The following is a 235,177-nucleotide window of genomic DNA, read 5'->3' on the forward strand; positions in this document are numbered from 1 at the left end:
ACTATGTATACTGAGCATCTTTGGCACAAACATTTGAGGTGTGACTTAAGATCCATCTTATCTTAGAAAGAATTGGTAAGCATCTTCTTTCAAAATTAGACTATTTCATGAACACTTTCTAATATTCCACTGAAAAGAGCCTATTTTTACTATGTACAGTATATCAGTCAAATATTGTGGTTTTTCATCATTCATTAATGATCCTAACATCATGGGTGTCCTCTTCTTAACTCTCTGGGCTACAAACTGCAAATAAAACAATATACACACATAAATAAACAAACTGATGAAGGAAGAAAGCTGATATAATTTTAGTTGCAAGTGGATTTTTATTTACTTTTGTTTTAAAAACAAACAAACAAAAAAAATACATCAATGATTGAGGTGGCAAAAACCAATGTTCCAGGTTTCATTCAACCCTGCTTGAGGCTGCATCCTGTCCAAACATACAGGTTAAAGATATTGAATTGCATACGGACATGAGAGAGAGGTAAAGAATAAAAAATAATTTGTCCAGTTGTCTGTTCATGTCACATTTTGGTAATTTGACCTCAAGTATTACTGCAATGGTGCCAAAGACATAAAAGCTATAAGTGTTTTGCAGGAAAACATGGACGTTAAAATTAGTCAGCAAGTTTTTTTTCAAGTACTGACAGCAACTATGGGCTAGCAGCATGTCAATGGAGACTGAAAATCAATAACTATTGCAAGTTACAACACAGGCCTCGGTTTGCCTCTGAAATGATACAGCAACAAGGGGGGGAAAATGAAAGCGTTCAAGAACAACATCATGCGTGACCACAACAGATTTTTTTTTTTAAATATGGAAACTGTGCGGACCTTATCATTTCCGTGTGGAGGATGATTGTGAAGTGAGACTATGGCGGCTGGGTCAGAGAGGTTGTGGAGAGAGAGCTTTTCTCTGCTCAAAAGAAGTTTTAAAAGTCATGTAAAAGGGCGTTTTGATAATTAACAATATAAATGTATTCAAGGGAAAATTTGATAAGGTGCTTGGATACAATTTGAAACAAAAATCCCATGAGTTAATTCTTTATAGATGCTATATGAACTTTTTGAACTGATTGTTTAAAAGGGTGCATTTACTGTCTCCTCCCAACAACCCGTCTCAGATTAGCTCAGCAATTTGTGGATCTCTCAAATTCAGGTTTTAACAGTCCCAACTCGCTGTGGTTCTCTGCACAGTGTTGTAGAAAGATGATTCCAGTTCTTGAACTCTCACATTAAAATTCTTCCATCTTGATATTCAAAACATGTTGCTAGGAATACCAAAAAATAAAGTAAGGAACAATGTAAACATTACGAATGATGGAAACATCCAAACTTTACATAATGAAACACTTTTTATAAATGCGGTAAAATGCTTACATGAAAGTATTTGTCCTGCAGCATTTGTCAGCTTTCATGTGAGCACAAATGTTTGCATGACAGCTTACAGCAACATACAAATGCAAAAAAACCCACAACTTATACTGTAAGAAAAATCAGCCAAGCAATATCAATATTCATGTCAACAGTCCATGTGAAAACAAGGTTAAATTGCACAAAAATGAAAATAATTTGCAAATGCAAACTACAGCATGATCATACATGGGCCTCAAAAAACAACAAATGATATGCATATACAGTATCTATATCATATACACACATTTGGACATCCTTCACAACTACTGAGAACTCTAAACTGTACAATATATCTGCTATAAGAACAGTTGCGCAAAATACCACTTTGATATACAGTAATACTTTTTTTCTTTTACAATGTACAAGTTCAAACTGTCAACAAAATAAAATGCAAAGCACAAGCCCTAAAAGGCCACAAAAGTGCATGTTATCAGGTCAGTTGGAAGCCACTGGAAGAAAAGGACTGGCATGGGAGTGGGAATGAAAGCTGCCAGTATCGTACAGGAGCTTCTCCACACTCCCAACCGCAGTGTCTTGCAAGATTAATAGTTAGTGGAGGGAAATCTGGAGTAGATATTAATTATACATGCAGGCACACATGACTGCAGATACACAAACACACACACACACACACACACACACACACACACACACACACACACTCTTGAACATGGTTAGATCATCACGTTGAAAGTGACCAACATGTTAGACATACATACATGCTCACACACTCACACACAAACAGGTTATGCGGTGAAACTCCATCAACATTCTCCCACTCCAACATTTCCCCACACCGTCACATTATATTCAAGTAGTGGCACTCCAATAGTAGATACTTAGTCTTGGTACCTTTTGGACAATCACACACTTCACATCTCAAAAAAGGACACGTTGGTCTCGTGTTTTCACACAAGATTTTTGAGTCCTGAGCAGTGACTGGGTGCAGGCAGAAGCTGGCCTTGTATACCAATCTTATTTCAGGTTTAACAAAGAGAAACTGTCAACACTGAAGGCCAACTTCAACCGAAGCACGTCACTGCCACCAGATTTACAGAGAAATAAAACATCCCCACTCTTTATAAACACAAGCTAGTTGAGGCATGCGTTAGAGTGACAGGCCATCAAAAGCTCATCATTGTGTTTTCTTGGGTTTGGCCAGTTAGCTCACTGCTGTGTATGAACTCCAGGCCATCAAGGGGGTGTTGACTGCAGTGTTCAGAGGGGAGGGGAATGCTTGAAGCCACACTCTCTATAGTGCAAAGATGGGTGGTTCAGGTGACTTGAAAAACAGACTTCTGTCTTTGTTTTAAATGACAACTTCCTTCTGACATTCTGCTTTAAATGAACATTCCTTAACTACCAGTCATCTGACAGTACAGTAGTCTCACAGCACTGAAGCAAGTGCAGACTAGTGCAGACCAACAGTGCCAAGTAGAGATTCTTGGATTCTTGAAATTGACCTACATGTAGTTATCTTTCCTGTCAAATCCAGTTGCCTTCAAGCATTCCCCGTTCACAATATTCACTTAAAGAGAAAGACGCAAACTAAAACCTTTTCTGTTAAGGCCACTGAATTGTGCTTAAAATCATTTCCTTCAGAGGTACCTTTAGTTTAACAGGTGCCAAACTCTTTCGGGGTCTTTCTTGTCAGTGGCTCCTTTCTCATCCTACCCATAATTACCTCTTCTGTGAACTGTAGCGCCCTCTATCTGTACCAACAGTCTGACAAAGGGAACTGGAGGTGATGATGCTGATATGGTAACAAAGGGCTTTCCTCCTTCCTATTTGCTCATCTTTTGTCCATTTGTCGTCTTCTGGTCCAGTAGAGTATTTTCGCTTTTCCTTTGGTCTTCATTTGGACATTTTGTCCTCACTCTTCCTCATCAAAGGGCCTCCTCCTCAGTCATTTTCTAACTGTCTCCCTCTTTAAACAGGAAGGAGACATGCCAAGTGGGCTAACGGCCAAGCAGGTAGACCACCACTTCATAGGTGCACATCATGATGGCGGTGTTGGGGATCTGTCTGACGAGGTGGGTGGTTAGGCCGCGGTACAGCGCCCGGTATCCCTCCTCCTTGGGCACCGTCAGCAGAGTTTGGAAGAAGGAGCGATACTTGCTGCCTTCCTCTCGTAGCCGTGTGCGGATCACCTCTGCAATTTGAGAGTAGAGGAAGAAAACTGTTAAATACACATTTTTGTACGGTGGCCCCCATGAAACTACAAATTCATGTTTTTGTACAAATTACTAACACATTGTTGGTTTTGGTCTTTTCATGGGATTTGTGGACAATAAGAAAAATATGTAATATTCTTAGCCTTATCCTTTAACAAAAAAAAAAAGAAAACTAAGGTAAGACAGAAGGTTACCATGAGGGTAGGCGATAGAGGTGGCACAGGTCTTGGAGGTGGCTGCTGCGAGCATCATGCCCACAAAGTCTGAGGCATCTTTGACAGACTCCTCCTCTTCGTCCATGCTGGTGTGGGCCTTGGCCTCCAGTAGTTTACGTTTGATGCTCTCATAAATGACAAAATGGATTACAGTCTCAGAAATGCCAGCGTATGAGGCCGACATGCCCCTGTAGAAACCTCGCAGGCCATCCATCTGGTACACCCGCCGCACGCACTCAAATGCGTTCATTCGCCGCTCGCCTCGGTTTCTGTAATTATACAGAGACTTTTAAGTCCAACAATATAATTTCATGCTAATCATCATTATTAATATTATTGTTATTATAGGAATGAGTAATACAATCCAATCCACTGTAGCTTCTATGACATTAAGGCTCGAGGTTCCTCACCTGGTTTCCAGCTGCAGACGGGTCTTGATCAGCCAGATGGGATTGGTGGCTGTGATGGCGGTGAACCCTGGGAAATTCAGAAGAGGTCAGAGGTTCAGACAGATGCAGAGACATTTGGAAGAACACAATCTAATCAACTCTAATAGATCTTCTATACTGTACAAGGACAGTGAGAAAGCACTTCACTAAACAGGATCAATTCACTTCAGTGTTTTACTTTACTCTGATTTCTATTTCAATTCTATTATAGAGAGTTATTGTAGACATGATTTAAGACCATGTCTGTATCAAGTTAATCTCTTTTTATCAGTAATTGAGTTACAGACAAAAATGTATGCTTTTCCGTCTTTCACATATTGATCCTCTTCATGTGAAATGCTACAGATGTATGCAGACAACAGCTCTCTTCCTGAAGTACCTTAACTGACAACAGTGCATGAAGGCAGCAGCTGTGAGTGCATATGTCATATGTCATCTTAAAAAAATATCTAACCGCAAACACTGGGAAATGAGGCCAAGCAGCAAATTCATTTTAGGCCTTTGAGTGTGGCAGATTGTTATAATACTGCAGTCTGATTCATTTCTTTGAAATGCTAATGAGAGATATTGTCTTTCTAATAGTAATCATTTGCAATTAAAACATCAGCTCATGTTAAAGAGCTTACAGAGGTGACCTGTTTTTTAAAAAAGAAATACATTATTACACTTTCAATGAGCTTTGTAATAACTATTGCCCTTTTGACAAGCAAATCTGCCATTCCTCAACTTCCAGTCAAACAATGGGTTTGATTCTTAGTTTTGACATTGCTCTACATTTTCCCTCATTGTTGGTTCAGCAATATGAATGTGTCTCTGCCTCTGTCTTTATTTTTATTCAATGACATTTAACCAGTGGTTAACTGGTAAGACCCTAAAGACAGGCTGTTGGTCTGATACTAGCACAACTAGCACAACTACAACAGCACAGAGAAACAAAATGGTGTCTGGAGGAGATTCTTCAATTATTCAGCAGGACTTAAGTGGAAAGTCTGTAGCGTGAAATTTAGTGTAGACTTTACTTCCTAATAGTGGTGGGCAACCTTGTTCTATATGTCCATCTGCCTTCACAACCAATCTTAATGTTGGCTTAGTCTGAAACTGGGGTCAGTCAATATAATTATGGGGTCAGAATACATATATCAAGCAGATGTGAGTGTGTGCATGCGCTTGTTTGAGTTATTTATAGGAGATGATACTTTGAACACATTGAGCTTTTGATCAGTAGGAACACTATGCAATATACAGTTTTGTAAAGTTTGATATGTAGGGTGAAAAGCTAATTAATGAGCACTTTGTTTCATCATCAATTGACACAAAGCGTCTAAAAGTTTCTGATACAAATGATGTAAAATAGAGGAATAAAACATGGCCATTTGCAGAACAGAACAGCTAAGACAAGGGCAAGTCTAGAAAGAGACCTGAGGCACATCTAGTGTATCAATGCAACACAGCCCTACATTAAGGCAACTGCGTGAAGAAGAGAGGATGACACAGGTCTGTTGAAGAGAAGAAGAGAAGAACAAAAAGAGGAGGAAGAAAAAAGAGGGAAGTAGAAGGAAGTAGCGTCTATGGCATGTACTCACGAGGGAGGGGCAAAGCTCCTCCAGCTCCTCCCCGCTGCAGCTAGTAGCCTGCAGATATGGGGGGCTCAGATGGCGGGGGTCTCCCACCCAATCACGCAGGGGTGAAAGCTTTACAGTAAAGCCCTAAAATAGACACAGGCTTTTCTGTACCACAGTCACACACAAGCAGCAGTCACATCTACCCCCAACCCCAACCCACTGATGCTGTACAGGTAGTTGGAGAAGAGATGAGTGAAGGACTGACCTCCCCCCATCTTTCCCCAAACTCTACGCCCCATCCCCTTTAATTTACTTGAATTAAATTGTTTTACTTTCACTTAATTACAATTTATCCCTCCCTTTACTCCTTTTATCAACTGGAATAAAGAAAATGTTGACTGAACAGAAACCAACCCAATCCAAAACTGCAGCTCCATCTCACCACAGTGAGCTAACACACAAGTACAAATACAAAGGAGAAAATAAGATTGAAGATGTATTCTTCATAATCATTGTGCCATAATCAAATGCTTATTGAGATAAGATAGAAAATAAAGAGAGGCAGGTGGAAATGCTAACCTTGTCTCGTTGTGTATAACAGAGTCTAAGCGGTTGTCAATGGTGATGAAAGGAGTGAGGAGAACATTTGTGTGACAGAAGGATGAAGTGACTGATCATAGTGAAGTGAATCAATGAATGCAACTCAGCCAGACCCAAATACCTCTCTGGACCAAACTGGATTCTGGAAAAACTGGGATATATTTAAAATAATATTAAAATGTCCTGGCATGTGGAGAAAAATGTGTCTCCAGAGAGCCAGCCTGTTTCTACAAAAACACATCAAATGAAGGAGTTATGGGACATGTCCTCTTCAATGTCACACAAAGGACACTGGAAATGGCAACCTCAGCGGAAAAATACTTTCATATTTTTCCAGTTACTGAAGGTTCATGGGTAAGTCTAAATATTCATTGTAAAATTAACAGCTAAATGTTCTCAATGGCGCACAGTATAGCCGAGAGGCCTCTTCTACGCAGCTGTTATTTTGTTATTTAACTCTTTGACATAAATGCTTTTAGCTGAATTTGTTAATTGTGTTAATAGTTTTTTCTCCTTTAATGTTTATTATTAATGTTTTTTGTCAAAATATAATATGCTCCTTATTTATTATATGGGCCAGCTTAATAGGACAACATGCTAATTAATTATTTATTTAATCAACACATTAAAGATTCCTCTGAACCAATAAAGTATATATAAAAATGTCTCAACGTCGATTTTTCACAAAACTCCATGACATCGAACAAAGTAACTTATATTTCTGGTAATGGAAGTGAGGCACACTTGCCTGTTTGGTTATTTAGATAAGACAAACATACAAACTAACTAGTCCTTGAGGCGAACCTCTGAACAGCTGCATCTGTATATGGGCATGCTGCTGCACGTTGTGCATTATGATCCTTCTATAGACACATAGCGCCAGCGCAATTTCTCCACAGGACTTTGACCTACATTCAGAGACGGCAAACATGCTTTAGATTAACAGTTGGAAGGCAACACAGCTGAAGTAGTGTGACGCCTCCCTTCCCCGAATGCAAGGAAGACCTCAATTCACAGCAAGGAGGCACAAACTTACTTTACAAAACTGGAAGCAATTATCCAGGAATCGGGGAGCATTTAGCTGTTCAGTCACCGAGGCTTTCTTTAACGCTGCCATTTCTCAGTGCTGACAAGCTTCAATATGCAATGTGTGCATATGAAAGACATAGACAGTACGTGTATCTGTCCAGTAACAGTGTAAAGACATTTGTACCGTATAGTACAACTACACAGATATTTGTATTTAATTCAAGGTACTATAGATACACAAATCCAACTGACATGCTGATGAAGAAATGTGTGCAACATGAAGAATGCACTTTTCTCGCTTAATGACCAAAAACCTATTGACTTTTCTATATGTTGTGTTAAAGTTCAACCAGTTCCATCAGTTACATGTCTGTGCGTCTAACAAGTACTAATTTGCGTTTAAACGGGTTGGGGAAGTCATGACGAAATAGTGCCAGCCTTTTGGATGACGGACTGATTCTCCTTGAAAAGAAATGACTGAGGCACTAATGGTGTTGATGAATGATGACAAAGACAAAATGGAGCACATCGATCACAATCTCCTGTAGCAGTGACAAGGTTAGCATTTCTTTTGTGCTGACAACATAAAATCCACAGAAGTATGTGTCATTATTACTTTACCTTTACTATGTTGATGGAACAAGACAACAGGCTAAGGGGAAGGAGGTGTGTGTCAAGACTAAGCTGTAACAAAACCTTATAATAACAACCTAAAAACTACAAACCAGCAGCAAACACATTGCCACAAGCAATGGTAATATCATTACAAATGAATAACCATCATGAACTTTCTAATATTCATAAAAATCACCATGGTTTTCATCATACCAGTGTAAAGAAATGGAGTGCTACCTGACGTGTCCGCCCGAGTGCCAGGGGCCCCGGTTGACCTTTGGGGGCTGTGCTCTCTCCTCTATACACACAGAGCAAAGAAGGGGGCCCAGACCACACTGTTTAAGTAACAACTGGGATGTTAAACCATTTACAGAGTCCTCTGGAGAGGCCTCAAAATGAAAGAATAAAAAGAGGAACAAAAGGCGAGGAGGAAAAAATAAAATAATGGAGGACATGGGGGGACAAAGGGGCCAGGAGAGGAGGAAAGCACAACCTAAACTTTGAGGACCATGTAGTTTTCTTCTTTTTGTCAAACAGCTAAAAAGATATACAGCACAGTCATGGTATAAATGCCAGCAGTGGCACATTATAGCCTGAAATGGCGTGGGTGCTGTGTCTCATTTGGTTTGCATTCACGTCTGAGACTGCCGTTCACTACTGCTGAGGATTTGTCTTATCAACTGGATGTGTGCTGGTAAGGCCACCATGAAGAGACAAGATACTGTATTATCTGGGTATCTTGGGTGATTTACGGAAAGTAAATGCTGGTGCTATGGCATGGTTTCAAGGTGCTTTTTTAACCATTGTTCTTAAATGCCAGATGGGAAATTAACTCTTGACTTTGAAACCATTTGATTTCTATAATCATAGTTTACAACATGGATAAATGTATCTTTCATGGCTTGGTTTCACAGCAAACAAAATTAGGCTGTTTTCATCACAATCAAGGTCAAGGTAATTTTGATCCTGAGAGTCTCAAATTGTGCTTTCTGATAAACCCACTATTGTAATATTTCTATACATGAAACAGCTACGTAATGCCTATTTATAACAGTTATTATCAGTTAGCTTTAGCATGATTTAGGTATTCACAAGCATTTGTGAAGATCCCACCATCCCACACATGCATATTGAAAGGGGGGGGGGGGTAAAAGATGAGAGGATAAAGAAAAATATAATCTATCTGATGAAGACAAACTGAATAATTCTTAAACATGTTTTTTTTTTTTAAACCCATCAGTGATTTACACTGCCCAGGCAGACTGACAGACAGACAGACAGACAGACAGACAATTTAACACTCAGCGACATACAGTGACAAACAGACAGAAGGGAGGGGGAGAAGGAGCCACCATTACCTGCCAGCCCGGCCGACACCATGTGCACCTGGGTAGAGTCTGGCTCCAGCACCCCATTCAGCTTCTCCTTGGCTGTTGAATAGGCTGCAAAGTAGATCGCCCTGTGGCAAAACATCATGAGGGAAAAATAAGACAGAGGTAAGTAAGATATTACAAACACTGAGGATTAACTACTACTAACTAGTAAGGAGACTGGGAGAAAATAATGCTTTTCTGATTAGTTTTAACACATGTACCACTAAGCAAAATGATAAATCAGCAACTAAAAATGACTGATTAAAGGTCACGAATGGAGTTAAGTAACTAAAAACACAGATGAATTGTATAATTACATGATTTATATAAAATAATAGCATAAGATTAACTGCATTAAATCTGAAAATGTTATTTAAATTGCCTGAAATAAAACACTGCCTAAATCGTACATGAGGCCATACATTAGAGCTAAGCCAAGCTAATATGTGGTCTAAAAGCAAGCCACTGAAAGACGTTTATCTCTGTGCCTGTGTGTGCGTGCATGCATGCGAGTGTGTGTGTGTCCAGCTCAATCTTATAGCACGCTTTAGTAGCAGATTAACTCCATGATTCTAGCTGCTCCTCACTAAATAAAATCACAGGATTTAGTCAACATTTCTGCTGAGTGGAATTAAACCCAGTGACCTCCCATCTGAATTGAGAGCATGCATGCAGAACATAATCACGCTGCTCTGCAGATGAGAGATGAATTATGTGAGTGGGTCTGAATGTGTATGTGCATCTCATACGTAATGAGTGATGCTGTTGGTGTAAGCTGTTCTGTCAGCACATGTGTTGTGTGTGTGTTGCTAATGAACGCCAGCAGCATGCCCAGTAGACTGCGCTCTCATTAGCATCAGGAGAGCGTCAGAGTACTGTTTCCTTATTATAAACAGGAGAGAATAACTCAGTAGCCCAGCAACCCAGACCTCCCCTTGTAGATAAACAAAGTAATAAATCTGTTATTTCATTCAGTTATATTGCATCAGAAGCTTAAACTTTACCTAAATTAGACAGTGATTAAAAGGAGTGGAAATGTTGCATCTCATTGCCATATATCTGGAACCTTCCACTGTATCTATAATAAACAGTGCAGACATTGATGGCGGCATGTTGATCAATAACCCTTAGCAATTTGGACATTTTTTAGAGAATCTTCCTAGAGGAATAGCTTAGATTTTACTGCCTGCAGCTGCACTGATTAATTGGGCGGCTCTGAATAATGACTGAAGAATTTGAAGTGTTGCTCATGACTTCCCAATCGAAAAATGTAATGGGTTTTTATCCATTTCTGTAAGTCTGTACATATTATGACATTTCATTTAGGTTTTCCAAATTGGTATGTCTGTGTGAGTGTCGATTGTGTGCAAATCTTTTGTACTCGAATCATACTTGACATTAAAAAACAAGGCTGCTATGCCGCTGGCAAACAATATGAAAATCCAAATGTCATGCCCATCAAAATGTTTTTTAAATTCTATTCAAGATCGCTAAGCTTTCACAGATACCAAATACACCATCATGACTTAAAATTAAATAATAATAAAAAATGCAATGGTCTTGTATTTTAATTTCTGAAGTGTGATACTGCTTCAGTGAAGTGATGGGACAATCAGTTACCAAATATACAGGACATGTGAGCTCATATGTGGCCAATGAGTTCATCAGGCTCACTTCTCATGTAACGATATCTTCCTATAGCACACTTTGCTATAGCTGTCATCATGACCAGGACACAAGCTGCCATTTCCACAGCTGGACAACTAGCCCACGGGACGGACACACACACACACACACACACACACACACACACACACACACACACACACACACACACACACAACCAAGGGCATTTTCACCCCTCAGAGAGTCTGAGCTAGACAGAGCGCAACGGCATAGGCAGTGAAGGACCCAGAGGACCAAACAAGTCTGAATGAATATAGGCAAAGAATGACAAACAAGCGAGAGAGAGAGAGAGAGAGAGGATAATAGTATGGAAAGGATGACTCAGATAGAGAGATCACAATGAACCAACGGGAAGAGGATGACAATGGCCATGTGATGCAGCAGTAGCTAGGGAGAACTAGAGAGGTCAGGGAGGGGGATTAGACACAGTAACTGTCTCAATAAATAGGAACTCCATTGTGACAACACACAACAACATCAACAGTCACATGATGACAGTGTCACAGCTGGCCGGAGCCAGCTGTTGCTGCTGTTTCATTCAGACTTTGATTGACTGAGTTCAGGCTGTTATGCAACCCTAACCAGCCAAGCCAAGAGAGAGGAGGAACCTGCTCATTTCCTCTAGGATTGGAAGCATTGAACTCCACTAATTTCTGTATTTGTGGTCGGCCATAATTGCTGCCAACATAAGCTCTGAATGAGCCGGAAGCTTGAAAAAAAAAAAAGCTAAGAATATCTAGCAGAAGCAAATAAATGTGTGCCCAAATATGTGTGCCCAGGTTTGATGTAACATGTGAAGCAGATGAAGCAGAAATGCCTTTATTCTCTGGTAACAGGTTGTGCTGATAACAGTGGTTCACTCTGAAGGTTTCTATTAAACATTAAAGATTGTGGTGACCTACTCTAATGTGTTGGGTTATCCAATATAGGTTATTTTCTTTTGGCTTCATTCTGTTCACGTTTTTGGTATTTCTTAAGAGATCATAAAGGTTATGGTAGGCAGGAGAAGACATGCAACACACCCTGAATACTAGATAATACTCCAACAATACTGTACATACCTGGAAGGTGCCACACCCACAAGGTTGGGTCCCAGTCCTCTGAAGAGTGAACGAGGTCCCTCTCTCTCTAGAATTAACCTGCAGAGAGATTAAGATTTTAATTCCTGTTTTCTTGGTTATTCCATCATAATACAGAGCAAGCATACAGTATATTTAACATCCATGTAATATGCTGATACCACTAATACTACTCATGTCTGCACTGAATATGAAGCTGCCACCAGAAGCTGATTAGCTTGGCTTAGCACAATGACTAGAAACAGGGGGGAAAAGCTAGCCTGTTTCTGTACAAAGGCTGGCGCTAGCTTCATATGTGCTGTACAAGCACGAGATCCATGGTATCAATCTTCTCATGCAGCTCTCAGAAAGACAGAAAATAACCGTATCTCCGAAAATGTCAAACTATTCCTTTAATGTTTGGCAATTACAATCCATTCTGTGTGAGTTACACACACAACAGTTCTTTATCTCGCCATTGCATGTAAAAAAAATCCCTTACATGCTGTATGATGACAGAAAGAATACAGAGTTAATACTTCACCTTGATGTTTATGGGGCACAATGGGAAATAGAAAATCACAGAGGTCAAAGAGACTGCATTTCATTTTGCACAACATCACTGTTTGTAGCTAAATTTATATCCAATGTGGGTGCACTAAGCAGATGGACCAGTAAATTATACTTTTGGGGAAATCTGCCAGGACCTGACAGTCAATACAGCGTGACATTATACACAGGGTCACTATCAACATGCTGGAAGACCCAAAATAAATGAAATGACAGGTGATGTTTATGGTGGTGTTATCATGACACTCATGTGTTCATTTTCTCTTGTCACCTGAGTTCAAAGATTGTTCAACTGTCTCCGATCTAATCCAGTAACCTCATTTAGAATGAGCACAGAGTTCACCTTCATTCATCTCACGCTTTCACATAAACTGTGATGAAAATTACATTCAAAGAAAAGCATCAAGTCATCCTGGAAATAAACAGACGCAAAAGACAAGAAAACAGTCCAGGGCCAGTTAATAAACTGCTCTTTTGGGGTAGATTAAATTCTTATGATAGCAGCTAAACTTGAGCAGTCCCACACAACTAAAAACAAGACCTAGCCATGATCTTTCTTGGAGCAGCTATGTATCTGTATTTTGTCCAGCTTGTGGGTTTGTGAGATTTTGCCAACTTCTGCTCATAGCTAAATACTTCTCAACTCAAAAATGATTTACAGTGTACGGCATCTCCTCAAGAATACAGAGTATTTGCCTTAACTTAAATAACACACAGAGCTTGGAGTCACAGCGTTTTTCACAGTCACAAAACTTAAATTATTAGTTAACATACTCTCCATGCTCTAAAATGGAACAACGCCTGCACTTCACTGCATGCTGACCCACTTTGACTCATGTGGGGGGGTTTTTTCCCTTTCCTTGCCATACTACTCTTCCCTCTTCTGCCCTGCTCCACTCCATATTGTGCAAGAGTGGTGTACAGTTTCTGCAAGTGGCTGACAACACAAGAAGTTGGTTTATGTCGGCACTAGACCAATGTTGAGCCCAAAACAATGCCCCCATTAACTTCAATAGAAAGAGGGCATTAGTACAAAAAATCCTGAAGAAAGCATTGTTAACAGAGCCTTGTTAAGGCGGGAAAACTGATAAAGAAATCATTCCCAATTATTGCAACAGCCATTTTTTTGCATTTTTTTGCCAAACAATTGTAAGAAACAAAATTCTGGTTAAACATTTTGGTGACAAATAAGGATCTCTACTGAACTATACAAGTGCAAGTTCAGCATGTTGCCTATATATCCTGGCAAATCTGAATTTCATGTTAGAAGTCTACCTTGAAAAGCACATTTTTCCCCCCGAGATGTGAAGTGAAACATGACGTTTGTCCAGGATTCCTAATTTGCAAGATAATTGTGGAACATTCCACACACAAGCTTGTGCATTATGCAAAATGTTTGACACTGTGTGACAGTCATGGACATATGTTGCCAGAGAACAAGAGTGGAGCACTGTAGCCACGTTGAATATTTACTAATCCCTCAGTGGCCAACGTTAATTACGAGTATCGAGCCACACTGGCTTTTAGTAGGTTCCAAACAAACACCTAACCAACGTTGGATTCCCTTACACTCTCACTTCCCATCTTTCTGGTAACTTTCCACTGTCTAATGATATGAGGAATGACATATTACGTTGCAAAAAAAGGAACAACTTATTGAGTATTTCTTATCAGTTCCCCAGAAGTTGTTTAGAGAAAGTACCCAAAAGAGCTTTATAGTCAAATGAGGCTTAAAATGATCTACTACAGAATTTACTTGAGGCTGGACTTGTTGGACGTTGCTTTGCTCAAATGTCTCTAACTGCTCTCTAACAACTAAACAAATAGTTTTCCACAAGAAAATTTACCAGCCTTCCAAAAAAAGACTTACTCCCCAGGGCAGGATAACCATTTCTGCAAACAATTTGTCAGGTTTGTAGCAGCATGTTGACTGACTTAACATCAGTTCAGCACATGCACCAAATGGGTTGGGCAATAGGATAAATACACATTGTAGGGACTCACTATAGGCTAAATTGATTGTCGGAGTGAGTTGTTTTCCATTTTTTCAAACTATTTTAAGTTTTTCATTATGGTGGTGTAGCTTTCCGTCTCTTGGAGCATTTAAGGTGTCAATAATTATTCTCTAAAAGCACATAAAAGGGACATAGTGTAAAATAAGAGTCAATGCAAACTTGAAGAATTACAGTTATATAGGACATACAAAAAACCTGTTTCATTATTACTGTGGATTTGCTTTAGAGTACCACAAACTAATCTGTGTCTTTTGGTCATGAACAGCCAACGGACAAGTTCACCAACTGACATGAACATTTGCTGTGACAACAAACACAGACTGTGTGTGTCACACCTCCCACAGACTGGTTACAAAACTTTCATTTGTATCTTTCAGACCTTCTTCCTTCTGCTCCTGTCTTTGCAGATTCATTCAGACTGTAATGCAATTTAGGATAACTGCAAATTTTCTCATGGGCGGACACATTTTCAACTTGGTCAAGCGTGGCTTTTCCTCAATTTGTGCTGCAGATTTGAATCTGCCCCCATTTGCATCTTGCTATAACACTGTATGTATTCAGTCTATGGTACTAACCCATGAGCTGACCTCCCTAATTTACAAACTAATAATTTGAGAAACAATCACTACCAGTTTTTTATATGACAGTATTAACATTCACTGTTCGATAAGTATTCTACCCCCGTGTCCTGCAGTTTATCAAAACTATCCTTGGTAAGGTTCCCTTTTGAAATGATCCCTAACAAAGTAAAGTTAGTACAATTAACATTTGGCGTCATTCTCCTTACTTGAGACAGTGCAGAGGCCCTGGTGGAGCGACACGGGCCACACTGGCTCCGTTTACGGTGCTGAGCTGGACTTCAGATATGTAGAGAGTGATGGAGGAGGACTGCAGTCTGGTCTTCACAACCTCCAGAGGACAAGTCAAAATAGCGCCCACTGTGCCACCACATCTAGAAGGAAGTAGGGAAGGGGTTGAGGGTGCAGAAAAAAAAGGGGATGGTGGAAGAAAGGGGAAAAACATGACAACACATTTAACTTTGGCATTCACATTGGTCAAAAGAGAGATGGGACAGATCAAAATAATATGTAAATAACTACAAAAGCATCACATATCCTATATAGCTCTTGTATTGTGTTTTGGTTTTCTCAGTTCTTTTTTATTTATTTAATTTGCCATGTATAACATCTCTGAGTACCTTCAAAAGTGCTCTACGAATACAATTTATTATTATTAAATTTGGTCCAAGTCACGTCTATATTTTGCCCATTTCCTCTGCCAGCTTTCCCCCATCACTGGTAACACAATCTGTTATTCCTTTTAGCTCTAAAATTATCTAGGAGCAGGCGCGCATCCACACACCATGACCTGGCATTGTGATATGCAAGATACTGCAATGTGTAAGCTGCCAGCTAAGAGTACATAACTGGTATCATCATGCAGTTCGGTGGAAATTGACCACAGCTCAGTGACACATTTTGGTGACTTTTGCCATCTGAGGAGGCTTGCTGAACTCACACACATACGCATGTGCATGACTGCTTAAAAATTAACCAAAGAAAGTCAAGATGATGCTTAGACTTTGACAGCTACTCTGACGGAAGCCATCAGCATGTAAACAAACTAAAGTCAATCTATTTCACCCTTATTATTGAAAAACATAATGCATCAATCTCAGATAAATATCATTGTATTTTCTGTTTCATTGACATGGCATAAATTAGTACTTTATTTCTATAAACCCAATCAGACATCATCTCAGAACAATGTTTTGTCCCCGTGCCACATGTGCATGATCGTTGATCCTCTCTGCTTTCACCAAACGCTTGATGCTTTCCACAATAGGACTTGTATAGACAAAGCTTCATAATCAAACCACCACAAAGCTGGAAAGTGCTTGTTGACTACCGTAGTAACAAACCATATGAATGCTCTGTAGGTTGGGTTAAATGAATACTAGTTGTGGTGGTGTATGCTGACATCCTAGCTGCTGGCAGTGAATTCCTCTAGCTGCAGTCTCTTTTGAGTAGCACCAGCTATATTTACTTTTCAAACTGCCGACCCATATTCAAGCTCACAGGCAGCGGTGACCCTTGGCCTACTTTCAGGGCTACACTGTCTGCTGCATGTGTGTGTCTCACAGTGGCTGTGGGAGGAAGCGCTATGCGGAGGCCTCCATTTCAGGTTTTGGGGGAAAGCAAATCTAATTTTGCTTATTCAGGATAACAATGTGTTTTGTGTTGTTCTCAGATTGTTAAAGCCCTGAAGAGAGATAGCAGAAGAGTTGTGGTGTGATGGGATTACCATATTTAAATGTCAATGGCTTAGTGCAGAGATGAAAGTAGAGGTAACAGACAGAGAACAGGACAGACATACTGTGTCAACACAATGTTAAAATTTACGTCTGTGTTTACATTTCCTTTGATGAACAAGTTGTTGGGCATGTCAAGAGAATTGTGAATGAGAATCGTTGATCACCTACTGTATGCGCTGCAAGTTTAACCCAGAGTAGTCATACTATTGCCCTTATTATGTGGCCTCATTAAGTGGTTTACAAGATCGCTCAAAAACAGCAGAACACTTAAACTAATACTTTGCCAGCATTTTACACCCTCAAATGACCTTCCACCTACAATTTGGACAACTACACAATACAACAAAAATCTTCAGATGATAGTTTTTGGGAACAAATACTATCAGATGGATGTTTGTAGGGTAATTCTCATCTGCTGTATCTGGGGATCCTTGACATGAAAAGGTGTGGAAACCCCTAAGTTATCAGAATCAGAAATACTTTATTGATCCCGGGGGGAATTATTCAGTTACAGATGCTCCCATTCAAGAATAAGTAGTGTGTTACAGTAGTTGTGGTTTCACCAGCTGTTAATATCCAAGAAACAAAACATACAGAATTAAATTACACTGTTAAAATGCATGAGATGATGAGTAGCACTGCTGTGGCTGATGCAGAACTTCGTCAAGTTCTCGAGAGAGAGCAGCAACGAGCCCGGAAATAGTTTGGAGTCGCCTTCGAAATAAAAGCGTAAAATCTTGCCACTTGGAGAGAAGAATAAAACGACAAAGAAATTAGTTGAAATACTCAGTGATATCCCCGATGCCACATCTAAGCTCAAGCGCGCGGTCAATGTCTCGTTTGTGTTAGTATTTTGCAGTACAAACGAACATTTTGAAGTATTAACAGGAAGTTCAGTTTGAAGCAACGGTTAAGACACTGACGTGCGCACAGCTGCCAGGGTTGAAGCACATGCACGCTCTGCATAGAAAAACGGCCCTTGTTAACTAGCTTCATAAACCAGACGCCGAGTCATGTTTCAATGCCGAGACTGTTCATTTAAAAAACATCTAAATTAAATATGTTGTCTGACTTACCCTCCGGCGAACAAATGAACCAGTGTGTCCCTTTGGCTCATTATTTAGCATGCTCTGCCAAGCAGCGCACCTCGGGGCTGCGGCAGAGGGTCAAACACGGGCTCGGGTCCGGTCCCTCCCCGTTGCTTTCTGCCTCCGGGAGGATGCGCACGTCGATGGTTAAACAACGACAATGATGAACCAGCGGTGGGGCGAGTCTCCGGTGATTCAGACTGCAGTGGGCCGACAAACCCCCCCCCCTTGTCGCTCTCAGTTTCCCCTCTCACACAGATAGCTTCTTACCTTCGACTAAACCACCGGAGAGCTGCGAGCTCTGCAGGTTAACTACTGGCAGAAGAATGTTTCAGCTCTAATAAACGGTTTTATGGCACATCCACGGGTTTGTCTCGATATACCCCTCTGCTTTCATCTGCGAGAGGGAGGCAGAGCTCATAGTATTTACTGTACAATCATAGGCTGGAAAACAGACGCTGCTATTGGTCAGCCTGGCGCATGACGTCACGTAACCCCCGCCTTGGTCATGCACTGTTCACATGCTCAACATTGAATGAATCACAGCTGCATTATGATCGGGTGCAACCTGGAAAACGTTATCTTATCTCTCAAAGCCAGAGAAGACCACCTTTACCTTCAAGGTGTGACACAGTTTGGACTGGACAAGAACACGTTTCCTGTGGTTGTGTGGTTGTCTAGTATGAGACAGACCTGAGACAAAGAGATAATTTACAGTCAGGTAGGACAACCAACAATTAAGAGACAAATACAATTCATAAAAAAAACATTAGCCATCCTTTTAGTATTTCTAGGTGTATTCAGCCATTGTGGATGATCTTGCATACCAGTGTGCAGGACTGTTGGATGTACAGGATTTTTGCAGCAATTTAATGAAGTACCATGATATGCCAGATAGTCACTGGATTAGCCTTAACCCCATGGTTATTTACTCTATAAAGCGTTTCTCATTTGATTTTTACCATATCACAATATTTAATGATATTGCAATAAAAACTGCACATACCTTGACAAGGCTCTATCCTTATCACCCACCCCTATATTACCCAATAACCCTTTGACCTCAGTCACTGTTTCAAATCCAAAATCCATCTAAAGTAAAATTTAAAGTATTCAGAGGGGTACTTTGAATGAGAAAATGCTGTTATGTTATTAGCCTTGTAATATTGGCTGCAGCAAACAACAGCTGCAAATCCACAGCATTTATCCATTGTGTGGCTCGTTCACGTGCATTTTCATAGCACTTAGCATGGAGCAGGGCACGTGCAGTTTCATTCTCTTTGCCCAACAAGACAGTCTTTACCAAAATTGGATTTTTTTTTTCTTCTGAAAGCTGCCACACAATCAGCTGACCACACTCAGCTGGTGATTCAATAATGGTGCTGAATGAAGCCACACAGTTTTGTAATTGGGAGCACAGTATGGCAAGTTGGAGTCATGTGCATGGTTTCACTGTTCACATTTGTAAAGTCAAAACCAATAATGTCATGTCCTGCATTAGAGAGGTTATGTACATCTCATGACTCAGAGATTTGGGATGGATTCTGAAAGAGTGATTTGGTGTCAGATAAAAGGGAATGGTGTGCCTCTCGTTATTACAATACTAAACTAAGATGAAATCAATGGGTTTGCCTTTGAATAAAGATTTTACAGTTAAAAAAATGTGTAAAGTAACAAAAAAATGTTACTGACCATCTCTTCTGTTTAAAGTGCGCATATGGTCATTTTTTTTTATTATTCTGCACTTATTGAAGTAAAGATGTTTGCTGTTCAAATCAAACATTTACATTTAAGTGCACTACTTAATGAAACAGTTTTGTTTAGTTTTGTTGTCAGATCATTGTACATCTGCATAGAAAGAAAAAAAATGCTGCCTCACATAAACAGGAGCTTTGTGGACTTTCTGTTGTTGGATATTTTATTACATGCACTGGAAAAGGAAAAAAAAGAATTAAAAGCATTTTTCAGGAACAAGTTAATTTTTTCAGTGAGCTACCTTCATGTGATAAATAGAGGCTGCGTATTTAGAATGGTCTCATTTGGATTACTTCTACTGTTATCAATTTAGATTTTAAATGTTATGATTAAAGCAGCTCCATTTTGTGTTTTGTTTTGTTGCTGCGGGACCATTCATATCTTTAAATCAATAAGGCCAGTACTGGGTTAAAGGCCAAAACATCAAAAATAAACACTCTGATGGATAGATAAACAGGGTAATACTAGAATAATAATAATAGAATGGTACTGAATGAAATTCTATGAAATTCCAATGCAATTTTGATTGGTATTTGAGTGGGTGAGAAATAAGAGATGGAATATGTCAATACCACCCTCAACAGTCACGAAATAGCCCCCAGTTGATGGACAGTGACGAAACATTGTAAGACAGACAAAAGTGATTAGAGTGGAATTACCAGAGTAATTTACAGCGTGTATTTCTAGAAGCTCTCAAGGCCTGTCAACGCTGCTAAAAGTGACACAACATGTCCAGAATGCTATGGTGTTGAATAGCTAGAGGGCTATTGAACAGTTGAATATACATTTGTAGTGTGAGAAAGGACAAGAGTTCATTGTAAAATGAGAGAAAGTGAATTATTGCCTTGCACTGGTGCTCATGAGGACACCTGCTGACAGTTTAAAAGATCATGAGATGGAACTGCAGCGATTAAATTATACTGTTATTGAAAGCCAAACGCTGTGAATAAGTTATGCAATCTGTCTGTCTGTATCCATTTGTCTATCTCTCTGTGTCAGTCACTGGCTGTCTCTCTCTGTCTCAATTTCTCTCTGTGGTACTGTAGATAAATGTAGGAATATAGCATATACTTTATGTGTGTTGCTGTTTGTGTATGTGGGTGCCAATCTAATTCTTCACACCGTCCAGTTCAAAACTTCCAATTGTGACTTATTCTAACTTAAATGTGATACAAATTGAATTACTGTAAATTAATAGTTTACTTGTATCTTGTGTTTTTTTTTTTATCTAATTGCTCTTTAGATATTTGAATTTACAATTGGCATCAGCCCTGCACATGTGACAAAGACACTGAACATGCAGGTTTCTGTGCCTGAACGAGCAGCGGAAATGCAGTACACAAGCTAAAGGAGTAATGTGCTATATGTATATAATTACTGCACATTTACACACATAATACAGATGAAGCAGGCCTCTCCAGAAGCTGAGTCAGGTCAGCCTCAGGCATCATGATAAGGAGAAACGCCTGCAGCAGCAGGTTGTAATCATGACACACTGACAAACAATGGGAAGCGCTATTGTGACAAACTTGTTGAATATCTGCTATGTCATCCAAACAGTTTCTAACCTTGTATACCTGCCTCAGAAACTCCTTTATGACAGCAGCATAAATCCAGTAACCATAGCCAAAACACAAGGCAAACCAACACACACACAAATTATATTACAATATTTTACTGCCAAATATTGCAGAAATACTGTGAATGTTATTTTCTTACATTTTCAATTGGTGGCTAACTGTTCAAACATCCAAAATGTGTGATCATGTGTAAATGACTTGCATGCACATTTGTGTGTCAATGTTAAAGTCCACTAACACATGTCTCATGACGTTCCACACATGTGGAAAGGTAGTGTCTCATGATTTCTGTTGGACTTTGACCAAACACACGAGTGGGAAAACTAATGAGAAACACGCTCTGAGGTGCATGCATGCGTGTGTATGTGTGTGCGTGGTGATCTCCGTTCTCAGAAACAGACTCAGATCACACACACAACGTGAGTGGACCCCTTCTTTATCAGTGTTTGGGTTCAAAATGAACGAAAAGGAAGAGGCAGGGGTAGAAGACAGGGCGATATAGGACAAAAATAGATATTGTTTAACTAATGGTTAAATATTACATGTGGAGGTTACTATTTCAGGTCACACTAAAGGGACATTTCAGAATTCATGGGGGGGTAAGTTTTAAAGGTCTCTGAAGAATCATGGTCTTGAATGTTTCTGCATAATGCAGAATTTAATTGGAATATTATTTTTGTACATCTAGTAAAAACATACTTTGGGTCCAAATAAAAGCACGACGATGGGCTGACTAAAATCACAATTGTCTGAACCCTCATTAGTTGGTCAAGATCTAGGTCAGGTGGAGTTTTCAAAATGTTTGCTTTGGGGTGTCTGATGCTAATAAGAGAAATGTTAAAATAAGTCATTGACCCGGCTCATCAAAACAGTTTTCCAATTCCATTAACTCAACAAAGTGCAGCTCACTCAGTAAGTCGACAAGAAGCAACCATTTGAGAATGCTTATATTTGCCAATCATCAGTTCTGTTTGTACAGTACAATAAAGTATATATGGTAGCAGCACAGTATCAGCCATGCAGCATACGTCACTGTAGCAACTGGATATTAAATATGATACCCTGTACAAATGAACATGGCAGTTTTGTAGCCTTTTATCAAACCATCATCTCAGCTGACGTGTGAACATTGTCAAACCAGGCATGGTGCAACCATAGCTCTCTTCTTTGAAACTGTAATGTTTGATTGAAAGAGCCACTGACCTGCTTTACTTTATTTGTTGCTTGTACTTCTGTATAAACTAGTCTGGCCAAATAACAAAAAAATGTAATTGCCGGCCAGACAAGCAATCACACCTGTAACCCAGTGGTGGATCATGGATGAAGTGTTCAGATCAATTACATCGGTAAAAGTAGCAATACTACAGTGCAAAACAAAGATCTATTATAAGAAGTCCTGAATTCAAGTTAAAGTATGTATCTACAAAATGTACTTAAAGTATCAAAAGTAAAAGTAGTCATTATGCAGCAGACTGGCCTCTGCCAGTGTTATATTATGAGTGATATTATTAGATTATTATCACTGATATATTAACATGCAAGCAGAATTTCAGTGTAGTTGGTTGAGGAAATTTAACAGATTCTATCTGGGCTACTGTTGGGTAATTTAATTTACACTACTCACAAAAAGTTAGGGATATTCAGCTTTCACATGAAGTCGATTCACATTGAGCAGAAATGAGGAATGAGATGAAGAAATTACCATTGCATGCTTCTACTTAAATGCCCTACTTTCATGATATAATATCACTGTAGCATGAACTTTTTACATTTTCCATAAATGTCACCCGAAAGACAAATATCCCTAACTTTTTGTGAGTAGTGTTTATAACTGCATTCCTGTAGATTTTCAAAATCTGAATCTATAAAGTAACTTCAAACTATAGCTGTCATACACAGTTGTGGTATAAAAAGAACAATATTTCCATCTGAAATCTAGTGGACTGGAAATATAAAGTGGAATAAAATGGCAGATTTTCAAAGAACGTCTTGCACCCCTGAAGGCCCATGGACCTCACCTGTCGAACAACTGTCCCAACTTGTCTTCTCTGCGACACCCTGAGAGCGTTGACTAAATCCTGCCACCTAGCGGCTTTATTTTGACATAACTTACTACAGATGCATTCTCGGTGGAGGGTAATGGTCGTTTTCTTGTTGAAATCAAACCTTTTGATTATATTGGCAGGAAAAAGAGATTGACTCATTTCAGCCACAGTATGTCCAAACAGGCATGACCATGACGTTTTATTGATATTGTTTGCACCGTGCGCTGCATTCCTGCCTCCTCGTAAACTGCCCCTGTAACTGTCGGAAACGGTATTTGTGTCATTGATCGTGGACTTCAAAACATTAGTAAGTAAAAACTTTACGTAGAACAGGTTGTTTTTTGGTGGCTGATTTGTTTAAGGTTGCTGCTTTACGCTCTTTGGCTAACTGATGTTTAAATAAAAAAATCGTTTGACAAATTAAGTGATTACATGCGTTACTTTCATCATCAGTTTAAACTGGACTTCCATTTTACTGACCTCCTTAACAGCACATTTGGCAATATAATTTTACAAGCGAATTAGCTGTATTTGCCACTTTGCCAGCTGATGTGTGTAAAGTGTCCATTATTACAATATCACTAATGACTATGAAGGCAGCATTGTGTCACATGACCAGTGCACAGCTGAGGGATGCTGAAGTAGGCTTGCCCGTTGCTAGCCTGTTAGCCGCGTTAGCTGCGTCTAGTAATCCTGGCAGGAGCAGCCGTTTCTTTTCACCTTTCCAAGCAGAATCCCCCGAGGGAGATATTCTACTCGAAATGGAGAGGATGCAGCGCATGTGGTCGTCTTATGTGTCCCCTCAAATCGTCAGCTTTTGGTTAGATGTCAATGTCATAGTTTGTAGCTAGGGCTGTCCAGTTAGCTCAGCTAGCCTCTGTCTGGTTAACGCAGGGCCAAGGCCAAGGCCAAGCGAGAAAAGGGAGGCCGTCGGGTGAGTACATTTACGCTAATGTCTTGTTTTTTCACCTTGTTTACCAACTTTTCTATATGCCAACATCATATATCAGCTCGTTAGTTGACAGTCGTTGAGCTACTTTACATGGTTTTTCTTATATTGAGATATATTCTGCCTATATTTGTTGGCGGCTGTACATTAACGATACTGTATCAATCATGTACACATCGGCCAAAATGAACTGTGACATTTAAACTGTTAATCATTGAATGAAAATAGGCAATGCAGATTTACAGTGATCACGCAGTCTGACAGTTCGATGTTTTATTATCTCTGATTATCCCCGACTTCAAAAATGCGTGAAATCGCATTGACAGTAACCGAGTTTGGTTATTTTGCCTTATGTTACGGGGCTTTAAATACATCAGAATGTGTCCATACATATGTAGTATTATCATGCTTCTTTTTCAATGAAAATGTTCAATAGTTTACTGGTGACAGTTTCAGTTTGGGGGGAGGGTAGGGGTACACAGTTTAATCCTGAAACGACCACATGAAAACATTTTTTTTCTCTGCACAGCAATGTGCTGCATTCTGTATCTGCTTGCCAACACAGTTTATTGAAGCCATATCACCATTATTTAATGAAAGGTACCAATTGCTTCTATTGAGTAAAATACTTTAAATATAGAATCCACCATCCATCTCTGTAATTACAAGCTGGTGTCTTGTGTGTGTTTTATACACATTTTCCTGCTGTGACATCTTGATTTTAACAATTTCCTGTGGGGCTCAACCAGAACTTGGCCTTACAGCACGCCTTTTGTACTGAGGGACCCATTTGGTAAAATGGGCATTTTGTGCTTTGCTTCGAGACTTTTTGAAGGTTGCGTGTCTTGTTTCCAGCAAACAATTCTCCCAGCTTTTTTGAGACCCAGAGCTGGAACTTTGTCAGTGTCAATATGGCACCACTCAGACGTATAAAGAATCTTATGAGGGGCTTGCAAGAATGGCATGGTGTTGTACGTATATTGTCATTTCAAGTCACCCATACTTTGTCTCCTGTTCTCAAATCCACCAGGTGTTTGCTCTGTAGGTGGACAGAGGGGGAGAGGAGTTGGACATCAGGTTTTGGATCTTCTTTTGAAGTCGCCTCCACCATCACCATCGTCATTGTCACCCTCAGCTGAGCCATGTCTTCGCCAGGGTGCTGCCACCTACCCGGCTCCCTTTGTGATTACTCCGGGAACGCCGAATCTGATGCCTCCAAGGATTCGGAGGAGTCTGATTCTACCACACAGGCCCAGTACATTGCCAAGGTTACCGCTAAAGATGGCCGCCCACTCTCCACCGTTGTCAAAGCGGTGAGCTTGCAGAGGTAAGAGGGGGAGGAACTCACATGGGGCCCTAATGAATATACTGTAATTACACAGTACTTTGGTTGATCATCACATTGTTGTCCTCTCTACTTTGCTCCACAGTGATGTGGGCATGTGTCGGATTTGTCATGAGGGAGCTGGAGGGGAGACGCTGCTCTCACCCTGCGACTGCACTGGTACGCTGGGCAAAGTGCACAAGAGCTGCTTGGAGAAGTGGCTGTCCTCCTCCAACACCAGCTACTGTGAACTCTGCCACACAGAATTCACTATTGAACGACGACCACAACCACTCACACAGGTTAGAGGGTTTCTTACTGCAAGGATGAATGCTTGTGTTGTCTTTTTTGTTTGTACAAAAAGAGGTGGAAATGAGCAAGACTAAAATGTCTAAAGCAAGGGAGACTGTTCTTTTCTTTGGCCTTGTAAGGAAAGTATTTTGTAAGTGTCTCTGAGATTAATTTCATGCCATGTAGAGTGTGTGCAAATTTGCTCATATTGATGAGATGGTTGCCTGACCTTGTAGTAAGGGCTCATTTATGCAGGAAACTCACATCTTTTTAATTGTCTTTAACTTGTCAGAATTTAGTTGTAATAGTTATTGCAAACTAAGATGCGTCAAAGTAACACTTCATTTTGCTCCTGCTCAGTGGCTGAAGGACCCAGGTCCTCGCAGTGAGAAGCGCACCCTGCTGTGCGACATGGCCTGCTTCCTTCTCATCACGCCCCTGGCAGCCATCTCCGGCTGGCTGTGTCTGAGGGGAGCCCAGGACCACCTGCAACTGAAGAGCAGGCTCGAGGCTGTTGGCCTCATCGCCCTCACCATCGCCCTCTTCACCATCTACATCCTCTGGACGCTGGTAACAAATGCTTTACATACATACAGAGGAGTGATTGTTTTTCTCTCTTGCATCATGCCTACAAGTTGGTTTTAACAAATGCAAACTGGCACAGACACAATAGAAAGATAGTCAAACCTACAGATTTATGTTCTGCTGTTGAGTATGTTACTGTTTTACTGTCCCAATATGACCTTGAATACCACTTCAAAAGGGTAGAGAGACGTGAGGACATGTGCAACTTGATACTCTTTGGCACAGAGCACTCATTTGTCTGAAAGTTGTCCAGATAGTTCATACGTAGCGCATACATTTATAACTCATCAGGAATAATAAGAATAAGCTGGCTTTTTCTTTTAAATAAGAATAAGCTGGTTTTCCTTAACTGGATTATATTCTTTAAAAATAGGATGTATTGTGAATCTGAAACCTAATCCTTTAATCTTCAGCATAAGAAGAATCATAAGAAAGGACAATTAAAGATTAGATTTAGCTCTCAGCTTGTGAGTGGCCTGCCGTGCAACAGTTGCAGCTTCAGTCAGCATGTCGTTCCTGTCCTGCGTCCGTACTACTCTGTCTCAAGTATCACGGTGTCAGTTGTATTGATGTCTGTCTCCTCCCCCGTTGTCACCTCCCGTCTCGCCACCCCCTCCTCCCGCTCTCCTTCTATTCAATCTCAGGTGTCGTTTCGGTATCACTGTCAGTTGTACTCGGAGTGGCGGAGGACCAATCAGAAAGTGCGCCTGCTCATGCCCGACATGAAAGGGGCGCACACCACCCAACGCTCTGTGCCGACCAAGTCGACCAAGAAAATGACTGACGAGACCATCGTATGAGTGCAGAGTGGTGCCAAGAGGAATATTTCAAATAAGCACTCTCTAAAAAAAACAAAATTAATCATATTAATGAACTTTTGCACTTCATAAGGACCATACTGAGAGGAGACGGCTACTTTCTCCTTCTGTTTTCTTTTATTGAAGCACTTGATGTAAACTACTACGGTATTGGCTGACCACAAATGTGGTTTTGGGAAAGAACTCATTCCGGAGTCACAGTTGATGTTGAAACACAGAGTTGTTGCCGGACAGACAGCGCTGGGATGTGAATGACTGAACACATGGACGTTGGACTAACCAGCCCAACTGTATGTCCGTGACACAAACTTATGAAATACTAAGACACAAGCTAATGTAGCAGGATATAACGGATTCAGCATGCTACTACAGTATAATATGAAACATATTCACTACCTATAATTCCCCCATGCCCCTTCACAATGTATTTAGTTTTTGAACAGTGGGCAGCCAATAGCCCGGCAGAGGATAATAACCTAAAAAACATGATTGACAAAGTCTATCTGTGAATATTCTTTCTGGACAAGTAGAGGGCGACAGTCGCTCATACCAACGTTCTTGTCTATAATCTGAACCCTTTTTAAAGTTTCCTGGGAAAGCTTTGAAAGAAAATCAAATCCTTGTCCTGTTTAGAAAACAGCTAAGGCATCACATATTTATCACACTTGTCACGGGGTCAGTGGAGATTGTAGTATATGGGATAACGCTAACTGCAGCTGTTAAACGGCAGTGCAGTGATGTATAAGGAAATAGTATTGAAGGTGGAAAAGTGTTTACATTCTAATTGGATGACGTCTCTACTATTGTCATAAAAGTGAATTAGCAAACAGCCCTGCTCCACTTGTAAATGCACCATTCATGAATTGAGCTGCCTAGCGATGACCAGCAGTCATCCTACATCACAAGAAATGCAATTTTAAATAGCAGAGATACAGTGTTCTGAATAGTGACGTTACAGACTTTTTGTCTTACATGAAAACACACAGCTGTATCAGAGCAGGCTGGTACTCAAAGTAAAGGTGCAAAAGAGAAATGTGTTCTGAGATGTCAATCAATGTATGCAGCGTATGCTAAACAAAGTATTTTGTGTTCTTGTAGTCTTCCTGCTGCATCCCCTGGGAAAGTTGGGTTATTGTGCAATAAAACATGAGGGACTCCTGGACTAAATCAATGTGAAATGTGAATTGTTTTCGCTATTTCGGCTTCTAACGATCTTTATCTTTGAAAATATATCTAAAGATCGATCACTGTGGGGTACGTGAGATGTCGTGATCTTGTTGTCTAAATTGTTTTTCCATTTAATATATTTGTGCTGCAAGAACTAACATTCCCACTATGACATTTACCAAAGTACTGTACTCACTTCAGTATTTCCATTTTAATATACTTTATACTCCTACTCCACTACATTTCAGAGGGAAAGGCCACTTCAGTTATTTTACAGCAATAGTAACTAGTTACTTTTCAGATTAAAAACAGAAGTTTATAAAATACAATACTTTGTAATACATACATACATTGCTGGTTTCCAATCGGTTTTGGCTGCCGACACCTTACCAAAAATTGACAATATGGAGCCCCTTGTTGCGCTTATGAGTTGTTACAAGCTCCACCAAAGAATGATTTCTACTTGAAGCTTCTCAGATGTGGCTTCTCAAATTTGTGTTGCACAACATTTCTTCTTTCCTCTCACAACTCCCTGACTTATCTTTGGAGGGGCCTGACCCCTAGTTTGGGAACCACTGGACCTAAAGAGATTATATTATCTGAATATAAAGTAGATAAAATTAGCTCTACCTTGACCCAAAACAACAGTAAAATGCTGTTTATGTGTTGACACTTTAACAATAATCACAATAACAGTTGGCATCACAAGGTGGTCCAGGCATGAGGTCACTGTGCAGGTACAGTATGTTATTTTGCGTATGTGATGTTAAAACAAAAAGAGGACACTGCAACATAATATTGTAAAATTTAATTTCATGGCATTAATATAATGTATGTGAGCAGACAAGCTATCAAAATGAAAAACAAACAAAAAAAAGAATATATTTTACACAAAATGAAACAAGCATCAGCAGCGTCACAACCACTTTTGAGATGATGACTGAACGAGGGGGAGGAAAGCCCAAAAACAGGACTGCTGGTACGACTGAAACAGGCAGGATTCAAACCCAGTCCTCCAGCGTGTGGCAATAACCGTCTACCAGGGAGAAGCCGAGGCCTTCAGGGTCTCAGGAAAAGCTGTTCTGCTACACTATCAGGGGTAACTGTGGTAGCTACTTAACGGGGTACCATCAGTCCTGTTTTTTGCAGGATGTAGGATGTAGCAGATTGTACCTGGGTCAGATTACAATTTGAAATCAATTCTAACACCTCTTTCTGGGATTGATCGTTTGTGGCATAACAGAGCTGACTCCACTGATCGAAAAAGTGCAGATTCAGACATAATTGCACCCCAGGCGGATGGAAGCACACCAACACTGTATTTCAATTAATAATCGACCCAGCTGAGTAAGGAACAGTTGCCATGGGTTACAGGTTCTGACAGCATTGCAGTTTGCTCCCCCTCTGGCCGTCCGTGGTTGGTGGCACGCTGATGTCAACCACGTTGTTTCCTGGGGACTCGTCATGGGCAGACCGCTCTGCGATCTGTTTCTGCGAGACAATGCGGTAGATTTCTGTTTTTGAAAAGATGAAACAAAAACAGATCAGACACTTTACCCTGAAATTTGTTGTTTTGGGTGAAACACTGAAACAGCCTGGTTGATGTGGGGGCAACCCGCAATGACACTGAAACCCAGGGGTGAAAACAGGGCTGAGATATTTATAAATTGATACTTCAGTTATGATTTTACACAAGACGGATCAAAAGGCAAATTAAATTAACTTCCTACAGGTAGAGGAAGTTCCACAAGCAAAGTTCAAAAGTTTAGTTACTGTTTTTTTTGCAGTTGCAAATAATTTGTCTTTGTTAATACCAGCAGACTTTAATTGTATGCTCTCAGTTCTTCACGTAAAGGTTTAGTGCCTGAACACACGTCTTACAGCTTGTATGTTTTTTCAGCTTAGAATCACATAGTAATGGTGTGTTATTAGACCAGGCTTTGGGAATGATTGTGCTGTTTGAGAAGTTATGTTGACATTTTATAAGTACTTTGATTTGTTATTGTTCAAGTACAATAATATCAACGGTGTAGCTCTGACGTCCCACCTCTGTTCACCAGCATACCTGTGAGGATATTCTTGAAGGCTTCTTCAACATTTGTTGAGTCCAAGGCTGAAGTTTCTATGAATGACAGATTGTTCTTCTCTGAGGGGTAAGAAAGAAAACATGAATTTAACAGCAACAGAAGCTTACTATTTGTTAGAAACACCCAAACAAATATGTTAATGGCAGAAAAGGCAGGAAGAGAACCAAGTATTATACACAACACAATATGCAAATCCACAAAATAAACTCCCATGCTCCAATATTTTTACATTATTATATAATTATTTCTTTCTGTAAGTTGCAGTACCTGCGAAGGCCCTGGCCTCGTCTGTGGGCACGGCCCTGAGGTGGCGCAGGTCGCTCTTGTTGCCAACCAGCATGATGACAATGTTGTTGTCGGCGTGGTCCCTCAGCTCCTTCAGCCAGCGCTCCACATTCTCATAGGTCAGGTGTTTGGCTATGTCATACACTAAAAGCGCCCCCACCGCTCCTCTGTAGTATCTGTAGTAACAACACATTTCACTAGTGATGACAGGAAGCGTCAGGGTGTCTGCAGGTCCATAAAAAGTCTGTTTTTCTTTGGTTTAGCCTTAAAAATCATTCTAAGAAGTCCAGTTATTAGAGGCTATCTGTTGCTTCCACACTGACTAATCCAGAGTATGCAGTAGTTAGTATAATCTACATTCTGCCTACTAAACTAAACATTGTTGGATGACATGTTATCATATTAACAACCAGGTTCCCGGTGTCTCATTCAGCCAACATGCATTTTTAAAGATGTTCACTTGAAGAAGACTCATATTCTACTATATTTTGTTTTTAACTCTGTCTTTAAACCAATTCTGTGAGATAAAATGTATAAGGTATAAAGTTTGCTTTCTAAAACCTGCAGATACTATTACTTTACATTGTACATGTTTGACATTTATCAGATGCACTATCCAGAGCATTGAGAGGACTGTCTGGGATTCTGCATCTAACTCAAGAAGATTTAACCCACTAGCTCAGGTCTTGTTGGGCAGTACATGGGTACTCATGGCTACTCATTGATCTAAAGTGCCATCTACCTATTTAACTAAATGTTGCAGACCATATCCAAAAGTTTGTTTCTAGTCTGAAAGATAAAGTGTCAGTTGCAAGTGCACAGCTGAAGTATTTCCCCACACGGAGGGGTTTCAGGTGACAGGCAGGACAGAAACGGACTCACGCCGAGGTGATGGCTCTGTAGCGCTCCTGTCCCGCTGTGTCCCAGATCTGAGCCTTTATCGTCTTGCCGTCCACCTGAATGCTGCGCGTGGCGAACTCCACCCCGATAGTGCTCTTACTCTCTAGGTTGAACTCATTTCGTGTGAACCGAGAGAGCAGGTTGCTCTTCCCTACGCCTGAGTCCCCGATTAACACAACTGTGGAGGGAAAGAGGAGGAGAGAGGGAAGATGAGACAAGTGTGTTTGTATACTGAAGGAGAGATATGGGATGGGCCGTATATATTAATAGATCCAGGAAATGTTGATATTGCATAAAACAGTGCCTCTAAACACTGGTTTCAACAGAACCCCCCTGGGTTCTTCATGTGTGATTTATGGGATATGAAAGTGTAACAAATACATACAAGGCTTGAGTCAATACATAACCTTAGTGTTACAACTCAGTAGGTTTTCATTTTAAATTCATTACAGCTCTTAACTTAATGAAAAGTTTTTTTCTGATCCATTTCAAGTAGCTTCTCAGCAGCATTTATCAAAAAGACAAAGGCATGGTTTTACAATATATATATATGTATACATTGTTTAACAGACACAACAAGTGTTATGAATTGTTTGATGATCTCACTGATAATTAACCAAATGAACAACCAGTCTTTTTAGTTGAACTATTCTGCATTTCCAGCCTGTTCTGGGTGTCGCTGTAGACAACCACTCGCGTCTGTTAGTGGCCAGCCGCCCAAGACCATGAAGAGGTACGGTTGTTTCATTCATGCCATCGCAAACCCATCATATAACCCAAACAAGAATTAAAGCCTTGAAGCGCCTGAAGGATTATCCACTAAACACAGAGGCGCTGTAGTCGGCAAAGATGCTTCTCTGCAGAACCACTAAACGGCTAAATAATGGAGTATGGGGAAGGATTTTAAGAGCCATTTTTTCACTGAGCAAAATATGCTCAACTGAGTAAATGAGGGCTCTGCTTTTCACAGTGCATCTTTAAAAGACTGTATAAGTTTGACCTTTCAAATCAAGAGTTTAGTCCGGCCAAAACACTGTGAGGGTGGTGATGTTCAGTAAATGAACTGCTGAAATCTCCCTAACAGCAGCTTTAACCTGATGTCAGTTTTGTTTACCAAACCTCATTTAACACTTTCTTTCTACCCCAGAGATTCAAGAGCCATCTATAAAAAGAACTATAAGGATGTGACTCCAACACTGTGAGTATAATGGGACTATGATATTGAAAACATTGGAGAGAGAGAGAACTATAACTACAAAGTCCCTGTAAGGTGCCAGCATCCACAGTATAAAGTGTCAACGTGGTGTGATTATTGTCTTCTTGTCTGAAGTTGAGATAAATGACACGTCAGAGGAAAGTGATTGATATGGACCATGGACCAGGTCTGAGCTGGTGGCTGAGGAGGCTGCTGTTCACAGCACAGCAGCAGAGGTGGAGCCCCTTTTCTCTCTCCCTCGACAAAAGGAAATAGAGCCGAACTTTGTCCCTGTCGACATCGCGCTGGTCCGGGCTGCAGGAAGCTGATAACAGGCTTCATCAAAACCTGAATCGACAGTTTCAGGCCGCCTTGCCCTTCCTGTTTCGGCCGGGTACACAGACGATGGCTCGGGCAGAGAGAGAGACAGAGAGGGAGGGAGAGAGAGAGGGAGAGCCCTCGCCTCCGGCAGATGCCCTATTCATCCCACAGAGGATACTTTGTTACATCTAAATGGCCCTTTGGCTTCTACAGGCCCAGGATGTTAATGTGGCCACAGGAGCTGATAGCACGATCAAAGGAAGGCATTCTGGATCCAACCGAGCACTGAGGATAAACACGGACCCAAGTCTGGCACCGCTTCAGTCTCGGTGACAACTGATCAGGCCTATTGATGGTCCCAATGACGCTGATACACAAAAGTTACGAGTTGCAGCATTTTTCAGTGAGAGCTGGCTGAGTAACAACCCTCCTCTGGGGATGAAGCCTATCGATCAGGAGGGGTAGAGGCTAACAGGCCTTTCATCAACCTCATGAGGTGGAATGAGTAGAAAAACATCAAATATCATTCAATAAATGAGGAAAGTGCTCACTCAAACCACCAATCCTGCTCTAAGAGTTGATGAAAGTTTAATACAAAGGCTGAGCAGCGGATAGGGTGTTGCATCCTATACCTATAAATATAGCTGCAGGCGTTGTAATGTTACAATGACAGCATTATGTTGAAATAACACCAAGCGATTATCATCCGGGCAGTTTTCTCAGAAAAGCATTAGTCTGTTCTCTTGGAATATGCAGATATCTGGTCAGCGACAATGACACAATAAGAGATTTACAGGAATGTATACAGCTTCGTCGGTGAGAGCCTGTGTAAAGGGGGAATGCAGTCATCTTTTTTTCTTTTCTTTTTTTTTTTGTTTTACCTTTGAACAAGAAATCGTATTCGTCGTCTCGGTTCCCCATTCTAGACGAGGCCGCTCCAACGCTTGTCTCCGGAAGAGGATGTGTGAAAAGTATGGGTATGAATTGTCGTTATATGCCAGAAAAAAAGGTGGAAAAGGTTTGTGCTGAGAGAGTCTCTGCGCCAGTTTTGGCTGTCAAGGCGAGCTGGCTGCAGAAGGGGAGAGCTCCCAACTCTGCAGAGGGAGGGGAGGAGTCCCTGCACTTCAAATACCTTCCTCAGGGGGGCGCTCTTTACTGGCATGCCAGCAGATAGCGTTCAGCTGGAGCCCACAGTCAAGACGCACACTGTCATTTGATTCTGAATGAAAACAGTAACAGGGTCATGCCACAAAGGATGATCACATCATTTAAGTTCAGTTTTATTTCACATGTAAAATAATAGTATTGACAAAGCATTTAATGACTGACATTGTACGGTGTGTGTAAAATAATACATAGGTTATTATATACATTGATACAAAGGTTACCTCCGTTTTTATCAGGCAGTAAACTCAAGGCCAACAGTGAATCTCCACCTACTGAATTATGTCAAGAAACCATATTTTAGAGGTAAATAATAGTCAAATAGAAAATGTTATGTTGGGGATATTTTGTACTAGAGCTGTCTTCAAGACTGGAAATAAATGGAAAATTCAAATCATGGTGCAAGTTGCATTTAAGTTATGGGGGTACGTACAATTGCATGAAAGAAAATGAAATAAATGGTCTCATTATAAAAACCAATATGTACCTGAACTTTATATAGTAGATACTAACTAAAAAGTGCATGGGTTTTGCACTTTTGGCATAGTCCGTTTTTAGTTTTTTATGTCATTGTTTGTTGTAGGTTGTTTTTATCGTTCTTTTGTCTTTAAGTACTGAAGCCCAGAACGGCCGTGCTTGCAATTATCAATTATATTTTTATTAATAATAATAATAATAATAATAATAATAACAGTAATTCTCTAACAGAAAGACACAATGTAACTTCTGTCTGTGTTAGACCTTGATTGACGTATAGTCTGATGCGTTGATCAATACATTGATTTGACATTTTCAGCTTAAATCAGTTGCTACAGTTGTCAAGATGCCATCTATGCATGCTGCCATGGCACTCCTGATCTCTGATAAACATTATAAGTAGGATAATACAATGAAACAACCTTTTACATTACATAACCTACATAACCCTAAATTAAAAATTCTAGAGCCTTTTGAATGAGAGACGATTCAGTTACAGCTGCAGCTTCATTATTTATGGATAAAGGCTTTGTATCATTATGAAAGCCCAAAGTGTATATTCTTTTTAGGGTGGATTTCTCCTTTAAAGTCGTGCTGACAGCTGGCCCCGCCCCAGCCCACCAGCTCTGCTCCTATTGGTCGAGCGGAAGGTCAGCTGCTGCACCAAGGATGCACGTGCTGCTCCGCGCATTTGAAGATCAAGATGGCAGCCTCCGTGTGTCGGTGCTACGAGGTTAGACACTCATTCATGTCCTTCATTGCAGCTCTTAAGTCTCCAACAGATCATTTGGTGAAGGGAATAAACACACACGGCTTTGTAATTAATCTTTTCGTGTCCAGTTTTGTGGAGGGGATTTTTAGGGTGTTTTATATGCAGCTAGAGCGCGAGATGTCCGTTAGGAAAAGGCCTTGTTGCATCAGACGCCCGGCAGGGTCCTCAATGTTCTTGTTTACTTATCAACGTCTAAAATACTATATTGTGTTGTGCTTGTAGGTGGAAAGATGTTTGTGTGTGGGCTTAAAACTCGTAACATTTGGTCGGAAAGTGAGCCTTTCAGACTCCTACATGGACCAGGGTACTGACACACATCGTGTCAGTGACTAGTCGTTATAAAAAATAACAGGTGTAACAGGTTTAATAATGGTGGTATAATCTCTTGTCTTTATTAATACCAGTGTTACACTAAATTCCGTGTCCCATCAGATTGTGTGACCTGACTAGACAGTTCAGCTATCTTGTCAGTGCAAATGGTTTTATCTTAGTTAATCACATACTTTATCGTAACTGCTGTTGCCAAACATGGTGCCTATATAGTATTTAGATAGGGTCTCACATTTTGATTGTGTGATTATGGTGAACTTAAATCTGAGACACTAGAGGATCGGCTACTTGAAAAAGATCAAAGGGTCAACCAAATAGCATCAGGTTAGGTGTCAGTGCTTTATATACAGATACTGCTGTAACCATTGCTAAATACTGGAGGGCCACCATTTTAGGTAACACATTACCAGTGACAACATAAGGGAAATTCATTATAAGGGATTTTGAATTACAGCCACAGAAATGTTACCACCCAATTTAATCTACTACCCATGGAGATACAGTGCATGCTGTTGAAACAAAAGTTACATTTAACCTGGCGAAGGTGTCTAACATTACTAACCTGTTAAATATAACCTGGTTTTAGCCAAGACACATAGATGGACCCCCCACCCTGCAAACGACCAAAACAGATAGTAAATGGTTTTCTGACAAGTAGCATATCACAACTACATGACTCCTGCTTTGCCTGTCATTTTCCTATTTTATATCCTTGCTCATTATTGCGGTGGCACGACTCATTAGTATCCCATTAACCACCTGTCACTCATTCTCCATCCACTGCAGTGTTGGCAGAGTCGATGTTTGTTACTGACAGTGACTTTCTTTCCATTGCAGCTGGTTGGCAGACGGGCCCTGGCCCTCTGCTCCCGGCCTCTGGTCTCCTCGGTGTGGAGAGGAGATGGCTATGGGTTACATGGGAGCCCAGCTGCAGCTGTGCAGGTACACACTTGACAGCTCCCATTCACCTTTAAATGACACATTGTCGACTACATCAAAGAAAAATGATCAGTTCTTTGTGTAAGAATTAATTTAAGTTAGGAAATTGAATTGGTTGTATTTATCTGACTGCTTTGTCCCATTTTCATAATATTCTTCTCTCATGCTACATAGTAAAAGGACTGTGGTTTATTCCTTCAATTTCACAGGCAGATAAAGACAGATATGTGAACGCTCTTATCTATGCGTCTGTCTGTCCAGCTAAAGTCCGTCTTTCTGTTTGTCTCATTAGGTACGATATTCCTCAGGACGTAAAGGTTTCCTGGGAGAGTTTGTGGATGGCCTGCGTCAGGAGTTCAATAAGAATCAGGAGATGAAAGACAACATAAAGAAGTTCAGAGAAGAGGCCAAGAGACTTGAGGAGTCTGACGCTCTCCAACAAGCCCGAAAGAAATATGTAAGAGCATTATTTGGTTTGTAGCCTCAATGATTTTATATCAAACAGTGTCTCTTTGAGTCATGATAGCTTTTTTTTTGTAACATGTATTTTTTTATTTTCTTCATCAGAAATCTATAGAGGCTGAGACAGTGAAGACTTCAGAGGTATTCAAGAAGACCTTTGGCTCTCTGTCAGAGACCGTCAAGGAGGTAAGGTATCAGCCCTTCCTCTGGTTTACCAATAAAACAGTCCTACTACTACTATGTGGGAGATTCAGATTAGTCTAATTAAAACCGTTGAACCTGCATGTGTGAACATACTGACTATTTTTTGGGGCATTTTTTGCCTTTAATTGATAGAGATAGAGAGGAAAGGTGGGAGACAGGGAGGGGGGGGTGACATGCAGCAAAGGGCCCTGGGCCAGAATCCCGGGCCGCTGCGGCAAGGACTCAGCCTTTGCACATTGGACGCCCGCTCTACCAAGTGAGCTACAGGGCGCCTCAACATACTGCCTGTTGACTCAAAATTGATACATATAGTCTCGCCAGTTATTATGTCTGTGATGGATAGTTCTAGTTTGTCTGAGTCCTCTTGGTTTCTGGAAAAAGTGACATACTGTATATTTAACCATATTGACTGACTTATTGCATCTGTCTATATGTGTTTGTGTGTGTGTGCACGTATTGGCATTCTGGCCATAGGGTCTTGAGGAGGTGAGTCGTACTGACATCGGGAAGAAGTTCAAGGAAGGTGTGGAGGAGGCAGCCAGGACAGCCATGCACTCCGCTGAGTCTGTCTCCAAAGGAGGAGAAAAACTGGGCAAAAGCGGCGCATTCAAGGCCATCTCACAGGTCAGAAAAGAAAACATAACATCCAGAAGTTTCTAAGGATTCACCCTCACAATCACAGCATCATCTTCATCTTTTCATTGTTGTTGTTACCCAGCTACCTACTGAAATTCATGGTTTGATACTTCTGCTGTTCATGGGCCATAATTCTTGCAGTACAAATTAAACCACCATTTGCATAGGTCAATATGATCATGTGAAGGAAACATAATTGCAGGAGTAGAGTCGACCTTTCGCTTAAGCCTGTTTGAGCATATGCTTCTCTACTTGCAATGTAACTGTTTCCAGAGAAATTATAATTAACTGAGAAACCACAGTGATCTCAAACAGTGGATGTCGGAGGGTCCTCTAGTTCTTGCCGGCCACATTAGCCTGATTAGCATCGTCAAACAGTCAACAATTTATACACTACCAAAGCATTCGGGTAAATCTTACTGTTGTATTTTGAGTTACTGTACTGAATGTTTCAGTATAAATACAAGTGCTGTTACTCCAGATACTCCAGTTCTAATAAAACTGTGTGTCATCTCTGTAGGGTGTTGAGACCATGAAGAAGGAGATAGATGTCGGTGACGCCGGCCCTTACAGAGCTCCCTCTCAGCTGAGGAAGAGAAGTGACTTCTCCTCCAAAGGAGCTGACAGTGACTCCAGAGTGTTCGAGGCGAATGAGTGAGTAACTGTTGGAACTCCAACCTTTCCTCTCTCTCACCCCCCTCTTCTGCAATGATATATATTCACTTTGGACAGTTCCCTATTAATCCTTAACCATGCTTGTTGTAAACATCTGTAATGATGGCTTTCCTTGTGTTTTGTGATGCAGAGATGCTATGGGTGTCGTTCTCCACAAGGATTCAAAGTGGTTCCAGCAGTGGAAGGACTTCAAGGACAATAATGTTGTTTTTAATAGTAAGTAAATCCTCCGGGTTTATTAGCTTAGATACTGTGGAATTAGTGTTATATAATAGATCACCAGTAGTTTGCACATGTGTAATTTCCTTTAAAGGCAGCAGGTGGCACCAGATTCTTCAGAGTGGATTGCATAACAAATTAATACAGTCAAGGTGTCAAGTGTTTATCCTGACAGAGGCCCACTGGTGCAGGTTTTTATCCCCCATTATGACTGCAAAACACTCATATTTCTTTGTCAAACAATCTATCCTCACCACAGTTTTCCCCTCTTGTTTCCTACAGGGTTCTTTGATATGAAGATGAAATATGATGAAAGTGACAATGCCCTCATCAGAGCGTCCAGAGCTGTGACTGACAGAGTCACTGATTTCCTAGGTAATGAGCCATCATAGTTGATACAGCGGGTTTTATAGATGAATGTGGATATTGGAAAAGTATAGCCGTAAGATATGAACTTATATCTGTTAAAGCCCATTCGTAGTGCTGAATGATCTCTTTGTTGTTGCTGCTGTTGAGGTTGGTGTTTGTTTTCCAGGTGGTCTTTTCTCTAAGACAGAAATGTCCGAGGTGCTGACAGAGATCGTGAAGGCAGACCCCACCTTTGACAAAGACTCTTTTCTCAAACAGTGTGAGAAAGACATTATCCCTAACATACTGGAGGTAAACAGACTCTTCCAGCTTCTTCTACTCTCTGTTTGTCCTTGATGCTGGCTGCTCTCCTCTTTGCTCAATACCTGAGGGTATTCCACTAAGGAGGCTAAGAAAAGACTTGAAGGTCCTGCTTCATTAAATGTGATTTTTTATTTATTTATTTATTTTTAGGTCAGATGTAGTAAATTTGTGAATTTGTGACTTCTCCTTCTCCTGAATTAATAAAGTCAGACAAGCTGTCAGGTTTTAAAAGCAAACTGAGCAGCAAAAGACTTAATTCAAATTATTGCAGAACAAGAGCTGACAAGAGGTTTGTGAAAATTACGAGCTTATAATAATGAAAAAAGGATGGCGTTGAATGTAGTTCCATGAAATTAAGATCTGCTGTAATTTAGGCTACGAGCCAAGACCTTACCATGTGGCTGTTTGGTAAAATGGTGTCTGTTTACGTTTTTGTAACTGCCTCTGACAAGGTTTGAAAGAAGCATAAGTTATTATATTATTGTTGTTGTTGTTGTTGTTGTTGTTGTTATTGTTATTATTATTATCATTATTATGGTGACTTATTGGTGACTTGTGAAATACCCCTCTGTTGTAAGCAATCATCAGTAACACAGTGTCACTGTCCTTTCTGCAGGCTATGATCCGTGGAGAGCTGGATGTATTAAAAGACTGGTGCTATGAAGCTGTAAGTTCAATGCTTTTATACTTAATCAGCTCTACATAAATACACCATAGAAGGTGAAAGTATTTGTATTTCACCACCATCTCCCTATATCCTTAAACATATTGTAACACAATTACTGAGGATAAGCGCTGCCAGGGAACATGGTGTTGCACTTTCCATGTCTGTCTGTCAAGGCTTTGATGAGTTTACAAACAGGCATAATCACCTGTTCAGAAATAGAAACCTTCACAAACAAAGAATTACTATGTTACAGTATGTGTGAAGCATCATTTTCATGCCAAATGTGTGTTTACTTGTATCTGTCCTCAGACGTACAGTCAGCTGGCTCACCCCATCCAGCAGGCCAGAGCGCTGGGGCTGCTCTTCCAGTCCAAAATACTTGACATTGATAACATAGATGTAAGTGCTTTAAGACATGCACATACATACAAGTGTTATACCGTACTGTGTTTTCCAAAAGTACAATTTTCTGCTATCTTTTCTTCACTTGTGTGTGTTCTTCTCATTTAATCTGTTTGTTCGTTGTCTCTCCCTGTGTTGTAGCTAGCGATGGGTAAGATGATGGACCAGGGCCCAGTGCTGATCATCACCTTCCAGGCTCAGGTCGTCATGGTGATCCGCAGCCCCAAAGGAGACATTGTGGAAGGAGATCCGGTGAGTAAACTCATAATTACTGCACCAGCATAGTGAACCTGATATAATCAAGAGTCATTTCAAGGAAGTAAACAACTCAAATGGCTGAAATTCGATCAGCACCCTATCACACGTGACCCATTCACATCTGTCTTTCTTTGATGTAGCAATAGGACTCTGGCTTGTTTTACTTCACGCAACTAATACACAGTAATACAGTGATAAATATCTCATGTGAGCGTTGACATATTGCATCCAGTCTGTCTAACAAGGTGCATCACACATCCTCATCACAAGCCAAATCCAAAAGATGTTTAATGAGTTATTGTCGTCCACTGCTCTTGTTCTGAAATTTGAACTTAAGCCTAGAAGAGCCCTCCACCCTCTCCATACTTTCTTGTCGGGCCTGACCCTCTGCTCTTCTCCTCCCTCAACAGGGGAAGGTGATGAGGATGATGTATGTTTGGGCGTTGTGTCGTGACCAGGAGGAGCTGAACCCCAACGCAGCCTGGAGACTCCTGGACATCTCCGCCTCCAGCACTGAGCAGGCCCTCTAGGGGGAGGAGGGGGAGGAACACAGGGGAAAAGGTGGATGTGGGACACACAAACTGTGAAGAAGGGCAGAAGATACAAGGATGTGCCTGGAACACCTGCACGTACCGACTCACACATATACACATTAACATCTGAGTGCAGAGTGCACCCATGCTCCTGTGTTATGCCAGAGACTTTATTTGCACACACTCACATTTCCAATCGCTACCCAGAGGATTTACGTGCACATATACGTATTCGTCCACTCTACGGTGCGGAAATATACATGAACATAGAGATGAACTACCGGTGTATGATATATCCATAGAAAACTGTGCGTCCACCAATATGTGTGTGTGTAGTGTCTTGCACTGGTTAGCTCAGTGTTTGGGTTTCCAGGTGGAGTTTGAATATTTACAGACATTTTGGATGGAAGGATGGAACCAACTTTTTCACCAACTGGCTAAAAGGAGATCCTGTGCCATTTCCCTCATTGTTTCATCCAGTGGTACAGTCCATCTATGCTAGCCTGGTGGCCAGATCCAAGAAGATCAGCGGAAAACAATGGACATAGCGCCTGTGACTTTACCTGTTTGCCTGGAGAGGGACATTTGAAGCCTAAACTGGTTTAATGCACATCACTGTCTTTGTCAAATAATGTAAACAGACAATTAAAATTGGAGCCTTGTTGCAGCAACATAGCTGAGTGGGACAGCATGCGATACCTTGTTAATTAAGGCAAACAGGTCCCCTGCTTTAAGTTAAAGAGGCACTTCACCAATTTTACACATGAAGAAGAGTCTACTCAGCCTGTGAACAGAGTTACCTCAGATTGGGGGCTTGAGACTTCAAATTTTTATCAGAAAGCCTGTGTTACAAACTTGAGGTGTGGAGTTTGAAAGAAATTAGCATCCACCAGGCGAGAAGGTTCTAACAAAAATGCCATTGTGTTGCATTACGGGAAACATAGGAGTGTTTGACCCATACTATGGAATAAAAGTCATGATGTCTAAGCCTCTGCTGCTTCAAAATCAACCAATCTTTTTAAAATGTCTCTTGTGAGTCTCCAAATTTATGGTGTCACACTAAATTGCTGGAGTACAACTTTAATCACCATAAAAACAAGAGAAGGTGACATCAGAGAGAAAATGGTTGAAGTTTTCTTTTTCTAGGATAAATTACCATTGACCATTAAAAGAAATGCATCTTAAATAATTATAGCATTGCCTTCAGCTGTGGTGGTTCCTGCACATCAGAAACTTATCAAAACCTAAATATATGTACAACAAGTAAGATGAAGTTTGAACCATATAATATAGGATATAATGATTTGTGTAGTCAGGGTCCATGCTGTCATACGTACTGTAGCTCAGAGCGCCCAATGCACCATAACCTGACAAACCACAAGCAGCTGGAGAAAACATATAGCACATATAGTGTTGAAACACAGCAGATGTTTTCTCGAGTTGCAGTGCATTGGGCTCCCGGTCACTGTACACTCAGTACACCCTCAATAAGAAGAAATGTATTGTATCTACAGCTCTTAACTCTTTGTAAATATATTAAATGTCGAGTTCTGCTTCTTTGTAAGCTTGGGTGGGACCACATTCAAACATGTCATCATGGCAGCTTTATTGTTTGAGGATCATTTGCCATCTCATGTTGCACATTTTTCATCTGTTTGTCGCAGTGAAACGTTTGCTTTGCTTTTATGTGTGTGGCTTTTCAAGGGATTAGTGCTGAGGATGAAAACTTGAATGAATACGTACATTACTGTTCTGTTGTGGTGACTGTTTTTGACATTTATATGGTCACTGACGGTTGAACACGTTATGCTTGTACTGTAATTCTCTTTCCTTGACTTTTCAATGAATCTACAGAAACGTCCATACTTGAGCGTGTTTTGTATGTATGACCTTCATGGCCAAAGCCTGTGATGTAAGATGGTCTATTTAACTAGACCACCCCTGATGGTCACACCATGCACAAGTAACATTTTCATGAGTCCCTGGTGTGTGCTGATGATATAATATCCATCACATGGTAATTTTCAGAGACAGTATTTAGTGATACAGAGCCCCTGTGCATCTTGGAGATATTTTTAAGATAAGATTTGTCGCTCCTGTGGATGGGAAAAAATAAAACTCACCATAAAATGTGCAATAGTGGAAAAACCTGTGGCAGTACTTAATCAGAAATCACTGTAGTTCAGCCAGAGCATGGAGTAGCTTTTCCCTGCTTGCAGCTGGCCCACAGCAAAATAGCTCAACAGTTATTGGTCAGATTGCCCTGAAATATGGTATAGATAGTTTTGGTCCCCAGACAATGAATCTTAATATTTTTTGAGGCCTCACCTTTCATCAAGCATTTTTTGTTGGGTTCGATCTTCTGGAAATATCAAAATCTTATTGAGCTTGTTGTTGCGACCTAGAGGACAAACACTTTCCAGGATGGACACTTCATGAGCTTTCTTCTAGTGCCACGATCAGCCAAAATGTTATCTTTGCACACAAAATACTGTTTCTCATCATTAAAAGTTAAGATTGCCAAAATGTCCAAGGCGATCAATCTTTTTGATTTAATGACCACATAGATGTCTAAATATATTGTGTCAACAATTGTTTATGGAATGACAAGGTTTGCTTGAAGAATTACTTATTTGTTGCCACATTCTCCCATAACTATGAGATACATTCATTATTTTATCTTTGAGTTTACCAAATAAAAATATATTCATGAGTTTTTCTATTTTTATCCAGTCATATGTCTGCAGAATAAAGAGTGCTGTATTATGATTTGCTTCGTCCAAGCTTCCCTAGAGTCAGCAGCTTTGTATGCGTTGAGTGTGTGTTTGTGCTCACGAGAGAAAATTAAACTCTGCACGTTGTGTGTGTGTGTGTGTGTGTGTGTGTGTCCTTTGTTTTCTCATTTCAAAAGCTGACATGCTTTGATAGATGTCCATGGATCTGGCCATTGACACTGGTTGATAAACCTATGGATTTGGTAGTATAGGGATGATAGATCAGGCTTTAAATAACGCATGCCTGTAGATTCACACACAGGGCCAATATATATAGGGGACCTCATCCCACAGCTGTCTCTGGTGATGAACGACTAGGGACGTCCTTACACTAACTAAACCTCCTTCAGTCCTCCAAAGTCTACTCACTTCTCTTGACTGACTGAAACCTACTGAGAGTTGCTGCATCTGTGTGAACGATCATAAGCTTGTAAAGCTAAGTGAAAATGAATCCTTACCAATGAATAGTGTTAATATCACGTTTGCAGCACATTTCCACATTCGTTTTAGTGCCTTTTAATGTGCTGCACAAGTTAACAGTAAAACCATTTAAATCACAGGATACAGTAAGAGCACCCTGTGGGAAAAGTCCATGTTTTGTCCTCTGAGCAATGAGCACTCTTATTGTATCTGAATGAATGGGATTGGAAGCAGAGAAGGCCTTAGAGGCAGAGCAGTGCTTTCCTTTATCTACTTCTTTAGTTATTACAGTATGTTCTTGGTGGCACACTACCATGTACTGTATATACCAAGCTGTGCTCTAGCCTACATAATAAAAATGCTTTCAGGGTAGTGTATGTAGCAACATCCAACCATTATGTAAGCAGATAATATACAGTGCTTCAATGTCATGACACTCATATTTCTTATTTTAACACTTTAATTTACCTTTGTGGTTGTTTTGGTTTGAAACAGTTAGCTTTGATGAGAAGCAACATACTTTTAGAATACAGTTTGTGACAGTAGCTTGATAGACGGGAAATCCTGAATTGTTTTAAGCATACTGCATACATTTACGGGTTGCTGCACTACTCTTGTTTTAGCGATGATCAAAATTAGGCAACTTACAAGTATAGGGCAATAATTGCTTAGAAATATGTGATTGGGACCACTATCAAAATTGTGCTTGTGAAATATATTGATGTAATATATCTGGTGTCTTTATTCTGTTAAAGGAATAGTTTGGTATTTTAGGGAAAACAAGGTTGCCAGGCAAACAGCAGAGACCCCAAGAAGTCACTGCACCCGGCCATGAAATAGTCCAATACATTAACCCCTGTAAAACCACAACAAACCAGATATAACATATTAATTTGTGAGCTTTTTAGTTTATGGACCTGACACACAAAGTGTCTCTCCACAAACTGTAGGTGGAACCAAAGAATAGTGAGCTGAGCCTGTCAGGCATCACTTACTCCCAAGCTGTGTACTTTCCCCAGTGAGTTGTACCAACCATGTTTAGGTTTAGACTATAAAAAGTCAAGTTTAGGGTTTGGGCCCTGGTTAAGATAATTGTCAATCCTGGTGAGGGAGGTGAGATGTGTCTGCAGTCTTAAAGAACAGACACAGGGCAACAAAGGACAAACTGCCCCACAAGCCAGTCTTCATATGGCTCAAGGTTCTACTTACCTAGATCCACCTGCTGCCCTGGGGTCCAGATATCCTGTAGCGGTTACCTACGTCTGCTCCCTGAGCCACAGCTTGACCTCCCGGTGTACCATCTGTAACAATAAGGATAGCGATGGAAATGTTGAATTTCATAACTTTGCAGGCTGGAGACCCCAGTGGGCAGCCTGCCGGAGCACTGCTCAGTGGGATTTGATTATGAACCCCTTCAGGACAGTGTTACAATCCGCTGACTATTAATTAAACCTACAGGGAGAGCCCATGCGGCCTCAGGCAGGGGAGATGTGGATGTGTATGGACTGCAATCTGTCCCAGTGTTTGTACAGTTTTAATTGTGTCAATTAATTACTTCTCACAGTGAGTGTCTGGAGCTTAGCCACAGGTGCAATCAGGTTGCTCCACTTGTTTTGTTCCACATCTTGATCATGTAATTTCTTGTAGTTCAGCAAAACTTGCAATGCAGTCCGACATAAGATGTAACTAAGTCGTCTTATACAACCTACAGTAGTTAAGTAGTCTCAAAGTAGTTCTTGAAGCATATGCAATCCATAGGACTTCCTTTATAAAGTAAACTTTATTCATTTTTGAACTGTGAGAAACTCCTAAACAAATCACAATATTATTTATTTAGGAAGTGCATATTACCAACAGGACAAAGCAGAAACTGCCCAAGGGCCCTTGACTTACAGGGTCTCCTAAACCAGGGGCACCCTAACTGTGAGTCAGGAATCAATATAAACTGAAATTGAAGGGACCTGAAAAGAAAAAAAATTCTATTCCATAGTTTACATGGGACATATTCCTTAATGAATTTGTGTTTAATAAAATGACACGCATCTCAGCAAACCTGGGGGTGAGGAGGGTGGTCAGTAGGGGCCCCCAGAGGCCTGACAGCAGGTTAATTCATATACCCAATCAAAACCATAGCCAGCATTTTAACATTACTGAGGTCATGAGTCAAAGACACCAAAAAGACTGTGTAAAAACTCTAAAATGTCTTAGTTTAGGGAACTTTCATAGTTGCCCCTTCAGTTATATTTTCTGCAAGAATACTGGGTCTAGAAATACTGGAATCAGCCTAAAAATGTGTTCATTCTTAATTGTATAAAAACTCCCCCATGGTTGCGAAAACAGAAAAGGCAGAGGACCTTTATGTCCTCAGTTGTACTTATGGCCCTCTATAATGTCATTACAGTGTCCTCATCACATTTGTCTTGTTATATCTCTTTCCCCAAACGCATAGCCAAAATTACAAATGCGTCTCAGATGGTCTTACAATTTGTACAACATGACACCCTCTTTCCCTAGGCCCTCGGTTCAGTAAGAAAAACCAAACTAAAAGCAAGCGACGTTTTTACCTTAATGACCTATGTACCTCCGCACCTGTCACCTGTCAGCCAGCACATTTCTGTGAGCAAAAGTAGATTTTTATTCATATATGATAATTCTAAGAGACTGGGAGGATTATTACTTAGGAGTAAACAACAATAAAACTGGTCAGAATCATTGGCACTATGTCTGTGCCACATAGGCTGCATGGCTACAAGGGCCCCTCAGTGTCCGCGCCCCACGCAGTCCTCTTACATAATGCAGAAGCCACACGCGGCTCTCGGCGCTTTACTCATCCAGACGAAAAGATTATGTGTGCAGTCCATACAGGGACAGTTATAAGTGGGCAGGCAGGGGGGGGGGGGGGGGGGGCGGATCCCTCAAACTGAGCGGACTTAAAGCTCCTGACAAAGCAGAGGAGGTGCTGCAGGATGTGACAGAGTTCAGACCTGAAGCTCCGCGTGCAGGCTGAGCGAGCCCGGAGCTGTCCGCGGTCTGAATCATCACCACAACTTGTTTCTAATCACCTGGGACACCGGCCGGAAAGTAAGTAAGTAAATTCTCTAATCTGATCGTCCTCTAGTTTGTCACCGCATGATGCAACAACGATGCTGCTGTTTGTTATAAGTGAACTTTTGCGTGCAGGAGTCGGTGTGGAGCTGTGAATGTCACGTCGTGCGTGGCCGTGGGGTTACTTTATGAATCACACATTTACAAGTTGTCATATGCAGGCTGTAACTTTGTGCTGTTGTGTACCTTCATGTCAGATTACACTGGAATAAGCATTCTGTGAAATATGTAGTGCATCCCTTATTCATACAGGGGTGATCCAGTTACCTGTCCTGCTAACATGTCAGACAATGGACACAGCATCACAATAAAACACAGATGTAAAAGGCACCAACATTTCAAACTGTACTCATGGTCTTAGGGCAGAGTTAATTATTAAAAAGTGAATGTTCTTGGAGCAGATCTTCACTATATAAAGGCAGATTCACCCCCAGTGGTTACTGCATGATGTTGGTCTTATGTCACAATACAGTGGAGTAGTTTAGGTATTTAAAATAAACAAAATAATCTGTCTTAAAAGACAGCAGGAGGAAGCAGATGAGATATGTTTTAAATTGCCTGGCTTTGAATCTTATTTCAGCTTATTTCTGTGATCCAGAAATGTTATTGCTTTTTACCAGACAAATAAACATCCATCTACAGAAAGTCTTTGGGCAGGGACAAAAGAAAGGTGGAGGCAACAGTGCTGTGTACGCTGAAATGTTCATTGAACATTTTTAGATGCCATACCATCAGAAAAGTTACACGACAGAGGTATCTGGCTTTGTTTAGCCTGGCAGTCTAGAATCAGGGTTTACTTTAGACAACATAATTTCACCCTTTTTATCTGGAGAAGTCCTTGACATTTTCAAAGCTGCTGTCATAATCCACAGGTATAAATGGGAAGTATTACAGGTATTACAGCCACGAGGAACACCATATGTCACTGCATGTGCTGCTGTCGTCAGAAATAATGGCATGGCTGATTGAGGCTTTCATAAATCTTCTTTTTGCCCTTTTTTTCTTGCTGTTTTTAAGTTAGAAACTGTGTGTAAAAACATTTTACTTCCAACATTCGGTCCAGAACAGTCAAAAGGTCAGTTTTCATTTTTCTGTATGTAGAAATCAGATATGGTCAGGCACCACGGTGTGATTTATCTGCTGCTTAGGAACCAAAGCAGGTCTCTCAATGAGGATTGATGAGCCATGAAATTGATGTTGCTCAGTCTTTTATATTCTTCAAAGTTGTATTTGTTTTTCCTCTCAATGCGAGTGGGTTTCCACCCTCGTTCTCGGCTCTGTGGTGTTTGTATATCATTACGACCTTGGGTAACCTGCAGAGTTTTTGAATGACCTGAAAACATACAGCGACTTCCTTGGTCACCTTTTGAAACTCAAACTTCAATGGACCCACATATCTGCCGAGTTTGCTTGTGAATAAGAAAAACTAGAGTTTGTGATATAAAAAAAGTGTTTTGTGTGACCTCCTGACTTGTTGGGAAGGTGGGTGGATTTAAGAGGAAGACAGTTTCATTTTGTTTCATGTTTTAACATCCTAAAACTACAGAAAATCGTCTGTGCAGGAAAAGCGAGGTTATGAAGTCTTTAAATTAGCATCCTTGTTCTAAGTGGTTTGCACTTACTGACTCTGACTAATGTGTTGTCCTGTTGTGTAAACTTCATACCTACTTCATGGCTCTCTATCAACTATCGAGACTCCACTCAGCTGCATGCAGCTACCTGAACTGTCCAGCCTGATGTAACCACAGGCCATTTGATAATTGATTCTGAGGCAGGCAGTTTCTTTCATTATGTCTTCAAGTCTCCTATTAAAGCTTTGCTCGGCCCTTTAGTCCCATCATCCGGAGAGCAGGGGAGCTGTCAACGTGTCTTTGCGAGGATCGGCAGGGTGGTGAGGAGGGAGATGAAGCCTCCTGGAATAGAATCTGCTGACTAGGGAGTGCACCTACCACAGGAAATGTCTCTCCACTCCACAGCCCATTAAAGAGGTTACGGAGAGAGTGTTTCTGTGCAAGAGTGCAGCAACTCTCTGAGGGATTTCGCCACATTTTCCCCTTCCCTCATCAGTGTCTGATTTATTTATCTTGTACTATGCTCTACCTGAGTTGAAGAGAGGGGCAGTGCTTCTGCCTGGTCTCAGCCACGGTGTGTAATCACAGTTTAAAACTGAGACTGTTTTTCACACTGTGTAACATGTGCTGGCAGGGGAACTGCAAGGTTTGAGCCCCCTGAAAACACCTCACTTGGGGCCCTGAAACAGTAAAAATCTATAATCCTTGACATGTTCCAAGGCCCCTGTCGAGCTCTGGACCCCCTGAATCAATCCGACTTCCCCCTCATTCAGCACCTCTGCATGCTGGAAACATGGAAACAACTCATGTTGCATCTTATCTTTTTTTTCTCTTAGGTATCTTGAAGAGGGAATTCCCTAATGAAGGGGTTCCTGGTGACTCCGCATCAAGATGAAGATATAAAAAAAGAAGCTCTTTCAGTACATCAGCAACTCATTGCAACACAGCCAAACCATTCAAGTGATTCAATGCAAAAACGTTCTCTGAAGCACCACAACACGGATCATTTACAGCCTGTGAGCACTTTGATTGATCTATGGAACATCTTCAGCCACTCGATTGAGATTTATACTTCACTTTGTAATCAAAATAAACGCCCCTCCAGGGCTGCTATTGGATGACACTTAAAATATTGACGAACTGAGGACAGCGCAGATGATTTGAAGCTGAAGTAGTGACCTCATCTTTTGTCTTGTGAGCTTCTCTTGAGAGTAAGTACTATATGTTGGAGAAAGGGAGCGGGACACGTGGACACCAGCCAGTTAAATCTAATTAAACCTCACTGAGCATGCCTCAGCTTGCTGTTCGGTTCACCAGAGGGCTTATTAATTTGCACTACTGAATTGCTTTGCCCTGTGGCTTGTGGGAAACACTGGTTGAGCTCAATTTGTTGACATCTGCCAGATTTAACTATGTGGTCTCCCTCTGGCATTAGAAATCACACTCAATAACAAAGATGACCCTGCAGAGCCATGCTAATCCTCATAGTGTCTGACTGCAAAATAAAACTTCAAAAGTGAAAACCATTTGGACCTTCAAAACATTCCCTCACTTCCAAGATGAGCGACACAAACTACTGGGTTGTGGACTATGACCTCTCCTCTCCTGCCCCACCCGGGTTCCCCAGGGGCCCAACGGTGCAGCAGCCCATGGCAGGGCACCCCGAGCAGGGAACGGCCCTGTGTTTCGTTGGACTCCTTGTGCTGCTGCTGCTCTTTCTCCTTGTTCGCTGCATCCGTATCTTGTTAGATCCCTACAGCAGCATGCCGGCATCATCGTGGACGGACCATAAGGAGGGGCTGGACAGAGGGCAGTTTGATTATGCACTGGTGTAAAGATGAGGGGGGATCGGGAGACGAGGAGAGGGATGTGTAAAGGGTCTTCTGAGGGACTTTTGATTGATGATGTTTGTTGTGTGTCCTACTAAAAGCTGCTACTTCCAAAGTTTCAACTCCTGAAAATGAAAGCAACTATGGTATGTTACAATATGTTCGGTTGGGTTGATGTAAGCTGTCAAGATAACAACATGAAAACCATTAAACAGAACCTATATAAGGATTAAATGCAGCAGGGAGAAAAGCAGCAGACACACCAGAAGTCCTGCATCCATTTTAATTTACAGTAATTAGTATTATTGGGGACTTATGGTGTGTACGATGCTACAACACTGCAGGAGGACAGCAATCAGTACCGCAGCATTACGTTTATCATGTCATTTTTTAATTCTATAATGTTTTTACAAATCCCAGGGCTGAATCATAAATAGAGAGCAGAGCTGCTGCAAGGGAGGTCCTGATTAAATAAAAGATCAATCAAATGAGTTTAGGGCAGACAAGGAAGTCATTTAGACAGAACTAATGCGCACTGTTGATTTACTGTTAAAATGTAAAAATGCAGCTTTTTTGGGGGGAGTGCAGCTGAACCAAACATTTAGAAGATGTCATAGTTTCTCTGGAACTGGAAACCTTTTTGTAAAAATGCATTTTTAATGTGAACCATGCTGGATATCGTGAGGCATTTGTACCCCCTCTAACATGATCCTCAGGTAAATTGATTTCTAAATAACCAAAGCCTTTGATGGAATCAGTTACAATGCCTCCTAAAATTGAGCTTTAGTTGCTATTTGTATCACTATTTTCTTTCAAATTCACTGTAACCTAAATGTCTTATCTCATTATAAAAGCTAAAGTTTATAATACATAACAGTTAATACAACATATTTTATTTGGGGTTTTGCTATTGTCGCCATCCCTTTAAGAGGCTTATGAGGCTCGGGGCGGAGAGTCACAGCGCTGACTGAATATGTGTCATATAAAGTTATGATTATGAAATGCATGTACACCAATTTCCTTCGCCTAATCCTTTTTGCCTTTAGGACCCGTCCAGTGCACCAGCCAAATCTGTTCAACAGTGCCTGTAGGAATATGAGAAAAGCTAATATCTATTTCATACTAATGATGGTACTGCTCCTTTTGCTACTTGTAATATTGTTTCTGCCCTTATTATACTGTGAAGTCCTTTTAAATGTGGCGATGAAAGGCTCTTTATAAACAAAGTTTAGTAATGATATTTTACTGATTTGTTAAGAACTTGATTTGTTTCCATAAAGATGACCAAAGGACTGTTTATTAATACCAAACTATTATATATGGTCCAACTTCCTGGATGTAGACTCTTGCTTGTAAAAAATAGGTATTTTCCTAATGTTTCTTTAAAGTGGCATTCTGTTTTTTAATGAAATAAAAGCTTTTGTCTTGAAAATTTCATTACTTTACAGACCTGCAGTACACACACAAACACACACACACACAACCACAGCACACTGCACTTACAAATACAAACACACAGAAACTTTTATTTGAGCAAAGGCTGTCCTCGCTGCTGCCCTAAAATCAATACTAGCAAGATTTAGAGCAAATTAAATCAATCCAATAATCAATTGGAAGCTCGTAAAGGGACACAGTTAATTTACGAGGATCGGCCCTCGCAGAGTCAGATCACCACCCCCACCCAAGATGAAATATATCCCTACGCTGAGTGACTTAGACCCTTGTCACAGCTCTCTGCTTGTTTGGACGAGAGAAACATTCATACATAACAGCAAACTTCACTTTCAGTGGCAAGGTTTTTCATCAGTCATCGCAAAAACAATAAGTTTGGAATGGAAATTTAAAGTGATTTAGGTAAGAATGGCATGGGGCTCACATCATCATTTAAAATAACAGTTTCAGTTGTAGTTATACAGTTTTAAAGAGCATTTCCTGAATGCATTTTCATTTGTTTTTCAGTAGGATTACTCTATATTTCCCTTTTCAGCTTTACCCTCCCTGGTAGATTTCCCTTTGCTTCGGTTTGTGAGCATGTTCACTCTGAAAAGGAGCCATCTAGTTAGCTGTGACCTCCTCTGGATACTTTGAGAACTACAAGTGCGAGTCCACTGATCACTGAACACTAACTATGATAATAATAATATATAATATGTAATCCTTTACACAAAAGTCATTATGCTGGCTAAATGATGAACTCTATATGTAGAGTCCATTTCCACAACACATTCGTCTGAGAGTTGTTCTGATATGATCTTATACTAGCTACTGCAGAGTATTTTATTACTTTAAGAAAAACAGTTTGTCAGTTGGTCCAGACTGAAATATTTCAACAACTTTTGGATGGTTTGACATTAAATTTTGTACAGACATTCATGGTCGCCAGAGGATGAATCCTGATGACTTCAGTGAAATGAAAGTGAGTGAAACAACTATTGGAGGGATGGTTATTAATTTGGTTCAGACATTCATGTCCCCCTTGGGATGAATTACAATAACATCATATTGGCTTTTCATCTAGCGCCACCATCTGGCCAAAGTTTGAATTTGGAAGATACCTGCAAAACTAGTGACAGTCCCATCAGCCTCAGATGAGCTTGTGTTTAGTGCTAATTAACAAATGTTAGCATGCTGACACACTAAACTAAGATGGTGGACATGGTAAACATTATACCTGTTGAACATCAGCATGTTGGCATTGTCATTGTGAGCATGTTAGCATGCTAATATTAGCATTTAGCTAAAAGCACTGCAAAGAGAGTTAACCTCAGTTATACCATTTCAATCTGCCTGACCTGCTAAAAGCTTTCAACACCGTATTAATCAATATTTTAATTTCTAATTCTTTACTTCTATATATATTATATGGCTACATAGTGCATAGAACCCTTAATTATATGTTAATGGTGTTTTCAACAAAAAGGGAAAAAAAGGAAATTAGTGAAGGCATCTGTGGTCATAAACCTTGCACAAACAGTGCACAGCCAGACTTTGGTAACTAGACTAAAACCGCCCTCTACAGTTTACAGTTCATCAGACTCCAACGGATGGTTGGAAGCTCAGTGTGACACCCCCACCTCATTAGTCTGGCAATTAACAGGACAGATTTTGCTTCAGTGGGTTCTGACAATTTACTTCCTTGATAAAACAACAAAGGCACTCAGTTCCCATCACCCTCTCCCATACTGCACACACACACACACAGATATGAAAATAAAGTTGGATAACAGAAAGGCATGACCTCAGGACTGACATGCATGGCAGAAATTGTTCTGTATTACTATATGTGACACTTCCAATGTCATGTCACAATATTGCTGTAGTTGAGGGTGTATATAAATATTACTGTTACTACTATAATTATTATAGTTTTGTTGTGTAGCATAAATCAAAAACAGAAATATACAAATTTTACCTTTGTCAAATTTAAAAAGACATAAAAAAAGACTTCTGTACCTTAACCTTACCTTACCTTTGATTAACTCTCACTCTCTTCTATTTCACATGCAGAAGACATCTGTGTCTCTGCCTCAGTTCGTGGACATACAGACTCAACAGGTGCATACAGTATGCAAATACCTTCCTGAATGTGCATAGGCCATCCCACAGAAATGGACAGAAACACACCTGCACACACAACCCCCCACACACAGACACAAACTCAAATTAAGCGCAGCCCACACATACATGCAAATTGTGTTTGTCTACAATATAATGTACACAAACTCTGTCTTTCAGTACACACAAAGTCCTTTATCACGTACTTTACATATACCTGACTGAATAATACACCTATGCTTGACACATAACACAGCTGTGGTCCTGATTGATGTGCATAACAAAAAAGAATAGTTCATCTGCATAACAGTAGTGATGTTATCAGCAGACAACCTGCTTATCTCCCTCCATGACAATACTATCAGCTGAGAGTGTTGGTTGAAGAGGAGGATAGTGTGAGGAGGACTGGAGTGTGTGTGTCTGTAAGTGCGTTTTAAGGAGCTGTGTGTGTGTGCGATGACAGCACACACATTTGTTCACGGTAAAGTTTGTGAGCTCGACAGCCGGGCTATGCACACACTAGGAGAGGTGTGTTTACCTTCAAACTAAGAAGTCCTGGAAGTGTCCGGGTTTGTTGCTCTGGGTGTCATCAGCTGCTTTTCTAGAGAATGGTAACCCAGGAGAAGTCTGTCATGAGAACAACCTACAATGGAGTATAAGGAAATGTAATTAGATATACTCGGTATGCACTTTGTTTTTCCTGTCAGGGTTTAGTCTAAAATAGACTTGGAGAATAGGAGAGGCACAAACTGGGGCTAGGTTTAGTCAAGGATTTCCTGTCATATATATTGCACATTATGTGAGCTCAAGTTTAAAGACAATGTCAATGTTGCCAGTGTGGCCGCAAGTAGCAATTACGAGTTAATGCTAAATGCTTAAACGTAGCATAACAATAGCACAAGTAGAGATGGGCTGTAAAGTCACTTACATGGCAATATCTAAAGTTTACTAAACTTAGCTAGCATTAGCCACAACAGACCAAGTGAGGCTGTAGTGGCAGAATATGTTAGGGTGAATAATAGGGTGAATATGTTATTTCTTCAACCTAAGGTTTACTTTAATGTCAGCAGGGACATAATATCATAGCTCATAGTCTACTGTTTTACATAAGCAAACTTAAAGACCTGATGATATTGGCTATGTTAAATAAAATGTCAAGTGTCTTCTGATAACACTAGATTGTGGCTGTAACTTGTAGCATAACTCAAATTGAATGTTTAGAGTAAGTTACAGGGCTAATAACCTAACCCAATTTAAGCCTAAAGCACTTCATAATGGCCAGCTAATGCTCACAGTGTTTCCTTTGTTACCCATGCTGAGTTAATGGGTTATGAACCGTCGCTTTGAGAAAGAGACGCCCCAGGTGTTTCATTAGCCGCTCAACCATCAAGTTACATCATCCTGATAGAAAAAGACGGAAGATACCGGAAGTCTTCAGAATAAAGGAATACCTAAGTTAACTTTACGAGCAATTTCTGCATATTGACTGTACATAATTGTGGAGCAACGTGGGTTAATATTAATTAAAGTGATTGTTTTTGAAGGGCAGCAAATATTTCACTGATTTGGCTGGTTAATATTTTATGCCCGTGCATCGTATTCAGTAACCATACATTAATAAGGCATTTGCACTTGTCTGTTTGTGTCCGTGTCTTAAGGAAAAGTGCTTTAAGAAAAGAAACACTGACATGTTTCTTTGCAAACACTGCAAACACAAATCATTACGAAGTGCTTTGTTCTCTAAAAATGGCTATTATTTTGAAATTAGCAGCCCCAGCTTCCCTTCTTCCTGCCTGACTTGACACCTGAAGAGCGATGACTGAACGGCCTACTTCTTCTCTGGTGTAGTCGTGAGGATACAACGGTGGTACCAAGGCGCATCTCCAACCAAATAAGGCTTCAACAAATTCACAGTTTACGGTGGATTTTATTCTTCCGTCCTCGGGATTTATCAGTTCATCATTTCTACAGAGCTGCCGCCAGGTGAGTTTCTGCTCTGCAGCCCTTTTCTTTCAACAGTTTAACTACAACTTCGTATGTTTCACCGTGGAAACTACTCGTAGCTGCACTGCATTGTTTTTTTTCAGCCTGGTTGTCAACCTCTACAAGATGTATAAGATTTCTTTATTCCCGTATAGACTTGTACAGTATGTGTGTGGAGTTCCTGCTTATTATCCTGTTATTTATAATATAGTCTACAATTATTTTAGGGCCTGTTTTTGTTTCATAGCTTTGTGAACTACATGTTTGGTTGTTTTATGGCATTATTGATAGTAAGAGAGAGTAACATTCCTAAAGGATGTTAAACTTAATGTATTGCTTATAGCTTTGCTGTGACTTAGTAATGATTGTTTTGATATTTTTGTAGTTGAGATAGAGACAGATGTGGCAAATATTTCATTTTATTGTCCATACGCTCTCAAGATGCGTTTATGATGTGCCCACAGGATATTCCTCTATACTCTACCTATGGTAACACACACACAAACAAACAAACAAACTTATCCTCTCACTCTGCTCACTGCTTACTTGATTTTTACTTACTTACTTTTGCCCTGTCTCAAATTAAATCCAAGTACCAGACTTCCCAGATTGGGTTTATCTCATTTGGTTGGGCTGAGGCTTAACTATGTGGAAGGCTCAGTTTTAAACATAATCTTCACCATGTTCACTTTGTCTTCATCGCCTCTGCCTGTCCATCCACAGCAGAATGGACCTGCTGCCTGACATATGGAGGCAGGACTACTGGCTTCCTCCAGGTGTGACCTGGAGAGACATGGAACAGCTGGCAGACTCTGACCTACCACGACCCCTGGACCTTCTCATAGCTCTGCCCCTCGCGCTGGGCTTTGTTGCCCTGCGCAATGTGTTTGAGAGGTAAAACACACCTGCTCTCTTTGTTCTGTAAAGATGTGGGTGATGTGTTTGGGATATTGGAGGCTTTAGAGGAAGGGCGATTGTTGTCTTTGCAGTGGTGTGTGGCTTTGATAATTAAACACTTATCCCGCCTGACCTGAAATAATGCCTACATTCCTCGTTTCAGAAACACAATCATTTGAGGCTTTTATCATAAGTGAAAAAGCCAGTATTATTTGATTTGGAGAGAGTGAGAGAAATAGAAATGTTGTTGCCTAAAAGGAGGATTTTCAGTGAATTTTAAATTTTAGCTGTAGACCAAGTTGTTTTCATGAAATGCTCTTTCCTCATTTGATGATTTTCCTGTATTTCCAAAATGTAATGAAACACAAAAATCTACAAGAGGAACTGTAGGTCGTAAAGACCAAGCGAACGTTGCAGTGGGCTTGTTATGAGTGTAAGCAACCCTCATAGGCACTTTTTACACACACACACACACACACACACATTGTCTTCAGGGATTTTGATTGGTTGATTACATCTCAAGTGTGTTCACTATTGTGACATTTACAGGAGTGAAGAGTTAGTGGAATCAAATGGCTCGTTAAACCCAGTTAAAATGTCATTGTTATGTCATTACATTATGCTGCTCCTTTATTCTTTTGTATTCTGTTATCTCATATTTATTATATTTTCCATACATACTAATCAACTATAAATATATATTCCAATTATACTTAATCTACTGTGTCACTTTGCTCTTGAATATCAAACAACTACACTATTGGATTTGCAAATACCTTTTTTAACACTGTATATATTTTTTCTACTTATATGTATCCTGTTTCCACTTCTCTGGACTGCTTCTTGTGCTGTAATGCTAAATTACCTTCCTGGGAATCAATAAAATTGATCTTATCTTAAATACAAATATGTGTCAAGCTTAATGGTAATACAGTTAATACAGATAATACAGTAACAAGTGCATTGTATATACAGTATAGCCTGTAGTTGTTCTAGTTCTAAAGTGTTTGTTATTGACTGACTGTTAAATGGCTTAATATGTACATGAAGTATGGCTAAACAACTGCAGTCTGGCACCCTGACTGTCCCACAGTGGGTGTTATATGACCATTTGTGTAAGCTGTTGTTTGTTTTTTTTGCCCCCAGGTTTTTTGCCCCACCCATGGGCAGATATTTGGGGGTGAAGAATAGATTGCAAGTGACTGCTGCCCCCTCCCCGAAGCTGGAGTCGTTTTACACTCAGAGGAGCAGACAGCCGACACAGGTCAGTCTGAAAAGGCCTCAGCATGCACGCAGTTCAGCTCGATTTTGTAGCACATTTTCATTTAATCCAGAGGAAGTTTCCTTAGCTCACTGAAAAAGGATCAAGAGGATGGGTTCATAAATTTCTCAAATGTTCACTTTAAGCATTTACTTCCTCTTGTTAGTTGTTGGGGACATGTTTGGAAAAGCACAAAGAACCTAGGGTTGTGATGGTAACCACCATATTTAAGGAAGTTATACACACTCATTACTCTCTCTCAGCTTTTGGATAAATTAGAAATAATTCCAGAAAAGTATTCATATTTGCTTATTCTCTCTCTCTGAAAATATAAATAAAATACTGAGAAAGAATATAAACAGGATTTACTGCATCACATGACCCAATTTAATTAATCCCAGCAGGCCTGTTTGGTTAAAACCTGCTGATCATTAACAACAGTAGGGCCAAAGCTTTTACATTTAGCTAAGACAACACTTTGGGAGTAACTCAAAACCAGTGTACATTTAATGGATAGTGAAGTTCAGATGATCTGATGAAAAGAATACCATACACTGTCTCTATCTGCTTCTGGTTTCATTATACTCAGTAACTTCCACTTTTCTGCTCCCCCATCTTTCCCCATTTCACCGATCTCTCCCTTCCATTGTTGTTTCAGAGTGAAATTGTTAGTTTAATGTCGCTGTGTGGCAAAAACCAGAGGCAGATTGAGACCTGGTTCAGACTTCGCAGGAATCAAGACAGGCCCTGTCAAACCAAGAAGTTTGGTGAAGCTGCGTAAGTGCTCTCTCTCCAAAACCATCATTGTTCAGTTCATGCATGACGTCCCTCAAGAACATTTCCTTCACCACCCGCTGCAAAAAGCCCTGGAGAACATGACCCATTTTACCACTGCACAAAGAAACACTTTCCCAAGCTGTGTTGATTAATTTGTGGCCTTGTTTACGTTATTAAAGTGTCATTATATATATATTATAATATATATATATATATATATATATAATATATTATATATTCAAAATATCTGATCTCAAGTGTTTTTTTTTGTAGTTGGAGGTTCTTTTTCTACCTGACAGCCTTCATGGCCGGACTGGCCTGTTTGATTGATGTGAGTATGAGCTCATCAACATAATCCAATAATTGATGTAATTAATTATGTTGTGCATTTCTACTGGTACAGCTTTATTCTTCAAACGTTCATTATCTATTCTCTACAGAGACCGTGGTTCTGGGACTGCAGCGAATGTTGGAGGCAATATCCAGTTCAGGTGAAAACATTACTTACAGTACATCGTCTCACTGCTTTGGATAATTAGTGTGTCCTATTTCATTATTACATTTTGTTTCAATACTGTCCTCCTATATCAAAACATGTGCATCTCTGACAATGAGGAAAGCCTTGTTTTATGTAGAATCTGTTCACTGTGATCAGTTTTCAGGGTTAGTCCAACTGAAATCTGGGTTTGAAGTAGGAGGTTTAAAGAGGAAATGTAAAACAAGCTCAAAATGGTATGGCTTACTACAGAGAACAATGAATATTCTGCCTCACTCCAATTTAGATTCACTTACACATCCTATGGGTAAATGAATCACAATACATATGTAAATATTTCACCCTAACCCCAAGGAGACGACTGCTGATGTCTTTCTTTTTTTGTCCGATCATACTTCCCCAAAGATATTAATTTGCTTCATGAAGCTGTCAATATAGAGGATAGTTTCGATCCATCGATCTCTGGGTTATCAGCCCAGCACGCTTCTGCTGTGCCACTCTGCTACAGACTCTTTGTACGAGTTCATGGGAAAGTAAAATGTGGATCAAGGAGATGATTGTTGGGAGAGTAAAAACACCCTGAACTCCTGTCTATGCTGACCAACAGTTATGTCCTTAATAACTTCAAGGTTCATTTATTTAAGTATACAACAAAGGGTTGTACAATGATGCAAGCTGTAGTCCCTTCAAGTCTCTTCATGCTACACACAGAAAAACAAAACAGAAAACTATATATACTTTATGGTGGAGTGCAGAGGATTAAATGAGGAGTCTCACAGCCTGAGGAAAGAAGCTGCTCTGGTAGTCTGGTGGTACAACACCAGATACTTCTGTATTGCTTGCATCAGGCAGTTTCTGGGCAGTTTTAATCACCTGCAATAGGTTGTTCTCTGTGCACCACTCTGCAAGATTGTTGATTTCCTCCCGATATGAATACTTATCATTGTTTGTAATCCAGCCAATGACAGTAGTGTCATCCACAAACTTCACTACAGAGTTGTCTCCATGTCTGGGATTGTAGTTGTGGGTGTACAGCATGAACAGGAGGGGGCTGAGCACACAGCCCTGGGGGGCTCCGGTGTTGAGCACTAGAGTGGAGGTGGTGTGACCACCAAACTGGGGTCTGTTTGTGAGAAGTCCAATATCCAGTTTCCGTATCAGTTTCATGGGAAAGACATACTGAGCTGAAATCAACAAACAGCATTCTGATGTAGGTGTTGTTATGTTGTTATTTTCAAGATGTGTGACGGCTGAGTGGAGGGCAGTGGAGATAGCATCCTCTACAGATCTGTTGGTTCTTTATGCAAACTGGTGAGGGTTATCAGGCCCAGCAGCTTTACTCACATTCACTCTCAGCAGGGTTCTTCTCACATCCACTGTGGATAATGACAGCGGTCCTCTGGAGGAGGAGTAGACTTAGCGGGTGGCTCTTTGTGGAGGAGATCAAGCGAGCATAAAATGTGCTAAGCACATCTGGCAACGTGGCTTCACATATGATGGGGTCGCTCCTGCTTTTGATCAACGACAGGGCATCTGTAGCCAACAGAAAAGCTCAGTAAAGTCCCAGTTCTGCTATCTCAGACAGCCATGGATTACATATTGAGGGATATTACTGTTTTTACTACAGATCCTGTATGCTGATGTTCACTGTGCTTCACTTTTAAATGAGAGTGAAATTAGGAAGTGCTGATAATCATTAGTCATTGTAAAATGCTGATATAGCAGAGGATAGTTTCGATCTATCGACCTCTGGGTTATGGGCCCAGCACGCTTCCGCTGCGCCACTCTGCTACACACCCCAGATGGGACTCGAACCCACAATCCCTGGCTTAGGAGGCCAGTGCCTTATCCATTAGGCCACTGGGGCTGTTGCAACTTAAAGGGAGCAATTGCCAAGAAGTCAGTGGTAGTAATACTGACACTATAATCCTGTTTCAGTTCATCTTCTATGAACAGGGTTGAAGGTGGAAGAACATGAGGGTTCCTAACTGAGTGAAATGACCTGGAAGTATCTAAGTGGCAGCCATGATAAGAGCTGGTCGAAAGGGAAGGAGATAATGCCGTCCCACAATTCCTTGCGGTAGCAACATTTAGAGGTACCACGGCAGACCCACGTCAATAACATCCGCCGTCTCATAATTACGTAGCTTAGTGAAAGTGTAGTCGGATTATTTTGGCACCACGGTTGTCTTTTCCCAAGTCCTGATGAATTCTCCTTCAAATATTTCCTTGACCTCATGATGTTTTCCATCAAGGTCAAGGAAAAGTGTTTAGGAAACGATATAGGACGTGACTTTTTGACTCTTCAACCGCAGCCTGTGTGTGAAAATTGTTACAACCCCCCAGCTGTTCCTCTTCCCTTTTGTGCCACCAGTAAATGTCCAGGTGTTTTTGAATCACTTTTTGTTGACTTTTGAATAATGTTTCGTCCACAGCCAATGGAGAGAGCTCATTACTGGTACTACATGCTAGAGTTGGGTTTTTATGGCTCTTTGCTCCTCCGGATCTCTGTGGACATCAAGAGGAAGGTGAGGACCTCAGCATTCATTCATTGATAAATGTTACACAACAGATTCCCTCCTGAGTTTCTAACCTGCACTGCCTCACAACACACAACACATTTCCCCTTTAGAGGCAAGGTATGAGAAGGTATTAGCCTCATGTTTGCTTCAGCCTGATCAGAATCAGAATCAGAATCAGAAACTGTTTATTGCCAAGTAACATACATTACAAGGAATTTGCTGTGGTCTGAAGGTGCTATTGATTCGATAACAAATAAGTAGAATATAAAAAGTAAAATAGAATAAAAAATAAAAATAAAAACAAGATAAATAACAAACAGTGCAGATAACAAACAGTGCAGTTTTGACCAGAGTAAAGTAAAGTGTCCAGATAAAGTGTCCAGTAGGGGGTGGGTGCGTTAATGTAACGCAGGGGGGACAGGTGTGATGTACGTTAATATCACGTATAGCTTGTGTTTGTGTTCTGGGGGGGGGGGGGGGGGGGGTGTCAGTGTGAGTTTGTCAGGTTTGTGACTGCAGAGGGGAAGAAACTGTTTTTGTGGCGGGAGGTTTTGGTCCTGATGGACCGCAGCCTCCTGCCAGAGGGGAGACCAGGGTGGGAGGGGTCGGCAGCGATCTTCCCTGCTCTCCTCAGGGTCCTGGAGGAGTACAGGTCCTGAAGAGATGGAAGGTTGCAGCCGATCACCCTCTCTGCAGAGCGGATGATACGCTGCAGTCTGCGTCTGTCCTTGGTGGAGGCAGCAGCGTACCAGACGGTGATGGAGGAGGTGAGGATGGACTCTATGATGGCAGTGTAGAAGTGAACCAGCATTTTTTGTGGCAGGTTAAACTTCCTCAGCTGCCTCAGGAAGTACATCCTCTGTTGGGCTTTCATATTTCATACGTGATGGCTTGCAGACTTCATTTAATGTGGTTAATAAGTGACTGTAAGAGCAGGAATTAAAATTCTTCTGTTGACATACGAAGGTCATTTTATGTCACTGAGTAGATTTTCTATATGTGTTTGGTTTGTCAGGATTTTAAAGAGCAGGTGATCCACCATTTGGCCACCATCTTCCTGCTCAGTTTCTCCTATTGTGCCAACTACATTCGCATTGGTACCTTGGTCATGCTGCTTCATGACTCCTCTGACATCCTGCTGGAGGTAACGTGTAATCTCACATACTCTCCCACTGTGCTAAAAAATTAGGATTTGGATAAATGCTGCTTTCATGTAACCTTGGTGGGACTCAAAAGAACAACTTTTACATTAAGAGTCCCATGTCATCTGTTCAGACTCTAGGGCCATAACCAAAACAGGCACATGGGACCTTACGAATATAATTAATCTCTTCAGGGCATGTCACCATAGATTCACCTCCACATTGGTTATATTCTCCTTCTGTGTAGCTCTACCAAAGAAAATCTGGCTGTCTTAATGTTGTAAACTAGTCAGAGCTTCACGCTGTGCTCGAGGCTGTTCTTAGAAAACAAGTATCTGGTCTGAGATCTGTGTAGTAGCCTGCAGGATGCTCAACTTATTTCAGCAGGCAGATCTTGTGACTGAGTCCTGATAGCTAAAAGCACTTTAGCAGCGTGAGCTGACTTTTGTTTACGTGAGAAATAAATTAAAGAATATTAAAAAAAACCAAGACAACAATAAAGACATACAAATGATACTGATAACATTTTAAATAAACAGTTCATAGTCGTGGTCTGCACTGTGTGGAGGTCTGCTCATGTTACAGACTCATCATGGACTGAGCTGACATCAAGCACACACGCTCATGTTTACTTTCCCCTTGTTGAAGACACGTTTTCCTGTTTATCTATTATCCTAATCCTCTGTCTAGGCTTATTAACTCTTTTTGCATCATTTTTTAACTAATGTTTTGCTCACTGTGTCGAGTTTGCTACAAGTTTAGCTTCAATTATGGTTTGTATTTGTTTGATCAATTCAATCATTAATATTTTTGCAGTCTGCCAAGATGTTCAACTATGGCACTGGCTGGAGGAAAACGTGTGACACACTGTTTGTTGTGTTTGCTGTGGTCTTCCTTGTGACTCGACTGGTGATTTTCCCCAGCAAGTAAGGTTTACTCTTTTTATCAATGAAATGTTTAACTACTTAATGTAGCATGGGTGACTTGAAAGTCTGTTGTCAGAAACACTTTTTTCAACATTACTTCAATCATTTGATTATTTACAGAATCATCCATACCACCCTGGTCCTGTCCATGGAGGTGTTCGAACCTTTTGTTGGGTACTACTTCTTCAATGTCCTGCTGATGGTGCTTCAGGCTCTTCACATCTTCTGGGCTGGCTTAATTTTACGCATGGTCTATAAGTTTCTGAAAGGCAAGGTGAGAATCACAATTAACCAGAGGGCATCTCTCTTCGTGTGGAAAGACAATTCCTAAATTGGTTTTAACGTCCAGGATTAGACTAATTTCTCATCTTTGTCATACATGTTAAACCCTGTATCTGCTTCTGTCTCTAGCTGGAAAAAGATGAACGCAGTGATGAAGAGAGTGAGGTTGAAGAGGAAGAAGACGATAAAGGAGGAGAAGAAAATGTGGATCAAGGAGGAGATTATTGTTGGGAAAAAAGTAAAGACACCCTGAACTCCAAACTGTCCATGCTGACCAACAGTTGTGTCCTAAATAACTTGACAAACCACAGGGCATCTGTAGCCGACAGAATGCGTAAAGCTCAGTAAAGTCTTGGTTTTTTATTACATGAAGTCCTAGTTTTGCTATCTCAGAACTAAACCACCATGGTTTACATATTGAGGGATACGGAATGGATGTGATCTATGAACTTCTTTACTGCAGTTCCTGTATGCTGATGCCGCTGACCTTCACTTTTGTGGTGAGAGTTTAATCATTAGTCATTGAAAAATTCTAATATAGCAGAGGATAGTTTCAATCTATTGCCCTCTGGGTTATGGGCCCAGCACGCTCCCTGTGCTACCATGGCTACTGTGTTGCACTGCCATGCACAATACATTCAGTGGTAGTGACAATCAGGGAATAATGAAAGTGTTCAGTGCCTGCCTGATGTTTTTCTTCGTTGTAGCCTACACTGCAGACTGTTTACACTGTTTGTCATTCGAGTTCACAAAGCTCATGTTTGATAATAAAAAAGAGATTGTAACTAGGAAATAGCACAATAGCTGAAAAAAATATATAAACTAGGCATCTTATGTGAGACCCAGTATAGACAGAAGTGGTTGTTTACTATTGTAAAATAATTCAATTGTTACATAACATGCAGTAGATATTTAAATACAGGAAATAAAGACATCATTTTACTCTTTCTTTGTGATGATTTATTAAGAAATTGAAATCGTTTTGATATGTGATTCAGTATAATTTAAAATCATACTTGCAAAGTCCATCATGTTCTGTGAGCGTCAGTTTACAACTGAAAAGTAAAAGCTAATCCCTTTTGTTATATTTTGTTCATTGTTTAAGAATTATTCTATCTATTCTTGAAGCTTTACTTTATGGCTGTTTTGAAGCAGAGCAAGTGTTGCATGTGTTTATGAATCTCAGAGGTGAGTATCTGTTTTTTAAAATGGGCATTTCAATTAGAGATTTCAGATTAAATGTGCCTACATCATGTGTAATCACAGATTGTGAAATGATGCTGTACAGCTTCTTCTGTACCACAGTGCCAACTGGTGGCACTAACCAGGATGACACTAATAGTTAGGATGCAGTCCTGACATGTTTATGATTTAACTATAATAGACGTGTATGATGATGTAATTGAGGTCACGTTAAGAGGTAGGTTACAATAACGTATTATTTGTTGAACATAACTAACGCTAATTGAAATATAACTAAATAAGGTGAATAAGGGAGGAGCCGCACCTTTCCCAGTGAAACACGTGAAGTTTCTTCACGGCTCTAAATCTTTTATATAATTGGTCCTTGGTCATCATGAGGGATGGAGTGATTTGGAGGTTTAGGCTAATTTGCTGGCTTCTTCGTCAGAAGTGAGTTTTAGTCTACATTGTCATCATTGGTAGCATGCTGTGAAACCAATTAAAATGCGCCCTTTGTTCGTGCTAGCTGTTAAAGTGATTTGTCTAGTTTAACTAGTACTAGTTATATCTCAGCACACCTTTTAGTGTTAAAGTTAGCTAACGCAATAGTGTGAAAACATTTGTCGTACTCCAAATATGTTAATGAACGCGTATGCAACGCTTTGTTAATATATTATTGGTTCATTTAATGTTGGTGTGTGTTGGTGTTGGTGGGCTGATTTTCATTTTAGTCACTGTTTTGAGTTAATTGTCACTAATCTAGCTAGCGTTCAATGTGGAGAATAATAGCTTGTTGCAGCGCATAATTTGAGGTTAGCATCACCGCTAGCAGTTCGACATAAAAAGCTAACTGTTTACGTTAGGTCACATGTAACGATACTCACCCTTTTCACCATGTCCCCTTGCTTCTTGTTAGCTGCTATTTGTAATGTCTTGTATGCTTTTATGGTTTTCAATTACATTTTAATATGTTAATGCCTTGCCTATGACTTGCCATCTAGCGGTGAATAAAATTAATGCGAGTGACGTTGACGCAATTCGCGTACGCAGCTGCCACAAGGGGGCGCTACTGAACCGGAGATTAACTTGGTCGCCGGCAGGTCTTTCTACAGTACAGTATTATGATAATTTGTTTTATAAGTGTATATATGTTTTTTCTGTGTATGGTTGTCTCTGTGGCGCAATCGGTTAGCGCGTTCGGCTGTTAACCGAAAGGTTGGTGGTTCGAGCCCACCCAGGGACGACAACTTTATGTATTTTGTTACAGTGTCATATTACTTATATCGTCTAAACATGTAAGATCGCCACCGCCAATAAATCTAGAACCCTCCTCCATCTGTGCAGATGTGTCAGCGGAGCAGATACAAACTGGATGAGCTTGTTTTCCTTCTGAAGCACAGGACGGGGCTCATCAAGTTCCTGTTTTGCACAACTGCTGGTGAATGGTCTAGACGTAAGTGCAGATTTTAATTTTAAACGATCGTTTTTGTTCAATTTTGGGAAGCTGGGAAATTTGGGGAAATGCTCTATCACATTAGTTAAACGTCGGTTTAACTGTTCACCAGTTCACCTTACACTCGCGTATATTATAGTAGTATAATATTGTGAAGGTAAGCTGTCAATCTGCCCTGACAAACTCGTTAAAAAAACAAATACACGTACCTGGATAGTTTATTATAAATGAGTACAGGAGCAGTCCTACTGGCATGTGTCAAGAGTTTACACTCAGTTTACCTCTGATTGTATAGATTATTATTTGTATTCATACACTGTGCCATATTTGAATTTGAAATGTGTCGCTTTTGTTTGTAATATATACATCATTAAACATTTGAGTGGCAGCACGCCTGGCACAAGCACCAACTCACAGCTGTGACTGTTTTGTTTTGTTTCAAGGCATCAGCGGTCAGCAGCGTCTCATCTTTGCTGGAAAACAGCTGGAGGATGGATGCACCTTGTCCGACTATAACATCCAGAAGGGTAGGTTAAACTCCCACAGTGCCTGACTGTCACTAATGTTGTATGCTAGAGGTGCTGTTGATTATTTGTCCGTTTCTTTCCTTCACCAGAGTCCACCCTCCACCTTGTTCTGCGTCTGAGAGGGGGCATCATCGAGCCCTCTCTGAGACAGCTGGCTCAAAGGCAAACCCAGCAGTGTCATCCTAAAGCTGCCTAATGAACGGCGTAGAGCCATTGCAGGGAGGGCGCACATAACCACGGAGGGACATGTGGAACAAAGTAAAAGTTAATATGGTTAATGGCTGAACAAAGTCTGACAACCACTTGCCATATAACCATATAATCACACTGTAGATTTGTTGGTAGAGTTCAAGTAGTTTGCATTTCCAGGTAGGAATATATTTAGTGCGTCATTAAGTCTGTCACTAAACCATTAAGCAATTTAAAATGTGGCCCAATGAAATAGTGACTACACCTTTTTTCACTGGAGGAAAGGTGGAGAGAGAAATGGTTTGTGTTAGTTGTGTGGTTCTAAAAGAGGGAAAAAAAGCATGTAGACATTGACGACATTGGTCGGTGAGAGCGGCAGGATGATGATGTTATTGTGATCTGACAGTTTGTTCCTCTACTGTCAGGTGCTACGCTCGTCTACATCCACGTGCCGTTAACTGCCGCAAGAAGAAGTGTGGACACACGAATCACCTCAGACCCAAGAAGAAGCTGAAGTAGACAGCTGGAATCAATAATCAATATTGTCAATAAAACATTAAGACAAGCAAGATTGATATGAATATGATCAACAGACAGCATGTTTACATGTGTTCATCTGTAGTTAACAGCTGATGTGTCGCCCAGTTTAAACATGATTATTATTTGACATTAGAAAACAGAAATCATAGATGATGACAGAAACCAAACACTACGGGTTTGTGTGTCTCGCTACATGAACAGTATAAACCAGGGAAGGCTTATAAGGCTGGTGTCTGTAGTATGTTAAATCATATTGAGTACTAAAGTAGGCTATATTGATCTACTAGCCTATTGAACAATCAAACTATTTAAAGATGATTTAGAATTATTAATCAATACTTGATCACATTTTCAGTCCATCAGATGCGATTACGGGCGGCCACTGTTGGCTGTGTCTGAGTTGCATGAGAAGAGTGTTTGCAGAGCAGTTAATACGATGTATCATTCACAAAAAAAGTGAGTGTAATAAATGATTTGCTTGGCACAGTACAACTGGAGGAAGATGTGTATACGGACACAATTAAATACAACTTGACAATATGTTTCAAAGTCAACTATCCAGAGATGTTCACATTCAGACCACAGTCTGAAGTACCGGCCACTGAGCAGTCTTCACTGGAGCAACTGGGAATCCTAGCAGTAGTAATGTTTCACTTTCCTCACCTACATTTATTCTACTGTTGTGGGGATTCGTACCGGCAACAATCTGGTCACAAACCTGCTTCTCTGACCTCACGGTGCAAATGCACTTTGACAATGACAATAACTAAAACATGTCCAAATAAGTTTCAAAGTAACCCAATAATTGAAATGAAGTAGTATCACTGTGGCCTTTTAAATTATATATATATTTTTTAAATGTCATTAACTTGCTGAAACTGTTTGGATTAATACTATGTATTAAACTAACACTAATTAAAACAGTTAACACAAGAAAGAAGTACAGTAGAATGGGTGACTATTCTTTGCTTTTATTTCCAAACCGTCATGACAACAGCTCAAAGTTTGAGACATTTAGCTGGCATGATTATCAACAACCATCCTTAAAATGTAACAGTAAGGCCTGAAAAAAATAATACAAACATAGCATTATAGACTATGTTGAACAATACAGTCTGTGTGGTAAGAGACTCTGTGAAGGCGTACGGCATATTGTCCACAGCTAAAGGTAACGTGCTGACAAATGACTGAAGGCAGAAAATGTCTCTTAGATGTCCTTGAATGCGTCTTATCATGAATAAGTTACTAAGTCAGAGGTTTGTTAAGAGATGATACACAGGACAATTATTCAGACTGGGTCAGTTTAACTTCTCTGTAACACTAAGTGATGATCTAATATTTCTCGTGTTTTCTTAATAACTAGCATTATTGATTTATATCGTGGAAAATACTTCATCCTAAATATAATTACTTAATGTTATTTTATCTACTAAAATGTACTTACGGGTTATTGTAACGTAGCTTAGGTTTAAAGGTTTCTTACAAGCTTACATGAAGATGCAATAATAGACGAGTTGCTGATCAATGACTCTTAACATTTGATCTTTGGCGTCAATATTCAGATCTAATGTTTAAGGTGAAGTTGTGCGTCCATGCCTTAAACAAATACAAAACACTACTAGCGTACTATTTTACCGACCTTGAATATGTCATCACGTATTCCTGTGGAAAAGCGCCAACTAGACCCCCTCTGTCCTTCACTTTACACATTATAGCTGCTACATGACGCATGGGTTTCTACAATGTTGTATGCGGGCTGTTAAATAGGCAAATTTGTAATTGCATTCCCTTTCCACTTAATATACTGTCTCTTTATGTATTTGCATGGACTCATTTTGTTGTAAAGATGTTTTAATATCACCTGTCAGTTGAAAAAAACCAAAAAGAAACAAGGCCTCTTATCATTTTGACACTGCATTGCCATTTTGTACAAAAAGTCCTACACTACAAGCACCGATTCTCAATATTAAATGTCTAGCACTGTGAAGAACTTACCTTAAAGTCGGTTTATTGCATTGATTGTGACCCTTGAAAGCAACATGAAGCGTTACATTACATTGGACAAGCGAAACCATGTGTATGCTGCTGCTTAGGGCCCACACCTATAGGATGTAGTCGAGTACAGCACAGCCACTGCTGCAAACACAGCCATGGAGCAACCTCCCTGCAGCCGGGGCAGTTCTTATGCTTGAAGAGGACCGGGACCAGCACCATCTCGTTTTTGTTTCCTCCCCCGCTGCATCGGCCACAACAAAATTTTAACCCCCCCCCCCCTTATTTGTCGATGAGTTTAACCAGGCTCTGGCGAAGGTCATTAAGGTCAAAGATCTTGATGTCCAGAATTTCAATGGCCCTCTGGATTTCAGAGTCCATGCGATCCCGTTCCTCCAGAGAGTTATTCAGGTTCTGCTCCGAGTTCTGGATGCGACGCTCCAACTCTGAATTACGCATCTCCATCTCCTACAGAGAAGAGAGCAAGCAAAGCGACATTAAAAAACGAATGTTACGTCACTATTACTCAATTACATACTTTATATCAGACTAAGATGTTGTAATAATCTCACTCCTACCCGTAATCTATGGATGGCCTCATCCCTCTCGTGCTCCATCTCGTGATACTCTGCTTTCTTGCTTTGTAAAATGTGGATTTCCTGGAAAAGAATGAAAGCTACACTTGAGTTTGAGCACCTGTGAAGAACATGATGAGCAGCTTCCCACCTCTGACTCCAGCTGGTGACAACATGGGAACAATAGGCACCAACCTCATCTTTGGCCTTCAGCAGGGCCTCCAGCTCCTCCAGGGACTGAGTCAGCTCATCCTTCAGCAGGTCACTGGGGCCGTGGCCTCCATGGGCCTCTAATTCAGCCACCTTAAAACACACACACACACACACACACACACACACACACACACACACACACACACACACACACACACACACACACACACACACACACACACACACACACACACACACACACACACACACACACACACACACACACACACAGATTTAAATCATGTTCAGCATGTGGGACATGGCATCACACAAAAATCTTAAAGTGGACGTTTGGTCTCTCTCGCATCCTCATCCCTGTTATTTTAATATATTAACTTCACACAAAAATACAGATGATACAGATGTGATAAGCGGATCCACAGCCAATTAAGGAAATCAAACAAACAAAAAAACAAAACATGAGATTAAGCCACTCTGTAAACTTTGGCCTATGTGGGCTCATCCAGCTGAGTAGAATAAGCCTTACCGCTGCAATAAAACCTGTTACTATCAGTCCAGGCTCTGCAGCCTTAGTAAGGCCTGGTGGCATAAGAGATTTGTCCCCTAACAGATTCTGGATGGTTCAGGCCTGAATACAAGTGTCAACTTGGATACAATTTTAGTTATTATTCATCACAGAGAACCCCCAAAGTACATTTAGTAATAGAAAGTCTCTCAGGTTGGCTAATCAAGTGTCTACTGGATGTTTCCAGAGCTCGACTGAAAATCAGGGGAGACAGAGCAAAGTTTGAAATAGTTTACCTAATCATTCAATCAATCAAAGACTCATTTTCTCTCCTTTTACTTAACTGATGTTTAAATGATTTGTCATTTCTGTATTATCAATTCTGTTTAGTTGCTCTTGTGTTTGTTACCATCCTGCCTGTTATGATATTTCGTGCTAAATGCTTTCATTATGAAACGTTTTCAAACTGTTTTTGTGCTCTATCAATGACTCTAATGTTGAATTTTATGTAGCCTGCTACATTGTGGAGATCTGTGCTGAAGTGAAAGATCATAGTCTTATACATCTGATTAATAGCATGTTCTTTTGTGCAAAACATTAACATAATTAAAAATGCTGTGTTTCCTCAAAGCGCATGACTTAATTATTAACTATAACTACAAGTTAAAACATGCTACAACTTCATCTACAACTAGTATTCATCAACAGGCAGGTGAGCATGTCATGTATCCATTAACAGGAATGAAATCCTCGCTGCATTGTCATCTGAGCCCCACCAATCAGGAAAAAAAACTGAAGAACACCTCCAAAAGTGCCCCAGCGTCTGACAGAGGACAGAGACAGGCTGGATTATTTTAAACCATGTATGGTTGCGACTAGGAGGAGCGGTAGAAAGAAGAAAAAAAAAGAGAAATGAGTGGATGCCAGCTCCCTCTGGTGATTTTTCATTTTTTCCTAACTGGGGCATTGAAAGTAGGATATTGCTGTCCTACAAACCCCTCTCCCTCTCACACCACCCCAGAGACGTGAACCATTTTCTGCCACCTGGTCCCCTTCCTCAGATAGAGGGAACAGGCTGGGTCCAAAGGAGACCGAGACAGGGTTCTCACTTGTATGAATTAATTTGTTGACATGGGCCAAAACAGTGAAAACTGCTTCTAAATACCAGACAAGCGGTTGAGAATTACAAAGCAGTGATCGATACTGTAAAGCCGGGCTACAATGGAAAGGGATCAAGGTATTAAAGCATTGAATCAGGGGGGTTTGTAATTGTCAGCCTGAGGCGAGGTCGTTCCCAGAGGAATCGGCTACCAGCAAATGTGAAAATACCTTTTATTGATGAGTGAGGATAGGGAGGGCAAAGGCATCTGCATCCACTGGAACCTGAAAGGTAATTGAAGTGTAAAACCCTCCTGAGGCTCGGAGCATTTAGACCAAACTCCCTTGTGGTGAGACGGGACATTGCCATGTGCATGGTGAACCGGTTCAACCAGCAGAGAACACCTTGATTAAAGCCTTGGAGGGAAAAACGCCTGCAGCACAAGTCATGTCAAAGAATGATGAAGTGTGTTACCAGTCTGACTAACTTGTCCTTTTTCTTTTTCTTTTTCCAGAACGAGTACTTTCAAAATGAAGGAAACAAAGTGACGACGAGCCAATCAAAACCAGCATGACCTCCCTCAGCAGAGAAAGATGTGCGACGAGTCCCACCAGCCTCGCCTTGCTCTTGTTTGAGTGAGGCTTTACTTCAGCAATAATCACAGTGTTCACAGCTCCGGCATCGATAATAAGGCGTGACCTTAACCATCAGCTGCTGCCCTGCAGGACTTGGCTGCACATGAAGGCCAAAGGATTTCAGCAGCCACAAGAGAGAGCAACTGATGCATGAAGTTGTATTGTCCTGATTCAACTTCTCATTAACCAGTTGTGTCTCATCTTTGATCAGATCTGTTTCAACACTAGGAACACCGTGAAGATGTCTCTATGATACATGAAATAAGTAGCTTTGAGGTCAACTTTCCCACAAAGCTTTTCATGTAACAGCTAATCCATCCATCAACCAACCGTCCACTCACCTAAACTGCTTATCCTGGTCAGCATGCACTGGGTACCAGGCAGGGTACATCCTGGGCAGCTCACCAGTCTATCACATCACTAAACACACTATTTAGAGTTTATAGTTCACACGAGCTGCATGTGTTTGGATCTTCTAATCCATTAAATAATCAATCAAAACTGTTAATATAGTAGTACAGTAGTATAGTAGTATAGTATAGTATAGTACAGTATAGTAGTTTTGCATTCATAAATCTGATAGTTACTTAGGCAACCTTAATTATACTTACGGGACAGGTTATATAGGATTACAGTGTTAACATTAATAACCCCAACAAATAAAAACAAAACTACTTGATGGAAATTCCTCTCTTTCCTCTCGACACAAATATTATCATTTGAATATAATGTTTAATAACATTAATAACATAATGGATTTTAAGTCATATGTATGATACCAATCCCCCTTTAAGTTTACCTTGTTTAGTTATCAGGCATCAACAAACACCTCTAGAAATTATTTTAAAATACAATTTACATAATGGATATTAAAAAATCCCTTCTGTCTGGTATTCCAACAAAAAGCAGCACTGAACCACCTAGTTTCTAAAAATGAAACTCTAGATTAAGCGTCCATGTAGTTTTTTCAAAGTAAAGCTAATTTAATATGTGACATGATATATTTAATTACTTTTAAATTTAGAAGTAGCGCTGTGTGAGGGGGGTGTGAAGGCAGCAACACTCCTCTACATCTCCACACTGCTGTGTGAGATGATGGCTGACATGAAGCTGTGCCGGCTAACTCACTGTGAGTGAGGCAGACACACAACTGGAGATGTTTTGCTTTTGAATTCATATCTTAATGAGGGCCGTTTCAGTGTTGAGGGTAAACGCACATTAACAGAGAATCTTCAAAGTGCCCTCTGTACCTGAGCGTCAGACTGGATACAGCAGAGGCTCACCTGGTCTCTGAGTCTGTCCGTCTCCTCCTGATACGCTGCCAGCTGTTTCTTCCACTGCTCCACATTAGCATTAGCCTCATGCAAAGCCGCCACCAATTTGGAGTTGCTGTCCTGCAGAGTGAAGAGCTCGGCCTCCAGGTTCATCTCACAAATGGACCTGAAAGACCAGTGATACATATTACATGACACATAAAATACTGTACATATGAGCCTTATGATAATATGGCACATAATTATTATACATATTGTAAGCCAACATAAAGTCCTTAAAGTGCAAAGCTAAAGTGGAAATTTGAACATTTACTATTTCCACGATAACTGAACAAACTCCATCTGCTGATGAAGCTCATGTGATATGATGGAAAGCTACTACTTGGACCCTCAAGGGAGATTGTTTGTCAGCTGTTTTTTTCCAAGATCAAGAATGAACTTAACTGCTTAACAATAATACACAATACCCAGTACATACTCAGTAACATGCCAACAACCTTAACTAATGCAATTTTTAATCAGAGTACAGACTACTAGAATACTAGATCCTTTATGTAGGATGAAATTTGACACTGTAAATGTTGATCTCACCTTACAGAGCTGGAACCAATACTTATGAAACAAGCTTATTTGACTAGAATGAAAAACCTGCCTCCGTGTCATATGGCCTTGCGTAAAACATTGCAATATGAGGCAAATGTGTACTGAATACTATAGCTGGCTCTGTAGTAACAACCACAACCTCCTGCTGCTAGAGTTTTGACCACAATGAAACACCGCTGGCCTGGTTAACACAAGCAGCGAGCCACTATGACAGCGTCACAGAAGGCTATACCAAGGACTGCAGCCTGCAGCAGTACACCTACTGCCCAGAGTGAAGGTCGTTTCATAGGTCTGATAACAAAGAAAAGATACACTCATTAAAAGGCCCAGAGACCAAACAATGAGACCAAACTGCTCCCAAAGTAATCCTCTAATCCTGGAGAGGTGTCATCTTTCATAAAATCTGCCATCATAGTCTTCTTTTGTGTATTTTTTCACATATTTTGAATTAAATGATACTGTCCCGCTGACCTCTGTCCCAGATATGTGAGCATAAAGCATCATTACCATTATTATTAATATATGATACCAATATAAGATATGCTATGGCCTAAATGCCACTTGATTCTAAATTACAAGAGTATGAAATCATTAAATGTTTTGGTTCAATCTGGAGAAAAGATCAGTTTCTCTCTTCATCCCTGATCCTTCGCCTTCGCTCTGTCCCTCTACATCTAGAAAGCTTGAGGTTGTCCCATGGCAACAGTTTACCATGGCAACCATTCAGGAGCAGCTTTCTGTCGTAATAATTAGACTGTAGGACATAAAAGCATTGTGGGCGGCTCAAAGGACTGAATGAAGGGATGTTTACAAGCCTTATTTGATGTTATGTATGAGTCAACACCTCGACAATGGCCTCTTCATTTCCTAGAAAGCTTAACAAATCCAATGACGTCGAACTGTAATTAACCCAAGAAATGAAAACCATGTAATACTCAGTGAACTCTGCTGGGAAGGAGGAAGGTAAAGGAAATGGATTACTTGCTCAAGTGCAATCAATAGTATTGATCAAGTGAAATCTGTAGCAACCTCAGGAAGTTCAGCTGATGTTAGAATTACTGTGCCCAAAATCATACATTTTAAACTGCAATGTGAATACCAGCACCTTCACAAGGATGACTCACAAAATTGCACTATTACTAAAATTGCTTGCAATAAATTGCAATAATGTTGTAAATGTCTCAAAAAGTCCCTCAATACCATTACATTTAAGCTTCATCCACGACACTGCTGGGGGAGACATGGCAGCATGACCTGTACCTAATGTAAATGTATTGTCTGTCTTTAAAGGCATAGGTCAACATTTTGGAAAACATACATATTTTCTTTTTTGCCGGGAGTTCGATGAGGAGACCGATGTCACTCTCATATCTGTCCGTTCAATATGAAGCTGGAGCACGTGACTGAAATACCACACTTAGGACACGTGACGACAACAGAACCATCGGCATGACAACTCCAACCACTGGTGAAGGCCACGAGATGTAGCCGAAAGCTCAAAACCACCATCTCCACGGTCAATGATGAACCTTTAAGCTCCGTTTTGTACGCGCACTGGATAAAGTGAGAGTTTTTCATCTTGTTTCAAATCAGTCATCAGGTTTGAATGTAAGAGTTTTAAAGAACAGGTAGACACACAATCACCAAACTGAAACCAGATTCTGAACACAGACACAAAACAGGCATTTCACAAAGGGATTCTTATCACAGTGTTTAACTGTTTGAACAGAAGGTGAGATTGAAGAAAATGTTTGTGGTCTCTTCACTTTCCATTCTGCTGATGTGTCTGTGCGTTTGTGTTTGTGTGTGTGTGTGTGTGTGTGTGTGTGTGTGTGTGTGCGTGTGTGTGTGTTTATATGTGTGCAGCATAACTCAGTTACCCTTCAGAGAGCATCTTTTTAATGCGCTCCTTCTCAGAAGACAGCGTGATGTCCGCGCTCTGGCTGCGGAACAGTTTGTCCTCCGGTCCATTCACACACATCACCGGCGGGGACTGGAGTTCGTCCGAGAGGTCCTGAGGAACACATGAGTAAATGGACTCTCCTAATAACACACACAGCACCTCAACACCAAACAGACTATTTAGAAAGGAAGGAGGCTGCTTCTTTCATGAAAACTACTTTCAGATCTTTTAAAAAGTCCCAGTCACACCAGAATCCAATAAAAATTGCTCAATGTTTAAATTAAAAACACAAATAAAGTAAAGTTTGCTGTCTTGATGGACTGGATGTGAGCTGTATTATTGAGATAGCCTTTTTTGGTATGTTAAAATAAGAGCTATCAGCCCATCACAGCACGTACAAATAAATTCAAAATTCAGGGACAGACAAAGGAAAGGAAAGATTTTCAGAGCGTATTTGCTCACATATTTCTTGTGCTTTAAAACTCTTACTAGAGACACTTTCTGTTTTATGCGGTGCCAAATAATACCTGGATTTTTGTGAAGGAGTCAGAGGATAAAACAACAGCGACAGACTCACCTGTGAGAACTACAGAGGAAATCCATCCGTTGGGAAAAAACAGACAAAGAAACATGTCATCACAAAGCTCAAAGTACATAATGACCTTTTCAAGAATATCACAACCACAAGCGGTTATGCAGCGCAGAGCTACTTAGCAAGAGTCAAGTACAATTAATTGACGCAGTTGGCAATTTTCTGGAGCTTTGGCTGCTTCAATGTGTTCATTAAATCGATAAAGACGCGGAGTGAGGGACATCACTTGGAATCTGTTCAGCCGTAGCATTAAAAGGAAATGGGCATGTTCCTCATGACCAAGCAGATGTAACTGATGGGAAATTATTCTCTATTGATCAAAAAAGGCCCTGAGCTGATTACATTTTCATCACTACAGAGTTTGAGTCAGAGGCTTCTCGGCAGCAGTGGGTAGAAAATGCGGATGCGGTGCACCGCTGAGCGGCACGGGATAATTTTACCTCCGTCCTAGTTTTCCTCACTTTCTCTTCCCTCCGAGACGAGTGACCCAGCTCATCTTTCTTATCTCTTTCTCTCTCTCTCTCTCTCCATCCCTCCTTTGATTTAATCACAGCGGCCCTGTCTAATAGCTGAACTGCTGCAAAGTAACAGAGGTGCATTCGTCTAACCTTGGCCTGTGCTCGCAGTGTTCACCTCAATCCTAAAATGCCCCAAAAAAACAGTAAATGCATCACTGGATATTTCTGGGGATCAAGTTTTCACATGTACACTTTCTGCCTGATACCTGCAGAGGCTCGCTCCACTTTCGTGTGTTATTTTCTAGAAGGGTAGAGCTCACCTGAGGAGCAGCGATGGAGAGCGCTGTGTTGACCAGTTCTTTATCCTGCGACTTTTCTCGTGCCAGACGAGCTGCATCTTTCACCTCCTTAAACTTATCTGAGAACTTTTTAAAAAGAGGACAAGTGATAAATAACAATGCAGCACTACTAAAGAAGTATTCATCAGCGCTTTAACCTCTGTTGACTTTGGGTTGGTTTACCTGGTGGAGCTGTTGCTCTGTAGCAAAACCAAGACCGTACACGGTGTTGGCCCTGCTGTCCGCCCACTGACCGAACTTCTGGGACGTCTTGGTAAATGTCATGCTGGGCGTGACGGTGCAGTTGATGATTGCCTGAAAATGCAGAGATAACAACGATGATTACAGGTGACAGAAATTTGAGGGAGACGTGTTTTAGCAGCAGATCCAACAATCCAGAAAAAACTAATTATTTGAAATGATTAATTAGTATTGGTAGAGGTATTTTATATTTCCTTCCCTTTTTAAACCAACATTTGCCAACAAGTGCCCCTTTTTTCTATTTTAACATGATGAGATATGAAAGCATATCTTTTCTTTTAAACCTAAACACCTGATGCCCATGTCCATGCCCTTCATTTAGGTACCTAAAATATTTTAACTATTGTTCTAAACTAATCATTTTGTATTTTCAAAATCCACCTTTCAAATTTTTCGCCTTTTAGAGTCTGCAGCAGTAAATGAAACTAAGTTCAATTATTCATTTTTCTATTAGTGCTTTTGTGTCATTATTTGAGTTGTTTCAAATTGTTTGCAGGAAAAGTGAAGACCGCAGGTGCTTGTTGGGTGCTTATTGTGACATTTGTGAAGCATTAACTTCCCACTGGGATTCCTGGCAATCAGCAATTTTCAAGCACTTTCTCCCTTGAGACGTGCATGTTCTCTTGAAAATGACTCTTTCGAACATGATCAAAAACCAAAGCTGTGCCACTTCAGACGCTCTTACTGTTCAAAGTAAATTCAGAGTCGAATCATATTTCTGTCAAAGAGAAGGACAGCAGCAGAGATACACAAACACAGCACACATCCAGCAGGTTCACAACCTCAGCGTCTGAGAAGTGCCCGAAGCCGCCACCCGCCACCCCCCCACCACACGAGGAAAAAAATATTAGAGCGGACCTATTTATAAACCTTTTTACGTCATCTCCAGCCGTACAATAATGGAACTGATTTAAAATCCCAGAATTGCGGGGCAACGGCAGCTTAGGAGGAAGCTTTTTCGTCCTTCTTTCCCCTCCAACAAATGATTACATGAACTCCACAGTCTCCATTTCTGCGGTGGCATGTTTGACATAACATGTTGGACGGTGGCAACAGCAGTGAAGATTATTCTGGAGCCAGACACCAGTCCAGGCATGATTGGGCTGCTGACCGACCTACTGCCACAACGCACAGCCATCTGGGAGGAGAAATGTGGGTCAGACCAGAGGTGCTAAAAAGAGATCAGATAGACCCCCCCTCCCCCTCCCCAGTGATGGATGTGGCCTCTTCTACATAATCTAAATCCACAAGCCAGCGAGAAAGACTCAAGGCTGCTGAGTTGTTGACACCCACTGTGGGTTTGTTCACTACATGTTGTCTTATCCATTCAGATTTTCTGGTAGGAGGATGTTGGGTGAAGAGGAAAATCAATGTGAAGCTTCTGTTTGTCCTGTGGCTTTGTTACAAACACTGAATAGCCTCATTTGAAGCAGAGGTGGCCGTCTTCACTGCAATCAAACAGAGTAACACCTCTTTGAGAAAATCCCTAATAAATATGCATCTTTGTCTGCCGTCAACATTATCACCATTATTATCATTTCCCTCCCCCTCACCTTGGTCCCACCCACGCTGATGATGCGGTAGACGTTACGGTTGGCGTCGTAGAAGAAGGACACGGTGACGGCATGTTTGCTGGCGGGGATCCAGTTCCTCTTGGTGGTGGGGTCGATCTGGAAAACATGGGCCCGGGCGCTGAAGATCGGTTGCTCCCTGGAGGAGGAAGCACAGAGATGATGAGGAGATGATACAAGAGAACTGTTTGTCTGTCTGCATAAAGGAAATGTCAAAATGCAAACCCTCTCACAGACTTCAGGTTTGAAAGAAACTGAATATAAGGTAGTTCGTTTTTAAAATCTAAAATCTTCTAAACAAGATGAAAAGTGAAAGTGAAAAGGAGTAAAATGTCTTTTTGCTCATGATTTGAGCATCAAAACATTGAAAACGCTTTCCATTAAAACTCATTATCATACAACTCTGTTCAAATTGTGTCTCTCTTTTGTTTAAAAAGGAAATTCATTCATTATTTTCAAAATGGTACATCTCCATCTGTCTCTCTGCCATCTAGGGACAGATGTTGGAATCATCCTTTGGCTTTCTCCCACACTTTTTCCTGCGTCATTCACCAGCCATACAGGGCTGTGACTTAGCTGGCAAATGATGTTGACTAAAAAACGCTCTGAACCCTCTCCCGACTCGATCACCCTCTCCACCCTCTGCTCTGTTCCTGCCAGTATTTGCAGAGATGTATCCTGGATACGAGGTAAATATATCAAAGCAACAAAGTCAGGAGCGTTGGGAGGCGGTTAAGCCACTGTCATGTGGTATGAATAGCAAGACTACTGAAGGTCTTTCTCTCTTTTTAACTCTCAGTCAGTACATTTACAGCACTGTGTATTCCCACACTTTGATAGAAAATAAAGAGAACATATAAAACACTAAATTATGTGTCAGTCGAAATATTGACACCAAAGTTCACTCTGAAAGTCACTGAAGTCACAGTGTAAGCTATCAAACTGTTAGTGTGTTTTCTATTTGGCACAAATTCCTACTTAAACCAATGCAAAGGCAAAAACAAGACCAAGGCAATACTAAGAGCCATGCCAAGCGACCCCTGAGGCTGTACCTCGGTGCTTTGAGCTAAATGCTAATGTCAGCATACTAATCTGCTCACATTGACAATGCTCACATGTTGATGTGTCCCAGGTCACATTGCTAACATTTACTAATTAGCACTAAACACAAAGTACAGTTGAAGTTGACGGGAATGTCATCAGCTTTCCAGGTATTTTGGTATTTTCGACCAACACTGCCATCCCTAGAACTGCGCTGCTGGCGTAGCTAACAACATAAATAACTTATATGTATAATAATAACATTAATAAATCATTAACAAGGTCGCAGATCAATGCCACTGTGATGGCTGAATAACCTCAGTCAATCTAAAGACTACCTCGCGGTCTCTCCCATCACACCAAATGTGGCGCACAGGGAGCTCCTGACCCACAAGAGTGAGGTGTTCACTGTGAATGGCTCTCTGACATGTCTTTAAAACATGGCAGATTATAAACCCAATGTTTTCTGGTGCAGACATTATCGACATTGAGTAGACTCTCAAGAATAAGAGATACGACAACATGCTGCTGTTCATCAATCTTATCTTAGCTCATCTCCATCTCATCGGAAACGTTGCCTAAAAGAGGTGCCATGTATGAAATGGTAAAAAACCAGGACACTTCTTCTTCTATGCAGTTTTGTAAATTGTAGTGGCTGTTCCCAATAGAACTGTAGTATTTTGGCCAGTCATCGTACATTTATATCTGACCCCATTAGTGACACACAAATCCAGTAATGGTCTCTCAGTGTGTTTCTCACCGTAGGAGATAAAAAAAAAAGAAGAAAATTTATATGCACTGTGTTTCAAGGAGTGACTGTTAAGATGTGGCATTTCGACAGCTGATCCACTCTAGCCTCATAATAACCTGCGCTGTAATTCTCCTTTTCTTCACTGTTGTCAGTGGATCTCCTGATGCAACAACTGATACACTGATCTGAGGTCTGACTGGGACAGAACACTGGGAGTGAGACTTAATGATATAAATGTAACTGCCATATAAGAGTATGTAGTTGTTCTGAGTAAACTTTAGTGCTTATGTTGTAATTTGACTTTTATGTTTTTCCGACAGTGTAATTAATCATCTGATGCTAGTGAAGAGGGCAAGCTGCCCGACAATTAATTATTTATGCAAAAACAAGGAACTTAGTTATTTTGAAGGAGAACTCGTTTGCACTCCCGTAAAGTTGGTGGTTGCACATGAGAGAGATTAAAACAAGAATGATCAAATTTGAAGCAGCCGAGGTCGAGATATCCTGGCTTTTACTCCCGAGTGTGAGTCAAGCTTCAAATATACAGGATCCTGCAATTCCCATAATGCAACTCAACAGAATCTCTTTCGTTAGACCTTCCCTGCCTGTTGAATTGTCTTTCAAACTTTTTCTGAGCAACCATCCAAAAACCTAAAGATGCTCAGTTTACTATCAGATAAGACAAAGAAAAACAGCAAATCTTCACAATTGTGAAGCTCAAACTAGTTAATGTTCTACATTTATGCTTGAAAAATAACTAAATTACATAAATGTTTAATCAATGATGAAAATAGCTGCCAGTTAACAACTGACTATTCTTTTTGTAATTATGCCAATTATTTGCTTTGAAAGTCACAGCTTCATATTTATCACTACATTTAGACAAACCCTCACATGTTTATGGAGGCCCATATTATAACCAAGACGCACAATAAGGCGTCACTCACTTCATCCAGCAGTCCAGCAGGTGGAGGAGGGCTCCACACTCTTTATACTTGTAAAAGTTATCCCATTACTGCCAAGCTGCATCTGATGGGATGAAGCTGATCCAGATATTCAGCTTCACTGCTACTCCTGAAGGACCAGGGATCAAACCTGCAACCTCCTATGGCGGAGTTCGGCGTTACACAGTCAAGACTACATGTTTGAAGAGATCGTGTGTATCCGCCAACACTCGCTTCTTCCTGTGTGTGAAAATTGCCGTTGGGACACACTCTGGTGGTGTAAAACACTGTGTGTGTGCAGTGTGATTTCTGTTAACTGTTCAGCACTCGCACTTGTCAAGGATGTTGAGCTACTCGACCTTCATCCTCAGCAGATGGATGTGGCCTACAGGGGTTAATGGGGGGTCTGTATAAGCATAACAAAGCCTGGTAGTGATTGGACGGAGGTTGGGGCTGCACCTCAGGATGAATAACCCCACTAATTCCTACCACAATCTAACAACGTCCACAATAATCTGCTTCACTGGGATTCTCCCTGTGGTGTCTCCCTCTGGCCTCTAAACACGGATGTTAATAATGTAGTGTACAATGTGGATAATGTAAGATGTTTTGTCCATGTTGACTTTCTACTCAAATAAAAAGAAAATTAAAAAAAAATAAACAACAGACAGATTTCTGAATTCATGCAAGAACACTTTACTACTTCCATATAGTCTTTGAATAATCCATCTAAAAGAATATCTGGTTTCCCTCTGTTATTACACACATACTTAACAAATCAGACAGAAGCTTTTACGTTAATTGTGAAGAAATTCGCAGTTTTTCTGCTACGATCCTCATTGCAACCAGTCCTTTGTTAGTTACAACTGCAATAAAAGCATCCTAAGCAGCGTCACTTCTAAGAATTATGGATGAAATAATATGAGGACTCTGGGGCCACACGGAGGAAAAACGTTACAGAAAGATGATGCCTTAATTTAACAGATCCATCAAGTCTGAAGTGACCCTGCTGAATCTGTGTTAGTATGAGGGTGAAAAAGAAACCACAACATTGCTCCAGATGTGCAGCACAGAGAAAAAAAACCTTGAGAAAACTGATCTGTGTTTCAGTATTACAATACCTTCATATTATTACTATCATTGATCTTTCTTCAAGTTAAAGCTGACTTTCCTTGTTCTTAAATCAAGAACATGAGGTTGTTATGTAAGGTTTATGTGGAGTGGTTGGCACCCTAAGGTCACATAGTACAAGAAAAGAAAATGTCCTATGGGGAAAAAAGAACAATGATGTAGTAAATGCTCACACTCAAAATGTTCTTACCTTTCTCTGTGGTGAGGATACATCTTACAAGGTGACTGAGGCTTCTTTTCTGCAAGAAGAGGAGAGAGAGTTGAAGCAGCACATCCATTAACCCAACAAGTACTTGTCCTCGGTCCAGATTTGAACAGAAAAAAAACGCTGATTTAACAACAAACTCTTTGCTCTCAATTGTCACTTTGAGCCTAATTAAATATTTGGCACACTCACCCCATGACGGTGTGAACCCTTTCAGAGTCTGTGTTGTATCCAACAATAATTCCGCGCTGGAGCTGCTGTTGCTGTCCTGCTCTCCTCTTTCTCAGTCTGAGCTACCAGATGCTTTATTCTCCAGGGGGGGGAGGTTTCACCGCAAGGCGCCTGCTGCAGCCTGCAAAGTGTCCGTGCCGTCCTGTCCTGTTCCCGGCCACCACCGGAGTCCAGCGATCGCCTCTGCGGAGCCCGGAGAGTCAGAACCCAGAGGCGGCAGAGCTGCTGACCTCGGTGACTGAACGGACCGCGGTCCGGCGTGTGTCCATGTCAGACCAGAGAGGAAGCAGCAGTCGCTATTTTCCCTTTCTAACCTCGTCCCGGTGCTCAGAGCTCTCTGCTCTTCATCCAGCCGGCTGCTCGCGTTCAACAGTCGGACACTGCCGACGGTAGAGTACCACCTGCTGGCTCTACAGGCTCCGAGCAGCCGCTCACAGCTGCATGAGGCGGTGAAGCAGGGAAACTGTGTCAACCCGCCTGCAGCCAGTGAGCCTGCATGTGTACATACTGCAAACTGGATCTTATAGGTCTGCTCGACGCTGCCAGTTTTAAGGCTTAATGACATATTGTCCCGAAGGAAAACTCGTGACCTAAAAAGACTTACTACAGCCCATTTAGGACAACAGCTGTAATAAAACGGGTTTTTTTTTTTATCATCTGTCCTGCCCTCCTGTGTAGATTTAAGAGGCGCTTTCATAGCAACAATGAGGCGGTTAGTCTGTCAATCCATCTGCAAAATAAAAGACGTACAGACGCAATAGTGAAGTCACTATTGAAGGAGCAAAAAGAAGCAAACTTTAATTTTCCAACATTATCAACAGGAGAATCTTTTGTGAGCATACAACTACTAACATCAATCAGTGGGCAGTAAAACAAAATGGTGCAGCCATGTGGCCAACAAACAAAAACTCTTCACTTTCAGTTCTGTTTTTAACAACAATAAGCCAAACAAAGTAGTAATCTACAGATAATTCATACAAAAAGTTGGTATAAATTTGACGTCATGTAGAGTCGGATGTACCATCTGAACACAGAAATTGCTTATAATAGCAACATGTTATCCAGAGACACATTCAAATCTTTGTAGCTGCTTCTTTTCTCTGGCAGTTCTTCTTAGCTCAAATAAGCATTTATGATGGGTTTATGATTAAACATATTCAGCCCAGCTTTAGGTCACAGGTAAGGTGGCTACCACCAAGAATGACTGCGTGTTTTGACAGTGACCGGATTTATCAGTGTTGTGCATTTTGATGACATGAAAATGAAAGCTGTTAAAGCAAAGTTAGTACTCCTCAGAGGAAAATGAATTAGATACTGATAAAAAGACAGGCTGGAAACATCACAAGTGTCCACCTAAAGCAAGAGAACTTACAACACATGCAGAGCACTGAAACTAAGACACAAAGTTCAGTATCGTTTACCAAAGTTATAGAACAAACAAACTGTTCTGTTCTTGACATGATGCACTGCTATTTGTGACAGTTTCACTTTTCTTTAGGACAAAAAAACACAAGGGGAAGAAAACGTGGCCTTCTCTGGACTCAAGTACTACCTACTTGAACATTACACTTGGATCATCACATCTTAATAATCTAAAGATGTCTTTATGCCCAATTTCATAGTGCATGTACAAACATATACAACATCTCGATTGTAACGAGTGGGCTTCACAGCAGTCTAACACAGTGAAATCTATGATCTAGTTTCTCTTCAACACATTTGTTCTAAGACGGGGGCTTTTCTTTTCAGTTTTCATCATCCTCTGTAGTGAGTAGTCGCGCCAGGTACTCCGTAGGCATGAAAACTACATCACTTTGCTGTAATATTCAGGTGCTTAAATTGTACATAAATAATCCCATTGTATCTTTGACGTATGACTTTTGGAGAAGCGTCTTTGGGAATCACTGCCCTCTTTGATTTGGCTTATTTGATGCATTTAGCTACATATGCTAAAGATGATCCCTCTCAGCTAGCTTTAGTGGCTTCAGGGTCAGCAGAAAATAATTCATTCAGTTACAAGCTGGTTACGGCGTTCACTTTCACTACTAAAAAGATACATTTAGAAGAACAAAAACAAAATTGTCTCCCTGTATTCAGATCTTTGAAGGCCGCCTCCTCAGATCTGGAGACAAAGATGTTTTTCTATTTACGTTTATATTTTTAAGAGCTAATTCCACCACTTGTTCTCTGCAGACCACCTTGAGAAAGACCTGCCTAGAAAGACGGCCAACTGCACCAGCAGTCACTGAAAACCTCAATGAAAACAGCCTTTATTTAGAAAACTTTCCAACTCAAAGCTGAGAATGAAAAGTGAATGATCCGTGGCTATGTAATCCTCAAATTTGAACTCTTTGAGTCACAACACCACAAGCACCTTTGAGTTCACTTGAATAGCCACACAGTGTTCACACTCTTCTCTCCTGGATGCTTAGATGTGATCAAATGCAGAGCCTCACTTCAAGCTTTGAGTTTAAAAAAGTTGCCATATCAACTGCTTCAAGAGTTGTGTCCCCTTTTGTTTCCTCTCTCTCTCTCTCCAAGTCACAGAAGACGTCCTGTTGAGTTATCTTGGAGGACATTTGTGTGAGACACCTCTTCTCCATCCTTCTCAGCTTTTGGAGCAAAATTCCCAACCGTACCGCCCGGAGATCCCACGACGGTTCAGGGGCTCTCGAGGGACAAGATGACACAGTCGCCCCTCCCTTACCCCCCTCCAGAATCGCTCGGACCATCCACCCTCCTTGACCTGTCGAAGGTCTCGCCTCTCCAACTGCGCTGCTCCGACAACGACAGCTTTTCTCCTTCGCCATGACTTCGCACGTGAGCAGCAGTACCTTCTCTCCTCCACCAGCCTCCTACTCTCTCTTCTCTTGCTCGCTTCCTGTCCAGCTCTACTCCCATTGTTGCTCTCACTCTTGTGATTGGTTGGTTTCTCACGGTCTCTCTCCTGTTACTTTCACACAGTGGTGCTTCGGTTGTAGCAGTGGAAAACGGGTATCCATGTTTGTTCTTTTTTGTTATTACCCAGATTAAAATACCAATGAACTAAGCTTCACACAGGCCTAGCTCCTTTCCTGCAACCTGAAAGACAAATGCACATTAATTCATATTATATTCATTCGTCTTTTCAACATATTAAAAGGTGAACTTTTCATTTATAGGAATAGTTCTATGTTTTGGGAAATGTGCTCGTTTGCTTTCTCGCCAAGAGTTACATGAGAAGATTAATAACACACTCATGTCCGAATTGTAAATATGAAGCTGCAGCCCGCAGCCAGTTAGCTTAGCTTAGCACATAGATTGAAAACTGGAGGAAACAATTGCTAGGTAACAAAATCCACATACCAGCAATTAAAGCTCACTAATTAACACCTTATATCACATTTGTTTAATCCAGACTGTTTCTTGGTCAGGAGCAGTGACTTCCTGCAGTCTTGATGTCATCATGAAGCTGCCAACAACCAAAGGAAACTCCAGGAAGTCACTTCTCTTAGCCAAGAAATAGTCTGCCGCATAACCCCTCATTAAACAGCAACATGTAACGTGTCAATTAGTGAGCTTTAGAGATGCTGGTAGGTGGATTTTGTTCTTGTTGAGCCAGGCTAGCTGTTTCCCCGTTTCTTTATGCTAAGCTAAACAGACTCTTATATTAATATATATTAATATCAAAGGGATACAGCAGCCTAATCACATAGTGGTATCAATGTTCTTATTTAGTTAATTCTTGGCAAGCAAGCGAATAAGCTTATTTCCCAAAATGTCACACTATCCCTTTAATTTCAGTGAGTCAGCTTAGTTTTATTGCTTACAGTCTAGTACTGGGACAGTCCAGTCACACCGTGTTGGTAGGCCCGCTCCCCCTGGTAGGTGGAGTCCTGGGACAAAGCCACGTCAATCTGGGACTTGAACTCGTCTCCTAGGTAACTGTCCTATAATGGGACAAACAAAAAGTGGAAGAGGCCATTCAACAGTTATTCCTTCATTTCTTTCCAGGCAGAAAAGGAATAAGTGGTTTTAAACGAGATGAAGTCTTTACTTGGGGAGGAAACCTGGACAAACACTTGGAATATATGTGCTAACAGCCCTGGCACTGGGTACTAATTGCTTTGAATAAACAGCTTGCATCATAAAGTTCACCTACTTAGCACTTCATCAAATCTCTAAAATACTACACTGATAATTAAGATTTATTCACAGTAGACGACAGCTCAGTGAACAAACCTGTGACAGTTCAGGCTGGGAGAGCCCAGGCTGGCTCATCTGTGACGGCTGGCTCATGTTGATGTAGCCCTGCGTCAGAGGCCCCTGGGAGAAGGGCTGGGAGCCCAGGTCCTGGCTGGCCTGGCTGCCACTCATGTGGCTGCGGTCTCCTCCATTCCCTCCACTGTGATTCCCCATGTTGCCGCGGTTTCTTTGACGGCCGCCTCGAGCCCCACCGCCTCCTCCACCGCCTGCCTTGCCTTTCATACCTCCACCACGACCTGGAGGAAAAATATGTGGGGTATCACAGTTCAGACAAGTGTCTCATAGTAGCTTTAACTGAACAGCCTTTAAGAACTCCACACGTAGCATGACTCTACAGTTTTACGTCTTACTCACCGGACGTGGGTCCATTGACTTGTCCCATGTACCCAGGTGGAGGAATGGGAGGCATCACGAGGTTGAACGGGATGGGGATGTTCATGGAAGTCATGGGACTAGGTCCTGTGCCAATCATACCAATCTGGTCATGGGTCTGGAAATACATGTTGGACGTGCGTCCTGTAGTGGAAAGAAGCATAGGTTAATTTCACTTTTTTTTCTTTTTCAATTATATTGCTGTTGTAATGGGGTTCATTAGTAAAACATTGTCTAACATTTGAAATACAAATGAGTGTTAAATTTTCTCACCGTTGCTGCTGCGGTCATACACAGATCCAGGAATGAGGGCCTCCCTGGCATCATACATGGCCGTGCTCATGAATCGACCCCCCTGCAAAACAAAAAGACAAGCAACTCTATTTTGAGTGTTTACAGGACATGCCTCATTATTTCTTGCATGTACACTGATTTATTACCCCGTTTTCTTTTAACTACTTGTCCTATGTGCATGGGTACATTTTGAATTGCATCCTAAATCCTTCACATGTCCCAGTGGAAAATTAGATATTCATGACCCAGTTAAGAAACCTTGATTTCAGCGTTCTGTATCCTCTGTGTATGTAATACACACAGACACACACACACTAAACTCACAGGGTTGATTGTGTTGACTAGCTTGCGGGGCTTGCTGAATTGCATGAGGCTTTCCCTCAGGTTGTTAAGGGGGCCTTCGACCAGGACCTTCTGCTCCTTGTAGTAGTTCAACAGGTGGTTCCACAGAGGCTGCTTGGACAGGGCCTTGGGGTTTCCCACAATGATCACACCATACCTACGTGACATAAGCAGAAGATGATGTAATTATTAACAGTTATAGATGCGTAGTAATAACAGTGATGACATCAACAGATCACAATATTTGAACTGGTGTTTTACTTGGTGTAGATTTACCTGGCCCTAGTGAGTGCCACATTGAGACGTCTGGGATCATTGAGGAAGCCGATGCCCTGGTGCTCATTGGCCCTCACACAGGACAGGATGATGAAGTCCTTCTCTCTGCCTTGAAAGGCGTCCACACTGGCTATTTCCACCTCCTACAGAAAGAATGAAGAGAAATCAGTTGGAAAAAACTGACTGATCATTGAGGATAATATATTTACTAACTGAAACTAAAAGAAACAATTTGCTGTATTGTTTAAGTCTATGGGTTTTTAGAGCCATTTCAACCTCCTCACTCTGTTGGACCTACAAAAACACTCCACAGTGGTGTTATAGAGTGGTGTTACAGAGTGGAGGTTCTTCCCTGACCAAAAAAACTACACTGACACTAGCTTGCAGAGAGCACACAAACCAGACAACAGACAAGTTTCATTTCATTAAATTACTCACGTTAATTAGAAACATATACTTTAGTCGATACAGATCCTTTAAGATATGCCTGGATCAGCCCCAATACTACCATCATCTTACTGGATTTCAGTTTACATTGTTGTGATTCATTTGTCTGATGAAGTGCACAATACAACATTTCAACTGCACAAATATTTTCAACTATACCTGGTAGAGTTTGGTGTGGAGGGAGCCACTGAACTGCATGTACTGGACCAGGTAGGACCTCTGTCCCTCGTAGGGCGTAATGATGCCAATCTGATCAGGCTTCGCTCCAGCCTTCAGCAACCTTGTGGTTATTTTCTCCACATTTGCTGCCTCAGTCCTGCATAGACAAGCAGGGTGATTACCTGACAAGAACATTTTATATAATCTGACATGGCACAGAAACTAATTATGCTTAACTGAAACACTGAAGAGAATTTTTTTAAAACACCAATGCAATGTAAAGTGCCACCTGTGGTCGTATGTTTATGGGTTGAAGTGACTCAGGAAAATGTTGAGTTAGAACAGAAGAGTCAAACACTAAGAAAACTTCATCTATTTTCATGTGTACTGCTTAATATATATTTGCAGGACAAACATAAATATTAGATCAACATAATGATCAAGAAAGTTGAAACCTGTTGAGATAGGACGTTCCAGAGCTGGCAATTTCCTCTTGGCCTTGGGTGACGTAAAAGAACATGGGCTTGTCGGGCTGCGGCCACTGGAAGTCAAAGCCTTTCTTCACACGGTCCGCTGCAGAACAAGCAAACAAACAGATAAGACTCAGGACCAGTACCGCTGATGTACAGCAAAGTACACTCACTAAAGTGGAATGAGCCTGGCAGGATGAGCAGGCTTAATGTGCATCTAAGGATTACAGATGACTAAATGACAAGGTTGAAATACAGATGGACCAAATCTGTTAAAAACAACACTGCTAAATACCACTTTGAAGGATAAAAACAGGAAAGAGTAAACATAACATTGAGCTGGATGCAAATGGACTGGCAAAAAATCAAGGTAAATTTGTCTCATATGTTCTCCCCAAATTCTCTAATAAATCCTTTTGACTGTTTCCAAGGGAGCATCGTGTTACTTAAGAGCATCTAGCTGCACCGGGGCAGGAGTTTAGAAGGCTGAAGTGGCTGAAAAGGGAAAGCCAAGTACCTGAGCATCACAAAAAAAATTTCATCTTACCGGCAGTGACTCCGTTCTGCAGAGAGCCCTCGTAGAAGATGTTGGAGGGGAAGGCGCTGAGGGCCGGATGCATGCGGTACTGGACCTGCAGACGGATTGGCCGGATCCCCAAAACTACCAGGCGCTCGAACAGAGATTGGGACAGACCTGCTTTAGCTGCCTTCTTACACATCACCACAGGGCCCAGCTGGCAGTGATCACCCACCAGAATCAACTATGAAAAAACCCCCCAGAAGATTAAGAAGACAAAATAAATAATTGTGGATACAGTAGCCCCCAGGGTGGGTGGGGGGGTTGGGGAGAACAGCAGATAGCTGTTGCCGTAGAATGATTCAGATGTACTTCCACTCATGAAGCTCCTACCTGTTTGGCCCCCAGGACGACAGGCACCATGCACTCTGGTTCGGTGGCCTGGGTGCTTTCATCAATCAGGATTGAGCGGAACTGCATTTTGGCTAGACGAGGATCCCCCGCCCCAACACAGGTACAGCAGATCACATCGGCATTCTGGGAAAGAGTGAAGGAATAAAGTACAAATGTTTATGAACAGTGAATTACTACTTGTTGCAAAACTTGCTTACTTCTGTTTTGTAGGAACCATTACCCACACATACTCTTTTCAGTTACCCTGAATGGATTAGCATAAAAAACATTAGGCACTTGAAAACAACAATTAAATACAAGTTGGTGTGCAACTTTGTGCCTAGTTCTGTAACAAACAGGAACATATTAAGTAGTTCAGTAAACAGGAGTCTTCTTACCATAAGCAGCTCTCTCTCAGCAGTGCGTCTCAGTGCTCTGTAGCGCTTCTCGTCTGAAGAAGACAGCTCTCCAGTCTCGTCCTTCAGCTGTTGGAGTTTCTGAAGTTCTGGCATACTGCAGGTATGAATCATTTCAATACAGTGTGAGTTCAATGGTGTTCTTGAGAGCACAGACTTAAATCAGTAACAGGCTGTGTTACTGAATGGTCTACAATCATTTCAGACCACTATGATCATATTTGTAGTAGTATTATCATATCTGCTAATATTAGTACTCACAGTTAACCACATACAGAAAAAAGGCCTTGCAAAAATCAGTTACTTTTAACAATTATTATTGATCATAGCCAGTTACATGTTACCTGTCCATGTTACGGGTCTGGTTGTGCAGAGCCAGGAAGGACACGGGTGAGTCGATGGCCTCCCTGCTCTTGGCACAAAGCCTCACCACCTTGAGGCCTGTCTGGTGGATCTTCTCTGTCAGCTGGTCGACGGCAATGTTACTGGGAGCACACACCAGCACTGGCCTGGAGGGACAAAAGTCACAATACTGTCTTTGGGACCATAACACATAACCAAGCCATTCTTTAAGGACATTATGGGCTGACAGATGTTCAGTTAAATGTAAATGCAAGTAAAGAGTCACATTCAAACTAAATTGTTATGGTAATTATCATTATAGCACCAGTCCATACATACCAAATACACACAAAGTAATAAAAAAACATTTGTAAGTGCCTTACCCGTTGCCCTGTCTAGCCAGGTGGTAGACAATAGTCGCAGAGGTTACAGTCTTCCCTGTGCCAGGAGGACCCTGGATCAGACTGAGGGGACGCTGTAGCACCGTCTTCACAGCATACACCTGCATCACAACAAACCACATTCATGTGAGACCTGGGGGCATAACACCTATAATGCTTCATACAGTAAATATATACAAGAATTATACGTTTTTTTCTAGTATGAGTGAACTCTTATAACTTTGACATTACATTTTTTTTCTCCTCTGTCCAACTCACCTGTGAGTGGTTAAGGTCTGGCAGGCCTTGAGCGGTGAAGCGTTTAGGCAGCTGGCACTTGATGACAACATCCTCTACCTCATGTCCCAGCAGTTTGTGGTAGATGTAACCAGACACTGAAGTCTCATCCACAGCAAACGTCTTCAGGGCACTCTGCATCCTGGATGATGAAGTCAGGAATATTGAGGGAAAGGGAAAACCTTTTTTGATAACTGATACATAAAGTTGGGTTTCGGCCCTTGTTTACACATATAACAGCAAGAGACAAGAGTGTGTGTGTGGCTTTTCTTGTAAATACCTGTCAAAGGAAGTGGATTTCCACACAAAGTCAACCTGAAAATTGTGTGGGATCTCCACTGGAGCCCCGGCACTGCTCCTTAGCTCTATGGCAATCTCGTCACCGTAGTCTGGTTCAGTAAGTCAAGGAAGAGGTAGAGCCTTTGAACATATACTGTAGTTATTAACATAGTTGAGGTAACTGTTAAGACAGTATGTCTAATGTGCTTTACCTAATCATGATCTGATTTACTAATTTACATTTACCAATGTCAGTCAACCATCTGTTGCTACCGAAATGGCTGGTGACATTTCAAGCTTTATCAACAGGTCAATCCTCTCTTGTAAAGTGGAGAGAGCTTCGGATTCTGCTACATTTTCAACATAGGTGTAGAGTTGACACTATATTTGTTAGACAACCTATGTAGTGCGTATGTAACTAAGATTGGCTGCTTAAGATAAAGTGCTAGCGATTTGTCAGTTCATACAGGAATTAAGTAAACAGATTAATATTTGAAAATGAGGCATGGAAACGTTTTGATTTTAACTCATGTTTTTATGTTATTTTTTGGCTGCCCACACAGTCTAGCACCACTTCACCTGAGTTAGTTTGTTTCTTTATGATGGAGTCATTGACACTTTTCAGAGTAAAATTTAGAAATGTTGAGTAGATGCACCAACAATTGTGACAATTTGCAGCCTTAGGTCTTATTGCTGGAGTACTGTATCAGTTAACTAACTGGTGGTAAGCTGTTTAAGCAAAATCTAAATATAGTATTTGCTTTCAAAAAGCCCTCTGGGGACTGTAGAGAAAGACACAAGTTTGCAGATGTTGTTGTAGTTTTCTACAGCTGCCACTAGATGTTACCAAAGACTCATATTACTGATGGCACATTTAAGTGAAGCTCAGCATAATTAAGATTAAGATGGCAAACTTTGGCAAAAGTGATAAATGTGTGAATTACAGAAAACATGTTTAAAATGTGGTCTCTTGTTAGATACAGTATGTGTATTATAACCGTCATAAGGATACTATCAGGGACTTTGATGACATGTCCAATGCCTTTCCACGGAGGAGCCAGGTCTCCTTTGTACCTCAGGCAAATTTCATCTCCCTGCATCAGTCGCATGTCTAGGGGACAGCAGATGAGATGGACAAAAAAGATAACTCTGTTAAGTACACATCACTGCATGGGGTAAGGGCACCACAAGAGTCACAATTTAAAATTAATCAATAAAAAAAAGATACGTTTAAAAATTACAAAATGATACACCATTGTAAGTGAAAGCCACATATACAAATATTTAAATGACATTGGAATGTCAATGTTGTTGGGGTTTTTTAATCACTTATTTAAGAGTTTGGTCAGGATAACACATCACTCAAAGAGAAAGCATGACGACGAAGATGATGATGGTAAACTGACAAACCTGAGTCTGTCTTGGGAAGAGAGAAATAAGCAATCCTCTTTTTATTCAGGCCCAAGTCCCATCTGACCGTGATGTTGTCTTGAGTCTGTTAGGATGCAAAATTAAAAAAATCTAATATTTAAATGGCAGCAGAAACCGTTTTAAAGTCAAAATTATGACAGACAACAAAACATGTACAGTTTTTGGATGAAACTGAAAGAAAGTAATCATGCATGATTGTAACAGATTAATTCCCTTTATCTCCAACATTAAATAAACTCAACTGAATCAGTTCATTAATTGATTAATTGATCAAACATAAAATTACTCATTGACTATTTTGACAACCGTGTTTGTTACAACACACATGAGACAAATGCTTTGTATTTCACTTCTTTACCTGGGACTCTTTGAGTTTCTTATCGTAGTCGGCCTCCAGCTTCACAAGAGGACCAAAGATGTTCTGGTACTGGTAGGCATCCTCATAGCGGAGCAGCACATGTTGGGGCTCCTCATCCACACCAGGCTTCTCCAGGTCCTCCAAGGTTGCAGTAGGATTTTCCTGTCAGAAAGAAACACACACACAATCACACAGGATGAGAGAAAGATTAAAGATATGGATAGAAAAGCAAAATAGTGTTATTAGAGCTGAGGGTTTTCTATCAATATGCTAAAATCTCCTAAATTCAAGAGAGAGATTCAGACAATAAGCCTTTTTTCACAAAAGACATATTGACATGTCACAGTAGAACGAGCACAGGTGTAAATAATAAAATTAATGGTGTATATGTATATGTGACCTTGTATACAACATGGAAAATATTGAAACACAGGCATGAAATTGACACTGTACAGAAGTACACGCAGTAAAGAATCACACCCATCTGTATGAATATATCTGGTTAATTATATGGATAAGCCCTACCTGTGCTCAAATTCAAGTTATGTGGGTTTACAATATTGACATAGTACAGTGGCGGGTGTATGCAGGGACATTTGACAGTACCTTCCAGAGTTCCTCCAGTTTGTTGATCTGCTGGGCAGCGATCTGACGAGCCCTGAGCTGCTCCTGCTCTGAAGGGATTTTGACCAGCCAGGACAGGAAGCAGCGGTCCTGGATGAGAGGCTGCCACTGTGAGCTGTCCCAGTTGATGTCCTTCAGGCTGCTCTGGCTGGCACATGGCTGCCTGTGTTACAACCAAAACACAAATGTCAAACAATAACTGTGAAATTCTGTATTCTCTTTGATTAGCCCCCCTCATCGGTAGGGAGGTCAGAAAGCACGGTCAACTACATAAAAGCGCCCCTTACCTGCACAGTAACACCACAACTGAGTCAGCTTTGGCAGGGATGAAGCCCAGAAGGAAGACATTGCGACAGCCACAGTTGTAGCACTCCAGTACTGTTTCCCCCAGAGGGCCATCTTTGTGCAGGGTCACCTCCTTGGACTTTGCTCTCACCAGGTGGTTTACAATGTGGCTGAAAGTGAAGAGAATGACAATGAATGCACCAGAAGGAGGAAATGCAAAAGACTACAGTCCTGTATAAGGTGACACTACTGATACGTCCTTACGCCTTGGATCAACATGTGTTGACAATTCTTATTTTATTCAGGCTAAAGAAAATATCTCTAAGATGCAAATTATGAAAACTGAAGACTCCAAAAAAACATCAGATGCAGTCATCAGCTACACTGACACTGCATGATGTAATTTTTGATAGCAATTTGGTATTCAGTTTATAGCTTTAAATACAAAGAACCAGCTATGGTAAACATTTCTCTGATTCGCAGATATGAATAGAAGACTCATATTATTACTGTTGTTGTGTACTATACTCCCTCTATGATGATATTGAACCAGTAAAATAATTCTCACTCAGTTCATTTAGCTAAGTACACCAGCAGCGAGGGTCAATAAAAAGCTGATAAGTCACTGTATCTTACCTGCCTGATGTGTTTCCACGGCCATTACAAAACCACTTCTTGCTGGTGTTGCAGTAGACCACACAGGCTGGATCATGAATCCCACAGTAACTAAAATAGAAGAGAGAGAGTCAAAATTAAAAAAGAAACACAAAATACTACTGCTACAAGCATGGACCTGTTTAAAATCTAATACGTCAGAGAATAAAACAAGAAAAATAAGCACATAACTTGTGATAAATTGTCATTTTGGATTATACTGCAGGATCTCTGGTGTTGCAAGCCCATGCTTTATTAATGCGACTAAAATCAGTGATCATCAAGTGATGCAGCAGTCCATCTTATAGCAGTTTCATAGCTGTTCCACTGATGGATAATAGATCCATCTGCATGCCTAAAAACCCCAAACTTTATGTTTCTGATGGGTATCAAAGGGTGAAACATCTGTTAAGGAAATTGAGGCCCTCATTCTCTGTCCATCAAACTTTGTTTTCACTGCCAGTCTACAGCAAAACGTATCAAAAACATTTTAGCTTTGCTACTGATCTGCTGATGAAAGATATGGTGATACATACATTTCAATAGAAACAAACGGATGGGTTATCTTATCAAGCTAAGCAACAGAGAATGTCTGAGACATCAGACATACTCAACTGCAGTTTTTTGGAAAAGCCAAACTAACGGCTGACAGCCAACCTGTTAGCTAGACAGCATGCAAGCTGTGAGTATGAGAAGAGCAGCACTGCTTAGCGTGACGTAACAATAATACTGATTAACCATTGTTGACATTAGACATGGTACAAGATGTTTTGACAATTTGGCTTATGTGCCATCTGTAGAGTGTGTAAGTGAGTGAGTGTCTGTAGAGAGGTGTGTGTGTTGCCCACCAGGGACAGTGAACCACTGAAGTTAAGCATACACGATGGACAGAAACCAGCACATTTGAGTGTAGATGTGTTCGGTCAGCAGTTGAGAATGTGGGAAAAATACCTGCATCTATTTTGCTCAGATTGAACCATTTTCTAAGTCATGGCATTTGAAAAGTAGTATTTAAATTAGTTTGAAGATTTTTCATATATATTTACATTTGCACAAGTTATACTGCATATTAAGATAGATTTTCAGACATTATGTTCAACAATAAATGCATATGGACAGGGCCCCACAACCCACTGAGACTCTACTGAGCTTAAAGAAAGGGGCTGTATATAGTCATATCAAATGACAACAACCATCAAAAGCTGCAAACAGACGTACTACATACACATACTAAGAAATAGCAGAAAATGTTTTCTGAACTAAATAAAATCATAACCATAAGTGACTATTTTCCACTGATGACAGGCATGGCACCAGTCACATTAGTCCATATTTAGGCTACCTGCAGGCATGTACAGGCAGATCCTTGGTGTAGTAGGTGTCCTCCTCATCCTCCTCAAAGTTCAACTCTGCCAGCAGCTGACTGGCTTTCACCACAGGGTCGTCTCCATTCTGTAGCACCCCGTCAGGGCCATTAACCTGCGGAGACAGGTGAACTGACAGTTAATGTCAACATCACGTGAGGTAAACTAACATTGAAGGATCACAGGTAGCGATGGTGCAAAAACTGGACAGTTAACTGGATACACAAGCTAAAGCCGTATATGGTCATATATTTCACTTGTAGACTTGTTTACTGGCTGTCACATCAATAAACGGTTTGTTGACAGCAATATCACACAGACTGAATCCACTGACCTCTGTGACTGAAAAGTATTTGGTACATTTTTGTGTAAATGTATAAATATGGGCGTTTGAGGCCAACCTAGCAAATCCCTGTCACTCTTGGTTTGTATGGTAATAGAGTCCTGCATTGACAAGCTAGCCGTGCCAGCATGCTAACTGTGCTGTCCGCTAGCTAACCGTGAAAGCTAGTTAGCTAGTATGCTAGCCAATTAGCGGGATAAAAGCATGGTAACCGACGGCAGGAGTCATCCTGCTAACCGGAGGTAGCCAGGGATGTTGTTAGCTACCGTTAGCCGGCTAATTGCATTTTGTCAACACAGTGGAAGACATCTTTTGACTCCGAGCTGCCACGAGGAACCGCACGCACCTGGTTGTCGAGCTGACTCTGGGTTTGGCCTTGGGTCTGGGTCTGGCTCGGCAGGGTAAAATCGGTGAAGTCGTACTCGGAGCCCTGGGTGTCCGCTCCCAGCAGCTCGGCTTCCTCGGTGTCGAGGAACGTTAGAGTCTGCGAGCTCGGCCCGTACGCCTCGACACTCATGTTTTTGCCTTCGTATCAACGGTATTTAGCCGCTCCGACGAATATTCCACAAACTGTTGCTATTCCAGCAGAAACCGAATAACGGAGACAGAGTATTGATGAGAAACTGACAAAACACTGGTGGTGAGAGAGAGATTGAAAGAGCCTCGACTACGGCTGCATTCCGTTTGTCTTCTCCCCCACTAGTTTCCTCTCCTGTCTCCTACAGGAAGTCAACTGCAGGAAGCTAGGGAAGGGAAGGCAACAAGGAGACATATGTGAACTGAAATAATTTGGGTCACTTATGTGGTCATAAAAGTCCTATATTAAACACTCAGAGGTTTATTATGCAACAAGGTCAAATTCTGTTCTTATTCTTTTTGTCTTACCATTAAGAAATCAAGGTGCAACAAATGTGGGAGCTGAGTCAAAGAGATATGATGCGTATTTACAGCTATTTCATATTTTTTATTTATTTTCTTTGATTCGTTTATTTGACTGTGACAATGCTCCGTGATTAACATTTAAAAACTGACAAATTTTCAACTGTTGTCCCTGCACAGATGTTAAAAAAAAGGCACTCTAAAATTTGAATAAAATTATATATATTAGAAAATTAATACACAACATAATAAATATGCAAGATAATCCAGTACATATTCACCAATAAATCATGCGGCCTTGGGGTAACACACACTACATATGTAAAACCAAGCAACAAAAGAAATGGCAGAGATCAAGGTTAAGATGGACAGTAGACTATTCATTTTCTCTTTGTACACATAGTAAATATGTGTAAGAATCACTGTAAATAATGCACATTTAAAGAACTGTATGGGTTTTAAACAGCCTGGGCATTAGTGATCAAAATACTTCCTTATACGCTGGGACTAGAAAATGTGGGCCCCCTGAAAAAGCCCTAACAACATCTGATAAACACTAGATATCTGCTGCACATCATACCCTTGTCCAGCTCTGCACCCACTGAACCATTCTGAATCTTATTATTTATTTATAAGAAGCAGGTAATCCTATAGATTCAATGTGCCAACGATGGCTGGTTTTTAGGTCATTTTTGACCTAATACTTAAATTAAACAGTCGGTAACTTTGAGGAACATTGTTGTTTTAAATTGAAAGTTTTATTTTATGTCCACAACTGGAACATTGTCCTCATTTGTCTGCTCAGAAATCAGAAATCAACTGCTCTGAGGCTCTCCTAAATCCAGTAACTTTCCTGTGTTAAGAGAGGTGATACAGTAAAATGCTTTCACTCCTGTGCTAAAAAGTAGGAGTAAATGTGCATCAGTCAGAACCAGTTAGGACCAATGTCCTACTCTGAGACATAAGATAAATACAGTTCTTGATCTTGCTCAAGCAGACTTCAGTATCTTTTTAATGTTCTACTAACGTCATGATCCTTTCTCTCTGTCCTGTACAGATCTGTCAGGTCAGAACAAGTTCAGCAGGTCTGTTGAACCATGATGAACTACGCCCAGCGCCAAAGGAATCTGAAAGTAAATAAAGTATTCAATAATTAATTGGAACTCTACACATGACAGAGCAGTGGATAGTTTCCTATGCAGGTTGCAAGCAGCTTATGTTTTACATCTCATGTCAGAAAGATTCTCAGTATGTTAGGAAACTATTGGTCTTCCCATCTTAATCTATCTGAAATCACCTTAATCTTTGAATGTTTTTGCCTCGCCCAGAATTTTCAGGTATATCTCGACTATGGCCACGCCACAAGTCTTTATTCATCTACTGGGCCTTAACTTTAGTGTTCAGGTGCCATACTTGGTGAGAATCCTGAACTACTGACTTCAGACATTTAACTTAAAAGGGCAATACCAGCATTTCATACTTTGAGTCTCAAAGTACACAATGTTCACCAAGTCACTCTGTGACAACAGATCATAAAATGCTTTGGCAGGTTAAAAGCTGACTTGTACATTTTTTCTTCTTCGGTTGTTGACAGTTCATGGGTGTGGTTCTCTGTGTAACACATAAAGTCAAATAACATTTGCATGCATGTTTAAAATATGAATACCAGACAGGTGAATGTAGTGTCTCTTAGGATTATTCACTGATACTAACCCTTAAAATAATTATTTTAATTATATTTCTGAATATAAACAGCCCATTATAAGCAATCATTTTTAGTTTTTGAGAGTTAAACGAAAACATTGTCTGAAAAAAAAATGTCAAAGTATTTATTCAAAGTATAAAAAAGTTGTTCAGACTACTCAGACTATGTGTTCTGTAAGATATATATTTTCATGTTTTTATATGATGTATAGTATTGTCTAGAAAAAAAACAACCGAGACCTTGAAGCTGCTTCATTTACTTCGTACAGTCCTGAGACACAAATGAAAGAAAGAAAAATATAAACAGAATGCAAGTGATGATGTTGCCATATAGCCATTTAGAGTACTATCAATAATACTGCACTCATCATTTTAATTATCAAATCACTTAGCACACTAAAATAAATCTGCCCTGTGAATTGTTAACCCTTATGGCAACATATATAATATAATAGTATTTATTATTGTGCAGCTACTATGGGTCAAAATCTTCACACCATAGGAGATTACGGACAAATAAAACATAAGTCTGTGTGGAGTGTTTTAATTATACACAGCTTTAAGCCGGCTTGCCTCGCACAGCTGCACTGCATACGTAGGACAGACACATTAAATGAATCACATTGCTTAATATTTATTACATGTTACAATATATTCCCTGAGATAACCAAATCATTTTAAGTGTGAATCTTTAGATTTTCTTCAGGTTCTCGTCATTTCAAAGTCATCACATTTCTCTGGTGCAAATACAAGCAACACAAGGGAATGACATCATAACTCCAAGACAACAACCAAATCATACCAAGAGATGACTTGGCAGACTGAAATACTTCGAAGCAGTGAGAGGACAGACTCACAGGTGGCGGGGGAAGGATGTGGCTTAAAAAGTTGGTGTAATGCAAGTTAGTGTAACGGTAAAAGTGTGTCACCATATATAACTTGTGGTTTCAGCTACTACCTTGTTAGTACTTCTGATTCTATGTCAATATAGTCCTATACATCCTCCTTTTCACCTAATACACTGTTAATATGTCCATAATTGTTGTTGAGTTGACATCTATTTTCACAGTCTTATGGAAGATCAGAGGCAGAATTGCAGAGAGTCCTGCATACACATGCAAAGACCCAGACCAGGTCTACAATAAACAGATGCTGCAGTCAGGGTGCTGTTTTCAACACAAACTTGTAAAACTTTCAATAACTGTAAGATTCAACACATGGCTTACAATTAGACCTGATGTTACAGTTAAAAGCACCAAATTCAGACATGAGTTCCTGTTCTCGACAACAAATGGGAAATTCATGTTGAGATTAATTCATTTTCAGACGGTCATCAGTGGTCATGCTGGTGTTGATGCTTGTGATTGCAGTGCTCGTTGTGTTTGTCATCCAGTTCCAGCAGTTTCAGCATCTCCTGCACGGCGGCCTGAAGAGCTCTACCCAGGTCCTGGCTGCTGTAGGGTTTTCCTAGTGGAGGCACGTGGATGAAGGCCGAGCAACCCTGCCCCAGGTGCAGAGAGGTGTAGTAGGTGTAGTCACACAGATACCTGCCAGGAAGCCAAAGGATGGGTGTTACTTTATGTAGAGTTTGTATTATCACTTTCATGGATATTTATGAGTGGAAGATGTTGATAGACATTTTACTTAAACCAAATTCCTCAGACCAAAAAACAGAAGACAACACACATATTGTATCTTTAATCTTAAATAAACAGACCTTTATATATTTTGTCGTGTCAGACCAAACTCCTAAATCTATGGTCTCATGGCCTTATTCAGAACAGGCTTGAAAATGGAAGCGATGTAATGTTTAGTTGGCTGGTTGTAAACAATCATGTTGTCATTTTTTAAATATATTTTCCTGTATACAAAATAACAATGGCAACAAGTGATATACGGAGCCATCATTAATGATATTAGTAACAGCTTTGCTTTTCCTCTAGAGTGTGTGCATGTGTAAACAACATCACTGACCTTCCAGCATCCTTAGATACAGAAAGAGTGACCCCGAGGCCAGAGTCATTGACCCTTTTGCAGACCGTATCCATGTCCAGGACTGAGCGTATGCAGTCTGGGCCTTTCTCAATGCAACACTGGGAAGCTGGGCAGAAGCTGCAGTTGTCCGTGCGCTTGTAACCTTTGTTGTGGCCACACTGCTCCAGAGTGACGGTGGTGGCTAACCCAGAAACACCGACATGGACCACTAACTGGACCGCAGGACCCCAAAAGACAGAGGCGGCAGAGGTTAGTTGTTTTTTTTTGTTGACTGATTGATGGATTTTAGCAGCATTTCATGTACTGTATGATGGAAACATATTTATGTACAGTATTGTGTATTTTCTTGAATACCTGTGGCTGGTGCTCTTTCCACAGAGATGGCAGTAGGCTCTGAACAGCCTGGTATTCAACGGGCACCTCACACACATGAAGGTCCACTGCTTCACCCAGCCCCAATCGCTCCAGTTCCTGTGAGAAAGCATATATATATATAGCCCTTAATTGCAGTCTTAAAGGGCTTTACAGGCCCACAATAAATAATGAAATGAAATGACAATCCCTTAATCGGGTGAGGAAAAACTCCCTATTTCAATACCATATGTAGGCAACACCAAAACACCTTTCACCAAAGTCCCTAACTGTTAAATATGGACAACCTGATTACCTGCACTGCCACCCAGCTGGAGTTCACTGCATGCTCCCCAAAAGGCTCAAAACCTGCAGCAATGATACACAGTGCAGCTAAGTAAATAAAAAACTCAGCGAGGATGCTTATCTGTCATGGAGAGAAGTGATAAGGGTGAATGCAAAAAAGGACTCTCTTAATTCAAAGTCTAAAGATTGCATCAAGTTAAACATTAATTCTAGTGGTGGCACGTGATGCACAGCAGAGACACAAAAGCATTTCTTTCTCTCAGTTGAGCAGTTGAGGAGTTTTGTGTTACAAAAAAAAGATTCAATTTAGTATCATTCATTTGTTTCCTTATCTACACCATCAGACAAAACCTTCCTCTCCTGCAGAAAACATTATTCTCTGTAGTACATTAGTTTTGAAAGCAGTATCATTACATATTTATAATATAAGCACAACCATTTAAATTAACCAGATAAACTGTGCAACACAGACACAAGTGGAAAACTCTAACAGCTGTAACAGCACCGTGGTGACAATAAACAAATCATTTAAGGCACATTTGTCTCTCTGTGACAAATCACAACCTCTCACCTGTTACTATTACTTTCTTCTTATTGGCCATTATCCGCAGTTGTTATGACAGGAGTTGTCATAGATGTATAAGAAGGGGATCAAATATCCCAAACAAGGACCCCAGGATTGTCTGCGCTTGCTGCTGTCTTCTTCTGGCTCAGAGCTGAAAGGAAGTGACACACCAAATCTGGATGGATCATACTGCCATCTACTGTTTGGGCATGCATCCCTCCAAAGCATTTCATCCTGTAACGATTCATTTTAAAACAACACTAATAAGTGTGTGTGTGTGGGGGGGGGGGGGGGGTTCCTGCACCACAGGACAGTTTTGGAAAGCAGAATGGAGAAAATGGAAACTGATCCATTTAATTCGTGTGTTTTAGTGCAATAGAATGTAATTCAAGCCATGTGTGTGTGCTGAAACTGAAAACCAAGCATCTGCACTGCATTCACAGATTAAAGGTTAGGAGAGTCATCTTGTGAGTGGCCAGTGAAAGTGAATAAAAAAACAACCGTCCCTCCACCAAAAAGAACTGTTGAGACAGCCCATTGAATGAACGTTTCACTGGGCAGCTCCCAGGTGTGAATGTATGCACTGTAAGAGAGAGAGGCGTTGCTGAACATGTTATCTTCTCCCAAGAGACTTAAAGTCAAAGGACACTTCTGTGGCTGAGGGAGGGGAGATTGTATCTTACACAGTCTCACTCCATTACCTGAGTGTAGAGGACAAACATTTTTCCCCCTCCAGTTTTTTGTCATGAAGGCAGGGCCAATATAACAACGCCTCACAGGAACAGCTCTTTTTTTTTTTCATTCTCGGTGCACTCTGCGGTCCACACCCTTGGGTTGTGAAATGACTCACACATTCTGGACACTGCACCCTGTGTGGCTCCGAACTGGCATTGTGGAGATAATATGCTCTCCATAGGGTGGAGATTTTTTTTCTTTCATTCATGCCAGCACCTCTTCAGTTACAGACTCAACATAGATTTCTGCCTCTGAACCACATCCCACTCACTCACACACACACACACACACACTGTAACACCTCCGCCGACCACCTTCACAACCTGCACTGCAGTCGCTAACAGCCTCTCCTTCTTCCCTCAACCCATTCACCTTTCTCTCTCTAGCTCGCCTGCGTCACTTGCTCTGTCAGTGTTGCCATGGAAACTAATGATGCCCTCTCTGCTCCGTGGTGCTGATGCAGACAGTCTGCTGACGTCCTCACTGTGTATGGGCGGAATAACAATGTTGTACTGTAGTTCCCAGCACAGAGACAGACTCAGTGCCTTATATACTGTATACTTTCTACTCTATTCTATTCTGTAATGTTCAGCTCTATATAATAAATAAATATTAATTTTATTAATGTATTTATTCATTTGGTTAAAAAAACAATGAAATATGTTTCATTGTTATGATTACTAAAATGTGCACCTATTTTGGAAGAAATTGGATCTAAGAATAGCTCAAGATCTGCCAGCCACAGCCATTAAAACCATGAAAACACAGCATGTTTGTATTTCAGCAGCCTCTGATGGACATGTCAGAACATTAACATTTCCACATGCTACTTTCAATCACAGAAAAACACATGGTGTCCTCATTCTACTGTCACTGTTTCCTTCCCTTTTCTAGTTCATGCTCAGTTTTCCCAGAAACTCTTTGAGATGTTGTAACACCTCATTTCAGGCCTCTCTCGTGGTTCTGGTGTGAGGGTTGAATGTGACCATTGATCCTCAAAGAGCTGGAACAAGATGTGTTGCCACGGTTAGTGTTGTAAATCTGATGGATTGGAATTAAATTTTAATTCAGTTTGAACTTGAACACATATTTAAAGACCAAATTAGAATTCTATTTTGTCCGGCTCCTCCTATACTATTCTATTCTATTCTATTCTATTCTATTATGTTCCAGTCTGAGAACTGCAAGGATCCTGTAGAGTCTCATTTCATGGAATAGTAAAAGATTACACTATAACTTGTATGTTCATGCTTATGTAGAATCAAATCTTACATTATCTAAAGTCTTTTAAAAGCGTCTCAGCCTGAGCTGTAGGGATATTTTCTGTAAGGCCTGCTCCTCTGTTCTTCCTTCCCTTGGCCTTCGCCTCTTACACCTTCCCCGCCCAGTCTCTGCTCTCTTTTGGCGACCCTGAGCTTTTTTATGCTATGACATCAAACCACAATGCATTGCACTGTTTGTAGTTTACCTAAAGTCTCCATGGCAATAAAGACCGGCTCGGCCCCTTATTCAAATTGAACCGGAAACCAACGTCATTTTGGGCCAATCTCCGCGCTCTGGAGTGACATAATGGAATTTTTAGGGCTAGAAAGCGAGCGAGGTCTGGCGCTGCGCATAGCAGTCGTGCCATAGGGAAAAGACAATATCGTCCGCGCGCAGGAGAGAGACATCAGAGCCCCTCAGGCACAACTGGTCGACTGATAGAGGGACTGATACACAAGAAGGGGGATAAGGAAACGGGGCCACGTAGAAATAAGGATCAGCTGACTTCCTCATGTTTGGATTTGACCGTTCAACAGTCGTCAATGCGTAACGCTCAACACTCCCTCATGTGAGGGTGTAGAATGGAAACAACCCTCTACCCAGGCACCGTGGTGAATACTCCGAGGGTCCCCAGCATCTACTCCCAGAGCACGATGATGAAGAAGGACATTAATCTGAACCTGGACGACCAGAACTCCGAGCTCAAATCAAACCCGCTCCGGGACACAGACGGACTTCTCAACTCCCCAGACTTGGGACTCTTGAAACTAACCTCTCCGGACCTGGAGCGCCTTATTATCCAGTCAAACGGTCTGGTCACCACCGTCAACCCGGCCTCCCAGTTCCTCTACCCGAAGTCGGCCAGTGACGAGCAGGAGTTCGCGGAGGGTTTCGTCAAGGCACTGGAGGATCTTCACAAGCAGAACCAGCTGAGCGAGGCGGGGTGCGTCTCCGTGGATAGACTGGAGCTACTGGGATCATCCAACGCAGTCGGGTCCGCCGGGCTCCAGACATCAGACCTCCCTGTATACACTACTTTGAACGGCTATGCGGCCAGTCCGCTCGGAGCCACCTCCATCAACTACTCCACGGACACCATCCCCTTCCCGCCGCCTCCGTCTCATCTGGCCAGCGCGCAGCAACAGGCGGCCGCTGCTGCCGCTCTGTCACGACTCCAGTCTGCCAATTTGGTGAAGGACGAGCCTCAGACGGTGCCAGACATGCAGAGCTTCGGGGACAGCCCCCCTCTGTCTCCCATTGACATGGACAACCAGGAGCGCATCAAGGCGGAGAGGAAAAAGCTGCGGAACAGGATAGCCGCCTCCAAATGCCGCAAAAGAAAACTGGAGCGGATCTCTCGGCTGGAGGACAAGGTCAAGAGCCTGAAAACGCAGAATACCGAGCTGGCCTCCACAGCCAGCGTCCTCAGGGAGCAAGTGGCCCAGCTGAAGCAGAAGGTGATGAACCATGTCAGCAGCGGATGCCAGCTTTTGCCAAACCAGGTTCAGGCTTACTAAATCCAAGTAATGGTGCTCTTCATGGATTCTTTTCTACAGCTCTAAATATGCTCTGAGGACGCAGGCCTGTGCTATGAGGGACATTTGCCTTTTGTAACCTAGAATCCTTATCAGAGACTTGATATGAGGCCATTGTAAATGCACCCTCCAGATAAAGCCTGTAACAGACATGTGCACTGCACTGTGTACAGATGAAGCTTGAGGAGAGCTGCAAGTGTACTGGAAAATGACCAGTTAACCAAGCAGCAGGTATATGGGCTGCAGCCTCTCCTGATTCCTGAAAATCTGGCAGTGTTGTGCAGCAAACAGACTTTTTTGTTGCCCTGTTTTTTGGGGGGAAGCCATGTAGCAAACTGCTATCCAGTGGACTGGTGTAGGATAGTATTTAAGTGTGTGTAAGCTGGACAATCTCAACAAGAGTGCAACCAAACACCAGGGTGTCACCAAGTGCTGTCATCCACCGTGTAATATAATGCCTTACTTGTTTACAAGCACTTAGCAATGACAAATATATATTTTATTTACTGAAACATTTCTTATTTTACATATGGTCTTACTTTTTGTTCTTTTTTTTTGTTGTTGCAAAAATGAACACTGCATGTCTTGTCGCTTTAGTGTACAGTAACCATTGTATTTTTCATTGTGGTGGCTGCTGTGTAGTTCTTCAGTCGCCACTTCCATGAATGTATGTGTACGTGCTGAGAAACCCTATGTATCCATGTGTAATGGACTTTAAAGTCTCTACCTGACATTTATTAAATTCACTACATTATTAAAGCCAGTGTGTTCCGTTTCTTACTGATGGGAGGCTCTGCTTTACTTTGTTATAGTTAGAATGAACATTTGTGAGAATAATATATAAATTCATACCTTTACAATGATCTCCTCTTATACAGTTGACACCGTGGGTGTTGTATTAAGTGCAGTGGAGAAGCCGAACCAAACCATAGATGGTCAAACAACTCTGAGGGTAGAAAACAAGACATTATTGCAGTATTGTGCCCTCTGCTGGGCACAATTAAACTTCATTTTTCATTTCTGAAACATCACATGTACATTTCCTGTAAATCACTGACAGTTGGGAATAACTGTTGAACGAACACAAGACTCCAGCTTTTAGAATTTGTTTATTGATTCCTCATTTTAGCAAATCTGGCATTACAGAATTACAGCACAATTCACACAACTAATACCTGACGGGCAGAAAATTCCTATTTACAAGGGTTATTTTATGACAGGGAGGGAGGAAGAGGAGGAGGAGGAGAGTTGAAAAGAATCGATACGTGTTCCTAAGTCACCGGCAAGTTTACAGCTGTAGCAAAACACAATAAATAATGTAACAAAAATCAAAAGTGAACCAATGCAGTAAGAATCACTATTTTAATGAAGTGTTCAGAGTATTCAGTTTACTTCCCAAACATTCTCCCTTTTTGAAGCTACTGCTCAGAGTAGGAAAACACTCCCAGACAAGTTTGTTAGTGCAAGTCTAACACACGTCTAACACACAGGCGCTCTTTTTGGCTCTAAATGTATCGTCGAGATCTCTTTGGAAAGAACAATTATACAGCCTTTATACAAACTGTACATTCACACACCCACGTACAATACGCATATTACAATCCTTCAGCAGGGTTGCATGTTGCTGATATTTGGGTGTGGAGAGAAAGAACTGCTATTGCTCTGTGAGAACAGTCTGCTTTTACTCTACAGAGTCTTAAAAGTTACATTACTGATATCAAAAGACAAACAAACTTCCCAGCAAAGCCGCGCTGACATGAGAAGAGATTGTTACGCTGGAATGTTTAATTTTCCTGTAAACACAAATACATTTTCATTTAAAAGCTGGGACAGTTGAAGCAAATGAATACTATTGAACATCTCTTTAAAAATGTAGAGTGCAGATTGCAATGCATAATCTTGGAATAATATCATCTCAAAAATAAATAAAGTAATACAAAATAAATAAGTTATCTGTGAATGCATGACATACAGAAGGTTTTGTACTGTATACACAAGCAGACAAATCCCAAAAACCTTAGCATCAGAGAGAGAAATAAAACTCACAATTCGACATTTAAACATGCTTAAAAACATCATGTTCCCCCCAAAAGTAAAGATGTAAATATCATCTAACGTGACACAAGAGACTTTCTGGGAGTTGATAAGGATGGCAGATCTGTGGTATCCCAGTGCTCACGCTGATTCACATGCTTTTCTAGTGAGTGCATGTTGCACATTGTACGTAGTGAATGAAAGTTAATACAATGAAAAGGGGCCGCGGGCTTCACAAGTGAAACCTTTCGCTGCATTTGGTACCTCCAAGTACTGAAACTGTAGGACAGACGGGCTCAGCTCATACAAATAACCATCCAGTCAACCAGTTGGTTAAAAACATCAACATGCACTTCTCACTAAAGCACAGGTAGGAATCCAATATCCTAAATCATCATTATTGTATAACATATTAATTAAATATATATATATATATATATATATATATATATTCATTTATTATGTATGCATTTTAAAATGCATATCTGTTGACTTTTAAACATTTATACACTCTTCTCCATGGAGGTAAAAGACATCCCATACCCTTTTCAATATTGTATCGTCGTATGTCTTAAAAAATAGTAACAAAAAGTAAAAAAAAACAAAGACAAAGAATCTAAAATCTATGCAGCTCCGTACACTGGCCAACCATCCAATGTCACTAGAAGAAGAAAACAAAAAGTAATCTGGGAAGGGGCCAAAGATATACAATAACAACGATAACTTGACTAGCAAACTGATATGCATAACTTTTGCAATTTTTACGTTCATTCCTTAAAAGAAAAGCAAACTTTCAAATGACCCCATTTGGACATCAAACTTGGACTGCAATTATCTGTAGAAACTCAATAACAACACTGGGAAGGTGATTTCACATGCTCAAAACCAAACCCACCATCTCAAAACGATAAATAAAAAACACTCTATCCACAGCAACAAACATATTTTCAATGGGACTAAAAGTGAAACAGTTGCAAATAATTGTAATGCTGAGTGGGAGCTGGAGGATCCCTCCAATATTCCTCCTTCACAGCCTTTTAGAGTAAAACCCAATAGCAGACACATCACTAATAATAAGTAAGAAAGAAAGACAACTTGGGATTGTTCCTCTGTTAAATGTTCTTCACCCCTCTGACTAAGTTAGCATTAGCACATAATCTCTGTATTACTGAAAACACAAACTTTAAGATAATATTTCTAAAAAAACGCCAAATCTTTGGGGAGAACCGGCTCATGTGGACGGAGCTGTTGGTGCAGTGAGAGGGGTGGAGAATGTAAGCAGCCAGGTTGTGTGTCTCTGTATGGCAGTGTTTGTGTGGAATATATTTGTGTGACAGAAAAAGAAAGTAAGAGACAAACTGAAAAAAGGTGTGTGGATTTTAGGACAGCAGACTGTGTGTGTGTGTGTGTGTGTGTGTGTGTGTGTGTGTGTGTGTGTGTGTGTGTGTGTGTGTGTGTGTGGTCATGTTTAGCAAGCACAATCCTGATGAGACCTCTGTGGCTGCTCGTTGAGCTGTGGCCCCTGTTTAGCTCCGGTGATGGTCGGGTCGTTGTTGTCCAGACTCTCTGTCATCCTCTCGCAGATGATGTCCACCAGCCGCTCGAAGGTCTGCTTCACGTTAATGTTATCTTTAGCACTCGCTTCAAAGTACTCGAAACCTGTCAGGAGGGGTGACAGAGGCAGAAAATGGCCATGAGTACACTTACTGTGCCAATGTGAAGCTTATTCAGTTAATCCACCTCATTAATCATTCCATCCATATCAGATTTATGTAAGTATTTCTAAATGAAATCCATTCATACGCCTTGAAAACATCCAAATCTATCTCTTCAGATCATACTTAAACCTCTTTCATATGTGGTTTGAAATTAAGTCTAATTACAGTCAAATTACTTGTGATGCAATGACTCAATCTGACCACTCAGATCACTCCTCAAACATCTTTTAATGTTACATGTTTCAACAGGAAGCGTGGAAAATAACACCTAGCTTGTCTAAAAAAAGCAAATAACTTTGTGCCTCTGCAAGTTTCCGTATGAAGACTGAAAATGCTGTTCATCAGATTTCTCTGAAAACTAACACATTTTTGACAGTTACTTACTAGACTAAGTCTAATCATGATGGCATACAGAACGACAAATACAGAAAAGAACATCAAAAAGAGATGAACACAGCGTTGAATAAAAATCCAACTGTCCAAACATAACCCTTTATGCATTTTACTAATTTTTAGATGCATCATTTATACATCATCAGAACTTTATAGTTCATGATAACATTACATTTTCACTAAAGCTCCCAGGAGAGGATGATAAACACCAATAGTGGACAAACAACAGAGACATCTAGTCTTTATCTGACCAGTTGACTTACCCAGCTGTTCTGACAGCTGCCGGCCTCTCTCTGCAGCCACCACTCGTTCATCCTCCATATCACACTTGTTCCCCACCAAGAGGACCTGAGCATTGTCCCATGAGTATGTCTTGATCTGGGTCGACCTGTTAGCAGATACATTGCAGGGTGTTCAGCTGTAGTGACTGACTGAATCTCACCAGCACCAGAAAACAAAGGTGAATATTAAAATTTAAACCTCTAAACATCTATTCTGCTTCGTTACTTTCTGGTTCAAGTTTGACCTACATTACTTCCGGTTGTGCAAACATGCAGTTTAACAAAGCAAAAGCGTCATACACACAGACATGCGTCCCTCACCAGTCTTGAACAGCGTTAAAGGACTCCTCGTTGGTGATGTCGTACATGAGGATGAAGCCCATGGCTCCCCTGTAGTAAGCTGTGGTGATTGTCCTGTAGCGCTCCTGACCAGCAGTGTCCTAAAAAGAATACACACAAACACCATGATTTTTAATAGAGAATTATTTTTGAGTATTTATTATTGACAAAGCAGGACATGTTTAACATTAAGATGAAAACATACTTGGAAAAAAAAAAAAAACACCTGTACACTCATGGTCCCATGACAAAGTTTCCATTTTTTCTCTTTTTGTGCAGATCATTGACACGCATTTATGTGCATGTGCCTCCTGATTTCCTCCTGGTTTAACATTCAGCCAAACTCCCATGGCCATTAGGTATTCCTCTGGTGTTGCATGTAATAAGGCATTGGTCCTAGGGGCAGGCTTTATGGCTCATGTTAAGTACACTTCAAGGGTATTGCCACTACACAGAAGATTAATTAATTAATTCTGGGGATTGGAGAGGCCGGTTCAACAGCTGGTAATCATTAAAGATACATAATAGAGACGCTTCAGTCCTAGGTGTGATGGGGCAGCATGAAAAACATTCTTATTAAAGATGATCTGCAGGTAGTAAGGAAATTTCCCTTAATTCTGATTAATTAGTTTTTTGCAGGCTTGTTGAATTACAATTACTGTAGAGCTGAAACAATTACTTGATTAATCAATTAGTGGATCAACAGAAAAATAATCTTAAAGAATTTTGAAAAGGATCTGGTTGCAGCTTCGCCAATGTGAGGATTTTCTGCTTTTCAGTGTTTTCTATCATTGTAAACTGAACATTGTTGGGATTTCAGACTGTTGGTCAGACAAAACAAGGCATAATAATCAGCACAATAATCAGCAGATTACTCGATAATGTGTAATACTGTATCAGGGATGTCACTGCTGTTGAAACCTGCATTTGTATTTGAGTATTAAGACTGCTTGAATCCTGTGCCAACCTTTCTGCCACACAACAGGTCTACCATTAAAAGAAAAGGAGTAGTGCAGGCTGTATTTTCTTAGTTCATAGCAATTCAGCCGTCAGACACAACCGTTTTTCTAATTATACTGTAAGCCTATTTTACACTTTTACGAGTGTGCACTGCATTGCTGTATTATGGAGAGAAATATAAATATCAGATTGGATCGATGGCGACATCTGTAGTAATTATGTAATGTAAAATACATGTGTGGCCACTCTCCACCTGTTACACCCTTACTTCTTCAGTGGTACCTGATTATAGATAACACAGTTCAGGACAGTGGGAACCACTAGACTGCAGCTGACCACCTTAGCACATCTGCGTGCATGTACGCGTTCACTTCCTCACCCAGATCTGCAGCTTTATCCTCTTGTCGTTCCTGTAGATGGTCTTGACCTTGAAGTCGATGCCCACCGTGCTGACAAATGCTGGTGTGAATGAGTCGTCCGCATAGCGGAAAAGGAAGGAAGTCTTTCCTACACTGCTGTTGCCAATGATGAGGATTTTAAACATGTAATCAAAGTTCTGGTCCGAGGACTCCTTCTGCCCGTATGTGGCATTTGCAGATGCCATCTATGCAAGGATTGAAATCAAATATCAGTCACAAGGAATTAGCTTGAGGAAACAGTTTGTTATTATTTACAGAACCTGTAATAGAAACACCTTACAATATAACCCAATACAACAACACCACAAACTACAGTCATAAAAATAATCAGTGTTGAATCAAAGCCACTCTGACAGTGTCTGCAAAAACAAAACATTATATAAATGTACAAAAGAAGAGCTGTTGTATTTGGTTCCATCAGATTGTGTAGGTACTGTATTCATGACATTGTGTCCACCTCCAGCACTCCTCTGCCACTGGCTGAAACATTTCATGTTTGGTGCAGATAAAAGGTCAAAATGAACAACATATTTTATAAAATCCATTTTATAAAACATCACTGTTCAACCCGTGACAGATTAACACACCCTTTTTCAATTAGTTTGCATAATTTTGTATTATTCATACTGAGTTTGTTTCAAGTGGTCTACAAAAATGTTTCAACTAACTCCTGTGAAGGATACCATTAGACATATTTTAGAGAATAGAGACATTAGAGATATTTGTCATCCTCATTCTCCAGGCAGACAAGAGGAAATTCATCTGGATTTATATACCAATGTAGAACAGCCTTATGTATACCATTAAGCACGTGGTGGAGTTAAATAATGTCAGTACTGTCTGCTTTACGAGGTCGGGTTACACGCCATATGGTTCCCAAACAGTCTCATAACTTTATCAGGGAATAAAATGATGCAGCCGTTTCGCCAAGAGGCTGTGTCAATACAACCAGCCAACATCCACACACAGCCTTGAGTGTTTCAGCTTCATGTCAATAATACTGGTCGGACAAGGAATGCACACCTCCGCCCCACGAAAGATAAGAGGACGGAAGTACCAGGGCTTAGCTGGCTAAGCATCAGCTAAACTGACTATCCTTTCCCATCCAGCAGGACAGGGAACCACCGTGGAAGCTACGCTAGCCAGCCAATTATGAATGACCATATGGTTAGCCGCAATTTGCCTTGTAGTAAACTACAAACTGTCAACGCCTGTAATGCCCTCTGAGTCTTTCTGAACACAACATGCTCTCAATTTAAACGGCCTAAACCACATCCCCTATCCAAAGCAGGGCTTATCTGGCGTTAGCTTGCTAGTAGCTTCCTGAAATTGACAGTCTGGTTCACGTTAGCTTGAAAACCCTAGAAAATAAAGTACAAGATGTTTTTTTATACATTACTTACCACCTAAAATAAAGCGCAAACGATTGTTAAAGACGTGAAAGCAATACAGATAAAATGCAGTTTTTAACCCATGAAAATACATGCAATTAGGCTAGCATTTAATGCTAACACAGCAAACCGTTACCAGTATTTAAAAGTGGCAGCAGGAGCTAGCTAAGCATCCCAGCTATGTCAAATGAAGGTTACTCTTCCTTATTTACGACTAAATTTACAGTCTAAATCCAGAATATGACAAGCGATAAATACTCCACATGCCATCTGTTGCAGCTGTTAGACTTAACACGACCCCGCAATGACAAATAAGCGCAGGGTTTACCACGAAATGTCTGTTTTATCCTCGGCTTCGCAGCAGCAGCGCCTAGCCCAATGCCCAGCTTTGCACCTGCAGTAGCTCGTGCGCCTCCTGATTGACAGCCCCGGCATAAGCGGGTACAAACAGAGTGTAAGGATGATTGGCAGGACAGCTGGCCAATCAGAGAAGAGGGTCCACTCATTCCCATATAGCCCCGCCCCCACCCATTCTAGAAATTATTTAGAGGTTTTAATTCAGTATTATTGGTAGGAATGAATAGTAAATGTAGTAGCGGTAAGTAAATGTTGTTGAGAATGTTTTAGAGGTATCATCAGCAAAATATAATTAAAGTATCAAAAGTAAAGCTACTCTATATGAAGAATGATCCCTTTCAGATTAATTATCATCATCATTATCATATCAACAGATGCATAAACGTGTTAGCAGCATTTAACGTTATAGTTGGTCGAGGTGAAGACAATTTTAAGTATTTTATATTATTTGGGTAGTTTAATCTATAACAGTGCATTGTATTTTATAAACTCATTATGTGTTTTGTATGTAAAATCTTAATTATGTAAGTACCTAACAACTGCAGCTGTCAAATAAATGTAATTGAGTAAAAAGTACAAGATTTCCTTATGAACTGTAGTTGAGTACAAGTATAAAGTAGCATAAAATGGAAATACTCAAGCCCACCACTATTGAACATGTGTATTACCTTTTTATATTACATTTACTTAAGTAGCCTATCACCTTATTCCACACTGTATGACAGTATCATATACTTTATATTGTGTATAATCTTGTTCCGGCTCTTCATTGAAGTTATAAGATGCTTGGTGAAATACTCAAACCACAAGAGTCCATATTTATTATGGCTATGGTACCTTTTGCATATTTTATACACATTACTCCAAAATTTAGCCTGACATATTTGGTCTTCAGAAACCAGGATTTAAAAATGAAGTTAAAATAAAGTTATGAGGATTTCAACAATAATAAACAATAAATAAGAGTTTGTAATGACTGACCCATCAGCAGGCAGCTGCTTGTTAAGAGATTAACAGTATGTGTAATAACTGTGATCAATAGTTACTTAATATCACAGATAAGAAGAAAAAGATTCTGTTGCTTGTTATTGGATGCCATGTAAGTTTGGATATTAATCAGAATGAAAATATACACTTATTCAAACACATTATTCTTCTTTACTATTTTTTAGTTATGTTTCATGATGTAGTTTCCTCATAAAAGCAGAGAACAAGACATCAAAGAGTGAAGAGTTTTTCCTTTATTGGCAAGGCATACAGTTCTAGTTGGAGAGAGGGCTAACACACCCGCAGTTAAACAGCAGAGTTTGGATTGTCAAAGCTGCAGAGTTCATGACCCTTATTCATAAAATCTCTACGAACAGAAACACTGATCTAGGATGACTTGAGGCTGTATGACTAAATGAGTCTCAGATCAGCAAACTTACTGTAAGATCCTTCATGAACACGTGATCTGACCAGATCAGTGGAAACAGAGGAAGACAGGAGAGGAGAGATGTTTCAGAAAACCCAGACGGAAATCTGTCACTCAACTATTTTCATACCAAGAAAAACATGAAAGTGAGTATTTTTGCGTATGTATAATGTTATTTGCAGACATAAAGAAAGAAATGAGAAGGAGTTAGGGTTAGCTGAGTAATAGTTTGAAATCTGTCCTGTTTGACTTTCTCACACATCAAGATACACGTAAGCACTAAACCTTGGACTAAAACACAGTCTACTGTTCCATCGTTTCTGACAGGTAACATAGAAATAATAAATAAACTGTACATGAAGCACTGTGAGGAAAATGTACAAAATTAAACAATTAGACACGCAGAGAAACACAGTGAATCTTTGCACGTTGTGCTGGTTGAGCTGTTGTTAAATAGTCCTTAGTGTTGAAGGCATCCTTGAGTGGTGGTCTGTTTGGTGCTGTTTATGGCTACAGAAAGGATTGCACATGTTTTTACTCCAGCATGTCAGTGAACACATCAATGACCAGAAAAAAATCCCAAGTTCTAAAATAAGGCGTCAAACCCCCCCCCAAAAAAACCCAAAACCGTTCAGCTTGTTCATGCGTTAAAACATGATTTAGTCTGTTTCATGGTAATAAAATAAAACAGGTTTCTCCACAGGCTAAGTTTTGTAAGTACTCTACATGCTCTTCATATTCTTTGAATCCTGCAGCCAATGTCATGCATTTCAACAAAACACATTTTTTTTGTACAGTAAATAATAAAAAACGTCAACAAAACCAACTTCAGTCCCTCCAACATCCAACCTTTAAGAGCTGTAGTGGTCCAGCCCGTGCAATTCAACTCAACCACCAGACCATTTGCCAACAGAAAAACAGTGAAACAGTCACGTTATACATGTTCAACTGTACTGGAAGTGCAGAACTGTAAAAGTACCATACAAAGTGCTTTGGTTTTTTCTTAGCAAATACATCAAAAAAGTCAACCCAGTCATTCACTCACACACACAGAAAAAACACATCACTGTTTTAAGACAATATCAGTGTCAGTTACTGTTTGAACAGGAGTTAGAAAAAAGAAAAAGGAACAGAGACACTGGGGTCAGATTGGCACACAGGGTGCTACAATCAACCAACTTTATCAGTCACTGATGGAAAGTAGCCAGTGGCAAAATGGAAATTACAGTACGGGTTGTGTCATGCTTGCTTGGCACTTGTTTTGTCATTGACTATGTCCCTGTGTGAAGAGCGAAATATTGATCAATGAGAGAAAAAAGATGAAAAACATTCTGGCACAGGAAACTGTCTCTTGGTAACCTCCTGGATGTTTTTATAGTTACAATGAAGCTAACATCCTTCTTTGCAACCCTTCTAATCCACTGTCCTTGTCAGCCTTGTAATTTATGCAAGTGGATGTTACCAAAAACTGTGTTTCAGTAGGTGGACGCTGTGTTTGACACATTATGTCGTAGCGATAATGGATTTGAATGGATAGTTTAATGCGTTGGTATCTGTGCTGTAGCGGTTAGTTCTTTGCAAGACGTTTGTGCTGGTTGCTTGACAGCCAGTGGCAAACTGTTTCGCAGTCAACAGCCTCCGATGCGTTCATGTTTTGGTTCAAGCCCTTAAAAACCACAATGAGGGCTAGCTATGAACGGAACTGTAAAGTGCTAAACTTGAAGGCAAACTGATAAAATTGGTGCCAAATATTAAGAATGCAAAAAAAAAGTGACTTGAAATAAAAAAAAAAAAAATCCAACAAAAACAACCAAAAGAGCAACGAAACTGAGACACAACTGATATTTTGGGTAGCCCTACATTTAAATACGTTTTGAATGTATTTTCCATATAGGCCTATGCAAAACCTTGCAAATCCTTTGCCTGCAAAGCCAGAGCTTCAGTTCCATTTGTCAACACTGGGGGGCGCCATGTACACAGCAAACATTGCTTTGGATGCAATTCCTTGACTGTATCACACTACACTGACCCTGGCTCAGTTTTGTCGCGGACAATATCATAGTTTAGGATTACAAAAATGGAAATAGTATGCCTGAAACAACTGAAAATCTCAAAATAATATGTACTGCCAGCCACTGCATCATAATAATATTCTTCTACCAAAACAAACTGCCTGCTGAACACAATGAAATGGGCTGTGCAACACCGGCTGAAAGGGGTGCTACGTATCCCATAATAATGATAGAGTCACTCAAAATGTCTGCTACATTTAAAGTTTCCTGCATAAAATAATGCATAGCTTCTTTCTGCCATTAGTCTGCTTACACTGCTTTGAAGTCTGCTTTACTGTATTTCACTGTGTGTGGACCTAAATAAAAGACAATGAACAAACTAACAAAAAACTAAAAAGGCAGGCAAAACAGCATTGTCCCTGTAAATTGCAAGTTTGGCAAGATGTCTTACAAGACTATGTCGTGTTTTCACGTCCATTCATCACTTCCTCACTTTCTTCACAAATACTCCAAAAGAGGAAGACAGTCATTTGTTGTAGTAGACCTTGGGTTGGCTGGTTAAAGGGAAGTTGTTTTTAACTTCTCATTGTCTGTGTAGAGCTTAATCCACAGTATGTCTGAGTGAAAGACACAGAACACAAAGGACTGGTCAGAAACTTGGTTTCCTGTCCTTTACTGGAACAGTGACTCCGTCTGTTTGTCTCTCTCCAGTGCAAGTGACTGCTGTGTAAAACTGCAGACTTTCTTTACACACCCACCCGCACTCCTGTACTCCCCACCCCGAGGCTTGCTGTCACCCTGTCCGCGGAAACCAGAGGTGGTGGTGTTTGGTTGGAGTGGGAGAAGGCGAGTGACAGAGGGCGAGGCACCGAAATCACGAAAAATAAACAAAAAAGGCCAACAGAAATACAACTCTCGACTGGTGCTATGTGCCGAGTCTGAAGCGTGGTACCCCAGAGACGCCTTCCTCATCTGTCTCTCTGTCTTCTGCCATGTCTTTCTCAGAGTCTAAAGAAAACGTCCTGCCTGAATCAGTAGTAAGCTTTCTGGGGAGCAGGTGAGTCATAGCAGACACTGCATCCAATCCGCTGCCAGAATCAGTCCTGGAGAGTTCAGGCCCCCTGCTGCCGCTGTAGCCCTCCTCTTCCTCAGGTGGACTCTCTGTATCAGACTCTCCTTCTTCTTCCAAGGTCAGCTCAAACTGGAACTTGTCGGCCGAAGTGGAGCCGCCACCAAGTGCTGAGGCTTCCCCGGCGACGGCTCCCTCCTCCTGGCCCTCTGGGTTGGGTGAGGGGCTGCGGGGGATCATGCTCTGGTACCACTCTCTGTTATCCTCCAGCGTGTCCAGGATCTCCTGTGCATCTGGGTGGACAAGGTCGGCCCATGTCTCCCACAGAGGATGAACAATGTAGTCAATGAAACCCACCTGAAAGAGAGAAGCAGGAAGTGGTTTAAATCTAAACAGGGATTTTTCTTTTTCTTTGAGTCAGTTACAGTAGATTTCATGAATCAAGTGCTGCAGCTTCTGTTCTGTACCTGGTTCTTCTCTATTGAGGCATTTTGTTTGTCACACATGGGGCTGATCTCCATGCCCTTATCTCTCTCCCTGTCCCCCTGGGAGAAAAACTCCACCATGATGCGGTCTGTCCACTGCCGGTACAGCTCAAGAGGCTTGGTGGGGTTGCTCAGGTCTGCACAGTGCACCATGTTCTGAAGGACCTGTGGGGACAAAAGAACAGTTTGAAAATATCCAATTTAAATGGATGGACGGATGGATTCTTTTGCTTTTTTAGTTGTTTTGTTCCACCTTGAACTCAGATGTATTGATATCTCGGCAATCTTAATACTGTGAGGTATTTAACTTGGTCACTTGGGGACAGCAGAAAAAGCTGTAAACACCTTGTGAAGTGGTTGTAGGAGAACTGTTAGCATTCAGTTGCCTATTTAGACATGCAGCAGACACAGAGCAACATTAGCATTGATTTGGAGTGTTTCTGGCCACCTGATTGATTTAAGTCCAATATTCACTCTTCATTTAGTTCTGTTTTGGTTTCGACCAACTCCTGAGGGAAACATCTGGCTCTTTAGCAGCAATCTTCACCATGTTGTAACTTTGTCTCAGTAGCTGCTGTACGATGGTGTCACATTACACTTATTCCTTGTTAACATAAAGTGCTGCACTAACAATGAATAAATGGAAAAACGCTTCTCACCTGTATGCGATCTGAGTAGTTGTCCAGCAGTAGGACTCCTAGACTGGTGACTTTCTTGGTCTCCACCATGGTTTTCAGGTCTGCCAGTAGGTTCATGTGTTTAGACATATCTGTGGCCAGCACCTGTGGGTGAAGCGATTACATTCAAAACATTGATTTGCACAGTGTTACATTGCTATGTCTATAAGGCAAAGGCCAATCCTGAATTGAGGAAGAAACAGTCTACACTCTTCCCACCGAGGTGTCTTACCATATCAATGACCATTTTGCGCAGTGACTGTCTCTGCTTTTTGCTGAGGTTCTGGAAGATGTCACAGTTGTCTTCCTGCAGAAGCTTAAAGCCAACAGCCAGGTGGTGATTCTCCAACACAGACGAGTCATTGTACATCAGGGCCAGCTCTGAGTCTGGGGGGGGGGGGGAGCAAAAAATAAAAAGTTTACAGACAGCACTGCAAACCACCTGAATGGAAAACAAATGTATGCAGAAACACATTTCTACACAGACATGTGTACACGGGCAACTCATCCACATAGTTAAATACACTCAGCATAATCCCTGTGGAGCTGTGCAAACTCACTGGTGATGATGAGGAACTGATTGGAAACTCCAGGGTGATCCACATCATGAATGGCGCTGGCAAACAGAGCGGCGAGGATCTCCAGATCAGTAAACACGGCCTGGGACAACAGGAGAAGACAGGAACTGTCAATATGTGTGTGATTTCATTGTTTTGTTTTTTAGATTTAATAATGATGAAGTTTGTATCTGCTCCTCCACTTGGATGAATTAAAGCGATTGTCTACCTCCAGAGCAGGTGTGGACAGTAAGACATGCGTGGACTGGACCACGTCTGCAGCGTGGATGTTGTTGTGGTAGGCCACGTCAGCATGGTAATGATCCTCCAAAGTCATCATGAAGGTGATGAAAGTGTCCGCTGGAATCTTGAAGGACTTCAGCAGGTCACGCTCCTACAGCACAGGAGAGAGACAGAACACATCAGACAGTGGGTCAGTCCAGGTACAGATCAATCATTTATTACAATTTGTTTGTCAGGTCATTGTTTCATTCATTCATTTACTGTCTGGTTCATTCATTTACTGTTCCAAACATTTGAGGTTATGCAATAAAGGACAAGTACAAATGCATGTTGCGATGTGTTACCTGGAAGATGGTGTACATGGTAACCGTCAGTGGGCGATTCCCAGAATACTCAGAGACCTTAAAGATGTCAATACCCCATCTGTTTATGTCCTCCAACTCCTGCCAGTGGACAAGAAGCACAAATATGTATCACTACAACATACCAGACACGGGGGAACATATAAAAAAAAAGCAGAGTGATTTGAACAAACAAGTTTTGAACTAGTCCTCATACCCTGGCCAGGAGTCCTTCCTGGCTGGCGCTGACCCCAAAGCGAGGTATGGTGGAGGGGGCGAGGCTGGGGCTGTGGGTGGCCTTCTTCACACCGCTGATCTGGGACATGGGCTGCTTCTTCTTGTCCTTCTCCTTGGTGGGGGGAGACATGATGTCCATGTCATGTTGCTTCTCTGTCAGATGGAGACAGACAAAATTCAACACTCTTAGCGGTCACATTAGAAACACTATAGCATAGAAACATATAGAAACACTACACTATAGCTATACCATAGCTTCCCATTGCACTCTGCTGTTTTTAATTTTAATATCCTACTTCTCATATTCAGGGGAGCTCAAGAGATGAGCTTTAACATCTTTATATATGTTGTTATCATTTTCCATCTTACACTTATAACTAACATGCAACTAGTAATATAGATCGAAAAGGTATATATGATACAGTTTGTGGATTATACAAAGTGAAGGTATTTTACCTAGGAAGGTGCTAGAGATGAACTCAGACACCTGGTTCCCTGAACGGCTGGTTTCTGACAGCTGGGTGAGCTCTCGGTTGAGCATCCTCTTGAACTATAGACAAACACACACACACACACAAGCATCCATGAGTTAAATCAAACACACTTTTTGCTTACAGAGAGAAACTCATCTAAACACAGACAACCATAAATATACCCAGAACGGCTACACCAACCACAGCATTCGCATGTGTTTTTGTGTGTGTCTCACGTCACACATAGTGCAGGAGCTAATGATTGGACACAGAGAAATGCATGGCTGATTTTGTGAGTAGTAGCCTGCGCCCAAACACACGCTCTGCTGTCGCATCTCAACCACCGGTTGTTCACTTCTTCACACTCTTTCACAAAACGAGCAACATGTGAGCCTCCAGCAGCCTCATCCCCTCCCACCCGGTTCAGCCCTCGTCTCTCCTTACCTGAATGAACATCCACGACACCGAGATGAAATAACTCACTTCTGGCATTTCAGCGCAAAGTCAAGCATGGGAGCAAAAATAAAACTGAGCGAGAGAGCTGAGTTGTCTGGTCGTCCTCCTGTTCGACAGAGAAACAGGCAGCAGGGACACTTTGTGCTCCTATACTGCTTGCCTGAGCAAAATCCACTGCAAGCAGTCAGTCCACTGGTTAGTGCTGTGGAAGCTTTGATCAGTTGGAGCTGAGCAGACGGGGAAAAGAAACTATTCAGAGGTCCATGGGAGAACAAGGGAGTGGAAGCATAGCTGTGGGAATGCTGTGGGATGCAAGGATGCAAGGCAGAGAAGCCACACTCCATCGTTCCCCCCGACTCTCCCTCATTCACTCAGTTACTGCCTGCTCCTGTATGTGTGTAAACAGAGGGAGAACGAGGTACTCTAATCCCCGCCTCCTTCCAAAAATGCCTAAGAATAGCAGCCAATCAGGCGCCTGCTGCAGCAGCGGTTGGGAGAGTCAGATGGCCCTCATTGGGTGGGAGCTGCACAAAGTAGGTAGGGCTGAGTGTGTTGGAGGCGGAGGTTGTGAGACACACCATGTGCACCAAGTTTGAAGAAGATATGAAGGAAAAGCTTTGAATGGATGGGGGGGATTTCATTCATGTAGCCAAAAATAAAAACAGTACACCATGTACAGCAAAGATGTGAGTACATTGACCATTATCATGAATATGATCCTAAACAGAAGATAACTAAAATATTTTGACACAGAAATACACTCACAGCAGGCTGCCTAGCATAATGAAGCATAATGAGCATAATGAAAATAATATGTTGATGTGTGAAGATAAGTCCAAACTGAACAGAACAATGCTTCAGTGGCACACATTTTGGTGACCGTACGGCAGTTAATACTTCTAAATTGGGTAGCCCAACTTTATATTTGTTGAATACAGTTTACCATGTCTTTATTATTTATTGCATATTATGAGATAATTATTAAAGTTTTGTTATGACAGGAAGTCACAGTTTATTCGCTTTTATATTTAGTACCAAATCATTGGTGGCTATGCAAAACATTCTGAATGGGGTTAAATGATCATTTCCTCAATGGAGCTATTCAAACATAAATGTTGCAATGGTCCAGAGAGGTTTCACTCTTCCTCAAAGACACTTTACTTTCAGGGGTCATTAAAGATCGACTTTAAATGAAACCGTTCAATAAGTCCTCCCATGTGCCTGCCTTCGTTCCCAAGTGCCAGCATGGATAATTCTTCCCCACTGACTGAAGCTGCTCATTGACTGATCTGCAGCAATGGGGGGTGGGGGGTCGGGGTTTTGCCTCACACGAAAGTCCAGCCACTGCCATGTGAGCACGTGTGATGGTATATGTATCCAAGCAGGATATATATGTGACGGGAGGCAAGGCGGGCAATGTACATGTATGTGATTGGAAGAAGTATGTGTATATGTGACGTGTGCATGTATGTGTTAGCATGAAGAGCATGCATATGTCGTGTGGGGGCGGTCTAATCATGGCATCACATGAGCTCCGGGCTCCAGTCTGAGAAAAGGAGGAGGAGAGGACAGGGATACATGGAGGAAGAATGCATGAGGGGGGATGCCGTTTCATCTTCAGCTCCCACTACCTCATTCACATTTTTCTGCACATGAGTGGGGGGAAGGGTGTGTCTGTGCATCTAGTCTCTATGTGCATGCGTGAAACCATCCTGCTCATTCATGGAGTAAGCCCCTCTTCCATCAGTGGAAGTTAACTGTACTTACAGTACATCACACGCAATCCACGGGCTTAGTGTCGTACTTGGAGCGCACTCTAATTTGGGCTGCCAAAGAGTACGATCCATTAATGAAACTGATGCCTCAGGTATTTCATTATCTGTTCTAATAAAAAATGTTGACATATTTTATCTCAAAAGGGAATCACCAATTCAATTTAATGAATTTGATTGCTGAACTTTGGCCATTAAGGTCTCATCTGACGCAGCAGTTGCAGTAGTGTGAGAGAAGTTTGGTTAAATGATGCATCTATTGTAATAGGTTTAACTTTTTCAATGTGATGAACATTAAAATATTTTCATATTACTACATTCTTTAAAATGTACTTGGTTCAACCTCGATGAGTTCAGGGTCATGTACTGTACCGTGTTCATGGAGTTGGATTCTGACCACCTTAAAAATGGGAACAAGATGCACATGACTAATAAAATCCCTCAGGGGGGTGAATCACAGTACAGATTAGAGTGAGTGCACCGCAACCTTGCACTAAACCTGGCTGTATTAAATGTTAACCTGAGCATTGTGGCAGTGTGTACGTTCAGTGTATCACTCTGTGGCCTCCCCCGAGTGTCTAACAGCCCAGCTCATCATTCTGCTGGTGATGTGTTAGTGCTGTGTATTATGTTAATGTACCTTGTTGGAAGCCATCTCACTGACAGAGTGTCGAGTCTTCAGTGTCTCCAGTTGTTCCAGACACCAGTCCAGCTCATCTAGAGTCTCTATGGCCAGCTGCTGGTGAGGCTCCTCTGTACCAGATAAACACAGCAAAGCATTATGGGATGGATCCAACTCCTAGAGAGCATTCACATACTGATACAGATTGTTAAAGTGGAGCTTAAAATGGGCTGTAAACCTAATGTTCTTCTTGTTCTGATCACAAATAAATGTTAGATTTCATCAGAGGTAGAACGTAAGTACATTTACTCAAATACTGTACTTAAGTACATACAACAGTAAAATACTGCCTACATACTAATGCATCTTTAATAATAATAATCTAATAATCTAATATATAACCTTTTTATTCTTTAAGTACATTTTATTGATAATAGTTACATACTTTTACTCAAGAAACACTTTCAATGCAAGATTTTAAATGAGTATTCTTACATTGTGCTATTGTGCTATCTGAATACTCCCCGCCACCACTGAATGACATTTATCATCACTGTGATGTGTTATCAGTAACCCAGATTTTAAAATTTACAGATTCAGTCATGATAATGTCCTTGCCTCTGTCTTCCTGACCGAGGTCACTGTTGATAATGGGATATTGATTAGTAAATAACCCATTCAAATACCAGTACCGACCTGCGAGGCTGGTCTTGCACATGGATGGTGGGTTGCTGCCTGAGGAGCGCGTCCTGTAGACAGAGACAGCAAAAGTCATACTGTAACTACAACATGATAATATTTGTCAGGTGTGACGGTGAGATCACTACAAGATTCATCAAGCAGCCAAGAACATTTTCTAAAAACCTACTTGCTGGCTGTGCGATCTTGCTGGCCGGTTATGACGGCAAAGTTACTTCGGACTGTCCTCAGGCTGGCGAGGACCTATGAGATAGAAACAAGAGACTGAATGTACTGAATGACAAACATAACTTTTGTGATGTAATGAAACCACAGATGTCCCTTCTTTCATAGCCTTAAATACTTGCACACGCCTTCACTTGATTCATCTTGAAATAAAAGCGCTTCTTAATATGAATCGCTGACGAGCCTTTGAAACCAGATACTGTGGCTTTCATCCTTCAAGCTGAAGTGCTACGCGGAGGCATTCCCCTCTCCCTGTCTGATGTTTTGATGGCATCACTGACTCTCCTCTATGTCATGTCTGTCACTCCATCTGTAGCCAAACACTGACTCAGCACACAGAGAAAGCCCACGGAGTATCCGGTGTCCAAACCTGACCCATGTAGCAGCCGTATCAGCCTGCATGCGAATTTAAACAGCATGATCCAGCAGTATTGGATTCACCGCTTCTTTTACTGTGTAAAGTGAGCACAAGCGTGACGCACAGCCCACGCAAGAGCCAGGCAACGCCAGCGGGATGCCTGATCCTGTCGCAGGGCCAACATAATGCTGAGGGGCTGTTCCGATGAGGCAGTGAAGCCCAGTCTCGTACCATCTGGAGTTTATTCGAGTTTTTCTTAAAGACCTGCTGTCTTTAGCTAACAAGTGAACGTGATTTTCTTTTTATTTGACTGGTATCTGGCACAAAAAGGAAAATTGCTTCCAAAGGATGGATGGAAAGGTTTCAGAGGACTCACCTGTGCAAATGGTGTGACAATCATGTCTTCTGTATGTCTGCAACACAGGAGAGAATACACAGGAGGAAAAAGCATGAAAAAAAATACATGAAACACTAACAAGAGGACCAATCTATAAGCTCCTAGGCTAACCAACTTTGTCAAGCCCAAATAAATAGAAATCCAACTGCCCCTTTGTCTGAGGTATCACTTCTAGTTCATCAAAAAAAAAGAGGTTGTCTGTGCAACCAGGCAGCCAGAGGACATAATTAGATATCATATTTACTTGTCAGATATCCTCATTCATCATTCCCTTTGTCACCATTCTGTTAAAATGTCAAAAAACTAAAATATGTCATGCACTGCGTATAGCAAGGTTGGTGAGGAAACGGATTGGGGTAGGTGGGAGGGTGGGTGATATAAGTATGAACTGGTAAATAATAAGTAAATAAAAACACAGAGGTTGTCTCTGATTAAACGTCACATGCAAAAACAGAACAAAAAAACAAAAAAACAGAACTGGGTGTTTTAGGGGGAGTCTAATGGGGGTCACAGGTGAAGTGTTTGATATTTAGTGACGTTTGTCAGGAGGGAGGTGGGAAATGGCCGTGAAGCCATCTAGAGGGAACACAGGAGAGAGATCAGTGGTTTTATCTTTGTTTTATCATGTTCTTCTCACCGAGACGACAACCAGTTGACTTCCCAGTGCTTCAAGCTTTCTTCCCTTTAAAAACAGAGGCAAGAGTCGATGAGGAGACCTGTGACTGCTTACTTTAAAAATGTAAATGTGCTTAGCCATTATTAACTGTGAACTGGACTGTTTTAGGGACATGTTGTAAACACATACAGCGAAAAAAGAAACAACAGACCAAAAATTTGCCTTCCAATTTCTTTCAGTGAAGCAGATTTAACATGCAGCATTTGTGATGGAAAAACAGCTGGTTGTACTAATGTTGGGCTTTTCAAGACTGTAGACCTGACTGTGGATTTTTTTAGACACACGCAATGCACAGCATGTTTTAATACTGCCTTTGAGCTAGTAAAACTGAAAGACTGGGACAAGAAACGCACTCAAGGTACACCCTTCTTATAAGTCTGTGCAGGATTTCTGTCAAATACAAGCAAACGTGTGCAGAATAACTTTGATACATCAAAATACAAAAGCCATGAAAGAGAAAGCACGCCACCTAAACAGCCCCTTGGCTTCAGAGGTCTCTCTAGGAATCCAAAGAAAATGGCAAAAAGACTAGTTTCAAATTTGCAAATAAAGTTGAGACCGCAACTGCAGCTTGCAAGGGAGCCAAGCCTTAAACCAATGCACCATCTGAATCTTCCAACGTGGGAACCTCTCAGCACAATGAAGACAGAAAAGAAGTGAAAAACACAGACACACACGTCTTTTTTTGTCAAAGAGCCTTTAACAGACAACAAACTTGTATTTAATCTTACACTGGTATTTCAGCATTAAGACTTTGTACTGAAGTCTCATGCTACACTTGTCAATATACTGTTTATATTCACATTAAAAACTGAATATATACAGTATGCTCATTCATTTTGTATGTAACCTAAAGCACAGCACACAAAACACTGGCATTGGGATTGAGGCTAAAAGACTTTTGTTTTATTGTTTTATTTTATCAGAGCATCACAGAGGTTTATTGTACGTGTTCATGAAACATAATTTTAATTTTAATGGGAATTTGAAAGCTGCAGAGTCTGAGCTTGAATATTACTTTTTTAAGTTGCTGAACGCATGTTCTTCACTTTGTGTATTCAAATATACACAGATCACTACATGCTAAAATAAGTACACAACATAAAAGTAAAGCATGTGTGGAGCAGGACCTATTGAGAGACAATGGACTGTTCTGAGGGGTGTAAATGAAGGTTGTCATAATCTTGACCTCTTAAATACACAACAAATATAAAACATTGTATATTATGTAGTAGAGTGACTCCCGTTCACAAAGAAGTACCATATCAACAGTATCAACTGGTGGAACAGCTGAGGTGGAAATAAACTTACAGGTCACTGGCAGTGGAGGAGTTTCTGGAAGGACCTTTGGGTGAAAGGTCAAAGTCAGAGTCAGAGCGGTAGAGGAAGGATTCCCGCCGCTGGCTATGAGGAAAGTTGGCCTGTAAGACCAGACCAGAGCCGGGGCTTGCCTGGGGGTCCAGGGGGCTGCGCCCCACTGACAAGCCATTCTCCACATCAAAACTGAGAAGAGAGGGAGAGAGAGGGAGAGAATCGATTAAGGTTAAATGACTCAAGACACATTTCATGGATAAAGAAGCAAACTGTGCAGATTTATTCCACAGCATGGAAAGGAAATAAAATAAGCATCCATCTATCCAGCACACCCAGTTATTGGTTTAGAGGTTGCCATTGTTAAACCATTAACAAGTAATCGTTTTCCCATCAAAATATTAAGCAGGCAGGCAATATGAATGTGATAGTGAAACAAATACATGGATCAATGAGGGCTGATCCATGGAGTACAGATTTCATTAGGTGATGAAAGCGTGACGCTTGTGGCCATAGACTGTCCGACGTATAACGCAACTTTTAACATATGAACTCTTGAAAAGGTAGAAAAAACAATGTAGAAGACAATGTAGAGACTGGTGCTGCTCCAGTAATAATGAAAGGGAGAAAAGGAATATACCACACACACACACACACATACACATACACACACACACACACACACACACAATACTCCAAATGTAAAAATATCACAAGCTTTCATCACTGGGTAACAGCATTCAGCCATTTTATCACTTCACAGGAAATTGTGCAATTTAGAAGGAAGCATGACCATTATAAACCAGTAAAGACCGAAATATGAGCTAAAAACGACAAATTTAGAAGGGTGACAAAGAAGATATGACAGTGTGAAATGTGTGGGAATGTAGTTATCACACTGATATAGACTCAGCACTGCATTTAAATGTGTCTGCGATAAGAAAGAACAACATAATTAGACAGAAACCACAATGGGGGGGTGTTGAGAGCCACAGACTGTGAATGGCTGCATGTTGGTGAGTTATTAGGATAACTGACCCACAAAGCTATTTACATCAAGCTGATGAGAGACAAAGATTAGAAAAAACCTCTCCATTGCTGCCTCAGAGGATTTTATGCGAATCAAGACAAACTTCCAGCCAGCCTGTCTTTATGTACTTGAAATGAAAACAGTTTCAACACAGACTACATGATGAGCACTTCATTAAAGGTGTGAAGCCTGTGTGGCTAATGTCACGGAGATGATGTACAAGTGTGTGTGTGTGTAAACATCCAGAGGAGGTCTGCATGTGGTGAAGGACTGTGAGTGAACAGCGGGTATAAAATTAGCATCAGAGCATTGACGTGGGGTCATGTGAGTGTGAGTCTAAAAATAGCCCGGCGTTCAGGTGAGGAGGAGTTCCTCCTGATCAAACATCATCTGAGTACGGATAGAAAAACACCAAATAAAGGCTCGACAAGGCCTTTCTTCACAGTCTGGGCACGTTTCTGCCTTGATCCACATCTCTATTTTCCCACAGCCCCTCTGCTGACATGCGAACCCGGAGAGTCTGCAGCCCCGTTTGGCAACACGTCTCCTTTTCTAAACAGTCTGAGGAACTCCAGAGTAGAAATCCTCGCTTTAGCAAAACAACAATTAGCAGAACGTGGAGGATTTTGGACGGGCAGATGCTAAGACATACATTCAATCTTTTTCAAATAAACACAGCACGGGAAACGATGTTCAAAAATAAAAAAAAATCTCTGAAACCCAAGGCAAACAAATACTGGAGTTATGGGTGCAGGAGCATGTTAGCTGGAGATGTCTGTTGATGATAAGTGTGGGAAATAATAAAACACAAAGACCAAAACATCATTACAGTCATCACAAATTCCTGGGCAGAGTGCTGAATAACACAGCGCTAAACACACTGTTTACCTGTGTGAAGTCTACACATTACAAGCTACCTATGATTTCACTTGATTAACACTATGACATTTTGACTTGAGCACAGCTGTAATTAATAACATCAATGAACACTTAGTCACAAGTGTCCCAGTATGCTACGCCAATTAGCCAGTATTCACAAAAGCGGAGCCCCGTAACTAGCAAACCTAAATGGAATATAGCCCTTGTTAATGTTATAAATTACACCTGTGATTTTCCTACTTTGACATGTTAACATGCTAATGTTTAGCAGGTAACACATTTACCATGTTCACCATCTTAGTTTAGCATGTTAGCATGTTTAAAATTGGAACACAAAGTACAGCGGAGACTGATGGAAATGTCATTAGTTTTGCAGCTATTTTTGGACAAATTAACACATAGACTGATGAGGGCGCTAAATGAAGAGTTAAAGTTCAGGGATCATCCTGAAGGGGACATGAATTAGTGTACCAAATGTCATGGCAATCCATCCAATAGTTGTGGAGATATTTGACAAAACCACAAATGTCAACCTCATGGCTAGGTGAAAAATCAGGGGATTACAAAATTTTGATTGCTTTAATAGTAGGTATGCACCAACTGACGCATGCAAACATCTCATTCATTCCCCTTTCCACTGCTTCCTCCAGTTTCCCCCCTCCCCCGACTCTGCTACCCTCCTAGGATGCTGCATGAGGGCAAGATGTTGGTGTCTTACTGGCTATTACGTAACAGCAGCCGAACAGAGGCCCCCATCCCTCCATTCATGTGACAGGTTCAGACGCGCTGGCTGCACTATACATAGCCGAGGAGAAGAGTCAGGGGGAGGGAGGGAAGACAGCGGGGTAAGGGGTAAAATAGGGCAAAAAGAGAGGGAGAGTAAATAACATTTCAAAGAGAAAGAGAGTACAGCCTGTTCTCTTAGGTCTTAACTGTATATACACTGTGTGACTGGGCCAGTGAGGCTTGGGTTGGTAGGGTGCATGCCTGCAAATATACAAATGTGTATTTGATGTGTGAGGATTAATCATCCTTTTGACAAAAAATTAGGAAATGTAAATGATGCCTTTAATGTGCTACAGCAGAGCAGCGTGCCTCCTAAGACACCTATAATGTGTATAGATTTGATCTGTAAGCACACACATCATCCAGTTACTACAAGTACACAAGTAGCTTGGAGCTTCACCCACTCATCACTCTTTATCTTTCCTGTTTTCTCCATCTATCTTGTTCCGTCCTCCCTAATGATGCTGCACCCCTGGCTGTTGTCCTGCGTGCTCTGACCATAAATCTATTTTTGTTTCTGCATCACGCTTCTGCCTCTATGCGACTAAATTTAGCGTCCCCATGCATGGGGAATAGACCAAAAGAGGCAGCGATGCAGCTAAAAATAGAGTTTCAGGTAGAATACAGAGCCCTCCCCTCTCCTCTCCTCTCACATCATAGAGCAGCAGATTCTTCCCTCCATTCATGAATATTTATGGGGGAGTTTCTATTTGAAGCCGATGCCGAGCTAAAATTAGATCGCAGATCAAAACATCGCCCACGTCTTTCCCTCACTGCTATTTCACTTCCCGTTTTTCTCCTCTTTCTCAGGGGGGTGAACGTAATGAGTCCTGACTTACTCATGACACTGGACTATTTACCTTTCACTTAAACACACAAACACACACACACACACACACACACAATAGTATTGTATTTTTGCACACGCTACACATCAGTATGTATACCTCACATGATTCCCAATAGTACACACAATGATCCCCTTAGGTTTATATGAATTCAGAAAAAAGACTAGTAGCATGGACACCAGGAGTAGCTGTTATCAACCTTATGGCTAGATGAAAAATCAGGGGATCACCAAAGTCATTAGGACTGGGGCCCGTGGGGCCTGTGAACGTCTGTACCAAATTTCATGGCAATCCATCCAACAGTTAAGATATTTCAGTCTGGACCAAAGTGGTGGACCAACAGACCAACATTGCCATCCCTAAAGGCTAGGTTAAAAGTAGTTAATTGCAGCTTTAATAGCGTTAATACTAAATTTTGATTGTTTTAATAGTAGGTATGCACCAACTGACGCATACAAACATCTCATTCATTCCTCTTTCCACTGCTTCCTCCAGTTTCCCCCCTCCCCCGACTCTGCTACCCTCCTAGGATGCTGCATGAGGGCAAGATGTTGGTGTCTTACTGGCTATTACGTAACAGCAGCCGAACAGAGGCCCCCATCCCTCCATTCATGTGACAGGTTCAGACGCGCTGGCTGCACTATACATAGCCGAGGAGAAGAGTCAGGGGGAGGGAGGGAAGACAGCGGGGTAAGGGGTAAAATAGGGCAAAAAGAGAGGGAGAGTAAATAACATTTCAAAGAGAAAGAGAGTACAGCCTGTTCTCTTAGGTCTTAACTGTATACACACTGTGTGACTGGGCCAGTGAGGCTTGGGTTGGTAGGGTGCATGCCTGCAAATATACAAATGTGTATTTGATGTGTGAGGATTAATCATCCTTTTGACAAAAAATTAGGAAATGTAAATGATGCCTTTAATGTGCTACAGCAGAGCAGCGTGCCTCCTAAGACACCTATAATGTGTATAGATTTGATCTGTAAGCACACACATCATCCAGTTACTACAAGTACACAAGTAGCTTGGAGCTCTGACCATAAATCTATTTTTGTTTCTGCATCACGCTTCTGCCTCTATGCGACTAAATTTAGCGTCCCCATGCATGGGGAATAGACCAAAAGAGGCAGCGATGCAGCTAAAAATAGAGTTTCAGGTAGAATACAGAGCCCTCCCCTCTCCTCTCCTCTCACATCATAGAGCAGCAGATTCTTCCCTCCATTCATGAATATTTATGGGGAAGTTTCTATTTGAAGCCGATGCCGAGCTAAAATTAGATCACAGATCAAAACATCACCCACGTCTTTCCCTCACTGCTATTTCACTTCCCGTTTTTCTCCTCTTTCTCAGGGGGGTGAACGTAATGAGTCCTGACTTACTCATGACACTGGACTATTTACCTTTCACTTAAACACACACACACACACACAATAGTATTGTATTTTTGCACACGCTACACATCAGTATGTATACCTCATATGATTCCCAATAGTACACACAATGATCCCCTTAGGTTTATATGAATTCAGAAAAAAGACTAGTAGCATGGACACCAGGAGTAGCTGTTGCCAAGGTAACAACAATATATTAAAACAATGATTTTAAAACGCATCCTATGTATGTGAAGATTCATTTTGTCATTTTTTGTACGACTGTGTCAGAGAGGTGTTGATTCAATTTTTGCAACATTATGTTTTATTCATGTTATTCCTGTTACTGTAGGAACCCACAGCAACTAATCACACAAGTGTTGGGTTGAACCTGCAAATTAAAACGGCAGCTAAATTGCAAATAACAGACTTGAATTAAAATGGTTTTCATATAAATCAATGGAATTTTTTTTAGTGATGCAATCCACATACTACTACTGTTGTACATATTTGATTTATACTGAAAAAACAAAGCAGGTGTTACATACATTTTTCATGCAGGGAGCATTGACGGAGCGAATGTGCTGCGAATGTGAAACCAGAAAACCTCCATTGTGCACACAGTCTTTAAGCATACACTTTTCAAAACGTATACTGAATATGTCAACTGTGGCATTTTGTGTTTTCAAGAGGTCAAAGGTCAGCGCTCAGGCTAAGCGTGCACGCCGTCCGGACAGGAAGCTCCCACAGAAGCACCGCGGCTGTTTGGACTGCTGGTCTTCAAATACGACTCTATTGTCTTCGTGTCTTTCACATGCCAGCCAGTCGCACCCACCCACCTCTTCTCTCCTTCCCTGACACCCTCCTCCCTCTCTCCTTTTCTCAGTTTCAGCCACAAGTGATAAAAATAAACAGAACAGAGAGGATTTTTTTTAAATAATCCTGTTGAGTGGGAGGGTGTTTTTTTTAATAATATACCAGATAAAGTTGTTGGTGAGTGAAGGCTGATGTGTGTAGTTGGTGCTGTCTGGGGAACTGAGTCAGTCTGAGAGCAGAGTCCCTCTACTGGGCTTTGGTGAGATTGCAAGAGTTGGCCAATCTGGATACTCCACTGCAGACAATGGAAATATACTGTAGAGGTGAAACATTCAATTCACTGACTAGTTGATTGAATTTGTCAGTAGATAGTATGATAGTATGATAGTAAGCTGAAAACATTTCAAACAACTCACCATCTTTGGCTATGGAAACCTATGATAGGTTTTTTTTTTTTTACTATTTTCTGACATTTAATAGACCAAACAATCAATCAATTATATTAAGTGTCTGGCTGATCAATCGATAATGAAAATAATTGCCAGTTGCAGCCTGAATACACTGTACATATCAATGCATAGGGCTGGGTGATAGAGCTGAAATTAATAATACAAAATTAGCAAGAATAATTTTCTGATACAGTATATCACATTACGGAAAGTGCATGCAAAATCACAAATGAAATGATCAAATTGATGTTGAATGCATTGAACTGTGTTCCACTGTTATGAATTCTTGAACAACTAGTTTTGTTAGTTTTCCTCTGATCATTCATTTAAGCAACAGAGTTTTGAAAAAAACACAATATGATCATATTGTCAAGATATGATTATAGTGAAATGTCAATAGATGATAATGTTGAATTATCGCCGCAAAAAAATTAAAAGACGTTTCCATATGCAGCGAAGATGAAGAAATCCAATGTAAAAGGTAACAAGCAAGCTGAAACACATGCCACTTCTTTGGGACTGGATATGGCTAAATAGATCCATCCTAATTTGGCATCTGCATTCGCACACAGGGCCTCATTCAAATCTGCCACAAAGGCGCCCGCACACACACACACACACACACACACACACACACACACACACACACACACACACACACACACACACACACACACACACTCCTGATTACTTTCTGTAGTCTAAAGACCAAATTGGAGCCAACATTCCTGGGCATCATAAAGCCTTTTACAAAAAAAAGTGCAAAGAGAGAGGTGTGTTACGACGTTTCTTATTTAAGTGGCTGGCTGGTAAGAAGTGTGATTGATGGTAACCTGTCAGTGGCCCTGATACTCGACACCCCGCCTGCGTCACCGCCTGTCACGGCAACGTCAATCCCATCTGGGGAGCATTAAAATACAGGAGCTACGGGGCAGAGCGAGAGGCAGAGACAGAGAGAGGGAGAGATAGGCCTGTAAACCAGGGCAAGTTGTCATCTGAACCTTCATTCATCATTCCCAGGCTTTTGCTGTGACACAACCAGAGGTAGAATTTGTTACACCAGAGCCGACTGGCAGGACCGGCTCAGGCATTTATTCAAAAGCCATTTAAAAGAAGGCAGAGAGCATTTATGACATGACATACACACAGATCTCATCTGGTGACGCTGTTTTGAGTATTGTATTTCCTTCGATGGTCTGAAATGAAGACCTGTGAAAAAGAAAAGCAACAAAAGCATAAAACTCAAACTTTTTCCCCTGCCGAGGTGTTTAAGCATTATAATCTAGGCTGTATGTATCTGCGCTGCATCGGCACATGACACATGAAAGATGTTCTGGAGCAAACAAGGATTAGGATTGGCTTAACGAGACCACAAATTTCACACCAGCAGCTGAGCGTCCACACCCTGAAGCTCAACACAGAGCAAAGTGAACTGAAGGATGAACCGCGGAGGTGGTAAACCTGGCCACATTAGAAGAAAGACTTTTCTATGTGTGAATTACTGTGTAACACAAGAGTCCCCAGTGTGTGTTCTGGCATAAAAGCTGTTGGGTTGTTTTTGCTGTGGCCCCTCACACAGAGGGAGAACCACCCTGTTTGTTTGTCTTGCCCTTCCTCTCCCTTCCTGTGACATCATGTTATTTGGCCAGGCGGCAAACTGATAGAGGTGGTGTGTTTTTATGTGTATACAGTACACCTCCATTAATTCACAATAGCCTTATCTTTGCCTGTTACATTCTGGCTATAATTCTTATTTAAATTGACATTTGATATGTATAGTTAGGGAAATACACTTATTCACTTTCCTGTTAGGAATCAGATGAAATGATCAACATCTGTCTCATGTCTGTAGGATAAATATGAAGGTACAGCCTGAAGACAGTTAGCTTAGCTTAGCATATAAACTGGACACAAACAAAACTTCCTGAAGTTTCTGCTAGTTGCCTGGCAACTGCTGCTGGCCAAGACAGTTTGGTACATAATCCCCATAAAATGACAAATACATGTTTTTACACTTCTGTTTTTTTAAGGATTCAACTAAATAAGATATATCGTGTTAATTTGTGAGCTTCCCAAGTGCTGCTAGGCAAATTTTGTTACCTTTGGACCTTTGCTATTTCCCTCCCGTTTCGAGTCTTTATGCTAAGCTAAGCAAACAAAATGATGGGTGCAGCTTCATTTTTACCGTACAGACATGAGAGCGGCGTCAATCTTGTCATCTAACTGTCTGCGAAAGAAAGTGAATAAGGCAATTTCCCAAAATGTCGAACTATTCCTTTAACTCATGTCAGTGGTACAACTCTTGCGTGGGCAGCAGCATTGAGGGAAACATTAGATCTGGCTCCCAGCCCTCCCTATTTGTGCCTTTGTCTCTGTTACTGACTAATCCCCCTTGTTTAAAACATGAGGGGAATGACTGCACATTGCATATATGCTGTAGATCCTCCTCAAAGCATTCAACAAAGTAATGCAGAATTTAAAAGTAGAGTTTAGCTGCTATTATTTCAGAAAGCACTTAGGAAAAGCAACGCAAACATTAACCTTTCAGGCATTGTATCATTTCACACCCTACAAAAACAGAGCCAATATGTCAACCTCTTTATGTCCAAATGATAGCTAAGAATAGACATTATGCAACAGCGATATACATGTACTTCCATTGTTCCAAATCAGGCGGTGAAAAATGGTTTTAAAAGAATGTGAGCCAATGTAGTGTTAGCTGACATAACAGAAAGGCAGGAACACAGAATCACTTCACTGACCTTTTTATAAAAGTGCTGAGCAGAGTTATGAGACACGCTGTATAATGGGGCACGTTTGTATGGAGCCAGTCATGTGAAAAAGACTGCATTGTTTCTTGTGTTGACCGTTTGTTTGTGGACAGGAAGTGTTTGGCATAGGTGGAAACTTATGATCCCCTTGATGAAGTAAGAGTTGGTTTATTTAATTAATACAATGTATCAGTGAAGAATTATTATTGAAGAAAATAAAATTAAATGTGTAATTTTATCAAATATAGTAAGAAAAAAGGGATCTATGCCAATGACGACAAAGTATATTTGTTACTTTATATCAGGCTGTATTTCACAGGGACACACACACTCACATACACATATTGGCAGTCACCTAACTGACTTGTTTCGAAACCAGCAGCTGGTCGGTAAGTTGTGTGTGTGTGTGTGTGTGTGTGTGTGTGTGTGTGTGTGTGTGTGTGGTCACTGTCTTACTGTACTTAAGTCTGTCCACTGTGATTTAGTCAGAACAGTTTATTTTGCTATGAACTCAGAACAGCTAAAAGCAAGAGACAGACAGAAAAAGACAAAACTAGTGTGTATGTACGTCTGTGTGTGTGCGAGATGATTATTATATACGAAGTGTATTCTCAGTGTCTCCCTCTCTTTCCTTTGGAAAACAACACATGCCATGATGCCTGCGCTGGTGGACATGGAGCGCACGCTGACCTCTGTACTTAACATGCTGAGGACAGTATCTCTGTCAATCATCGTCTCTCTGTCATTCATCAGTCGACTGATACAGTGTAGGCACTAGTTTGGTACAGTTTCATGATTAGGGAGATGATCCTATCAGGTCTAGGTGTGCTGGTTATCTCCCAGTGGCAGAAAGCAAGAGACTTGATTTGTCCATTTTAAATAAAAAACTTGATAGCAGTGTTCTCCCCTCTTTCCTAAAAATCTGCAGTTTGGTTTTAAGTTGCATCAGCTCATATCTGCTGCAAAAATCCCAAACATGCAGTCAAATTGTTGAGAAATTCTTGCAGCTTTTGTGCCTGTTTTATGAAATTAGGCTTGGATAACCAATCTTCCACTGTAAACGCATTCCTCAGGTTCAAATACTGCTGTTTGTCTTTCCCTAAGTGAACTTCAGCCTTGCTGGCAGCCTGCAGAATAATGCGTGGACAGTTAGCCAAGGACATCCGACATATTGTACATACTGTACTCTTTTACACTGTAGACCATTGTTTGAACTGGAAGTGAACTGCAAGTTGGACATACACAATATATCTTAAATAAATGTGTCAACGCATGGAAAAAACCAGCAGATGAGGACTACACAGTTTTCTAGTTGTACAGTTAGGACATGAGAGGCACTGGCAGTGGTCATTTCAATAAACCTGAGTGAGTTGGAGAGCAGAAGAGATTTACAGTGAGTCATAGGAGTGTCCTCGTCTACCTACACACACACACACACACACACACACACACACACACACACAAAGGACTCCAGTCTCTGTTATCCTCCAGGATCGTATAGCGCAGCAAAGAAAACAGGGAAGTGAGAGGAGAAGAATTGGAGGGAAATTAATATAAGTGGTGGGTGAGAAGAGACACGAAGAGAGGAAGTGAGGAGAGGAGAAAGAAAAGTTCAGAACTTGGTCTATTAAAGTGTCGTAACATGATCAGCGTGAGGTATAAATGTTGAAGGTTCGTGAAATGAGATGAGACCACAGAGAGAAAGAAATAAACGTGTGATGACGATATTACTTAAACATGCTAAAACCCTTATATGCACCAAATACATGGCTTTGTTATCACTGCATAAATTAACGTGCTACAGTTTGAATTCAGACAATATTTAGATAGTTTCCTTGTTCTAAAAGTTTTTAGGTTATTTAGGGTATTAGGTTAAGTTAGATGCGATAATTAGCATAAAATCAAGCTACAACAACAACAGCTGAATATAAGACAATGAAAATGTTCCCGGTGCAGTTTCTTTAATTGATGAGAAATGCTCGCTAAAGAAACTGTGCTTACAAATACAAGTCAGTACGTTTATTCAGAATTAGGTTCTAATAGCTAATTTCACTTCTTTTAATGTGTGTCTTGGTTTTGCTTTTGACAGTTATTCTTCCAAATAGCTGTGAAGCTGTTTCACCCTGAGTGTGTCCACAATCTCTACAGTTATGGTGGTGAGCACAGTTTCACCCTAATGTATTGATACAGCACACTGGGCACAACTATGAGAATAAGACTCATTAAGGTTATTAAAAAAACATATTTTATTTTATTTATTTCAACTGAATTTTCCAGGCAGGAAACTTTCTGTTGCTTTAAATGTGGATTTCAATTTACACATATCATGATTTCTGGAACTGTGGGTCAAGTTTCACTTAATCTGTCTTTCTTATAAAGATGTTACTCAACAAGAAGTTTAGAAGCAATGTCAACGTGTATAAGGAGGATATTTATCAAACTGAACATAAAATGCAGCTTAAAACCAGTCAGATCTCTATGCCTGTATTCAGGCACCAGTCTACTCTTTCCAAAAATGATAACAAGCTCGTTGTAGTGGTGTGTGAGTCCAGCCATGTCATTCATGTATAGAATAATTGAAAAAGAGTACAATGTTTGTCATATCATTAAAAGTAAAATGATGCATTTCAAAATGTTGCATCTTGCTTCATGCTTGACTACAGGGTCGAATAACACTGTTGCCAAATGCTCCTGGATACACACACACACACACACACACACACACACACACACACACACACACAAACAGGCACATAATTGCACAATTATTCTATCATGCTACAAAAAAATTATTCCTGAGCGCTTGTGTCTGGAAAGCTCGTCACTGGACAGTAAAGTTGGGGGTTTTAGGCGATCATTTGGTCCATAGCACCCGTCACACTGCAAACACTCAGCCACGACTTTACTTTGAGTGAGTGAAGGTTACAAATGACCCAACACTAAAAAATTGTTTGTACGTGTGTTCATGCAGGAACACACGCACGTACGAGCTCAACTTCACATCCCACATGAGTACAGTGTGTGTGTGTTTGTGCGTGGGCCTGTTCCTCCTGTTTGTGAGGCGGATAAATGAGGGTCCATGACGCTCCCTGTGGGCCAGACCACCATTAGAAGCCGCTGATGATTTAAGAAATGCTTTGGAAACACTTTCAGACACATTTATTACCGCAAAATGCCTTTTGGCTATGACGCCTTGGCCAGAACCAGTGCTCTGTGGAGGTCACGGGATGACTTAATAATTTCTGCAAACGAGGAGATTCATGTACTGTGACCGAAAGCTCAGATTAATTCATCATGGCCACATTGACCTGGCAAATTTAGATAGTAATTGCCCTCTGGCACAAGTGGTGTGTATCTATCTCAAAGACAAGAATTTACGTACACAAACGTAACTGTAACAATAAAAAAATGAAAAGCTGCCTGACAGGCTTTGGCGTCTAAAACATCTGGGAGCGTCCAACATTCACACTTGGAGATTTTGATAAATCAAGCAGATGAAAATTTCTCTTTTCCCCTCCTTTCCTCCCAGGTTATACTGACAGGAGAGGGTATTGGGTTTCTAAGAAATGCATTTCTAAAGCTCAACCTCAGTTACCTCACTCACACGCAACCTGCCAAAACTGTCGTCTTTGTAAGACTCTTAATTCATATTAAATTACTCTGTGCATAAATCACACTCTCACTCCCCAACACCCGACAAAGCTCATACTTGTATTTGTTGTCAGTGGTTCATTTAGAAATAATCTTTTAGGATTTTTCCATCCCTTCCCCGGCTGTCGTAACTGCACTATGCTCTGTGTCATTGCCACTTCATTTTCCTCTGCAGACAGCGTTGAGAGAAATTAGATCAATAGCCTGCGGACACACGGCAGGTTGTAAATGGTCTAAGAGCAGAGGAGAGAAGTAACATGGCTCAAACCAATGGAGCTAATTAACCGGCATGTAATTTTCAATCTGACATCAGAATACAGATTCTGTGATCTGTTGCGAAGAAAATAACTGTACCTGAAATATAAAAATACTTTTATAAATATGGACTTCTCTGAAAACAAGACTAAGAGTCAATAGCCATGCTAGCAGCTCTGTGAGGCTGTATGTTGTCAGAGCAGGGCTTTGAACCAAAGTGGTGCACCTACCAACCAACATGGCCACCCGAGAGCTGCGCTGCTAGCATGGCTAAAAACCCAAGTTCCATCACTTGTTTCTGAGCTGGCAAATGTAGTCAAATTAAATGTGCCTTACAGACTGCTTTCATAGCCTACAGCCAATTTCAGGTTCATAAAATTGAAATCAAAGGATAAATGAATGCGGCATAACACATAAAAGCCAATAAGCTGTTACTGTCCCAGGTTTTCAGCAGGAATCCTCTTATCTGTCCTCTTTCAGGAAAAGCAGGTGTTACCTCCACAGCTGAAAGTTGAAAGGGGGAAACCAATAACTGCCACTGGGCAACATAAACCTTTATCACATGTATCAAGAGCAGATGTATTCAACACTTCAATTTGTATGGTACCTGTTGCGCTCACAGACACGTAAAAACATGCATACCCTCACCACATATCCATCTAAGGAGAAAGTGCTACTGTTATCTGGCTGTTGTCTTCTGTGGTTAACTGAGATAATTGGGCTTTAAATCACGAACCGAAGGCATGTGAGACACACTGGGTTTTGGTGTCTGATGTCAAAAGCTGCAGATTTATATCTTTCCTCCCCCTGCAGGTTCATCTTGTCAGCTTTTATCATGCCCACGTAAGGATGCATTCATGCATGAGTATATTTTGTATGTACAAAAAGAGGTCTGGCGGGCATGTCTGAGTGCCTACATCAGCTCTCCGGATGTCACTTTATAACCAGCACTGTGTTCTACTTTATGTGGATAGGTAGAGGCCTTGGACAAGGAGTAAAGAGAAGAAGAAAGAAGGAAAAATAAACAGGAAGAAGAGAGAGAGGGGAAGATATTAAAAAAGTGGATGCACTTCAGAAAACACTATAAATCATTACTGTTGTCTAATCATTTCTACTCATAAATATAGCTTTTACTTCAGAAGTGTTGACTTCTTAAATATGTGATATTAATAGATTCCCAAAATGGGCACTGACAAGGCTGATAATCTTGTGCGTCTCTGCTACCCCCTGCTCCCCCCTCCTCGCTTTTCCTCCAGAGAATAAAATGGTGGTGGTGACTCCGGCTCGAACAGAGTCTGCTCTTCCATCACCATCACCGTGTGTACCCGGGAAGATCGATCCCTCAACCTCAAAATAAAGCTCCACCGTCCCTCCCTCCCAGTCTCTGACTCCCCTCCTTGGGCACATCAATTGATCGCTTTCAACAAACTCTGCTGCGATTAAGCGGGCAGAGGATTTCTACACTGCTCTTTATATCCACAGGTGGAAGTTATCTGAGCAGTAGTGAGATAAGTAATAGTCCGACATTTCCATACTTTTGCATTACCCCTGAAAGTTTGGCCACAGAGGACATTTTTGCTTGTTTAAGCGCAGAAGTCACTTACATTTCTTGGCATGGGTTTTGAGAGGAATGAAATTGAAACTGCCCTTTAAAATCCCCCCATGCTCACAAATGTTCTGCATTACATCTGATAAACAAGGACCCTGCCTGAGAAACAGGACAGAGGACTGTAATGTAAACTTGGCTTTATCTCTGAGACCTCATTCACAGCCTCCCCACAGGCACTGAGGATTACGTCTGCAGCTACAAAACATATGGTGGACTTTTCCTGTGAGAACTTGTAACAGACAGTGGCTTTAATGTGAAAGTGCCTGTGTGTTATGCAGAGAACAAACAGGATTTCACATTCACACACACACACACGCACACGCACTTTATTTGTCTTGAGTGTGTAATGTGGTTCTTTCACACGTCGTGATTGACTGCAAAGTGACAGAGCAGGGAAAAGTCCTAAAGTTGCTGTTTAGAGACGTAACAGACTGGCTGGTGGTTACAGCTGCAGCAAAATTCAGTAAGTTAATTAACTCACCGTGTGAAATGTAAATCTCTGAATTCACTGTGAACTGAATACAACTGAATATCCATTGGCCCCATTAGTGAACTTGAAAATCAACATATAATTTATGTTTTTTAATGACGTAAATCTGCTTTTAAAAGAGTTTTGCTGCAAGTTAATAAAATGTCCTCTGCAGATACAATCCCCTGTACTTCTATCTCCCACACACGTTTAAAATCACAGTTAGGCTTCTGTACAGCTTGCCACCTCATTTTCAAGTCTTGGCTGAGCTACATAATACAGTATAACCACAGTAAATTTGTCTTTAGCCACGGCTGTGATTTTCATTGCAGAATAAACTGAATTGCAGTAGTCATTTAAAGTTACCCAGATGCCATACATAATTCAAACGATCCAAAAAGCTATTCTTTTCACACAATTATCTTCCCTCCACTTTTGTTAACGGCGGCTTCTTTTGTATAATGAAAAGGAAAAGCACTCCCTGGAGCGATATAGTCTAACAAAAGAGGAGACTACGCAAGTGGTGAAGAGGAGATACAATAAAAAAATTATTTTGGGAAACGCAGATAAGAACCAAAAACAACTGATAAGAGCAGAAGAATGTTTTTTGTAAATATTGCAGCTGATGAAAGACTGTGTGCAGGCAACTTCAGATACTCAGTTATAAAAGATGTTCACAATCTCATCTTAAATCACAATATAGTAATTCTACTATACTGTAGGATCTCCATTCTTCTGTTTCAATTAATACTGATATAATACCTTATTGCCAAACTTCATATACTGCACTGTATGATTTCTATAATGTTACACATGCTGTGTGTCGGTGGGTGTGTATGAGAGATGAAAGGAGACACTGAGAAGGAGAGAAAGACAAAAGGACTGAGTGAGAGTAAATGAGATAGCTCTTAATTACCGCCTGCGTTTCTGTATGATGTCAATAGGCCTGTTGACAGCGCACGGCGATCCCCATATGTTCCCACTCCGCACAGTGATACTCCGCTCCACGGAGTAACAGAACCCACAGTTCGTCGGTACACTCATCTTTTCTTTAGTCTACTCTCTTTAACTCGTCCTCACCCTCCTCTTCTCGGCCGCTCCGCTGCTCTCCCTCTCTTGGTTCTCCTCAGCTTGTGGCTGCTCTCATCCCTGTAAAAACCAGCCCGCTTCCTCGTCTGTCTCGCTCTGTCGGGCTGTCCGGCTCTCCACGGCTTCCCAGGAGTTCTCATTACCTCAGACAGGAGTGGACCCCAGCTCTAGGACCAGTGGCTCCAACGCAGAGCCAGGATGACCGGAGTGATGCAATCCATGCTACTGTGTGCTGGTGAAAATCTGCTTTTCCTTAAAGGATTTGAATAAATGTGGAGTGTGTTCCTTCCTGAGCACCTGAATTCCTCCTGTGAGAGCTGCACACTCCCCGCTGCCTGTCAGTCTGCCTTGCAGGCTGCAGAAAAAGCTTTTCATCACTCTCAGCAGAGCTCCATTAATCGGTCCCCCATGTACATCTTGTCTTTGCGCCGGGTCTAAATGTGGCGCAACACTGCTGCCCTCTTCCCCCTCTCCCTTTCTGTCTGTCTGCTCCCTCTCCCTCTCCCTCTCTCTCTCTTACTCTTCTTCTATTTCTCTCTGCTTCCTCCTCTCCCCTCTGGCTGCTACACCTTTAATCACAAAGCAAACAGAGACCTTTCCTTTCGCTGGGCATCTTGCTCTCCTGCTCCAGTCTGTCACAGTAGCCCTGTGCTGTATATGTGTGTGTGTGTGTGTGTGTGTGTTTTTGTCCGAGCGCCCCACAGAATGTGCACAGATCTGTAAGAGGCATGAGAGAGAGTGTGTGTGTGTGTGTGTGTGTGTGTGTGTGTGTGTGTGTGTGTGTGTGTGCATGAGCAACTGAGCGTGTGCGTCAGTGAGCAAGCGTGTGTGTAGGCATGTGACTGAGCAAGTGCCTGTGTGTGTGTGTGTGTGTGTGTGTGTGTGTGTGTGATGCACACACACAAGGGGGAACAAGTTTCAGAGTGAGGTCAGAGCTGAGAAAGGGGGCGGGATCAGAGCCAGCATGGTTCCTGCCTTCCCCAAATGTTTTAGCCATATTAACCCCTTCCTACTCTCTCGCTCTCACACACACACACACTGAATCCTAATACGATTGCAGGACAGTGCTCTCCCTTTGGGCACAGTACCATTATCCTTTCCAGATGGAGTGTGTATTCATGTGTGTGTGTGTGAGGCAGGTATGTCTTGTTGTCTATGCTGGGTAAAGAGATTGATGACAGGATGAGTATGATAGGGTATTATAGTAAGTAGCTCTTGGGACGCAGCTTGCTGAGAACGAAGAACATACAAACACACACACACACACACACACACACACGTACCCATAAACAGTATGTACTCATGCACAGGCTTAGGCACGAGCATGCAAGGTCACCCATGGCCAGGGGCAGTGTATTTTTGAAGACCAGAAATGTGAAAAGTAAATATGAAACCTTAGCTGGTCGACCTTCTGTAGGCTTCATATGAAAACTTAAACAGGAAATATTTGACAAGAGATCAGCAAAATGAGACCCAGGCCATGAATCTACAGGCTTTATTCCCAGAGACAGATTAAGCCTGGCTCTGGACTTTTAGACCAGAGATAAAGAGTTTGAAATCAGGACAAGCTGTGCGCGTGAGAAAATTACTGTTACTTATTAAAGTTACTCTGGGGAGTGTGTTCAGGTTTTCTGACAGCACAGCAGGTTCTTAAGTCCTGGTGACAATTTGTATACATTTCTGATATATCATTGGGTACTGAATATCAATTTTGACCTATTGACCGTACTATAAACCCCCTCCCCCCAAACAGCGACCGTCCAATCATAGCTCGGCAGCCATAACTAGGCACACCTGTCAAGCTTTGAATCTCTCCACACACAATTAGAGATACTCTGCATTTAGTTTGACGGATAGTGTCTTTTCATGTCTTTCTAAAAGTAACAATACAAGAAAGAAAGTGTAAGGACTGCATTAAACACTGTGTTTAAATGCTCTAATGTGAACTGCAATCGTAAGCATGCCTGGCTAACTAGCTCACTACCTACAGTAGAAACCTAGTGTTACTTCCAAAGCCAAAGAACACATCATTATCTAATGCTGTTAGAGTTTAGGCTAACATCAAGTCAACAACAAGTTTACACTACAGCATACACTACAGTAACCCCAGCCAACATTACACAAAAAACTAGGGCTAATTAGCGCAACACTGCAATACAAGAACAATTCTTTATTTTCATGTCCTAGATACACATTAATCATCAAGTAACTTTAGCTTTAGCCCCAGTCTTAAGTGTTTTAGCTTGTATATCTTGTATGTAACCATCAATTTCACATTCAAGACCCAGCAGAAAATTTGCCACCGCTGAAAACTGCACTATGTGCTTGGCAGGTGTAGCAGGGCTTGACGAACAGTCAGTTGCTATCCAGCTAGCTCCTACACACAAAACACATCTCCATAAATGGACGTGCACTTCAAGCTACATTCTGCAGCATGACATGGTTCAATTGAATTGGCAAATCAATCAATGGCATCACCTCACCACCATGGAATTCACAAATGTTAGGCGGAGAGACAACAAAAAGCAAGAAAATATGACTGGTAATAGAGGCTCAATAGGTATCTTTAACATGAGCCAGGCCATCTTTCTAGAGGCCAGAGAGTTTAAAATGCATTGCAGGGCCACAGCTCCATTACCCACATATGTGAAAAAGTTGGTGTATATTTTGTTCATACGGCGTGGTTTTACTTTTCAACTTTATATTTACATTGGTTGCGACACACAGCACAGACAGCTTATAACTGCGGTGTTTGCTCTCTAAAAGTATCTAATAAAGTCCTTTGATATAATACAAAGATTCTGTGTCTGTGGCAGTCAAGAAAAAACTGCCATTTAAGGAAATCTGAAGAGGTGCACACACAAAAAGGGCCAATCATAACCACAAACTGAACAGACCTACAATACTGCTGTATATTAAATTCAACGGCAACAGTTTATAAATCCAATCACGTGACTACAATGAATTAAATGGTAGCTATTTGGGTTTTGCAGGATTGACTGTGCAGGGACAGACTCACGATCAGGGTTTTATTAAGTTAAACCAGATATAACAAATACTTTTACTATGAAGTCTCTCTTTGTTAAGTTTCATGTCCTTGTGTTGGCACTTATCTTTGGTGAATACACACTGTACTAACATTAACATGTGATCTGACTTTAAACTTGTAAAACTGAAGAATGTATCCCCAGTGGGATGAACAGTGTCCTGATGCAAAACCGGATGAGAGGATGTTGGGAATAAAACATTTACAGCAGTACGCACTTTTGACACATTTTCATGACAGGAAAATTGTTTTCATGTGCAGTTAATAAAGAATAAAGTGCTTAAACAACATGGTTCAAGAGTTTTATCCTTGTTATCTAGAGTGGACATGCACACACACTCATTGGTTGGCAGTATACCAGAGGACTTCACATTGTTCCATGTATCTGCGTCACTGTGGTGGAAGAGAGTGGATGTTTGAAGAAAGACAGACGTTAAATGTTTGGTTCTGCTCAGTATCTTCACATCCCGTCTTTAGACAGTCGCGCTCTGAAACGCTGAGCGCCGAAGCCGAGACGATGTGGCGAGGTAATCTCTAAAACTCATAAAATAGCGAGGCATCACAAATTCTGGCTGACCCCTCCGTTGTGGGTTTAATAGTCCATTATTTGCAAAAGGGGCCTCATGAAATCATGTGTTGGCTACATGGAGGCATGGTGAGCATTCCTGGATAACGAGCTGTTTTGAAGTCAGCGAGGAGCGCTGTGTGTCAGAGTTGTTGCCCGTCAGTGGACATATTGTCTGTTTGTGGTTTGTTTATAAAGCCAGCTGACACTGATTAATTTCCTCTGTCGTATTGTCCACCGAGAACCAATTGTTTGAATGAAAGTACCATAAAATGGACAATAAAACAAAATATTGTAAGAGCATAATCAGGAGGGACTGACATTCTCAAGTGCAAAAAAAGAGAAAAAGAAAAAGGTTTATTTCATTTCAAAAGTTTCATGTTTTTTGACATTCACTGGGAAAGGACAGTATTAACTTTGCTCATGTGGGTTAATGAACACTGATTGTTCACCAAACCTGTCTGCCTTTGTGGTCAAAAGCCACTTTGTGTGCGTCTGAAATTCATGTAGGCCAACAGTGTAATAATGATGCCATTCTCATTTGTTTGTTTAAATTTAATGAGAAATCAAAGGGTTTTTAAATGAAGTTTAGTGCTGATGTAAAGTTGAAGGTGGTGGAAAAAGATAATCTTGTGATTTGGCCATATCCTCATTCAAAAAGAATTACAATGATGTTAATGTATTAACAAGACAGCTAATTACACCATTTTTAAAGAAGCATGACAGTCAGTCACAACTCGGACTTGAACTTTGCAGTTTTACTAAATACAGACACACTTTTTATTGCAGTTTATATGTTGTATCTGCTTGCGCTAACGCTTTATCAAAGCTGTACCATGCTACACTGGAGGGCAGATTTAGTAATCCTATCTCATGTCACCATCAGGGACACAGAAGTTTACGTCCCCTAAAGTTTTAAATTTAGATATAAATGTACCGCTGCAGTCAAGTCAATTTTAATGCAATTAAGTCTATGCTGCGCTGCGTTTGTGCAGGTCTGGAAAGCAGAGGAGTGCAGAAGAAAGTGTTCTCTGCTACTGACAAATATTACAGAAAACGGAAGGCTATATGAGAAGAAATGGCTTTTTAAAAAAGCAGCAGTTCAAAAAATGGTCACTGTGTTGGAGGCATAATGTTCTCACAGTTTCCTACAACACACCAATAAGTGATGAGCAACGTAGAAACACCCTCTCATTTCTCAACACTGAAGATGTCTCATCGTAACAAATTAAAAACAGCTGCCATGCTTACAAGAGTGTTGCAATTTTTACACCTGCCTTTTCCAGACCGTATGTTATGATAGCAGTGGTCCTACACAAAAATGCCCTAAAATATAATGTATATTGCATTAAACCAAACATGCAGTTGTTAGCAGTGTGTGCTGCTTTCCTCTTATCAAAAGCCTGAGTAAATCAACCTCAAAATTTTATGTTGCTGCATCATTGCATCAAATGGAAATATTCTAAATGTATTTTGCAGTTTTATACACACAGTTTCCCAAATTTAAGCATGTTTGCAATCTATGGAAACTCTGGGATCTCCTCTAGAATGTATATAAAATAACACTCAGCAGATACAGCAGAGTTCAAGAGGTTAAAAAAGCAGCTGCAAAAGAATAGGATACACAAACTCACCAGCATACACACACAGGCATATTCACATGAGCAGGACCCATTTCCACTGCAGTTTTCTACATCTGTAACAGGATCTCCAGGAAGAATTATCCCCAAAAACGACTGAAGAAAAAACTGATACCTTTCTCACTTAAACAGCAACTTTTTGAATCCATCTATCCATGATCATAATGCAGCAATGTATCTACATGAGAAATACTCGAAGTACAGGCTTGTAGCATGTTACATTTCTTCAAAAGCACCCGAACGGCACAGAAGTTCTTCTGGTTATTTCAAAGTAAAGGTGATTACCACAGGGCAGGGGAAAACAAAAGTAAAACACGTCTTCATGGTACAAATGTCATCTAAAATACTGTACGTAACAAAGCAGCAGCACCAGGTGTGAGCATGTGGCTGTTGCTAGCGGCCTATATTTAACTCTCAGTGTCTCAGTGATGTCAAACGTCATGTTACAGCCTGTACTGTAGTAAAAGGCTATCAGTGTGTCGCCTCGTGATTCATTAGGCTGCCATCTGCTAGCATGACGGTGGGGTTTGGGGCTCGTCTGATTTGGGGATTGGGTGGATGACAGACTTGTGCGCACACATGCAAACACACACACACACACACACACACACACTCATACTCATACACACACATACATACGCGGCCCAAAAAGGCGGGGACATACGCACTTGGGAGCTCACTGATGCACGCACATGTACGGGGACATGGACACACACACTCAAAGACACACGTTAAATTCAGATGGTCTGAGGGCCCACACCCAGATGGCAGGTGGCCACTCCTTCAGCAGGGAAACGTTTGTAGGAAAAACAAGGGCCATGAGCTGCTCAGTCACAGCAGCCACGTCACTGTTTCATCTCTGATAAAATGCTCCTTTGCTAACACACGCTGACCCACTGTGTGGGCTACAGTACGTGTGTGTGCATGTTTTTCTTTGTATGGTTACTCATACGTAATAGCATGTACAAGTACGACTAGCTGTACATGCAGTACATCAGTGTCCTACAGACCTAAAACAATAAAATAGTAATAAAATAAAAAAGCATGAAAGAAAGAAATAAAATATATAAAAACAAGGAATTCTCCAACATCAGCTGTTACAATACATTTACAAAATACCAAACTATAATTAATTCTGCAGGACTCTATTCAAAATTGACTTAACTTAAAATTAAAAAAATCGAATAGTTATGCTCAGCAGTTATTGGTCACACTAAACATTAATATGAATTTAAATGGATTATTCTACTTTTTTATAAAAAGAATGTTCCATGTCTGTATTTGAGAATAATTCACAACGTATCGGTAGTTTGATTGTAATGGTATTGCCTCTATACTACATCTCTCTTGCTGTAAACTGTTGCCTCAAGTGGCCGATGTACAAGCTACTCAGGTCCATTTTATTTATATAGCCCAGAATCACAATTTATCTAAGAGGGCTTTACAGTATCAACAAAACACGGCACCCTCTATTCAGAAAGGAAAAACAGAGATAAACCTTGGGAAGGGCAGAATGAATAAATGTGCAAAAGGTGTCATTTATACAGAGTATACAGAAGCAGCAGTAGTAGAATTACAATATGACAAACATACAATATTAAGTAAATATTGAGTGTACAGAATTAAAGAGTTCTATAGTGTAAAAGCATCCATCCTAAGCTACTGTACTTTTGAAAGAAAAAAGGACAACTGTTGATTCTGCCTGATAAAGTATATCAATATAAATTCTTTACATCCCTTTAAATTACCTCAACCCTCCACAGCACTATGAAAGTCTAATTAGTGACACATGGCCCCTTTCCAGCATCCTACAAATAGAACTATAATACTGTAAACCACCATATTGTTTTTCCCACTATATCCAACAACAGTTTGGTCTGCAGGAGGTCATTCCTCTCTAACAGCCTCTAAACATAACTTAGTCGTTTTCCCCCTCTAGTGGTTATAATGAACAGTCATCAGACACTGCTACATTACAAAGCTAACACTCAGCTCCACTGTCTGAAACAAATGAGAGGATTTTTTTCTGAAATGTATTTATCAATTATTTATAATAAAGTGAGACAAAGCAACACTTTTCGATTTATCGTTTTGTTAGGCCAAACTGAATTACAGACTTTATTGTTTCTAATCACACTTGACACGCATGGAGCATTTTTTAGTTTTTTTTAATCACATGATTTCTTATAATTTAATGTCTGAGGCTACATCCCTAAATCCTATGTAATGATACATCTGATTAATCTTTTTACTCCTTATTGTTGTAACACTCCTTCTGAACTTTGAATAAAGCAAAGACTCCTGTGTCCTCTCCCAGCGTGAGCAGGAAATACAGTAGAGTTGCTAGTTTTGAATTTCAGCAGTGTTTGTTGTGTTGTCCCCAGCTGCTGCTGCTGCCAGCCCCAGAAATCAATGAGACTCTGGAGGCGATTGGGGAAATCAGTCATGCTGAAAATATGGAGTACAGCAGTGACGCACACAGCAGCCAGCCTGCCACAGCCACACAGGCCCTATTGACTAATCTGGGTGTGTGTTTGGGGGGGGGCTGGCTTCTATATTGGGACCTCTGACATTGACACTGTTGCCCTTTGCTTGGACGGCCTCACTTGACACTTTTTTTGTTTTCCTCATTATTCTTTCAGTCACAATCACCTTCTGTTTCTGTCTCTCATTTCTTCGTTGACCACTTCTCTTTTTACCCCCCCCCCCCCCGCCCCCCCCCCCCCATCTCGCACTCTAACCCTCTCCTTCCAGTCATTATCTCTGCTCTAAAAGCAGCACTATCTCGACCCACGTCCTCTCTATCACTTCTCCACCGCCCTCTCGTCTGTGCCTTTACCCTCTTTGTCTAAATTATCTCCTTTTCCCAGTCGGTTAGCCGTTTGTTGCGCCTGTCTCTCTTGCGCTCACCTCACTCTTGTCTCTTTCCCATCATTCTCTACTTCAGATAAATGGCATCTTTCTCAAACGGTCACCAGCTGTACGGATGCAGCATCAACTATCTTCTCATGATACTGACTAAGAGCTCTCCAGACTCATCCGGCTTAATGCAGTGACACTGTTGTTTTAAAATGTACCACACTGCCAGAAAAGCCAGAAAAAAAACATTGCTGAGAAGGTTACCAGAAGTGTGTGTGTGTGTGGTGTGTGGATGAATAGTGCCCTGGTACTGTTAGTACAAGTGAGGATAAGAGCTGTCTCTATTGTGATGGACACACATAGATTACAAGAGACTGCTTTGTCTCAGTGTGTGTGTGTGTGTGTGTGTGTGTTGCACAAGGGCAGAGAAAATTATGTATTTACAAAATAATTTAAATACTACCATAACAAATGTAAGCACTACTGCTGTAACGCACCCACATCAATGGTATCATCTCCGTCACCATACAATAAATGAAATGAAAAACAAGTTTTGAACTTTGCTTTGATCCGAAGCTCCCACCAGTGACTCCACTTCAGTACTGGGGGTTTTTTTTCCAGCCAGGAAGCTCGATGTACAAATCAGGTAAAGAGAACAGAGGCTTGTTCTGTTCCCCCTCTGCACTTCTGTATCTCTGGCTGTGGTCTAAAATCTCCTGCTTTGATCTCCTCATATGATCCAAACAGGCTCACGGCTGGAGGACTTCGGATGACACTCGTGAGGCACATGCCTTATGCCCAAAGTTCAGAACAGTTTGCCGCATCGCACTGAAAAAAAATCCCACAACAGCTCTGAAATGTTTGTTTTTTTCTTTCAGTGCAAGGGAGAAGAGAGGTGATTCTTTATGACTTTTCAAGCTTATTTTAATGTTGCATCTCTGATTGTGAGTTACAATGCACATGGAGTCATGTCGGCCTCCAGATTTCTGTGTGTGTATATATTCATATGCTGTTTATGTGTGTGTGTTCTTGTATTTCATATATCGAGTGTCTGTTTTTAGTCTCTGTAAACTTACATAACGACGTGTCCTGCAGGGATCCATGACAGCTGTAGTAGATTTTATGTTTTTCGTGAATCCGGCCCAGTGATTACACAGTTGTATTAAGTTACAACTACAATTAAATCAATCAGTCTCACCAGTGTGTAGACAAGGGAGCATGTTAGCATGATTTACCTCTTGGACACGAGTTCATTTGACACATTATTTTATTCCTCTCTGTTTTGTTTCCTAGAGGACAAGATAGAAAACAGAGATGAAATCTGCCCCATCTGCCGCTCTCATGGTCGATTTTCCACAGTGCACCGATATTTCTTCCGCCCTATTATGAAACCCAAAAGTCCTGGACCACATGACGGTCGTACCGTGCCTAACACTGACGCCTCGGCTTGGCTCGGCTCCACGGTCTCCAAGGAGGGCCATCAGTGGACAGAGCCATCGATCCACCATGCCACCCCGAGGCCTGCAGCGCCAGCCGCAGCACCCAGCACACCAACAGCAACACCCACCGGCTTCACCACAGCACACATCATTTGGCAGTGTTTCAGTTGAACAGGATACAGGTGCAGACTCACCACTGGGTATTGTTCACAAAAGCAAACCAAGCCAGTGCTTTAATCTGGCAGACAGCTGCAAAGAGATTTCTGAGATTTCCATCCTAAATAATGTTTTATATTTGTAATCTTAATGGTATTCTCAAACTGGGGCTCGAAACATCACGACTATACAACGGAATAAAGCACATAAAAGCACCAGATAAACACAAACACAGAGCAATACAACTGTAAACACTGCGACAGAGCAGCAGGGTCAAATAATTCTCCACCAGCTGGTTATATTTCACATACTGTAAAAGACAAAAACAGGCAGTACTTGCCAGATACAGAAACAAGTGAAATCAGCTTTCCTGAACATCTGCATTAATTATGTTGCCTTCACTGTAATAATAATCACAAAACTCTCCACAAACAACCGGATACGTACCCAATGCACGAGTGCCTGCGGGTGGAGAAGTTGCCGTGCATCTTCCTTGAAAAGCGAGAGTCTTTGTTCATCATTTTACTGGCAGGTTCAAAAAGAGTTGGGTAGAGTTCAGAGGGGCATCAAAACAGCAGCTTTGGGCAGCGAGGGAAAAACAAAGTGTTCTGTGACGCGACCAATACCCCCATGCTGTCATGAATCGGAAAGGAAAGATGTCCAAAACGCTGTATGTCACCGGGGGACAGGTCCCTTTGACAGGACGGCGCAGGAAAAACAGGTCCAAGAACGACAAATGTAAAACAACGCCAAGATGCAAAACACAAGAGTGTCATCAGCTGCACCTGGTAAGAGCAAGAACGAAAGTGAACAGCAACAGTAAGTCAGGCCTGCTGAGCACCCCCTCTGTATTTATTAGATAAAACTTATTAGCTAGAAGCGATTTGCTTCCAGGTCAGTGCAGAATCAACGGATCAAAGTGCATCAAACTGGAAATTCAATTTGCAGTTCAGCTTTTGGTCCTGGCGTTAAGGATATGTCCATTTGTTTTTGTGGAAAAAAAAGAATCAAAAAGGTTCAGCACAGTGTACATATGTGTGTGTGTGTGTGTGTGTGTGTGTGTGTGTGTGTGTGTGTGTGTTTGTGTGTGTGTGTGAACAGCCTAAAAAGGCAAAGAGTCTTGGCTGTTAGAGACCAATCACAGAGAGAGTTAGCATATCATCTCAGTGTCAGTGAAAGTACGGGGCCAAATCAAATGAAATGAAATTGAGGATTGTGTCAGCTGTCAGTGCTCATCTGGGACTACTTCCTCACTCGTTCTCCTTTCAGCTTACCACAGACGTGCCAAGATAAACGCTTCTCATGTGTGTGTGTGTGTGGTTTTGTTTGTGTTCTCCTTGTGCTCCTAAATAGGAAACAGAAAGCTTGAATTCGTCCAAATGAGCTGCAAACTGACAAAACTGAATTCCTTGACAACAGGCCCCAGGTATTTTCTGTCTTTAAAAATCAGGTCCATTGACACAAAGCTGTCCATTTGAACATAGGGTCGCCTCTGTGATGCTACACCACCAACAGACTGAGCAGAGTTATTCTTAGTCGGGGAAAAAAGTCAGCAGGAAAGAGTGTTATAATCCCATCAGATGCTCCCTGGAGTGGGCCGTCCCATGTAGTCCCTGTCAGCGGGCTATAACAGACTTCTGCTCTCTCCTCTCTTCTCTCCTGAGAGTGGTGGGACCAAACTCAGGCTTAAAACAACAAACAACAACACTATCTCCCCTGAGAGAGAAAGAGAGAGAGAGAGAGAGAGAAAGAGAGAGAGAGAGAGAGATTGTGGAGTGAGAGGGAAGGGGTGGAGTGCTGGGCGGAAGAGAGAGAGACAGAATGAGAACAAATTGCACAAAGAGAGAGTGAAGAGAGTGACGGTCATTGCAATAGAAAGTGGACAAATGTGATCAGTGCAGGGGTTAGAGTGGGGTGAGCAGAGGTGAGGTGGAAGAAGGAATAAAAGCAGTTTTATATGTGGGTTTCAACAAAAACATTTTTTCTTTGAGAGCGTGTACAGTTCCTCTTTTCGTGCTGCCTCCATGCCAGCAGCAACACTAGTTCACTGGTCAATCAATACTTCAATATTGTATGTGCGTGCATGCTTTTTTTTTAAAAGGTGACTCTATTTTCCTTTTTAATATCGAGTTCTCTTCTCATGCCATGATATAATCCATCTGATTGGCACAATATCCTCTCCACTGTTCAACAAATATTTGGCGTCGTCAAACTGTGAAAATACTGCAGAGAGTACATGATTAGCAAAGATGGTAAAACATCTCATTTTTCATGATATGAGGGAGGAGCAGACAGGAAGTGTCTGTTACAACACATCTGAGGTTTCTTGCTGTCCATGACAACCATCGAGTTAAACTGTTTATTTTGAAGCTCAGTGCTCACTTATTCCACTGTGAAACATAACTTTAACGATTTAACAACAATGAAATGAGCCACTTACATGGAGATAGTTGATGACGAAAAAAGCCCTCTGTCAGGATAAACGTCAGTTGGCATTATAAAGTATATAGAAGTACATATATATAACTGGTATTTTGTATATCTGTTACCGGAAGATGCATGTTATATTCTTTTGATGTTTTGATAATAAATAGCGGTGTCTTGTAATGCCATGGCAAATGTTTGGTATGACACAGATTTACTATTTTGGGGTAAAATACACAAAATGTATGTAACTTTTATAAACTTTTCTAGGAATGGGAAAAATCTGAGACTTTTTTTGTTCAGCAGCACATACATATACTATTCTGTCCAAGTTAGAAAAGTCTGAGAGAAAAGGCTGCTAACATAACTGAGACACTGACAATATTTCTCAACAGCCTCACAGCCGAATACCTTCAGGACCTTTTCTGAAATATGAGGGTCCCTACCAAACCACACACCAGCCAGAGGGTCATATCTTTGTCCTCTACTCTGACCCATCACACAAACAGAAACACATCCTCCTGATGCTTCATGCCCATAGTTCACAACATAGCAGCCTCTAGTGGAAAAGAGCAGAAAATGCAAGTAAATTTTCCTCCGTTTTGCTTTTTTTGCTTTACTGCAACAACTGTCACATATATCTGAGTGAGAATGGGAGAGCCGATCTGAGCTAATTTCTTCAGGCTCATTAAGACACTAAAACCCCAAACTCATATTGAAAGGAATAAAACTAAAGAATGAATTGGGATTATCACTTTTAAACTTTAAAAGCTGGTTGAACAAATGTCTCTGATTTATACCTGGGCACTACATGATTTTCAGTTATACTATATATTGTCATATATGGTGATATGTGTAGTTAAATATTTTGTGATTGTGATTTGATGTGACAACACATTGCAGTATATGCAGTTCTGGTATACAGACAGTATTCTGTAAGCTATGATAGCAACAGTTTAGTTGCTAATGATTACTTTGCTGTATTCACCTTAGAAAACAAGACTCCTGATGGACTGCAGAGCCAAAGAGAGGAAGACGGCCATCAAATAAAGTGATAATTATTGTGTTTGTTTATGTTCTATCAGACCAGAAAATGTTCTACATTTATCAATGACAGACATGATGGAAACAAAACTGGCTGTCACCCCAGAGCTGGCATGCAAAATGAAGTGTTTTTGAAACGTTTCAGAAACGTTTCTAACAGTAAAGTCCATCTGACATGGTGTCTCTGGAGTGGAAAAAGAGGCTTCATCAACTCAGACACTAAGTGAAAATAACTTTGTGGGGTATGTTCTATATTTGAGCCGCCTGCGACATTTATTTTCCGCTGGACGCCCAGTTTGTTTAATTCCTCCTCCTTGCCAGCCATCCTGCAATAACTCTTCTCCATCCATTTACTTCAGCTCTGACATTACGGGACACTGCGCATACCCTGCAGAGGGACACTTCCAGTGGCCTGACACCGGAACTGTATAATATAAAAGCTCTGACAGGTTGAATATCCCTGTTAGACTGCAAGCATCTGACTTTCCAGATCAAGCCTAGAAAATCCCCTTGACTGGACTCTCTTGCCATCTAATATTTAGATTTTCACCAGACACACTGGAATTGATGAAACAGTTCGGAGAGTTGCAGTAAACCTTGGAAAAGAAATGTGTCTGCCAATCTCAAATTCAAGACCATTAAAGTAAAATTACCCACTGCATGTTTATGAAGGTGAATTAACATAACACTTTTTGAGTTTTCTAGTAGGCACTGTCTTCTTTAGGAATGTTTAATACGCATTTCTTGCCAATAAAAGTAAGGCAGGGTTTTACTGCACTGGCTAGAGTTTCTCCCAGGCTTTTAATTTTATTCCACTGAGGTAGATGTCATCTAACATCACTGCAACACCTAGTAACAGCCCAGAATTGCTAGGTGCCTACGTCTAAGAGTGTATATGTTGAGGAGTGAAGGGTAAACATTGACAAAGAGATAGGAGGCATGTGCGTAAAAAACTGGCTTTACAGTACTGTACAATTTTCCACAACTGGCTCTTCCTTTGAAGAAACCTACAGATGTATTTAACACAGAAATGAGGAAAGATACTGTCCCCTCGAAACAAAGAGGAACAAATATCCATCTGTTTGTATATCCATCCGCACATATGTGTAACACTAACATTAACCCTAACGATTCTTGCCTTGACATCGTTAATCAAGTAAATGTTTAATTTGAGTTGGAAGCATGGGCCACATGGCTCATAAAAGCCATCAACAGGTACCAGAGCAGAGCTGGCCGACAGCAAGACAGCTGTACTCTTTACAAACAAGACTTATGATCACTTTAACAGATGAAAAAAGTGTATTAAGCTAAGCAGGAAATATCCCGTTACAAGCTGCTTAATTTTCCTGTCGCTATTAAAAAACATTGTTTAAACATCGTTGACAGATTAAAGTACTCGCTTGACAAAGACGTGGAACAACAAACTGCTGATGCAGTGACAGCAGGGATGTCAATGAGCTGTGTGTTTACTGAGATGATGCCGCTCAGTAGGAAAACAAAAGCTTTGGAAAAACACATTCACCTATAGGAAATTAAGCACTAAAACTGAGCAGTTTTTGAAATCCGACTCTTAATATAGGCTTTTGCTTTTCAGTAAACTGCACTGGGGGTGCTGTGTAAATCAAATGTGTTTTGCAGCCATAAATAAAGTTCTAACCGAGCACAAAGGAAGCAAAAGTCGAGCAAAGTGCGTAGAATTTCCCCTGAAACAATGGCTGATTTTATTCGGGCACCGGACAGTGTGTTTAACTGAAATGCAGCAATATATGAGCATCCTGTGGTCAGGGTCAATTTCATAACATAAGCTTAAGGGCCATATTTGTAGTGTGAGAGGCTGCTGTCTGCACAAAAATAAACCAAAAGTACACGTGGAGTAACCCTCGGCCATGAGAAAAGAACCATCTCTCACTCCGACAACACGCACAGCTTTACTGAAACAATTATAGGCAAAGAACAGTGAACAAAAAGAGAAACTACAGTGCGGCTTTACGAATATTAGCTTAAGGTTAAGGTCACAGTGCTTATACTCTTGTTATATTTACAGACAAAATGAATACTGAAACTGTTTTGCATATTGCTGACACTTTGTTGAGTTTTGGCTTCAGCGTTTTGAGAAAAAATTCTGAATGCTGATATGCTTGCATATTGGGATATGAAGTTATGAAGTAAAGTATATCTGTTGTGGTTTTGGGTCTCATGTACTACAATTGTTACCTGCAACTTAAGTATTCACCTGAGCAGTCCAGCGCAAAGGGAAATGTGTCTGCACATCAGAGTAAAGCTACGCGTGGTTCATACAGTGGAGCACAAAGCACTCTCATCTTTGCCATCTTGGCCTCACAGTTATGGACTCTACCTGGGCGTGTGGGCCAGAGTGAAGCGGCGCCTCTGGAGGTTGATGCTGCGGTTCATCAGCAGCTTTCTGAAGAGCAGCGGGGAGTTTCGAGGAGACCCGCGTGGGGAATCCTTGGGCGAGGTCTTTGGGGATCCTCCAGGGGAGCCTGCTTTGGACCTGGACATGAGCTGAATGATGGGCAGCCTGGTCACCTTTTGTTCCTGTGGCCTCTCCTCAACTTCAGCCTGCTCTTCCTCAGAGCTCTCAGAGCAGAGCTCACTCATGATGAACAAAGGCTGGTCAGGGGTCAGGTAGTTAGTCCCTTTGTTCGCTCTGCCTTTGGTAACTTTGGTCCGAGGTCTTTGAGCTGTTTCTCTCTGGTTTTCTCTCAAATAAACTTTATAAGACTTTTTCCTGACATGACATATGGCAGTTCTGTTAGTTCCTGTGGCTTTCTGTCCTGATTTTCCAAGTACAGGTAAAGCTAGTGCCTCTGGTCCGATCCCTGCTTCCTCATATTTGCACAAAACCTGGGCCTGCTCATGATTACTCCAAACCTCTCTTGTTCTTTCAAAATCCAAAAAAGAACACCAAAACCCCTCAGAAAAGCCAACACGCCGACCTCTCTATCAAACTTTTTATCTTTATTTGAAACCTCTCTTCCTGAGGATCATGCTGACTGCCGTGCCGGGCAATAGACTCAAATATTAGCGTTGATGTACTTCTCCCTGCCTCCCTCCCTCTCCCAGGCTTTGTTTACATTACTGCTAGGCCTTCCCTCTCTCCAACTAAATATGGACGTCTGATTTACAGGGAGGAGAAGCATGACAGATCACCTCCTTCTGCTTCTCTGTCCCTCTTTCCAACTTTCTGCCTCCCCCCTTTCCCTCACTCCTAATCTTATGGAGCATATTGTTCATCAAGTTCAAACTGAGCCCCATAATTACTTCCTCCAGTGTATAAACATTAAGCCGTCGCCTGGCTCGGCCCTCCAGCTCGCCTTTCTCCCTCTCTCTCCGACTGACTTTGCATACTCAGGCTTTTCCTCTGGTCCCTGAGGTGCTATTTGTTGTGAGGTTGCCTATTTCCTCGGAGACAGCCTCTTTGCCTTTCACATGCTCCGAGTGTACCAGGAGGAGTCACATGAAGGGCCTCTGACTATAAAAAGCAGAGGTAGATAAAAGCTATAGAGAACATGGGTGCTGTCACGATGGCACTCTCTATCTGTGACCAGAGGCAACATCATCTTCACCCCCACCCAATCTCTTTGTTTATCGCTGTGGAGTGAGGAAAGGTCCTCCTGTGATTAAGGACTCACAGCTAAACACCGGTGCTGTGTAGAGTAACTGAAATAACCTAGGGAGCTGGAACATCTGACACAGCACTGAACCTATGACCAACAGATGGTCAGGAGAGCGGGGAAGAAAGATTCTTTGGTTAAAAGCTTTTTATGGATATACACTCATAGCAACTGTACTGTATGTATTCTGGAGCAACAATACTGTACTTGTAGAAGGAGACATTTGTTCTCATCAAAATGCAGCACTGCAGATGTAAACTTGTCATTTTAGGGTCAAATGCATGTCAAGATTGTTATGTCACCCGTCATCACCAAAGCATGTCTCAAAGGACTATACAAAGAATGAGTGCATAACACCAGATGTGACTTTTGATCCATCCTTCCCAGTTGATAACTTCCATAACACCAGGTTCAACACCACCGCCACATCCATTATGGATCATATTTAGATTTTAACGATTATTGACTAACTGTACTTGCTCTGAGAGTCCCCAATGAGATTTTGCCTTTAGATCTATAAAGGACACAAATAATGTACTTTAAGGCAGAAATTAATTCAGGTGTCAGATGTGCATATATTTTATATTAACTATAGGTCAAATGACTATGTGTAATATGAAAGTGGTCGCACGTAGTGAGATTTATCACCAGACTCTGCATTTTACCCTCAGCTTTATGGGGCGTTTTAGCATCTTTCAGCTCCTTGTTTTGGTTTTACAGCCCACAGCTTTAATGTTTTAGTTCAGTTCTCTCATCAACCCCTTTTTCAGGCACCCGTTTTCTGCAAAAAAGTTCTGAACACTACCTGCCCAGCACCAAACAACACACAGAGTTAGCAACTATCTGGTGAACATAGTGCAGCATTTAGCTTCTAAAGAGCCAGATATTTCACTGTAATTTATCCTGAGCGTGAAGCAGTTAAACAGACCCAGTGGACATTTTTTATATTGCCTTGTTCTAATGCCCAGGCAGTTAAGATGCTCTCTTCCCTCGGAACACATCTAAGGATAATCTTGGGCCCAAACCAATCCTGGCCCTAAAGCGCATCATCATTCCAGTCATGCGGACGACAGAGGCAGAGGTGAGGGCTGCCTCACTCCCGGTTTGACTTAGGGAGGCCAGAACAAAGTGTATATTCCACTCCCACAGGTCCTGTAGCGGAGTCGATCGAGTTCATCAAGAGATAGTTCTGGTGGGTCGGCGCTGTGAGATGGCATCCAATCGTATGTTACAACAACAAATCAAGTCATTGAGACAGCATCCTAGTAGTCTGCTCAGTCCACTGTGGAAAGAACAGTGTAATAAAGTCTACCTTTCTGAGCTACTTCTCTCTGATAGCACTACTGTCAACCTAGAGTCTGTTTACAAGTTTTCCAAACTGGCACATGTGGTCAAACTGCCACTGAGACTCCCATGAGGTCAATTCTCTGATGACTGAACATGTGTCTCCACAACCTTTCATGGTTTAACTCCCAATTCGGAGAGAGCCTGTTCATCTTTTGATTTTGGGAGGCCTTCTGCTCCCTCCTGGATCCATCTCCTGAGTTTCTCTCTACCTCCAACCCAATCCATCCACCCAACTGGTGTGGGAAGAGTAGTAGTCCTCCACTAATGATATAATATCAGGTGGGACTGCTATTAAGAAGTTTGAGTCAGACGCTCGGAGACAAGCTTGCACTCAAGATCAATCACATAAATCATCCAATTTGATGGCTTGCCTTTTGGGGATCTTCCCTTTCAGGGGGAAAGTCATAAGCATCTTGTTTTAGAAAAAAGGAAACAACACCTGCATCTGCTTTCCTCTACGCTTGTCCACCTGGTGTTCTAGCTCACATTTTTACCACATTAAACTCCTGTTCTCCAGCCTTCTTCCTCAGATAATCACACTTCTCACTGTTTGCTGCCTCCCAGACTCTTTATTCCTGTGGACGAGGAGAGTTTTGGGCCCGAGGGTAATTCTTCGGTGCCTGTGTTGGTAATTCTGGACGGAGGACCTCATCAGGGACTTCAAGCACCTGCATCCTGACCTGGCCTCGGAAACGTTAGAAGCTGCTCCAGGGGAGGAGGTTAACACATTGCTGATCCTGCTGGGGCCACACAGGCACACTCATTCTCAACCCTGTCTTCATCAGTCTAGCCATATAAGAACGTGTCTCACTGCCTATATTGGCTACATAACAGTCTGTGGTCAACTTTCACTTCACTGGGTCTTGAAACAAGTTTCCACTGAGGACAACACTTCTGTATCTCACATGACTATTTTAGAGGTAGTTATTGCAAGTTGAATATTAACTTTCATGGATATATAATGATATCAAATTAGAAATATCGTTTTGATTTGATTTTCATAGAATGTGTGGCATTGTAATTCTTAAGCAACCTGTAGCTTTAAATACTACTCCATAAACAATTTCTCTGGCACTGCATCAAAATTGCACTACCAACTTGTAAACAGGCAAGCACATGGCCTTCTTCACAGAGGATGAACACAATGAGGCGCTTTTTAGTCCGTCAAACATCACATCTATGGCAGTGTGGCTTTATACTTGCTGGTATATACAGTAAACACTAATGGAATAAATATATAGCCTAATCATCACAATATACAAACCCATTTTCCAGTGCATCTCATGTACCATGGCACGTGTCTATGTACGTACTGCACTCTCAGAAACACAGTTTGAAGGCAAAAATCATAGTTTTAAATATGTGAATTGTGTATAGGTTATCACTAACATTCATGAAACTATACTATTTAGAGTTTTAAATTCCCACTCTTGTTATTTGGTGCCAGGAAAACGCATCCCTTATTTGTGTATATTTGTCTTGCGTTGTTATCAGAAAAAGTTAAACTCGTGTTCATCTATTTGAATGAAATCATATTTCAGAACAAAATCCTACAATTTACAAAAGAATTCAACTTCAGAAAATGTTCTCAAGCATTTAAGGTGTCATGCTGTGACCAGTGTTGGTCAAACTTAACTCAGCATGCGTGTGTTGCTTCCAACATTCAAACTGATTAATACCACAATGAAGGTTTGTTAGAGAAACCATCAATGATACAACTGTGTCTTTGTCCAAAGTACAGCCGTATCTGATCACCTCTGACATGAACCACAACTACCTACGTAATCAAACAGGTCTGTCTGCATTCCTGCAACATGTGAAAATCTTTTTTCAACTGCAGTACACACACACATTCAGCACGCACACACATTCAGTGTAGAGAGGCAAAAATGCTACAGATGTGTTTGCAGCTTGAATGTTGTTGTGGAAACAATCACAAGAGCCTTGTTTGTCTGATCTTTTATAGTGATAATTGTGCAGCAGCATCGCAGATGGGAGAGCAACGCCTTAAGCAGGACACATTGTTGGATCATATGCTCAAGAAGCAAATCAGCTTTTTCTACCTAAAATGAAGCAGTTAGGCAACAAAACAAATCATCACGCTCTGCTGAACACAGTATGTTGCGTATAACTTTAATTAACTGTTAATAATGTGAACTACTTGGTGTCGATAATGACTTTACACTATTTAAATGATTAGAGGAAAAGAGTGCAAAAAGACACTGACAACAACACACAGCATCATTGACTCACAAGGCTCTGGAGATGCAGCTGGTCAGGGTGCCCAGGCTCCTGGAGGGCTTGATGCTGAGAGCCGAGGGGCCGGGCTGGAGGCCATCCTCGGGCCCGTCCTGCGCGGATGGTCTGCAGGACAGCCGGGGCAGATGCAGGGTGCCTGAGAAGAGCCTCTTCACAGCACATCTGACGTCGAGGTCCTGGAGAAGCTTGATGCAGGGGGCCTGCTCCGGAGAGTCCCACTGTCTCTGGACGGCCGGAAGAAACAAAGACCAGAAAGTGACAGAACTGAGATGAGCAATGAGAGGTGGCAGCCAGTCATTTCATGTGGGCAGTTTGATTACATCATTAGATCATATGCTTCTAAGTGTAGAGAATAAAACTATGATGGCATGAAGATTTGTGAAATCTATGTACGCCATGGACAGTAAATTACAGACCATTTCTTTCATGGAAAAGTTGGCATTTACACATCAGTGGTTTGGCTAGTACCCATCAAATTCAACATTTTTAGGACTGGAAACGCACCTAATTAGTAATGTTTTTTGGGGGGGTGGCTGTCTTGGCATTGTATATTTATACAATTAATGATTCAGATATCAGTAACTTAGAACTAGATCAAGCTTGGCCTCTGCTGAACTTGAGAGAAAAACATTCACTGATATGTAAAGGTAAGTTGCAAACAGGGCTGTTTTTGTGCTGTTGCCGAAAATATGACGAGCCTCGCAAAAGAAAGCCCACTCTGGCGTTATTTTTAGCAGGTTTATCTGATTTCAGGTCCTGGGACCCGCACACTATCACCTGGGACACAAGAGACAGTTCTCACAGTGAGATAGTGTTTGGGATTTAGCTCTCAGGGCATCTCTCCTTCAGCGTCAGTGTTGAGGGGGGAACAGATAAGAGTCCTTGTTTTCTGCTGCATCCCGTGACTTTATCTCTCCATCTGCTCGGGAGTTCCACCTTTCCAACAATTGTCAACACACTCTCTGCTTTGATTGTTGACCATCTCTGACCAAGACACAGATCACACCTATATTACCGGTAAATTTTGTATGTAAATTTGAAATGGCCTTTGAATGGGCTCCCAAACCTCATTTGTTTGATCTAATAAATAAAACATACAAATTATTGCTATTAACCTGAACTTGTGCTTACTTTAACATACATTAACCTTCTGTTTGGCAATGTAAAAAAGCATAGAACAATACATGAGCGTTACCACACAATCCACAAGAGGTAAAAGAGATCAATCACACAAATAACCTGCCATCTTGTTTTTCGGTACTATAGCTAATACGAAACCGGTTAACGCCTTGTTTTTATTTGAGTTCTATCATAAATATGAACCCTCGGCCACAGACAGAATTTACTATCTTAATCTAATTTATCAATATTCTTCTTTTCAGTATTTCTTAAAAGTTAATTAATGACCCTTACCTCGGTGAAGTTGAAAAATTTTGATGAGTTATTTCTCCTCATACTCTCAGCTACTGTATCATGGGAACAAGACAACTGGGAAGGAAATACCAAAGAGGAGGATACAGATACCACATTTAAGATCAGATATGAAGTAGTCTGTAGCACCAATACTTCCTTGGACTCAGTAAAGAACTATTTCCCCGCCTCTTCATAAACCTGCAGCTGTCATTTCATTCAGTGATACATTTTCTTGGCATACTTTTGAGTTTGCATCTTCACCCTCTACAGTGGCCTTTTTTGGACTGTAATCTAATTAAAACTCCAAAGCAATGAATACTAGAAAATGGCAAATTAGTCTGTGGAACAGAAATGTGAAGGGACATGGAGCCTGTTGATGTTAGCTGGTAGTGAGATGGAGGTGGTGGAGCTGCCTGCATGACAGACGATTATTCATGTGCGTCTATCTGACTGTTGGATCAGTGGACCTAACCTTCTGGTTAGGCAAGACTCTGGCTTTAATCAAGCCGCCGCCTACAATCTGTCCATGTAACCTTTTTTTTTTTTTTTTTTTTTTAAATAAACATGGCTTTGGATGGATTTATTATTTCTAACAGGATTTGAGTCAGTGCTCAACATTCAGTATGATCCTCAGGAGATGTTGTGAACTTTAATGACCCTGCCCATTCTACCGCACATCCACATGAACGCGAGTTTAGAAACCAAATACATAAAAGCATAATGTCAGTTGTGACTAATGAAATCACTTATTTGTTTTAAGCACCTTTAGTTATAATCTGTGGTTGTCTTATTAACATGCGTATAATGTATTATTTAGTACACTTTGCTTCTATATTTGAACATTAAGTGAACTGTGTAAAGCTTTTCTCATGATGATCTGGCAGACTATTCTGTTCAGCGTTAAGGATTCTGATAAATAAAATGAACATGTCCATTTTAAGACAGTAGTATGACATGATTAACAGTTCTAACCTCCATGTTCATGTAACTTGCTGTTTGTTTCTCTCTTTCATTACCTCTGGTAACGTGGGACTGAAGATGAGGTTATGAGATATGGCGCCATCTAAAGGACAATGAGAACACGGCCTTTGACCAGACTTGGCAAATACCTGAACAGTTAGCACTGAGTAGAAATGCTACAAATAGCATTTATGGTTTCAGTAGATAACATTTCAATAATGACACATTTTATTTAGAAAGTAAAATGTATTTATATTCTGTGAAATATAAAGTGAGGCGATCAATTTTTCCCTTTAAAGAATCAGATAGTAAAATCACATAAGACATCTTGGATGACATTCCTCAGTTTTCCTTATTTAGTAGCCACACCTGGAACAGAGAATGAATACAGGCATGTGCAGTGCTGCTCCTTCACTCATTGCTGCTGTAGCTTCTGTAGTGTCTGTGGGGGTCTCCTCCACAGGACGCAGTCTTTTGGCCCTGGAAAAAGAATGAAGAGCTTGTTAGAGGTCAAAAGGTAAAGTCTAACACTTGTGCTTTTAGAACCCACACACACACGCAGAAAAATTATATTAAAAAAGGCAAAAGGTCCAGAACACTAAATCAATGAATGACTGATCTGATTGACATTGAGTGTACCTTGTACAAGCTGCAGACCAGAGTGAAGAGAGAAGTCATGGCCTTGTCCTGCAGGTCTTCTGTGTGCTCCTGCAAATTAAATAAAAATGAGTATCCCAAAGGCTACGGAAACAAGTAGCATTTAGGTAAAAGACTGAGGTACACAGCTGACTTTTGCCACAGCAGAGCTACAAGGGTGGATAGAAATGGCAGAAGAGGGTCTTTGAAATAACCAGGTCAGAGTGGGTGTGTCACTTACACAACATAAATATGAGTGAGCAGTATGTGTCAGCTTTACCAGAAATATGACAATCACTAACTTTACTACATATAAAAATTAAAAAATGCATTGGCTGTCAGACAACCATTTAAAAGAGGTCAAATTGTTGGTAACAGACTTGCAGGTTCCACTGGTCACAATAACTGCATGTTGTGTATAATGGTAAGGCAGATAAAGGGGGAAAGAGGTTGTAAGTACAAGATTATCAGCAAGGTCAAGTGTATGCAACAGGATTGTTGCTTAACATCGCACAACTATGGCTTCAAAAATAAATCAACACCTCTGTTAAAGAAGGGGACTTTGATGGAGCTTTACAAAGCTGGTATGCAACAGAGCCAATTCACAAATATTGCTGTGTTTGATTGCTGATGTTTGCAGCACAAATGTTGAACTTAAAAGCAATCAAAAAGTATAACAATCTGATGAGCCATCTGTCACCCTACTTGGATAGAGCCAAAGTATGATTTCATAACAGTGTTTTGTAGCAGATCCAGCCTTGATATGGACAACTATTCTATTGGTCATTGGACATGAAGATTTTTCTGGATGGTGATGTAATGGTCAAGAAATCTGAGGCCACTTATAAGGGGCACCCCTTGGTGCAAAGACTGCTGCTTGTGATTTTCCCACAGTCCAACATTATAATTCCCTTCATACAGATGTGGGAATATTTTCATGAATGCCAAAGAGAAATAAAATACAATTGGGGGACTAAGTAACATAAAATTAAGGGAAGTAAGTGCATCATATTATTATGTTTTGTCATGTTATTTGGCCCTATAGACCCATATACTGCACATACAGGGGTAAAATTCAGTTTTACAAGGCATAATATTGATACACTTACATGCTTTAATTTTGGGCTCTTCATTTTCTGAGTTTTTAAACCAAGTTAAAAATAAAGTTCCTCACATGGTGATCAGCTCTTCTCTGCTGCCTGATACTTGATGTAGACAGGGTGTGTTTTTTTTCTTTGTTTCTTATGGAGTTGCTTGAAAGCAAACTCCAGTTTCAAACTGTTATCAGGCTACTGGTCTCAGGTTGCTTGGCAGAGGGACAGTAGCATCTTTGTGCTGTGCTTTTGAAGATGTAGCTCCACACACATCGGTCACAGCTCTATTTCGCTGACAGATAGAAGCTTTGGGGCAGATCAAGTGTCAAAATAATCACAAGATCATATCATCGTAAATGTAACATCACTTAAAAAGAAAGCATCAGCAACAGTGGCAGAATGAGGGCATTGCAGGGAAAGTGGCTTCAAAACAAGTCAGGATGGAAAGTTATTTGGAAAGTCTAAATAAGCACACATTCTACTCCAGGGCAGGTTGATGTTGTCTATTCAGGGCTGAAGCTTTATAGTCTGTAGAGGCCATAGGTTGTGCTGTTAAATGCACTGGAGCCTTACCCCATTAATGGTCACCCAGGGCACATATTGGTGTGGAGGGTTCAGGGCTTTGGTCTTCAAGGCATTCTGATGCATCAGCTGGTTTCCCTGGTCTCCATTCACACAGCTCATAATTTTGTCCCAGCTCAACTGAGGGCCGCCATAGAGTTCAACACACTATAAACAACGACGGAGGGAAATAAACACACATCAACTTCAGTAGTGAAGTGATAAATGGGAAGGTGGTAGTGACACACACAACACACCACACCACACACACAGTTCCTTACGCTCTTGGCTGCCTTGGTGACACCACCGGAGGACTCCATACAGAAGATGATTGGGAAAGCCATTTCAGTCATGCTCAGTAAACAAGTCTGAGAGGAACAGTTAAATTAAGTCAATTAATCATAGTAGACTGTCTAACAGACAATACTGACTCCATTTATAACAAAAAAAACAACAGCATTTATTTTACTAAACTAAAGCAGACTACATGGTTCCAAATTGTAGTTACAGTATTATTCAGATGTTTTCTCTCTTTGTGAATTTGGATGGTAACTTTACCTCAATCATGTTGCCCACACATTCATCTTCTCCATGCTGGCACTCATAAACATACTTCTTTCCATCGGGTTTCTCCTGGGGTGGGATAAAGTCAACAGATTCAAAATAATGTAATTTTTTAACCCACATATGACATACTTCACAATTATCCCTTAACGTAAAGTTAAAGGAGAAACCACTCTTGGATAATCATTTGATTATTGTGACCACATATGGTTTTAATTATATACTTTCCTTCTCCTGCATCTTCCTGTGCCTGTTTTTCTTAGTAAAAAGATCATCACATATCTTTTCAAGACAACACCATTACCCACTCCGTAATGTATACAGAACAACAATCCCAGTGTGTACCCAAGGTGCTTGGTTCACTGCTTACCTGTGCATTGCCGTATGGCACCAGAGTAACAGACATGATGTCATTCAGCAGGAGCCAGGTGGGGAAGAGCATGTCACTGAGAAAAAGTCTGCAGCCAGGACACAGACTCTCATAGTAAAGCCCCACCTGGACTGGATCTGCGGTCTGATGGGCCCTGGTGAAGTTAGACTCAAGGCACTGCTTCAAAACCTGCACAAGGGGGCAAGAGTGGAGAGGTTAACTTTCATGTGATCACTCTCTCTGTTTCTCTTTGAGTGTGTGCATCTGCAAGGTCAGGCCATTTTCCATTTGGTGGCACTATGAGGAGAGCTCAGGAGAGCTAACTTTTCCCCCTTAAATTTCAATATAGTTTGGTGGCATTACCCTTCTATACAAGTTTAAATGACTGCCACAAAAAGCTGTCCAAAGACATACAAAGCAACTGAGCATGCCCAGTACTAACTTGTTTCTGACTGGATGAAATTCTGACCTAAACCAGTGTGTTTTAGACACTGTGGCTATCCTGTATGAAACTGCCACAGTACAGAAGGACGTGGGTGTAGTTTAACATATCTCTGTGCTTTCTGGAGTGTGTCTCTGTGAGTGAGAGGCTACTGTGTTAAGAATGTATCTGACAAAGGGAGTAACATTTTTGAGGTTTTTATTCCCTCCTTTGCTAAATAGTTCCACAGCTGAGCAGGTATTCCCAGTTGTAAAATGTCCACTTCTTCCTCAATGAGTCCAGATGACAAAAATAAATATTACAACGCAAAATACAGTCTACACACAACTACATTTGGGTATCAGTTCCTTATGAGTGAAATTTCACTAAAAGCGATAGTAAATACACAATGACATAGGTTGTTGCTATGGCGTCACGAAAATACTGGACAAGGCTAAGGGGGAAAAGAACGATAAGTTAAAGCGCTAAATGTCTAAAAACTACGTCTCATCCGCAGACTCCGCTATTTTATCTATCTGGACACCTCGAAGACTTGTTTTTATAATTTTAATTATCTACCATGACTACTTACAACGGGCTCAAGGAGAAGCTGTGTTCAAAAGGGTAATTCGTGTTGTGAAGTATGTAGTTATTTAAAAGAGTTAGCTAGCTAGTAAGTTAACTGGTGACGTAGCGCCAGGCTAAATACTGTTGCTATAGTTTCCATCAGTTATCTTATAGTTAACGTTATAACTCGCGTAGTGATTCAGAATGGTGGTTAAACTGTTGACCGGAACTATATCTGAGGCGTCTTGTGATTGTGATTATATCACACGCCAGTCACTCAGAAAGTGCCTTTTCCATGGTCAGAAAATAAGATACGGTCTAAAACGCCCTCCTAATACATCAATAATCTTACCCCGCACTGGATAGCTGAGTCCAGAGATGAGCACCACTGTGATGGAGGATGGGAGCATGTAGAGGGAGCGGAACCGCCGTACTGAGTGCTTAACCAAACAGTCAAAATCAGCAGCAGAGGGGCTTTCATCTTCACTTTCAGCGCAGGGTTTTAGTTTGACACCAGAAAACAAACTTAACAGCGACTCAACACTGACCTACAAACGACTGCCCAGAGCAACTTTAAATACGGAACCGATACTTCCTCGTGGAGGCTTCCTACTTTTGGATTGGCTGTCGATCATATGATCAAGGCAGCGTCACTTGTATCTGGAGGCGATCCCTGCCCAGCGACCTCGCTGCTACAGCTGATTCTACGGAAATCAGTCATAATATCATGAGGTTTGTGTAGACACAGATTTGCTAAGTTTTCACACCCGGAAGTTTATTTAGTGAACATTGATTTTGTTAGCTTTCCACCTGGATATTAAGTCTCTCAGAAGGATATAATGTGGTATACAAAAACCATTGTTTCACAAATCTTAGGATGCAGTGGAAATCGAAGAACTGGGTGAAACTGTGCACTATGACTTATGCAGTGGAGGCTAAATTGAGTTTGTTGAGTTACACCTAAACCACAACTCACCTGTCATGTACTGTATTGGGGGGGGGGGGGGGTAGGGGGATTCTAGGAACTGTTATTGCACAGATAAAGACAATATGAGGAAATTGAAAATATCTCTAGGAGGAGTTGCAGTCAGTCCTGTGATCAAGTTTGTTCTTGTTTTGTGGGATAGTCTTCTTTGCATGACCGACGCCTCATCTGACTAATTATGAAGCAATGGCACATCTCAGCTCAGTTCCTCAGAGGTCTTGCTCAAGAAGAGTCGCAAGAAACACACAGTGCAGCAAAAAATCACAAACCTTTGAACAAAAGGTTTTACCTGGTGACTCTCACATGATCCCTCACAGCGACACAGCACACACGACTCTGCATGACTCACTCTGCTTTTTTTTTTTTTTTTTTTAAACTGTTCCAGTCATTATGTGCAGGGGATACAGTAATTTATGTGTGCTACATTTGTACCTCCAGTGTGTGGAAATGTGGGTTATACTGTAGGAAGAAGTGTCAGTTCACTCAATCACACAAATTTTCTCACTTTTTCATTAGAACTGCTTTCTACTGAAGAAAAGGTTACTATAGAAACTGTTGACAGTAATAAGTAAGTGAGAAACTGTTTTTCTTAAGGAGCAAAGACAAGTTGTGTTTTCATTTAGTGTTTCTCTCCAAAATGCATTGTGTGTATTGTTGAGGCCTAGCACATGTGTTGAAAAGTGATTTTTAAAAGTATTTAAAATCTTGCATTGTTTACATCTGTTTTTGCTTGCTGGCAGTCTTCTCTTTCACTGCCTTTGTTGGTGCATTGCTATGTTTGTCAGCTGACACGTGCATCACTGGGTGCGTGCATGATGGCAAACAAAATTTATTAAAACTGAACAGGGCAATGGATTAAATACCTCTGTGCTTTTGTTCTTATGTCATATGACATACCATGGTAAAACCAGCAGTATTTGCCCCTAAAATAACAAAACACCTTTTATTGAGTTCTACAAATGAGCGATGCTGTCATGTTGAAGCCCGGCAAAGTCCACCAGAGTATAACTAGGCCATGACTAATGTGAGTATGTGAAAGTGTGACTAGGTAATGATTGGCTCATCATTATGAGGCAAAGAAAAAAACAGAACACATCCAGACAAAACCAGACTTTGAACTTAATTTCATATATCTTTTATTGTCTTTTAAAATCATTGCATCAGCCTAAAGAAAGAACCATACAGATGAAAGAGTACCTGTCTGAGGACAAACACAACTCTGAAGCAAGCTGTACACAAGAGAAAGAAAGAAATGTCGCATCTGAATTAAGACAGACCAACGGAGGGAGGATAACACAAGAGAAGAAGAATAACCATCTTGTCGTGCATAGGGGTTGGGCACACCTCAACCAATAGGCCTCTACTGGCTGAAACAACAGTGCTCCCTCGGAGTTCAATTGCACTTTGGTGTAGAGTAGCTTTATCTGACTGCCCCATTCATTTCCATTCACCATTTGAAAGAAAGAGAAGACCACATCATCATTACTTTCTATGCATTAAGAACCATATATCTGTTGCTGCTGCTGAGGAAGTGATACACCAGGCAACTTGTAGGGCAACATGGCAGAGCATAAGAGACAAGACGTTGCCTTGTTATGTCACATGCTTCTATGTAATGTTGCCCAGGTCATTGCCAAATGGATCACTCCAACGTGCAGCGCTGGGTCTTGATTATGAACTACTGTACACCAGTGAAAAATACCAAACAAATGGTAACCTTTCGGGTCAAAGTCTAGACTGAGAAGTGATGATGTGGGACGACTGGATACAGGTAGAAAAAGGGAAATGAAAGTGCAGTTCTTAACGTCATTGTTTCTGAAATGGAAATCACACATAAGCTGAGACTATAGTGGAAACATTTTGGTTTTAAAAATTTGTTTACCAACCAAAAGAGCAACTGATTGAGCTTTTCATTTGAGTATAATTTGCTGTGTAGTGCAAAATCAAGAATAGGATGCCTCTTGATAGTTATTCCTGAATTTCCAACTGTTTGTGTACCTAAACTGTACTCAAGCATGTTCACCAAGTGGTGTGTTTTTACTGTTATTCACAACATGTGGGTATCCCCCACTATAAATTCTTTGAACTGAGTCCTTATCAGAGAAACACCTGGCAGAGTCATACTGAAACGTACCAAACTGTACATAATATAAACAGCAAAAGATGCGATAGTGTCCTGCATTTACAAGGCTCAGTGTAAGGTGAAGTAGTCAGCAGGTAAAGACCGATGAAAACCTATGTATTATGGAAAAATGAATCTTGTTGAGTTATTATTTTGAAATTGAGGGAGCACTGTTCTCTTAAGCAAAAATAAAAAAGAGGATCGAACTGAAACAGAAAAAAAACAGAACAAGCAGTCATAACATTTTCAAGTTTAAAATGACAGAGGAAATAATGAAATATAAATCAATCTATCACAGCCACTTTGAGGGACAGACAGATTGATTCTCAAACGCATATTTACTATTTGGTTAATTACATATTGTAAACATTTGTATTTCTTTTTTTTTTCTGTATGGAGGAAAAATTTCAAGCTAGCTTATTTTTTTCTTTATAGGCTCTGTAAGGTTATCATTAACAGATATAAACAAACAAACAAACAAAAATAACACTTGGACAGACAAATCTATCAGCTTTTTTAAAAAGCCAAATATAATAATAATAAAAAAAAAAACATACTCAGGCACCATAAAAGAACACTTTCTAATGCCATCATTGTTCCATGTACAAAGATCTGCATAAAGGAGTGATCATGAACCGTTGAATCGTGTACCTTTTTTCTCTGTCAGGTTAACAGGTTTTACTTTCTTTTTTTTCCCCCAGCCAGCGAGTTTAAGTCAAGGGAAAAAAAACAACCCTTCAGCAACCACAGAGATCTACCAAAGGAAGATACAGTGTCCAATCTGTGGTGGATCTCTGTGGCAGCATCCTAAGTGTATCTTTTGTGGTGCAACACCAGAATCTTCCAAAATGACAAAAACAGATTCTCACGTTCAAGAAAAAAAAAAGAAAAGAAAAACTCCTCTCTAATATTTAATAAATGCAAAGCAGCCAAGACTGCATTTAACATATAGACTCAGCTCTGTAAATATTAACACATGTACATAAGCTTGCTTTATCCTCTGAATGCACCTGATAATCATGCTTAATAGATTACATGTATGTCGATCGACTGTAACCACAAAGTGTGTTACTGATCATGATGAAGTTCACTGCAGCTGATTAGTAAAAATGCTTGCGTTTCAATAACTGCTCGAATACAAAGCAGCCGTGGAGCAAGTCTAAAAGATCACGTTCACATCAAAGCCTCCTTCTGATTTGTTTCAAGCACAGTCCAAATCAGAATTACATCATCCAAAAATATAGATATCTAAGTATATATTTCAAAATATTTATTCTCTAGTATGTCTATCGTTCTTCAAACCTTAGTAGACACCAAATATATGTCTTTCTTTGTAGTCAGTGAAAGATGTGCTTTGTGTGTGAGGCCATTTCAAGAAATATCTTTTACAGTGTACCAAAGCTGATGAAAAAATATTAAATTCCTTGAACGATCATTTGTCATATAGAAAAATGTTTTTCAAGAAACTCCCGACACAAATGCATATCTAAAAGATGAGCAGGATGAAAGCTTTGAATTTCAGAGTAACATCTACCAAAAGTGGGATTAAAGTCTCGACTCTAAATCAAAGCGCAATAAAGTCTTCATGCCCGTCTCACTGCCTGACCAGGTTTCATTGCTACTAAAGTTGCATTGCTTCTAGCTATTAAACATCTGTGATTAACACGACATATATGGCAGATGAAAGTGTTTACCTACACTGCAAAAGTGTTCATCTTAACAAGTGATGCAGGAAGCTGTTCAGTTTCTATTTTTCTTTGAGCAACTAAAAACATTGAGCAAATTGCTTCCTGGTTCATGAACAGTTTTGGGATAAACTACAACTATCTCGCTGCATTGGCATGATGGTTGTAATGGGTTGGTTTACCCAAATCCCCCCTAAAAAATCTATCTAGCCATGCAGTTAGTTTCATGTTCATGTGCTGAGCTTTTCCATATCTGAACTAAATTTTGTTTGTACTGCTAAAATCATTTAAAAATTACATTTGAAATAATGAACTGCAACATGTCTTTCCATAAACAATGTTTTGGTTACTCTGGATAATCCACAGCCTCCACAGAATCACAGACATCACTGTGAACAGTTTTCTTAGGGGCTATTTCTTAAGTAGAAAGTAGTTCCATGGAAAATTAAAAAGGTTGATATCTCAAAATCGCAACAATCTGCATGTTTAGATACCAGTAGTAGTAAGTGAAAAAATGTCTTTCTGTAATTTGGGTGAACTGAATCTCAAATGAATGTTATTAGTCTTGTTAAGTTGGACAGTTTTGCTGTGTGGACACAAATTGCATAATGAGCCAGCAGCTCTCCTTAAAGTTGGTTTGAAAAGTATTACAGAGTTTATACAGTCCATATAGTAAAACTAACTCTATAATGAAAACATTGCAATCAGTCAAAAGCGTCAGAATTACATGACAGTTGTTGACCCCAAAAAACAACAAAAGCATTTACTGTACACTGTATTCTCCGATATCATAAAGAAAAACGTCAATCACTCCCGATATACTGTATGGAAAGACCTTAAAACTATATCAACTAAAAACACTACTGACAACTGAGCTTCACCACTGTCTGCAAGTTTATGGTTGTTGGGCGTTAGACACACTGGCTTGAGTGTGTGGAACAGAAAAAAAGTGCAGTCACAAAAGTGTTGGTCCAACAAACTGGATAATGGATGTGTCAGCAGTGGCGGATGACTCAACCAGATTGCCTGTTCACGATGGAACTGACTCTTAATATAAAACACTGAGAAATGCTGCATGCATTTACTTGAGAGCTTATCAAATGAGCTTCAAACAACTGGGCTGGGCCACGGATGTGTACGGTTCACATTTCTATCTTATCTGAGTTTTATTCAAAAATATACCAGACAAAGAATAATTAAAACAAAACACCAAAGAAGTCTAGCTTTGGTGCACAGTGAGAGAGAGCACCAAGCTACTGTACAGCCCCCACCACACAAAGAAGGAATATGTAACAACTATAGATGTAACAACAAAGAGGCACAACTAAAATCTGTCACTCTCTTATCTATAACATGCTCAGATTTGCTCTAACACACACAAACAGACACACACACACACACACACACACACACACAATCATACACAACAACTATGCTCATTTGCCAGACACCCTTTAGTCTTTGATAAATGGCAAACGTGTGAACCATGGGGCACAGCATATGGTGGTGGTGGCACCATCTTGTAGAGCGACGCTCCAATGACAATGAGGAGAAGACGAGCTCATCACAACGACTAAAGGCACTTCTAATCTTTCTCACTCACGTTTGTGTAGCCCTCTAATCAAGAACTGTGCAAAGTACAGTACAATTGATTCGTCCTGACTGAAATCAAACCGACATCTTGATTTAAAACTTTTTCAGGTCAAGTTAGGTTTCGTTTGAAAATGGGATTGGTCTGTTTGGAAAAAAACGCTGCTACCTGAAATTTGTGAATCAACATTTCAAAGACAGAAATGATACAATGCCGAAAAGCATTGTGTTTGTTGAAAGCTTACAGTTGGTCTTCAGATGAAACATAGATTTGATATGAACTCATAATTGACCAGAAGAGAAGGTGAATATCTCATTTTGCAACAAAACTTCAAGTTGTAACCCTCCTCAACAAAAATAAAGATCCAAAAGGCCAAATGTGCGACCTTCAAAAACAGTGCACTTTTTTTCTAAAACTTTCTATTACCAATGACTTTTGACTCTTCTATACTGAACCTTTCTACAAAAATACTCTCTTTCTTTTTGGCAATCTGAGTCTATATGTAAGAAATTTGTTATTCATATTCATTAATTCTCAAGAAATCAACTACGTAAATCAAATTTAAAAGAGGCATCATGTGCTGCCTCTTTTCATTTTCATCAACCGCACAAGAATAACTGAGCAACCCTGCCTCCACACAAATGAGCTGTGCTTCGAAAGTGACATAGAACAAAGATGGTACAATCTTTACCTCAAGCCAAATGAACATGAGGGAGACGGGGAGAAATCCACTGCCACAGCACAGAACAGAGGGAGGGAACCGATCGGAGAACTCTGTCTGTAAATCTGAAACTTATTATCCACATACAACTGTGTTGTGCATAGTACTACCACACATCATACTGTATATGCACGACAAAAAGTACAATTATCAACCACTGGTGCCATGTGAAAAAAGAAAAACAACAACCCAAATGAAGGACTCCATGCATACTGTTCTAGATAATCTCTCAGACCACAGAGGCCACGCTAAATGGCAAAAGGACTGGTTCTTTTTTTTTTCTTTTCATCCTTGCTACATGAAAAGACATCCTTCATTTGGCTCACATTAGCTGGATCCTGTGCATCCTTAAACAGAAATCTAAGAGCATAGCAAATATTCTGAAAACATAAAAGAAACACAGCGATGAAACTGTATAAAGTCACATACACTGACTGCATGTGTGTCTGAAATATACTGTACATGAGTTATATTACTGCTTTCTTTTTTTGTACATCAATGTTCTACAGCTCTGTGAGTCAAGCTTGTGATGAAATGAACAGTCAAGCGCAAGGGGGCCGGAAACAGGAAGTACCGTGAGTAAATCTGCATCAAAACAAAACGACAATAAACATCTGCAAGGACATTGTACCGCTAAAAACAGTCTAATCTAAGTAGAGACGAGGCAAATACAGTACCGAAGATACAAGAATCACATAGATTGATGCTCTGCAAGTGTCTTTAGCATATAGAAACAAGACACAAAAGAAGAGCACTAACAGTTATGCCTTAAGTCGATGGCTACAGGTGCTACAGCATTGAAGAGGATGAAAAAAGAAGGAAGAAGTCTGAAACAAAGAGACGTTTGATGAAAGAGTCTTTCCACAATTTCCATTTAGAAGGAAACCTGAATCCTGTGGAACTGCATTCATCAATGTACCTCTCCATCTAGTGTATTGTGATTAAAAAGTAATTCTATATTCACAATATACCAAATATGTACCATGCATTTCTATCCTGTAATGCAGTATTTACTGTACGTTGTACCTCGTCAATTCAAAAGGAGGCCCACTGAGAGAGAGCAACAAGCCAAAGCAGTTGTAAATAAAGATCATTTCATAAAAAATATACCTATGTGTGTGTATCTTTTAAAGCTGTAGCTTTGTCTGTCGACAGCCGCTCGTTCCCTCCTTCCTTCTTTCAACCTCGACGTGCCCCTTTGTTCTAGTGACACAGGCTTGTGGTCATTCAAAGCTATTACTATGGCACTTAAGCAAGCTTTAGATTCAATCAGTCTTTTTAAAACCCATAAAAACATCAACCCCCTCCCCCCGCCCCGAAAATTCCCCACCCTCCGGCTCCAGTGACTACACCTGCCTGGTCCACGGTTTCTCAGCCGCCTCTAGGTGTGAAGTGAGCAGCCTGGTTTAGCCAAGCCAGTCCTTTCAGTGGATGACAGCTCAGGCTTTTGTCGACGGAGAGTTTGCAGGCAGTCTGGGGATGACAGATCGGGCCTTTGTCTATGGACAGTTATCACGTGATTCAAGGCAAAAAAACAAAAGTGCCTCCTGTAAATTCATCCCGCCATCTGGTTTCTCTCCTCTTCTCCACGATCTTGAAAACATGTTTGTGTGCTTATTTGTCTTCTTTTAACATATTTAGTCTGTTTTTTCTCTGTATCAAAGGTATGTTCTCACACTTTTTTTCATAACTGACACTGTAGAGTCATGGCTGGCTAATGCGACACTCTCCTCAAGTTAAAACTCACTGCGTCAGACAGGGTAACTGTACAGTGCTTCGTTACTGGTAGTAGTGTGCTTTGAAGCCATGCTGTTAGCAAGGAGTGCTCTTTGATGGACTGGGGTCAGTGTGGGAAATTAGCACCAGCCTCCAGCCAAAATTGTATGAATTTTAAATTGTGGCTGTTGAGTCTATTTTTTTTATCACCACTTAAACAAGAACAAGCATTGTTCAGAGGTTTATTCTTTCCCAATGCATATGAGTGAAAGTTTTGTTTCCCCACCCTGGTTTGTCCTACACTGCTGGTGGATAATTCATCTGGGGTGCTGGTTCTGGTTCTGTGAGCGGGCCAGGACTGGGTAGGCTAGATTTACATTCAGCTGGTCGTTGTGTTGGACCAAGGAGACGTTTTTGTAGTGGAGCACCAGGTCTTTGAGGGAGGAGTACAGATTGTAGGGCTCAGCGAAGCCATAACCTGTGGCCGTCTTGTAGATGACGCAGTGCTTGGTGTCACCCTCCACACTGGAAAGAAGGACAGAGATCACTTTTACAGATGCTTTACATTGTCTCAAAATATACATTACTTATTGTACAGACATTTTGGGATGTCATAGCAGGAATAGCACAGGTGTAACTGATGACAATAAAAGCAACTGCATTCCAGTGAGGTGAGCTAGTTTGAGGCTCCTGGTGTTGTGCGATCTGGCTCACTAGCACAGCTTACTGGACACCTGATGAAACTTAATTTTTGGCGACCAAGCTGTGAACGCAACATTGACATTTCAGCTTTTAAGTTGATATGGCTAACTATTTAAGAGGATAAAGAAATCATCATAATACAAAAAAGAAAATAAATAACACAAACAAAACTTACACTACAGAACAGGCGTAGGAGCCCTTCTGTGATTGGCTCTCACGGATGAGGAAGGTTCCATCACATTTGCCTCTCAGCATTTCCTCAGCCTGGGTACGCTTGATGTCACCCACATACCAGGTACACTCATCATGATGGGGCGAGCCCTCATCCTCCTCCAGCGAGTAGGAGCTGGAAACACAGAAATGAAGCAGCAGACACTTGATCACATGTCATACCACGAACAAAACACTGAGCTCCAACCACTCCCTAAATTACAGGCGGAGATACTACAGCACCCGTCATCACAGCACAAGATGCTGAGCTCCTCTCAAACACTTACTCATCAGCATCATTCTTTATGCCCAACCATTCATTGATCTTCTTCTGCCTTGTCCCCTTCTGTGTCAGCCATCTGCAAAGCCAGAAAACCAGATTTAATGCTGATTGTTTACCAATATATATTCTGTATGGATGTGAAATCAAAACACAGAGAAAAGTAAATCTTTAATTGATTCTTCTTACATCAAGTACTGGTCTCTGATTTTGCGGAGCTGCATGAGATCTGGCTTGAGGCTGTTCATCTTCTTGTCGATCTCTCTGTTATCAGTGACCTGCTGTCTCAGGTCCTGCTCCAGCTTCCGCTTGCTGTCGTGGATCTCCTTCACACGAGACTTCAAACGCTCTGAGTTGCTCTGGATCCTGATTGGAGAGAATGACAAAATGATGTGTTCTTCAAATGCTAAATCCTCAAAAATCCTCAAAAGTCATCATGCTAGTACTGAGATTAGGAAACTAGCTGTTAAATACTATGCTCCACACAAGTGGAACAATCTGCAGAAGCTTGTAAAATTAGACAAGTTAATCCCTTTTAATCAATTTAAATCTCTTTTGACTGACATTGAGCTGTGTGAATGCATGTGCCTTCTTTGAATTTATGTTGTCCCTTATGTTGATGTCCTTGGCCTGTTTGCTGTAAGATTTGTTGATATATAACGTAGCTTTTATTGTTTTATATGTACTGTAATCAGGGCGTCCTTGCTCTCAATGGCCCTCCCTGTTTAAATAAAGGTTATAATAATAATAATAATAACAATAAGAAGAAGAAGAAGAAGAAGAAGAAATACAAAAATCCAATTCAGCAGTTTAGTTCAGATTTATAACCTAGTAAGAAAAATTGTCTTCATCCGTTGCATCTGCCTGCTTTGAATTTATGCTGTCTTGATTCGGCAGTTGAATTAAACCAGCATTATTAAAAATCCCATGCACACAAACTTACTTTTGAATCTCCTTTTCGTTGCCCTCGCGTTGGAATCGCTCCAAAGACTCTCTGCTGTAGCGCTCCTGAGTCTCACACTGCTCCTCAAAGATCTTGATGGTCTCATTGAAGGCCTCAATGGCCGTACGCTTCATCTGCAGCTCCTGTGGGGAGGAGTGGGACAGAGTATTATTGTATTTCATTTAGCCGTGAGCTGCTGATATCACACATATCTGGTCTTCTACCTGCTTATGTTTAAAGTCTGGTTGAGACACTCAACTAATGTTGTGTATTTAAAAAGGTAACAGAGTTGCATATGGTCTTACCCAAATACTTATGTGAGATAAGTTTCTTTCACATTGCATATGCACGCAGCACAATACTTGTATATATAAAAATGGCCTTGTGTAGACTTATTGTGAATATATAATGTATGTATTCTGCACATATTTATTACTGTAATCTTGTCTTTTTTCTCTTACTCTTCATGTAATGTTTTGAATAGTTTAATAATGATGTTACATATGCAAGCATATGTTTGTGCTGTATATGAAGAATACAAACAGGATACAAAGTATGATTTATTATACTGTGTGTATATGTATACGTGTGTGTGTGTGTGTGTGTTGAAGTCATACCTGTGAGGTGCGTGTGTACTCCTCATAGAGAGAGTCGTACTCGCGGCTCTTCTCCTGGTACTGCTCGTGATAGACCTTCAGCTGCTCCCCCACCTCCTCTATACTGTTCTCCTTCACCAGCTGAGCCGTGCAAAGTGCAGACGAGAGCAAAATCACCACTTTGAACTGTGTTTCTTTGTTTCATCCATCAAGCAGGCCATGCTTATTGTTAGTGAATAATGAGGTCAACCTTGATACATTTTTTTTCTAAATCAAAAGGAGGCTTGCAGAGGGATTTTGCTTGTAACTGCATTTCATGATATAAAATTTGTGAAGTGAATTTTTAGACTTCAATCAACAAACTGCTTCATAATCTGCAGCCTCACCAACCTGTTGGTATTTGGAGACGGGGTACAGAAGCTTGGTGTCCAGTTTGGCGTTGTATTGGGCCAGGGACTCGTGGCGGTAGTGATTGATGAGCTCCACTACAGTCAGGAAGGTGAGAGGCTCTGAGAAGCCGTACCTCCCGTCTCGGTGGTAAATCTTTATAAGCTTGTTGTTTCCCCCTTTCCTGCAGGGGGAGACAGGAGCCAAATGAGGAAGAAATGAAAATAAGCGAACGTATGGCTGTACATGTTGATTGTCTGTGAACTTTTAGAAAAGGTCTGGTTTGTTTCCATTGAATGTCACATTTTTATTTCTATAGTAACTATTCAGTTGATTGCCATGAGGTTCAAACTGGTGTGGGAGACAGTAAGCCGATACTGCAGATGTTCAACAAAAACCTTAAACCAGAAGTGCTGCTTTACCTGAGGGTGAGTGTGTACTCGCCCTCCAGTTTACTGGACGCATCTCGGACCAGAAAGGTGCCGTCTGGAGTGTCTCGCAGCTTCTCATTCACCTCCTCTCTGCAAATATGATGACATGCAGGATTTACTTCATGAACACTAACTGTGATCAGCTGCAATTTAAGCAACAACATTTAGCAAAATAATAATAACATAATTTCCAGTCAATTGCACACAATAATCCTAATTCATCTACTAAACAAAGCAAATGGTTCATTCAACAATCTGAGGATCTAAAGGCTATCGCACATGGTACCTGGTGAGTCTAAGGCTGCGCTTATGTCAATTACATTTCTAATACAATAAAACTTAGTATTAACTCTGATCAAATTCTACATGAACAATCAATTCTCATAATTTACCTGGAGATTTCTCCCCAGTACCACTCAGCATCCGTCAGCAGGCTGCTTGTGTCCGTCATGGCTGATGGTGCCATTTTTGACTTGACTGGTTTTGCTGGAAGAACTGGGAAAAGACACAGACACACACACACACACACATAAACATCAAACAGAAATAGCTTGTAGCATGTTAAAGCTAACATAATCAACATTTCACTGTGTACAGATAAGTGTCTTTGTGCTAGACTATAACATAAACATAGTTCTACGCAGTCTTTACTAAAAACAACATACCTGGAGGAGTGAGGTCTTGCTCCGTAGTTCTCTCTATCAGCAGCCTCTCCACCACAAGGGCAGGTAACTCGTCATCCAATGACACCCTGCAAATCAATCCATCAATGGACAGTTAACAATACATAGCTGAAACAATAGATTTACTTCCGTAGCCTAATGCTTCACATAACTGACAAATCCAAGATGCACAATTATTCAATTCCACACACTCTATTGCATCTGTATAAAATGTCAATTAACCACAATTTACCAAGCGGTAGAGGGGCCTGTCCTTATCAGCAGCGGTCCGAAGATCATTCCCAGCGTGTGTGTGTCCAGGCCGTTGCTGGCCTGCGCCTGGGTGACCTTGGCCAGGTGTGTGAGGAGGTACTGCAGGGTGAGACGGTGATGGAGAGGGACGGTGGCGGAGCTCTCGAGGACCAGGCTTACCTCTCTTTCATGGCTGCCAGCGACTGCACCATCTGGCAGAGGTATTCAAATAACCATGAAGAGGATCTACACATAAAACTACTGTAACAGTTTTATCAGGTTTTACTACATGAGGAGAGTCAAGCTATTTAACACAAGAAAATTATGCTAAATTAGGTATTTGTTCGTACTGTTTAGCCCCTACTTTTAGTAGTAGTTAAAATGCACAGTCATTGGGGTCAATGCATGTTTATGTAAGTAGGTCTAGTATATATCTGAAATGAAATCATGGTGTCCTTTGTGCAGAGGAGAATCAGCTGAAGCATTTCTAGCATGCCTCAGTGAGCTCATCCTCATCCTCTCGACTCGTCTCTCAATGCTGACATGCGACTCACCTCGATCAGCTGCATATAGGTTCACTTCAGGCCTTGTGCAAGTCTTTTACTTAAATTACACTTATTGAAGCAATGAAAGGTACCTTTCTATCCACTGAAACAACACCAGCAGCACACACCTACCTCATTTTTTGGGCTTGTGCTATTCTACTACACTGCACAAAATCTCCTTTTTGTCTGCATTGCATAAAAACCCCATCTTAAAAACAAGTTTTTCTACTATTGAGTCCAAAAACATTTTCTTAAAACAACCAAAAATATACACCTGTTTCAAGCACAGATCAACTTAATTCAAGAATTTTCTAGAATTAAGGGTTACTTTCTCAATACTAGCTCCAGAGCAGTAAGAAAACCCGTAGAGATTTAGAACAATAAAACTTTAGTTGGTCTTCTAAAAAGGACCATACTGGTGGCTTTGCATGTTTAAGCCCATTAACTGCTAGTTGTGTGTGCTTCACATTACTGTACACCATTTTCCAAAGCATACCATGCGTTTTTAGATTGATAAATGCATATTTTCCAAAGTTCCCAGCGCCACTGGTTTCAGTTCGTGCTAGAAATGTATGAACATCCACTTGCAGAGACTTGAACCTTGAGATGGATAATCCATCACAGAGAACATGTAGTTGGTTTAACTTTTTTGCTAAAGTTATACGGTGGTATGGTAAACAGTTCCTTACTGGTGTGTCCATGTTCTTGTGTGACAATCCAACATCAAAGTTTGTTCACCATTTCTCCTCTGGGTTTGATTTTACAACAATATAGATCGGTTCAATACTTTATGGCAGCTGACTATCAACTGTCAGATGCTGGCACTTCACACAAGCACCTGAATGCACTAGATTTCACATTTTCAGAAAATCTTCAACTCTCAACTGCAATACCCTGTGACAAAAATGTCACTTTCATCAACCAACAAAAAAAAGGAAAGAAAGATGGCAAAATGTTGACTCTGATGAACCTGAGTTTCAGGTCCTCTGAAGTTGCTTTTCGTACTGTACCGGCATAAACTGAAGCGCCATTAGCAAGTTAATGTAAAATAATTTGTATCAGCTAAAACCTGCTACTGCTCCATTTAAAAGCCATTTCTTAATTAGAAATGGGTGTTTAGTCAATATAAGTGTCAACTTTAAGCAACCTACCTGCTGACTGCTGTAGGGCCTGCTGCTGCAATGTGACAGCAGTTTGAAGGTGAGGGTAGATACAGGCAGGGATGACGGGTGACGGGAGGTCTCTCAGGTAGCGCAGGACACACTCAGACAGGTGACCCACATCTTTTTGACCCATGTCACTCTCTGGAGTGCAAAGACATTTACAAAGACATTGAGGGACAGTGAACACTTGATTCTGCTGTGGGTTGAGGCAGGTGAGATTAGATGTACTGCGCATACGGTTGTGGGTGGCCAACAGTACAGGAGTTGATGTAATGTTATATATCATGAAATATGGAGAGCACTGCTGAAAAACAGAATGCATGCTCAGAAAACATCCCCGATACAGTACATCGGTGGAACTTTCTGTAATTCACTTTAGTATGCAAAGTACAGCACATAACATAAACAATCAATCTTAGATTCGTTTTACATCTGACCAAGAAACATACTGAGAGGAACATTTTAGAGTTGAAAAATGAACTTGTCAGTGCTCTCTGGAGGACAAACTATGTAACAGTGACACCAATAACATATATCTGCAACAAGCTAATTAGTCTAGCTCTGATACAATGTAAACACAAATACAGATTAAACACACAATGCAAAAAAACAAAACAAAATGAACATTAAGAAGTACATATCTCTGATTCAGACGAACTCACCAGAGCTCAGGCTGTACACCGGGCTGTCTGAACCTGAGGAACCAGCTGTCCTGTACAATGTCTTGCAGTCCAGACCTGAGAAAGACAAAAACAGCAGTTGAGTAAAGGTGCACACAACTGAGCTGACAAAACATCTGGACAAAAAGCAGAACACAGTTAAATAGAGCAAAGTAGAAAAGAGAAGGGATATTTCAAGTAACAATAGTGCATTCTGCAAATAGAAAACAAATATTCATAAAATGAAATTCACACGTTGCGAGCCCTACACTGCAGCCAGAAGCTCTCTCTAACGTAAAGGTTGATTCTATGGCTGCCTGACTTGGACTAGATAATACAAGACATGGTAGGAGACACTCAATACAGACATTTTATTACTGGCTGGACAACGTCAGTTTGTAAGGAACAACTTGTACGTGACAAAGCACATGGCCACATAATTTATTCGGAAATACTGAAATAAATTTGAGCTGCACGTTGTTTTCATTCCAGTCTCACATCCAACAACAGAGAGAGAAGGTCATCAATCAATTGGAGGAGGGTCCTTGAAATGTTTTTGTACAAGCAAGATTTAAAAGAGCAGAGCCAACACATGTTCCTGTGTTAAGTGTTTCATTTTTGTTTGTTCTTTTCTTGGTGGAAAATGTGTGATTCATTTAGTGACTCTGAGCGCAGCAGAAACAGCACAGAAAACCTGGATCATGAAACTATTATTACCTAACTATTATTATTATTATTAATATTATTATTATTATTAATAAACTAATATTAAGCAGATTGTTCAGGCTGCCAATTTAATATGGTTCAGAGTTTTTTTATGTTGTGGTCAAGAAGAATCCTTTCAGCGTACTAACACGAGTCTAAACCTTGTTGGATAGACAAGAAAAGGAGAGGAAAGAAAGAAATCACACATAAAATAAATAAATAAATCCTGAAGGAAACGTTTAACTCTGAATGACGACATTTCTCTTTTGGGTCCCAGGCTTAAAAAACATTTAGGACCACTGGGTCTAGACAGCTTGCATCTAGGAGGCAATTCCTTGAGACCAGCCAGTCTCTCAGGTAGTTGTGAAAACCACACCATGCAGTCAGATTGTGTGTGCTTCCAACACTGGGAAGTAATTCAATATTACTGTTACATTATATTATTTACATTCAGAGACAGACCTTCTGTCGCCCCTCTAGTGGATATCAATATTGAAATCTTTTCCAATGGCTGGCATGAGAAGAATCTCTCTCAGGTGGAAGGTCAGTAGATTCACATCTGAAGTGTTTCAAATCTACTCTCTATAACTTGTCTGCTTCTCTTTGACTTGATTTCTTCCTTTATGATCAACACAGATTTTATAACATCAATAAGGTATAGTGGCTTTTACCTGGAATCACTTCATTACTGCACTTCATGAAAAGACTGAAGCTGTGTTCCAACTCCATACAAGCCAATTCTAACCGGGTTTTGATATGTAGTGAATTCACACTGGAAAAGTGACAAATTAAATATACTCAGAAATATAAGTCAGTATGCACACAAAAAAAAACTATAAATAAATTGCAAATGGTGGTGAGACAGCTACAAAAATCAAGAAAGTAAAGATATTTAGAAAGATATTTAGTTTAATAAGCCATGTCATTCTAAAGTCAGCACAAATGTTGCATCATTTTCTGTATAAAATGATATAGTATGTTGATTTCTTGTATGTTAACTGCAAAACCAGTAGGCAGTACGCAAACCCCTATGTGTGCACATGTGTAGAGCTGAAACGATTAGTCAATTAATCAATTAGTCTTCATGAATCAGCAACTATAATAACTGATAATAGATTAACCGTCATTTTTCAAGCAAAAATGCCAAAAGTTTACTAGTTCCTGATGACTTGCTGCTTTTCTCTGTTTTAAAACATTGTAAACTGAATATCTTTGGGTTTTAGACAGTTGGTCAGACAAAACAAGAAATTTGATGATGTTATATTAGGCTCTGAGAATTTTTTGAATGATTAATTGAGAATATAATCTGCAGACTAATCGATAATGAAAATAATGATCACTTGCAGCCCTACATATGCGTGTGACAGAAAATAAAAAAAAGGTCAAAGCTGTGAATGGAGTCCCGCTGAGCACTATTTGTTAATAACATAGTGTGAATCAACCCCACTGTGCAGCACTCTCAGTGAGAACTGTTCTGACGTAAACCACACTCAACTTCAATGTAGAAAATCTATATCAAGGCACTAACCCACTGAGGAGGCACAGTGAGTGTGCATGAACTTGTGTGTGCACTCCTACATCTGTGCGACTGCCTGACTGGATCCACATGTCTATACGTCTGCACTTGTGCAAATGCTGGCATGAGAGCAAGAGGCAGATGGCGGGAGGGAGACAGTCGCACGTAGATGGAAAGACGGGGAGGCGAGACAGGCGAATATGTTGGCCGGTTGACATGGATATATACCTCTCTTCTCTATGGCTTGGATCAGGCTGACGAGGGCTGGGGGAGCCGTCTCTGGCGGCGTGAACTGCTCGCTCAGGTCCGGCACAGAAACAGCTGAAACAACAACACAAATCACTGTTACACTTCTGGCACAAAGCCTCTGAAAGGCCACGGGGGTGCTGCAGCACCGACAAGGGCACAGTTAACTGGGAGCAGTTGGAGATATAGAGCATGTATAATGTTGTGAGTGTATATAAAATATGATGAGGTGGATTTTAGTGTCCATACCGCCAGAGGCAAACCTGTTTTTCAAAAAGCACAGCAGCAGTTAGTCTTCTGTGTTGCATTGTTTGGAAAGTATTTTAATAAGAAAAACACTCCTAATACTAACTGAAACAGAGAAAACTTGTTACTGTGATAGTTTGTGTGGAGGTCTAGCTGATGACATATATCATAATAAAACCAGAACAATGTAGTAAATGTACAAAAGAATGAAAAGAGGCTTTATTTAGAGGAAGGAAAATAAAAAGGCAAAAAAGACAAAAAACAGACTGCTGATGGCGAGCAAAAACTTTATCTACTTTACAACTCCCCAAAGACTAAATCAAACATCTTTTCAGTCCAAGAGAAAGAGAAAAGGAGAAAGAAAAAAAAAAAGAGAGACCCCCCCCCCCCCTTTTTTTCTCCCTTTTCTTTTCTCCCCTCTCGCTTTCTCTCCTCCCCTCCGCTCCGTCCTGCTCGGTGTTTCGCCTTAGCTCTTTGCGTGAGTGGAGCACAATAAAGGATTTAATCAAAACTCCTGAACAAGCAAAAGCCCTGTGGCAGTGTGCCAGGCCTGGCCCGGCCCGGCCCGGACAGGCAGGCAGGCAGCGCCTCCTATTCGGCCCCAGAGCAGGGCTGGGAGCTGGGGGAGGGGGGGGGGGGTAACGGTGGGAGCAGGGAGGGCCTGGCCTGGCCGGGGCTTGGCAGTAGGCTCCTGTTCCTGGCACGGCTCGGCTAAACCGCTGCTGATTATTAATTTGGGGAGTTCAGACAAGAAACGCCGCGTCAGCACATTCCGTTCCCTCTCTCTTTCTCTCTCTCTCTGGTTCTTGTTCTCAGTTTCTCTGGACGTCTCTCGCCCTTGCTCCCTCTCTCTCTGTCCTTTGCACTCTTGCATTCTTGCTCTTGCTGGACTTTTCTCTCTCGTTCCTTCTCTTTCTTTTTCTCCCTTTTGGTCTCTTTTACTGAAGTTGTATTCAATCTCTCTCTCTCTCTTTCTTTTTTTTCTTCCTCTCTCTCTGTCGCTCTCTCTTTGTCTCCATGCCTGCCAGTTAAACATGGAAACTTTTCCTGGCAGTGTCTCCAGCTCTCTAGCGAGCACACAGACAGACCTCTGCCTCTTCTTTATCCCTGTTGGCCATTTTGGCTGGCAGGCCCCTCCCCCCTCATCACAGGATCTCTCTCTTCGGTGTGCAGTACAGTTTAGTTATGTTAGCACAGAATTACAAATCCAAACTAAACATCAAAATATGCCATTGCCTTCCAAAACAACTCATATGAGCAATTTGTGATCTGGCTCCCCTATCGGCAGGGCGATGTAGTTAATCAGTGGATTACAAAACCATTAAATGCAGATTTGTAGGCATAAAAACTACATAGGGACAGATTGTGCTCCCGGTTAAAAGAAAGTAATGTTGACTGTTGCGTCTCCTCCCTGACCTGGTGTTCAGAGCAAAGACAGCATTGCGTTAAAAGTGGTTGTGTTGGTGGAGGCAATCCTCCGTCTAATATATACCCATATCTATAATAACAAGCCATTCATGTTACAGAGTAATCTACCACGGATGAGAGCTTGCACGTTATTGATTTGCGACATCCACCTTTGCTCCTGACAGACAAAGTCATCATTCACGCTGCCACTAGAAGTCTGCGTTTTGTCATTTTAAGTCTCCACAAACCACTTGACTTTTTGCCTTTTCACGTATCACAAAATGTCTTGAAGTACACTTTGAACACTTCATTCTTCATACTGCTTAATTCCATGCCTTTATTTAATTAAATAATTATTATCAGAATAAGTAAACACTGTCTAGGTAAGACTGGATTGTAATAAATACAGATGCAGCAAAATGCTGATGCATTAAAAAGCAGAATATATTAATTATTCAGTGCATGAGAGCGAAAGCCAATCCTCATGGAACTCATATACAGTTGTGTTTAGGCAGTTCACAGGCAATAAAAACAGGGAAATCAAATGAAACTGAGAAATAAGTACAAATATAAGCTATAAAACCACAAAATGAATGTACTCTAATAGTTTGGGAGGGGAAAAAAGATTCACTGCCATATTTTCCCCAAGAGGAAGAAACTTTCTCACTCCTACATGCAAACAAACATAAACACTTTTTTCCCTGTATATTTCTCTTCACTCGAAAAGAAAAAAAAATGAAACCTTCGTGCAAAGAAGGAGTCTTTTTCCTGCAAAAGCAGCTGTAGCCCTGGAGTCTTCTCAGGACTTTGGAAAGGTATGGAAAAAGAGACAGAGGCAGAGAGAGAGAGAAAAAGTAACAGCAACTCGTTAGTCAATTAGAACCAGTTCCTTGGCAGACTGCACACTGGGAGACAAGCATATGACTTGACATGCCCTGAGACGTAGCCAATGGGTGAGATAAAGAGAAAAAAGCATGACAGAGTGCAGTTTGGCACTCTTGCACTTTAACAAGTAAGTCCTGGTGCATTTGTGGCCTTGTAAGTCTAGTTTATGCATGCATTCATTGTACAGACAAGATCTCATGCCTGTGTTTTGCAGTTTTTCTTCAGAGATGCGCTGATAAAGTCATTACAGCACGTAAATCATGATCAAACTGAGTCGTTGGACATCATCTGTGTTAGTGAAAAAACGAACAAGTCATATGTGCTATCTAAACATGAAACTGTGAAGGTCGGACGAATGTTGCAGATCCTGTCTTTGTGTGTTTGCACCGACTCGCTTGCTCAGTCCAAGATAAGCAGCAGACAGGCAAAAGTAGACGGGATGAAGCAAAGCTATGTGAAGCAAAATATTTGCTCTGTATCTTCTGCATCAGTATGCTTATGTAATACATAGCTGGCTCTGCTGCATTCTCCCTCTCAGAGCTCTGTGTCAAAAACTGAAGCTTCTCCAATTGCAGAGATACAGCATGAATTCATTCACAGGATTTCACTGCCCGAATGAAACCTCTGGTATTTACTCACTTTAACTCCAACACTTTGGATTTGTGCTGATTTATTTGTGAATGTCTTATTGAACAATACTGAAATGATGAATTATGAATCCATAAAATCAAGAGTCAAACTACCATTTGCAAAGGACATGAATTAACTTTGATGCCCAACAACTAATACACTAAAACACTTTTCTATTCCAGTGTAATTGAATAACGTTCTTGGTTTCTATTGGCTGTACAAACACAAGCTCTGGATCCTTAATAAAACACTCCCCTTTGGGTATTGAAGACCAACTTGAATATCTTCAATTCCACTGAAACTGTCTTCTATTTTTTTAATCCGCATGGAACTGACATCCCAAGATTTCACTGTCCTCCAAATGCACTAATTTAAGACTAAATTGAAAGTAAACACCTTTATTAACAAATGAAGATAAACTATTCCAAAATATTTTGAAACCCCGCCGGCTACTCCAAGCATGCGTTTCTTGTGTACAGTGGTGACAAGGCCAGTTGGTGCCTGTCTCACGGACGGTGTATAACAGTGTGTACGCTGCTGGTCAGGTTTCACTGCTACATGTCCTCACTGCATCGCGACCATGTAGACAGGCAATGCATCATGACCGGGCACACCATCCATTCCTCTGTCACAACACGCTTCAAAGTTACATGTGTGAGCCCCTGCAACCACATCAAACTCAGGTGATTTCTACACAATGCTGGATCTGGTTTTACAGGCCTACAGGCACAACTGAGCAGAGATATTAATGCAGAGATGTGCTATAAAACTTGTAATAGCAGGCTGATTGAGACGTGTGAAAACGCAATGTGTCAGTCAGGCCCCACCTTTGAGTGAAGCTTTTTAAAACAGCTATAAACACTTTTGCCTTCGGACAAAGTCAGTCAATACTTTGTACAAACTAGTTTGTTTCAAGCGTAGCACCGGCCTTAAATACATACATTAATCGTTTCGAGCTCATTGAAGCATACACATGCATATAACGTTGAGTTGGAGGTTTGGCCCTCAGAGGACAAGAAGAGATACTTCTTTTGTTTACAGTCTATTTAGTATTATTATCATTATAGTTTGGAAAAGCCACTCTGAATGCTTTCATAATTTTATTTCCCTTCTGTAGTGAGCAACTGTACAAAATGTACTTCACTCTGTTTCTGGTTTGCTGAAGCCATTAATCTTTTAGTGAGACATCTTCACGTCTAAATGAGTTCTCATTTACTGCTCTGGAAATGCTCCAGAAAATAACATTTTCTATAGCTCTGCAAACTGTAACATACTAAAAGTACTAAACTCCAGGAGAATAATACAACAGTCAGATGAGAAACCAAATACAGCTGGCTCCTATATTTGCAGTTGGATAGCCTTGGCTTAAAATGTAGCCTTCGTCTCACCCTCTCCATATCTTTCCCATTCACTTTCTCTACAGTTTCAGCCCCTCTTCCACCCCCTCCATAGGTTCTTTGAAAGTGTTTTCCTGGTAAGGCGCAGGGAGCGGCGAGTGACTGGAGGCCTCTCCTTTCTGAGAACTGGCCCCGCTAACATGGTTTATAGCTGCCCAGAGACAGTATCAGACGTGTATGTGAATCAGGGAGAGAGGCTGCAAAAAGGAGGACGAGAGAGAAGGGGGAGAGAGGGAGAGGAGGGAGGGAGTACGAAGGGAGGAGTTTGCAAAAATGCCAAGCCATGGTTCACTTCAGCAGGCTGTTAAAGTGAGGCCAGGGAAAGGAGAGGGAGAAAGGAGGGAAAGAGAGAAAAAAAAAACTCTCTTTGGGTTCGTAGAATTATTTCTGCTGCAAGTTGAGAAACATTTTGCCTCCGTATCTGGGGAATGAAACTGATGTTTAGTCACAATTTGTCTCAAAAAGTGTATTTACATCTATCACTCTGATGTCTTATGTGCACTCATTAGCTGGATACGTGTTAGTTTACAGGCCAAAATACATTCTAACAAACTATTTTTCAATGTGGAAACAATATTGTTGTACTGGAAGCATGGCCTGTTTCATGGCTGAAGCAGAAGAAAACTGAGCAAAATGCTTTAATACAGAGTGATGTGCATTTCATTTTGTATACACACCCCAATGAAACACATGCAAACAAAAAGGTGAGTGCCGGATCACTAGAACAGGGCACCGCTATTGCAGTCCATCTTGTACAAATATACAAACTAATATGGTGTCGTCTGCCAAGCCAGAATCCTCTTATCACAATGTCATTTTAAAAAGAAGAAAAGCTGATCCATTTGCATCTTTTGGCCAACAAGAAATCCGTGTTTTGCATTTCGCTACTGCTGGAAAACATTGGTACATTTACTACACTTCAGCAGCCGGGATGTTGTTGTCGACATTCTGCAGTAACCTGATTTCTTAAATGCAAATGAGAGACCTGGTTTCCTTAATCTGGGTAACGGATTAAGAAAAACATAACAGTTTCTGCAGAAGAAACCAGATGTTTTGGCAATGTGTACACTTAACTGGGTTTCTGATGAGAGTTTTGCATGCATGTATTTGCAGGACAAAGACTTAAGACTGAGAAAGTATCGCTGTAGCAGCAGTGTGGAGTGAAGAAAGGGAATATTCATTGTAGCTGTATTTACAAGAATGAAATCCAAATGTCTGCCTGAAATTAAAATAAATAAGTCTAAATAAGTAATTTTGCACAAACAAGAACAATAACTACAGAGCTGGTCCTCGCAGTGCACTCATCAGTCGAAATGTTCTGACCAGGAACAAACAAACAAAAAAAAAAAATCACTGATACACTTAAAATATAATACTTAAAATCTGATAACTGACCAGCTGCATGTAAACGACGGTGACAGATTTACTTCTGCCAGTAATACGCTTTCTAGTGTACACGCAAACTTAGCGGAAACTTAACTAAGTGCAGGACTACGTTTTCAAGACTATGTGTTTTAAAACTGTAGTTTAGATAAATTAATTTATGCTAAATTGCTTGTAGTTCAGCAACATGTTAAAGGATGGACGTTGGCATTAACTTGGTCAACCTTTCCTAACCACCAGGCCATGGTGCTGCCCCTCGATGCCAAATGTCACAATCCCTACGAATAGTAAATGGGCCACACTAACAATAGCTCTATTCACACAACGTCCAGCGCCTCTGTGCCTTCAGGGAAATGAAGATGATATTTGTAAAATTTGGGCTTGACCATTTCTAATCTACAATGCACTTTTGGTGCAAAGCCAAGGTATCCTTCCTTCAGCCTTGGCCCTGCCCCCCTCTCACCTCCCTCTCTCAGGGTTTCACTTGGTTCTTCTACAAGTCTCTCCATATCACAGACACAAACGCCTGCTGCCCAACTGGTTTGTCTCACTGTCTGTCAAACCACAAGGATACTGTTGTCCTCCTCACCTGGCTCTGCTGGAAAAAGTTAAGGCCTGGTCTCATCCACTAATACATCCCCTCACTCTCACCTTTTTATCACATTATTGTCTCGGAGAAATCTCATTTTATAAGGATTCTGAAGACATTTGTGCTGCAGCTGTTATATTCCCCGTTTTTTAGGACTTTTCAGGAAAGAAATACAGAGAAACGAATTTAAACTAATGAATCTGAATGAGGCCCAGTGTACTTTGTTGTACAGGATGAATAGCCAATTGGCTCAACCAGAGGTAATTCAGAGTTCACAGCCTACGTGCTGAGAGTGGTACTTATCCCATCTGTCATAAAAAAGCATGGGGGAATAACTGAGAATACAGCTTTTGACAGATGAGGAATGTATGGGTTCATATGCAGAATGATATAAAAACTTTTATTTATCTATTTTGGCCCTCTGCACCTTTTTCTCTGGCATCCCATACAAGGAAGCAATAAATTAACCAGCTGAGGCCAAAAGCAAGGGAATGTAAATGAGGAGAAAACGATGGAAATCTTTGGAGTGTGGAAGAACTTTGGTAACAAATCAAAGTTTTTACTTGAAGTTGAGCTTGCTAAGGTCGAACAATCCATGCCATGTGTATGTTTGACTTGGACGCTGCTGCAGCTGAAAGCAGGTTCTTACCATTATGAATAAATATCAGGCGTGCCTATTTTCCCAAAGTCACAGGAGTGAAGAGAGGTGTGAAAGAACAGAGCACTTATCTCTGAGTAAAAAATGTGACATTGTATTCCCTGATATGTTAAATAACTCTCGATTTGCACAAAACATTAGCCTTTCGTGCCAGAAAATGCAATACATTTCTAATAGCTGAAACAGCTGAAAACAGTACTTGAAGCCCCTCCTGCCTGTGCAATCATTTATCCATAGTTGAGTAGGGTCAATAACAAGTCATGGCGGAGGAGAGGCATTTTTGTGCAGATAAGCCCAGATGCAGTTTGGATGCCGAAGACACATGTTGATGTTGAATGTAAAGGGGACCACACAAACGGACAGAATCAATGCCAGACCTGTACAGGAGAGTCCAGTAAGTAGATGGATTAGCCCTTTATTATTCAGTAGAGAGTTTGGTTAGCTGTGCTTCCAAAGAGGTAAGGCTTATGACGTGTTTTAAGTAAAGATTAAAGGGTCAGCTCTAGGTCACTGCCAAATGTGAGAGCCCTATCAAAACTCCCAAGGTGGTTGACCGGCAACACACTGACTAACGACCAGTAGCTGTTTTAAAATGTTGGCATTTGAAGCATTTGTCGATGGTCCGATCCCGTAGAAAAAAGGAGAAAAGCACAAGAAAAATACCCCACCAGAATAAAGACAGATCCAGAAATATCTACATTCATAAAAGCGCAAAAAGTGGTATAAACTAGTGTGTTAACTGTTACCTTCCTCCTTTCCAATTGGATACGGTAGCATGAGACTTGATTGGTTAAACTTAAATGTGTGATCATTATGTTCTACCTGGATGCAAGCAACTTTGTAAATAATAAATGAAGAAGCAACGAAAGGTAAACGTGTGGACATTGGCTCGATCGTTCAGCTGATGCCTTATACAGCACGCGTCAATTAAGTTGCTGGCATGGCAACACCACAGTGACTTATTGGAAAGCCACTATAGACACTTTCTGCATACCTGGGGCTTACTAACATACGACTTTTCAATTATAATTTTGAACTGAGCAGAATTTTTTTTTTTAAAGAAAAATAAACAGACATTGCATACAGAAAAAAAATATTCTGAAGTGAGTTTCTCACAATAAATGCTGCAGAAGAGTTTATGTTATTTTTTAGTGTCAGCTTCACAATAAAATGAACAGACTGCTTTTTTGTTAATTTACATACGAAGAAATCAACTAACTTCTGTGGTGGTCTCTCAAACAACAAATTTAACTCCAACTTTATGAATGATATTGCAATATGATATTTGAAGGTCACTTAAAATTTGCAATGGTATCGTGCAACAAGCGCATTGTTATTCTCTACAATATATGAAAAAGGCAGTTACCGTGCAGTAAGTGAGTATAACATATGAAAAATGTCCTACCTTCAGACGACTCTGGTCTTGGAGCAGCAGGGAGGGGTCGCTGGGACCTGGGTTGACTCGATGGGAGCACCATCTTGACGGGGCCCACGTACTCGACATAGGTCCCTGGGAAGTCACCTCTCTGTTTGGTGCGCTCGTTGTACCCGAGGAGCCAGCCGAGGCGCTCCGGCTGCTCCACACAGCCCTCCTGGTAGTTCTCCATGGCCAGCAGAGAGGCCTTGCTGACTGTCAGAAGATCTCCAGGCTGCAGATCCAAGTCCTCTTCCTGGTCCTTGGTAAATGCGTAGAGGGCAAGGTACTGAAAACCTTCCACCGCCATTTTGTTAGGGAGGCAAAAATCAAAATGGCCACCGAATAGAGGATTAGACGGTGCCGCCCGAGTCCCACTGCAACAACAGGGTTCGGCTAAACAGAAATCCTCCTCAGAAACCAAAAAGGCTGTTGAGTCACTACACTCTGGTGTTGGTGTTGGTACGGTGGCTTAGGGGGTCAAGGGGATGAGGGGAGGAGGGGGAGTCACCCCGAAGCTTAGAAGCATTTTTAAAAGTCGATAAGGTAGCGTTCTGCAGCTGTTAAGCCTGCGGCAGCAGCGGTTTCAGACCTGACCGGTGTTGGTGGACTGGTGCACTTTCCTCAGCTTGATACCCCGGTTGAGCCAGATGATGGAGCAGAGGGAGAGCGTTGGCAACATGCTCTTTCAAGCAGCGAAAACCTGCTGGCTGGGTGCTATTGGAGCAGCCTGGTAAAAGACGTATCGCCAGACGAGGGCCCGGCGTCGTTGGCTCCCCTCGGTCAAATGAAGTGGTTTGATTGGAGGATGAACAAGTGGGAAGGTCTTTAATCCTCTTCGGTTCTCTCAGGCTCCCACATGTTCTGGACAGGGATTATGACCGACCTGCATGGAATAAAAACCCAAAAAGAGGAAAAAAAGATTTGAAATTAGTCTCAAAAATAACAAAAATAAAAACTACGGTCATTGAAAATAAGAATTAATTGTGAATAAATGTCGCTTCTGTCCGAGAAACAGCCGTAAGTAAAACGGCACATATCTACATGAAACGAAGCTTAAAGTGGTGCATAAAAATGGCGAACTGCGGCAGCTCCATGCATTTGTGCAGTCTTCGTTTAGGACAGAGAGATCGGATGATGCTGCTGCGTCATGACCAACAGCAGACTGGGTCCCTGGACAGGAGCCTCCATTCCCTCCACTCTACATTCACACACTCACAGCCTTAACTGACGCATCACAGTTTCCACAGGAACAAGAAGTTTCAGTGTGAAATAAACGTCTCTTTAACTCACACAACAAAGTGTGCGATTAGCAGCATCCGAAGAAATTCATGCAAAAATGGCGAAGAAGAAAGCATTTTCGCAGAATGAACATGCGAAGGAAACTAAGACCTGCACCACAGCTGTAGGGCTACCAGAATTTTCTGAAACATGCAGAACCCTTTGCAACAGTTCCCTCTCCGTGGGAGAGAAAAAAGGCAGCTCTGTGTTGCCTCAGAAATATTTTCAGCTTCATTCTGTCAAAATAGCTAAATCATACTGTACCAAGCCTACTCCAGATGAGAATACCGAATGGACAGCCAACTGAGCAACCAAAGCCTAGCACGATATCAGAAAACACCACTTAAAAGCAAAGATTTCATGCATAATATCACACTCATTCTAATCAATCGTACCACAGCATCTATATACAGCAAAAAGGCCATCCATGGACCCATAACGAATATTGGGGCAATATTGTGGGCAATTATTACCGTACAACAGCAACATAACAGTTTAAACAAAGGCTGGATTTTATTGGTATAAAAAAGGTTCTAGTGAACCAAATTAATCGAATCCATCAGACACTAATTTCCGGGGGTTGAAAACACTAGATTGTAATATCCACAGCAAAATATGGAAAAATCATGTATCTTTTTTGGCCATTTGAGATTTGAGCGGGGCAAATAAAAATAAAAATGCTACAAAGTTCAAATTCAAAATGGCAACTATACTGAGAGATGAGACAGAGAGCGAGGAAGAGAGAGAGATTAGGGTTTCCAGATTAAGTACGACATCTGTGGTCTGTGGACCAACCAAGGACAATGGTCCTGTTAACCTCCCTGGACGGGATGAAAAGATGTCAGTGAGGAGATGAAGCAGGTAGAGAGGGAGGGTGAAAGAGACAGGAAGGTGGATGGAAGTTTTGGTCTTGTATGCCAGGAGTAAGGAGCTATTTGGGGCAATTTCCCAAAACGTCCAAATCCAAATAACCATAGGCCTGGTAAGGCCCGATGTTGTGCAATCATTTCATAAACGTTCCTAACTGGACAATGTTTTGAGTGATGCATCGCAGACACTTAAATTAAACTAGGTGAGAGCATAAAAAATAAACCTAAACCCTTCGGATTGCATCTTTGAATGCCAAGGTACATGCTTTCGTAAACCATAGTCTAGATTATCCTCTCTCCCCCCACGACATTCGGAAAGCGAACGTACATTCACTGCAAACCTTCGTGAGTAAGAATATCGTCTTTTTAAAAAAAGGTTTAAGAGTTATTGTGATAACAGGATGCAGCAGAGTGCAACACTCACCCCACTTTTGGTTCAGAGAGAAGCCGGACAGGCTCAGCCAGACTCTCGGTCCAACATCCTTCGAGTCGAGAAGCAAGAGGTGCCAGGCTAGACACGTGGCACTGGCATACCCAACCACAGCCCGCAATCCTCACACCACCATAACCCCCCCCCCAACCCTAAACCCCCCCTCCCTCCTCTCTCCACCTGCTCTTCACCCCCCCCCCCCAACACACACAGAGTCTTGCCTCCAACTGACACCCCCCCATCCTCAGCCAGCGAAAAAGTCCAGTCGTTTTTCCAGTTGCCATGTTTTATTTGTTTATAGTCAAAGCGCTGCTGCTGCAGAAAAGAGGCAAAAACAAGACGGAGACCCAGGAAAAGAAAAAGCAGTGCGCAGGGAGCGCTCTCATTCAGTAATCCTTTTTTATTATTTAGTTCCAGAGCAGAAAAAGTCGTGCGAGGTGAGAGAAGAGTCTCTGATACAGTCCTGGTCTGATAGTGTTGTAGTAGCTCACAGTTCAGGGCAGCAGAAGCAGCTGGCAAGCTCAGCGTCACTGGATCCAATCCTTTTTTAAGACTTTTTATTCAGCCAGAGAGAGAGCGACAGAAAGCAGTGAAAAAACAAGAGTGAGACTGAGAGACAGCGCACTTTGCTATCAGCAGAGTCCAAGCGGCTGAGGGAGACCACAGGAAAATAATTAATGAATAGGCAGCAAGTAACTCACTGTTGCTAGAGAGAGGGAAAGCTAATCCTGCGCTGTGATTGGCTGCTGCTCTGGCCATGTGCTCACCAGTCACCAGAGAAGCCGGGCAAATCAAGGAAATGTTCTAATATTAGAAAATGTATCTAGGCAGTGATCAAACATCTGACCCAAACAACTCCACTTTTCTCACACACTTGACTTTTCTCATCTTTGCAGCTCTGATGATTGCTCATCGTCTTTGATGAAATGATGATGATTTAAAGCAAATGAAACTGCCACAGGATAATGATGAAAAACATAACATGGAAAAAAAAAGGGCTGCGTGTGATTGGAGAGAATTCCATGACTCATGTTGAAGTCGTGCAATGGGATGAAAGGAGATGATTTTTGTTTTTCTGAGTTAACAGGGTGATAAATGTGAAGATTATATGACCAAAAAGAAGGAAAAATACATTCTGGCCTTTACAAAACAGGAACACTGTGAGAAACTATGACACAATTCACTCTAAAGTGCTGATATACTAGTTAATACAACATCTGGTAAATAAAACAAAAATAATAAACAACTGCCCATCATAACAGTAATTTAAAAACATGAGAGAAGGGACAATACCTCCACAGTCACAGTAAGTCATTATTCTTCTGATTTCATATTTGTTATTTATTTCACATTTTGTGTAACTGAGGAGGAAAGCGAGACCTAGACTGAACTCAAAATGGCATCTAGATTTTCCTCTGCTGTCTGCAGACATCAAATGACTCTTGATGTGTTTAGTCAGCCAGTGGAGCTCTGACCTGTTCATTATACACCAGTATGCATAATGTAAAATGGCAAATAAGCTATTCAGAGCATCACTAACACAGTCGGGTGACACAAGAGCTGCTCACATCACTTGAAGACCAACATAAAATATATGTTTATGCGTTTAATAATTTGTTAATTTTATTTTGGTGTTACTGCACCTGCTGTATTTAAATAGAGATGATTTGAACTAAAATATTTGTTTTAACTGTTGGTCTTTTAATATTATATGAAAATAATGAGGTGCTTAGTTAGCTCATTTATGCATAAAAAGACCTGCACTAATTAAGAGCTGAAACAGTTTGTTGATAAACCGACTTGTTGATTGGCAGAATATAATAATCACTATTTTTATTCATTATTAATCGTTTTAAGTTGTTCTTCAAGCAAAAATGCCAAACATTTGATGGTTCAAGCTTCTCCAATGTGAGGATTTCCTGCTTTTCTCGGTTTTATATTATTGCTAAATAAATATTGTATTATTGGCCAAAACAAAACATTGGAGGAAATTGGACATTTTCCTCTATTTCCTTGTGTTGTAAAGCCCAAACCATTAATTTAGACAACCGGTAGATAAATCGATTTTGAAAATAATAGCTTGTTGCTATTTATATCATGTATAGACTATATGTTATTAGGCATATGTGATGTGGATAAAAACTTCTGTCTCATAACATGTCATTTTATAATGCGATATTGATATGATGATATATCATGTTGTAGTAAATGGTCAAGAAAATCAATTAAGAAACAGTTAATGGATAAAATAACCAGTCAGGGCTACTTTTGGCTGATCGATGTACTTCATAACATTGATGCAAAAATCATATAAAAGTCTAGTTAAGCATTTCTGTACCAATATTTCTTATCGGATGACATATACACCAATAGCAACATACCTGCAACAAGCTAATGTCAATGTATTGGTCTAGCCCTATATATTATATACAAAATGACCTTCATTAAACATACCTGAATATATTAATGTAATTAATTTCTCCTGTCAATCTATCATCCAGCTATCAGCTACCAATGCAGATGAACCAGTCTCTCTGGAGACCTGACGGTGTGGTGCATCTTCTTTCCTTTTCAACCTACCGTCATTAATCTTGACTTTTTTTTTTTTTTGAGTTTCATTCAACAGTGACATCAATGTAGGTCACTGTAAAATTGGTGGACCCATAATCTTTTACCATATTTTTGAAAGTTTGACAGGAAACATGCCTTGGCAAATCCAATCCAAATATCAGCAGCAGTTCACCCCACAGTTGTAAGTGATTATTTTTCAAAAAGAGCTGATGTACTCTATGTAGTCTTAGCTCGTACACTTTCTATAAAAGCATAAAATGTGCAAAATACAAGGTTACATGTTGCTGTATGTCTGTGTGAGACACCGTTTATGGATTTCCTGCACCAAAAAAAAAAAGTTTTCTACAGTTTTCTGTTGTCCTTAAGTTACTTTCACAGAGACAAATAAATGCACTGTACAAAATTCAGACATTTACGTGGACATACAGTTATTGCTTTAAAGTTTGTGTATGTGTTGGCCCTCAACGGCTCTGCTGGTGAGGAGCTGACTACAGAGCCACCACGCATGCAGCCTGGCCTCGGGCCATCTGTCCACATGGAACTGAAAATCTACTGCGCCACAGGCAGGGAGGACAGGCCAACAACACAGGAGCTTGTGAGGACTTATTTTTCAGCCTAAAATGGGGGCTTAGGCATTTTATGATTTCAGTTATGTTCACCTGAATTCTGTGCGTCGTTAATGAAGCTCACTTTGCTAAATAGAAACATCTGCTACGAAGATTATGTAGCATTGAGACGGCACTGTTCAAGTTAAAGAGGGCTCACAGTGTTTATCAGGAGATATAAGATGCAGGCAATTCAACGCCTTAGCTAGTTTTAAATGCTACCTTAAGTCCATGTGACCACACTGTTAAATCTAAACATTTTGATGGCAACCAAGAAAGAAAATCTGATAAACCTGCACCAGCTGAAAATACCACAAGCCTTTTGGCTAGTTAGGTAGTTAGCATGTAGTAAGTGATTAGTAAGCCTCATACTAGTTTCTTTCACCCAGATGACTGCATTTATCTTGGTTATTAAAACAAATACCCATTTAACCCTCACAAGTCAAATATAAATGCATAAAGCTGCACTCCAACCCCTCCTCTATTTTTCCTAAACATAAATATATATATATATATATTGTGACACACAGAGATTAATAAGGAACTGGTTTTACTTTGTTAATTCAAATTAAGTGGCACCTACATAAAACATATTTACCTTGTGAATTAGTTTGGGTGCATTTGTCTGGCTTTCAGTCTATCACTTCTGATGCAATAAAAATGTTTTATGATCATAATATTATTCCTGGATCGTAGGAATAAGCCGAGGAAATAAGTCACTGACATGTTCCCAACTCCTGTCAGCACTTGGTCACATCCAGGACAACGGTTTCCAAAAAGTGTATTACAAGTGACCAACTAACTAGTTAATTTGTACCCATTGTGTTGTGCCCGTGAAGGTGGAGTCCAAATAGGCTCATTTATCTCCCTGAAGAGTTCAGAAAATCTTACTTTTGTTGACTATCAGATGTTAAGTTTCTCTTGGGCACGAATCCCAGCTCAGAGTCTGCAGCATCTCCAGTGGAGCTACGTTTTAACGGTCCTTAAAGCTGTATTCTGTTGCTATTTTCATCAAATAACACCATTTTAACTGGGTCCCCCAGCTGAAGCACATATAACAAAAATAACCACAGCTGTACTGCAGTCTGGTGGAGCCTGAAGTTAGCGTACATTTTATTCATCCACTGTGAGAAGTGACACTTGGCATTTTGAGAGGCTCCGCTTCTTTTGGACGTTTCAACAAAACAAGCCCTGCCAGTCATTCAGAGCATTTTAAGACATTTAGAAGAAGAATGAAGGCTTCGCCACAAGTCATGCTGCACATTGATAAAGCAGTGTAATGGAGGATTGACATTTGGTTGCATAATGCTGGATTCAGTAATTACAAGAGAAAGAGAAGGGGGGGGGGGGGGGGGGGGTCTCCACACAGTTGAGTGGCTTGTCTTATTATGCAAGTGGTACAATTTCCATTAACTCCTTGATGCATGCCAAATCCTCAAACCAGGGATGTAACACACATCATGTCAGGCCTTCAGCTATGTTAGGCCTCCATTCTGCATGGCCTCCTATAGTGTGCAGTCAATGTACAGCCGCGATGATAGTGTAACATATACTACCAATGTTGTGCACACCGAGTACACTGCAAAGTTTGGCTTGTTTGCTGTGTTTAAGTCTTGCAGTGCAACTTTTTCAATCTTAGTAACATCTAAAACATTTGAATTTTAGCATTTAGCTATAACAAAAAAACAACAACTCTAAACTCGGACGTTTAAATTCTGCATAAATTTACAACTTTAAGAGTTACTGGCTAGCTTAAAAGTCCTCTTTACCATATTCTCAGGGCATATCGAGAATAAACAACAAACTCAAAAACACTAAAATAATTCAACTCTATAGCAACTTAAAATAAAAATAAATGTAAGTTATAGTAACTTAACGGGCTCAGCATTTGTTACACGTCAACTGTCGACAAGCGCGAGCACCGAGCAACACGCTGCAAGAATATAAATATTGCTTTTTAGCGCAATGTGAACTGAGCAGAAAATAAAATGAACACCAAAAAACTCTCGTGTTGAAACTTTAAAAACGAGGGCACAAGTCAACAGCGTGAAGTTGCGTGCGCTAAGCACACTTGCAGCGCTTCCACCATTTTCCAGTACAGTGGCTGCTGCCTTGCTGTACTGGAAATGTGCAATAACTTGGAAAAACTCACCCGCGGATATTTCTTGACTCTTCTCACTTTTGGCTGCGGCGCTTTAACACTTCAAAGTGGCAGACAGAGTCCGTGTAGTGCCTTATCTGCGGACTATAGCCTCTTGGTGTGCGTTCAACTTCTAGCAAACCCTCTGTTCACGTATTGCTTCGCCTTCTTTCTCTCGCTCTTTCTTTCTTTTCCCGTTCATGACTCCCTGCTCCCTTACACAGCCATTTTCCAGCTCAGCACGGCGCAGGGAAGGAGAGAGTGCGTGGGAACTAATATGAGGAGGGCGGAAAGTGACGAAGCCGAGCGGAAATGTCCGAACGATTAGTGAGGGGTCACCGAATGGCCTCGGCCCATAATGGAAATTCGAACCTGACAATCTTAAACTGTAGGCTGTTTTTTTCCCTAACCGTATACTTTAAGCTCTCTTTTATTGCAAAGAGTTCTGTTCTTATGAAAAAGGAAAAGTGCTCAACCACATGATAAATCCGTGCCTGATCCCATGTTGGGTTACATATACATACAGACATCTTCTCATATTGAGCTCCAGTCCCTTTCTTTTTACCATCAGCGCCAATATCAAACATTTCTCCAGCTGATCTGCTTCCTCATACATTTCTAGTTCCGTGACTGGTTTAGATTGAATATGGAAACACAGTATTAGGGACAACTGTGAAGGACAAAATTTTGTCATGCCTAGTGTGTATTATTTCTACACATCATCTACATAATTATATATGTGTGTTGATCAGTATAGAGGGCCATACTTGACCACCACAACACCAAAGAAAGATTGATTGTTTATGGTGCCACAAACTTGCAAATATCATCTATGAGGGACAAATGACAAGTGCAAACACGTTGTAGTCCTGGACTTTGTAGTCCCTTTGCAATTCATTTATTTCAAGCACTGTTAAGACGATAAAAAAAAAAAACATACAATGTCACACCGGTCTGCATCAGATATCCACATGGGAGGAATTTCACAAGGGCCAGTTTGTCATTTGAGGACAAGGGGTCAGATGGGGAGCAACAACTTTTAACTCACAAATACACCAAAACAAGTGTGGAAAATATGGAGTGTGACAGTTGAGCACCAGCATGACGACATGAGTTCATCACACACACACACACACACACACACACACACACAAACACAAAAATAGGGATGAGAGGAGTCGTCATGATGCTTCATTTTGATGTAGGATGCCTAGCCGCTGGTGTGAACTGCTGCTGAGATCTCCACAAAATGAACTCTTGATTTAAAAAAACAGTAACAACCTAAGGTCAAGAGACACTATGACTGTTTGGTGCAAAATAAAAAGATCAAATCCTAAGAACATACAAAGATGTATATTGCATCAGAAATTCAGTGATAAATTCCACACGGACACAGTTTTTTTTCTCCAAAGTACAACGAACAAACTTCTAACTTCTAATTTCAACCCCGACAATCTATGACCACTGTTAAAGGCTGTGCTAAACTTCCATTATAAATTCCCACATTTAACAGCCCCCCCCAAGTCTGCAAAACACAAATATGTGCTTTCATAAAACTAAGAACAGAGGACAAAAATGTTCTTCTGTGTAACAAATTAAATCTGAAATAAGACTGGAAGCATTTTTGGTTGCTGATCCAAATAGTTCCTCAATGAAAACAACAAAACAAAAACAGCTTCAAGATGGGAACAAAAATAGAAAATAAAGAATAAACAACAAAACTCTCATTTTAAAGCTCAAATCGGTGAGATTGATTGATAAGATTAATAACTTCCAATAGCTTAAAAAACATGTTGCAAGATTGTGGGAATATTATACTGGGATGTGAAGCATGCACAATCCTTTGAGCTTGATCGCAACGTGAGATCAAGACCCTGCCACATAAGTGACATTACACAATGTATCCGAGTCCATCTACTCTCACAAGGTCACTTTCAAAAAACACCACCGACAGCTGTTATAAAGGTCCACCATTGTTTATACAATATACATCAACAGCATAGGTTATTAGTACTGCAACAAGACTGTTTCCATATCAAAATATACAAAAAGGAAAATCACTCTACTCACTCCTTCATCCACTCAGGGCCTCTGGTTGAATTCCCTGTCATTTGTTTTTTCACAATAATTTAACAAAAACCATGGCCAGTCCACACACATATTTGCACTAAAATGTAAACATTCATTCATAACACACATTAAAAAAAAAAAAAAAAAACAGCCAAGGGAGCCAGATTTGTTTGTTGCATCCACTGTACAGTTTTTGAATCCCACAGAGTAAGAGATCGTCCTGAAATATAAATGTGCTCTAACTGTTATACGGCTACTACAACTTGTGCAAACAACTTCAGCTAGACTAGGTTTGTAAGGAGCTGGACGGAGGCTTGATTCAACAAGGTATTAGAGGACAGAGACAACAGCTTTATCTACATGCCTGTATGTTGATCAGGTTATGATTTAAACCACTGCTAGAGGAGTGTCAGCACTCATTCACACTTGTTTTAACAGGACAGACAGCAAGTGGAAGTAGAGCCCATGCATGCATGAAGCTTCTTATGTACAACTACAGTACCTCTTTTTAAATGGTTCCTATGGTTAAACCATGCTTTGGCACCACAGCTAGGCTTCCGAGTATTGAGATGTTTATATTTTTGTCCTTTAAAAATGTTTATACAAGGCCTGTGTTCGCGATAGATGAGTCCAAACGGTCACCACCACAATCTGTGTGATAGATTTCTTCTGAGAGGCAGCACAGAATATTCTCTGCAATTCTATAATACATTACATGTTGCAGAACAAACACTGTAAGTTTGTTTCAAAGACCCAATCTGAACACGAAACAACACCCAGTTCTGGACAGGCATTTGGGTATTAAAAAAATGGTACGATATCAACTGATGTAACCTGTCCTTTTCTGCACCTACTGCAAAACCACACTGAGAAGTTGTCTCGTGGCTTTTCTTTTGTGCAATTCTTGAACTATGAACAGCTGAAGCATCCAAGGCATTTTCAGCAACCAAAAAAACATAAAAGTCATAAATAAGTTTCTTCATTTGAAACAAAAAATATTTACAAAATACGTCAGTTACAGGTGCCACAGTGATTTAAGAACCAAGAGAGAAAACAAGCAACTAGGAAGTAAACATAGTTTGGCAGTCATTATTCTGTTAACAGTGTTGCAGGATGCATATATTACTGAGAAACGTCAATGTTAATTTGCTCTTCCGTCTTCAAGCAGTTGCTTGTGATGATTTGGGACTTGGTCACAGTTTTCTGGACACACATGCAAGGCCTTCAAATGTGAGTACAGTAGCAGGTCTTATCTTCACTTTTCAGTCTCCTCCTGAGTGAGACTCTTCATTGACCCACTGTCCCTGGCACAATGACAAAACTAAAACCCTTCTTTGTCTTTTGACTTGGCTTTCTGCTGCGTTGTTGTACCCTGTGATCCTCTTCCTTCCAGCTTCACACTAGATTCTGACTGGGCCGAGTTGACCCAGGATGCCTTGAATGACTTCGGCTGCGTGACAGGAAGCGTAGGGCTCGGCGTCGCCTCTCTCTCCTCCAAATCATCGAAGCTCACTTCCTGCACGGCCTCCTGTTTCTTGAAGGAGTCCCTTCGCTCCGACAGAGCCAGCTTTCTCATCACCACCACCTCTTTGGAGTGGTGGTTGCCGCCGCGGTGTTGTGGCGAGGCGGTAGTGCGGTGGTGCTCGCTGCCTCCTCCGGCCATGTCCTGGTGGCCTCTCTGTCCTCCTATGTACAGCCCCTGACGGCCGTGCTCACCGACACAGACGAACCCGGTGCCGGTGTCCCCCTCCATGTCCTCCAGCCCCTCCCCCTCAGACAGAGGCACCTCCATGGTGTGGCGGCGGGTGCTGTAGGCCTTCCTATCTCCATGGTACCCCCCCGTCATCTTGTCTCCTGTCAGCTTCTCTGCTGACTGGACCCTCTTGAGGAGCGGTGAGCGCGGCGGTTCTGCACTACGGGGACGCACAGAATGGCGGGCGATAGTCGGAGGGGACAATGTCTTGCCATGGAAACCCTGCAGGGACTTAGGATGACTGGGGAGGCAGGATGGAGAGCACTGGGGAGAGAGGGGCTGAGGAGGTGGGATGCAGGCCAGTGGAGAAGGAGGGATACTGGTGGTGGACTTGCAGCGGCCAGCTTTGTTGTAGCGACCCAAGACATGTAGGGAACTGGGACGAGCCTGTGGTACAGGTGAGTTGGGGGAGCTGGAGCAAGGAGAAGAACTTGAATCTGACAGAAGGAGAAAGAAAGTTTAGCATTACTAGATATTCTTACAAGGCATAACATAAAACCGAGACAAAGAGAGCTCCCTTTCTGGGATGCAAGTGTTACATCCACACTCACCTCCAGAGTGGTCAGGAGCCGGGGAGCGACAAGGTGTAGAAGGCCCAGGAGAGAGACTCTGCGTGGGGGAGCCAGAGAGGCTGTCGCTTGATGACTGGTGGAAGCCTGAAGAGAAGCTACGACTGCTCTGCATGGGCGGAACAGGCGTATGCTTAGACAGCTTCTTCAAGATGCTACGTCGTCGGCTGCGCAAGAGGAAAGAGGTGTCAGATGTGTGTTTTGTCTGTAATACTGTTCTTTGCTTTAACTTTTTCCATACTTAATTGAGTGCCATGACTCTCTCTCAATGAGCCAGGCAAAACAATGGCCAAAGAAAAAGACACAATTTCCAGAAAAAATCCATGCAATTGTAATTCATATCATAAGCCTCAGACAGGAGCTCCAAATGTCAAACAGTAATGCTGCGGATATGATTTCATTCTCCCCCCATGTACCTGTCCTGTCCGTCCTTCCTCTTGCTCTTCTTGCTGCGTCGGGCCATCTTGGCCTTGTAACTCACTTTTCTGGCAGGGCCCACCTTGATGGAAGTGTTCTCCAGTGCAGTAGTCTGCAGGGTCACCCTGTTGCCACTCTGTTGAAAACAGATCAGTAATATAAAACACCTATTTACAAGGCATTCAGTCTCCGTACTTAAAACACACAGAGATCAACACTGCGATCCTCAAATTAAACAATGTGTGTTCAGAAAAATAGTAGTACAAATTCTAAAAGTTATCCTCGTACCTTGAGCAGGAGCTCTACCACCTCAGTGTGGACGAGTCCCTGGACCGACTCCCCGTTGACGTGAGTGATGAGGTCACCAGCCCTCAGTCCTGCCTCGTGTGCTGGGCTGCCTTCCTCAACACACTGCGGACACACACACACAACACAACCTCTCATCAAAATGACTGGCCAAGCAACCATCTAATCAGCTGTTACCATTACTGACAATGTTTCATCTATGCAACTATTATAACGAATGTTTTTGGTTTACTTAAAAATTTAACATAAGGCGACTGAGTCTCTACGTCTCCATGTGTATCTTTTATAATTACACTCTCAATTCGTTGAATATACAGAAAATTTCATACATGATTAACACCACCAGGTGCACCTGAGCTGAGGACACATACCCAGACCATGTGGTGAACAGTGTAGACGTCACTGTCTCCCATGTAGACTCTGATAGCTCGCAGCGCAAAGCCAAACCTCTTCCCAGAGCTGTGGATGACCACAGGAGGCCTGAGGCAGCTGATGCTGACAGAGAGGTCCCGGCTGGGGGACGAGTCTCTGGACGAGGGGTTGGACGACAGGGACAAGGACGATTTGGGGCTTGTAGGAGGACCTGCTGAGTCATCTGGATCAGGAGGAGAAGGCAATTAGAAAGGTCATCAGATGAGTGTATGTACTTCTTACATTTTGCACCATTCAGTATTTGATAAAATTACTTGTACCAAACTACCATAATAATAATGATAAAATGTATTCTTTGGAAAACATCTTAATAAGTCAAGTGTCATTATTCTTATCTTGGCCACAGTGTTAGTATTTATAGTTTGTGTTTATTGTGTAAGATACACAGCATCAGGCTGTAGAGGGCACTGTAAACACATGAATAGTCTTAGCAAATATAGACAGATTACAGTCGTGCCTACAAAAACATGATTATGGCTGGAATATGAGCAAGCAACTGAATCTATACAAGCTTCAATGGGAACTAGGTTAAGTGACAAAGATAGTTACATTTTGTTTAGATTTCTTAGACATTATTATCATCCTGCTTACCTGGGGTGATGATGAGGGACAGGCCAGAGACGGAGGCAGACTTAGGGACTTTGCCAGCTGGGGATCTGGGTTTTTCTGGGGTCTCCAGCTGGTGGGCGATGCGTCGGGATGCCCCTCTTCGGAAAGATGGCCTGGTGCCTGTGCTGTTGCTCCGGAGCCGTATGCGCCGCAGGTTGGAAACCATCCCGTCTAGAATGAGGAGGCACAGAGTGTCAGTAGTGGTGTTTCATAATTAAAATAAAATAAAGGCACAAAAGAATGTACACAGGTCTGTGATTGTCTGTCTTACCTTCCTCCTCGGCAGAGATGGCGAAGCGAGGCATGATGTCGAGGCTTTGGGTGCTGTTCATCACCAGTGGGCTGGCGCTGCGCTCTGACTGGGAGGAACTGGACGAAGCACGAGGACGCAGACTGCGAGGGAAAACACAGTAAACATGCAGGATTTCAGTAAAACCTGGGATAAGAATCTCTTTTAGAATTTGGGTGATTCATATATTTATGAAGAACTATAAGTAAGCAAAAGTGTTTTCCCTGAGAAAACAACAACTATGGATAAAAATAAAAATCCATAAATCCAGGTTTATGAGCTCTGGTATGTTTCTCAAACAGTAGTTGACTTATTATATATACTATATTCCAATTATTCCAAAAAGACTATTTTCAATATCTCTGATTTTGAATATAACATGCTTCAGATTTAATGAGAGAGAATATTACACTTCCATCTCAACATTTATGGCTAACAAGGCGAGAACGAGGGCTGGCTGTCATTTTCTTCCTCTCATAATAAGGACATCACTCTCTCACCTCCCCCTGTGTCCATCTGCCCTCCTGTCTCCACTAGCCAAGTGTTTGTGTCCTTCGCCAGGGGAGAGGACTCCCCTGCCCTCCCATCGCTCCTCCTTCTCCTCGCTGTGGCTTCGCTCTGATGACGACAGGCTCTGGTTAGACGGTGTGGAGGTGGACAGGTGCTCTGTGCTGCTGTACACCTGGAGTTTAAGAAAAGAATGGGTTACGTCGATGTTTAATTCAGTTCACACCAATGTTTTATTATAACGTTAGATATATCTTTTAATAGCATGAAATATACTATAGGTGATAAGCAGAGCAGTAACCTTGCTGAAGCGATGGGCCACAGAGGAAAACTGTCGGAGCTCCAGAGATGATTCATCATCGTTGGTTTCATCATCGTCATCTGAGCCCAGGTGACAGTAACGCTCTGATCGGGCTGTAGGAAATGTCAGTGCATTAAATCATGACAAAGTGAAGACACTGTTTTTATCCTAAATTAAACTACCACCAGGCATTACTGTAAAATCAGGTCTCTGCCCCCCAAAAACATCAACATCCTGACAGCCTGTTCTATAGCAGTGTGTCCTCATGTGTCTAAGGTGTGTCTAAGTTTGTCTGTGTGCGTGCAGTTAGGTGAGTTCATGCTAGACCATGAAAGGTGTGTGTGTGTATCTGTCCATAAATCTAGCTGATCTGCTACATACTGTCAAAGTAACTGGTGTCCTCCTCAGTCTCTAATTGAGGTATGAATTCAGCTTTCTGCCTCAGGAGGCCGTTCCAGTCCAGACCCAGGAAGAACATGTGCATCTTCACCTCAGTGGTTCCACCTGGAGAAAAATAAATAACTAAATCAGAGGTTTGAAACAGGTTTGGCTTGCATATGTGCCCATCTTGGGCCAGGTTTACAGCTACTCCTCAGCCAATTTGTGAATAGTGTCTCCCTTGATACTCTAATATCTCCCTTTGTTGTGAGAACATCTTGTAGATTGACGAGATCACTTTCCTCTCATGAGCTTTAACATACTCAAGTCAATAGTTTCTGCAGCTTTCACCAGTCATCACAGCCTCTTTATCTCTGTCCATCTATAAACAACAATTTTACCAATTAAGTCTTGTGTGCAACGGCTCTGCCTCAGTCCAAATGTTGTTTATAAACCCTTTGATGTAAACATAAAAGTCTCCATTTGCTGGACAATGTCTCTCCAATAAAGCCACAAAAACGGCTCAAACTGCAAGCACAAGTACAGAGATGTTTTTTTAAAAAGGTGAAAGAGCAATTTAAAATACATTTCCCCACATCAGATTTGTACTGGCTATCTCTCCCTAATGAAATCTCCCGTGTCGTGGCTGGCCCCAAAAATCTGTTGGCCAGCAGAAGGTCACAGTGCTGCTGTGCAACCTGACACCTGGCAGGCTATACTCCAGAGGGCCTTGTCCACCCAGTCATCATCAGTCACGCTGCCTGCTACTGACCTGTTCCCAGACGCTCCAGAGGGCTCTGTCTCAGTAGCCTGGTGATAAGGTCCTGGGCATCAGCTGGCAGAGCGTCCTCCCCGTCTGGCCAGATGATATCATCTGGACAAAGAAGCACATTGCACAAACTTGAGGTGATGAACAATAACCCAAAATGAAACCTGTATTTATGTGTAGAAAAGTTGCATGTGATGACTAACTGAACTAACGGATCTCTTACCGTTGACCACCTGACCAAAGAGCTGTTCTGGTGTGTCTCCAAAGAAAGGCACACAGCCCACTAAGAACTCATAAAGGATGATGCCCATAGCCCACCAGTCTACTGGCTTCCCATAGCCCTGCCTCAGGATCACCTCTGGAGCAATGTACTCTGGAGTGCCACACACCTGCAGAGGAAAAACAGACGAGGAGCGCAAAGATGGATGTTAGCGAAGGTCATAAACACAACAGACGAGATGAAGAGAAGACGAGATGGGAGGAGACAAACCTGTTTGTCGATGAACTCCCTGGTATCCTTCTCAATGTGTCCTTCATACAAGTTGGTGGTCATGTTCATTAGACCGATCTTCGACAGCCCAAAGTCCGTCAGCTTAATGTGTCCCATGGAGGTGATTAACAAACTACAGAAGAAGGAAACACAGAAATGTTTCATGGTACATCAAACGCTAACCCCAAAACATAGATCTCAGGTTCAGTAAAACACTTCAAAGGCTGAACGTTTCAGAGAATTCTGCTCCAGCTTCAAAAAGATTGCCAGTCTTTTAAAGACGACGGCAAGTCTGAAAATGATGAAAGCTTTAAAGTAATTAGGTGCTGCCTGAAAGCAGAGATAGAAAAAAAAAGTGAAATGTGGACCCACTTGTCAGGTTTAAGGTCTCTGTGTACAATTCCGTAGTTGTGAAGGTACTCTAAAGCCAGGACAGTCTCTGCAAAATACAGCCGCGTCATGTCCACGGGGAGAGGACCAATGTTCTTCAACAGGTTGGCACAATCTCCACCTTCAAGTACAAAGACAGTCGGATGCTTTGTTTAGGCTTTCTGAACGCCTGTGACAATGTGTCAGTGGGCGGGCATAAAAAGGCTACATAGAAAATTAGATTAAACAAGAACTTTGTGTGCCATATTCCTAGCAAATAAACCTAAAAAAAAGATCACCTTAATATGTATGCATGGACAATTGCAACCAACCTTACCTTCCACATACTCCATGACCATGCAGAGGTGCCTCCGCGTCTCAAAAGAGCAGAACATAGAAACAACAAATGGGTTTTCAGCAAAGGTGAGGATGTCTCGCTCCACAAACACCTGCTGGATTTGGTTCCTAAGGATCAGGTTCTGCCGGTTGATCTTCTTCATGGCAAAACGTTGACGGGTCTCCTTGTGGCGCACCAGAAATACAGCCCTGCGTGGCAGGAGAAGGGAGGGAAGAGGGCAAAAAGAAGAGAAAGAAGGAAAATTACAGGACAAACAGGGATAGGAGGGTTTATAAGGGAATGACAGGTAGGGAGGGAGATAAATTGAGAGATTTTACAGGGAAAAGAAGGAGGGGAAAAGATGAGGAAACATACACATCACTTACTAGTGAACATCAGCTCAGACTTGAAATGAAATTGCCCAGACAAATTCTAAGTGTAAACACAAAAATACTGCAAGAGCACATCCTCATTTTAGTTTCTTTTCCGCTTTTATTGGGCTCTCTGTGGTGTCCACAAAGAGACTGAGTCAGTCGAACGCAAACAAAGAAGTCTGTCTTACTCACCCATAGGCGCCATTGCTAATGAGCTTGATGGTCTCAAAGTCACTCTCCAGTGGTTTCCTACGAGGAGGGGTGCAGGCTGCTCGGCTCTGAATCGCATACATGCAAAAAAAAGACAAGGAAAATAACAGGAACTTAGCTGCTGCATTACTTCATCGGGATAATGTGAAGATGTTTCGTCTGCCTGTATTAACAAAAACTCTGTTCACCACTTTAACTGTCTCTATCCAAGCAACCCCTTCAGTGTTGTTTAGTTCTACTTTATTTTATATTTCTTCAGTACAACTGCCTTTAACATTACTTCACCCACCACTGTTTATTCTGCCACACTGAGAGTCACATTACAGACAGTTTATAACGGTTTAATGTAAGCTTATACCTGTATCAGTGTTGTCTCTCCAGTGTCATCAGAGTCTCTGCTGGCCGCTCTGTGACTCGGACTCGTCTGCTCCAGATGGACCATCTCTGTAACAGCAGCAGACACGCAGATCAAACTCCATTCAGCTTAAATGATCACCAGGGGAGGACATTGAGTGACAATGCTTATTTGACTGTTTACAATGATACTAACTGACTAATGATGCTAAACAAAATTAATGTCGCTGTATCCAAAGCACATCTGTTAACGTTTTTTGTTTTCTTTTTCACATGATTAGTTTATGATCTCAGTTCTGTTAACTAATTAAGGGTTTTCCAATCAGGCCCTACTCTGCTGAATATCACTGTGGAAACAATATTAACATGTAGTTCTGTAGAGGGAGTATTTTTAATGTTTTCATCAAATAGACCAAAGACACAACCTGTTTGATTGAACAATGAAGGATTCAGCAACACTAAGGAAGGAACTAAGACTAGGGAAATACAGATAATACAGATACAATAAAAACACAAAAACAAGTACAAAGACAGTACTGTGCAAGTAGCAGTAAGTTGAAATGAATGACCACACACATAAGGATGTGCCTCATTTTCACTCAAGTTTTCATATCGAGAGAAATATATGATTTTATTCTGGTAAAATAGTGAACATTTGACTCACAATATTAAATCCTTACCATGGCATTTGGAATAGTTTAATACTTAAAGTAAATATTGTAACATATCGATGGAGAGAATAATAATGTCCATGTTGTGCACACCCAGTCCAAAAATACAGTACAATTAATCACAAACAAAGTATTCTAAAATTTAGTAGTCCTAAATAGACAGTTTATCAGACAAAATACTTAAATCAAGAATAAATCATGCACCTTCCAAGGGATCCCTGGTGAGGCCGAGCTGGCTGATGATGTATTTGGGAATGTCAGTCTTGATGCCCTGGCCCACCTTGGCTTGACCCTCTGCAACCTCCAAACGCTGGTAAAACTCCTCTGGATCAAACTCCTGGAGAAAAGGAAGGAAAGACGTGTTGTGGTTTCATCACATTTTATATTTAATTTAGATGGCCTTGGCTTGTGTAGCGCGAAAGAAAGCACTCACTACAAAAAGACAGGAAAAGTGTTACACACAGTCCCCCCGACAGAAAAGCTGAACACAACAGACCAGGAAAAAAAACAGGAAACACAATTACAATGTAATGACAGAGTTGGTAAGAAAGAAGGTTGAAAAAGTGACTCCAGCTTGTTTCTCCTTGATGGGACGAATATCTGGGCTAATTTTAGGACTTGAATTACCAGCTACACACCTACTGTCAATATTAAATGGCTTATTACAACAACAACTCAAAACATCATCCTGCCCGGCAAGGTAAACTCGCTGTAGGCTTATTCCAACATGCAGCTGTGTTATTATTTCAGCTAAAACTATCATTACTACACCATATCATCAATGCATGCGAGTCACCTGTGACGTCTGCGTTTGAAGGGACAGATATTATGTTCAAGGCTCTCAGCTGGCGAGCATCACGTTGATATTTGTGTCACACTTGCTCCTATGATCACTACTGTGTCTGCCAGTGAGTCTTACCAGACACTCCAGCAGCCTGGCTGGCCTGGAGATGATGATGAGGATCTTCTTGACCAGTTTGGTGATGATGGTCACCTCCTCGCTCTCTGAACGCTCGTATGCCTGAACATGAAGGGACAAAAAGAGGACAGATTATTGTTGTGACTTAATCCAATAGGCACAAGCCATGAGGCAGCGCAGCTCATACACAGAGGCAGTCTGCACTTTGTTCTGGCTCTCATTATTTTTAGCATCCATTTCATCTTCTTACATTATCTGTTGGTGATTCAATGGATCAGGGCTGGTATTTCAACATCTTGCATCAATGCTCATTTCTGGTCGCTGCCTTGGCAGATTTATAAATAACAGAAAACACTTGCGACTTGCACTTTTATTAACGCTCATTGTCTCCATATCTTAGTCTAACATTGCCTTGCCTTGGTCAAACAGCAGGTTCAGAGACGGTGTTTCAGAGGTGGTGAAAGAGTGACGTCAGTCAGAGTTCAGGTTAGCTGTAACAATTTTGAAACAGGCTCTGTGTCTTACCCTGTCAAACCTGTTACAAGATTTGTTTTTATAAAGATATAGTCTTCCAAAACTTGTAGAGAAAAACAGCTTTATGAATCAGCAACTATAATTCCACAGACAAACTAGCAGGCACAGGTACAAATTCAAACATTTTAACATGTGACAGCAGGGACCATTTGCTTAAAATAAACTCTTCCTAAACTGGAAAAACAATTTTCGTGGCAAGATGGAAGAATAATTACAGAAATGTGGCTTTAGTGGAAATTATAGACAAAATAATGTCTATCCCTGTTGTACTGTTGTATAAACTAAGCTACTAGGAGACTGAATGAACACAAGAAAGAACTGCATTGACTGTACCAACTGTGGCACCATTATAAAAACATGATTAACTTGATGTTAAATTATCTAACTTTGTGAATAAAAAGAGAAAGTCATTCGTGGGTGTCATCTCTTTGGCAGTATGTGCTGGAAAGGTTATGTAATGAATCCTTATATAATCAAACACTTGACGACTGCACAGATCAATGTAATAATATAAAATACAACATAATTACAGGCCAATGAACTGGAACCAGCACTGAATAAGAACCAATCAAACAGGCTATTTTAATTCAATGTTCCCAGTGAAGCTACAGTACAGCATGCAATGTCCCAGAGGACAGTCTGAGCTACCAACAATCACAGATTCACTGATGATGTCTTAGAAGGAACAAACACTGGCTGAACAGTTGTATGGTTGAATAATAATCCAAAAAGTGAACAAACTGTTCCAAGACTCAGATGGAAACCCATTTTTGAAAGATGAGAAACACTCGCCTCGTGCAGCAGCTTCTCCAGTTTCTCCTGCAGCTCCACAAAGTACCTGGAGGTGACCAGGCCTTTCTGGGACTTGTCCAGACAGTCTCTGGCGAGCTCCAACAGCTGGTGCTGAATGAATCCCAGCACACCATCAGCCAGGGGCAGAGCAGTGCCTGGGGAACACTCTGCAATGATGTCGAGCAGCTGACCCTCCATCTGGGCTGTCGCCTGGGAAACAACCAAGATGGAAGACTTCATTTAAAAATGGTGACAGCAGTATGGTTTTAACAATTTCTTTAAAAGTTGGTCCCCACAGGTGAGTGAGTTAAGATTTTGACTTTGCCTGGGGCGAAAATCTCCTGTCCTGGTTTCCATGTGTAAAAAAGCTCATGCACACGTTTTGTACACCGTCTTTTCACATGGAGATGCATTAGCGCCACTGAAGATGTTTAGCAAATATAGATTAGAGAGAAAGAGAGCAAGAGAAAAGGCCAGAAAGCACTGACTATACCTTCGGAAAGCGCTCTTTGTAGACATGATTCATCATGACAATTTCATTGTCAAATGTTCCACAGGTCCGTCCAGGGCTGGAGGAGAACCAGGCAAAAGAGAAAAACAGAAAAATAGATCAGAGACAGATCCTACTTTTGCAGAGGTTAAGTTAATCATTTATGGATGCTAAATTTGAGGCACATAAAAACAATAGAACTAATTTGCAAACTGATCAGGGGATGGAGGAGTTATAGATGGGAGAGGCTCATATAACAGAAGCTCTTTTAAATCAACAGACAAACACTGAAAACACCAAAGCTGTAAAACAATGTGATTCTCAAAAACTAAACATTAAAAGCTACACAAAATCTACACATTTCTTACGAGTATATTGCAAATGTGTGGCTGAAAGTGTTTACTGCCATCCCGGGTCATAAACACAGCATGTTTGAAAATTACACTGATGTGATTCAGGTCAGGTTCTCCTCTGCAATATCCATGACCACATGTGTTGTGTGCACAGGGCTTCAGTTACAAGAGGGCACCTTTAAAAACGGTCCGGACACATTACAAATCAACGTACTGTCATCACAAATGTTAAACATAGCCACCCTGTGTGCCCCTATACATCACATACTACAAATAACAATATCAACATGTGACATGCACTTTACTATTTCTGGGTAACCACAACAGTTGCAGTTGCACAGCAGTGGTTTTATTTGAGGGCAATAGCAACAGTTAACCCCTTGGGAACTATTTGAGGGCAATAAGAAATGCTTTACACACCCTCAGGAACTATTTTAGAGAACATAGACTCTTGTCATCTATCTATTTCCATATTGTCAATACGGACAGTTATTTAGATGTGTTTTTAATAGCATTACATAAACAGCTTAGTTGACCAAAACCCTGCTGGAGTTTTCCCTCTGATGAAATTGTTAGAGGGTTTGTGGAATCTCATGTTCAAATTGACAAACCATCGGAAAGAAAGCGCTTCTTTGTTGGATGCATAACAATCTTTGCTGTGTATAAACGTTTATAACCAAACTAGAAAGTTAACAAGCAGACATCATGGCAAACTTTTGACTTTGACTATATTCTAGACCATGTCACATTTTCTCATCAACTTTAAATTAGAAAGTGTTCAGATGTTTAAATCTATACATGACAAAGACCTTCATGCACTCAAGTGTTGACTGTGACCTCTTCCCTTTAAGAAGAAAACAATCACTTCTGCATACTTAGACCAGTAGACACATCTAGAGAGTATCTAGAGCCTTCTCTGAGTATGTGGCATGAGCAGAGACTCGTCACAGAAAAAAAAACCCAACCACATCAAGACGTTGCCAACACCCTCCACAGCCCATAATAAAAGTCTCCAGCAACCTCACAACTCCCCACCGCTATTGCTACTTAGAGGGCTTGTTTAAGTGTTTAATGAGAGCAGCAAGGCTAAATGATGAGGAAATGCTATGTTCTAATCCAGAGGATAACCAGTAACCAACCCAGAGAACCACATAAAATAATTATCCCACCATACTCACATCCTCCCAGCCAGTATTTCATTATTTAAAATTACACATGACCGACGTTACGGAACATTAGGCCTACTTTTGTTGGTTTGAGGGTGAGCAGCAATCTTACCAAATGTAACATCACTTGATTACATGTCTGCTTACAGCTCTGCTACCAAGTAGCATGCTGATGCATTTCAGTGGTTGCAGTACTGCTAACAGTTCATTTTGTTTACGCAGTCCATGTTTGGGTAAGTAGGTAAGTAGCTGTGTAATAGAGGGAAAATAAACAGGAGGTAGGGTGTCTGTCTCCACTGCTCATTGTATGCCTTACGCTTCTGAAGGTGGTAGGCTTCATATGGAGCTCTACAGCTAGCATCTTCACTTAGCACTGCAGAATTTTCCAAGCACAGTGGAGAAAAAGCAGCGCAGCATCACACTGCAGTTATAGTTGGACATACGTCTTGTCTTGGCTAGGCCAAAGAAATGACAAGTAAATGTTAGCTAACAGGAAAAGTTGAATAGCAGAGAAGAAACTATGGTTCCCCCTTCATTCACACTCATGGCACTGATGTTCAACGGGTTAGCTCTAAAGTTACCTATTGAACTATAGGATTACATGAGTAATTTAAATGTTAGCCCAGCTAACACAGCAGGGCTTGGCTACATTTTGGCCACACTAGCTTGAGTGAGAGGCTAAAGTTATAATTTTACTAGCTGTGAGTAGTTCCTCCATTTCTGTTGTGCAGTGCATTGTGGGAAAACAGTGACCATCAACATCATTTTGTTTCATAAAGTAAGCAGTGTTAGGCCTCATGACATTATCTTCTTGCCAAACTTGCCCTCTTTAAGCTTCATTTTAACAGTAACCTACAACATCAGCCAGGAGAGGTGTGGCTCTTTGGTTTTACCCTTTCAAATCAAAACTAATCTTCATGAGATTATCACTTCTCCCAGCGGAGCGCAGTGTTACATATATGTTGGTGTGACAAAAACAAGCAGTCCGTACATCTGCGCAGTATAGTTCCAAGTTACCTGAGACTGCGTGAACGGAGCCTGACAGGGGGCGAGGGGTGGGCTCCCTCTTCGTCCGCCACACTCTCCGTGCTCCGGAAATGTTTGAACAGGAAGTGGAGATCATCTTGCGTGGGCTGGAAGGGCAACTGGTGCAATAACTCCTGGGAAGAAGAAGACTGGGAGGGAAATGTAACGAGAAAAGTAGAAAGTGGGAAAGAACAGTGTGTCAGTGCTGGAGGATATTGTTAATATGAAATAAAAACCAATAAATGGCTGACTACTCAAACTTATTTCCTACTTTTGTCTACTTTAATTTGCACATTTGTATTCAGGTGAGGTTGTGCTTCTGCTGCTTTGAGGATATAGGATCCTGTGTTAAAAGGCTTCCTCTAATAAGAGATTCACGCCCCTGCTCTCTCAGATTCAATCATTATCCTGTTAATACTCAGCGTCTTAAAGGCTTTCATGTTCCATTATAGATCTGAATTAGATATAAGACTTAACAAGGACATACTGAGAATGGCTGCAGTAAAGTAAAACATCATAAATCCCTTTCCAGTTTGAAAAAGATGACTCAGTGAGCTTTAACATTCTGCTCTCCTAAAGCGGGATTTTTCTTTCCCGCTGCAGCATGCCCCGAGGCAGGCAGGAACGGCTGTTGTGTTGGCCATGCATGCATTCGTTTTCTCTTTCCGAGCCAAAATGTGTGACACGCAGCCTGGAATTTATGAGAGCTCCCATCTGGCTGGGATCTTGTGTTTCACTGGAGGAAGAGCAAAGGGAAGAGTGGCTTGTCCGACTGGAAGAGAGAGAAGACCCTAACAGAGAGACGGAGTGAAAGGAAAACAGAGAGAAAAACAAACAGGGAAGAAAAAGAAAGAGCGAAGGAGCAAGGAAACAACAGAAAAATATGGAGAGAAAGATACCTTGAGGAAGAAACTAGAGACGTGTCAGAAGCGAGCGAGAGAAGCATAAAGGCCTCACTGACAGCAAGCCTGAAAGGGGCATTGTGTGGGAGGGGTGACCTCACCGTCTCTAAGCCATGTGGTTGGCCATACAAAATTACAGCCGTGACAGAGGAGCTGGGTATTGTTTTTACAGCCAACTTCAGTTTCAGTGATGACTTTCACGACAAAATCTCAAGATGATCCACACAGAAAGCCATCCGCAAATAGCTGATGGCTGTAGCAGGGCAGCACGACGCGCTCGGAGAGGAAAAGCTGAGTGAGGAAATGTGAAGTGCTGTACAGTCCCTACTCGTTTGTGATGTCATCTGGGAAAAAGAGAGCCTGCATTTTCAACAAGAGCTGTGTTATGTTAGTGATAACATTCATTATTCCTGTACTTTCCCCCAGTCAAATGGGGCTACACAGTGTACGGCTCAAATCATTTTGGTATGAAGTCATTTATTAAGGATGGTCACATGGTAAAATACTAACTCTTAAGACTTTGCAACCAAGTTTTTTTAATCACTAGAAAGTGCATTGTTGAATTCAGGCACCATGTGGAGTAAAATGGTGTCTACTTTAACTGTCATGCATGTATAAAACTGTTTAATCACATCTATACTGTATAAATCATTCCAGGAAAACTCTGGGAAAGGCATCTGAGGATTCATTCCTATTTCCTGTCTGCAACGGAAAGTGTGATGAAAGGCTGATGACGAAGAGATGCATCATCATCGGATGTATCCTGTTATGAGTCATTAAAAGGATACAACATCCATCTCCAGTCAGCTGTTTTGTATAAATCAACTGGCTGCAGACAGTATGGTCAACCAGACTGTCCAGTAACAGTGTTGAGTTTAAATGCTCTGCAGATGCCACAAGGTCAGCGTGAAGTGGTACTCGAAATTGAATATAAAACTGTCACCCTGTGTAAAAAATTGTTGTAAAATCGTTTGTTTCTTCACCAGATTCAAAGATAGATGCTGGGTGACGTATCTCTTGAAACTTTTACATGATGCGCCGAATGTGAATCACTTTACTTAAGATATTTAATATGCTTGCAGTCTTTCTGGTATATAAAGCACACTTTCACAGCTCATCTAAAATACGCTCCAGGTGCAGAGCACTTTTATAAAAGAGCTCACTCTTTAACGGGCTCTACTGTAAATCAACAAACATTTATAGGTGGATTTACGTCCTACACTGTGCGTAATCTGATGGGATTTACAGTTCAGTCAGTCAACACCACAAGTTTACAAGACGCTGTGGCCCCGTAAACTGATTGACACAGTGAGTATAAGTAACACAAGGAGCTAAGTGGTCCCATGGCAGTGGTTTGGAAAGAGGTTGAACATCTGATAAAGAAAAGAGACAGGCCTCGCTGGCACTGATGATTGCAGGGAAATAAAGACAGAGACATTGAGATAAACAAAGAAAGAGACTCAGCTTACAGACACTGATGAACTGGGTGCATTGGTGCAGTATCCAGACGAGGGAACTGACGCCACAGACCACCTTCGCCCATCCGCTCTGCAGAAACAAAACAGTAACCAACTGTTCTGTGGTGGCTCCCCATCACACATGAAACCTACACATCCTGTTGACTCACTCCAATCTTCAAAGTTTCATCTTTTTGCATCTGCAGATCTCTTTCTTTCCCATGCATATTTAAAGTGAGAACATCTGATGCTTGAAACTGTGTTAATGCAAATAAGAACAGTTATTTTCTTACCTTTCAGTGCGGGCAAGTTGGCTACACCGACGCAAAAAGAGGAAGACACAAATGGAGAAGAAGAGAGAGGAAGAGGGTCAGGCGGAGACACAAAGTGAGAAAGAAAATAAACACTGCTTAATGATGGTGACAGAGTAAGTCTGGCTGTCAGAGTCCATCACAGCTCGCAGCCACTGGCAGTCTGCTGCTGCTGCTGCTGCTGAACACCTGCCAAGCTGCCATCATACTGCAGCACTGAGAACCACAGATACTTAGCTCGTGACTCATTATACACAAACATAAACAAAATACTCAACAGCGCCTACACATACACCATGAAACACCCACCCAGACCGCTACTACAAACAGAAAACCTCTAACTGTATGTGTGAAGTTTCCACTTGTAATAGTGCCTCCATCTCCATTGTCCCCCTACTTTTCCATCCAATATGGCACTCGGGGGACGTGGCACAATTTCCCTCACTGATTCAATCTGTGACAACAAGGATGGTCAAATGTTTTCTCACACGAAGCAGCTCTTGGGGACATGTAGCTATATCAGGATTGACACAGTGAAATGGGATGGTGCTGCTCCGAGTGTGACTGAGATCTGAGGGTTAGTCAGGTGAATTAGGCTTGTGTGTTTTCTCATCCATGGTGGAAAGGAATCTGTTTGCCGACACCTGAAGTTGCTCGACGTCCTTCCGGATCCATTCTTCATATATGTTACAATCTATTTATAATTGTGTCATCATGTTTGTAATTGTATTATGTTGGTCTATTCTGTACACACAACATATATCCATCTATCTGTCCTGGGAGAGGGATCCCCCTCTGTTTTTCCTTAACAGAATCGAGGGTCTAAGGACAGAGGATGTCATATGTTGTACAGATTGTAAAGCCTTATATGTTATTAGACGTCTTACTACTGATACTAGGTTGTTGTATCAAGATCCTGCAAGGCTTAAGAGGATAGAAGCTAAGATTAAAAAAACAAGGTTTTACATCGATGTTGGAGTCAATGTTACGGATGTAAAAGGAAAAAAAACTACCGTGGGACAGAGTGTTGGCAGTCCACACACCCCAAGGTTAAAAAAAAGCACTTTTAATGGTGAAGAGGGAGCCGCAGCTAAACGATTATACCTCACCCTTGAGATGGTTCCTTATCACGGTATTCCTTCATTTGCATTAAAAAGACTTATTTATCCTTTGTGTGAAGGCCAACTATTGCGCGTCATGTTTACATGACAAAATAATTGCACAAACAGCAGGGCTATACAGCTTATGTGAATAACAAATAAACCCAGTGGAGCTCTCAAAAGTGCAGTCACAGCATCTGTCTGCACACTGGCAGCTTAAAAAGTCTCGATAAATTTAGATGAGTCATGCAGGCTCGTGCAAGGCAATTCTATCAGGAGGCATCCCCTCGCTGTCCTCGAGCTTATGGTGCAATATGCCATACTGCACTGCAACATTAAATGCTAATGTCACAGCTCATGATGTTTGAGATGAGCAGCATATACATTTAGACTACATTCAGTGAGACAGAAGCAGCATATTCTTCAGACTTCTCATATGTATATATAAAGTCTATGGCACTATTTTTAAGCATCTCCTTCAGAATCAACCTACATGTTGCCGTTTTGCCAAAAATGTCCTTACTAGCAAGTCGACCACACACTATGTTCTGCTACTGGTCGAGGATGCTAGTTACAGCTCCAATTCCTCTAAATCCCAGTGCCTCCATACACAGTTTTCAAGGAGCGTGATGAGAGGGCAAGCTTCGCAAATTTTCCCCATAATCACAGCAGCCCTGAGTAATGAGTGTGTGCACCGACTTGCCGCCTTAATTGGCTTGACAAATGCCAAGACCCATGTCCAGCCAGTGGCCCTGGGGCCTTTCAGCTGGTTGGACTTGCTTCTCCGTTGCCTCATTTCCACTACAGGGGCAAAAGGGAACAAGCCAGGGCATGTTCATTATTCAGTCAACTCAAATTCCTCCATAACCAAGTTTCTTAGGTTATTTTTTAGTTTGTTTTGGATTTAGCTTAAAATAAGTAGAAAATGTTGATGCTCTGGTTAAGTTTTGGTTTGGTTTTGGCTTGGTTGGACATTAACCTTGGCAGGAAAAAGTCCCTGATGAAGCAGCTTGGCTATCTGTAACTGGAGGTTCTGGTGTACTACTGCTGAATGAATCATGAATGGCAATATATTTCTATTGTCGATTATTTTCTTCACTCTTGTCAGTTGACATCTTCACAGGAAGAAAGATGAAACTACTCTAAAGTTAAAATATGCATTTAATCCACTGTTTTTTGGGGGATGCATCTTCGCTGCATTTCTTGTATTAGGTAGAGAAAATACTCCCGTAGTAATGTGTCTGAGTGCTGTCAAACAAATCCATACTAAAATGCACTTGAGTTCATCCTTACCTGCGGGCAAACTGGAAGTTGGCAGAGGTGCTGGCAGAGACATTTCTGGGGCTTTCTGAAGGGCTGCTGCCAGCTGAAGAAACAAAAAAACAGTTACAAACTTTGAAAATAAACTATTGTATGTATATCTATATATGTATATTCGACTGGCTCTCCCCTTGTTTTACATTTTCAGTTTGGGACTGGTTTTTCAACCTGAGACAATCAAACTATAGTAATACTCCACAGACGTTAACTAGGCCTCTTCCCTGTCTAATCAAAGAATCTCAGTTTCAGCAGACAGCAGGGAGTCCTGTTGTTGATCACACCACAGCACACCACATACTCTCGAAAGGGTCACTAATAGGTTTTCATACCCGCCCCTGAGGGCAAAGCACTACCCCACCCACTCACTTAAAAAAAATGGGAATGAATGAATGAGTCTCCATGTAGCAGGAATTAGTAGCCTAGAGGAAGCTAAATGAAAAATACCATCATGAGGAGGAAAACTATTGTATGTCTTATGCGCAATACTGTGGAAAAAACATGAACACACCACTGGGAAACCAGCGCTTGTCTTGTGACAAACAGCAACAAAAACAAGACTGAAGGCACATAGACCAGACAAAAAAGCTAATGTAGTGGTCTCCTGCTGCAGACGAACCCCTTCATCTCTTCATTCCATCTTCACCCGCTTGTCTGCTTTCCATGTGATCACATCAGTGTAAAATACATGTAATGAGCCTGTAACCAAATTGCCAAACAATGTCACACACTGAGCCGAAGCAGACGCGCAAACTAAAAACAACACACAAGTACCTGTGGCAAGTGGGAGAGGTGAAAGCGGTCGTGAGAGTGTGGGCGACGGGGTCCCGACCGCCAAACTCCTTCTTTTGTTGTTACGGGAACTGCGAGAGGAGGAAAACAAAAAGAAGAGAGAAAACATTTGCTTATGCAATGCAATTACAAACATATCACTCTGCACATGTTGCTTAACAGTCTGTTATCAGTGCAGTAAACAGGCAGGAAAAATAAAACACAGTCAACCTATGAATGTGGGTTGTTAATAGTGATAAGGAAACCACTGATAACTGCAATAATACTGGTAATGATGTTTATACATACACATACAGGCATAGCTACAAACATGCGTATGTGTAAATATACAAACACACACAGAAAGTATGTACTGTGTATTACATTTGGCTAATGTGTCAAACAGGACACATTTTTATGTTCTTATATTTAGGGAATAAAAGTGCGTCTGACTACAGGAGTTACCAAAATAATGGGAAAACGTAGAATAAATGAATATCCATTTAAAAATGAGGAGTGAAAGGTATTACACTCAAGTTTCAATGATGATCCAATGACGTCTCCTGTGTCTGGAAGTATTTTCATGTGAGAATATGGGAAATGTGTGAAAAGAGCAGCACTTGTACAGCTGGGAGCACCTGATCCTATAAAAACAGCCTTGTCTGGCTGTTACACAACGATGCAGAGAAACAAGTGGACTGTGCAGGCCATTACATACTGTCCATACCATTAAAAGATCCATCACCATGGATGAACACAATCTTTATCCTCACATACACAACACAAACTGATCTATCGGGGAGAAAATCAATGACCAGACTGTTTTTCCGTTGCACAGAGTCAGAAGTTCAGCAGTTGATGCAACTTTAGATACAAGCTTTTTTCTAAAAGATATAGCAGCTCTGTCAAACACACCAACTTTTAAAAGGTCATGTACACTGTTCTTTGTTTGATTTGAGGGTGATTTGTGTCTGTTTGTGTAATGTTGCTGAATGCTTGGTTTCCTTCTGCCCTGATGTTTAGCTTCAACTTGCAACCACTGTTCGTCTTTACAGATCCAGTTTTGTTCTAATTTGGTATATTTATAAGATTGTTACTGTGCAGCTTATTTGATGAATGTAGAATCAGTCAAGGATTGGAGGATTGGAGCTCCTTTAAGGAAACCCTTTTCTTTGAAAAGTTACATATAGAAGTGCTTACTGACAAACTGGTTTAAAAACTGGCAGATACTGCTAAGTGGAATTTTTGTGAGCAGGACTCACCCACATAGATGCTGGTGTAATTATGATGCAGTTACTTTCAATTCAAAATGTTATTTTATAACATATATATATATACATATATAGCAAAATTTTATTTTGTTATCCTGTATGTTTGTGCATATATGGTGCCTCGTGCTCACTCTCTGTGCTAAAGTCTTCATTCAGAATATGATACAGGCTCATTTTTAGTGTGTTTTTGCATCCCCCACAAAGCTGGAATAATAATCCCATCATGCCTTCTGCCTCATCCTGGTGATGTCGAAGCCATCTCTCTTTCTCTCTGGCAATGACCTAAAATAATTGAGGGGCTGAGACAACAACAGAGCCTGACGTTTCTGGGTCGGTGCTGAGGCAGATTCACACAGTATTTGGCCCCCAACCCAAAAAAGAGTCAAAGTGGCAGAGACGGCACAGCAACAGAGAGAAGGGGGAGCCAATAAATGCTTGACTTTGGCTTCAACAGCACACCAACTACAGAACAACACTGTGAATGCACACCATTTTATTCTTATCAGAAAATAAATAGACACCCTTTTCACACTAAAGAGCCTGGACCAAAAAAATGTCATTAAAGCATCACTGTATCACACCATGACCACGAGAGAGCTTTATCATCAGTTGGCAGTGATAAGGCCACTCATATTTGGCACTAACAATAGTGGTTTGTAGGGACATTGCAGGCAGCCATGTAGCATGATGAATGTAGGCCACTGAGATGCAGGCCTGCATGTTTCACATGTCTGCTGGTGGTGAAGGGCTGCATTTATTCACTGAGCTCCATTCAAAGTCAGGCTGTGCTGAATGGCTGACATGACTGGTGCATGTTCCCAAGCTACATGGAAAAAGTGGTTAGTTTTATACACAGAATATCGTTAGCAGCATGTTAATAGTTAGGAAAACTATATTACATACATTTAAAAGATGAGTATTAGGTTTTTTCCCAGAACCTCCTCATGAGCAATGGGTCTTGCAGTTTATGACATTGACAGCAGCTATAATAGATGCATACTGTAGCAGAATCACAAAACATTTCCCTTTAGGAATATTGGGTTTACAGAGGGAATAAAATGCCATAAATAAGATAAGATCACAATGAACTCTGAAGAGATTGCCAAAGAAACATTGAGGGCATGAAAGGCAATTTTTACTGCTCTACTGTGGGAGAGCTGATTAAATTTATCTCACAGATAAAAGCACATCTACTGCACAACAGCCCCACTAACCACATCAGTGTATCGATCAGCGCCGGGACTCTGTGTCGCTGTATGCGACAGCTGGTAGCAGACAATGCAGTCTGCCCACATACACAACACTCTACAATGGCCACGTTTCTCTCTCGGAAACAAAAACTAGGGCGGATGTAACCGACACATACAGTAACGTACTGTGGGCTATCACAATGGCATGATCAGCCTGAGCTGTACGCTGATAATGTTACCAAACGCGGTGGGGGTTGCGTTTACGTGCCGTGAATCAAATAGCTCAGCATAAACGTTCAACAAATTGCTGTTTGTCAGACAGTGAATGGCACAGCTCAGCGGGGAGCTGATGACAACTACAGGCCGAGCAGACGTTTTCGCTGTGCGGCACTTTGATCAAGACCTTGTCGCTTTTGTCTGCACATTCAGAGAGTCTATCATTAAAAGCGGCTGCGTCGTCGTTACCTTTTTGATCTTTTCATCATGGCCCCAGTCACAAAACTAGTTTTGTAGCTCGGCAACACGGTCCAATAGTAGTTCTGGTCAGACATGGTGATGGTGGTGACGGGTAAATCCAATCCAGATATGAGAATTATCCTTTTGTTAAAGTAGGAGCATCATGTTAAACAGTCTCTCCTGTGGGGTTGTTATTACTGGTGATGGTTAGGCCAGTACGCAGTGTCCAACGGCAGACACTCCATTCAGCTTCGGTACAAACTGACCCCAGACCCACGGCACGGCAGCTGGGTGGTGATGAGCGATTGCAACGGCCATGTCCGCTCTGCTCCTTCTCCCTGTCACCAGCACAATTTCCGAAAAAGTCCGTCTTCCGCGTGATGCGACATTATCGAGCGATATCTTCGCCAAAATATAAAGAGTGATACAAACTTTCCAGCAGCAAGAGCAACGCCACACCGCGCAGCCGCGTCAGCTCGCGCCGGAGGGAGGAGGAACTAATGATGCCTTCAAGCACTGTCGGAAATATTTTTGTTAAGGGCCGGAACGCACATGAACCACACAGCGAAAACCAGAAAGAACAGGAATAATGTATTTCCAGTGATATCGATATTCAAACACCACTTCTTGTTCAGTTCTTCAATATCTTTGAAAAAAATGTACAACGTGCACAGCAAGTCGCATCAAAGCCACAATTTTCAGTATGGACCATGAATGTTGCATTTTTGTCATCAGTGACTATTGAGATCCTCATGTGATTTTCATGGATTTCAAGCCACATGTTCCCAAGAATTCAAACTGTGTTCTTAAATTTGAAAACCCAGCCATTATGTGATCAATTTTCTGCCTCTTATTCGAGTTCAGGTCACGGTGGCAGCAGGCTAAGCAAGGTAGTCTAGACATCCCTCTCCCCTGCAACATTTTCCAGCTCCACCTGGGGGATCCTGAGGTGTTCCCAAGCCAGATGAGATGTGTTATCTTTCCAGCGTGTTCTGGGTCCCCAGGGTCTCCTGCCCGTTGGACATGCTGGGGAGAACCTCCAAAGGAGAGCACCTTGGAGGCATCCTGATCAGATGCCCATACCATCTCAACTGGATCCTTTCAACACAAAGGAGCAGCAGCGTAGATCAATTGGTAAATCAAAAG

At 41.1% G+C, this 235,177-nt stretch overlaps 15 protein-coding genes, 1 long non-coding RNA gene and 3 other non-coding genes across 26 annotated transcripts; 7 read left to right on the forward strand and 12 right to left on the reverse strand.

The window, feature by feature from the left end:
• Positions 1-3,380: 3,380 nt before the first annotated feature.
• On the reverse strand, positions 3,381-18,199 carry LOC139296854 (solute carrier family 25 member 36-A). Its single transcript, XM_070919410.1, has 7 exons — positions 18,159-18,199; positions 15,556-15,720; positions 12,187-12,264; positions 9,425-9,525; positions 4,222-4,288; positions 3,791-4,080; positions 3,381-3,574 (listed from the first exon to the last, which is right to left on the reverse strand). Exons 1-7 carry the CDS (start codon positions 18,197-18,199, stop codon positions 3,381-3,383), a joined length of 936 nt encoding a protein of 311 aa, XP_070775511.1.
• A 6,036-nt stretch (positions 18,200-24,235) lies between these two features.
• On the forward strand, positions 24,236-28,684 carry LOC139296561 (E3 ubiquitin-protein ligase MARCHF2-like). The gene is made up of 5 exons (XM_070918999.1): positions 24,236-24,484; positions 25,530-25,826; positions 25,930-26,125; positions 26,475-26,684; positions 27,344-28,684. Exons 2-5 carry the CDS (start codon positions 25,642-25,644, stop codon positions 27,497-27,499), a joined length of 747 nt encoding a protein of 248 aa, XP_070775100.1. The 5' UTR covers positions 24,236-24,484; positions 25,530-25,641; the 3' UTR covers positions 27,500-28,684.
• An 825-nt stretch (positions 28,685-29,509) lies between these two features.
• On the reverse strand, positions 29,510-34,504 carry LOC139296871 (ras-related protein Rab-11B). The gene is made up of 5 exons (XM_070919431.1): positions 34,354-34,504; positions 31,939-32,134; positions 31,039-31,232; positions 30,750-30,830; positions 29,510-30,198 (listed from the first exon to the last, which is right to left on the reverse strand). Exons 1-5 carry the CDS (start codon positions 34,391-34,393, stop codon positions 30,053-30,055), a joined length of 657 nt encoding a protein of 218 aa, XP_070775532.1. The 5' UTR covers positions 34,394-34,504; the 3' UTR covers positions 29,510-30,052.
• Positions 34,505-35,816: 1,312 nt separating this feature from the next.
• On the forward strand, positions 35,817-41,879 carry LOC139296934 (mitochondrial import inner membrane translocase subunit TIM44-like). 2 transcript variants are annotated; one of them, XM_070919505.1, is made up of 13 exons: positions 35,817-35,903; positions 37,053-37,157; positions 37,447-37,611; positions 37,722-37,802; positions 38,295-38,444; positions 38,977-39,110; positions 39,262-39,347; positions 39,633-39,725; positions 39,886-40,010; positions 40,639-40,689; positions 40,999-41,088; positions 41,233-41,343; positions 41,760-41,879. In XM_070919505.1, exons 1-13 carry the CDS (start codon positions 35,817-35,819, stop codon positions 41,877-41,879), a joined length of 1,398 nt encoding a protein of 465 aa, XP_070775606.1. The 2 variants fall into 2 exon arrangements, with proteins under 2 accessions (XP_070775606.1, XP_070775607.1); XM_070919506.1 differs by having other exon boundaries at positions 35,817-35,846.
• A 9,432-nt stretch (positions 41,880-51,311) lies between these two features.
• On the forward strand, positions 51,312-51,587 carry LOC139297041 (cortexin-1). Its single transcript, XM_070919625.1, has one exon. It carries the CDS (start codon positions 51,312-51,314, stop codon positions 51,585-51,587), a length of 276 nt encoding a protein of 91 aa, XP_070775726.1.
• Positions 51,588-57,834: 6,247 nt separating this feature from the next.
• Positions 57,835-65,770, forward strand: LOC139296553 (ceramide synthase 2-like). Its single transcript, XM_070918985.1, has 10 exons — positions 57,835-58,013; positions 59,163-59,280; positions 59,936-60,054; positions 60,328-60,385; positions 60,495-60,545; positions 62,986-63,078; positions 64,088-64,216; positions 65,031-65,140; positions 65,261-65,414; positions 65,552-65,770. Exons 1-10 carry the CDS (start codon positions 57,847-57,849, stop codon positions 65,768-65,770), a joined length of 1,218 nt encoding a protein of 405 aa, XP_070775086.1. The 5' UTR covers positions 57,835-57,846.
• On the reverse strand, positions 62,270-62,341 carry trnam-cau (transfer RNA methionine (anticodon CAU)). The gene has a single exon. It is a non-coding gene; the product is annotated as a tRNA-Met (tRNA).
• trnar-ccu (transfer RNA arginine (anticodon CCU)) lies at positions 62,345-62,417 on the reverse strand. Its single transcript has one exon. It is a non-coding gene; the product is annotated as a tRNA-Arg (tRNA).
• Positions 65,771-67,773: 2,003 nt separating the features above from the next.
• Positions 67,774-67,847, forward strand: trnan-guu (transfer RNA asparagine (anticodon GUU)). The gene has a single exon. It is a non-coding gene; the product is annotated as a tRNA-Asn (tRNA).
• Positions 67,848-68,500: 653 nt separating this feature from the next.
• Positions 68,501-69,278, forward strand: LOC139296883 (uncharacterized). Its single transcript, XR_011598457.1, has 3 exons — positions 68,501-68,584; positions 68,674-68,842; positions 69,199-69,278. It is a non-coding gene; the product is annotated as an uncharacterized lncRNA (long non-coding RNA).
• A 2,309-nt stretch (positions 69,279-71,587) lies between these two features.
• On the reverse strand, positions 71,588-85,373 carry LOC139296702 (homer protein homolog 3). Its single transcript, XM_070919180.1, has 10 exons — positions 85,351-85,373; positions 81,276-81,432; positions 79,645-79,776; positions 79,444-79,548; positions 78,651-78,659; positions 78,051-78,184; positions 75,577-75,733; positions 72,076-72,183; positions 71,884-71,964; positions 71,588-71,773 (listed from the first exon to the last, which is right to left on the reverse strand). The coding sequence occupies exons 1-10, from the start codon at positions 85,371-85,373 to the stop codon at positions 71,588-71,590; spliced, it is 1,092 nt and encodes a 363-aa protein (XP_070775281.1).
• A 3,005-nt stretch (positions 85,374-88,378) lies between these two features.
• Positions 88,379-100,401, reverse strand: LOC139296135 (regulator of nonsense transcripts 1). Its single transcript, XM_070918454.1, has 24 exons — positions 100,231-100,401; positions 99,520-99,656; positions 98,160-98,249; positions 97,526-97,693; positions 97,221-97,401; positions 96,615-96,776; positions 96,236-96,320; positions 95,838-95,936; positions 94,827-94,935; positions 94,529-94,688; positions 94,253-94,371; positions 93,872-94,036; positions 93,510-93,624; positions 93,112-93,255; positions 92,749-92,962; positions 92,187-92,304; positions 91,732-91,888; positions 91,126-91,268; positions 90,832-91,006; positions 90,487-90,568; positions 90,196-90,357; positions 89,818-90,077; positions 89,406-89,525; positions 88,379-88,677 (listed from the first exon to the last, which is right to left on the reverse strand). Exons 1-23 carry the CDS (start codon positions 100,399-100,401, stop codon positions 89,409-89,411), a joined length of 3,333 nt encoding a protein of 1,110 aa, XP_070774555.1. The 3' UTR covers positions 88,379-88,677; positions 89,406-89,408.
• A 2,684-nt stretch (positions 100,402-103,085) lies between these two features.
• Positions 103,086-105,815, reverse strand: LOC139296795 (pyroglutamyl-peptidase 1-like). Its single transcript, XM_070919310.1, has 5 exons — positions 105,691-105,815; positions 105,130-105,182; positions 104,817-104,933; positions 104,442-104,674; positions 103,086-104,014 (listed from the first exon to the last, which is right to left on the reverse strand). The coding sequence occupies exons 1-5, from the start codon at positions 105,719-105,721 to the stop codon at positions 103,801-103,803; spliced, it is 648 nt and encodes a 215-aa protein (XP_070775411.1). The 5' UTR covers positions 105,722-105,815; the 3' UTR covers positions 103,086-103,800.
• Positions 105,816-108,033: 2,218 nt separating this feature from the next.
• On the forward strand, positions 108,034-109,976 carry LOC139296055 (transcription factor JunD-like). Its single transcript, XM_070918334.1, has one exon. It carries the CDS (start codon positions 108,264-108,266, stop codon positions 109,197-109,199), a length of 936 nt encoding a protein of 311 aa, XP_070774435.1. The 5' UTR covers positions 108,034-108,263; the 3' UTR covers positions 109,200-109,976.
• Positions 109,977-112,719: 2,743 nt separating this feature from the next.
• rab3aa (RAB3A, member RAS oncogene family, a) lies at positions 112,720-117,132 on the reverse strand. The gene is made up of 5 exons (XM_070918336.1): positions 117,081-117,132; positions 115,322-115,546; positions 113,965-114,083; positions 113,626-113,750; positions 112,720-112,910 (listed from the first exon to the last, which is right to left on the reverse strand). Exons 2-5 carry the CDS (start codon positions 115,544-115,546, stop codon positions 112,720-112,722), a joined length of 660 nt encoding a protein of 219 aa, XP_070774437.1. The 5' UTR covers positions 117,081-117,132.
• Positions 117,133-118,332: 1,200 nt separating this feature from the next.
• pde4ca (phosphodiesterase 4C, cAMP-specific a) lies at positions 118,333-169,056 on the reverse strand. 4 transcript variants are annotated; one of them, XM_070918332.1, is made up of 17 exons: positions 168,977-169,056; positions 167,558-167,787; positions 131,134-131,325; positions 129,784-129,828; positions 129,126-129,162; positions 128,336-128,409; positions 128,164-128,216; positions 127,486-127,598; positions 124,601-124,694; positions 124,125-124,297; positions 123,911-124,009; positions 123,553-123,717; positions 123,327-123,426; positions 122,999-123,153; positions 122,749-122,871; positions 122,072-122,254; positions 118,333-121,961 (listed from the first exon to the last, which is right to left on the reverse strand). In XM_070918332.1, exons 1-17 carry the CDS (start codon positions 169,016-169,018, stop codon positions 121,461-121,463), a joined length of 2,379 nt encoding a protein of 792 aa, XP_070774433.1. In that variant the 5' UTR covers positions 169,019-169,056; the 3' UTR covers positions 118,333-121,460. The 4 variants fall into 4 exon arrangements, with proteins under 4 accessions (XP_070774433.1, XP_070774431.1, XP_070774432.1 ...); XM_070918330.1 differs by lacking the exons at positions 167,558-167,787; positions 168,977-169,056 and adding an exon at positions 162,679-162,941; XM_070918331.1 differs by lacking the exons at positions 167,558-167,787; positions 168,977-169,056 and adding an exon at positions 146,977-147,104.
• Positions 169,057-170,168: 1,112 nt separating this feature from the next.
• On the reverse strand, positions 170,169-174,705 carry ifi30a (IFI30 lysosomal thiol reductase a). Its single transcript, XM_070918559.1, has 7 exons — positions 174,502-174,705; positions 173,162-173,350; positions 172,786-172,860; positions 172,509-172,595; positions 172,240-172,395; positions 170,576-170,644; positions 170,169-170,416 (listed from the first exon to the last, which is right to left on the reverse strand). Exons 1-7 carry the CDS (start codon positions 174,628-174,630, stop codon positions 170,348-170,350), a joined length of 774 nt encoding a protein of 257 aa, XP_070774660.1. The 5' UTR covers positions 174,631-174,705; the 3' UTR covers positions 170,169-170,347.
• An 8,211-nt stretch (positions 174,706-182,916) lies between these two features.
• Positions 182,917-201,185, reverse strand: pik3r2 (phosphoinositide-3-kinase, regulatory subunit 2 (beta)). Of its 4 annotated transcripts, XM_070918208.1 has the most exons (16): positions 200,867-201,185; positions 198,789-198,812; positions 192,249-192,341; positions 189,803-189,877; positions 189,129-189,281; positions 187,434-187,644; positions 187,184-187,269; positions 186,911-187,013; positions 186,510-186,608; positions 186,091-186,271; positions 185,722-185,841; positions 185,105-185,247; positions 184,351-184,527; positions 184,169-184,240; positions 183,847-184,017; positions 182,917-183,494 (listed from the first exon to the last, which is right to left on the reverse strand). In XM_070918208.1, exons 1-16 carry the CDS (start codon positions 201,183-201,185, stop codon positions 183,287-183,289), a joined length of 2,235 nt encoding a protein of 744 aa, XP_070774309.1. In that variant the 3' UTR covers positions 182,917-183,286. The 4 variants fall into 4 exon arrangements, with proteins under 4 accessions (XP_070774309.1, XP_070774308.1, XP_070774311.1 ...); XM_070918207.1 differs by lacking the exon at positions 198,789-198,812; XM_070918210.1 differs by lacking the exons at positions 184,351-184,527; positions 187,184-187,269; positions 187,434-187,644; ... (3 more) ...; positions 198,789-198,812; positions 200,867-201,185 and having other exon boundaries at positions 186,911-186,999.
• Positions 201,186-212,117: 10,932 nt separating this feature from the next.
• On the reverse strand, positions 212,118-234,137 carry mast3a (microtubule associated serine/threonine kinase 3a). Its single transcript, XM_070919285.1, has 27 exons — positions 234,041-234,137; positions 231,118-231,206; positions 230,320-230,392; positions 227,909-227,929; positions 227,628-227,706; positions 225,248-225,405; positions 222,715-222,790; positions 222,222-222,431; positions 220,896-220,997; positions 220,181-220,313; positions 219,310-219,395; positions 218,934-219,019; positions 218,368-218,576; positions 218,034-218,172; positions 217,662-217,794; positions 217,395-217,560; positions 217,175-217,276; positions 216,406-216,528; positions 216,025-216,137; positions 215,717-215,898; positions 215,199-215,320; positions 214,910-215,098; positions 214,258-214,481; positions 213,869-213,991; positions 213,580-213,716; positions 213,146-213,330; positions 212,118-213,031 (listed from the first exon to the last, which is right to left on the reverse strand). Exons 1-27 carry the CDS (start codon positions 234,124-234,126, stop codon positions 212,163-212,165), a joined length of 4,215 nt encoding a protein of 1,404 aa, XP_070775386.1. The 5' UTR covers positions 234,127-234,137; the 3' UTR covers positions 212,118-212,162.
• Positions 234,138-235,177: the final 1,040 nt, after the last annotated feature.

The sequence above is a fragment of the Enoplosus armatus genome, chromosome 14 (genome assembly GCF_043641665.1).
Source record: "Enoplosus armatus isolate fEnoArm2 chromosome 14, fEnoArm2.hap1, whole genome shotgun sequence".
Classification (NCBI taxonomy): Eukaryota; Metazoa; Chordata; class Actinopteri; order Centrarchiformes; family Enoplosidae; genus Enoplosus; species Enoplosus armatus.

Bases quoted from the DNA above. Each gene is read 5' to 3' on its own strand.
- LOC139296934 (XM_070919505.1), top strand. From the start codon at position 35,817: ATGGCAGCCTCCGTGTGTCGGTGCTACGAGGTTAGACACTCATTCATG. The intron at 39,726-39,885 runs GTAATGAGCCAT...TTTGTTTTCCAG, and splicing joins CAGAGTCACTGATTTCCTAG to GTGGTCTTTTCTCTAAGACA. The intron at 41,344-41,759 runs GTGAGTAAACTC...CTCCCTCAACAG, and splicing joins ACATTGTGGAAGGAGATCCG to GGGAAGGTGATGAGGATGAT.
- ifi30a (XM_070918559.1), bottom strand. From the start codon at position 174,630: ATGAAAGCCCCTCTGCTGCTGATTTTGACTGTTTGGTTAAGCACTCAG. The intron at 173,351-174,501 runs GTAAGATTATTG...CCCCTTGTGCAG, and splicing joins ACTCAGCTATCCAGTGCGGG to GTTTTGAAGCAGTGCCTTGA. The intron at 172,861-173,161 runs GTAAGCAGTGAA...ATCCCACCCCAG, and splicing joins TGCCATACGGCAATGCACAG to GAGAAACCCGATGGAAAGAA.
- pde4ca (XM_070918332.1), bottom strand. From the start codon at position 169,018: ATGAGGAGAAATAACTCATCAAAATTTTTCAACTTCACCGAG. The intron at 124,298-124,600 runs GTAAAATACCTT...TCCATCTGACAG, and splicing joins CATCTCTAGCACCTTCCTAG to AGAAGCAACATGACATGGAC. The intron at 122,872-122,998 runs GTAAGACACCTC...CTTCACCCACAG, and splicing joins GCAAAATGGTCATTGATATG to GTGCTGGCCACAGATATGTC.
- LOC139296553 (XM_070918985.1), top strand. From the start codon at position 57,847: ATGGACCTGCTGCCTGACATATGGAGGCAGGACTACTGGCTTCCTCCA. The intron at 60,055-60,327 runs GTAAGTGCTCTC...TTTTTTTTGTAG, and splicing joins AAGAAGTTTGGTGAAGCTGC to TTGGAGGTTCTTTTTCTACC. The intron at 63,079-64,087 runs GTGAGGACCTCA...TTGGTTTGTCAG, and splicing joins CTGTGGACATCAAGAGGAAG to GATTTTAAAGAGCAGGTGAT.
- LOC139296055 (XM_070918334.1), top strand. From the start codon at position 108,264: ATGGAAACAACCCTCTACCCAGGCACCGTGGTGAATACTCCGAGGGTC.
- LOC139296854 (XM_070919410.1), bottom strand. From the start codon at position 18,199: ATGAGCCAAAGGGACACACTGGTTCATTTGTTCGCCGGAGG. The intron at 9,526-12,186 runs GTATGTACAGTA...GTTTTGCCACAG, and splicing joins GTGGGTGTGGCACCTTCCAG to GGCGATCTACTTTGCAGCCT. The intron at 4,081-4,221 runs GTGAGGAACCTC...GTATAATTACAG, and splicing joins CGTCTGCAGCTGGAAACCAG to AAACCGAGGCGAGCGGCGAA.
- LOC139296561 (XM_070918999.1), top strand. From the start codon at position 25,642: ATGTCTTCGCCAGGGTGCTGCCACCTACCCGGCTCCCTTTGTGATTAC. The intron at 25,827-25,929 runs GTAAGAGGGGGA...TTTGCTCCACAG, and splicing joins AAAGCGGTGAGCTTGCAGAG to TGATGTGGGCATGTGTCGGA. The intron at 26,685-27,343 runs GTAACAAATGCT...ATTCAATCTCAG, and splicing joins TCTACATCCTCTGGACGCTG to GTGTCGTTTCGGTATCACTG.
- LOC139296135 (XM_070918454.1), bottom strand. From the start codon at position 100,401: ATGAGTGTCGAGGCGTACGGGCCGAGCTCGCAGACTCTAACGTTCCTC. The intron at 96,777-97,220 runs GTACTGTCAAAT...TCTTTCTGACAG, and splicing joins AACTGGAGGAACTCTGGAAG to GAAAATCCTACTGCAACCTT. The intron at 94,372-94,528 runs GTGAGTTGGACA...GTTGTGATGCAG, and splicing joins CAGACCTTAACCACTCACAG to GTGTATGCTGTGAAGACGGT.
- mast3a (XM_070919285.1), bottom strand. From the start codon at position 234,126: ATGTCTGACCAGAACTACTATTGGACCGTGTTGCCGAGCTACAAAACT. The intron at 219,396-220,180 runs GTGCATGATTTA...CTGCTGTTACAG, and splicing joins CACCAGGGATCCCTTGGAAG to AGATGGTCCATCTGGAGCAG. The intron at 218,173-218,367 runs GTAAGGTTGGTT...TTGTACTTGAAG, and splicing joins GGTCATGGAGTATGTGGAAG to GTGGAGATTGTGCCAACCTG.
- LOC139297041 (XM_070919625.1), top strand. From the start codon at position 51,312: ATGAGCGACACAAACTACTGGGTTGTGGACTATGACCTCTCCTCTCCT.
- LOC139296871 (XM_070919431.1), bottom strand. From the start codon at position 34,393: ATGGGGAACCGAGACGACGAATACGATTTCTTGTTCAAAG. The intron at 32,135-34,353 runs GTAAAACAAAAA...TTCCCTCCACAG, and splicing joins ATACGATTTCTTGTTCAAAG to TTGTGTTAATCGGGGACTCA. The intron at 30,199-30,749 runs GTATGCTGGTGA...TTTCAAAAACAG, and splicing joins CTTCAAGAATATCCTCACAG to AAATCTACCGCATTGTCTCG.
- rab3aa (XM_070918336.1), bottom strand. From the start codon at position 115,546: ATGGCATCTGCAAATGCCACATACGGGCAGAAGGAGTCCTCGGACCAG. The intron at 114,084-115,321 runs GTGAGGAAGTGA...TATTCTTTTTAG, and splicing joins GGATAAAGCTGCAGATCTGG to GACACTGCTGGTCAGGAGCG. The intron at 113,751-113,964 runs GTGAGGGACGCA...ATCTGCTAACAG, and splicing joins TTTAACGCTGTTCAAGACTG to GTCGACCCAGATCAAGACAT.
- pik3r2 (XM_070918208.1), bottom strand. From the start codon at position 201,185: ATGGCGGTGGAAGGTTTTCAGTACCTTGCCCTCTACGCATTTACCAAG. The intron at 187,645-189,128 runs GTAGGTTGCTTA...TACCTCTGCCAG, and splicing joins GGCCCTACAGCAGTCAGCAG to ATGGTGCAGTCGCTGGCAGC. The intron at 186,609-186,910 runs GTAAATTATGAG...TCATATTTGCAG, and splicing joins TACTGGGGAGAAATCTCCAG to AGAGGAGGTGAATGAGAAGC.
- LOC139296795 (XM_070919310.1), bottom strand. From the start codon at position 105,721: ATGGCCAATAAGAAGAAAGTAATAGTAACAG. The intron at 105,183-105,690 runs GTGAGAGGTTGT...TCATTGCTGCAG, and splicing joins GAAGAAAGTAATAGTAACAG to GTTTTGAGCCTTTTGGGGAG. The intron at 104,675-104,816 runs GTATTCAAGAAA...CCTGCGGTCCAG, and splicing joins GGAAAGAGCACCAGCCACAG to TTAGTGGTCCATGTCGGTGT.
- LOC139296702 (XM_070919180.1), bottom strand. From the start codon at position 85,373: ATGTATCCTCACCACAGAGAAAG. The intron at 79,549-79,644 runs GTAAACCAACCC...CTTTTTAAAAAG, and splicing joins CAGAGCAACAGCTCCACCAG to TTCTCAGATAAGTTTAAGGA. The intron at 71,774-71,883 runs GTAGGAGTGAGA...TCTTCTCTGTAG, and splicing joins AGGCCATCCATAGATTACGG to GAGATGGAGATGCGTAATTC.